The sequence below is a fragment of the Catharus ustulatus genome, chromosome 34, assembly GCF_009819885.2.
Source record: "Catharus ustulatus isolate bCatUst1 chromosome 34, bCatUst1.pri.v2, whole genome shotgun sequence".
Classification (NCBI taxonomy): Eukaryota; Metazoa; Chordata; class Aves; order Passeriformes; family Turdidae; genus Catharus; species Catharus ustulatus.
This window is the reverse complement of record NC_046254.1, coordinates 1,407,055-1,688,508: the sequence shown is the minus strand read 5'-3', so window position 1 is coordinate 1,688,508 and position 281,454 is coordinate 1,407,055. Positions and strand designations below refer to the sequence as shown.

At 53.4% G+C, this 281,454-nt stretch overlaps 11 protein-coding genes and 4 long non-coding RNA genes across 30 annotated transcripts in view; 9 read left to right on the top strand and 6 right to left on the bottom strand.

Moving 5' to 3' along the window:
* The first annotated feature begins 4,992 nt into the window (after positions 1-4,992).
* Positions 4,993-21,161, top strand: LOC117009620 (serine/threonine-protein phosphatase 5). Its single transcript, XM_033083887.1, has 13 exons — positions 4,993-5,110; positions 8,533-8,774; positions 11,251-11,398; positions 12,656-12,777; positions 12,867-12,932; positions 13,025-13,123; positions 13,216-13,321; positions 15,628-15,770; positions 16,837-16,924; positions 17,031-17,071; positions 18,616-18,794; positions 20,078-20,159; positions 21,047-21,161. The coding sequence occupies exons 1-13, from the start codon at positions 4,993-4,995 to the stop codon at positions 21,107-21,109; spliced, it is 1,497 nt and encodes a 498-aa protein (XP_032939778.1). The 3' UTR covers positions 21,110-21,161.
* Positions 21,162-28,634: 7,473 nt separating this feature from the next.
* LOC117009675 (CAP-Gly domain-containing linker protein 3-like) lies at positions 28,635-55,254 on the top strand. Its single transcript, XM_033083989.1, has 14 exons — positions 28,635-28,674; positions 29,676-29,816; positions 31,719-31,858; positions 34,505-34,598; positions 37,099-37,260; positions 38,996-39,114; positions 42,323-42,559; positions 47,130-47,265; positions 48,561-48,683; positions 50,281-50,409; positions 52,018-52,141; positions 53,142-53,206; positions 53,919-53,991; positions 55,175-55,254. Exons 2-14 carry the CDS (start codon positions 29,684-29,686, stop codon positions 55,227-55,229), a joined length of 1,590 nt encoding a protein of 529 aa, XP_032939880.1. The 5' UTR covers positions 28,635-28,674; positions 29,676-29,683; the 3' UTR covers positions 55,230-55,254.
* A 3,056-nt stretch (positions 55,255-58,310) lies between these two features.
* On the top strand, positions 58,311-80,296 carry LOC117009667 (calpain small subunit 1-like). Of its 3 annotated transcripts, XM_033083977.1 has the most exons (11): positions 58,311-58,517; positions 58,791-58,869; positions 59,505-59,538; positions 60,657-60,746; positions 67,175-67,232; positions 68,359-68,423; positions 70,940-71,008; positions 73,722-73,800; positions 76,343-76,459; positions 78,974-79,032; positions 80,229-80,296. In XM_033083977.1, exons 1-11 carry the CDS (start codon positions 58,385-58,387, stop codon positions 80,253-80,255), a joined length of 810 nt encoding a protein of 269 aa, XP_032939868.1. In that variant the 5' UTR covers positions 58,311-58,384; the 3' UTR covers positions 80,256-80,296. The 3 variants fall into 3 exon arrangements, with proteins under 3 accessions (XP_032939868.1, XP_032939867.1, XP_032939866.1); XM_033083976.1 differs by lacking the exons at positions 58,311-58,517; positions 58,791-58,869; positions 59,505-59,538; positions 60,657-60,746 and adding an exon at positions 60,925-60,944; XM_033083975.1 differs by lacking the exons at positions 58,311-58,517; positions 58,791-58,869; positions 59,505-59,538; positions 60,657-60,746 and adding an exon at positions 63,070-63,093.
* Positions 80,297-84,189: 3,893 nt separating this feature from the next.
* On the top strand, positions 84,190-100,757 carry LOC117009619 (myotonin-protein kinase-like; the record flags this gene model as incomplete). Its single annotated transcript, XM_033083886.2, has 14 exons — positions 84,190-84,337; positions 88,063-88,154; positions 88,260-88,343; positions 89,590-89,685; positions 90,915-91,063; positions 92,215-92,308; positions 93,189-93,389; positions 93,908-93,935; positions 94,017-94,237; positions 94,994-95,079; positions 95,805-95,969; positions 99,056-99,286; positions 99,965-100,062; positions 100,714-100,757. Coding segments are annotated over exons 3-14 (1,482 nt in total), but the record flags the coding sequence as incomplete, so codon positions are not given.
* Positions 100,758-107,562: 6,805 nt separating this feature from the next.
* LOC117009664 (dystrophia myotonica WD repeat-containing protein-like) lies at positions 107,563-115,798 on the bottom strand (the record flags this gene model as incomplete). Its single annotated transcript, XM_033083972.1, has 4 exons — positions 107,563-107,873; positions 109,540-110,670; positions 113,292-113,477; positions 115,586-115,798. Coding segments are annotated over 4 exons (1,578 nt in total), but the record flags the coding sequence as incomplete, so codon positions are not given.
* Positions 115,799-117,341: 1,543 nt separating this feature from the next.
* Positions 117,342-172,060, bottom strand: SYMPK (symplekin). Of its 8 annotated transcripts, XM_033083981.1 has the most exons (27): positions 166,395-166,427; positions 164,371-164,450; positions 163,044-163,109; positions 162,197-162,250; positions 161,341-161,414; positions 159,371-159,497; positions 157,157-157,406; positions 154,430-154,600; positions 151,062-151,301; positions 148,015-148,169; positions 146,116-146,266; positions 144,355-144,568; positions 142,831-142,876; positions 142,302-142,406; positions 140,204-140,439; positions 138,784-138,865; positions 137,484-137,597; positions 136,368-136,515; positions 133,975-134,135; positions 129,657-129,765; positions 129,474-129,574; positions 129,295-129,385; positions 127,534-127,635; positions 125,188-125,375; positions 119,470-119,646; positions 118,327-118,404; positions 117,342-117,567 (listed from the first exon to the last, which is right to left on the bottom strand). In XM_033083981.1, the coding sequence occupies exons 2-27, from the start codon at positions 164,443-164,445 to the stop codon at positions 117,400-117,402; spliced, it is 3,483 nt and encodes a 1,160-aa protein (XP_032939872.1). In that variant the 5' UTR covers positions 164,446-164,450; positions 166,395-166,427; the 3' UTR covers positions 117,342-117,399. The 8 variants fall into 8 exon arrangements, with proteins under 8 accessions (XP_032939872.1, XP_032939871.1, XP_032939870.1 ...); XM_033083980.1 differs by lacking the exons at positions 142,831-142,876; positions 166,395-166,427 and adding an exon at positions 172,042-172,060 and having other exon boundaries at positions 142,302-142,452; XM_033083979.1 differs by lacking the exon at positions 142,831-142,876 and having other exon boundaries at positions 142,302-142,452; positions 166,395-166,426.
* LOC117009672 lies at positions 147,448-147,994 on the top strand. The gene is made up of 2 exons (XR_004420513.1): positions 147,448-147,738; positions 147,817-147,994. It is a non-coding gene; the product is annotated as an uncharacterized LOC117009672 (long non-coding RNA).
* Positions 153,167-154,328, top strand: LOC117009671. Its single transcript, XR_004420512.1, has 3 exons — positions 153,167-153,274; positions 153,458-153,870; positions 153,953-154,328. It is a non-coding gene; the product is annotated as an uncharacterized LOC117009671 (long non-coding RNA).
* LOC117009618 (probable E3 ubiquitin-protein ligase IRF2BPL) lies at positions 169,580-171,520 on the bottom strand. The gene is made up of 2 exons (XM_033083884.1): positions 171,176-171,520; positions 169,580-171,088 (listed from the first exon to the last, which is right to left on the bottom strand). The coding sequence occupies exons 1-2, from the start codon at positions 171,362-171,364 to the stop codon at positions 169,580-169,582; spliced, it is 1,698 nt and encodes a 565-aa protein (XP_032939775.1). The 5' UTR covers positions 171,365-171,520.
* A 14,595-nt stretch (positions 172,061-186,655) lies between the features above and the next one.
* Positions 186,656-221,502, bottom strand: LOC117009617 (striatin-4-like). Its single transcript, XM_033083883.1, has 17 exons — positions 221,311-221,502; positions 219,076-219,179; positions 215,985-216,049; positions 212,117-212,177; positions 207,962-208,216; positions 206,735-206,861; positions 204,991-205,120; positions 204,469-204,543; positions 203,678-203,760; positions 201,666-201,844; positions 201,475-201,522; positions 198,552-198,712; positions 196,777-196,977; positions 195,284-195,415; positions 194,323-194,424; positions 188,970-189,056; positions 186,656-187,805 (listed from the first exon to the last, which is right to left on the bottom strand). The coding sequence occupies exons 1-17, from the start codon at positions 221,500-221,502 to the stop codon at positions 187,636-187,638; spliced, it is 2,172 nt and encodes a 723-aa protein (XP_032939774.1). The 3' UTR covers positions 186,656-187,635.
* A 1,622-nt stretch (positions 221,503-223,124) lies between these two features.
* LOC117009633 (fukutin related protein) lies at positions 223,125-225,746 on the top strand. Of its 3 annotated transcripts, none has more exons than XM_033083911.1 (2): positions 223,125-224,416; positions 225,448-225,746. In XM_033083911.1, exons 1-2 carry the CDS (start codon positions 223,146-223,148, stop codon positions 225,662-225,664), a joined length of 1,488 nt encoding a protein of 495 aa, XP_032939802.1. In that variant the 5' UTR covers positions 223,125-223,145; the 3' UTR covers positions 225,665-225,746. The 3 variants fall into 3 exon arrangements, with proteins under 3 accessions (XP_032939802.1, XP_032939801.1, XP_032939800.1); XM_033083910.1 differs by having other exon boundaries at positions 223,125-224,468; positions 225,500-225,746; XM_033083909.2 differs by lacking the exon at positions 225,448-225,746 and having other exon boundaries at positions 223,125-224,729.
* Positions 225,747-225,793: 47 nt separating this feature from the next.
* LOC117009662 lies at positions 225,794-227,107 on the bottom strand. Of its 2 annotated transcripts, XR_004420509.1 has the most exons (4): positions 227,034-227,107; positions 226,921-227,003; positions 225,858-225,937; positions 225,794-225,827 (listed from the first exon to the last, which is right to left on the bottom strand). It is a non-coding gene; the product is annotated as an uncharacterized LOC117009662 (long non-coding RNA). The 2 variants fall into 2 exon arrangements; XR_004420508.1 differs by having other exon boundaries at positions 225,808-225,937.
* Positions 227,108-231,680: 4,573 nt separating this feature from the next.
* On the bottom strand, positions 231,681-248,856 carry LOC117009653 (AP-2 complex subunit sigma). 2 transcript variants are annotated; one of them, XM_033083953.2, is made up of 5 exons: positions 248,677-248,820; positions 241,343-241,492; positions 238,686-238,799; positions 237,377-237,436; positions 231,681-231,822 (listed from the first exon to the last, which is right to left on the bottom strand). In XM_033083953.2, the coding sequence occupies exons 1-5, from the start codon at positions 248,677-248,679 to the stop codon at positions 231,721-231,723; spliced, it is 429 nt and encodes a 142-aa protein (XP_032939844.1). In that variant the 5' UTR covers positions 248,680-248,820; the 3' UTR covers positions 231,681-231,720. The 2 variants fall into 2 exon arrangements, with proteins under 2 accessions (XP_032939844.1, XP_032939846.1); XM_033083955.1 differs by lacking the exon at positions 231,681-231,822 and adding an exon at positions 233,896-233,964 and having other exon boundaries at positions 248,677-248,856.
* Positions 248,857-257,333: 8,477 nt separating this feature from the next.
* ARHGAP35 (Rho GTPase activating protein 35) lies at positions 257,334-279,854 on the top strand. The gene is made up of 6 exons (XM_033083882.1): positions 257,334-261,080; positions 263,983-264,127; positions 266,663-266,740; positions 271,450-271,581; positions 276,089-276,194; positions 279,566-279,854. Exons 1-6 carry the CDS (start codon positions 257,403-257,405, stop codon positions 279,852-279,854), a joined length of 4,428 nt encoding a protein of 1,475 aa, XP_032939773.1. The 5' UTR covers positions 257,334-257,402.
* A 202-nt stretch (positions 279,855-280,056) lies between these two features.
* LOC117009661 overlaps positions 280,057-281,454 on the top strand; it is a 3,808-nt gene continuing 2,410 nt past the window's right edge. The window contains exons 1-3 of one of the 3 annotated variants that reach the window (XR_004420506.2): positions 280,057-280,749; positions 280,832-280,841; positions 280,986-281,454. The exon at positions 280,986-281,454 is cut by the window's right edge and continues 1,170 nt beyond it. This is a non-coding gene — a long non-coding RNA (uncharacterized LOC117009661). The other 2 variants (XR_004420505.2, XR_004420507.2) reach the window with 2 other exon arrangements.

Below are 281,454 nucleotides of genomic sequence, written 5' to 3'. Positions count from 1 at the left end.
GGGGAGAGACCCCAAAAATTGGGAGGGACCCCAAAAATTGGGAGGGGGCTCAAAATGGGGAGGGGGCTCGAAATGGGGGGGAACCCAAAAATGGGGAGGGGGACTCTAAAATTGGGGGGTAGGGCCCTAAAAAAAAAGAGGGGGACCCCAAAAAATGGGGGGAGACCCCAAAAATGGGCAGGGGGCCTAAAATGGGGAGAGGGACCCCAAAAAAAGGAGGGGGAAACCCAAAAATTGAGGGGACCCCAAAAATGGGGGGGACCCTAAAATGGGGGGGGGAGACCCCAAAAATGGGGGGAGGATTTCCCAAAAAAATGGGGGGATCCAAAAATGGGAGGGGGACCCCAAAAATGGGGAGGGGGGGCTCAAAAATGGGGGGGACACCAAAAATAGGGGGGAACCCAAAAATTGGGGGGGGCTCAAAAATTGGGAGGGTGGACTTGGGGGACCCCAAAATTTGGGGGGGAGGGGGATCTGGGGGGACCCCAAAATTTGGGGGGGGGGGCTTGGAGGGACCCCAAAATTTGGGGGGGGGGCTTGGGGAAATCCCAAAATTTGGGGAGGGGGACTTGAGGGAAACCCCAAAATTTTGGTGGGAGGAACTTGGGGGGACCCCAAAATTTGGGGGGTGGGTTTGGGGACACCCCAAAATTTTTTTTTTGGGGGGGGGGGACACCCCAATAATTTCGGCCCCCCCCCCCAGCGCTGCTGCCCGATGGTTTGACCCTGCCGGGAAATTGAGGGGGGGTCTCCCCAAAATCCGGCAGCGACCCCCCCTCAATTCGGGACCCCCCAAATTTCTTTTTTTGGGGAGGGGGTTTCAACAAAAAGCCATGACCTGACCCCTCCCCCCTTCCAAAATTGATCCCTCCCCCCCCTCAGGGACCCCTCCCCAATTTATGATCCCCCCCAAAATTCTCATTTCTGGGGACCCCTCCCCATAATTTGGTGCTTTGAGGGTCCCACCCCCCCCCCCCCAATTTGGTGCTGGGGACCCCTCCCCACATTCGGTGCTGGGCTGGAAACGCCCCCCCCCCCCCAAAATCCGGGACCACCCCTCCCCAAATTCCCCCAAAATCTCCCCGAGACCCCCCCCCAAAAAAAACCCCTCAGGACCCCCGAGAGCCCCTCAGGACCCCCCCCCAAATTCCTCAGGAGACCCTCAGGAACCCCCCGAGACCCCCAAGACCTCCCCAAATTCACCCCAGGACCCCCAAATCCCTCCCCAAATTCCTCCAGGACCCCCAAGACCCCCCCAAATTCCCCCAGGACCCCCAAGACCCCCCCAAATCCTCCCCAAATTATCCCAGGACCCCCAAACCCCTCCTCAAATTCACATCAGGACCCCCCAAGACCCCCCCAAATCCCCCCAAATTCCCCCAGGACCCCCAAGACCCCCCCAAATCCTCCCCAGGACCCCCCCAAATCCTCCCCAAATTATCCCAGGACCCCCAAACCCCTCCTCAAATTCACATCAGGACCCCCCAAACCGCCCCCAAATTCCGCCCAAGACCCCCAAGAGCCCCTCAGGAACCCCCTGAGACCCCCAAGACCTCCCCAAAAATCCCCCTCAGGACCCCCAGACCCCTCCCCAAATTCCCTCCAGGACCCCCAAGGCCCCCCCAAATCCCCCCCAAATTCCTCCAGGACCCCCAAGACCCCCCCAAATCCCCCCCAAATCCCCCCCAGGACCCCCAAGACCCCCAAAAATCCCCCAAGGACCCCCGAGAGCCCATCAGGAACCCCCCGAGACCCCCCCCAAATTCCCCCCAGGACCCCCAAGACCCCCCAGGACCCTCCCAAATTTCCCCCAGGACCCCCAGGACCCCCAAAAATCCCCCAAGGACCCCCAAGAGCCCCTCAGGAACCCCCTGAGACCCCCTAGGACCCCCTCAAATCCCCCCCAAGACCCCCCAAACCGCCCCCCAAATTCTCCCCAGGACCCCCAAAACCCCCCCAGGACCCCCAAGACCCCCCCAAATTTCCCCCAGGACCCCCAAAAATCCCCCCCAGGACCCCTAAGAGCCCCTCAGGAACCACCCGAGACCCCCAAGACCTCCCCAAATTCCCTCCAGGACCCCTCAAATCCCCCTAGGACCCCCAGACCCCTCCCCAAATTCCTCCAGGACCCCCAAGACCCCCAAAAATCCCCCAAGGACCCCCAAGAGCCCATCAGGAACCCCCCCAAATCCTCCCCAAATTATCCCAGGACCCCCAAAACCGCCCCCAAATTCCGCCCAAGACCCCCAAGAGCCCCTCAGGAACCCCCTGAGACCCCCGAGACCTCCCCAAATTTCCCCCAGGACCCCCAAGACCCCCAAAAATCCCCCCAGGACCCCTAAGAGCCCCTCAGGAACCCCCTGAGACCCCCCAGGACCCCCTCAAATCCCCCCCAGGAGCCCCCCAAATTCCCCCCAGGACCCCTAAGAGCCCCTCAGGAACCCCCCGAGACCCCCAAGACCCCCCAAATTTCCCCCAAGACCCCCCAAGACCCCTCCCCAAATCCCCCCCGCCCCCCCCCGGAGCCGCTGGACCCACACGCACACCCCCCCCCCTCCCCTCCCCCACCCCGCTTTTTTTGGGGGGGGGTCTCTGTACGACCCCTCCCCCCTCCCCTCCCCCACCCTCTGCTTTGGGGGGGTCCCTGTACGACCCCCCCCTCCCCCCGCGGTGTCCCCGCGGTGTCACCTCCCCCCCCCCCGCTGTCCCCTCCCCACATAAACCCGCTCTGAAACCGCCGCGGGTCCGGCTGTCACTGGGGGGGACACTGGGGACACTCTGGGGACACTTTGGGGACACTTTGGGGACACTTTGGGGACACTCTGGGGACAGTTTGGAGACACCTGGGGACACAAATCAGGACCTGGGGACACTTTGGGGACAGTTTGGGGGCACTTTGGGGACAGGAACGGACACAAATCAGTGCCCTGGGGACACTTGGGGACACCTGGTGACGCCTGAGGGACACCTGGTGACGCCTGAGGGACACCTTGGGACACTTCGGGGACACCTGGGGACCCCTGGTGACACTTGGGGACACTTGGTGACACAAATCAGGGCCCTGGGGACACTCTGGGGACACTTTGGGGACACTTGAAGACACTGGGGACACTTGGGGACACTTTGGGGACACCAGACGGGGCCCTGGGGACACCTGGGGACACTTTGGGGACACCTGGGTACCCCTGGGGACACTTGGGGACACTTTGGGGACACAAGGCAGGGCCCTGGGAATCCCTGGTGACACCTGGTGACACTTGGGGACACTTTGGGGACACCTGGTGACACTTGAGGACAGGAGGGGACACTTTGGGGACACCTGGGGACACTTTGGGGACACAAGATGGGGCCCTGGGGACACGAATCAGGGCCCTGGGGACCCTCGGGGACACCTGGGGACACTTTGGGAACACTTTGAGTACCCCTGGGGACACTTGGGGACACTTTGGGGACCCTGTGGACACTTGGGGACACAAATCAGGGGTCTGGGGACACTTGGGGACACTTTGGGGACCCCGGGGACACTTTGGGGACACAAATCAGGGACCTGGGGGACACTTGGGGACCCTCGGGGACACCTGGGGACACTTTGGGGATAGTTTGGGGCTACCTGGGGACACAAATCAAGGCCCTGAGGACCCCTGGGGACACCTGGGGACACTTGGGGACATTTTGGGGACAGGAGGGGACCCTTGGGGACACCTGAGGACACTTTGGGTACCCCTGGGGACCCTTGGGGACACTTTGGGAACACCTGGGGACACTTCGGGGACACCTGGGGACACAAATGAGAGCCCTGGGGACAGCTGGGGACCCTCGGGGACATCTGAGGACACCTGAGGACACTTTGGGTACCCCTGGGGACACCTTGGGACACTTTGGAGACACCTGGGTACCCCTGGGGACACCTGAGGACACTTTGGTGACACCGGGGGATAGGAGGGGACACAGAGGAGAGCCTTGGTGACACCTGGGGACCCTTGGGGACACAAATCAGGGCCCTGGGGACACCTGAGGACACTTTGGGGACACTCTGGGGACCCCTGGGGACAGGAGGGGACACAAATCAGGGCCCTGGGGACACCTGAGGACACTTTGGGGACCCCTGGGGACAGGAGGGGACACAAATCAGGACCCTAGGGACACTTTGGGTACCCCTGGGGACACCTGGGGACACTTTGGGGACACCTGGTGACACCTGAGGGATACCTGGGGACACTTTGGGGACCCTTGGGGACACTTTGGGGACACCTGGGGACCCTCGGGGACACCTAAGGACACTTTGGGGCCACCTGGGGACAATTTGGGGACACCTGCGGACACCTGGGGACCCTTTGGGGACCCCTGGTGACACCTGGGGACACTTTGGGGACACTTGAGGACACTTTGGGGACACAAGGCAGGGCCCTGGGGACACTTGGGGACACTTTGGGGACAGGAACAGACACAAATCAGTGCCCTGGGGACACCTGGGGACGCTGTGGGGACACTGGGGACACTTTGGGGACACCTGAGGACACAAGACAGGGCCCTGAGGACACTTTGGGGACACCTTGGGGACACCTGGGGACACCTGGGGACCCTCGGGGACACCTGGGGACACTTTGGGGACCCTTGGGGACACTTTGGGGACACAAGACAGGGTCCTGGGGACACTTCGGTGACACCTGAGGACCCTTGAGGACAGTTTGGGGACCCTTGGTGACACTGGGGACACCTGGGGACACTTTGGGGACACTTTGGTGACACCTGGGGACCCCTGGTGACACAAATCAGGGCCTTGGGGACACCTGGGGACCCTCGGAGACACCTGGAGACACTTTGGGCACCCCTGGGGACCCTTGGGGACACTTTGGTGACACTTTGGGACCCCACAACCCCGCCGCTCCTCCGCCCCCCGTTTACGACAGCGCTCCCCCTCCCTCCGCGCTTTGCGACAGCGGCGCTTGGCGGCCGCGCCCGGCGGCGGCGGCGGCGCTTTACGGCCCGGCCATGGCGGAGGGAGAGCGGGCGGGGAACGGCGGCGGTGCCGGCCCCGGGCGGCCCCCGAGCCCCGCCGAGCTCGAACGGGCCGAGGCGCTCAAGGCCCGCGCCAACGAGTACTTCAAAGGTAACGGCGGGCAACGGCGGCGAGCGGCGAGCGGGCCGCGGCGGGCAACGGCGGCGAGCGGGGCTGCCAGATTGGGAGCCATGGCGGGGAATGGGGCTGCTAAATAGTGAGCCATAGGGGTAACGGGGCTGCCAGATTGGGAGCCATAGAGGGGAATGGGGCTGCTAAATAGGGAGCCAATGAGGGTAACGGGGCTGCCAGATAGGGATCTATAGAGGGGAATGGGGGCTGCCAGATAGTGAGCACCGGGGGGTAACGGAGCTGCCAGATTGGGAGCTATGGGGGGGAATGGGGCTGCTAAATAGTGAGCCGCTGAGGGCCATGAGGGGTGATGGGGCTGCTAGATTGTGATCCATTAGGTGTAATGGGGGATGCCAAATAGTGAGTATGAGAGGTTAACGGGGGATAACGGAGCTGCCAGATTGGGAGCTATTGAGGGTGATAGGAGCTGCCAAATTGTGAGCACAGCTGCCAGAAAGGGATCCGTTAGGAGTAATGGGAGCTGCCAAATAGTGAGCAACGTGGATTAACGGGGCTGCCAGATAGGGATCCATTAGGCGTAATGGGGGCTGCCAAATAGTGAGCATAGAAGGTTAACGAGGGATAATGGAGCTGCCAGATTGGGAGCCATGGCGGGGAATGGGGCTGCCAGATAGTGAAGACCGGGGATTAACGGGGGTGCCAGATAGTGATCCATTAGGAGTAATGGGGGGCTGCTAGATAGTGAGTTATAGGGATCTATAGGGGCTGCCAGATGGGGAACCATTGGGTGTAATGGGGGCTGCCAAATAGTGAGCATGGGAGGTTAATGGGGGATAACGGGGCTGCCAGATTGGGAGCCATGGCGGGGAATGGGGGCTGCCAGATAGGGAGCCACTGGGGGTAACGGGGCTGCCAGATTGGGATCCATTAGGGGTAATGGGGGCTGCCAAATAGTGAGCACAGCTGCCAGAAAGAGATCTATTTGCAGTAATGGGAGCTGCCAAATAGTGAGCATAGAAGGTTAACGGGGGATAACGGAGCTGCCAGATTGTGAGCCATTAGGAGTAATGGGAGCTGCTAAATAGTGAGCACCGGAGGTTAACGGGGGTGCCAGATAGTGATCTATTGACGGTAATGGGGGCTGCCAAATAGTGAGCATCGGCTATTAACGGAGCTGCCAGAAAGGGATCCATTAAGGGTAATGGGGGCTGCCAAATTGTGATCCTAAGAGGTTAACGGGGGATAACGGAGCTGCCAGATTGGGATCCATTGGGAATAATGGGGGCTGCTAAATAGTGAGCATCAGAGGTTAAGGGGGGATAACGGGGCTGCCAGATAGGGATCCATTGAGGGTAACGGGAGCTGCCAAATTGTGAGCATAGGAGGTTAACGGGGGATAACGGAGCTGCCAGAAAGGGAGCCGTGGAGGGGAATGGGGGCTGCCAAATTGTGAGCACCGAGGGTAACGGGGCTACCATTAGGAGTAATGGGGGCTGCCAAATAGTGAGCACCGGGTATTAACGGGGCTGCCAGAAAGGGATCCATTGGCCGTAATGGGGACTGCCAGATAGTGAGCCACAGAGGGTAACGGGGCTGCCAGATAGGGAGCCATGGCGGGGAATGGGGGCTGCCAAATTGTGAGCACCGGAGGTTAACCGGGGATAACGGAGCTGCCAGATAGTGATCCGTTTGGAGTAATGGGGGATGCCAAATTGTGAGCACAGGTACCAGAAAGGGATCCATTGGGTGTAACGGAGGCTGCCAAATAGTGAGCACCGGAGATTAACGGGGGATAGCGGAGCTGCCAGATAGGGATCCATTGGGGGTAGCAGGGGGCTGCCAAATAGTGAGCTGTAGGGATCTATAGGGGCTGCCAGATGGAGATCTATAGGGGGCACTGGGGGCTGCCAGATAGTGAGCTATAGGGATCTATAGGGGCTGTTATGTGGAGATCTATAGGGGGCACTGGGGGCTGCCAGATAGTGAGCTATAGTGATCTATAGGGGCTGTCATATGGGTATCTATAGGGGGCACTGGGGGCTGCCAGATAGTGATCTATAGGGCTGTTATATGGGGATCTATAGGGACTGTTATATGGGGATCTATAGGGGGCACTGGGGGCTGCCAGACTGTGAGCTATAGGGCTGTTATATGGGGATCTATAGGGCTGTTATATGGGGATCTATAGGGGGCACTGGGGGCTGCCAGATAGTGATCTATAGGGCTGTTATATGGGGATCTATAGGGGGCACTGGGGGCTGCCAGATAGTGATCTATAGGGCTGTTATATGGGGATCTATAGGGGGCACTGGGGGCTGCCAGATAGTGATCCCACAGCTCTGCCTGCTAAATACTGAGCCATTGGAACTGACCACAGGCAGACCCCGCTGCCACATCCTGATCCACCTGTCCCCCTGGCTTTGGGGTGTGGTCAGTTGGGGTGTGGTCAGTCCTGGGGTTTGGGGTCTGGTCAGTCCTGGGGTTTGGGGTGTGGTCAGTCCTGGAGTTTGGGGTCTGGTCAGTCCTGCCCTTTCGGTCTGGTCACTCCTGCAGTTTGGGGTGTGGTCAGTCCTGGAGTTTGGGGTCTGGTCACTCTTGGCCTTTGGGATCTGGTCAGTCCTGGCCTTCAGGATCTGATTACCCTCAGTCTTTGGGATCTGGTCACTCCTACCCTTTGGGTCTGGTCACTCCTATCCTTTGTGATGTGATCACCCTCAGTCTTTGGGGCCTGGTCAGTCCTGGAGTTTGGGATGTGGTCACTCCTGCCCTTTGGGGTCTGGTCACTGCTGGCCTTTAGGATCTGGTCACCCTCAGTCTTTGGGATCTGGTCACTCCTATCCTCTGGGACCTGGTCACTCCTACCCTTTGGAATCTGGTCACTCCTATCCTCTGGGACCTGGTCACTCCTACCCTTTGGAATCTGGTCACTCCTATCCTTTGGGATCTGGTCACTCCTGGGCTGTGGGATCTGGTCACTCCTATCCTCTGGGGTCTGATCACTACTGGGCTTTGGGGCCTGGTCTGTCCTGGGATACAGGGTCTGGTCACTCTTGGCCTTTGGGGTGTGGTCACTCCTGCCCTCCAGGATCTGATCACCCTCAGTCTTTGGGGTGTGGTCACTCTTGGCCTTTGACATCTGGTCACTGCTGGACTTTAGGATCTGATCACCCTCAGTCTTTGGGGTCTGATCACTCCTGGGCTCCAGGGCCTGGTCACTCCTACCCTTTGGGGTCTGGTCACTCCTGGCCTTCAGGATCTGTCACCCTCAGTCTTTGGGGTCTGGTCACTCCTATCCTTTGGGGCCTGGTCACTCCTATCCTTTGGGATCTGGTCACTGCTGGACTTTAGGATCCCACCACCCTCACCCTTTGTGCCCACCCCTCTGTCCCCACACCCCTGACCGCTGTGTCCCCACCCCCTGCCCCCTGTGTCCCCCCCAGGCAAGGACTACGAGAACGCGGTGAAGCTGTACAGCAGCGCCATCGAGCTGAACCCGTCCAACGCCATCTACTATGGGAACCGCAGCCTGGCCTACCTGCGCACCGAGTGCTACGGCTACGCCCTGGCCGACGCCACGCGCGCCGTGCAGCTCGACGGCAAGTACGTCAAGGGCTACTACAGGAGAGCGGCCAGCAACATGGCCCTGGGCAAGTTCAAGGCAGCACTGAGAGACTACGAGATGGTGAGAGGGGTTTGGGGGGTGGGAGAGGGTCAGTGTGTCCATCCTGGGGTCAGTGTGGTCATTATGGGGTCAGTGTGGTCATTATGGGGTCAGTGTGTGCATCCCGGGGTCAGTGTGGTAATTCTGGGGTCAGCAACATGGCCCTGGGCAAGTTCAAGGCGGCCCTCAGAGACTACGAGATGGTGAGCGGGGTTTGGGGGGGTCAGTGTGTCCATCATGGGGTCAGGGTGGTCATTATGGGGTCAGTGTGTCCATCCCGGGGTCAGGGTGGTCATTGTGGGGTCAGCAACATGGCCCTGGGCAAGTTCAAGGCGGCCCTCAGAGACTACGAGATGGTGAGCGGGGTTTGGGGTCAGGGTGGTCATTGTGGGGTCAGGGTGGTCATTATGGGGTCAGCAACGTGGCCCTGGGCAAGTTCAAGGCGGCCCTCAGGGACTACGAGATGGTGAGCGGGGTTTGGGGTCAGGGTGGTCATTATGGGGTCAGTGTGTCCATGCTGGGGTCAGCAACATGGCCCTGGGCAAGTTCAAGGCGGCACTCAGAGACTACGAGATGGTGAGAGGGGTTTGGGGGGGTCAATGTGTCCATCATGGGGTCAGTGTGTCCATCCCGGGGTCAGTGTGGTCATTGTGGGGTGGGAGTGGTCATCATGTGGTCAGCGTGATCATTCTGGGGTCAGTGTGTGCTCCATGGGGTCAGTGTGTCCATCATGGGGTCAGGGTGGTCATCATGGGGTCAGGGGAGGGTTGAGGGTGTCCCTGGGATCATTGTGATCATCCAGGGGTCAGTGTGTCCATCATGGGGTCAGAGTAGCCATGCTGGGGTCAGTGTGTCCATCCCGGGGTCAGTGTGTGCTCTGTGGGGTCAGTGTGGTCATTATGGGGTCAGTGTGGTCATTATGGGGTCAGTGTGTCCATTCTGGGGTCAGCAACATGGCCCTGGGCAAGTTCAAGGCGGCACTGAGAGACTACGAGATGGTGAGCGGGGTTTGGGGGGGTCAGTGTGTCCATCATGGGGTCAGGGTGGTCATTATGGGGTCAGTGTGTGCTCTGTGGGCTCAGTGTGTCCATCCTGGGGTCAGGGTGGTCATTATGGGGTCAGTGTGTGCTCTATGGGGTCAGTGTGGTCATTATGGGGTCAGTGTGTCCATCCATGGGTCAGTGTGTCCATCCCGGGGTCAGGGGACGGTTGAGGGTATCAGTGGACTCAGTGTGTCCATCCATGGGGTCAGTGTGTGCTCCATGGGGTCAGTGTGTCCATCCATGGGGTCAGTGTGTCCATGGGGTCAGTGTGTGCTCCATGGGGTCAGTGTGTCCATCCATGGGGTCAGTGTGTCCATCCATGGGGTCAGTGTGTGCTCCATGGGGTCAGTGTGTCCATGGGGTCAGTGTGTCCATCCATGGGGTCAGTGTGTCCATCCATGGGGTCAGTGTGTCCATCCATGGGGTCAGTGTGTCCATGGGGTCAGTGTGTCCATCCATGGGGTCAGTGTGTCCATGGGGTCAGTGTGTGCTCCATGGGGTCAGTGTGTCCATGGGGTCAGTGTGTCCACTCTGGGGTCAGGGAAGCCTTGGGGATATCCCTGGTGTCTGCAGTTGTCCTTTGATGTCCCCATCTCTCCTGTGGATGTGTCCCCCGCTGTCCCCACACCCCCTGACTGTGTCCCCACACCCCATGGCCGTGTCCCCCACTGTCTCCATGGCCTGTGTCCGTGTCCCCCCGCTGTCCCCCGCTGTCCCCAGCTGTCCCCACGCCCTGTGACCGTGTCTCCACCCTCCCTGACCGTGTCCCCTGCTGTCCCCTGCTGTCCCCTGCTGTCCCCACACCCCCTAACCATGTCCCCATCCCCCCTGACCGTGTCCCCCGCTGTCCCCAAACCCCCTGACTGTGTCCCCACACCCCCTGACCGTGTCCCCAGCTGTACCCTGTTGTCCCCCCACTGTCCCCAGCTGTCCCCAAACCCCCTGACCGTGTCCCCCCAGTGTCCCCAAACCCCCTGACCGTGTCCCCACCCCCCCTGACCGTGTCCCCATGCCCTGTGACCATGTCCCCACCCCCCCTGACCGTGTCTCCACTGTCCCCACACCCCATAACCGTGTCCCCACACTCCTTGACCATGTCCCCAGCTGTCCCCACACTCCTTGACCGTGTCCCCAGCTGACCCCAGCTGTCCCCACACCCCGTGACCGTGTCCCCACACCCCCTGACCATGTCCCCCACTGTCCCCACACCGCATAACCGTGTCCCCACACCCCCTGACAGTGTCCCCCACTGTCCCCCGCTGTCCCCATACCCTGTGACCGTGCCCTCGCTGTCCCCACCCCCCTGACCGTGTCCCTCACTGTCCCCTCGCTGTCCCCACACCCCCTGACCATGTCCCCATTGTCCCCACACCCCCTAACTGTGTCCCCCAGCTGTCCCCTCACCCCCTGGCCGTATCCCCACCCCCCTGACGGTGTCCCCCCGCTGTCCCCAGGTGGTGAAGGTGCGGCCCAACGACAAGGACGCCAAGCTCAAGTACCAGGAGTGTCACCGCATCGTCAAGCAGAAGGCGTTCGAGCGCGCCATCGCCAGCGACGAGCACAAGCGCTCCGTGGTCGACTCGCTGGACATCGAGAGCATGAGTGAGACCCCAGCCCACCCGGGGGGCCTGGGGAGGGGGTCAGGGGTCATTCAGGGGTCCTGGGGGAGGATCAAGGGCCAAGGGAGGGGGGTCAGGGGTCACTCGGGGGAACTGGGGGAGGATCAAGGGCCAAGGGAGGGGGTGGGGGGGTCCTGGGAGGGGCTGGGGTCTCCATAAGGATCCCTGGGAGGGGCTGGGGGGTCCCTATGAGGGTCCCTGGGGGTCCCTGGGTGGGTCTGGGGTCCCCAGAAGGGTCCCTGGGAGGTTTTTAGGGTCCCCATGAATGTCTGGGGGTCCCCACGGGGGTCTCACTGTCCCCTCTGTCCCCTCACTGTCCCCTCTGTCTCTCCCTGTCCCCTCACTGTCCCCTCACTGTGCCCTCTGTCCCCTCTGTCCCTCACTGTCCCCTGTGTCCCCCGTGTCCCTATGTCCCCTGTGTCCCCTGTGTCCCCTCCCTGTCCCCTGTGTCCCGTCTGTCCCCTGTGTCCCCTCACTGTCCCCTCTCTATGCCCCCTCTATCCCCTCTCTGTCCCCACTGTCCCCTCACTGTCCCCTGTGTCCCCTCTATCCCCTCTGTCCCCTCTGTCCCTTGCTGTCCCCTCTATCCCCTCTGTCCCCCGTGTCCCCTCACTGTCCCCTCTATCCCCTCACTGTCCCCTGTGTCCCCTGTGTCCCCTCTGTCCCCTCTGTCCCTTGCTGTCCCCTCTATCCCCTGTGTCCCCTCTGTCCCCTCACTGTCCCCTCTGTCCCCACTGTCCTGTCTGTCCCCTCTATCCCCTGTGTCCCCCGTGTCCCCTGTGTCCCCTCCCTGTCCCCGCTGTCCCCTGTGTCCCCTCTGTCCCTCACTGTCCCCTGTGTCCCCTCTATCCCCTGTGTCCCCTCTGTCCTCTCTGTCCCCTCACTGTCCCCTGTGTCCCCTGTGTCCCCCCTCTGTCCCTTGCTGTCCCCTGTGTCACCCCTCTGTCCCCTGTGTCCCCTGTATCCCCTGTGTCCCCACTGTCCCCCGTGTCCCCTCACTGTCCCCTCACTGTCCCCTGTGTCCCCTGTGTCCCCCCTATCCCCTCACTGTCCCCTCTGTCCCCACTGTCCCGTCTGTCCCCTCTGTCCCCTCTGTCCCCTGTGTCCCCTCACTGTCCCCTGTGTCCCCTCTGTCCCCCGTGTCCCCTCTGTCCCCGTGTCCCCTCTGTCCCCCCTGTGTCCCTCCTGTCCCCTCTGTCCCCACTGTCCCCCCTGTCCCCGTGTCCCCTGTGTCCCCAAGCCATCGAGGACGAGTACAGCGGCCCCAAGCTGGAGGACGGCAAGGTGACGCTGGCCTTCATGAAGGAGCTGATGCAGTGGTACAAGGACCAGAAGAAACTCCACAGAAAATGCGCCTACCAGGTACCCCCCAAACCCCCCAGGGCTGTCCCCAACTGTCCCCAACTCTGCTGTCCCCAACTGTGCTGTCCCCAAATGTCCCCGCCCCGCAGATCCTGGTGCAGGTGAAGGAGGTGCTGGCCAAGCTGCCCACCCTGGTGGAGACCACGTTGAAGGAGGTGAGTGCCCCCTTTGCTTTTTTGGGGACTCTAAGGGGGTGTCCCCGTGGTGGCACGGTGACATTGGTGCCACCCCCCTGTCCCCTGAGCAGACAGAGAAGGTGACAGTGTGCGGGGACACCCACGGCCAGTTCTACGACCTGCTCAACATCTTCGAGCTCAACGGGCTCCCCTCCGAGGCCAACCCTTATGTATCCAACCCTGGGCTGGGCTGGGCTGGGGGGGACACCGAGGGGACGCTGGGGACGCTCCTGGGGGTGGCATTGTCCTGAGCTGGTGACAGATTTTCAACGGGGACTTTGTGGACCGCGGCTCCTTCTCGGTCGAGGTCATCCTGACGCTCTTTGGCTTCAAGCTGCTCTACCCCGACCATTTCCACCTGCTCCGAGGTAATGCAGGGTCTGGAGTCCCCACAGCTGTCCCCTCTTGTCACCTCTTGTCCCCTCCTGTCCCCTCCTGTCCCCTCCTGTCACCTCTTGTCACCTCTTGTCCCACATTGTCCCCTGTGGCTCACTATCTGGCAGCCCCCGTTGTACGCTATAGCTCACTTTGTGGCAGGTCTTATAAAGGAGGAGGTTTTGTCCCCTTGGGGTTGGGGACATTCCTGTCCCTTGGAGGGGTTTGGGGACATCCCTGTCCCTTTGGGATTAGAGACGTCCCTGTCCCTTGGGGTTGGTGGCAGTCCCGTCCCCTTGGGGTTGGTGGCATTCCTGTCCCCTTGGGGTTGGTGGCATCCCTGTCCCCTTGGGGTTGGGGACATCCCTGTCCCTTGGGGTTGGAGACATCTCTGTCCCTTGGAGGGGTTTGGGGACATTCCTGTCCCTTGGAGGGGTTTGGGGACATTCCTGTCCCCTTGGGGTTGGGGACATCCCTGTCCCCTTGGGGTTGGTGGCATTCCTGTCCCTTGTGGGGCTGGGGACATCCCTGTCCCTTGGGGTTGGGGACATCCCTGTCCCTTGGGGTTTGGGGACATCCCTGTCCCTTGGGGTTGGGACATCCCTGTCACTTTGGGGTTGGTGGCATTCCTGTCCTTTGGGGTTGGTGGCATTCCTGTCCCTTGGTGTTGGGGACATCTCTGTCCCTTGGAGGGGTTTGGGGACATTCCTGTCCCTTCAGGTTGGGGACATCTCTGTCCCTTTGGGGTTGGTGGCATTCCTGTCCCTTGGGGTTGGTGGCATTCCTGTCCCTTGTGGGGGTTTGGGGACATCCCTGTCCCTTCAGGTTGGGGACATCCCTGTCCCTTGTGGGGTTTGGGGACATCCCTGTCCCTTCAGGTTGGGGACATCCCTGTCCCCTTGGGGTTTGGGACATCCCTGTCCCTTGGAGGGGTTTGGGGACATCCCTGTCCCTTCATGCTGGGGACATCCCTGTCCCTTGGGGTTGGAGACATCTCTGTCCCTTGGGGTTGGTGACATCCCTGTCCCTTGGGGTTGGGGGACATCCCTGTCCCTTCAGGTTGGGGACATCCCTGTCCCCTTGGGGTTGGGGGCATCCATTGTCCCCAGGCAGTGTCCCCAGGAGTGGCAGTGTCACCAGACCCTGGACAGTGTCCCCAGGGGTGGCAGTGTCCCCAGACCCTGAACAGTGTCCCCATTCCCTGGACACTATCCCCAGACCCCGGACAGTGTCCCCAGGGGTGGCAGTGTCCCCAGACCCAGGCACTGTCCCTAGGGGTGGCAATGTCCCCATTTCCCGGACAGTGTCCCCAGACCCCAGGCAGTGTCCCCAGGGGTGGCAGCGTCCCCATGTCCCTGGACAATGTCCCCAGGGGTGGCAGTGTCCCCATGTCCCTGGACAATATCCGCAGACAGTGTCCCCAGACCCTGGACAGTGTCCCCAACCTCTGGGCAGTGTCCCCAGACCCTGGACAGTGTCCCCAGACCCCAGACACTGTCCCCAGGAGTGGCGGTGTCCCCATGTCCCTGGACAATGTCCCCAGGGGTGGCAGTGTCCCCAGTCCCCGGACAGTATCCCCAGGGGTGGCAGTGTCCCCAGACCCCAGGCAGTGTCGTGTCCCCAGGGGTGGCAGTGTCCCCAAGGGTGGCAGCTGTCCCCAGGGGTGGCAGTGTCCCCAGCCCCAGACACTGTCCCCAGGGGTGGCAGTGTCCCCAGACCCCGGACAGTGTCCCCAGGGGTGGCAGTGTCCCCGTGTCCCCGGACAGTGTCCCCAGGGGTGGCAGTGTCCCCAGACCCCGGACAGTGTCCCCAGGGGTGGCAGTGTCCCCGTGTCCCCGGACAGTGTCCCCAGACCCCAGACACTGTCCCCAGGGGTGGCAGTGTCCCCAGACCCCGGACAGTATCCCCAGGGGTGGCAGTGTCCCCAGACCCCAGGCAATGTCCCCAGGGGTGGCAGTGTCCCCAGACCCTGGACAGTGTCCCCAGGGGTGGCAGTGTCCCCAGACCCAGGCAGTGTCCCCAGACCCCAGGCAGTATCCCCAGGGGTGGCAGCTGTCCCCAGTCCCCAGACAGTGTCCCCAGACCCCAGGCAGTGTCCCCAGGGGTGGCAGTGTCCCCAGACCCCAGACACTGTCCCCAGGGGTGGCAGTGTCCCCACACCCCAGACACTGTCCCCAGGGGTGGCAGTGTCCCCAGGGGTGGCAGCTGTCCCCAGGCCCCGACACTGTCCCCAGGAGTGGCAGTGTCCCCAGCCCCAGACACTGTCCCCAGGGGTGGCAGTGTCCCCGTGTCCCCGCAGGGAACCACGAGACGGACAACATGAACCAGATCTACGGCTTCGAGGGCGAGGTGAAGGCCAAGTACACGGCGCAGATGTTCGCGCTCTTCAGCGAGGTCTTCGAGTGGCTGCCCCTGGCCCAGTGCATCAACGGCAAAGTGCTGGTGAGGGGACACGGGGGGACACGGGGGGGACACCGGGGGGACACCGGGGGGGACACCGGGGGGGACACCGGGGGGGACACCGGGGGGGACACTGGGGGGACACCGGGGGGGACACCGGGGGGGACACTGCCACCCAGGATCACTATCTGGCAGCGCCCATTGGTCACTATAGATCCTTATTTGGCATCTGTGGCTCATTATCTGTCCCCTCCTGTCCCCTCCTGTCCCTGCCATCCCATCATGTCCCTCCTGTCCCCTCCTGTCCCTGCCATCCCATCATGTCCCTGCCATCCCCCCATGTCCCTGCCGTCCCCTCCTGTCCCCTCCTGTCCCCTCCTGTCCCTGCCATCCCCCCATGTCCCTGCCGTCCCCTCCTGTCCCCTCCTGTCCCCTCCTGTCCCTGCCATCCCCCCATGTCCCTGCCGTCCCCTCCTTGTCCCTGCTGTCCCTGCCATCCCCTCCTGTCCCTGCTGTCCCCTCCTGTCCCTGCTGTCCCCCGTGTCCCCTCTGTCCCCTGCTGTCCCTGCCGTCCCCTCCTGTCTCTGCTGTCCCCTCCTGTCCCCTCTGTCCCCTGCTGTCCCTGCCATCCCCTCCTGTCCCTGCTGTCCCCTGCTGTCCCCTCCTGTCCCTGCCATCCCTCCCATGTCCCTGCTGTCCCTCCCTGTCCCTGCCATCCCCCCATGTCCCTGCCGTCCCCTCCTGTCCCTGGTGTCCCCTCCTGTCCCTGCCATCCCCATCATGTCCCTGCCATCCCCATCATGTCCCTGCCATTCCCTCCTGTCCCTGCTGTCCCCTCCTGTCCCCCTGTCCCTGCTATCCCTGCCATCCCCACCATGTCCCTCCTGTCCCCCTGTCCCTGCCGTCCCCTCCTGTCCCTGCTGTCCCCCCATCCCTGCTGTCCCCTCCTGTCCCCCATGTCCCCTGCCGTCCCCTCCTGTCCCCGCTGTCCCCTCCTGTCCCTGCTGTCCCCATGTCCCTGCCATCCCCCCTGTCCCTCCTGTCCCTGCTGTCTCTGCCATCCCCTCCTGTCCCCTCCTGTCCCCGCTGTCCCCCCCATGTCCCCCAGATCATGCACGGGGGTCTCTTCAGCGAGGACGGCGTCACCCTCGATGACATCCGCAAGATCGAGCGGAACCGGCAGCCCCCGGACTCAGGTGGGACGGGGACGTGTCCCCAAGGTGTCCCCAAGGTGTCCCCAAGGTGTCCCCAAGGTGTCCCCAGCCAGGGGACAGAGCTGTGACCCCCCCCGTGTCCCCTCAGGGCCGATGTGTGACCTGCTCTGGTCTGACCCCCAGCCCCAGGTGAGCTGTGACCCCCCGGGATGTCCCCAAGGTCCTGGGGGTGTCACCATGGTGTCCCCAAAGTCCTGGGGATGTCACCTCCCCTGTCCCCAAGGTCCTGGGGGTGTCACCTCTCTTGTCCTCAAGTCCTTGGGGATGTCACCTCCCCTGTCCCCAAGGTCCTGGGGGTGTCCCCATGGTGTCCCCAAGGTCCTGGGGATGTCACCTCCCCTGTCCCCAGGTCCTTGGGGGTGTCACCTCCCCTGTCCCCAAGGTCCTGGTGCTGTCCCTTTCCATGTCCCCAAGGTCCTGGGGATGTCCCCATCATGTCCCCATGTCCTGGGGATGTCACTTCCCCTGTCCCCAAGTTCTGGGGGTGTCCCCATGGTGTCCCCAAGGTCCTGGGGATGTCACCTCCCCTGTCCCCATGTCCTTGGGATGTCACCTCCCCTGTCCCCAGGTCCTTGGGGTGTCACCTCCCCTGTCCCCATGTCCTGGGGATGTCACCTCCCCTGTCCCCAAGGTCCTGGGGATGTCCCCATGGTGTCCCCAAAGTCCTGGGGGTGTCACCTCCCCTGTCCCCAGGTCCTTGGGATGTCACCTCCCCTGTCCCCATGTCCTGGGGGTGTCACCTGCCCTGTCCCCAAGTCCTGGGGGTGTCACCTCCCATGTCCCCATGTCCTTGCGGTGTCCCCTCCCCTGTCCCCAAGGTCCTGGGGATGTCCCCATCGTGTCCCCAAGGTCCTTGGGGGTGTCACCTGCCCTGTCCCAGGTCCTTGGGATGTCCCCTGCCCTGTCCTCAGGTGCCAGTTTGGCCCTGATGTCCCCAACACCCCCACTGTCCCCAATGTCCCCAACACCCCCATTGTCCCCAATGTCCCCACGATGTCACCAATGTCCCCAATGTCCCCAATGATGTCCCCAATGTCCCCATGTCCCCAGAACGGCCGGTCGGTCAGCAAGCGCGGGGTCAGCTGCCAGTTCGGCCCCGATGTCACCAATGTCCCCAATGTCCCCATGATGTCCCCAATGTCACCAATGTCCCCAATCCCCCAATGTCGCCAATGTCCCCAATCCCCCCAATCCCCCCAATGTCCCCATGATGTCCCCAATGTCCCCAATGTCCCCAGTGTCCCCCATGTCCCCAATGTCCCCAATCCCCCCAATGTCCCCAATGTCCCCATGTCCCCAGAACGGCCGCTCGGTCAGCAAGCGCGGGGTCAGCTGCCAGTTTGGCCCCGATGTCACCAATGTCCCCAATGTCCCAAATCCCCCCAATGTCCCCAATGTCCCCAATCCCCCCAATGTCCCAAATGTCCCCCAATGTCCCCAATGTCCTCAATGTCCCCATGTCCCCAGAACGGCCGCTCGGTCAGCAAGCGCGGGGTCAGCTGCCAGTTCGGCCCCGATGTCACCAATGTCCCCAATGTCCCCAATCCCCCCACTGTCCCCAATCCCCCCAATGTCCCCAATGTCCCCATGTCCCCAGAACGGCCGCTCGGTCAGCAAGCGCGGGGTCAGCTGCCAGTTCGGCCCCGATGTCCCCAATGTCCCCATGTCCCCAGAACGGCCGCTCGGTCAGCAAGCGCGGGGTCAGCTGCCAGTTTGGCCCCGATGTCACCAAGCGCTTCCTGGAGCGGAACCGCCTGGAGCTGATCATCCGCAGCCACGAGGTCAAGGCCGAGGGCTACGAGGTGGCACACGATGGCCGCTGTGTCACCGTCTTCTCCGCGCCCAACTACTGGTGAGTGACACTGCTGGGGACACTGGGGACACTGGGGGGACACTGGGGACACTGGGGACACTGGGGTAGCTGTGGGGCAGTGTCCATGGTGGCACATGATGGCCGCTGTGTCACCGTCTTCTCTGCGCCCAACTACTGGTGAGGGACACTGCTGGGGACATTGGGGACATCATGGGGATATTGGGGGACACTGCTGGGGACACTGGGGGGACACTGGGGACACTGGGGTGGCCGTGGGGCAGTGTCCATGGTGGCCACGATGGCCGCTGTGTCACCGTCTTCTCCGCGCCCAACTACTGGTGAGGGACACTGGGGACACTGAGGGGACACTGCTGGGGACACTGGGGACACTGCTGGGGACACTGGGGACACTGGGGGACAGTGAGGGGACACTGGGGACACTGGGGATATTGGGGACATTGGGGACATTGGGGATATTGGGGACATCATGGGGATATTGGGGACATTGGGGGGATTGGGGGCGTTGAGGGGATTGGGGACATTGGGGACATCATGGGGACATTGGGGGGATTGGGGACATCGGGGACACTGGGGGGACACTGGGGGGACACTGGGGACATTGGGGACATTGCTGGGGACAGTGGGGACACTGGGGTGGCCGTGGGGCAGTGTCCATGGTGGCACACGATGGCCGCTGTGTCACCGTCTTCTCTGCGCCCAACTACTGGTGAGTGACATTGGGGGGGACATTGGGGACACTGAGAGGACACTGGGGGACAGTGAGGGGACACTGGGGACACTGGGGATATTGGGGACGTTGGGGACATTGGGGATATTGGGGACATCATGGGGACATTGGGGACATTGGGGGGATTGGGGGCGTTGGGGGGATTGGGGACACTGAGGGACACTGCTGGGGACACTGGGGGGCACTGCTAGGGACACTCTGGGGACACTGGGGGGGACACTGGGGACATTGGGGGGACACTGAGGGGACACTGCTGGGGACACTGGGGGGACACTGGGGACACTGGGGGGGACACTGGGGGGACACTGGGGGGGACACTGGGGGGACACTGGGGGATCACCAGCCTTGGTGGCCCACGAGGGCCATGCTGTGGTGTCCCCAAATGTCCCCAAATGTCCCATTCCCTGATGATCCCCAGCCTTGGTGCTCCATGGGCACCGTGTTCTGGTGTCCTCAAGTGTCCCCAAATGTCCCCAAATGTCCCATCCCTGGTGCTCCCCCAGCCTTGATAGCCCACAGTGGCCATGCTGTGGTGTCCCCAAGTGTCCCCAACTGTCCCCAAATGTCCCTGCAGTGACCAGATGGGCAACAAGGGCTCGTACATTCACCTGCGGGGCAGCGACCTCCGCCCCGACTTCCACCAGTTCACAGCAGTGGTGAGTCTGGGGGCTGGGACCCCCGAAATGGGGCTGGGGACCCCGAAATCCGACCCAGGGACCCCAAATGGGGCTGGGGGACCCCAAAATGGGGCTGGGGGACCCCAAAATCGGGCTGGGGACCCCAAAATTCAACCCAGGGACCCCAAAATCGGGCTGGCGATCCCAAAATCCAACCCAGGGGTTATTTAGGGGATTTTTTAGGGGTCTCATCGTTTTTGGGGGGTGGTCCCAGGGGTAATTTAGGGGATTTTAGGGGTCCCAGGGGTAATTTGAGGGTGGTCCCAGGAGTAATTTGGGGAGATATTAGGGGGGATTTTTGGGGTCTCATCCTTTTTTGGGGGTCCTAGGGGTTATTTAGGGGGGGATTTTTGGGGTCCCAGGGGTAATTTGGGGGAACTTTTGGGGTCTCATCCTTTTTTTGGGGGGGATTTTAGGGGGAATTTTTGGGGGGTGGTCCCAGGGATTGTTTGGGGGGAATTTTTGGGGTCTCACCCTTTTTTGGGGGGTGGTCCCAGGGGTTATTTGGGGGGCATTTTAGGGGGGATTTTTGGGGGGTGGTCCCAGGGATTTTTTAGGGGATTTTAGGGGTCCCAGGGTTATTTGGGGGGTGGTCCCAGGGGTAATTTGGGGGGATTTTTAGGGGGATTTTTGGGGTCTCACCCTTTTTTGGGGGGTGGTCCCAGGGATTATTTAGGGGGTGGAATCTCTTTCCTCCCTCATCTTTATTGCTGCAACCTCAGGAATTTTGGGTGGGGGGTCTCAGGGGCCGTGTCCTGGTTTCCAATTTGGGTTGGGGGGGGGGTGAGGAGACCCCCACTCTGGAAATTTGGGGTGGGGGAGACCCCCCCAAACCCCCCCTGACCCCCCCAAATTTCCGCCCCCAGCCTCACCCCAACGTCAAGCCCATGATGTACGCGAACACCCTCCTGCAGCTGGGCATGATGTGACCCCCTCCCCAAAATAAAAAATAAAAATAAAAAAAATCCCCCCAGGACCCCTCCCCACCCCCCACCCGCCCCCCACCCTCAGCACCCCCCACGGGGGTTTTAATATATTGGAAGATTGTATTTATTCCCCTCCCCAGCGCTCCCAGTGCTCCCAGTTTGGGGCTGGGACTGGGGCGGCACCTCCCGGGGTTGGGGGAGGGGGAGGGGGGGGAGGGGAGGTGTTGGAAATTTTGGGGGGGGGTCTCTCCTCCCCCTCCCCCACCCCCCCAAAAAAACGAGCAATAGGTGCGAGGAGGAGGAGGAGGAAGGGGAGGAGGAAGGGGGGGGAGGGGAGGGTCTGGTGCCGCCCCTCCCCCCCCTTCACCTCCCTCCCCCCCCCGCCCCCTCCCCCCACCCGCCGTGCGGTTTTACCATCTCTGTAATTAATTAATTAATTAATCACGTTCAATAAAAGTTAATTAAAAGCTCATTAGCAGGTCCGGTGCCGCCCGCTGGGGGGCGCTGTGGGGCCGGGGGGCGGTTGTCATGGAGACCCCAAATTCACCTCTGGAATCCCAAAATTTCCAAAAACAACCCCAAAAACAACCCAGGGAACCCGAAAATCTCCCTGGGGACCCCAAATTCATCTCTGGGGGCCCCAGACCCAACCCAGGGACCCCCAAAATCTCCCTAGGGACCCCAAATTCAGCCCAGAGACCCCCAAAATTTCCAAAAACAACCCCAAAAAGAACCCAGGGAACCCTAAAACTTCTCTGGGGACCCCAAATTCAGCCCAGGGACTCCCAAATTCACCTCTGGAACCCCAAAATTTCCAAAGAAACCCCAAAAACAACTCAGGGAACCCCAAAATCTCCCTGGAGACCCCAGATTCACCTCTGGAATCCCAAAATTTCCATGGGGACCCCAAACCCAACCCCAGGGACCCCAAATTCAGCCCAGGGACCCCCAAATTCACCTCTGGAATCCCAAAATTTCCAAAAAATAACCCCAAAAACAACCCCAGGGACCCCCAAAACCTCCCTGGGAACCCCAAATTCATCTCTGGAATCCCAAAATTTAAAAAAACAACCCCAAAAACAACTCAGGAAACCCTAAAATCTCCCTGGGGACCCCAAATTCAGCTCTGGGGACCCCAAAATTTTCCATGGGGACCCCAAATTCATCTCTGGGAACCACAAAATTTCCAAAAACAACCCCAAAAACAACTCAGGGACTCCTAAAACTTCTGTGGGGACCCCAAATTCATCTCTGGAATCCCAAAATTACCAAAAACAACCCCAAAAACAACCCAGGGAACCTTAAAACCTCCCTGAGGACCCCCAAAATCTACCTGGGACCCCCAAATTCCTCTCTGGGGACCCCAAAATTTCCATGGGGACCCCAAATTCACCTCTGGAATCCCAAAATTTCCAAAAACAACCCCAAAAACAACCCCAGGGAACCCGAAAATCGCCCTGGGGACCCCAAATTCACCCCAGGGACCCCCAAAATCTCCCTGGAGACCCCAAATTGATCTCTGGGGACCCCAAAATTTCCATGGGGACCCCAAACCCAACCCCAGGGACCCCCAAAATCTCCCTGGGGAGCTCAAATTCACCTCTGGAACCCCAAAATTTCCAAAAACAACCCCAAAAACAACCCAGGGAACCCTAAAACCACCCTGGGGACCCCAAATTCATCTCTGGGGACCACAAAATTTCCAAAAACAACCCCAAAAACAACTCAGGGAACCCTAAAATCTCCCTGGGGACCCCAAATTCACCCCAGGGACCCCCAGATTTTCCATGGGGACCCCAAACCCAACTCCAGGGACCCCTAAAACTTCTCTGGGGACCCCCAGATTCACCTCTGGAATCCCCAAATTTCCAAAAACAACCCCAAAAACAACCCCAGGGAACCCTAAAACTTCTCTGGGAACCCCAAATTCAGCCCAGGGACCCCCAAAATCTCCCTGGGGACCCCCAAACCCAACCCCAGGGACCCCCAAATTTCCCATGGGGTCCCCAAAACCAACCCCAGGGACCCCCAAAATCTCCCTGGGACCTCCCCCCACCTCAATTCAGATCCTCCAGTCCCACCCTGGACCCTCCCCCAAAACCTCCAGAAGTTTCTAGAACTCTTGGGGGGCTCTGGGATTTTTGGGGGGACTCTGGGGGGTCTTTGGGAGGCCTGGACCAGTCTGAGCCCCTCCCAGTTCGGCACTGGGACCAGTTCCAGCGGCGCAGCGAGATCCCGGCCCGTCCTGCCAATCAACGCCGCTCAGCCAATAGGAGCGCGGAGCGTCCCCGTCAGTCACGCTCTCAGCCAATAGGAGCGCGGAGCGCTTCCGTCAGTCACACTCTCAGCCAATAGGAGCGCGGAGCGTCCCCGTCACACTCTCAGCCAATAGGAGCGCGGAGCGTCCCCGTCAGTCACGCTCTCAGCCAATAGGAGCGCGGAGCGTCCCCGTCAGTCACGCTCTCAGCCAATAGGAATGCGGAGCGTCCCTGTCAGTCACGCTCTCAGCCAATAGGAACGCGGAGCGTCCCCGTCAGTCACGCTCTCAGCCAATAGGAACGCGGAGCGCCTCCGTCAGTCACGCTCTCAGCCAATAGGAACGCGGAGCGCCTCCGTCAGTCACGCTCTCAGTCAATAGGAGCGAGGAGCGCTTCTGCTGATCCCGCCCCTCGCCCGCGAGTGTCGGACGGGCCCGAAATGTCTCGGAATGGCCCAAAATCCCTTCAGAATGACCCGAAATCACTTCGGAATGACCCAAAATCCCCTCGGAATGTTCCAAAATCCCCTCGGAATGACCCAGAACCCCCTCGGAGAGACCTGAAACCCTCTTGGAAGAGTTTGAATCCCCTTGGAGAGATCCAAATCCTCCTCAGAAGGGGCTGAAGGTCCCTTGGAAGGACCCAAAATTCCTTAGGATGGACCCAAAATGCCCCGGGAAGGGTCAAAAAGTGCCTTGGATGTGTCCAAACCCCCCTGAAATGATCCAAAATCCCCCTGAAATGATCCAAAATCTCCTTGAAAGGATCCAAAATCCCCTCGGAAAGTTCCAAATCCTCTTGAAAGAATACAAAACCCATTTGAAAGAATAAAAAACCCTTTTGAAGGGATCCAAAACCCATTTGAAAGGATCCAGAATCTCCTTGAAAGGATCCCAAACCCTCCTGAAAGGATCCAAAATCCTCTTGAAAGGATCCGAAATCCACTTGGAGAGTTCCAAATCCTCTTGAAAGAATACAAAACCCATTTGAAAGAATAAAAAACCCTTTTGAAAGGATCCAAAACCCATTTGAAAGGATACGAAATCCCCTTGAAGGGATCCAAAATCCTCTTGAAAGGATCCTTAATCCCTTTGAAAGGATCCAAAATCCCCTCGTGGAGGTCTGAAATCCCCGTGAAATGATCCAAACCCTCTTGAAAGGATCCAAAATCCCTTGAAGGGATCCAAAATCCCCGTTAAATGATCTGAAATCTTCTTGAAAGGATCCAAAATCTCCTCAGGGAGGTCTGAAATCCCCATGAAATGATCCGAACCCTCTTGAAAGGATCCAAATTCCCTCGAAGGGATCCAAAATCTCCTTGAAAGGATCCAAAACCTTCTTGGAGGGATCCAAACCCTCTGGAAAAGATCCAAAATCCTCTTGAAAGGATCTCTTTGGGCAGTCCCAAATTCCCTTGAAGGGATCCAAAATCCCCTTGGAATGATCCAAAGTCCCCTTAAAAGGATCCGAAACCTTCCTGGAGGGATCCAAACCCTCTTGAAAAGATCCAAAATCCCTTTGAAAGGATCCAAAATCCCCTTGGAAGGATCTGAAATCCCCTTGGAAGGATCTGAAATCCCCTTGGAGGGGTCTGAACCCCCTTGAAAGGATCCAAAATCCCCTTGGAGAGTTCCAAACCCTCTTGAAAGAATAAAAAACCCTCTTGAAAGGATTCAAAATCTCCTTGAAAGGATCCAAAATCCTCTTGGTGGGGTCTGAACCCCCTTGAGAGAATAAAAAACCTCTTGAAAGGATCCAAAATCCCGTTGGAAGGATCCAAAATCCCCTCAGAGGGATCTGGAATCCCCTTGAAAGGACCCAAAATCCCCTTGGAGAGTTCCAAATCCCCTTGAAAGGATCCAAAACCCTCCTGAAAGGATTCAAAATCCTTTTGAAAGAATCCAAAATCCCCTCGGGGAGGTCTGAAATCCCCTTGAAATGATCCAAACCCTCTTGAAAGGATCCAAAATATCCTTGAAAGGATCCAAATTCCCTTGAAGGGATCCAAAATATCCTTGAAAGGATCCAAAACCTTCTTGGAGCGATCCAAACCCTCTTGAAAAGATCCAAAATCCCTTTGAAAGGATCCAAAATCCCCTCGGGGAGGTCTGAAATTCTCTTGAAGGGCTCCAAAATCCCCTTGAAAAGATCCAAAATCTCCTTGAAAAGATCCAAAATCTCCTTGGAATGATCTGAAACCTTCTTGGAGGGATCCAAACCCCCTTGAAAGGATCCAAAATATCCTTGAAAGGATCCAAAATCTCTTTGGACAGTCCCAAAGCCCCTATAGCCCCTATAGCCCCTATAGCCCCTATTGCCCCTATAGCTCCTATAGCCCCTATAGCCCCTATAGCCCCTATAGCCCCTATAGCCCCTATAGCCCCTATAGCCCCTATTGCCCCTATAGCTCCTATAGCCCCTATAGCCCCTATAGCTCCTATAGCCCCTATAGCTCCTATAGCTCCTATAGCTCCTATATCTCCTATAGCCCCTATAGCCCCTATAGCCCCTATAGCCCCCATAGCTCCTATAGCCCCTATAGCTCCTATAGCCCCTATAGCCCCTATAGCTCCTATAGCCCCCATAGCCCCTATAGCTCCCATAGCCCCTATAGCCCCTATAGCCCCTATAGCTCCTATAGCCCCTATAGCTCCTATAGCCCCTATAGCTCCTATAGCCCCTATAGCCCCTATAGCCCCTATAGCTCCTATAGCCCCTATAGCTCCTATAGCTCCTATAGCCCCTATAGCCCCTATAGCTCCTATAGCCCCTATAGCCCCTATAGCTCCTATAGCCCCTATAGCCCCTATAGCTCCTATAGCCCCTATAGCCCCTATAGCTCCTATAGCCCCTATAGCCCCTATAGCCCCTATTGCCCCTATAGCTCCTATAGCCCCTATAGCCCCTATAGCTCCTATAGCCCCTATAGCCCCTATAGCTCCTATAGCTCCTATAGCTCCTATATCTCCTATAGCCCCTATAGCCCCTATAGCCCCTATAGCCCCCATAGCTCCTATAGCCCCTATAGCTCCTATAGCCCCTATAGCTCCCATAGCTCCTATATCTCCTATAGCCCCTATAGCCCCTATAGCCCCTATAGCCCCTATAGCTCCTATAGCCCCTATAGCCCCTATAGCCCCTATAGCTCCTATAGCCCCTATAGCTCCTATAGCCCCTACAGCCCCTATAGCCCCTATAGCTCCTATAGCCCCTATAGCCCCTATAGCTCCTATAGCTCCTATAGCTCCTATAGCCCCTATAGCTCCTATAGCCCCTATAGCCCCTATAGCCCCTATAGCCCCTATAGCTCCTATAACCCCTATAGCTCCTATAGCCCCTACAGCCCCTATAGCCCCTATAGCTCCTATAGCCCCTATAGCCCCTATAGCTCCTATAGCCCCTATAGCCCCTATATCCCCTATAGCCCCTATAGCCCCTATAGCCCCTATAGCTCCTATAGCCCCTATAGCCCCTATAGCTCCTATAGCCCCTATAGCCCCCATAGCCCCTATAGCTCCCATAGCCCCTATAGCTCCTATAGCCCCTATAGCTCCTATAGCTCCTATAGCCCCTATAGCCCCTATAGCCCCTATAGCCCCTATAGCTCCTATAGTGCCTATAGCCCCTATAGCCCCTATAGCTCCTATAGCCCCTAGAGCTCCTATAGCCCCTATAGCCCCTATAGCCCCTAGAGCCCCTATAGCTCCTATAGCCCCTATAGCCCCCATAGCCCCTATAGCTCCCATAGCCCCTATAGCCCCTATAGCTCCTATAGCCCCTATAGCCCCTATAGCCCCTATAGCCCCTATAGCCCCTATAGCCCCTATAGCCCCTAGAGCCCCTATAGCTCCTATAGCCCCTATAGCCCCCATAGCCCCTATAGCTCCCATAGCCCCTATAGCCCCTATAGCTCCTATAGCCCCTATAGCCCCTATAGCCCCTATAGCCCCTATAGCCCCTATAGCCCCTATAGCCCCTATAGCCCCTAGAGCCCCTATAGCTCCTATAGCCCCTATAGCCCCCATAGCCCCTATAGCTCCCATAGCCCCTATAGCCCCTATAGCTCCTATAGCCCCTATAGCTCCTATAGCTCCTATAGCTCCTATAGCCCCTATAGCCCCATAGCCCCTATAGCCCCTATAGCCCCTATAGCCCCTATAGCCCCTATAGCCCCTACAGCTCCTATAGCTCCTATAGCCCCTATAGCCCCTATAGCTCCTATAGCCCCTATAGCCCCTATAGCTCCTATAGCTCCTATAGCCCCTATAGCTCCTATAGCCCCTATAGCTCCTATAGCTCCTATAGCCCCTATAGCTCCTATAGCTCCTATAGCCCCTATAGCTCCTATAGCCCCTATAGCTCCTATAGCCCCTATAGCTCCTATAGCTCCTATAGCCCCTATAGCTCCTATAGCCCCTATAGCTCCTATAGCCCCTATAGCTCCTATAGCTCCTATAGCCCCTATAGCCCCTATAGCTCCTATAGCTCCTATAGCCCCTATAGCTCCTATAGCCCCTATAGCTCCTATAGCCCCTATAGCCCCTATAGCCCCTACAGCCCCTATAGCTCCTACAGCTCCTATAGCTCCTATAGCTCCTATAGCCCCTATAGCCCCTATAGCTCCTATAGCCCCTATAGCCCCTATAGCTCCTATAGCTCCTATAGCTCCTATAGCCCCTATAGCCCCTATAGCCCCTATAGCCCCTATAGCCCCTATAGCCCCTATAGCCCCTATAGCTCCTATAGCCCCTATAGCTCCTATAACCCCCTTAGCCCCTGTACCCGCCATAGCTCCCATAGCCCCACATCCCCTATAGGCCTCCACATCCCCTATAGCCCCGCTACCCACACATCCCCCCTATAGCCCCCATACCCCCATACTCCCTATATCCGCCACATCCCCTATATCCCCTATATCCCCTGCATCTCCTATATCCTCTATATCTCCTATATCCCCTATATCCCCTATATCCCCTATATCCCCTATATCCCCTACATCTCCTATATCCTCTATATCTCCTATATCCTCTATATCCCCTATATCCCCTATATCCCCTATAGCCCCCATATCCCCTATATCCCCCATATCCCCTATATCCCCCATACCCCCCTATATCCCCCTTATACCCCCTATATCCCGTATATCCTTTATATCTCCCTATATCCCCCATACCCCCCATATCCCCCACCCCAGCCCCTCGTGGCCCCGCCCCCAGCCCAGGCCCCGCCCCCTCCCCCGCCCAGGCCCCGCCCCCTGCTTTCCGCGCACGCGCACTGCGCCGGGCCCATCCCGCGGCCGCGGACCCGCCGGTACCGGGGGGGGGGAGGGGAGGGGAGGGGGCGGAATTTGGGAATTTGGGGGGGGGTCGGTGCCGGTATCACCGCGGGGGGGGGCGGGGGGGTCGCTCCCGGTGTCCCCCCGGTCCTTCAGCCCCGCCCCGGCCTCGCCATCCCCGGCCGAGCTCCCTGCGCATCCCTCGGGCCCGGCCCGGCCCCGGCGGGGGAGGGGGCGGCATCCCGGGGACCCCTCCCCAATTCTGGGGTACATCCGCATTGCCGGGACCCCTCCCCATTTCAGGGACCCCTCCCCATTCCCAGAGACCCCCAACCAGACCCCCCCTTCATCCCCATCCCGGTCCCTCCCAGCATCTCCATCCTGTCCTGCATCCCGGAGCCCCCTCCCCATTCCTGTCCCCATCGCATCCCGGGGACCCCTCCCCAATTCTGGGGTACATCTGCATTGCCGGGGACCCCTCCCCATCGCGGGGACCCCTCCCCAGGCCCCTCTTTCATCCCGGTGCTCCCCATCCCAGTCGCTCCCAGTATCCCAGTCCCAGTATCCCGATTTCCCCGAGTATCCCGGAGCCCCCTCCCCATTCCTGTCCCCATCGCATCCCGGGGACCCCTCCCCAATCCCGGGGACCCCTCCCCATTCCCGGGACCCCTCCCCATCCCGGGGACCCCCAGCCAGGCCCCCGCTTCATCCCAGTGCTCCCCATCCCCATCCCAGTCCCTCCCAGTATCCCAGTCCCTCCCAGTATCCCAGTCCCAGTGTCCTGATTTCCCCCAGTATCCCGGAGCCCCCTCCCCATTCCTGTCCCGAATGTCGCCCCCTCCCCAATCCCTGTCCCCATCCCAGAGTCGCCCCCTCCCCAAACCCCATCCCCCATCCCAGTGTCGCCCCCTCCCCAATCCCATTTCCCCCTCCCCATTCCCCGTGCCCCCTCCCCATCCCCCTCCCCACCCCCTCACCCCCTCAGACTGAGGAGGGGTCTCCAGCGCCCCCAGACCCCTCGTGTCCCCCCCCCCAGGCCTCGCCATGACCAAGGAGCGCGGGGGGGACCCCCCTGCGGGGGGGACGCCGCCCCCAGACCCGCCCAGCCCGGTGGTGGAGCGGCGCAAGAAGCCGATGGTTCATCCTGCAGCCCCCGCCCCCCTGCCCAAGGACTACGGTGAGACCCCTCCCCAAAATAAACGGGACCCTCCCCCAGCCCCTGGTTCATGCTGCAGCCCCCGCCCCCCTGCCCAAGGACTACGGTGAGACCCCTCCCCAAAATAAACGGGACCCTCCCCCAGCCCCTGGTTCATGCTGCAGCCCCCGCCCCCCTGCCCAAGGACTACGGTGAGACCCCTCCCCAAAACAAACGGGACCCTCCCCAGCCCCTGGTTCATTCTGCAGCCCCCGCCCCCTTGCCCAAGGACTACGGTGAGACCCCTCCCCAAAATAAACGGGACCCTCCCCCTGCCCAAGGACTACGGTGAGACCCCTCCCCAAAATGGGACCCCTCCCCAAAATGAGACCCCTCCCCAAAATAAACGGGACCCCCCCCAGGATACAGAGACCCCCCCTCAGGTCACAGAGAGACCCCTCCCCAGGACACAAATCCCCACTGGGGACCCCCCAAAAATGCCCGGGGTGGGTCTGGGGGTTTCTGTGCTGGCTGATCCCGGGCTGAGCATTTCTGGGGTGTGACCCCCAGGTGACAGGGACCCTCCCCAAGTGACAATGACATCCTCAGGTGGCAGGGACCCTCCCTAGGTGACACAGATTCCATCCAGGACACAAAAATCCCTGTTTGGGACCCCCCAAAAATGCCCGGGGTGGGTCTGGGGGTTTCTGTGCTGGCTGATCCCGGGCTGAGCATTTCTGGGGTGTGACCCCCCCAGGTGACAACGACACCCCCAGGTGACAGGGACCCTCTCTAGGTGACACAGAGACGCCCTCAGGACACAGAGACCCCTCCCCAAGACACAGAACCCCTGTGGGGACCCCCCAAAAATGCCCGGGATGGGTCTGGGGGTTTCTGTGCTGGCTGATCCCGGGCTGAGCATTTTTGGGGTGTGACCCCCCAGGTGACAGGGACCCCCAGGTGACAACCACCCCCTCCAGGTCACAGAGAGCCCCCCTCAGAACACATAGGGACCCCCTCAGGACACAAAACCCCGCTGGGGACCCCCCAGAAATGCCCGGGGTGGGTCTGGGGGTTTCTGTGCTGGCTGATCCAGGGCTGGGCATTTCTGGGGTGTGAACCCCCAGGTGACAGGGACCCTCCCCAAGTGACAATGACACCCTCAGGTGGCAGGGACCCTCCTAGGTGACACAGAGAGCTCCCAAGGACACAAAATCCCTGTTTGGGACCCCCCAAAAATGCCCGGGGTGGGTCTGGGGGTTTCTGTGCTGGCTGATCCCAGACTGAGCATTTCTGGGATGTGACCCCCCAGGTGACAGGGACCCTCCCCAAGTGACAATGACACCCCCAGGTGGCAGGGACCCCCCCTAGGTGACACAGGGACCCCCTCAGGACACAAAACCCCAGTGGGGACCCCCCAAAAATGCCCAGGGTGGGTCTGGGGGTTTCTGTGCTGCCTGATCCAGGGCTGAGCATTTCTGAGGTGTGACCCCCCAGGTGACAACGACCCCTCCCAAGTGACAGGGACCTCCTCTAGGTGACAGAGACCCCCCCAGGACACAAAACCCCTGTGGGGTCCCCCCAAAAATGCCCAGGGTGGGTCTGGGGGTTTCTGTGCTGGCTGATCCAGGGCTGAGCATTTCTGGGGTGTGACCCCCCAGGTGACAACGACCCCCCCAGGTGACAATGACCCCTCCCAGGTGACAAGGACACCCTCTAGGTGACACAGACCCCCCTCAGGACACACAGAGACCCCTCCCCAGTACATAAAACCCCTGTGGGGACCCCCCAAAAATGCCCGGGGTGGGTCTGGGGGTTTCTGTGCTGCCTGATCCCGAACTGAGCATTTCTGGGGTGTCCCCCCCGTGTCCCCCCCCGTGTCCCCCCGTGTCCCCCCCGTGTCCCCCCGTGTCCCCCCGTGTCCCCCCCGTGTCCCCCCCCCAGCTTTCACCTTCTTTGACCCCAACGACGCGGCGTGCCGGGAGATCCTGCTGGACCCGCGCACCACGGTGCCGCAGCTCTTCGCCATCCTGCGCCAGTGGGTGCCGCAGGTGCAGCACAGCGTGGATGTCATCGGCAACGAGGTGGGCACCGGGTCCTGGGGGGGTCCTGGGGGGGGGTCTGGGGTGGGGGCTGGGGGGATGCTGAGAGAGTTTGAGGGGGTTCTGAAGGGGTTTGGGGGGGTCCGGAGGGGTTTTGGGGGGATTTGAGGGTCCTGGGGGGGGCTCGAAGGGGTTTGGGGGGTCCTGGGGGGGGTGCTGAGAGAGTTTGGGGGGGTTCTGAGGGGGTTTGGGGGGTCCTGGGGGGGTCCTAGGGGGTTCCTGAAGGGGCTTAGGGGTTCTTGGGGGGGCTGGAGGGGTCCTGGGGGGCTTGGGGGGGGTCCTGGGGTGTTGCTGGGAGAGTTTGGGGGGGTTCTGGGGGGGTTTGGGGGGTCCTGGAAGGGTTTGGGAGGCTCCTGGTGTGGTGCTGAGAGAGTTTGGGGGGGTTCTGAGGGGGTTAGAAGGGTCCTGGGGGGTGAGAGGGGTCCTGAGGGGGTCCTGGGGTGTTGCTGAGAGAGTTTGGGGGGGTTCTGAAGGGGTTTGAGGGGTTCCTGAGGGGGTTTGGGGGGTCCTGGGGAGGTTCTGGGGGGGGCTGACAGGATTTGGGGGGTCCTGGGGGTGGTTAGAGGGGTCCTGGGGGTGTCCTGGGGGATGCTGAGAGGGTATGGGAGGTCCTGGGGGGGTTTGGGGGGTCCTGGGGGGGTGCTGAGAGAGTTTGGGGGGGTTCTGAAGGGGTTTGAGGGTGGACTGGGCGGGTTTTGGGGGTCCGGAGGGGGTTTGGGGGGGGATTTGAGGGTCCTGGGGGTGCTCTGTGGGGGCTGGGGGAGTCCTGGGAGGGGCTGGAGGGGTCCTGGGGGGGTTAGAGGGGTTCTGGGGGGGTCCTGAGTGGTTTCTGAAGGAGTTTAGGGGGGTTCTGGGGGGAAGCTGAGAGAGTTTGGGGGGGTTCTGGGGGGGTTAGAGGGGTCCAGAAGGGGTTTGGGGGGGATTTGAGGGTCCTGGGGGGGCTTGAAGGGGTTTGGGGGGTCCTGGGGGGGGGTGCTGAGAGAGTTTGGGGGGGTTCTGAGGGGGTTTGGGGGGTCCTGGGGGGGTCCTGGGTGGTTCTTGAAGGGGCTTATGGGGTCTGGGGGGGGCTGGAGGGGTCCTGGGGGGCTTGGGGGGGGTCCTGGTGTGGTGCTGAGAGAGTTTGGGGGGGTTCTGGGGGGGTTTGGGGGGTCCTGGAAGGGTTTGGGAGGCTCCTGGTGTGGTGCTGAGAGAGTTTGGGGGGGTTCTGAGGGGGTTAGAAGGGTCCTGGGGGGTGAGAGGGGTCCTGAGGGGGTCCTGGGGTGTTGCTGAGAGAGTTTGGGGGGGTTCTGAAGGGGTTTGAGGGGGTCCTGAGGGGGTTTGGGGGGGATTTGAGGGGATTGGAGGGGTCCTGGGGGGGTTTGAGGTGGGGCTGAGGGGGTTTGGGGGGGTTCTGAAGGGGTTTGAGGAGTTTCTGAGGGGGTTAGAGGGGTCCTGGGGGGGTCCTGGGGGGGCTGACAGGGTTTGGGGGGTCCTGGGGGGGGGTCCTGGAGGGGTTCTGAAGAGGTTAGAGAGGCCCTGGGGGGATTAGAGGGGTCCTGGGGGTGTTCTGGATGGGGGCTGAGAGGGTTTGGGGGGGTCCTGGGGTGGGTTAGAGGGGTCCTGGGGGGGTTTGAGGGGTGCTGAAGGGGTTTGGGGAATCCTGGGTGTCACCAGGGTGACCCTGAGGTGACACTGGGGTGACCCCTGGTGACATTGAGGTGACACTAAGGTGTCCCTGATCACACTGAGGTCACACTGAGGTGACCCTGAGGTGACACTGAGGTGACCCTGGTGGCACTGAGGTGACCCTGGGATAACCCTGGTGACATTGAGGTGTCCCTGGTGACCCAGGGCTGACCCTGGTGACCCTGAGGTGACACTGAGGTGAGGTCACACTGAGGTGACACTGAGGTGACCCTGGGGTGATCCTGGTGACACTGAGGTGACCCTGGTGGCTCTGAGGTCACACTGAGGTGACCCTGGTGACACTGAGGTGACCCTGGTGGCACTGACGTGTCCCTGGTGACCCTGAGGTGTCCTTGGTGACACTGAGGTGACACTGGGGTGACCCTGAGGTGACACTGAGGTGTCCTTGGTGACACTGAGGCGACCCTGAGGTGACACTGAGGTGTCCCTGGTGACCCTGGTGACCCTGGGGTGACACTGAGGTGACACAGAGGTCACCCTGGGGTGACACTGGGGTGACCCTGGGATGACCCTGGTGACCCTGAGGTGACCCTGGTGACACTGAGGTGACCCTGGTGACCCTGGGGTGACCCTGGTGACCCTCATCACACTGAGGTGACACCGAGGTGACCCCGGTGACACCCTGGTGACCCTGGGGTGACCCTGGTGACACTGAGGTGTCCCTGGTGACCCTGGGGGGACCCTGGTGTCACTGAGGTGACCCTGGGGTGACACTGAGGTGTCCCTGGGGTGACCCTGGGGTGACCCTGGTGTCACTGAGGTGACCCTGGTGACACTGAGGTGTCCCTGGTCATACTGAGGTGACACCGAGGTGACACTGAGGTGACCCTGGTGACACTGAGGTGACACTGAGGTGACACTGAGGTGACCCCGGTGACACTGAGGTGACACTGAGGTGACCCTGGTGACACCGAGGTGACCCTGGTGACACTGTGGTGACAGATCCTGCGGCGCGGCTGCCACGTGGACGATCGGGACGGGCTGACGGACATGACCCTGCTGCACTACGCCTGCAAGGCCGGGGCGCACGGCGTCGGTGGGTGACAGGGACAGGGACACCCTGTCCCCAATGTCCCCAATGTCCCCAAGGTGTCCCCAAGGCCGGGGCGCACGGCGTCGGTGGGTGACAGGGACAGGGACAGGGACAGGGACAGGGCCATCCCTGTGTCCCCAGTGTCCCCAGGGTGTCCCCAAGACCGGGGCCCACGGCGTCGGTGGGTGACAGTGACACCCTGTCCCCAATGTCCCCAATGTCCCCAGGGTGCCCCCAAGGCCGGGGCGCACGGCGTCGGTGGGTGACGGGGACACCCTGTCCCCAATGTCCCCAATGTCCCCAAGGTGTCCCCAAGGCCGGGGCGCATGGCGTCGGTGGGTGACAGTGACACCCTGTCCCCAGTGTCCCCAGTGTCCCCAGGGTGTCCCCAAGGCCAGGGCGCACGGCGTCGGTGGGTGACAGGGACAGGGACAAGGACAGGGCCATCCCTGTGTCCCCAATGTCCCCAGTGTGTCCCCAAGGCCGGGGCACACGGCGTCGGTGGGTGACAGGGACAGGGACAGGGACAGGGACACCCCTGTGTCCCCAATGTCCCCAAGGCCGGGGTGCACGGTGTGGGTGGGTGACAGGGACACCCTGTCCCCAATGTCCCCAATGTCCCCAATGTCCCCCTGTCCCCAGGGTGTCCCCAGGGTGTCCCCAAGGCCGGGGCGCACGGCGTCGGTGGGTGACAGAGCCACCCCCAGTGTCCCCAATGTCCCCAATGTCCCCAGGGTGTCCCCAAGGCCGGGGCGCACGGCGTCAGTGGGTGACAGTGACACCCCCAGTGTCCCCAGTGTCCCCAATGTCCCTAAGGTGTCCCCAAGGCCGGGGCGCACGGCGTGGGTGGGTGACAGGGACAGGGACAGGGACTGAGCCACCCCAGTGTCCCCAATGTCCCCAGGGTGTCCCCAAGGCCGGGGCGCACGGCGTCGGTGGGTGACAGGGACACCCTGTCCCCAGTGTCCCCAATGTCCCCAGGGTGTCCCCAAGGCCGGGGCGCACGGCGTCGGTGGGTGACAGTGACACCCCCAGTGTCCCCAGTGTCCCCAGAGTCCTCAGGGTGTCCCCAGTGTCCCCAAGGCTGGGGCGCACGGCGTGGGTGGGTGACAGGGACAGGGACAGGGCCACCCCCAGTGTCCCCAATGTCCCCCGTGTCCCCAATGTCCTCAGGGTGTCCCCAAGGCCGGGGCGCACGGCGTCGGTGGGTGACAGGGACACCCTGTCCCCAATGTCCCCAATGTCCCCAGGGTGTCCCCAAGGCCGGGGCGCACGGTGTGGGTGGGGGACAGGGACAGGGACAGGGACAGGGACAGGGCCACCTCTGTGTCCCCAATGTCCCCAGGGTGTCCCCAATGTCCCCAAGGCCGAGGCGCACGGCGTCGGTGGGTGACAGGGACACCCTGTCCCCAGTGTCCCCAGTGTCCCCAATGTCCCCAGGGTGTCCCCAATGTCCCCAAGGCCGGGGTGCACGGCGTCGGTGGGTGACAGGGACAGGGACAGGTACGGGGACAGGGCCACCCCCGTGTCCTCAGGGTGTCCCCAATGTCCCCAAGGCCGGGGCGCACGGTGTGGGTGGGGGACAGGGACAGGGACAGGGACAGGGACAGGGACAGGGACAGGGACAGGGACAGGGCCAGGGCCACTCCCGTGTCCCCAGTGTCCCCAATGTTCTCAGGGTGTCCCCAAGGCCGGGGCACACGGCGTCGGTGGGTGACAGGGACACCCTGTCCCCAATGTCCCCAATGTCCCCAATGTCCCCAGGGTGTCCAGAGTGTCCTCAAGGTGTCCCCTGATGTCCCCAGTGTGTCCCCAGGGTGTCCCCAGTGTCCCCACTGTCCCCAATGTCCCCAGGGTGTCCCCAGAATGTCCCCAATGTCCCCAATGTCCCATTATCACCCCAGGTGACCCCGCGGCCGCTGTCCGTCTGTCCACGCGGGGTGTCCCTGTCTGTCCCATCCATCCCTGTCCCTGCCCGTGTCCCCAAATGTCCCCAATCCCCTCAATGTCCCCAGTGTCCCCAATGTCCCCAATGTCCCCAATGTCCCCACTGTCCCCAATGTCCCCAATCCCCTCAATGTCCCCAGTGTCCCCACTGTCCCCAGGTGACCCCGCGGCCGCTGTCCGTCTGTCCACCCGGCTGCTGGCGCTCGGGGGTGACGTGGGGTGTCCCCAATGTCCCTGTCCATGTCCCCAATGTCCCATTGTCACCCCAGGTGACCCCGCGGCCGCTGTCCGTCTGTCCACGCAGGGTGTCCCTGTCCCTATCAATGTCCGCATTGTCACCCCAGGTGACCCTGCCGCCGCTGTCCGTCTGTCCACCCGGCTCTTGGCCCTCGGGGGTGACGCGGGGTGTCCCTGTCCATGTCCCCAATGTCCCCAGGTGACCCCGCGGCCGCTGTCCGTCTGTCCCTGTCCCTATCAATGTCCCCACTGTCCCCAGGTGACCCCGCGGCCGCTGTCCGTCTGTCCCTGTCCCTATCAATGTCCCCAATGTCCCCAGGTGACCCTGCCGCCGCTGTCCGTCTGTCCACCCGCCTGCTGGCGCTCGGCGGTGACGCGGGGCTGCGCAGCCGCTGGACTCACATGAACGCGCTGCACTACGCCGCCTACTTCGATGTGCCCGAGCTCATCCGCACCCTGCTGCGCGCCGCCGCGCCCCGAGGTCAGGGGGGCACCCCCAAATATTCACTGACCCCCCCGGATCGGGAGTGACCCCCTCAAATCGGGATCAGCACCCCAAAATCCCCCAGGGAGGGCGGGATGTCCCCAAGCCCTGTTTGGTGTCCCCAAGCTCATCCCGACCCTGCTGCCGCACCACGAGGTCAGGGGGGGCACCCCAAAATCGGGAATGACCCCCCCGGATTGGGAATGACCCCCTCAAATCGGGATCAGCGCCCCAAAATCCCCAGGGAGGGCGGGATGTCCCCAAGCCCTGTTTGATGTCCCCAAACTCCACCCGACCCTGCTCTGGGTCTGTGGTTTTGGGGATCCCCCCCGATTTTGGGGCACCCCCGGATCGGGAATGACCCCCCCGGATTCCCACTGACCCCCCCAAATCGGGAATGACACCCCAAATCGGGACCAACACCCCAAAATCCCCAGGGAGGGCGGGATGTCCCCAAGCCCTGTTTGATGTCCCCAAATTCATCCTGACCCTGCTCTGGCTGTGTGATTTTGAGGACCCCCCCGGGGGTTTTGGGGCACCCCCAAATCTCCACGGACCCCCCCGGATCGGGAGTGACACCCCAAAATCGGGAATGGCACCCCAAAATCGGGAGTGACACCCCAAAATCCCCAGGGAGGGCGGGATGTCCCCAAGCCCTGTTTGATGTCCCCGAGCTCATCCCGACCCTGCTGCTGCGCCCCGAGGTCAGGGGGGCACCCCAAAATATTCACTGACCCTCCGGATCGGGAATGACACCCCCGGATCGGGAATGACCCCCCCAAATCGGGACCGGCACCCCAAAATCGGGATCAGCGCCCCAAAATCCCCAGGGAGGGCGGGATGTCCCCAAGCCCCGTTTGATGTCCCCAAGCTCAGCCCGACCCTGCTGCTGCGCCCCGAGGTCAGGGGGGCACCCCAAAATCGGGAATGACCCCCCAAAATCGGGACCGACACCCCAAAATCGGGAATGACCCCCCAAAATCCCCCAGGGAGGGCGGGATGTCCCCAAGCCCTGTTTGATGTCCCCGAGCTCATCCGCACCCTGTTCCGGCTCTGTGATTTTGGGGATCCCCCCGAGGTTTTGGGGCACCCCAAATCTCTACAGACACCCCCGGATCGGGAGTGACACCCCAAAATCGGGAGTGACACCCCAAAATCCCCAAGGAGGGCGGGATGTCCCCAAGCCCTGTTTGATGTCCCCAAGCTCATCCCAACCCTGCTCTGGCTCTGTGATTTTGGGGATCCCCCCCGAGGTTTTGGGACACCCCCAAATCTTCACGGACACCCCCGGATCGGGAGTGACACCCCCAAATCGGGAATGACACCCCAAAATCCCCAGGGAGGGCAGGATGTCCCCAAGCCCCCTCCGATGTCCCCAAGCCCCCTCCGATGTCCCTGCTCTGGGTCTGTCATTTTGGGGATCACCCCATCTCCGTGCCTCAGTTTCCCCCCGATTTTTGGGGTCCTTCATGTTTTTGGGACCCTCTCTGTCCCGTGCCTCAGTTTCCCCTCTGGTTTTGGGGTCCCCCGGAGTTTTTGGGGTGCCCCCCATTCCCCGTGCCTCAGTTTCCCCCTCCTATTTTTATATTTTTGAGCCTTCCCCTTTGCCGTGCCTCAGTTTCCCCCCGGATTTTTTGCAATCCCAGTAATTTTTTGGGATCCCCCCTGCTCCCTCCCCACCCCCCCTCATTTTTGGGGTCCCCCGTGCCTCAGTTTCCCCAACTCCCCGCAGTTCTTCACTCGACCTGCAGCGATTTCAGCCACGGCACCGCGCTGCACATCGCGGCCTCCAACCTGTGCCTGGGGGCGGTGCGGTGCCTGCTGGAGCACGGGGCGGACCCCGCCCTGAGGGTACGGGGGAATTGGGTCTGGGGGCTTCGGGGGGCTCGGGGATTTTGGGGGATTTGGGGGAAATCAGAGATTTGGGGGATTTTGGGGGATTTGGGGTTTGGGGCCATGCGGTTCCTGCTGGAGCACGGGGCGGACCCCGCCCTGAGGGGATTTTGGGGGGATTTGGGGGGGTCTGGGGGGATTTTTGGGTCTGGGGTCTTCGGGTGGTTCGGGGGGGCTCGGGGATTTTGGGGAGATTTGGGGGAAATCAGAGATTTTGGGGGATTTGGGTTTTGGGACCATGCGGTGCCTGCTGGAGCTTGGGGCGGACCCCGCCCTGAGGGTACGGGGGGAATTGGGTCTGGGGGCTTCGGGGGGTCTAGGGGGGTTTTGGGGTCTGGGGGGGTTTTGGGGGGATCAGGAGTTTAGGGGGGGATTTAGGGGTGATCAGGGATTTGGGGTTTGGGGTGTGTATTATCTCCTGGAACACGGAGATCCACCCGTGGCCATCCCAAAATCACCCAGAACCACCCCAAAACCACCCATACCCATCCCAGAACCATCCAGAACCACCCCAAAATCATCCAGAACCATCCAGAACCACCCCAGAACCATCCAGAACCACCCGTGGCCACTCCAGAACCATCCAGAACCACCCAGAACCACCCATGGCCATTCCAGAACCACCCCAAAATCACACATATTCACCCCAAAATCACCCAGAACCATCCAGAACCACCTGAGGTCATTCCAGAACCAGCCCAGAACCACCCCTGGCCACCCCAGACCCATCCAGAACCAACCCTGCCCATCCCAGAACCACCCCTGAACCACCCCAAAATCCCCCAAATCACCCAGAACCATCCAGAACCACCCCAGAACCATCCCAGAACCACTCCCAGCCACTCCAGAACCATTCAGAACCATCCAGAACCACCTGAGGTCATTCCAGAACCACTCCAAAATCACCCAGAACCACCCAGAACCACCTGTATCCACCCCAGAACAACCCAGAACCATCCAGAACCACCCCATAACCACCCAGAACGACCCCAAAACCCCCCATACCCACCCCAGAACCACCCCAAAATCACTCAGAACCACTCCAGAACCACTCGTGCCCATCCCAGAACCCCCCAAACCCACCCCTCACCACCCCACCACCCCAAAATCACCCAGAACCTGCCCAGAACCATCTAGAACCATCCAGAACCCCCCCAAAACCACCCAGAACCACCCCTGGCCACCCCAGCACCATCCAGAACCATCCTGAACCACCCCAGAATCACCACTGACCACCCCAGAACCACCCCAAAATCACCCAGAACCACCCCAGAACCATCCATGCCCATCCCAGAACCACCCAGAACCACTCGTGGCCACCCAGCACCACCTCTGGCCACCCCATACCCACCCAGAACCACCCAAAAATCACCCACAACCACCCCAAAACCATCCAGAACCATCCAGAATCACCCATGCCCACCTCATACTCACCCCAGAACCACCCCAAAATCACCCAGAACCACCTCGAACCACCCCTGGCCACTCCAGAACCATCCAGAACCACCCCAGAACCATCCCAAAATCACCCAGAACCATCCAGAACCACCCCAGAATCACCACTGAGCACCCATGAGCACCCCAAAATCACCCCTGGGCACCCAGAATCACCCCAGAACCACCCAAAAATCACCCATGCCTGTCCCAGAACCACCCGAAAGTCACCCAGAACCATCCAGAACCAACTGGAACCATCCAGAACCACCTCAGAACCACCACTGACCACCCATGACCACCCCGGAATCACCCAGAACCCTCTCAAAACCACCCAGAACCACCCCAAAATCACCCAGAACCATCCAGAACCACCCCAAAATCACCCATATTCACCCCAGAATCACCACTGACCACCCCAGAACCACCCCAAAATCACCCAGAACCACCCCAGAACCATCCATGCCCATCCCAGAACCACTCGTGGCCACCCAGCACCACCTCTGGCCACCCCAGAACCAACCAGAACCACCCCAAAATCACCTAGAACCACCCCATACCCACCCAGAACCACCCCAGAACCACCCAAAAATCACCCACAACCACCCCAAAACCATCCAGAACCATCCAGAATCACCCATGCCCACCTCATACTCACCCCAGAACCACCCCAAAATCACCCAGAACCATCCAGAACCACCCCAGAATCACCACTGAGCACCCATGAGCACCCCAAAATCACCCAGAACCCCCCAAAACCATCCCAAAATCACCCAGAACCACCCAGAACCATCCCAAAATCACCCAGAACCACCACTGAACACCCATGAGCACCCCAAAATCGTCCCTGGGCACCCCAAAATCACCCCAGAACCATCCAGAACCACCCCAGAAACACCCCAAAAACACCCAAAACCACCCCAAAATCACCCAGAACCACCCCAGAACCACCCCTGGCCACCCATACCCACCCCAGAACCATCCAGAACCAACTGGAACCATCCAGAACCACCCCAAAATCACACAGAACCACCCCAGAACCCCCCACACCCATCCCAAAATCACCCATACCCACCCCAGAACCACCCCAGAACCATCCAGAACCAACTGGAACCATCTAGAACCACCCCAGAATCACCCAGAACCACCCCAGAATCACCCAGAACCACCCGAAACCATCCAGAACCACCTATGCCCACCTCAGAACCACCCCAAAACCATCCAGAACCACTCCAAAATCACGCAGAACCACCCAGAACCACCTGGGACCATTCCAGAACCACCCCAAAATCACCCAGAACCACCCGAGGCCACCACAGAACCACCCCAAAATCACCCAGAACCATGCAGAACCACCCCAGAATCACCACTGAGCACCCATGAGCACCCCAAAATCACCCCTGGGCACCCAGAATCACCCCAGAACCACCTGAGGCCATTCCAGAACCATCCCGAACCACCCAGAACCACCCATGGCCATTCCAGAACCATCCAGAATCACCCCATACCCCGCCTAGAACTACCCAGAACCACCCCAAAATCACCCAAAACCACCCAGAACCACCCCGAAATCACCCATACCCACCCCATACCCACCCAGAACCACCCAAAAATCACCCAGAACCACCCCAAAACCCCCCATACCCACCCGAGAACCACCCCAAAAATCACCCCAAACCCCCCCAAAACCCCCCCGGTGACCCCCCCTTTGCTCCCCCCGTTGCCCCCCCAGAACAGCAAGGGCCAGGTGGCGGCCGAGGTGGTTCCGGACCCCACGGACATGGCCCTGGACCGGGCCGAGGCGGCCGAGGCCGCGCGGGAGCTGCGGCGGCTGCTGCTGGACGCGGTGCCGCTGAGCTGCAGCCTGCCCCGCGTCACCCTGCCCAACTACGACAACCTGCCGGGGACACTGATGCTGCTGTGCCTGGGGCTGCAGCTGGGGGACAGGGTGCGCCTGGACAGCGGAAAGGTGGGTCCTTAATGTCACCTGTGTCACCTCTGTGTGTCACCAAACCCGCCCTGTGTGTCACCAACCCTGCCCCGCGTCACCCTGCCCAACTACGACAACCTGCCGGGGACCCTGATGCTGCTGTGCCTGGGGCTGCAGCTGGGGGACAGGGTGCGCCTGGACAGCGGAAAGGTGGGTCACTAATGTCACCTGTGTCACCTGTGTCACCTGTGTGTCACCTGTGTGTCACCAAACCCACCCTGTGTGTCACCAACCCTGCCCCGCGTCACCCTGCCCAACTACGACAACCTGCCGGGGACACTGATGCTGCTGTGCCTGGGGCTGCAGCTGGGGGACAGGGTGCGCCTGGACAGCGGCAAGGTATGGCCTTAATGTCACCTGTGTCACCTGTGTGTCACCTGTGTGTCACCTGTGTCACCCCAAACCCATCCCCTGTGTCACACTGGTGCTGCTGTGCCTGGGGCTGCACCTGGGGGACAGGGTGCGCCTGGACAGCGGAAAGGTGGGTACTGTGTCACCTGTGTGTCACCTGTGTCACCAAACCCACTCTGTGTGTCCTTAATGTCACCTGTGTGTCACCTGTGTGTCACCTGTGTGACCCCAAACCCACCCTGTGTCACCCTGTGTCACCCTGGTGCTGCTGTGCCTGGGGCTGCAGCTGGGGGACAGGGTGCGCCTGGACAGCGGAAAGGTGGGTACTGTGTCACCTGTGTCACCTGTGTGTCACCAAACCCACCCTGTGTGTCACCAACCCTGCCCCGCGTCACCCTGCCCAACTACGACAACCTGCCGGGGACCCTCATGCTGCTGTGCCTGGGGCTGCAGCTGGGGGACAGGGTGCGCCTGGACAGCGGCAAGGTGGGTCCTGTGTCACCTGTGTCACCTGTGTGTCACCTGTGTGTCACCAAACCCACACTGTGTCACCCCAAACACACCCCGTGTCACCCTGGTGCTGCTGTGCCTGGGGGTGCGCCTGGAGGACAGCGGCAAGGTGGGTCCTTAATGTCACCTGTGTCACCTGTGTGTCACCAAACCCATCCCCTGTGTCACCTGTGTCACCTGTGTGTCACCTGTGTCACCTGTGTGTCACCAAACCCACCCTGTGTCACCCCCCGTGTCACCCTGCCCAACTACGACAACCTGCCGGGGACCCTCATGCTGCTGTGCCTGGGGCTGCAGCTGGGGGACAGGGTGCGCCTGGACAGCGGAAAGGTGGGTGCTGTGTCACCTGTGTCACCTGTGTGTCACCAAACCCACCCTGTGTGTCCTTAATGTCACCTGTGTGTCACCTGTGTCATCTCAAACCCACCCCATGTCACACTGATGCTGCTGTGCCTGGGGCTGCAGTCGGAGGACAGGGCAAGGTGACACCCCTGTGTCACTCCCTGTGTCACCTGTGTGATCCCAAACCCATCCCTGTGTCACCTGTGTCACCTGTGTCACCCTAAACCTGCGCTGTGTCACCTGTGTGACCCCAAACCCACCCCATGTGTCACCTGTGTCACACCAAACCCGCCCTGTGTGACCCCAACCCTGCCCCGCATCACCTGTGTGACCCCAAACCTTCTGCCTGTGTCACCTGTGTCATCTGTGTGACACCAAACTCACCCTGTGTGTCACCTGTGTCACCTGTGTGTCACCTGTGTGACCCCAAACCCATCCTGTGTGACCCCCTGTGTCACCTGTGTCATCTGTGTGTCCCCAAACCCGCCCTGTGTGTCCCCAACCCTGCCCCGCGTCACCCTGCCCAACTACGACAACCTGCCGGGGACCCTCATGCTGCTGTGCCTGGGGCTGCAGCTGGGGGACAGGGTGCGCCTGGACAGCGGAAAGGTGGGTCACTAATGTCACCTGTGTCACCTGTGTGTCACCCTGATGCTGCTGTGCCTGGGGGTGCAGCTGGACAGCAGTAAGGTGGGTCACTGTGTCACCTGTGTGTCACCTGTGTCACCTGTGTGTCACCTGTGTGTCACCAAACCCACCCTGTGTCACCCCAAACACACCCCGTGTCACCCTGGTACTGCTGTGCCTGGGGGTGCGGCTGGAGGACAGCGGCAAGATGGGTCCTTAATGTCACCTGTGTCACCTGTGTCACCTGTGTGACCCCAAACGCATCCCCTGTGTCACCTGTGTCACCTGTGTGTCACCTGTGTGTCACCTGTGTGACCCCAAACCTGCCGCATGTCACCCTGTGTCACCCTGTGTCACACTGATGCTGCTGTGCCTGGGGCTGCAGCTGGGGGACAGGGTGCGCCTGGACAGCGGAAAGGTGGGTGCTGTGTCACCTGTGTCACCTGTGTGTCACCTGTGTGTCACCTGTGTCACCTGTGTGACCCCAAACCTGCCCCCTGTGTCGCGTGTGTCACCCTGTGTCACACTGGGGCTGCTGTGCCTGGGGCTGCAGCTGGGGGACAGGGTGCGCCTGGACAGCGGAAAGGTGGGTCCTGTGTCACCTGTGTGTCGCCTGTGTGTCACCTGTGTGTCCTTAATGTCACGTGTGTGACCCCAAACCCATCCCCTGTGTCACCCTGTGTCACCTGTGTGACCCCAAACCCATCCCCTGTGTCACCCTGTGTCACCTGTGTGACTCCAAACCCGCCCTGTGTGTCACCCAGAGCCACTCTGTGTCACTGCCCGTGTCACCTGTGTGACCTCAAACCCACCCTGTGTCACCTGTGTCACCTGTGTGTCACCTGTGTCATCTGTGTGACCCCAAACACACCCCTCGTGTCCCCTGTGTCACCCACACCTACTCTGTGTCACCCCTGTGTCACCTGTGTCACCTGTGTGACCCCAAACCTTCCCCCTGTGTCACCCGTGTGTCACCTGTGTCACCCTGATGCTGCTGTGCCTGGGGATGCGGCTTGACAGCGGTAAGGTGGGACCCCAGTGTCACCTGTGTGCCACCTGTGTGTCACCTGTATGTCACCTGTGTCACCTGTGTCACCCAGAGCCGCTCTGTGTCACCCTGTGTCACCGCCTGTGTCACCTGTGTTGCCCCCATCACACCCCATGTCACCTGTGTCACCTGTGTGACCCCAAACCCACCCCGTGCCACCCCAGTCCCCTCTGTGTGACCCTAGAGGTCACCTGTGTCACTCAGTGTCACCCCATGTCCCTCTCTGTCACCCCGTGCCACCCCCAGACCCCTCAGTGTCACCCCAGAGGCCATCAGTGTCACCTGTGTCACACCAAACCCACCCTGTGTGTCACCTGTGTCACCCCCTGTGTCACCCTGGTGCTGCTGTGCTTGGGGCTGCAGCTGGGGGACAGGGCAAGGTGACACCCCTGTGTCACCTGTGTAACCTGTGTGACCCCAAACCCACCCCATGTGTCACCTGTGTCACCTGTGTGTCACCAAATCCATCCTGTGTGACCCCAACCCTGCCCCACGTCACCTGTGTGACCCCAAACCTTCTGCCTGTGTCGCGTGTGTCACCTGTGTGACCCCAAACCCATCCTGTGTGTCACCTGTGTGACCCCAAACCCATCCCCTGTGTCACCTGTGTGTCACCCGTGTGTCACCTGTGTCACCTGTGTGACCCCAAACCTTCCCCCTGTGTCACTCCCTGTGTCACCTGAGTCACCCTGGTGCTGCTGTGCCTGGGGGTGTGACTGGACAGTGGTAAGGTGGGACCCCAGTGTCACCTGTGTCACCCCAAACCCACTCAGTGTCACCTGTGTCACCCAGAGCTGCTCTGTGTCAACTGTGTCACTCAGTGTCACCCCATGTCCCTCTCTGTCACCCCGTGCCACCCCCAGACGCTCAGAGCCCGCCAGGATTTGGGGTTCAGGTGTCACCCAGGTGTCACCCAGGTGTGTCCCCTGTCCCCAGGTGTGTCCCTGTCCCCAGGTTTGGTGGCACCACGGCCTGTGAGGGGACTCAGGAGGATTTGGGAGTTTGGGATTTTTGGGGTTTGGGATTTTTGGGAATTGTGGGTTTTTGGGCTTTGGGATTTTTTTGTGGGGATGTTTTGGGGTTCAGGTGTCACCCAGGTGTGTCCCTGTCCCCAGATGTGCCCCTGTCCCCAGGTTTGGTGGCACCACGGCCTGTGAGGGGACTCAGGAGGAGGATTTGGGGTTTGGGATTTTTGGGGTTTGGGATTTTTGGGAATTGTGGGTTTTTGGGCTTTGGGATTTTTTTGTGTGGATATTTTGGGGTACAGGGGTATTTTGGGGTGATGATTTGGGGTTCAGGTGTCACCCAGGTGTCACCCCGGTGTCCCCTGTCCCCGGGTGGGCACGCTGAGGTTCTGTGGCACCACGGCCTGGGAGGGGACTCAGGAGGATTTTGGGGGTTGGGATTTTTTTTGTGTGGATATTTTGGGGTTCAGGGGTATTTTGGGGTGATGATTTGGGGTTCAGGTGTCACCCAGGTGTCACCCCGGTGTCCCTGTCCCCAGGTGGGGACCCTGAGGTTCTGTGGCACCACAGCCTGTGAGGGGACTCAGGAGGATTTTGGGGTTGGGGGTTTGGGATTTTTTTTTGTGGGTTTATTTTGGGGTTCAGGGGTATTTTGGGGTGGGGATTTTTGTCACCCCGGTGTCACCCTGCTGTCCCCTGTCCCCAGGTGGGCACGCTGAGGTTCTGTGGCACCACGGCCTTCGCCAGCGGGCAGTGGGCCGGGGTGGAGCTGGACGAGCCCGAGGGGAAGAACGACGGCAGCGTGGGGGGGGTGCGCTACTTCATCTGCCCCCCCAAACAGGGTACGGACCCCCGACCCCGAGACCCCCGGGGGGGCTGGGACCCTCTGGGACCCCCAGGGTGGGGTTGGGACCCCCCGGGGTGGGGATGGGGCCTCTGGGGTGGGGCTGGGACCCTCGGGGTGGGGCTGAGATCCCCGGGGGGGGCTGGGACCCTCTGGGTGGGGCTGGGACCCTCTGGGACCCCCGGGACCCTCTGGGTGGGGCTGGGACCCCCAGGGTGGGGATGGGACCCCCGGGGTGGGGCTGGGACCCTCTGGGACCCCTGGGACCCCCAGGGTGGGGCTGGGACCCTCCGGGACCCCCTGGGGGGGCTTCCCTGGATGTTTTGGGCTGGACTGGTCTATACTGTGTTATGCTGGTCCATACTGGTCTGTACTGGTCCGTTCTGGTCTGTATTGGTCTGTACTGGGTTATACTGGTCCATACTGGTCCATACTGGGTTATGTTGGTCCATACTGATCCATACTGGGTTGTACTGGTCCATACTGGTCCATACTGATCCATACTGGGTTATACTGGGTTATACTGGTCCGTACTGGGTTATACTGGGTTATACTGGTCTGTACTGGTCCGTGCTGGTCCATACTGGTCCATACTGGTCCGTACTGGTCCATACTGGTTTATACTGGTCCATACTGGTCCATACTGGTCCGTACTGGTCCGTACTGGTCCGTACTGGTCCGTACCGGTCCGTACTGGTCTATACTGGTCCATACTGGTCCATACTGGTCCATACTGGTTTATACTGGTCCATACTGGTTTATACTGGTCCATACTGGTCCATACTGGTCCATGCTGGTCCATGCTGGTCCGTACTGGTCCGTACTGGTCCATACTGGTCCGTACTGGTCCGTACTGGTCCGTACTGGTCCGTACTGGTCCGTACTGGTCTGTACTGGTCCGTACTGGTCCATACTGGTCCGTACTGGTCCGTACTGGTTCATACTGGGTTATACTGTGTTATACTGGTCCATACTGGTCTGTACTGGTCCGTACTGGTTCATACTGGGTTATACTGTGTTATACTGGTCCATACTGGTCCATACTGGTCTGTACTGGGTTATACTGGTCCATACTGGTCCATACTGGTCCGTGTTGGTCCATACTGGTCCGTACTGGTCCATACTGGTCCGTACTGGTCTATACTGGTCCGTACTGGTCCGTACCGGTCCATACTGGTCCATACTGGTCCGTACTGGGTTATACTGGTCCATACTGGTCCGTACTGGTCCGTACTGGTCCATACTGGTCCGTACTGGTCCGTACTGGTCCATACTGGTCCGTACTGGTCCCAGGTATCTTCGCCTCGGTGTCCAAGATCTCCAAGGCCGAGGAGCCGCCCCCGGCGCCGTCGCCCCCCCCGAGCCCCCCGGGACCCCCGGCCCGAGCCCCCCACAAACCCCGCAAGGACAAGAGAGGTGCGGCCCGGAGACCCCTCCCCAAATTAACCCAGAGACCCCTCCCCAAATTAACACAGAGACCCCTCCCCAAATTAACTCAGAGACCCCTCCCCAAATTAAATAACACAGAGACCCCTCCCCAAAATAACCCAGAGACCCCTCTCCAAATTAACACAGAGACCCCTCCCCAAATTAAATAACACAGAGACCCCTCCCCAAAAAAATTAACCCAGAGACCCCTCCCCAAAATAACTCAGAGACCCCTCCCCAAAATAAATAACACAGAGACCCCTCCCCAAATTAAATAACACAGAGACCCCTCCCCAAATTAAATAACTCAGAGACCCCTCCGCAAATTAACACAGAGACCCCTCCCCAAATTAACACAGAGACCCCTCCCCAAAAAAATTAACCCAGAGACCCCTCCCCAAAATAACTCAGAGACCCCTCCCCAAAATAAATAACACAGAGACCCCTCCCCAAATTACAGAGACCCCTGCCCAAAATAACCCAGAGACCCCTCCCCAAATTAACCCAGAGACCCCACCCCAAAATAAATAACACAGAGACCCCTCCCCAAATTAACCCAGAGACCCCTCCCAAAATTAACCCAGAGACCCCTCCCCAAAATAAATAACCCAGAGACCCCCCGAAATTAACTCAGAGACCCCAAATTAACCCAGAGACCCCACCCCAAAATAAATAACACAGAGACCCCTCCCCAAATTAACCCAGAGACCCCTCCCCAAATTAACCCAGAGACTCCTCCCCAAAATCCAGAGACCCCTCCCCAAAATCCATGGGCCCCCAAAATAACCCAGAGACCCCTCCCCAGATTAAATAACCCAGAGACCCCTCCCCAAAATAACCCAGAGACCCCTCCCCAAAATAAATAACCCAGAGACCCCTCCCCAAAATAACCCAGAGACCCCTCCCCAAAATCCAGGGACCCCAAAATCCAGAGGTGTGGCTGGGTGTGTCCCGGTGGGTGTGGTCACGCTGGCCCCGCCCCCAGGGTCCCGGAAGCGCGCGGGGGCGTGGCTGGGTGTGGCTGGGTGTGTCTGGGTGTGGTCAGGATGGGTGTGGTCAGTCCGGCCCCGCCCCCAGGGTCCCGGAAGCGGGCCGGGGCGTGGCTGGGTGTGTCTGGGTGTGTCCGGGCGTGGCTGGGTGTGTCCCGGTGGGTGTGGTCACGCTGGCCCCGCCCCCAGGGTCCCGGAAGCACGCGGGGGCGTGGCTGGGTGTGTCTGGGTGTGTCCGGGCATGGCTGGGTGTGTCCCGGTGGGTGTGGTCACACTGGCCCCGCCCCCAGGGTCCCGGAAGCGTGCTGGGGCGTGGCTGGTTGTGTCCGGGCGTGGCTGGGCGTGGCTGGGTGTGGTCAGGGTGTGTCCCGGTGGGTGTGGTCAGTGTGGCCCCGCCCCCAGGGTCCCGGAAGCGCGCGGGGGCGTGGCTGGGTGTGTCTGGGTGTGGTCAGGATGGGTGTGGTCAGTGTGGCCCCGCCCCCAGGGTCCCGGAAGCGCGCGGGGGCGTGGCTGGGTGTGGCTGGGTGTGTCTGGGTGTGTCCCGGTGGGTGTGGTCAGTGTCCCGGTGGGTGTGGTCAGTCCCGCCCCGCCCCCAGGGTCCCGGAAGCGGGCCGGGGCGTGGCTGGACCGCGAGGGCCGGCGCGTGGCCCCGGGGGACGCGGTGCTGGTGGCCGGGCAGCGCCAGGGCCGCGCTCGATTCTACGGACGCACCGACTTCGCCCCCGGTGAGACCCCCGGGACCCCCTGAGACCCCCTGGGACCGCCCTGAGACCCCCTGGGACCCTCTGAGACCCCCGGGACCCCCCTGAGACCCCCGGGTTGGGACCCCCTGAGACCTCCCTGAGACCCCCGGGACCCCTCTGGGACCCCCCTGAGACCCCCCCTGGGGTGGGACCTCTGAGACCCCCGGGTGGGACCCCCTGAGACCCCCTGGGACCCTCCCTGGGGTGGGACCACCCTGGGACCCCCCTGAGACCCCCTGAGACCCCCCGGGACCCCTTGAGACCCCCTGGGACCCCCGGGTGGGATCCCCTGAGACCCCTGGGACCCCTCTGGGACCCCCCAGGAATCCCCTGAGACCCCTGAGACCCCCGGGACCCCCCTGAGACCCCCTGAGACCCTCTGGAACCCCCGGGTGGGACCACCCTGGGACCCCCGGAGACCCCGCTGGGACCCTCTGAGACCCCCTGGGTTCCTCGGGTGGGACCCCCCCGAGACCCCCCAGGAATCCCCTGAGACCCCCTGAGACCCCCGGGACCCCCCTGAGAGCCCCTGGGACCCCCTGAGACCCCCGGGACCCCCTGGGATCCTCTGAGACCCCTGAGACCCCCAGGGTGGGACCCCCTAGGCTGGGGAACCCCCCCTGTGTCTCCCCAATGTCCTCGATGTCCCGAATGTCCCCATTGTCCCCAATCCCCTCAATGTCCCCACTACCCCCACTGTCCCCAATCCCCCCACTATCCCTGATGTCCCCACTGTCCCCAATGTCCCCAATGTCTCCAGTCCCCCCGATGTCCCCCCAATCCCCCCACTGTCTCCTTGTCCCCATTGTCCCCCTTGTTCCACTGTCCCAATGTCCCCAATGTCCCCACGATGTCCCCAATCCCCCCAATGTCCCCACGATGTCCCCATGTCCCCAGAGGGGCCACTCTGTCATCAAGCGCGGGGTCAGCTGCCAGTTTGGCCCCACTGTCCCCACTGTCCCCACTGTCCCCCTGTGTCCCCACTGCCCCCAATGTCCCCAATGTCCCCAATGTCCCCATGTCCCAATGCCCCCAATGTCCACACTCTCCCCAATATCCCTGATGTCCCTCACTGTCCCCACTGTGCCCAATGTCCCCCACTGTCCCCACTGTCCCCTTGTCCCCAATCCCCCCAATCCCCCCAACGCCCCCAATGTCCCCAATGTCCCCCCTTGTCCCCATCATCCCCACCATCCCCAATGTCCCCAATGTCCCCAATCCCCCCAGTGTCCCCACTGTCCCCCCACTGTCCCCTCACTGTCCCCACTGTCCCCAATGTCCCCACTGTCCCCAATCCTCCCAATGTCCCCCCACTGTCCTCTTGCCCCAATGTCCCCAATATCCCCAATGTCCCCAATATCCCCAATGTCCCCTCACTGTCCCCATGTCCCCTCACTGTCCCCAATGTCCCCACTGTCCCCATGTCCCCTCACTGTCCCCACTGTCCCCAATGTCCCCCCAGTGTCCCCGATGTCCCCATGTCCCCTCACTGTCCCCCTGTCCCCAATGTCCCCCCACTGTCCCCTTGTCCCCCCACTGTCCCCATGTCCCCTCACTGTCCCCATGTCCCCTCACTGTCCCTGTCCCCAGGGTACTGGTTCGGGGTGGAGCTGGACTCTGCGGGGGGCAAACACGACGGCTCCGTGTTCGGGGTTCGTTACTTCAGCTGCGCCCCCAAACACGGCGTGTTCGCACCGCCCTCCCGCGTCCAGAGGTGCGGGGACACTGGGGACATTGGGGGACATGGGGACATGGGGGGACATGGGGGACATTGGGGACATGGGGACAGTGGGGGGGATTTGGGGGACATTGGGGATTGGGGACAGTGGGGGGATTGGGGACAGTGGGGACAGTGAGGGCAGCGGGGACAGTGGGGACTCTGGGGGGACATTGGGGATATTGGGGATGCTGGGGGGATTGGGGACATTGGGGGGACACTGGGGACATTGGGGGGATTGGGGACATTGGGGACTTTGGGGACATTGGGGACACTGGGGACAGTGGGGGGACATGGGGACATTGGGGACATTGGGGACAGTGGGGACATTGGGGACATGGGGGACAGTGGGGACATCAATGGGGATTGGGGATGTTGGGGACATGGGGATACTGGGGGGACATGGGGGGACATTGGTGACACTGGGGGGACATTGAGGGGATTGGGGACAGTGGGGGGATTGGGGACATTGGGGACAGTGGGGACATTGGGGACACTGGGGACATTGGGGACATTGGGGACATTGTGGACATTGGGGACAGTGGGGGGATTGGGGACATTGGGGACAGTGGGGACATTGGGGGGACACGGAGGGACACGGGGGCACATCTGGGGACACTGGGGACATTGTGGAGATATGGCGGGGACATTTGGGGACATTGTGGGGAGATGGGGGACACGGCAGGGACATTTGGGGACGTTGGTGGGGGAGATGGGAGGACGTGGGGAGGACATTGGGGACATTGGGGACGGTGGGGGGAGATGAAGGGACATGGAGGGCAGGGGGAACATTGGGGACATTGGGGACATTGGGAGGATTGGGGACAGTGGGGACACTGGGGACATGGTGATATGGGGGGACATTGAGGGGATATGGGGGGACAGGGGTCACAGGGAGGTCACAAGGGACAGTGACGGGACACAGGGAGGTCACAGGGGACACTGAGGGGACACTGAGGTGGCACCGGTGCCACCCTGTCCCCGTGTCCCCCCCCAGGATCGGGGGTCCCAAGGAGGAGCCCGGGGACGGCAGCGCCGAAAAGAAGGCGGAGCCAGTCACAGGTGAGGGGCGGGGCAGGGCCGTGATTGACAGCTGGGTGTGGCGGTGATTGACAGCTGTGTGGGGCAGTGATTGACAGCTGGGCGGGGCAGTGATTGACAGCTGTGCGGGGCAGTGATTGACAGCTGGGTGGGGCTGTGATTGACAGCTGTGTGGGGCAGTGATTGACAGCTGGGTGGGGCAGTGATTGACAGGTGGGTGTGGCAGTGATTGACAGCTGGGTGGGGCAGTGATTGACAACTGGGTAAGGCAGTGATTGACAGCTGGGTGTGGCAGTGATTGACAGGTGGGTGGGGCAGTGATTGACAAGTGGGTGTGGCAATTAATGACAGCTGGGCGTGGCCATGATAGCTGGGTGGGGCGTGTTGGGGTGATTGACAGGTGGGTGGGGTGGTGATTGACAGCTGGGCGTGGCCATGATAGGTGGGCGGGGCAGGGTTGGCACTGCTGATTGGCTGATGAGGGTGATGTGACTTTGTCCTCCTCTGTCCCCTCCTGTCCCTGTCCCTCTGTCCCCATCCCTGTCCCCTCTGTCCCCTCTGTCCCCTCCTGTCCCTGTCCCCTCTGTCCCTGTCCCTGTCCCTGTCCCCCCTGTCCCCTGCCCCTGTCCCTGTCCCCTGTGTGTCCCCCTGTCCCTCTGTCCCTGTCCCTGTCCCTGTCCCCTCTGTCCCTGTCCCCCCATCCCTGTCCCCTCTGTCCCCTCTGTCCCCGCAGTGTCACAGCCCAAGCGCAATTTCCCGGCCGTGCGAACCCCCAAGGACATCACGTCCGAGAGCTCCTTCTCCAGGTGGGGACAGGAGGGGACAAAAAGGGGACACACAGGGGGGACACAGGGGACACAGGGGACAGAGGGGACACAGAAGGGACAGAGGGGACAGGGGTGACAGAGAGACACGGGGGACACAAGGACACGGGGACAGAGGGGACAGAGGGGACACACAGGGGACAGGGGGACAGGGGGACACAGGGACGGGGAGACACACAGGGGACACACAGGGGACAGAGGGACAGAGGGACACAGGGGACAGAGGGGACAGACAAGGGACACAGCGACATGGGGACAGAGGTGACAGGGGTGACAGAGGGGACACACAGAGGACACAGGGACAGGGGGGACAGAGCAGTCAGAGGTGACAGAGCGGTCAGAGGTGACAGAGGGGACAGAGGGGACAGAGGGGACAGAGGGACAGAGAGGGGACAGAGGGGACACTGCCACACCTCGGGCTTGCCCTGTCCCCAGGGGATGTCCCCAGGCCATGTCCCTGTCCCCAGGGGGGTGTCCCTGTCCCCATGGGCTGTCCCCAGGGAAGTGTCCCTGTCCTTGTGGCACGTCCCTGGGGGGTGTCCCTGTCCCCAGGGGATGTCCCCGTGGCCATGTCCCTGTCCCCATGGCCATGTCCCTGTCCTCACGGTGTCCCTGTCCCCATAGGGTGGTCCCCAAGGCCATGTCCCTGTTCCCACGGTGTCCCTGTCCCTGTCCCCAGGGGATGTCCCCAAGGCCATGTCCCTGTCCCCAGGCCTTGTCCCTGTCCCCATGGTGTCCCTGTCCCTGTCCCCAGGGGCTGTCCCTGTCCCTGTCCCCACGGTGTCCGTGTCCCCAGGGGGCTGTCCCTGTCCCCAAGGCCATGTCCCTGTCCCCATGGTGTCCCTGTCCCCAGGGGATGTCCCCATGGCCATACCCCTGTCCCTACGGGTGTCCCTGTCCCCAGGCCATGTCCCCAGGCCATGTCCCTGTCCCCAGGGGGCTGTCCTTGTCCCCCTGTCCCTGTCCCCACGGTGTCCCTGTCCCCAGGGGGTGTCCCTGTCCCTGTCCCCACGGTGTCCCTGTCCCTGTCCCTGTCCCCACGGTGTCCCTGTCCCTGTCCCCAGGCCATGTCCCTGTCCCCAGGGGGTTGTCCCTGGGGGGTGTCCCTGTCCCCACGGTGTCCCTGTCCCTGTCCCCAGGACATGTCCCCTGTCCCTGTCCCCAGGTTACTCTTCTGCTGCTGGTTCCCGTGGATGCTCCGGGCCGAGATGCAATCCTAACCCCCCCTCCCCCCTCCCCTCCCCCCCCCCCCCGCCGCCCCTCCCCCACCCAGTGCCTTGGTGCCCCTCCCCCCACCCGGGGAGACGTGATGTGACCCCCCTGTCCCCTCCTGTCCCCTCCTGTCCCCTCCCCCTCGTCCCGGGCTGTTCATTCTGGAACCTTCTGCACTGGGGGGGGGGTTTGGGTGCGGCCCCTCCCCCAAATTTGGGGCCAAATCTGCAAAAAACAGCGATGGGGGAGGGGCCAGACCCCCCCAGACCCCCCAGACCCAAATTTTGGGGGTGATAACAGCGATGGGGGAGGGGCCAGACACCCCCAGACCCAAAATTTGGGGGTGAAAAAGCGATGGGGGAGGGGTCAGACCCCCCCAGACCCCCCCCAGACCCAAAATTTGGGGCTGAAAAAGCGATGGGGGAGGGGCCAGACCCCCCCAGACACCCCCAGACCCAAATTTTGGGGGTGAAACCGCGATGGGGGAGGGGCCAGACCCCCCCAGACCCCCCCAGACCCAAATTTGGGGCCAAATCCGCCCAAAACAGCGATGGGGATAAATGACCACAGCCCCCCCCTCCCCCTACCCCCCCCAAAATAATTTTGGGGTGTTCACTCTGGAACTCATTAATTAATGAATTAATTAATTAACTGAGGGGGGTGGAGGCCACGCCCCCAAATCCCGGAATATTTTGGGGACCAAATCCTGATTTTTTTTTTTTTTTCACACTTCTGGAATTTTCTTGATAATTTTTTTTTTATTATTATTATTTTTTTTTTTTTTTGGGAATCGACGCCACGCCCCCCAAATTCCCAGAATATTTTGGGGATCCCAAATTCCCGCTTTTTCCCCTCCTGGCCGCCCCTCCCCCACCCTGCAGTAGCAATAACGTCCCCTCCCCCACCCCGCGCTCGTGTCAGTGGCTTTAATGTCCCCAAATGTCCCCAAATGTCCCCCCCCGCTGCCGCATGGGCCCCCCCGGAGCCGCTTCTGCCACCAATAAAATCCTTTGTACCGCCCGCGACCCCCGGATTTGGGGAGGGGACCCCAAAATTGGGGAGGGGGAGCTGAAAATTGGGGGTGGGGAGCTCAAAAATGGGGGAGGGGGAGCCCAAAAAATGGGGAGGGGAGCTCAAAATTGGGGGAGGGATCCCAAAAATGGGGGAGTCCAAAATTGGGGGAGAGGGACCCAAAAATGGGGTGGGGGATCCCAAAATTGGGGGAGGGGAGCCCAAAATTGGGGAGGAAAAACCAAAAATGGGGAAGGGGACCCCAAAAATGGGGAGGGGGAGCTGAAAAATGGGAGGAGGGATCCCAAAAATGGGGAGGGGACCCCAAATTTTGGGGAGGAGAGCCCAAAAATGGGGAGGGGGGCCTAAAAAAGTGGGGGAGCCCAAATTTGGAGTGGGGATCCCAAAAATGGGGGAGGGGAGTCCAAAATTGGGGTGGGGACCCCAAAATTGAGGAAGGGGTGGGGGAGGATCCCAAAAATGGGGAAGAGGACCCCAAAAAATGGGGGTACCCAAAATTGGGGAGGGGGTGGAGGGAAGATCCCAAAATTGGATGGGGGAGGATCCCAAAAATGGGGGGACACCGAAAATGGGGAGGGGACCCCAAAACTGGGAAAAGATCCCCAAAATTGGGAAAGAAACCCAAAAACAAGGAGGGGAGGGACCCCAAAAATGCGGGGGGAGGGGGAAACTTCAAAATTGGGGAGGGGGACCCCAAATTCCCCAGCGCCGCCATCTTGTCCCGGCGCGCGCTGATTACGTCACGTGTCGGCTCGATGACGTTATCCCTAATCTGCATAACCACGCCCCCGTGGGCCGAGCTGCCACTCACTGCGTTGGCCACGCCCACTCCATTGGAAGCTATGGGAAGGCGCTGCTGTCACTCAATTTATTGGCCACGCCCACTCCGTTGAACACTATGGGCGGATGCTGCTGTCACTCAATTTGTTGGCCACGCCCACTCAATTAAACTCTATGGGACGGCGCTGCTGTCACTCAATTTATTTGGCCACGCCCACTCCACTGGACCCTATGGGGTGCTGCTGTCACTCAATTTATTGGCCACGCCCACACCGTTGTCCCCGCCCCACAATCGCCATTATCTCATTAAACCACGCCCCTCTAGGCCCCGCCCAGTATCAGGCCACGCCCCCGGGCGGTTCCCGCCGTCCGGTCCCGGTCCCGGTCCCAGCCCCGCCCCCGCCGTGGCCCCGCCCCTTTCCCCGTTCCGGTCCCGGACTCGGTCCCGAACCGGCGCCGCTCCCGCAGGTACCGAACCCCCCCCCCCCGAACCTTCCCGAACCTTCCCGAGCCCCCCCGAGCCCCCCCGAGCCCCCCCGAACCGCTCCGTGACTCAGCGCCGGCCCCGCCCCGTTCCCGGAAATCAGAACCGGGACCGGACCGGGGGGTTCGGGGGGGTCCCGGGGGGGTCCCGGGGGGTACCGGACCCTCGGAACCGCCCCGGAGTCCCGGGTGTGCCCTAACGGTTCTGTCTGCTTCTCTTCCAGCCGCTCCCAGTGCTCCCAGTACCGCCCCGGTGCCGCTCCCAGTGCTCCCAGTATCGCCCCGGGCGGCTCCCCGGCGCTCCCAGTAACCCCAAAGCGCTCCCAGTAACCCCAAAGCGCTCCCAGTAACCCCCCCAGTAACCCCCGTAGCGCTCCCAGTACCCACCCAGAACTCCCAGTAACCCCCCCAGTGCTCCCAGTAACCCAACCCAGTACCCCCCAGTGCTCCAGTAACCCCAAAGCGCTCCCAGTAACCCCCCCAGTAACCCCCGTAGCGCTCCCAGTACCCACCCAGAACTCCCAGTAACCCCCCCAGTGCTCTCAGTAACCCCTCCCAGTTCCCCCAGTAATCCCCCTAGCGCTCCCAGTAACCCCCCAGCCCTCCCAGTAACCCTCCCAGTACCCTCCCAGCTCTCCCAGTAACCCCCCCAGCGCTCCCAGTAACTCCCCCAGCACTCCCAGTACCCCCCCAACACTCCCAGTAACCACTCCCAGCACTCCCAGTGCTCCCAGTACCCTCCCAGTACCCTCCCAGCGCTCCCAGTAACCCCCCCAGCACTCCCAGTAACCACTCCCAGCACTCCCAGTACCCTCCCAGCACTCCCAGTACCCCCCCCAGCGCTCCCAGTGCTCCCAGTGCTCCCAGCATGTTCCTGGTGAAGGGGTTACTGGGCGGAGGGGGCGGGGGCGGCTCCGGGGGGTCCCTCCCGGGGGGCATCGGCTCCGTCCTGGGGGGGCTCCTGAGCGGGGGAGGGGGCGGCGGGGGCGGCGCCGGGGGGGCCATGGGGGTCCTGGGGGGCGTCATCAGCGCCATCAGGTGAGGGGACATCGGGGACAATGGGGACAGTGGGGACACTGGGGGGATTGGGGACATTGGGGACACTGGGGACAGTGGGGGGATTGGGGACATTGGGGACACTGGGGACAGTGGGGGGATTGGGGACATTGGGGTTGGGGGTCCTGGGGGGCGTCATCAGCGCCATCAGGTGAGGGGACAGTGGGGACAGTGGGGACACTGGGGACAATGGGGGGATTGGGGGATTTGGGGACATCGGGGGGGATTGGGGACAGTGGGGACGGGGGGAACAGTGGGGACATTGGGGGTCCTGGGGGGCGTCATCAGCGCCATCAGGTGAGGGGACACCGAGGGGACATTAGGGACATTGAGGGGACATTGGGGGGACTGGGGACAGTGGGGGGATTGGGGACATTGGGGACACTGAGGGGATTTGGGGACATTGGGGGGATTGGGGACATTGGGGGGATTGGGGACCTTGGGGACATCAGGGATATTGGGGACATGGGAGGGATTGGGGACATTGGGGACAGTCAGGACAATGGGGAGACATTGGGGACATTGGGGGATTTGGGGACACTGGGGACAGTGGGGGGACATTGGGGACACTGAGGATATTGGGGGACACTGAAGGGTTTGGGGACATTGAGGGGATTGGGGACATTGGGGACAGTGGGGACATTGGGGATATTTGGGGGATTTGGGGACACTGGGGACATTGGGACATTGGGGACAGTGGGGGGATTGGTGACTTTGGGTGGATTGGGGACATTGGGGACACTGGGGACATGGGACAAGAGGGACATTGGGACATTGATGACATCGTTGGGGACATTGGGGGGACATTTGGGGACATTGGGGGATGGTGACACTTGGCGGGGGGAGGTGACACTGTAGGGTGGGAGGTGACACTTTGGGGAGGGAGAGGTGACACTTGGGGACAGCGCTGACCCCTGTGCCCCCTCCCACAGTGAAGCCGCCGCTCACTACAACCCCGAGCCCCCCGTGAGTGACCTCTGACCCCCCGTGACCCTTTTTGGGGACCCCTGACCCCCCGTGACCCTTTTTGGGGACCCCTGACCCCCCCGTGACCCTTTCTGGGGACCCCCGCCCACATTTGGGGACCCCTGCCCCCCCCGACCCTGTGTCCCCCCGGGTTTTGGGGACCCCTGCCCACATTTGGGGTCCCCTGTCTCCCCGGATTTGGGATCCCCTGACACCCCCCACCAGCCCCTCCCCCCTTTTTGGGGACCCCTCCCCATTTTTGGGGTCCCCTCTCTGGTTTTTGGGGCCCCTGACCCCCCCCCCCTCCCCAATTTTTGGGGTCCCCCACTCTGATTTTGGGGTCCCCTAGTCAGATTTTTGGGGTCCCCTCACCCCCATTTCCCCCCCCTCCGCCTCCCCCTCCCCAGTTTCTGAGGACCCCTCCCCAATTTTTGGGGTCCCCTCTCTGGTTTTTGGGGACCCCAAACCCCCCCATTTCCCCCCCCAGCCCCCCCACTCCCCAGTTTTGGGGTCCCCTCACCCCATTTCCCCCCCAACTCCCCTGTGCCCAGTTTTGGGGTCCCCCACTCAGATTTTGGGGTCCCCCCCGGTTTTTGGGGTCCCTGATCCCCCCTCCCCATTTTTTGGGGTCCCCTCTCTGGTTTTTGGAGTCCCCTCACCCCATTTCCCCCCCCCCCCAGCTACCCCTCCCCAATTTTCGGGGGTCCCCTCCCCAGTTTTGGGGTCCCCTGATCCCCCCTCCCCAATTTTTGGGGTCCCCACTCTGGTTTTTGGGGTCCCTGATCCCTCTCCCCAGTTTTGGGGTCCCCACTCTGGTTTTTGGGGTCCCTGACCCCCCCTCCCCAATTTTTGGGGTCCCCTCTCTGGTTTTTGGGGTCCCCTCACCCCATTATTTCCCCCCCCCCCCAGCCCCCCCAGTCCTGTTTAGGGGACCCCTCCCCACTTTTGGGATCCCTGATTCTCCCTCCCCATTTTTTGGGGTCCCTTACTCAGATTTTGGGGTCCCCTCTCTGGTTTCTGGGGTCCCCTCATCCCATTTCCCCCCAGCTCCCCCTCTCCGAATTTTGGGGTCCCCTCTCTGGTTTTTGGGGTCCCCTCACCCCATTTTTTCCCCCCAGCCCCCCCGCTCCCACATCTCCACGGTCGATGCCAACGAGAGTGAGGAGGTTCGGCAGTTCCGGCGCCTCTTCGCCCAGCTGGCTGGGGAGGTGGGGACTGGGGAAACTGGGAGTACTGGGAGTACTGGGAATACTGGGAGGGTACTGGGAGGGTACTGGGAGGGTACTGGGACCCCAGAAATCCCACTGGGATCCACTGGGATCTACTGGTGGGGCTGCTGGGGGATACTGGGGGGTACTGGGGATACTGGGGATACTGGGGGGCTCTTCGCCCAGCTGGCCGGGGAGGTGAGGGGTACTGGGCAAACTGGGCAAACTGGGAGGGTACTGGGAGGGTACTGGGAGTACTGGGGATACTGGGAGTACTGGGGGGCTCTTCGCCCAGCTGGCCGGGGAGGTGGGCACTGGGCAAACTGGGAGTACTGGGAGGGTACTGGGAGTACTGGGAGTACTGGGGATACTGGGGGGATACTGGCGATACTGGGGGGTACTGGGGAAACTGGGATACTGGGGGGTACTGGGGAAACTGGGGATACTGGGGATACTGGGAGGGTACTGGGAGTACTGGGGGGGTACTGGGGAAACTGGGGAAACTGGGAGTACTGGGAGGGTACTGGGGATACTGGGAGGGTACTGGGACCCCAGAAATCCCACTGGGATCCATTGAGAACCACTGGGGATACTGGGAGTACTGGGGGGCTCTTCGCCCAGCTGGCCGGGGAGGTGGGCACTGGGCAAACTGGGAGTACTGGCAGGGTACTGGGAGGGGTACTGGGACACCAGAAATCCCACTGGGATCCATTGGGAGATGCTGGGGGGTACTGGGGATACTGGGGGCTACTGGGACCCCAGAAACCCCACTGGGATCCATTGAGAGCCACTGGGGATACTGGGAGTACTGGGAATACTGGGGATACTGGGGGGCTCTTCGCCCAGCTGGCCGGGGAGGTGGGCACTGGGCAAACTGGGAGTACTGGGAGTACTGGGAGGGTACTGGGAGGGTACTGGGGAAACTGGGGATACTGGGAGGGTACTGGGAGGGTACTGGGGGGTACTGGGACGGTACTGGGACACCAGAAATCCCACTGGGATCTACTGGGGAAACTGGGGATACTGGGAGGTACTGGGGATACTGGGGAAACTGGGAGGGTACTGGTGGGTACTGGGGAAACTGGGGGGTACTGAGGATACTGGGGATACTGGGAGGGTACTGGGGGATACTGGGAGTACTGGGGGATACTGGGGAAACTGGGAGTACTGGGGGGGTACTGGGGATATTGGGAGGGTACTGGGACACCAGAAATCCCACTGGGGGCTACTGGGATCTACTGGGACCCCCAGAACTTCAAAAATCCCACTGGGATCCATTGAGATGCACTGGGGATACTGGGGGGTACTGGGGGGTACTGGGGATACTGGGAGGGTACTGGGGATACTGGGAGGGTACTGGGGATACTGGGGGGCTCTTCGCCCAGCTGGCCGGGGAGGTGGGCACTGGGCAAACTGGGGAAACTGGGAGTACTGGGAGGGTACTGGGAGGGTACTGGGAATACTGGGGGCTCTTCGCCCAGCTGGCCGGGGAGGTGGGCACTGGGCAAACTGGGAGTACTGGGAGGGTACTGGGAAGGTACTGGGACCCCAGAAATCCCACTGGGATCCATTGAGAGCCACTGGGGATACTGGGAGTACTGGGAATACTGGGAGTACTGGTGGGTACTGGGGATACTGGGAGGGTACTGGGAGGGTACTGGGGATACTGGGGAAACTGGAGATACTGGGAGGGTACTGGGGATACTGGGAGGGTACTGGGGGGTACTGGGGATACTGGGGATACTGGGAGGGTACTGGGGAAACTGGGAGGGTACTGGGACCCCAGAAACCCCACTGGGATCCATTGAGAGCCACTGGGGATACTGGGAGTACTGGGAGTACTGGGAGGCTCTTCGCCCAGCTGGCCGGGGAGGTGGGGACTGGGAGTACTGGGGATACTGGGAGGGTACTGGGAGGGTACTGGGAGGGTACGGGGAGTACTGGGAGTACTGGGAGTACTGGGGGGCTCTTTGCCCAGCTGGCCGGGGAGGTGGGCACTGGGGATACTGGGAGTACTGGGAGTACTGGGAGATACTGGGAGTACTGGGAAGGTACTGGGACCCCAGAAATCCCACTGGGATCTACTGGGGGCTACTGGGGATACTGGGGCTACTGGGAGGTACTGGGAGGGTAGTGGGAGGGTAGTGGGGATACTGGGGGGGTACTGGGGAAACTGGGAGTACTGGGAGGGTACTGGGAGTGTACTGGGAGGGTACTGGGAGTGTACTGGGAGGGTACTGGGAGGGTACTGGGAGGGTACTGGGGTACTGGGAATACTGGGAGTACTGGGAGGGTACTGGGGGGTACTGGGGGTACTGGGGGGCTCTTCGCCCAGCTGGCCGGGGAGGTGGGGACTGGGGAAACTGGGCAAACTGGGAGTACTGGGAGGGTACTGGGACACCAGAAATCCGACTGGGGGTACTGGGATCTACTGGGAGGGTACTGGGAATACTGGGAGGGTACTGGGAGGGTACTGGGACCCCAGAAATCCCACTGGGGGCTACTGGGATCTACTGGAGGGTACTGGGAAAACTGGGGGGATACTGGGGGGGTACTGGAGATACTGGGGGGCTACTCGGAGCCCAGAAATCCCACTGGGATCTACTGGGGATACTGGGGAAACTGGGGATACTGGGAGGTACTGGGAGGGTACTGGGGATACTGGGATGGGTACTGGGAGGGTACTGGGAGGATACTGGGACACCAGAAATCCCACTGGGATCTACTGGGATCCACTGGGGGGTTGCTGGGACCCCCAGAACTCCAAAAATCCCACTGGGATCTACTGGGGATACTGGGGAAACTGGGAATACTGGGGATACTGGGAATACTGGGGATACTGGGAGGGAACTGGGGATACTGGGAGATACTGGGAATACTGGGGATACTGGGAGGGTACTGGGGATACTGGGACCTAGGATTTGGGGTTTCCCAGGATTTAGGGTTCCCCAATTTTTAGGATCAGGATTTGGGCTCCCCAGGATTTGAGGTCTCCCAGTTTTTGGGATCAGGATTTTGAGGTTTCCTTAGGATCAGAATTTTGGGATTTTCCAGGATTTGAGGTCCCACAGGATTTAGGATCAGGATTTTGGGATTTCCCACGATTTAGGATCAGGATTTTGGGGTTCCCCACTATTTAGGACCATCATTTTGGGTTTCCCCCCCATTTTTGGGGTCAGGATTTGGGGTTTCCTTAGGATCAGGATTTTGGGGTTTCCCAGGATTTGGAATCAGGATTTTGGGGTTCCCCCAGTTTTTAGGATCAGGATTTTGGGATCAGGATTTTGGGATCAGGATTTAGGGTTTCCTTAGGATTAGGATTTTGGGATTTTCCAGGATTTGAGGTCCCCCAGTTTTTAGGGTCAGGATTTTGAGGTTCCCCAGGATTTGGGATCAGGATTTGAAGTTCCCCAAGGTTTAGGATCAGGATTTTGGGGTTCCCCAGTTTTTAAGATCAGGATTTTGGGGTTGTCTCAATTTTTAGGATCAGGATTTTGGGGTTCCCCAGGATTTGAACTTCCCCAATTTTTGGGATCAAGATTTTGGGATCAGGATTTAGGGTTTCCTTAGGAACAAGATTTTGGGGTCCCCCAGGATTTAGGATCAGGATTTTGGGGTTCCCCCCAAGGTTTTGGATCAGGATTTTGGGATTTCCCAGGTTTTGAGGTTTTCCACAGTTTTTAGGATCAAGGTTTTGGGATCAGGATTTGGGGTTTCCCAGGATTTAGGATCAGGATTTTGGGATCAGGATTTGGGGTTTCCTTAGGATCAAGATTTTGGGGTTCCCCAGGATTTGGTGTTCCCCGATTTTTGGAATCAGGATTTTGGGGTTCTCCACAATTTAGGATCAGGATTTTGGGGTTCCCCAGGATTTGAGGCCCCCCAATTTTTGGGATCAGGATTTGGGGTTCCCCAGGATTTAGGATCAGGATTTTGGGATCAGGATTTAGGGTTTCCTTAGGATCAGGATTTTGGGGTTCTCCAGGATTTGAACTTCCCCAATTTTTGGGATCAAGATTTTGGGATTTCCCAGGATTTTGAAGCCCCCCAGGATTTTGGGATCAGGATTTTGGGATCAGGATTTAGGGTTTCCTTAGGAACAAGATTTTGGGGTCCCCCAGGATTTAGGATCAGGATTTTGGGGTTCCCCCCAAGGTTTTGGATCAGGATTTTGGGATTTCCCACGATTTAGGATCAGGATTTTGGGGTTCCCCCAGTTTTTAAGATCAGGATTTTGGGGTTGTCTCAATTTTTAGGATCACGATTTTGGGGTTCCCCAGGATTTGAGCTTCCCCAATTTTTGGGATCAGGATTTTGGGATTTCCCAGGATTTGGGGTTCCCCAGGATTTAGGATCAGGATTTTGGGGTTCCCCCCAAGGTTTTGGATCAGGATTTTGGGATTTCCCAGGTTTTGAGGTTTCCCCCAGTTTTTAGGATCAGGATTTTGGGATCAGGTTTTTGGGGTTCCCCACGATTTAGGATCAAGATTTTGGGATTTCCCAGGATTTGAGGCCCCCCCGGATTTGGGATCAGGATTTTGAGGTTCTCTCAATTTTTAGGATCAGGATTTTGGGGATTTCCCAGGATTTCAGGTTCCCCAGTTTTTAGGATCAGGATTTTAGGATTCCCCAAAGTTTGGGTTCAGAATTTTGGGGTTCCCTCTATTTTTGGGATCAGGATTTTGGGATCAGTATTTAGGGTTTCCTTAGGATCAGGATTTTGGGGTTCCCCTGGATTTGAGGTTCCCTAATTTTTAGGATCAGCATTTTAGGATTCCCCAAAGTTTGAGATCAGGATTTTGGGGTTTCTCAATTTTTAGGATCAGGATTTGAGGTTTCCCCTAATTTTTGGGATCAGGATTTGAGGTTCCCCAATTTTTAGGATCAGGATTTTGGGGTTTCCCAGGATTTCAGGTCCCCCACGGTTTGGGATCAGGATTTTGAGGTTCCCCACTATTTAGAATCATCATTTTGGTGCTCCCTCCATTTTTGGGGTCAGGATTTTGAGATTTCCCAGGATTTGAGGTTTCCCAATTTTTAGGATCAGGATTTTGGGGTTCCCCAGGATTTGGGATCAGGATTTTGGGGTTCCCCCCATTTTTAGGGTCACAATTTGGAGTTCCCAAGGATTTAGGATCAGGATTTTGGGGTTTCCCAGGTGTTGAGGTTTTCCCAGTTTTTAGGATCAGGATTTTGGGGTTCCCCACTATTTAGGACCATCATTTTGGGTTTCCCCCCCATTTTTGGGGTCAGGATTTGGGGTTTCCTTAGGATCAGGATTTTGGGATTTTCCAGGATTTGAGGCCCCCCAATTTTTAGGATCAGGATTTTGAGGTTCCCCAGGATTTGGGATCAGGATTTTGGGGTTCCCCCAGTTTTTAAGGTCAGGATTTTGAGGTCCCTCAATTTTTAGGATCAGGATTTTGAGGTTCCCCACGATTTGGGATCAGGATTTTGGGGTTGTCTCAATTTTTAGGATCAGGATTTTGGGGTTCCCCAGGATTTGAGCTTCCCCAATTTTTGGGATCAAGATTTTGGGATTTCCCAGGATTTGGGGTTCCCCAGGATTTAGGATCAGGATTTGGGGTTCCCCAGGATTTAGGATCAAGATTTTGGGATTTCCCAGGATTTTGAAGCCCCCCAGGATTTTGGGATCAGGATTTTGGGGTTCCCCACGATTTAGGATCAGGATTTTGGGGTTCCCCCAGTTTTTAAGGTCAGGATTTTGGAGTTCTCTCAATTTTTAGGATCAGGATTTGGGGTTTCCCAGGATTTAGGATCAGGATTTTGGGATCAGGATTTGGGGTTTCCTTAGGAACAAGATTTTGGGATTTCCCAGGATTTTGGGTTCCCCAGTTTTTAGGATCAGGATTTTGGGGTTCCCCCAGTTTTTAAGATCAGGATTTTGGGGTTGTCTCAATTTTTAGGATCAGGATTTTGGGGTTCCCCAGGATTTGAGCTTCCCCAATTTTTGGGATCAAGATTTTGGGATCAGTATTTAGGGTTTCCTTAGGAACAAGATTTTGGGGTTCCCCAGGATTTAGGATCAGGATTTTGGTGTTCCCCCCAAGGTTTTGGATCAGGATTTTGGGATTTCCCAGGATTTGAGGTCCCCCACGATTTGGTATCAGGATTTTGGGGTTCCCCAATTTTTAGGATCAGGATTTGAGGTTCCCCAAGGTTTAGGATCAGGATTTTGGAGTCCCCTCAATTTTTAGGATCAGGATTTTGGGGTTTCCCAGGTGTTGAGGTTTTCCCAGTTTTTAGGATCAGGATTTTGGGATTTTCCAGGATTTTGAGGCCCCCCAGTTTTTAGGATCAGCATTTTGGGGTTCCCCATGATTTAGGATCATCATTTTTTGGCTCCCCCCATTTTTGGGGTCAGGATTTGGGGTCCCAGCCCCCCCTGACCCCCCAATCCCCCCCAGGACATGGAGGTCAGCCCCACCGAGCTCATGAACATCCTCAACAGGGTCGTGACGCGCCGTGAGTGCCCCAAAACCGACCCCAAAAACCGACCCCAAAATCGGGGGGGGACCCCAAAAATGGGGAGGGGACCCCAAAAATGGGGAGGGGTCCAGGATTTGGGGTCACTCCTAAAAATCCTAAAAATCCCCAAAAAATAAAAAAAAATCTCCCAAAAAATCCCAAAAACTCCCCCAAATCCCCCCCAAAATTCCCCAAAAAAATCCCAAAAAATCCCCCAAAAAATCCCCAAAAAATCCCCAAAAATCCCCCAAAAAATCCCCAAAAATTCCCAAAAAATCCCCCTCAAAATTCCCCAAAATTGCCTCAAAATCCCCCCAAAATTGCCTCAAAATCCCCCCCAAAAATCCCCAAAAAATCCCAAAAAATCCCAAAAAATCCCAAAAAATCCCCAAAACCCCCGAAAAAATCCCCCAAATCCCCCCAAAAAATCCCCCCCAAATTCCCCAAAATTGCCTCATACCCCCCCCAAAAAAATCCCCAAAAAATCCCCAAAACCCCCGAAAAAATCCCCCAAAAAATCCCCCCCAAAAAAAAAAAAAAATCCCAAAAAATCCCCAAATCCCCCAAAAACCCCAAAATCCCCCAAAATTGCCTCAAAATCCCCCCAAAAATCGCCAAAATTACCTCAAAATACCCCCCCAAAAAATCCCAAAAAATTCCCCCAAAAAATCCTAAAAAATCCCCAAAACCTCCGAAAAAATCCCCCAAAAATCAAAAAAAATCCCCCAAAAAATCCCAAAAAAGTCCCAAAAAATTCCCAAAAAATCCCCCAAATCCCCCCAAAATCCCCCCCAAATTCCCCAAAATTCCCCAAAATCCCCCCCAAAAATAAAAAAAAAAAAAACAAAAAAATCCCCCAAAAATCCCCAAAAAATCCTAAAAAATCCCCAAAAAATCCTAAAAAAATCCCAAAAAATCCCCCAAAAAATCCCAAAAAATCCCAAAAAAATCCCCAAAAAATCCCAAAAAATCCCCAAAAAATCACAAAAAAATCCCCAAAAAATCCCAAAAAAATCCCCAAAAAATCCCCAAAAAATCCCAAAAAAACCCCAAAAAATCCCAAATCCCCAAACCCCCCAATACTCCCCAAAAAAGATCCAAAAAAATCCCAAACCCCCCCCAGATCCCGACCTGAAGACGGACGGGTTCGGGCTGGACACCTGCAGGAGCATGGTGGCTGTGATGGATGTATCCTCGATTTTGGGGGGAATTTGGGGTTTTTGGGGGGGTTTTGGGGTTTTGGATTTTTGGGGGAGGATTTGGGGATTTTTTCGGATTTTTTTGGGATTTTTTGGGGGGATTTTTGGGATTTTTTGGGGATTTTTTTGGGATTTTTTGGGGTTTTTTTGGGATTTTTTGGGATTTTTTGAGAGGATTTGGGGGATTTTTGGGGGGATTTTTTGAGGATTTTGGGGGCAATTTTGGGGAGGTTTGGGGGTTTGGGGGAATTGGGAATTTTTTGGGATTTTTTTTTGGATTTTTTGGGGAGGTTTGGGGGGATTTTTGGGATTTTTTGGGGATTTTTTGGGGGGATTTTGAGGCAATTTTGGGGAATTTTGGGGGGTTGGGGATTTTTTTGGGGGATTTTTTGGGGGTTTGGGGGGGTTTGAGAATTTTTGGGATTTTTTTTTTAATTTTTGGGGGATTTTTGGGAGGCTTTGGGGATTTTGGGGGGATTTTTTTTGGGATTTTTGGGGGATTTTTTGGGGGGTTTTGGGGATTTTTTGGGAATTTTTTTGGGATTTTTTGGGGGATTTTTCTGCATTTTTTGGGGATGTTTTGGGATTTTTGGGGGGTTTTGGGGGGGTTTGGGGGATTTGGGATTTTTTTGGGATTTTTTGGGATTTTTGGGGGAGATTTTTGGGGAGGTTTTGGGGATTTTTTGGGGATTTTTTTGGGATTTTTTGAGGTTTTTTTGGGATTTTTTGAGAGGATTTGGGGGATTTTTGGGGGGATTTTTTGAGGATTTTGGGGGGAATTTTGGGGAGGTTTGGGGGTTTGGGGGAATTGGGAATCTTTTGGGATTTTTTTTTGATTTTTTGGGGAGGTTTGGGGGGATTTTTGGGATTTTTTGGGGATTTTTTGGGATTTTTTGGGGATTTTTTGGGGGGATTTTGAGGCAATTTTGGGGAATTTTGGGGGGTTTGGGGGGATTATTTGGGGATTTTTTGGGGGATTTTTTGGGGGTTTGGGGGGTTTGAGAATTTTTGGGATTTTTTTTTTAATTTTTGGGGGATTTTTGGGAGGTTTTGGGGATTTTTTGGGATTTTTTGGGGGGATTTTTCTGCAATTTTGGGCGATTTAGGGGGATTTTTCTGCATTTTGTGGGGATTTTTGGGGGGGTTTGGGGGATTTGGGATTTTTTGGGATTTTTTGGGGGGATTTTTGGGAGGTTTTGGGGATTTTTTTGAGATTTTTTTGGGGATTTTTCTGCAATTTTGGGGGATTTTTTGGGGGATTTTTCTGCATTTTTTGGGGATTTTTTTGGGATTTTTGGGGGGTTTTGGGGGATTTTGGGGAGATTTGGGGTTGGAGGAATTTTTGGGAATTTTTGGGGGATTTGGGATTTTGGGGGGGTTTGGGGGTTTGGGAGGGTAGGGGATTTTTTTTTTGGGGGGGGATTTTTTGGGATTTTTGGAGAGGATTTTGGGGGATGTTTCTTCAATTTTTTCGGGATTTTGGGGGATTTTTTTGGGATTTTTGGGGAGATTTTTTGGGATTTTTTGGGAGATTTTGGGGATTTGTTTTTTGATTCTTTGGGATTTTTTGAGAGGATTTTGGGTGAATTTTCTGCAATTTTGGGGATTTTTTGGAGATTTTTTGGGGATTTTTTGAGATTTTTTGGGGATTTTTTGGGGGATTTTTTGGGGGATTTTTCTGCAGTTTTTTGGGGATTTTTCGGGTGATTTTGGGGAATTTTTGGGGATTTTGGGGGGGATTTTTTTGGATTTTGGGGATTTTTTGGGGCATTTTTGGGGGATTTTGGGTGATTCTTTTGGGGATTTTTTAGGGGATTTTTGGGGGATTTTGGGGGGAATTTGGGGGAAATTTTTTTTATTTTTTAGGGGATTTTAGGGGGATTTTGAGGGAATTTTTTTGTGATTTTTTAGGGGATTTTGGGGGGATTTTTTTGTGATTTTTAAGGGGATTTTGGGGGGATTTTTGGAGATTTTTTGGGGATTTTGGGGGATTTTTTGGGCAATTTTGGGTGATCTTTTTTTATTTTTTAGGGGATTTTGGAGCAATTTTGAGGGGATTTTTGGGGGAATTTTGGGGATTTTTTGGGGACTTTTTTGTGATTTTTTAGAGGATTTTTGGGGGGAATTTGGGGGAATTTTTGGGCAATTTTGGGGGATTTTTTTTTATTTTTTAGGAGATTTTGGAGCAATTTTGGGGGGATTTTTTGGGGATTTTGGGGGGAATTTTGGGACGATTTTGGGGGAATTTTGTTGAGTTTTTTGGGATTTTTTTGGATTTTTTTTGTGGTTTTTTAGGGGATTTTGGGGGGAATTTGGGGAAAAATTTTTTTATTTTTTGGGGGATTTTGGGGAATTTTGGTGGAATTTTTTTTGATTTTTTAGGGAATTTTGTTGAATTTTTTTTATTCTTTGGGGGGATTTTGAAAATTTGTAGAACCCCAAAAATTTTTTTTGGGTTTTGTGGAACTTTGGGGGTCCCCAGAATTTCCCTGACAGCCCCCCCAGAGCGACACCACCGGGAAATTGGGGTTTGAGGAGTTCAAATATCTCTGGAACAACATCAAGAAGTGGCAGGTGGGGACAGAATTTGGGGAGGGGGATCCCAAAAATTGGGGAGGGGGGACCCAAAAATATTGGGGAGGGGACCCCAAAATTGGGGGGGAAGGAGAGCAAAAAATTGGGGTGAAATATCAAAATAAAATCCTGAAATTGGGGTAAAATCCTAAAATAAAATCTCAAAATAAAATCCCAAAATTGGAATAAAATCCTGAAATAAAAACCCCAAAATTGGGGTAAAAATCTCAAAATAAAATCCTGAAATTGGGATAAATTGGGGTAAAATCTCAAAATAAAATTCCAAAATAAAATCCCCAAATTGGGGTAAAATCCCAAAATAAAATCCCAAATGAAAACCCAAAATTGGATTAAAATTCCCAATAAAATCCTGAAATTGGGGTAAAATTACAAAATAAAATCCTAAAATTAGGATAAAATTCAAAAATTAAATCCCAGATTTGGGATAAATTGGGGTAAAATTTCAAATAAAATACCAAAAGAAAATCCCAAAATAAAATCCTGAAATTTGGATAAAATTCCAAAATAAAATCCCAAAATAAAATCCCAAATTTGGGATAAATTGAAATAAAATCCCAAATAAAATCCCAAAATAAAATCCCTAAATTGGGATAAAATCTCAAAATAAAAATCCCAAAATTGGGATAAATTGGGATAAAATCCCAAAATTGGATTAAAATCCCAAAATAAAATCCTGAAATTGGGATAAAATTCCAAAATAAAATCTTGAAATTGGGATAAATTGGGGTAAAATTCCAAAATAAAATCCCATATAAAAATCAAAAATAAAATCCTGAAATTGGGATAAATTGGGGTAAAATTCTGAAATAAAATCCCAAAATAAAATTCTGAAATTGGGATAAATTTGGATAAAATCCCAAAATAAAATCCCAAAATAAAATCCCAAAATCGGATTAAAATCCCAAAATAAAATCCCAAATTTGGGGTAAAATTTCAAAATAAAATCCTGAAATTGGATTAAAATCCCAAAAGAAAATCCCAAAATAAAATCCTGAAATTGGGGTAAAATTCCAAAATAAAATCTCAAAATAGAATCCCAAATTTGGATTAAAATCCCAAAATAAAATCCCTAAATTGGGATAAAATCCCACAATAAAAATCCCAAATTTGGGATAAATTGGGATAAAATCCCAAATAAAATCCCAAATGAAAACACAAAATTGGATTAAAATTCCAAAATAAAATCCCAAAATTGGGGTAAAATTCCAAAATGAAACCCCATAATAAAATCCCAAAATTGGGATAAATTGGGGTAAAATTCCAAATAAAATCCTAAAATAAAATCCCAAAATAAAATCCCAAAATTGGGGTAAAATTTCAAAATCCCAAAATAAAATCCCCAAATTTGGGATAAATTGGGATAAAATCCCAAAATAAAATCCCAAAATAAAATCCTGAAATTGGGATAAAATCCTAAAATAAAATTCCTAAATAAAATCCCAAAATTGGGGTAAAATCTCGAAATAAAACCCTGAAATTGGGGTAAAATCCTAAAATAAAATCTCAAAATAAAATCCCAAAATTGGGATAAAATTCAAAAATAAAACCCAAATTTGGGATAAATTGGGATAAAATTCCAAAATAAAATTCCTAAATAAAATCCCAAAATTGGGGTAAAATCTCAAAATAAAATCCAAAATAAAATCTCAGAAGATAATCCTGAAATTTGGATAAATTGAAATAAAATCCCAAAAGAAAATCCTAAAATAAAATCCCTAAATTGGATTCAAATCCCAAAATAAAATCCCAAAATCAAATTCCAAAATTGGGATAAATTGGGATAAACTCCTAAAATAAAATCCCAAAATAAAATCCAAAATTTGGGATAAATTGGGATAAAATCCACAAATAGAATCTCCAAATAAAATCCCAAAATTTGAATTAATTGAAATAAAATCTCAAAATAAAATCCCAAATTTGGATAAATTAAAATAAAATCCCAAAAGAAAATCCCAAATTTGGGATAAATTGAAATAAAATCCCAAAATTTTTTTTTGGGGTGGCAATTAATGATTTTGGGACCCCAAAAAATGAAATTAATGATTTTTAAATCTCATTTAAACCCCATAAATGGGGATGGGGGGAGGAATTTGGGGTCTGGGGGAGTCCCCAAAATTTGGGGAGGGGTCTGGGGGGATTTTGGGGTCCGGGACCCCTCCCCAAAAAAATTTTTGGGGGGGAAATGAATGATTTTAGGAGCCCAAAAATTCAAATTAATTATTTTAAAATCCCATAAATGGGGATGGGAGGAGGAATTTGGGGTCTGGGGGGGTCCCAAAATTTGGGGAGGGGGATTTGGGGTTTTTGGGGTCTGGGACCCCTCCCCAAAAAAAATTTTAGGGGGAAATTAATGATTTTAGGAGCCCAAAAATTCAAATTAATTATTTTAAAATCCCATAAATGGGGATGGGGGGAGGAATTTGGGGTCTGGGGGGGTCCCCAAAATTTGGGGAGGGATCTGGGGGGATTTTGGGGTCCGGGACCCCTCCCCAAAAAAAATTTTGGGGTGGAATTTAATGATTTTAAGAGCCCAAAAATTGAAATTAATTAATTTTAAATCCCATTTAAATGCCATAAATGGGGGTGGGGGAGGAATTTTGGGGTCTGGGGGGGTCCCCAAAATTTGGGGAGGGGGATTTGGGGTTTTTGGGGTCCGGGACCCCTCCCCAAATTGCCAATTCCCCTCCCCCAGTGCGTGTACAAACAATTCGACAGCGACCGCTCGGGAACCATCGGGCCCCAGGAGCTGCCCGGGGCCTTCCAGGCTGCAGGTCGGAAATTTGGGATTTTTTGGGGGGTTTTGGGGATTTTTGGGGTTTGGGGAATTTTTGGGATTTTTTGGGATTTTTTGGGGGAATTTTGGAGGGGATTTTGGGGATTTTATTTGGATTTTTTGGAATTTTTTTTTATTTTTTTCTGGATTTTTTGGGGATTTTTTGGGGGATTTTTTTGTTTTTTTTTTTTTTTGAGGGTTTTTTTTTGTTTGTTTGTTTTTATTTTTTGGGAATTTGGGGGGATTTTTTCTGGATTTTGGGGGGATTTTTGGGGGGGATTTTTTTCATTTTTTGGGATTTTTTGGGGATTTTTTTGGATTTTCTGGGGATTTTTTGGGAGGTTTTTGGGGGGATTTTTGGGAGATTTTGTGGGATTTATTTCTGGATTTTTTTTTATTTTTTAGGGATTTTTTGGAGGATTTTTTGGATTTTTTAGGGATTTTTGGGGGGTTTTTTGGTGGATTTTTGGTGGTTTTGGGGTGGATTTTTTGGGATTTTTTTGGATTTCACAGATTTTTTTGTCCCCTCCCCAGGGTTCCGCCTGCCCCCGCGCTCTGGGCGGTTCTGGGGATTTTGGGGCCATTTTTGGGTGGATTTAACCATTTTTGAGGGGATTTTGGTGGGGTTTTGGGGTGGATTTGGAAGAGTTTTTGGGGATTATTTTGGGATTTTTTGGGGGAATTTTTGAGGGAATTTTTGGGGCCATTTTTGGGTGGATTTAACCAATTTTTGAGGGGATTTTTGGGTGATTTTTTGGGGATTTTTGGAGGGATTTTTGGGGATTTTTGGGGGATTTTGGGAGAGTTTTTTGGGGATTCTTTTGGATATTTTTGGGGAATTTTTGAGGGGATTTTTGGGACCATTTTTGGGTGGATTTAACCAATTTTTATGGGGATTTTTGGGGTTTTTGGGGTGGATTTTGGAGTTTTTTGGGGTTTTTGGGGTGGATTTTGGGGGGATTTTTGGGGAATTTTGGGGGGATTTTCTTGCGATTTTTTTAGGATTTTTTGGGGATTTTTGGAGGGATTTTTGGGGGGCTTTTTTCATTTTTTGGGGAATTTTTTGGGATTTTTTTGATTTTTTGGGAGATTTTGGGGGGGACTTTTGGGGATTTTTGGGGATTTTTTTTCTGGATTTTTTTGGATTTTTTAGGATTTTTTGGGGGATTTTTTAGGGATTTTTTGGGGGATTTTTTAGGGATTTTTTGGGGGATTTTTTAGGGATTTTTTGGGGGATTTTTGGTGGTTTTGGGGTGGATTTTTTGGGATTTTTTTGGATTTCACGGATTTTTTGTCCCCTCCCCAGGGTTCCGCCTGCCCCCCGCGCTCTGGGCGGTTTTGGGGATTTTGGGGCCATTTTTGGGTGGATTTAACCAATTTTTGGGGTGAATTTTTCGGTTTTTGGGGGTTTTTGGGGTGGATTTTAAGGGGATTTTTGGGGAATTTTTGGGGGATTTTCTTGCGATTTTTTCGGGATTTTTTTTCATTTTTTGGGAATTTTTTGGGATTTTTTTTTTCTTTTCTGGGGATTTTTTGGGAGATTTTTGGGGGGATTTTTGGGGGATTTTTTTGGAATTTTTTGGGATTTTTGGGGGGATTTTTTTGGGATTTTTTGGGGGATTTTTTGGGTTTTTGGGGGGATTTTTTGGAATTTGACCCATTTTTTGCCCCCTCCCCAGGGTTCCGCCTGCCCCCCGCGCTCTGGGCGGTTCTGGGGATTTTGGGGCCATTTTTGGGTGGATTTAACCAATTTTTGGTGTAGATTTTTGGGGATTTTGGGGGTTTTTGGGGTGGATTTTATGGGGATTTTTGGGGACTTTTTGGGGACTATTTGGGGAATTTTTGGGGGATTTTCTTGCCACTTTTTTGGGGATTTTTTGGGGATTTTTTTGGAGATGTTTTTTCATTTTTGGGGAATTTTTGGGGATTTTTTTTATTTTTTGAGGATTTTTCGGGAGATTTTTGGGGGGATTTTTTGGGATTTTTTTCTGGATTTTTTTTTTTATTTTTTGAGGATTTTTCGGGAGATTTTTGGGGAGATTTTTTGGGGATTTTTTTCTGGATTTTTTTTGATTTTTTAGGGATTTTTTGGCGGATTTTGGGGGTTTTTGGGGTGGATTTTTTAGGGATTTTGGGAGGATTTTTTTGGATTTCACGGATTTTTTGACCCCTCCCCAGGATTCCACCTCCCCCCCGCGCTCTGGGCGGTTCTGGGGATTTTGGGGCCATTTTTGATGAATTTAACCAATTTTTGGTGTAGATTTTTGGGGATTTTGACGATTTTTGGGTGGATTTTTGGTGGTTTTGGGGTGGATTTTTTGGGTTTTTGGGGGGATTTTTTTGGATTTCATGGATTTTTTTGTCCCCTCCCCAGGGTTCCACCTCCCCCCCGCGCTCTGGGCAGTTCTGGGGATTTTGGGACCATTTTGGGGTGGATTTAACCAATTTTTGGGGTGAATTTTTTTGGTTTTTGGGGGTTTTTGGGGTGGAATTTTTTGGGATTTTTTTGGAATTTGATCCATTTTTTGTCCCCTCCCCAGGATTCCACCTCCCCCCCGCGCTCTGGGCGGTCCTGGGGCGCCGTTACGGGGACGAGAGCGGGAACCTGGACTTCGACAACTTCATCAGCTGCCTCGTGCGCCTCGATGCCATGTTCCGTACGGAGGGGAGCTCGGGGAGGGGACAAAATATGGGGGGGAATTCAAAATATGGGGGGGAATTCAAAATATGGGGGGGAATTCAAAATATGGGGGGGAATTCAAAATATGGGGGGGAAATTCAAAATATGGGGGGGGAATTCAAAATTTGGGGGGGGAAATCCCGAAATCTGGGAGGGGAAATGTCAAAATTTGGGGGGGGAAAATCTCAAAATATGGGGGGGGAAATCCCAAAATATGGGAGGGAAAATACAAAATATGGGGGGAATTCAAAATATGGGGGGGAATCCAAAATATGGGGGGGAAAATACAAAATATGGGGGGATAATCCAAAAATATGGAGGGGAAAATCTCAAATCTGGGGGGGAAAATCCCAAAATATGGAGGGGAATCCCGAAATATGGGGGGGGAAAATCCTAAAATATGGGGGAAATCCCAAAATATGGGGGGGAACCCCAAATTATAGGGGGGAATCCGAAATCGGGGGGGAATCCAAAAGCTGGGGGGGGGAAATCTCAAAATATGGAGGGGAAAATCTCAAAATCTGGGGGGGAAAATACAAAATATGGGGGGGAATTCAAAAATATGGGGGGGGAATAACAAAATCTGGGGGAAAATACAAAAATCTGGGGGGAGAAATCCCAATATCTGGGGGGATAATCCCAAAATCTGGGGGGGAAAATCCAAAATTCGTGGGGGGACCTCAAAATCTGGGGGGGAAAATCCAAAAATATGGAGGGGAATAACAAAATATGGGGGGGAAAATTCCAAAATCTGGGGGGGGGAATTCAAAATCTGGGGGCAAAAATCCTAAAATATGGGGGGGGAAATAACAAAATCTGGGGGGGAATCCAAAATATGGGAGGGAAAATTCCAAAATCTGGGGGGGAAAATCCCAAAATCTGGGGAGGGAATCCAAAATATGGGGGGAAATAACAGAATATGGGGGGGAAATCCCAAAATTATGGGGGGGAAGTCCTGAAATATGGGGGGGAAATCCAAAATATGGGGGGGAATTCAAAATCTGGGGGGAAAAATCCCAAAATTCGGGGGGAAAATACAAAATCTGGGAGGGAATCCAAAATCTGGGGGGGGAAATCCTAAAATATGGGGGGGAATTCAAAATATGGGGGGAAATTCCTGAAATTCGGGGGAGAGAATCCCTGGAAATGGGGGGGGGGAAATCCCAAAATCGGGGGGAAAATCCAAAAATGTGGGGGAGAAATCCCAAAATCTGGGGGGGAAAAATCTCAAAAATATGAGAGGGAATCCAAAATTTGAGGGGGAATCCAAAAATATGGGGGGAAAATCCAAAATCTGGAGGGGGAAAATCCTAAAATATGGAGGGAATCCTAAATCTGGGGGGAAAATCCTGAAATTCGGGGGAGAGAATCCTAAAATTGGAGGGGAAATCCCAAAATCTGGGGGGAAATCCCAAAATATGGGGGGAATTCAAAATCTGGGGGGAAATCCAAAAATATGGGGGGGTGGAATAACAAAATATGGGGGGAATTCAAAATTTGGCGGGGAAAATACAAAAATCTGGGGGGAAATCCCAAAATCTGGAGGGGAATCCAAAATCGGGGGAAAATCCCAAAATATGGGAGGAAATCCCAAATCTGGGGAGGAAACCCCAAAATTCGGGGGGGGCAAATCCCAAAATTGGGGAGGGAATCCTGGAAATGGAGGGGAAATCCCAAAAATCTGGGGGGGGGAAAATCCTAAAATTCGGGGGTGGGAATCCCAAAGTTCGGGGGGGAATCCAAAATTATGGGGGAATTCAAAATCTGGGGGGAGAAAATACCAAAATATGGGGGGAATTCAAAATATGGGGGAAAATCCCAAAATTTGGGGGGGGAAATCCCAAAATAGGGGGAGGAAAATCCCAAATCCGGGGGGGAAAATCTCAAAATATGGAGGGAAATCCCAAAATCTGGGGGTGAAATCCCAAAATATGGGGGGGAATCACAAATCTGGAGGAGAATCCAAAAATCTGGGGGAGAAATCCCAAAACTGGGGGGGGCAAATTCTGAAATTCGGGGAGAAAATCCTGAAATTCGAGGGGGAAGTCCCAAAATCAGGGGGAAATGCCAAAAATCTGGGGGGGTGGAATCCTAAAATTTGGGGGGAAATCCTAAAATCTGGGGGGAAAATCCCAAAATCGGGGGGAAAACCCCAAAATCTTGGGAGAAAACCCTAAAATTGGGAGGAGAAAATCCTGAAATTTGGGGGAAAATCCCAAAACTCGGGAGGGAAATCCCAAAACCGGTGGAAAAAATCCCAAAATCGATGTGGGACCCTAAAATTTGGGGGAGACCCCAAAATCCCGAAAATTATTTGGGTTCCTTGAGGGGGGGGGGTGGGTGCAAAACCCCGAATTTTGGGGTTTCCCCCTGATTTTTTGGGATTTCCCCCTGATTTTTGGGGTTTCCCCCCGGATTTTGGGATCCCCCGATTTTTTGGGATCCCCCCCGATTTTTTGGGGTCTCTCCTGATTTTTGGGGTCCCCCCCAGGTGCCTTCAAGTCCCTGGACCGGGACGGCTCGGGCCAGATCCGGGTCAGCCTGCAGGAGGTGGGGCTGGGGCTGGGGGGGTTTTTTGGGGGTCCCGGGGGGATTTTGGGGTCCCCGGGGGGGCGGGGCTTGGGGTGTCCCCGGAATTTTGGGGGGGGGGGGGGGGGGTAAAGGAGGGAGACCCCAAAGTTGGCCCCCAAAATCCCCCTGGGGACCCCAAATCCCCCAGGGACCCCCCCAAAATCCCCCTGGGGTGACCCCAAACCCTTCAGGGACCCCAAAATCCCCCTGGGAGCCCCAAAATCCCCCTTGGGTGACCCCAAACCCTTCAGGGACCCCCAAAATCCCCCTTGGGTGACCCCAAATCCACCCTGGACCCCCAAAATCCCCCTGGGGTGACCCCAAACCCAGCCTGGACCCCCCAAAATCCCCCTGGGACCCCCAAATTCCTCCCTAGATGACCCCAAACTCTTCAGGGATCCCCAAAATCCCCCAGGGGTGACCCCAAACCCTTCAGGACCCCCCAAAATCCCTCAGGGACCCCCAAAATCCCCCTGGGGTGACCCCAAACCTTTCAGGGACCCCCAAAATCCCCCAGGGGTGACCCCAAACCCTTCAGGGACCCCCAAAATCCCCCAGGGGTGACCCCAAATCCACCCTGGACCCCCAAAATCCCCCAGGGGTGACCCCAAACCCTTCAGGACCCCCCAAAATCCCCCTGGGATCCCCTAAATCCTCCTTAGGTGACCCCAAACCCCCCCAGGGACCCCCTGAAATCCCCCAGGAGTGATCCCAACCCCTCCCTGGACCCCCCAAAATCTCTCTGGGGTGACCCCAAACCCTCCCTGGACCCCTCAAAATCCCTCTGGGATCCCCAAAATCTTTCAGGGACCCCCCAAAATCCCCCTTAGGTGACCCCAAACCCACCCTCGACCCCCAAAATCCCCCTGGGATCCCCAAATTCCTCCCTAGATGACCCCAAACTCCCCTGGGACCCCCAAAATCACCCAAAGGTGACCCCAAACCCTTCAGGACCCCCCAAAATCCCCTTGGAGTGACCCCAAATTCCTCCTTAGATGACCCCAAATCGCCCAGGGACCCCCCAAAATCCCCCTGGGGTGTCCCCAAATTCCCTTGGGGTGACCCCAAAATCCCCCTGGGGTGACCCCAAACCCTTCAGGACCCCCCAAAATCCCCCTGGGGTGGCCCCAAACCCTTCAGGACCCCCCAAATCTGAGCTGCTCTCCCCCCACCAGTGGCTCCAGCTCACCATGTACTCGTGAGGAGACCCCCGGACCCCCCCCAGGACCCTCCAGGACCCCCCCAAAATCCTCCCCGGACACTCCAGGACCCCCCAAAACCTCCTTGGACCTTCTGAGTGCACCCCCAGCCCCCCAAAACCTGCTCCCCTCACCCCAAATAAAACCCCCCCGACCTCATTTTGGTTGTTTTTGGGGGATTTTGGGGGTGGGGGTCTGTGGGGTCTGAGGGGATTTTGGGGGTTTGGGGGAATTTTTGGGGGGGGTCTCTGAGGAATTGAGGGGGGGTCCGTGGGGTCTGGGTGAGTTTTTGGGGGGTCAGTGAGGATTTGGGGGGGTCTGTGGGGATTTGGGGGGGTCTCTGAGGTCTGGGTGAGTTTTGGGGGGTCAGTGAGGATTTGGGGGTGGGTCTGAGGTGGGGAGGATCCTCAGGACTGGGGGTCGGTAACGGGGGGGTCCCGGTCCCAGTTTGGGTTCCAGTCCCGGTTTTTGGGTTCCGGTCCTGGTGTCCCGGTCCCGGTGTTCCAGTTCCAGTCCCGGTTTTTGGGTTCCAGTCCCGGTTGTTGGGTTCCGGTCCCGGTGTCCCAGTCCCAGTCCCAGTGTCCCAATCCCAATCCCGGTCCCGGTTTGGATGTCCCGGTGTCCCAGTCTCGGTTGTTGAGTTCCGGTCCCGGTGTCCCGAACCGAGTTTCTCTCCCCCACCCCCCACCCCTCCGGTTCCTCGGTGCCGCCCTCCGCCGTTCCCCCCGGTCCCGGTTTGGCTGTCCCGGTCCCTGTCCCAGTTTTTGGGTTCCGGTCCCGGTTTGGCTGTCCCGGTCCCTGTCCCAGTTTTTGGGTTCCGGTCCCGGTTTGGCTGTCCCGGTCCCTGTCCCAGTTTTTGGGTTCCGGTCCCGGTTTGGCTGTCCCGGTCCCTGTCCCAGTTTTTGGGTTCCAGTCCCGGTTGTTGGGTTCCGGTCCCGGTGTCCCAGTCCCGGTTTTTGGGTTCCGGTCCCAGTGTCCCAATCCCAGTCCCAGTTTGGCTGTCCCAGTCCCGGTGTCCCAATCCCAGTTTGAGAGTTCCGGTCCCGGTTTGGCTGTCCCGGTGTCTCAGTCCCGGTTTTTGAATCCCAGTCCCGGTTTTTTGGTTCCGGTCCCGATTTGGGGATCTCGATCCCGATTTGGCTGCCCCTGTGTTCCAATCCCAGTTTGAGGGTTCCGGTCCCGGTGTTCCAATCCCAGTTTGAGGGTTCCGGTCCCGGTGTCCCAATCCCAGTCCCGGTGTGCCAATCACGGTTTTTGGGTTCCGGTCCCGCTTTGGCTGCCCCAGTCCCGGTGTCCCGAACCGAGTTTCTCCCCCCCCTTCCCCACCCCCCACCCCTCCGGTTCCTCGGTGCCGGTTTGGCTGTCCCGGTCCCGGTGTCCCAATCCCAGTCCCGGTCCCGGTGTCCCAGTCCCAGTCCCGGTGTCCCAGTCCCAGTCCCGGTGTCCCAGTCCTGGTTTTTGAGTTCCCGTCCCGGTTTGGCTGCCCCGGTCCCGGTGTCCCAATCCCAGATTTTGGGTTCCGGTCCCGGTTTGGCTGTGCCTGTCCCGGTGTCCCAATCCCAGATTTTGGGTTCCGGTCCCGGTTTGGCTGTCCTAGTCCCGGTGTCCCAATCCCAATCCCAGTTCCGGTGTCCCGCACCGACTTTCCCTCGCCCATTCCCCACCCCCCACCCCTCCGTTTCCTCGGTGCCGCCCCCCGTCCGTTCCCCCCGGTCCCGGTTTGGCTGTCCCGGTGTCCCAGTCCCGGTTTTTGGGTTCCGGTCCGATTTGGCTGTCCCAGTCCCGGAGTCCCAGTCCCGGTGTCCCAGTCCCGGAGTCCCAGTCCCGGTGTCCCAGTCCCGGTTTTTGGGTTCCGGTCCCGGTTTGGCTGCCCCAGTCCCGGTGTCCCAATCCCAGTCCGGTCCCTGTGCCCCAATCCCGGTTTTTGGGTTCCGGTCCCGGTGTTCCAATCCCAGTCCCAGTTTGGCTGTCCCGGTCCCGGTGTCTCAGTCCCGGTTTGGCTGATCCCAGTGTCCCGGTCTCCCAGTCCCGCTGTCCCGCACCGACTTCCCCCCTCCCCCATTCCCCTCCCCCCACCCCGCCGTTCCCCCCGGTCCCGGTTTGGCTGTCCCGGTGTCCTGGTCCCGGTGTCCCAATCCCAGTTTGAGAGTTCCGGTCCCAGTTTGGCTGTCCCGGTGTCCCAATCCCGGTTTTTGGGTTCCGGTCCCGGTGTCCCAATCCCAGTCCCGGCGTCCCAGTCCCGGTGTCCCGGTCCCAGTCCCGGTCGCGGTGTCCCAGTCCCGGTGTCCCGCACCGACTTTCCCCCCCCACCATTCCCCACCCCCCACCCCTCCGTTCCCTCCGTTCCCCCCCGCTCCCCGTTCCCCCCGGTGCCGGTTTGGCTGTCCCGGTGTCCCAGTCCCGGTCCCGGTGTCCCAGTCCCAGTTTGGCTGTCCCTGTCCCGGTGTCCCAGTCCCGGTTTTTGGGTTCCGGTCCCGGTTTGGCTGCCCCGGTCCCGGTGTCCCGAACCGACTTTCCCTCCCCCCTTCCCCACCCCCCACCCCGCCGTTCCCCCGGTCCCGGTTTGGCTCTCCCGGTGTCCCAGTCCCGGTGTCCCAGTCCCAGTTTGAGGGTTCCGGTCCCAGTTTGGCTGTCCCAGTCCCGGTGTCCCAGTCCCGGTGTCCCGCAGAGTTTCTCCCTCCCGATTCCCCACCCCCCACCCCTCCGTTCCCTCGGTGCCGCCCCCCCTCCGTTCTCCCCGGTCCCGGTTTGGCTGTCCCAGTGTCCCAATCCCAGATTTTGGGTTCCGGTGCCGGTGTCCCAGTCCCAGTTTGAGAGTTCCTGTCCCAGTTTGGCTGTCCCGGTGTCCCAATCCCGATTTTTGGGTTCCGGTCCCGGTGTCTCAGTCCCAGTTTGAGGGTTCTGGTCCCGGTTTGGCTGTCCCAGTCCCGGTGTCCCGCACCGACTTTCCCCCCCCACCATTCCCCACCCCCCACCCCTCCGTTCCCTCGGTGCCGCCCCCCCTCCGTTCCTCCCGGTCCCGGTTTGGCTGCCCCGGTCCCGGTGTCTCAGTCCCGGTTTGGCTGTCCCGGTGTCCCAATCCCGGTTTTTGGGTTCCGGTCCCGGTTTGAGCGTCCCGGTCCCGGTGTCCCAGTCCCGGTCCCGGTGTCCCAGTCCCAGTTTGAGAGTTCCGGTCCCAGTTTGGCTGTCCCGGTGTCTCAGTCCCGGTTTTTGGGTTCCGATCCCGGTGTCCCAGTCCCGGTGTCCCAGTCCCAGCTTGAGGGTTCCGGTCCCAGTTTGGCTGTCCCGGTCCCGGTGTCCCGGTCCCGGCGTCCCGCACCGACTTTCCCTCCCCCATTCCCCACCCCCCACCTCTCCGTTCCCTCCGTTCCCCCCCCTCTCCGTTCCCCTCGGTCCCGGTTTGGCTGTCCCGGTGTCCCAGTCCCGGTTTGAGGGTTCCGGTCCCGGTTTGGCTGTCCCGGTCCCGGTGTCCCAATCCCAGTCCCGGTTTTTGGGTTCTGGTCCCGGTTTGAGGATCTCGATCCCGGTTTTTGGGTTCCGGTCCCGGTGTCCTAATCCCGGTTTTTGGGTTCCGGTCCCGGTGTCCGAATCCCGGTCCCGGTGTCCGAATCCCGGTCCCGGTGTCCCAATCCCAGTCCCGGTGTCCCAGTCCCGGTGTCCCGCACCGACTTTCCCCCCCCCATTCCCCACCCCCCACCCCTCCGTTCCCTCCGTCCCCCCCCTCTCCGTTCCCCCCGGTGCCGGGGGGCGGGGGCCGGCCCGCGGGGGGGAGGTGCCCGGGTTTGCCCGGCCCCGGTGCCCGGGCGGCGGCGGCGGCGGCGGCGTTGGAGCCTCCCCGGTGCGGGCCGGGCCGGGCCGGGCGATGGCGGCGCCCCCGGGGCGGCGGGAGCGGCTGCGGGCGCTGGCGCTGGGCCGGGGGGCGCTGGGGCTCGAGACCCTCCTGGACCTGCTGCTGGGGCTGGCGGGGGGGCTGCGGCACCGCCTCAACCACCGGGACCCCCCCGGCGACACCGGCGGCGACAGCGGCGGCGACAGCGGCGGCGACAGCGACAGCGACAAACACGTCCGGGAGTTTCTGAGCTGGGGTGAGGAGGAGGGACGGGAGGGGGTTCGGGATGGGGGTTCGGAATGGGGGTTCGGGATGGGGGTTCGGGATGGGGGTACCGGGACCGGGTTCGGAAAGGGGTTTCGGGATGGGGGTTCGGGATGGGGGTTCGGGATGGGGGTTCGGAACGGGGGTACCGGGACCGCGTTCGGGATGGGGGGTTCGGGATGGGGGGTTCGGGCTGGGGCGGTACCGGGACCAGGGGGGTACCGGGACAGGGGTTCGGAACGGGGGGGTATCGGGACCGGGTTCGGGACGGGGGTTCGGAACGGGGGTACCGGGACCGGGTTCGGAAAGGGGGGTTCGGAATGGGGGGTTCGGGACGGGGGTACCGGGACAGGGGGTTCGGGTCGGGGGGGGTCCGGGACCGGGGTTCGGGTTGGGAGGTTCGGAACGGGGGTACCCGAACGGGGATACCGGGACCGAGTTCGGCTTGGGGGGGTTCGGAACGGGGATACCGGGACCGGGTTCGGCTTGGGGGGTTCGGAACGGGGGGTTCGGGCTGGGCGGGGTCCAGAACGGGGGTTCGTGCTGGGGGGTACCGGGATGGGGACACCGGAACGGGGGTTCGGGTTTCGGGGAGGGTCCGGAATGGGGGTTCGGGCTGGGGGGTACCGGGACCGGGTTCGGGTTGGGGGGTTCGGAATGGGAGTACCGGAACGGGGATACCGGGTCGGGGGTACCGGGACGGGGGGATACCGGGACCGGGGGTTCGGAACGGGGGTACCGGGACCGGGTTCGGGTTGGAGGGTTCGGAATCGGGGTTCGGGCTGGGGGGGTTCGGGCTTGGGGCGGTACCGGCACCGGGGTTCGGGCTGGGGGGTTCGGGCTTGGGGGGTATTGGAACGGGGGTTCGGAATGGGGGTACCGGGACGGGGGGTTCGGAACGGGGGGGTACCGGAACCGGGTTCGGCTTGGGGGATTCGGAACGGGGGTTCGGAATCGGGGTTCGGCTTGGGGGGGTACCGGGACCGGGACACCGGAACGGGGGTTCGGGCTGGGGGGGTACCGGGACCGGGGGTTCGTGTTGGGGGGTTCGGAACGGGAGTACCGGGACGGGAATTCGGATTTGGGGCGGTTCGGGCGGGGGTTCGAATTTGGGGCGGTTCGGTCAGGGGTTCGGACTGGAGGGGTCTGGGCGGAGGTTCGGGCTGGGGTTCGGACTGGAGGGACACCGGGATGGGGGGTTCGGGTATGGGACAGGGGGGTTCGGGTTCGGGGGGTCCGAAACCGGGGGGGTTCGGCACTGAGCGGGTCCGGGACTGGGAGGTTCCGGGATTGAGGAACCGGATTTGGGGAGGGGGCTCCGGGACTGGGAAATTCCGGGATTGGGGGGTCCGGGACCGGGGAACCTCTGGGTTCTGGGGCATCCGGGACCGCGGTTCCGGGACCGGGGGGGTTCAGGTGGGTCCAGGATTGGGGGTTCTGGGACAGCGGGTCCGGTACCGGAATTCCAGATTGAGGGATCCGGGACCGGGGGGTGTCTGGGACAGGAGGTTCCGGGACCGGGATTCCAGAACCGGGGGTTCGGGACTGGGGGGTCCGGGACCGGTAGATCAAGAATTGGGGATTCCGGTACCGGGAAGTTCGGGACTGAGGGGTCCGGGATCGGGAGGTTCGGGATTGAGGGATCCGGGACCGGGGGGTGTCAGGGCCCGGAGGGTTCGGAACCGGGTTCGGGGGTGCTCGGGACTGGGGGGCTCCAGAACCGGGGGGGTCGGGCCCGGACCGGTTTTTTTTTGAGGGGGGGAACCGGGACCGGGGGTCCGCGGGCAGAACCGGGTGGGCCGGTACCGGGGGTCCTGCTGTGGGGGGGGGGGGGGTCTCTAAACCGGCACCGAACCGAGGGATCTGTCCGGGTGTGTGTGGGGGGGGGGGCGGTACCTGCAGGACCCCCCCGAACCCCGGGGTCATTTTGGTGGGGGGGGAACCGAACCTGGGGGTCATTGAGGAGGGGGAAATGGGGGGGGGGGGGGGTCGCGATGTCGGGGCCCCTTTTTTAGGGGTGGGGGGTCTCAGAGTGGGGGGGCTCGGCCCGTCGTTCCCGGGGGGGGCCCGGGGGGGTTCCTGGGGGTCTCAGGGTGGGGGTCGCTCAGCCCGTCGGTCCCGGGGGGGGCCCGGGGGGGTTCCCGGTGGCTCCGCTCCTTTTCTGGGCACGCGGGGCCGGGTGTCCCCCCCCCCCCCCCCGCGGGCTCCGAGCGCTGCGCGGCCATAAATGGGCTGAGGGTGCGCGGCCCCCCCCCCCCGCGGCACCCGGGGTGTCACAACCCCCCCCTGGCACTGTCACACCCCTCCGGCACTGTCACCACACCCCTGGCACTGTCACACCCCCCCCCCTCACTGTCACACCCCCCCCCCCTCACTGTCACCCTCCCCCTCACTGTCACACCCCCCTCCACACTGTCACCCCCCCCCCCCCCCCCCCGGAACCTCCCTCTTGTCCCCTCCCCCCTCCCCGCTTCACTTCCCGCCCCCCCCCCCCCCAAAATAATTATTTGGGATTTTTTCTCCAAATCCCCCCCCCAAAAAAAAAATGTAATGGGATTGCCCGTCCAACCCTCCCCAAAAAATTAAAAAATTCACTGGATTTTCTCTCTGAGCCCCCTCCCCAAAATATTCAATGGGATTTTTCCTCCAAGCCCCCTCCCCAAAATATTCAATGGGATTCTCTCTTCAAATCCCCCCACAAAAAAAAAAAAATTCGCTGGGATTCCCCGTCCTACCCTCCCCAAAAAATTCACTGGATTTTCTCTCTGAGACCCCTCCCCAAAATAATTATTTGGGATTTTCCCTTCAAACCCCCCCAAAAAAAAAGAAATTTATTGGGATTGTCCATCCTACCCTGCCCAAAATATTCACTGGATTCTCTCCGAGCCCCCTCCCCAAAATATTCAGTGGGATTCTCTCTCTGAGACCCCTCCCCAAAATATTCAATGGGATTTTGCCTCCAAGCCCCCACCCTAAAATATTAATTGGATTCTGAGACCCCTCCCCAAAATATTCACTGGGTTCTCTTTCCGAGACCCCTCCCCAAATAATTATTTGGGATTTTCCCTTCAAACCCCCCCCCTCAAAAAAAATTTTTTTTGGGATTGTCCATCCTACCCTGCCCAAAATATTCACTGGATTCTCTCTGAGACCCCTCCCCAAAATAATTCCTTGGGATACTTCCTTCAAACCCCCCCCCAAAAAAATTCGCTGGGATTCCCTCTCCAACGCTGCCCAAAATATTCACTGGATTCTTTCTCTGAGACCCCTCCTCAAAATATTCAATGAGATTTTCCCTCCAAGCCCCTCCCCAAAATATTCTCTGGGATTTTCCCTCCGAGCCCCCTCCCCAAAATATTAACTGGATTTTCTTTCTGAGACCCCTCCCCAAAATATTCAATGGGATTTTATCTCCAAACCCCCACCCCAAAATATTCACTGGATTCTCTCTGAGACCCCTCCCCAAAATATTCTCTGGGATTTTCCCTCCAAGCCTCCCCCCCAAAAAAGTCCCTGGGATTTTTGTCGAGCCCCCCACCCCAAAATTCCCCCAAAACCCCTCCCGGTGACCACTGACCCCCCCCCTCCCGGTGGTCACTGACCCCTCGATGACCATTAACCCCCCCCCTCCCGGTGACCCCTGACCCCTCGGTGACCCCTGACCCCCCGGTGACCCCTGACCCCCCGGTGACCCCTGACCCCCCGCTCGCCCCCCAGCCGAGCCGGTGGCCGCGCGAGTCCAGGAGCTGCAGCTGCAGCGCGGAGACTTCGAGATCCTGAAGGTGATCGGGAGAGGCGCCTTCAGCGAGGTCAGCGACACCGGGGGACACCCGGGGGACACCGGGGGGTGGCACCGAGGGTGGCACCGGTGGGGACAGCGCGGGTGGCGCTGAGGTCACCCCGGTGTCGCGCAGGTGGCCGTGGTGAGGATGAAGGAGAGCGGGCAGATCTACGCCATGAAAATCATGAACAAGTGGGACATGCTGCGGAGGGGAGAGGTGCGGGGACATTTGGGGACAGGGGGGACACTGGGGGGACACTGGGGACAGCGGGGACAGTGGGGACACTGGGGACAGCGGGGACAGTGGGGACATTGGGGACATTGCCGGGATTGGGGACAGAGGGGGGATTGGGGACAGAGGGAGGATTGGGGACAGCGGGGACAGAGGGGGGATTGGGGACATTTGGGACAGAGGGGACATCGGGGGGATTGGGGACATTGGGGGGATTGGGGACAGAGGGGACAGTGGGGACAGAGAGGACAGAGGGGACAGAGGGGACAGCAGGGACAGCGGGGGATTTGGGGACATTGAGGAGATTGGGGACAGCGGGGAGAGAGGGGGGACATTGGGGACATTGGGGACATTGGGGGGACACTGGGGACACTGCGGGGATTGGGGACAGTGGGGACAGCGGGGACAGAGGGGACAGAGGGGACAGAGGGGACAGTAAGGGGATTGGGGACAGCGGGGACACACAGGGACATCAGGGGACGCTTGGGGACACTCGGGAGATACTTGGGGGATGTGTGAGGACACTCGGGGACACTTGAGGACACTCAAGGAACACTCAGGGGACATCTGGGGACACTTGGGGACACTCGGGGACACTCAGGGACATTCAGGGAACACTTGGGGACACTCGAGGACATTCAAGGAACACCTGGGGACACTCAGGGGACACTCGGGGACATCTGGGGACACTCGGGGGCACTCAGGGACATTCGGACGGGGATGGCACCGTCCAGGAAGTGCCACCAGGGGGGTGGCGGTGCCGCGGCCGTGTCGCCGGTGCCGCGCTGTCGCGGGGTGGCAGCCGTGTCGCTGTCGCTGTCACTGTCTCTGTCGCCGGGTGCCAGTCGTGTCGCTGTCACTGTCACTGTTGCTGTCGCTGTCGCTGGGTGCCAGCCGTGCCGTGTCACTGTCACTGTCGCTGTCACTGTCACTGTCGCTGTCACTGTCGCTGTCACTGTCGCTGTTGCTGTCGCCGGGTGCCAGCCGTGTCACTGTCGCTGTCACTGTCACTGTCGCGCGGTGCCAGCCGTGCCGTGCCGTGTCACTGTCACTGTTGTCACTGTCGCTGTCGTTGTCACTGTCACTGTCGTTGTCACTGTCACTGTCGCTGTCTCTGTCACCGTCACTGTCGCTGTCACTGTCACTGTTGTCACTGTTGTCACTGTCGCTGTCACTGTCACTGTCACCGTTGTCACTGTCACTGTCACTGTTGTCGCTGTCGCTGTCGCAGGTGTCGTGTTTCCGCGAGGAGCGGGAGGTGCTGGCGCGCGGGGACCGGCGCTGGATCACGCGGCTGCACTTCGCCTTCCAGGACCCGCAGTGCCTGGTGAGGGGACACCCGTGTCACCTCCGTGTCACCTCCGGTCACCACAGTGTCACCTCGGGTCACCGCGGGGTCACCCGGCCACCACCGTGTCACCCGGGCCACCACCTTGTCACCCGGGCCACCTCTGTGTCACCTCCGTGTCACTCAGACCACTGCAGGGTCACCTCGGGGTCACCGCGGGGGTCACCCGGGGTCACCTCAGTGTCACCTGGGGTCACCGCGGGGTCACCCGGGGTCACTTCCGTGTCACCTCTGTGCCACTTCGGGTCACCTCAGTGTCACCCGGGCCATCGTACTGTCACCCGGGTCACTGCACTGTCACCTCGGGGTCACCTCAGTGTCACACAGGCCGCTGCGGAGTCACCTTGGGGTTGCCTCAGTGTCACCTCAGTGTCACCCAAGTCACCGTGGGGACACCTCGGTGTCACCTCAGTGTCCCCCCTGTCACCTCAGTGTCCCCCTGTCACCTCGGTGTCACCTCGGTGTCACTTCAGTGTCCTCTCATCACCTCAGTGTCCCCGTGTCACCTCAGTGTCCCCATGTCACCTCAGTGTCCCCCCTGTCACCTTGGTGTCACCTCTATCACCTCGGTGTCACCTCGGTGTCCCCGTGTCACCTCAGGGGGTGACACCTCAACCATGCCATCCCCATGTCCCTGTGCCATCCCTGTGTCCCCAAGCTCTCCCTGTGTCCCTGCAGTACCTGGTGATGGAGTACTGCACTGTCCCCATGTCCCCGTGTCCCCATGTCCCCTCAATGTCCCCTCAGTACCTGGTGATGGAGTACTGCACTGTGCCCATTTCCCATGTCCCCCATGTCCCCTCAGTGTCCCCAATGTCCCCATGTCCCCTCAGTACCTGGTGATGGAGTACTACACTGTCCCCATGTCCCAATGTCCCCAATGTCCCCATGTCCCCATGTCCCCAATGTCCTCAATGTCCCCATGTCCCCTCAATGTCCCCAATGTCCCCATGTCCCCACAGTACCTGGTGATGGAGTACTGCACTGTCTCCATGTCCCCATGTCCCCTCAATGTCCCCATGTCCCCTCAGTGTCCCCAATGTCCCCAATGTGTCCCCTCAGTACCTGGTGATGGAGTACTACACTGTCCCCATGTCCCCTCAATGTCCCCAATGTCCCCATGTCCCCTCAGTACCTGGTGATGGAGTACTGCACTGTGCCCATGTCCCCATGTCCCCAATGTCCCCAATGTCCCCATGTCCCCTCAGTACCTGGTGATGGAGTACTACATCGGCGGTGACCTCCTGACCCTGCTCAGCAAATTTGGGGACCGGCTGCCGCTGGCCATGGCGCGCTTCTACCTGGCCGAGCTGGTGATGGCCATCGACTCCGTTCATCGACTGGGATACGTGCACAGGTGGGGACAGTGGGGACACTGGGGACATGGGGACACTGGGGACATTGGGGACATGGGGACATTGGGGACATGGCCATCGACTCGGTGCACCGCCTGGGATACGTGCACAGGTGTGACATTGGGGACACTGGGGACATGGGGACATTGGGGACATGGCCATCGACTCTGTGCACCGGCTGGGATATGTGCACAGGTGGGGACAGTGGGGACATGGGGACATTGGGGACATTGGGGACATTGGGGACATGGGGACATTGGGGACATGGGGACAGTGGGGACATTGGGGACATGGGGACATGGCCATCGACTCCGTTCATCGATTGGGATACGTGCACAGGTGGGGACATGGGGACATTGGGGACAGTGGGGACATTGGGGACATGGGGACATTGGGGACATTGGGGACATGGGGACATTGGGGACATGGGGACATGGGGACATTGGGGACATTGGGGACATTGGGGACATGGGGACATTGGGGACATTGGGGACATGGGGACATGGGGACATTGGGGACATTGGGGACATGGGGACATGGCCATCGACTCGGTGCACCGGCTGGGATACGTACACAGGTGGGGACAGTGGGGACATTGGGGACACTGGGGACATTGGGGACATGGCCATCGACTCCGTTCATCGATTGGGATATGTACACAGGTGGGGACATGGGGACATTGGGGACATGGGGACATGGGGACATGGGGGACATTGGGGACATTGGGGACACTGGGGACATTGGGGACATGGCCATCGACTCTGTGCACCGCCTGGGATATGTGCACAGGTGGGGACATTGGGGACATTGGGGACATTGGGGACATGGGGACATGGGGACATGGCCATCGACTCGGTGCACCGGCTGGGATACGTACACAGGTGTGACATGGGGACATTGGGGACATTGGGGACATTGGGGACATCATGGGGACATGGGGACATTGGGGACATGGGGACATGGGGACATTGGGGACATGGGGACATTGGGGACATTGGGGTCACTGGGGACATGGGGACATGGTGACACACAGGACATGAGAACCTGGTGACACTGGGGGTGACATTGAGGGACATGGAGGGACATTGAGGGGTGTCTGGGGTGGGTCTGGGGACTGTGACAGGGAGAGGTGACAAAGGCCACCCCCCCCCAGGGACATCAAACCCGACAACATCCTGCTGGACCGCTGGGGACACGTCCGGCTCGGGGACTTCGGGTCCTGCCTGCGCCTGGGGCCGGATGGCACCGTGAGTGACACCGGGGGGGACATGGGGGTGACACGGGGGGACACGGGGGGGGACACAGAGCTCAACCCTGCGAACACCTGGAGGATTCCCATGTCCCCAATGTCCCCAATGTCCCCAATGTCCCCATGTCCCCAGGTGCGCTCCTCGGTGGCCGTGGGCACCCTCGATTACCTGTCCCCTGAGATGCTCTCAGTGATGTCCCTGTCCCCAATGTCCCCATGTCCCCAATGATGTCCCCAATGTCCCCATGTCCCCAATGATGTCCCCATGTCCCCAATGTCCCCAGGTGCGCTCGGCGGTGGCCGTGGGCACCCCCGATTACCTGTCCCCTGAGATGCTCTCAGTGATGTCCCCATGTCCCCAATGTCCCCAGTGTCTCCAATATCCCCAATGTCCCCGATGTCCCCAATGTCCCCAATGATGTCCCACTGTCCCCACTGTCCCCAGGTGCGCTCGGCGGTGGCCGTGGGCACCCCCGATTACCTGTCCCAATGTCCCCAGTGATGTCCCCAGTGATGTCCCCATGTCCCCTGTCCCCAGGTGCGCTCCTCGGTGGCCGTGGGCACCCCCGATTACCTGTCCCCATTGATGTCCCCATGTCCCCAATGATGTCCCCATGTCCCCATGTCCCCAGGTGCGCTCGGCGGTGGCCGTGGGCACCCCCGATTACCTGTCCCCATTGATGTCCCCATGTCCCCAATGATGTCCCCATGTCCCCAGGTGCGCTCGGCGGTGGCCGTGGGCACCCCCGATTACCTGTCCCCATGTCCCCAATGATGTCCCCATGTCCCCAGGTGCGCTCGGCGGTGGCCGTGGGCACCCCCGATTACCTGTCCCCATTGATGTCCCCATGTCCCCAATGATGTCCCCATGTCCCCAGGTGCGCTCCTCGGTGGCCGTGGGCACCCCCGATTACCTGTCCCCCGAGATGCTCCTCGCCGTCGAGGACCCCTCTCGCTCGTACGGCCCCGAGTGTGACTGGTGGGCGCTGGGGGTCCTGGCCTACGAGATGTTCTACGGGCGGCCCCCGTTCTTCGCCGACAGCGTCCTCGAGACCTACGCCAAGATCCTGCACTTCCAGGTGGGCACTGGGATGGACTGGGAGCGACTGGGGAGGACTGGGAGGGGGAATTTGGGGAACTGGGAGGGACTGGGAGGGACTGGGAGGGGGCTGGGGAGTACTGGGAGGGGAGTGGGAGAGAGTGGGAGAGACTGGGATGGACTGGGATGGACTGGGAGTGACTGGCGGGGAGAATGGGAGGCACTGGGATGGACTGGGAGGGGACTGAGAAGCACTGGGAGGGGAAGGGGGAGACTGGGGGGGAATGGGAGGGACTGGAAGGGGGAATTTGGGGCACTGGGAGGGACTAGGAGGGACTGGGAGGGACTGGGAGGGGATGGGAGGCACTGGGAGGGGAAGGGGGAGGACTGGGGGAGACTAGGAGGGGGACTGGGAGGGGAATGGGAGGGACTGGGAGGAACTGGGGAGGGACTGGGATTCACTGGGGTACACTGGGGGTTACTCAGAGGACACTAGGATGTACTGGGATATACTGTGATCATACTGGGACATACTGGTCTATACTGGTCCCCCCCCAGGACCACCTCCACCTGCCCGAGGACGACCCCGACCCCGAGGAGGGCGAGGAAGGCGCGGGGGGCGTGGCCAGCGAAGGGGGCGTGTCCAGCGAAGGGGGCGTGTCCGGGGGCGGGGTCCCCGCGGCCGCGCGCGCTCTGGTTCGGGGCCTGCTGTGCGCGCCGGGCGCGCGCCTGGGCCGCGGGGGCGCGCGCGATTTCCGCGCCCTTCCGCTGTTCGCGGGAATGCGCTGGCGCGCGCTCCGCCGCTGCCCCGCCCCCTTCGCGCCCAGCGCCGCCGGCGCCGCCGACACCTCCAACTTCGACGTGCTGGACGATTGTCTGAGCCAGCAGGTGAGGGGTTAACCCGGGATAAACCCGGGATAGAACCGGGATAAACCCGGGATAGAACCGGGACAGGACTGAGATAAACCCGGGATAGTCATGGGATAGAGCAGGGATAGAGCAGGGACAGCCCGTGCTGGACGATTGTCTGAGCCAGCAGGTGAGGGGTTAAACCGGGATAGACCCGGGATAGAACCGGGATAGAACCGGGATAAACCGGGCATAAACCCGGGATAGTCATGGGATAGATCCGGGATAGAGCAGGGACAGCCCGTGCTGGACGATTGTCTGAGCCAGCAGGTGAGGGGTTAAACCGGGATAAACCCGGGATAGAACCGGGATAGAACCGGGCATAAACCCGGGATAAACCGGGGATAGTCATGGGATGGATCCGGGATAGTCATGGGATAGATCCAGGATAGAGCAGGGACAGCCCGTGCTGGACGATTGTCTGAGCCAGCAGGTGAGGGGTTAAACCGGGATAGACCCGGGATAAAACCGGGATAGAACCGGGATAGAACCGGGATAAACCCGGGATAGTCATGGGATGGAGCAGGGACAGCCCGTGCTGGACGATTGTCTGAGCCAGCAGGTGAGGGGTTAAACCGGGATAAACCCGGGATAAATCAGGGATAAACCCGGGATAACCCTGGGATATTTAATGTGTCCCTCAGACCCACCCTGGTGCCCTCCCCAATATTTAACGTGCCCCCCCCATATTTAATGTCCCCCTCCCCAATATTTAACGTGTCCCCCCCTCTCCAGGAGCTGCTGGGGGAGCCCGGGGACCCCCCCGAGCTGGGGCTGCACCTCCCGTTCGTGGGGTACTCGTACGCTCGGGGGGACACAGAGTGAGTGCGGGGGGGCTTGGGGGGGTCTGGGGAGGGGGCTGGGGAGGGGCTGGGGGGGTCTGGGGGTTTCTGTGGGGTGTCCCGGGGGGGGTCTGGGGGAGTGTGGGGGAGTGTGGGGGGGTCCTGGGGGGTCTTGGGGGAGTCTGCAGGGGGTCTGTGGGGAGGTCTGGGGGGACTGGAGGGGTCTGGGGGGGGGTCCAGGGGAGTCTGGGGGTATCTGGGGAGGGTCTGGGGGGACGGGGGGAGTCTGAGGCGGGGTCTGGGGGTGTCAGGAGGGGTCTGGGGGAGTCTGGGGGGGTCTGGGGGAGTCTGGGGGTGGCTGGGGGGTGTCTGGGGGGGTCTGGACGAGTCTGGGGGGTGTCCCGCGGGGATCTGGGGGAGTCTGGGGGGATCTGGGGGTTTCTGGGGGGGCTCTGGGAGGGTCTGAGGAGTGTCTGGGGAGGGTACGGGGGTGTCTGGGGGGCCCTGGAGGATTTCTGTGGGGGGCTGGGGGGTCAGGAGGGGTGTCTGGGAGGGTCTTGGGGGGGTCTAGAGTGGGTCTGGGGGGGTCTGGGGGGGAGTCCGGGGGGGTCTGGGGGGTCCGGCAGCGAAATGGGGGTGGGTGGTAACAGTGGGGGTACAGCGGGAATGGGGGGAGTGGGGGCCACAGAAGGAATGGAAAAGGGGAGGGGGTCTCCAGGTGCCCCCCCCTCACCCCTGTTCCCCCCCCTCCCCGCGGTTTTTAGGGATGAGGAGGAAGAGGAGGAAGATGAGGATGAGGATGAGGATGAGGAGTGGGACCAGGACACGGCCATGGAGCTGGAGGGGGAGTGGGGGACCCCCCCCGAGTCGGGGACCCCCCCGGGCACCGCCACCCCCTTGGCCGTGGGGACCCCCCCGCGAAGGGGGACGCCCCCTCCCCCACCCCTGAGACACCCCACACCCCCCCCGGGGACCCCCCCTCAAAAGGAACCCCCCCCACCCACGGGGACCTCGGAACTGACGGGACCCCCGCCCCAAAAAGGGCCCCCCCCCACCCACGGGACCCCCGCCCCAAAAAGGGCCCCCCGCACCCACGGGACCCCCGCCCCAAAAGGGGCCCCCCCCACCCACGGGAACAGCCCCCCAAAAATCGCCCCCCCCCCCCAAGAATCCCCTCCCCCACCCAAAGCCCCTCCCCCCCCGGCAGCGCCCCCCCAAAAAGGGGTCCCTGCACCCCAAGGGTCTCCCCCTCCCCTAAAATCGCCCCCCCCCACCCCAAGCCCCTCCCCCCGCCCCCAAGGGACCCCCCCCGGCCAAGGGGGCGCCCCCCAGGACCGCCCCTCCCCCCCCGGGCACGGAGACCCCCCGGGCACCGCCGGTACGTGAGGGGGGGTCCGGAATTTGGGGAGGGGTCGGGGGGTGCTGGGGGAGGGGGATCCCGGGATTTGGGGAGGGGGGATCCCGGAATTTGGGGAGGGGGATCCCGGAATTTGGGGAGGGGGGATCCCGGAATTTGGGGAGGGGTCGGTGGGTGCTGGGGGAGGGGGGGGGGTCCCAAAACCCGGGAATTCCAGCTATTCCGGGAATTCCGGTGCTGATGGGGGAAAAAGGGTGATCCCGCTGCGGGGTGGGGATCCCGAATTCTGGGAATTTCGGTGTCAGTGCCCGGTTCGGGAGGATCCCGGGAATTTCGGGAATTTCGGGGTTCAATTCTCGGTTCGGGAGATTCCAGAAATCCCTGGAATTCCGGGGTCAGTTCCCGGTTCGGGGGATCCCGGGAATCCCGGGAATTTCGGGGTTCAGTGCCCGGTTTGGGGGGATCCTGAATCCCGAGAATTCCGGGAATCCCGGGGTTCAGTTCCCGGTTCGGAGGATCCCGGCAATTCCGGGCATTTCTGGGTTCAGTGCTCGGTTCGGGAGGATCCCGGGAATCCCGGGAATTCCGGGGTTCAGTACCTGGTTTGGGGGGATCCTGAATCCCGAGAATTCCGGGAATTCCGGAGGTCCGTGCCCGGTTCGGGGGAATCCCGAATCCTGGGAATTCCAGGGGTCCGTGTCCGGTTCGGGAAATCCCGGGAATCCCGGGAATTTCGGGGTTCAGTGCCCGGTTCGAGGGGAGATCCCGAATCTCGGGAATTCCCAATCCCAGGGGTCAGTGACGGGTTCTGGGAGGTCTCGGGGTTCAGTGCCCGGTTCGGGAAATCCCGGGAATCCCGGAAATTTCGGGGTTCAGTGCCCGGTTCGGGGGAATCCCGAATCTCGGGAATTCCGGGGGTCCGTGCCCGGTTCGGGGGATCCCGAATTCCGGGAATTTCGGTGTCAGTGCCCGGTTCGGGAGGATCCCGGGAATCCCGGGAATTTCGGTGTCAGTTCTCGGTTCGGGGGAATCCCGGGAATTCCGGGTTTCAGTTCCCGGTTGAGGGGATCCCGGGAATTCCGGGGTTCAGTGCCCGGTTCGGGGGATCCCGGGAATTTCGGGAATTTCGGGATTCAGTTCCCGGTTCGGGGGATCCCGGGAATTCCGGGAATTTCGGGGTTCAGTGCCCCGTTCGGGGGAATTCCGTGACTCCGTGCCGGGTGCGGGGGGATCCCGAATCTTGGGGATCCGTGTCCGGTTCGGCGGATCCCGGGAGTCACTGCCCGGTCTGGGGGGATCCTGAATTCCGGGGGTCCGTGCCCGGTTTGGGGGGATCGGGGTCAGAACCCGGTTCGGGAAATCCCGGGAATTCCGGGAATTTCGGGGTTCAGTGCCCGGTTCGGGGGATCCCGAATCCCAGGAATTTCGGGGTTCAGTGCCCAGTTCGGGGGGAGATCCCGAATCCCGGGAATTCCGGGGATCGGTGCCCGGGTCGGGGGGATCCCGGGAATTTCGGGAATTTCGGGGTTCAGTTCCCGGTTCAGGAGGATCCCGGGAATTTCGGTGTTAGTTCCCGGTTCGGGGGATCCCGAATCTCGGGAATTCCGGGGATCAGTTCCCGGTTCGGGGGGATCCTGAATCCCGAGAATTCCGGGAATCCCGGGGTTGAGTGCCCGGTTCGGGGGGATCCCAGAAATCCCGGAAATTTCGGGGTTCAGTGCCCGGTTCGGGGGGAGATCCCGAATCTCGGGAATTCCAGGAATTCGGGGAATTTCGGGTGTCCGTGCCCGGTCTGGGGGGAGATCCCGAATCTCGGGAATTCCGGGAATTTCGGGGTTCAGTGCCCGGTTCGGGGTGTGTCCCGAATTCCGGGAATTCCGGGAATTTCGGGGTTCAGTGCCCGGTTCGGGGGGATCCTGGGGGTCCCGGGGGTCCCGGGGGTCCGTGGCCGGTTCGGGGGATTTCAGGGGTCACTGCCGAGTTCGGGGGGGATCCCGAATCCCGGGAATCCCGGGAATTTCGGGGTTCAGTGCCCGGTTCAAGGGGAGATCCCGAATCCCGGGAATTCCCAATCCCAGGGGTCAGTGACGGGTTCTGGGAGGTCCCGGGGTTGAGTGCTCGGTTCGGGGGATCCCGGGAATTCCGGGAATTCCGGGGTTCAGTGCTCGGTTCGGGGGGATCCCGAATCTCGGGAATTCCAGGGGTCCGTGCCCAGTTCGGGGGATCCCGGGAATTTCGGGGTTAAGTTCTGGGTTCGGGAGGATCCCGGGAATTTCGGGGATCAGTTCCCGGTTCGGGGGATCCTGGAGGTCCCGGGGGTCCGTGGCCGGTTCGGGGAATCTCAGCGGTCACTGCCCGGTTCGAGGGGATCCCGAATCCCGGGAATTCCGGGGTTAGTGCCCGGTTCGGGGAAATTCCGGGGTTCAGTGCCCGGTTCGGGGGATCCCGGGAATTTCGGGAATTTCGGGGGTCCCTGTCCGGTTCCGGGAATCCCGGGGGTCCGTGCCCGGTTCGGGATGATCCTGAATTCCGGGGGTCCGTGCACGGTTTGGGGGGATCCTGAGAATTTCGGGGGTCACTGCCCGGTCCGGGGGGATCCTGGGGGTCCCGGGGGTCCGTGCCCGGTTCGGGGTGATCCAGAATCCCGGGGATCTCCAGGCAGACGCGGTTCCCGCAGGTGGCGGCGGCGATCCCGGCGGTCCCGGCGGTCCCGGTTGCGGTCCCGGCTGTCCCGGTCGCTGTCCCGGTCCCGGAGGCGGTGCCGGTGTCGGTCCCGGTGCCGGTGTCGGTCCCGGAGCTCCGGGAGGCGCTGGCCCAGGAGCGGCGCGGGCGGGAGGCGCTGGAGCGGGAGCTCGGGAAACTGCGGGCGGCGGGACAGGGGCTGGCCCGGTACGGGAGGGGACAGGAGGGGACACCGTGGGGACAGCGGGGACACGGAGGGGACAGTGGGGACAGGGAGGGGACAGCGGGGACAGGGAGGGGACAGAGGGGACAGGGAGGGGACAGCGGGACAGGGAGGGGACAGCGGGGACAGCGGGGACAGGGAGGGACAGGAGGGGACAGCGGGGACAGGAGGGGACAGCGGGGACACGGAGGGGACAGCGGGGACAGCGGGGACAGGGAGGGGACAGCGGGGACACCGGGGGCCGGGAGGGGACAGCGGGGACAGGGAGGGGACAGGGAGGGGACAACGGGACAGGAGGGACAGCGGGGACTGGAGGGGACAGCGGGACAGGGAGGGGACAGCGGGGACACCGCGGGGACAGCAGGACCCGAGTACGACACGGGGACAGGGTGGGGGGGACAACGAGGGGACACCGGAACCGACGGGGGACAGCAGGGACAGGGTTGGGGACAGCGGGCAGCGGGCGTGGGTGGCACTGGGTACCGGGAGGTGACACCAGGGTGACAGCCACCACCGGGGAGGTGACACCGGTGTCTCCAGCCGCTGTGGGGACAATGACACCGCGGTCACAGCGCAGGAGAACGGGGACCGAGGGGGGGCTGAGGAGATCCGGAGGTGTCCCCAACTGTCCCCGCGGTGTCCCCAACTGTCCCCTCCCCCAGGCGCCTGCAGGAGGCCGAGAGCCGCAACCTGGAACTGGAAGCGAAACTGCGGCGGCTGCAGAGTGACCCCCCCGGGCCCGGCCCGCCCCCTCCCCAAGGCAAGGACCCCTCCCCAAAAAATCCTGGGGACATCCTGGGAATGTCCCCAAATCCCTGTGACCCCCCCGGGGCTGGCACAAAGCAAGGACCCCCCCCCAAAAATCCTGGGGACATCGTGAGAATGTCCCCAAATCCCTGTGACCCCCCCCGCCCCCTCCCCAAGGCAAGGACCCCTCCCCAAAAATCCTGGGGACATCGTGGGAATGTCCCCAAATCTCTGTGACCCCCCCGCCCCCTCCCCAAGGCAAGGACCCCTCCCCAAAAAATCCTGGGGACACCCCTGGGAATGTCCCCAAACCCCTGTGACCCCCCCCCCCCCAAAAAAAATCCTTGGGGTCCCCTCAGTGACACCCTGGGAATGTCCCCAACCCACCCTGGGTGTCCCCTCCAGACCCCCCCCCAAATTCACCAGGACCCCCCAAATTCCTCCCCACGGGGGCTCGCCCCCTCCCCAAATTATTTTTTGGGGGGGTGGGCAGGACCTCACCCCCCCTTTTAAACCCCAAAAATTCCATTGTGGGGGGAGGGGACACACACAGGACCCCTCCCCAAATTTGGGGCTGGGGGGGGACACCCCAAAGGGGCTCCCCGATATTTGGGGAGGGGTCCCACCCTGACCCACCCCCCCCTCCCCAAAATTTCCTTTGCAGGAGGCGCGGAGCAGCCCCCCCCCATGGCCCCCCCCGCGGAGGTGAGGGGGGATTTTGGGGGGGGGGATTTGAGGTTTTTTTGGGGTTTTTTATTTTTTTGGGGGTTTTTTTTGGGGTGATTTTGGGGGGATTTGGGGTTTTTTTGGGGGGGATTTGGGGGGGCTGACGCTCTGTGCTCTCTCCGCAGCCCCCCCCGGCTTTTCCGCTCCCCCCTGGGGCTGCCCCTGTCCCGGCACCTGCTGCTCTGGGCCCGGGTACGTGGGGCTGCGTCACTGTCACTGTCACCGTGTCACTGTGTCACCTGTGCCACCCCCTGTCACCTACTGCCATCCCCCGGCACTGCCACTGTCACCTACTGCCACCCACTGCCACCCCCTGTCCCGGCACCTGCTGCTCTGGGCCCGGGTACGTGGGGCTGCGTCACTGTCACTGTGTCACCTGTGTCACCTGTGCCATCCCCTGCCACCCCCCGGCACTGCCACTGCCACCCCCTGTCACCTACTGTCATCCCCTGTCACCTACTGCCATCCCCTGTCCCGGCACCTGCTGCTCTGGGCTCGGGTACGTGGGGCTGCGTCACTGTCACTGTCACCTGTGTCACCTCCTGTCACCTACTGCCATCCCCTGACACACCCTGTCATCCCCTGTCACTGGCACTGCCACCCCCTGCCATCCCCTGTCACTGCCACTGCCACCCCCTGTCCCGGCACCTGCTGCTCTGGGCCCGGGTACGTGGGGTTGCGTCACTGTCACTGTGTCACCGTGTCACCTGTGCCATCCCCTGCCATCCCCTGTCACCTACTGCCATCCCCTGTCACTGCCACTGCCATCCCCTGTCACCTACTGTCACCCCCTGCCATCCCCTGTCACTGCCACTGCCATCCCCTGTCACCTACTGCCACCTACTGTCACCCCCTGTCACCCCCTGTCCCGGCACCTGCTGCTCTGGGCCCGGGTACGTGGGGCTGCGTCACTGTCACTGTCACCGTGTCACCCCCTGTCACCTACTGCCATCCCCTGCCATCCCCTGGTACTGCCACTGTCACCTACTGTCACCCCCTGTCACCTACTGCCATCCCCTGCCATCCCCTGTCACTCCCTGTCACCTCCTGTCACGCCCTGTCACCTCCTGTTAGCCTCAGCCATGCCCTGCCACTGCCACCCCTGTCACTGTCACTACTGCCACCCACTGTCACCCCTGCCACTACCACCCCTGGACATGTCCCCAAGGCCACCTCTGTCACTGTCACCCCTGCCACCCCCAGCCCTACCACTGCCACCTCTGGGCATGTCCCCAAGGCCACCCCTGTCACTGTCATCCCTGTCACTGTCACCAGTGCCACCCACTGTCACCACTGCCACCCTTGGCCCTGCCACTGCCACCCCTGTCACTGCCACCCCTGTCACTGTCACCCCTGCCACTGCCACCACTGCCACCCTCATCCCTGTCACTCCCTGCCGCCACTGTCACCCCCGGGCATGTCCCCAAGGCCACCCCTGTCACTGTCATCCCTGTCACTGTCACCCCTGCCTGACCCACTGTCACCACTGCCACCCTCAGCCCTGCCACTGCCACCCCTGTCACTGTCACCCCTGCCACTGCCACCACTGCCACCCTCATCCCTGTCACTCCCTGCCACCACTGTCACCCCTGGGCATGTTCCCAAGGCCGCCCCTGCCACTGCCAACACCACTGTCACTGCCACTGCCACCCTCATCCCTGTCACCCCATGCCACTGTCACCGCCACTACCACCCCCGGGCATGTCCCCAAGGCCACCCCTCTCATTGTCACCCCCAGGCTTGGCTTGTCCCCAGAGCCACCCCTGCCACTGCCACTCTGGGCGTGTCCCCAGGGCCACCCCTGCCACTGTCACCCCTGCCATTGTCACCCCTGCCACCCCCACCCGTGCCACTGCCACCCTCAACCCTGTCACCCCTGTCACTGCCACCCCTGCCACTCTGGGCGTGTCCCCAGGGCCACCTCCCCAGCCTGGGCCACCAGTCCCGGGGAGGTGACAACCACGGCTGGGCCACCCTGGGCACTGCCACCACCGGGACAGTGCCACCACTGAGACACTGCCACCACCGGGGACAGTGCCACCACTGCCACCACTGTCACCACCCAGCAGTGCCACCCCCGGGCAGTGCCACCCCTGGGACAGTGCCACCACTGCCACCAATGCCACCCCTTGGGCAATGCCACCCCCTGTGACAGTGCCACCACTGCCACCATTGCCACTCCCCGGGACAGTGCCACCCCCATGCCCCTTGTGTCCCCAACAACAGGACAGTGCCACCCCGGTGTCCCTTGTGTCCCCACCAGCGGGAGGGGGAGGTGACAGCGGAGGTGCCACCATCGGGAGGGGACCCGGGAGGGTGGCACGGAGGGGTTGGTGACAATGTGACAACGCCCTGACCGTGTCGCTGTCCCCAGGTGCCACAGCCCGGTGCCACCAAGGACTGTCTGCTGCTCTGCGCCGCCGGCCTGCGCCCCCCGCCCGCGCCCCCCGGGACCCCCCCCTAATTCGGGGCTGTCCCCAAGGTGTCCCCAAGGTGTCCCCGAGCTGTCCCCACGGTGTCCCCAAAGTGTCCCCACGGTGTCCCCTCCCCCCTTTTGTTGCACTTGACCCCCCCTCTCGCACGGGGGGGGGGTCCCTGTACAGAGACCCCCACCCAAAAAATAAAAATCACACAAGACCCCTCCCCAAAATCCCCCCCCCAAAACCACCGATAATTTGGGGAGGGGTCTCCTCTCCCCCCATAATTTGGGGAGGGGTCTCCTCTCCCCCAGATAATTTGGGGAGGGGTCTCGTCCTCCAGATAATTTGGGGAGGGGTCTCCACCCCCCCAGATAATTTGAGGAGGGGTCTCCATCCCCTCAGATAATTTGGGGAGGGGTCTCCACCCCCCCAGATAATTTGAGGAGGGGTCTCCATCCCCTCAGATAATTTGGGGAGGGGTCTCCACCCCCATAATTTGGGGAGGGGTCTCCACCCCCAGATAATTTGGGGAGGGGTCTCCTCGACCCCAGATAATTTGGGGAGGGGTCTCCTCCACCCACAGATAATTTGGGGAGGGGTCTCTTCCCCCTCAGATAATTTGGGGAGGGGTCTCCTTTCCCCCCAGATAATTTGGGGAGGGGTTTCCCCCGTGCCCCCAAATCCGAGCCCCCTCCCCAAAACCACCACAGCCCCCAAATCCCCCTCAGATAATTTGGGGAGGGGTCTCCTTTCCCTCAGACAATTTGGGGAGGGGTCTCCATCCCCCCAGATAATTTGGGGAGGGGTCTCCTTTCCCTCAGACAATTTGGGGAGGGGTCTCCATCCCCCCAGATAATTTGGGGAGGGGTCTCCTTTCCCTCAGATAATTTGGGGAGGGGTCTCCCCCACCCTCAGATAATTTGGGGAGGGGTCTCCTCCCCCTCAGATAATTTGGGGAGGGGTCTCCATCCCCTCAGATAATTTGAGGAGGGGTCTCCATCCCCTCAGATAATTTGGGGAGGGGTCTCCTTTCCCCCCTCAGATAATTTGGGGAGGGGTCTCCTTTCCCCCCTCAGATAATTTGAGGAGGGGTCTCCATCCCCTCAGATAATTTGGGGAGGGGTCTCCACACTCAGATAATTTGGGGAGGGGTCTCCCCCCCCCTCAGATAATTTGGGGAGGGGTCTCCACCCCCCGATAATTTGGGGAGGGGTCTCCTTTCCCCCCCCGATAATTTGGGGAGGGGTCTCCACACCCAGATAATTTGGGGAGGGGTCTCCACCCCCCGATAATTTGGGGAGGGGTCTCGCGGTGCCCCCATGACCCTCCCGAGGGCCCCCCCCCCCGCCCCCCCCCCCCCCCCCGTTGTTAATTTATTTGCCGCCCCCTCCCCTATTTATGGCCCCCCCGGGGCCGCCCCCTCCCCAAATGGAGCCCGCGCGGGGCGGGGGGAGGGGGCGGGAATAAAGATGTGTTTGTGTCACCTGAGTGTCACCGGATTGTCGCATCTGTGCCACTCGGGTGTCCCCAAAATGTCCCCGTGTCCCCTGTGCCACCCGCGTGTCCCCAAATTGTCCCTCTGTGCCACCCCCGTGTCCCCAAATTGTCCCCTCGTGTTACCTCTTGTGTCCCCAAAATGTCCCCTCTGCGCCACCCCCGAGTCCCCAGAATGTCCTCGTGTCCCCTGTGCCACCCCCGTGTCCCCAAATTGTCACCTCTGTGCCATCCAGGTGTCCCCAACTGTCCCCAAAATGTCCCCGTGTCCCCGAATTGTCACATCTGTGCCATCCAGGTGTCCCCAAATTGTCCCCGTGTCCCCTGTGCCATCACCGTGTCCCCAAATGGTCCCCGTGTCCCCAAATTGTCCCCTCTGCGCCACGCCCGTGTCCCCTCGTGCCACCCCTTGTGTCCCCAAAATGTCCCCGTGTCCCCTCTGTGCCACCCACGTGTCTCCAAATTGTCCCCTCCACGCCACCCGCGTGTCTCCAAAATGTCCTCGTGTCACCTCTTGTTTCCCCAAAATGTCCTCGTGTCCCCTCTGCCATCCCCGTGTCCCCGAAATGTCCCCTCTGTGCCAGCCACGTGTCCCTAAATTGTCCCCGTGTCCCCTGAGCCACCCTCGTGTCCCTGAATTGTCGCCTCTGCGCCACGCCCGAGTCCCCAAATTGTCCTCGTGTCACCTCTTGTGTCCCCAAAATGTCCCCTCTGTGACACCCTCGTGTCCCTAAATTATCCCCTCTGTGCCGTCCAGGTGTCCCCAAAATGTCCCCGTGTCCCCAAATTGTCCCTCTGTGCCATCCCCGTGTCCCCAAAATGTCCTTGTGTCCCCTGTGCCACCCCCGTGTCCCCAAATTGTCCCCGTGTCCCCAAACTGTCCCCTCTGTGCCATCCCCCTGCCCGAATTGTCCCCTCTGTGCCACCCCTGTGTCCTCAAAATGATCCCGTGTCCCTTGTGCCACCCCTGTGCCACCCCCGTGTCCCCTCTGTGCCATCCCTTGTGTCCCCAGCTGTCCCCAAAATGTCCTCGTGTCACCTCTTGTGTCCCCAAAATGTCCCTCTGTGCCACCTCCGTGTCCCCTCGGGCCACCCCTTGTTTCCCCAACTGTCCCCGAATTGTCTCCTCTGTGCCACTCCCGTGTCCCCAAAATGTCCTCGTGTCCCCTGTGCCACCCGCGTGTCCCCAAATTGTCCCCTCTGTGCCATTCACGTGTCCTCAAAATGTCCTTGTGTCCCCAAATTGTCCCTCTGTGCCATCCCCGTGTCCCCTGTGCCACCCTCGTGTCCCCAAATTGTCCCCGTGTCCCCCAATTGTCCCTCTGTGCCACCCTCGTGTCCCCTCTGTGCCACCCTCGTGTCCCCAAATTGTCACCTCTGCGACATCCAAGTGTCCCCAAATTGTCCCTTTTGTGCCACCCTCGTGTCCCGAAATTGTCCCTCTGTGTCATCCCCGTGTCCCCTTTATGCCACTCCTTGTGTCCCCAGCTGTCCCTGAATTGTCCCCTCTGTGCCATCCAGGTGTCCCCAAAATGTCCCTGTGTCCCCTGCCACCTCTTGTGTCCCCAACTGTCCCCGTGTCACCCCTTGTGTCCCCAAACTGTCCTCTCTGCGCCATCCCCGTGTCCCCAAAATGTCCTCGTGTCACCTCTTGTGTCCTCAAAATGCCCCCGTGTTCCTCTGTGCCATCCACGTGTCCCCAGATTGTCGCCTCTGCGCCGTCCAGATGTCCCCAAAATGTCCTCGTGTCCCCTGTGCCACCCTCGTGTCCCCAAAATATCCCCTTTGTGCCACCCCTTTTGTCCCCAACTGTCCCTGAATTGTCCCCTCTACGCCACCCCCGTGTCCCCAAATTGTCCCCTCGTGTCACCTCATGTCCCCAAATTGTCGCATCTGTGCCATCCAGGTGTCCTGAAAATGTCCTCGTGTCCCCAATATGTCCCCTCTGTGCCATCCCCGTGTCCCGAAACTGTCCCCTCCGCGCCGTCCAGGTGTCCCCAAAATGTCCTCGTGTCACTCCTTGTGTCCCCAAAATGTCCTCGTGTCCCCTGTGCCACCCACGTGTCCCAAGATTGTCTCCTCTGTGCCATGCAGGTGTCCCCAAAATGTCCTCGTGCGCCACCCCCGTGTCCCCAAAATGTCCTCGTGTCCCCAAAATGTCCCTCTGTGCCACCCCTTGTGTCCCCAAATGTCCCCGTGTTCCTCTGTGCCATCCACGTGTCCCCCAATTGTCCCTCTGTGCCACCCTCGTGTCCCCTCTGTGCCATTCACGTGTCCCCAAAATGTCCTCGTGTCACCTCTTGTGTCCCCAAAATGCCCCCGTGTTCCCCCGTGCCACCCTCGTGTCCCCGAAATGTCCCCTCTGTGCCACCCGCGTGCCCCCAAAATGTCCTCGTGTCACCTCTTGTGTCCCCAACTGTCCCTGAATTGTCCCCTCTGCGCCACCCCCGAGTCCTCAAATTGTCCCCGTGTCCCCTGTGCCACCCACGTGTCCCCAAAATTGTCCCCTCTGCGCCATCCACGTGTCCCCAAGTTGTCCCCCTGTGCCACCCCCGTGTCTCCAAACCGTCCCCGAGTTGTCCCCGTGTCCCCAAGTGCCACCCACCGTGTGCCCTCGTTGTCCCCTCGCTGTCCCCTCATTGTCCCCTCGTTGTCCCCACGCTGTCCCCTCGCTGTCCCCTCATTGTCCCCTCATTGTCCCCTCGTTGTCCCCTCGTTGTCCCCTCATTGTCCCCTCGCTGTCCCCTCGTTGTCCCCTCATTGTCCCCTCATTGTCCCCTCGCTGTCCCCTCATTGTCCCCTCGTTGTCCCCTCGTTGTCCCCTCATTGTCCCCTCGTTGTCCCCTCGCTGTCCCCTCCCCGGGACACACCGGTGCCAAAAATTCTCTTTAGTATAAATAAGGGCGGGGGACACGCGGTGGCCCCGCGGGGACAATAAAGTGACAAAGGCACGGGGGGGGGGGGATGTCACCCTGGGGACAGCGGGGACACGGTGGCACCGCCCGCGGGGACAGCGGGGACAGCGCCGGGGGGGGCTCAGTAGTGCGGGGGTGGCACCGCGGGTGACACGGGAGGTGACAGAGGTGACAAAGGTGACACCCGCGGGAGGTGACACTGGAGGTGACACAGGTGACAGCTACACCACGGTGCCACTCGGGGAGCCGCCGTTCTGCGAGGACAGGCCCTGCGGGGGGGGAGGGGACAGCGGTGACACCGGGGCAGGCGACAAATGCCACCTCCCCTCCCTTGGTGACGTCATCGCGGGGATTTCCCCACGCCCGACCCCAAAATCCGCGGTTTGGTCCCTAAAATGTCACCCGGACACCCCCGAATCCCGGCCCGGACACCCCCAGACCCACGGGGACATCGGGATTTGTCACGACAGATTATCGCGACATGGTCATGGTGCTGCTGGGACCCCCAAATCCCCCCTAAACCCCCCCCAAATTCCCTCTAAATCCTCCTAAATCTCCCCAAAATCCCCTCCCGGACGCCCCCAGACTCACGGGGACACCGGGGAGAGGCGAATTTGTCACGACAGATTTTCGCGACAGGGTCATGGTGCTGCTGGGACGCCGAAATCCCCCCTAAAACCCCCCCAAAACCCCTCTAAATCCTCCTAAACGCCCCCAAAATCCCCTCCCGGACGCCCCCAGACTCACGGGGACACCGGGGAGTGACGAATTTGTCACGACAGATTATCGCGACAGGATCACGGTGCTGCTGGAACCCCCAAATCCCCCCCCAAATCCCCTCCCGGACACCCCAAATCCCCTCCAGGACGCCCCCAGACCCACGAGGACCCCGAGGACAGACGAGTCTGTCCCGACAGACTATCGCGATACAAACCTGCTCCAGATGAGCTCCTCCTAGACGCCCAAATCCCCCCAAAATCCCCCCAAATTCCCCTCCCCGACGCCCCCAGACTCACGGGGATTGTGGGGTGGCCTCTGGGGACAGATGAATCTGTCCCGACAGACTGTCGCGATACGGTCCAGGTGATGCTGGTACCCCCAAATCCCCTCTAAACCCCCCAAAACTCCCCCCAAAACTCCCCCCAAAATCCCGCCCGAGCCCCCTCCCCAGACTCACAGCGCCCCCTCCCCAGACTCACAGCGACCCCCGGCCGTGCCCAGGTGCAGATGAGCCCCTCCTGGCAGAGCTATCGCGATACAAACGTGGAACTCCTGGCACCCCAAACCCCCCCAAACCCCCCCGAGCCCCCTCCCCAGACTCACAGAGACCCCCGGCCGCGCCCAGGTGCAGACGAGCCCCTCCTGGCAGAGCTATCGCGATACAAACCTGGAACTCCTGGCACCCCAAATCCCCCCAAAATCACCTCTAAACCCCCCAAATTCCCCCCGAGCCCCCTCCCCACACTCACAGAGACCCCCGGCCGTGCCCAGGTGCAGATGAGCCCCTCCTGGCACGACTATCGCGATACAAACCTGGAACTCCTGGCACCCCAAACCCCCAAATCCCCTCTAAACCCCCCAAAATCCCCCCAAAATCCCCCCGAGCCCCCTCCCCAGACTCACAGAGACCCCTCCCCAAACTCACAGAGACCCCCGGCCGCGTCCAGGTGCAGATGAGCCCCTCCTGGCTGGGCTGTCGCGATACAAACCTGAAACTCCTGGCACCCCAAACCCAATCCCAGACCCCCCAAATCCCCTCTAAATCCCCCCGAGACCCCTCCCCAGACTCACAGAGACCCCCGGCCGCGCCCAGGTGCAGATGAGCCCCTCCTGGCAGAGCTATCGCGATACAAACCTGAACTCCTGGCACCTCGAACCCCCTCTAATCCCCTCTAAACCCCCCAAATCCCTCCCGAGCCCCCTCCCCAGACTCACAGAGACCCCCGGCCGCGCCCAGGTGCAGATGAGCCCCTCCTGGCACGCTGTCACGATACAATCCTCCAGGAACAGCAGCACCGTCAGCCTCTCCTGCGCGATTTTCTTGCACACGAGCGGCTCGAGCAGCGGCACCTCGTGCAGCCGCGGGCACAGCGACGTCCCCAACACCTTGGCCGTGTCCAGCGAGCCCCGGGAGACCCCCGGGAGAGCCCCGGGAGGTTTCTCGGAGCCGCCCCCTCCCCGGCTGATGTTGCCCAGGCTGTGGTAGCGTTTGTGCTCCTTCTCGGGGGGCCCGCGGGGGTCGCGCAGGGTCAGCGTGGCGAAACGAGCCGGGGCCGGGGGGACTCGGGGGGAGATTTGGGGACCCCCGCCCGGTTGGGGGAGGCTGTTGGAGCGGGATAAGGAGCGGGGTAACCCCCCCGGGATGGAGGGGATGGAGGGAGGGGGGTCTCGGGGGCGGGGAGGGGGCGGCCGGGGGTCCAGCACGTCCTCGGTGAGGTCCCACAGGCAGAACTGCGTGTCCTGGCCGGCCGAGCCGAAGCGGTAGGTGACACTTTGGGGGGGCTCCTGAGGGGTCTCCCCCTCCCCATCCCCATCCCCATCGTGCTGAGGAGTGAACGGATCGAACGCCACCGCGTTGACCCACGACTTGTGGCCGTGACCCCGAGCCACCACCCGGCCTTCAGCGAATGACCACACGGTGACCAGGTCATCCTCGCCCCCGGTGACCACGTAACGACCGTCGGGGCTCCAGCAGACGCAGAGGAGCCCCCCGAAGTAACTCCTCATCATCCCCTGCAGCAGCATGGAGGCGAAGTGGAACACCCTGAGCACGCCGTCCTGGCTCACGCACGCCAGCCAGCGCCCGTCGGGCGAGAAGGCGAACTCGTTCAGGGGTCCCGAGCCCACCGCCCACTTCAGCAGCGGGTTCCGAGGGGTTTTGCTCTTGCACGAGAAGACCCTGAAGCCCTCGCCCTGCGTGACCAGCGTGTACTGAGGGCTGGTGGCCCCGCACGGCTGCTCCGAGTCGTACAGGTACAGGTGGCCGCTGGCGTGGGAGGCCAGGAAGAGGCGCTCGGTGTCCGGCAGCCACCGCACCAAGGTCACCTTGGACTTGTCGATCAGGCGCTGCGGGGAGGGGGGGGAAAGGGTTAAAAGGGGGGTGGGGAGGGGTCTCAAGGTGGTCCCAAGGGGTTCCCTGTGGCCCTGGTGATCCCATGGAGCTGCTGAAGGGTTGCTGGTGGCCCTGGGGGAGTCCTGATGGTCCCATGGGGGTCTCAAGGGGTTCCTGGTGGTCCCAAGGGGTTCCTGGTGGTCCCAAGGGGCTCCTGGTGGTCCCATGGGGCTCCTGGTGATCCTGGTCAGGTCCTGGTGGTCTCATGGGGGTCTCAAGGGGGTGCTGGTGGTCCTGGTGGTCCCATGGGGCTCACAAGGGGTTTCTGGTGGTCCTGGTGGTCCCATGGGGGTCCCAAAGGGCTCCTGGTGGCCCTGGTGGTCCCATGAGTGATCCCAAAGGGTTTCTGGTGGCTCTGGTGGTCCCAAGGGGTTCCTGGTGGCCTTGGGGAAGTCCCGGCGGCCCAGGGGGAGTCCTGGTGGTCCCATGGGGGTCCCAAGGGGCTCCTGGTGGTCCCATGGATCTCCTGAGGGGTTTCTGGTGGCCCTGGTCAGGTCCTGGTGGTCCCATGGGGATCCCAAAGGGTTTCTGGTGGCTCTGGTGGTCCCATGGAGCTGCTGAGGGATTGTTGGTGGTCCCATGGGGTTCCCAAGGGGCTCCTGATGGCCCTGGGGGAGTCCTGGTGGTCCCATGAGGCTCCCAAGGGGTTTCTGGTGGCCCGGGGGTTCCCATGGGGGTCCCTAGGGGCTTCTGGTGTCCCTGGTCGGGTCCTGGTGGTCCCATGGGAATCCCAAGGGGGTGCTGGTGGTCTCAAGGGGTTTCTGGTGGCCCAAGGGGCTCCTGGTGGTCCCCATGGGGGTCCCAAGGGGTTTCTGGTGGTCCTGGTCAGGTCCTGGTGGTCCCACAGAGCTGCTGAGGGGCTCCCTGTGGCCCTGGTGGTCCCAAGGGGTTTCTGGTGGCCCTGGGGGAGTCCTGGTGGTCCCAAGGGGCTCCTGGTGGTCCCCATGAGTGATCCCAAGGGGTTCCTGGTGGTCCCAAGGGACTCCTGGTGGCCCAGAGGCTGCTGAGGGATTCCCTGTGGCCCTCTGGTGGTCCCAAGGGGCTTCTGGTGGCCCTGGTCAGGTCCTGGTGGTCCCAAGGGGGTCCTGAGGGGTTTCTGGTGGTCCTGGTGGTCCCATGGGGATCCCAAGGGGCTCCTGGTGGTCTCAAGGGGGTCCCAAGGGGTTTCTGGTGGTCTCAAGGGGTTTCTGGTGGTCCCATGAGGATCCCATGGGGGTCCCAAGGGGTTCCTGGTGGTCCCAAGGGGCTCCTGGCAGTCCTGGTGAGGTCCTGGTGGTCCCATGGGGGTCCCAAGGGGCTCTTGGTGGTCCTGGTTGTCCCATGGGGATCCCAAGGGGTTTCTGATGGCCCTGGTCAGGTCCTGGTGGTCCCATGGGGGTCCCAAGGGGCTCTTGGTGGTCTTGGTCAGGTCCTGGTGGTCCCATGGGGGTCTCAAGGGGGTCCTGGTGGTCCCAAGGGGCTTCTGGTGGCCCTGGGAGAGTCGTGGTGGTCCCATGGGGGTCCCAAAGGGCTCCTGGTGGCCCTGGGGGATTCCTGGTGGTCCCATGGGGGTCTCAAGGGGTTCCTGGTGGCCCTAAGGGGTTTCTGGTGGCCCACAGAGAGTCCTGGTGGTCCCATGGGGCTCACAAGGGGTTTCTGGTGGTCCTGGTGGTCCCATGGGGGTCCCAAAGGGCTCCTGGTGGCCCTGGGGGAGTCCTGGTGGTCCCATGGGGGTCCCCAGGGAGTCCTGGTGGCCCTGGTGATCCCAAGGTGTTTCTGGTGGCCCACAAGGAGTCCTGGTGGCCCCATGGGGATCCCAAGGGGTTCCCTGTGGCCCTGGTAGTCCCAAGGGGTTTCTGGTGGCCCCAAGGGGTTTCTGGTGGCCCACAGAGAGTCCTGGTGGTCCCACGGAGCTGCTGAGGGGTTCCCTGTGGCCCTGGTGGTCCCAAGGGGTTTCTGGTGGCCCTGGTCAGGTCCTGGTGGTCCCATGGTGGTCCCAAGGGGTTTCTGGTGGCCCTCGTGGTCCCATGAGTGATCCCAAGGGGTTCCTGGTGGTCCAGAGGCTGCTGAGGGATTCCCTGTGGCCCTGTGGGGGTCCCAAGGGGCTCCTGGTGGTCCCATGGGGATCCCAGGAGGGTTCTGGTGGTCCTGGTGGTCCCAAGGGGCTCCTGGTGGCCCTGGTCAGGTCCTGGTGGTCCCATGGGGATCCTGAGGGGTTTCTGGTGGTCCTGTGTGGGTCCCAAGAGGCTCCTGGTGGCCCCAGGGGGATGCTGGTGGTCCCAGGGGGTTCCTGGTCTTCCTGGTGGTCCCAAGGGGCTCCCGATGGCCCCAGTGGCCCTGGTGGCCCCAAGGTGGCCCCAGTGGCCCTGGTGGTCCCAAGGGGTTCCTGGTCTCCCTGGTGGTCCCAAGGTAGCCCTGGCGTCCCCAGAGGGATGCTGGCGGTCCCAAGGTAGCCCTGGTGACCCCAAGGGGTTCCTGGTCTCCCTGGTGGCCCCAAGGTGACCCTGGTGGCCCCGGTGTCCCCAGAGGGATGCTGGTGGTCCCAAGGTGGCCCTGATGGCCCAAAGTGGCCCTGGTGTCCCTGGTGTCCCCTCACCTCCTCGTTGAAGAGCCGGCCAGCGCTGTCCTTCTTGGCCAGGTCCAGGTACTGCACCTGTCCGGCCGAGAAGCCGACGAGCAGCGCCAGCGTCTCGGGGCCCGCCGTGAACTGGTTGAAGTCGTGGCAGGTGGGCTGGGTGCCCTTGTACACGCGTTTATCGATGGGGCGCTGCAGGTCCAGGGACTGGGGGGACATTGTCACTGTCATTGTCACTGTCACTGCCCTTGTACACGCGCTTGTCGATGGGGCGCTGCAGGTCCAGGGACTGGGGACATGGGGACATGGGGACATTGTGTCATTGTCACTGTCACTGTCACTGTCACTGTCATTGTCATTGTCACTGTCACTGCCCTTGTACACGCGCTTGTCGATGGGGCGCTGCAGGTCCAGGGACTGGGGACATGGGGACATTGTCATTGTCACTGTCACTGTCACTGTCACTGTCACTGCCCTTGTACACGCGCTTGTCGATGGGGCGCTGCAGGTCCAGGGACTGGGGACACAGGGACATGGGGACATTGTCACTGTCACTGTCACTGTCACTGTGTCACTGCCCTTGTACACGCGCTTGTCGATGGGGCGCTGCAGGTCCAGGGACTGGGGGGACATGGGGACATGGGGACATTGTCACTGTCACTGTCACTGTCATTGTCACTGTCACTGTCACTGTCACTGCCCTTGTACACGCGTTTATCGATGGGGCGCTGCAGGTCCAGGGACTGGGGACATGGGGACATTGCCATTGTGTCATTGTCATTGTCACTGTCATTGTCACTGTCACTGTCACTGCCCTTGTACACGCGTTTATCGATGGGCCGCTGCAGGTCCAGGGACTGGGGACATGGGGACATTGTCACTGTCACTGTCACTGTGTCAGTGTGTCACTGTCACTGTCATTGTCATTGTCACTGTCACTGTCATTGTCACTGTCATTGTCATTGTCACTGTCACTGTCACTGTCACTGCCCTTGTACACGCGTTTATCGATGGGCCGCTGCAGGTCCAGGGACTGGGGACATGGGGACATTGTCATTGTGTCACTGTCACTGTCACTGTCATTGTCACTGTGTCATTGTCACTGCCCTTGTACACGCGTTTATCGATGGGCCGCTGCAGGTCCAGGGACTGGGGACATGGGGACATTGTCATTGTGTCACTGTCACTGTCATTGTCATTGTCACTGTCATTGTCACTGTCACTGTCACTGCCCTTGTACACGCGCTTGTCGATGGGGCGCTGCAGGTCCAGGGACTGTGGGGACATTGTCACTGTCATTGTGTCATTGTCACTGTCACTGTCACTGTCACTGTCACTGGCACTGTCCAGGGATGTCACCTCTGGCACTCCCCAGGGACTCTGTGCCCACCCTGGGTCACCAATGGGGCTGTCCAGAGGGTCCTGGGGGGGTCTGGGGTCACTGTCACCAACCTTGCGGTCACTTGTCACCAATCCTGGGGTCACTGTCACTGTCCCTGGGGTCACTGTCACCAGCCCTGGGGTCACTGTCACTGTCCCTGGGGTCACTGTCACCAGCTCTGGGGTCACTCTCACCACTGTCCCCATTAGCAGAGTCCCCTGGGCGGTTTATAGTGTCACTGTCTCTGTCCCTGGGGTCACTGTCCCTGGGGTCACTGTCACTGTCCCTGGGGTCACTGTCACTGTCCCTGGGGTCACTGTCACCAATCCTGCGGTCACTGTCACCAACCCTGGGGTCACTGTCACCAATCCTGGGGTCACTGTCACTGTCCCTGGGGTCACTGTCACTGTCCCTGGGGTCACTGTCCCTAGGGTCACTGTCACCAGCCCTGGGGTCACTGTCACCAGCCTTGGGGTCACTGTCACCAATCCTGGGGTCACTGTCACTGTCCCTGGGGTCACTGTCACTGTCCCTGGGGTCACTGTCACCAATCCTGGGGTCACTGTCACCGACCCTGGGGTCACTGTCACCAACCTTGGAGTCACTGTCACTGTCCCTGGGGTTACTGTCACCAACCTTGGGGTCACTGTCACTGTCCCTGGGGTCACTGTCACCATCCTTGGGGTCACTGTCACTGTCCCTGGGGTCACTGTCACCAACCTGGGGGTCACTGTCACCACTGTCCCCGTTAGCAGAGTCCCCTGGGTGGTTTTTAGTGTCACTGTCAGTGTCCCTGGGGTCACTGTCACCAACCCTGGCACCACATTTCCCCCCCCATTCCCCCCGTTATTCCCCCGTTCCCCCATCAACCCCAACCCCCGTTCTCCCCCGTTCTCCCCGGTTCTCCCGCTCCTCCCCCGCTCCCCGCCGTTACCCTGCGGCTGCCGCGTCCCCCGCTTCCAGCCCCTCCGTAGAAATGCAGCTCCCGGCCGAGGTTGCAGCAAACTCGGCTGCGCTCGGCGGCCCCTCCGGGCGGGCTCCGGCTCCGCGCCAGCCGCACCACGGAGAGCCGGACCGGCGGCAGCGCGCCGGGGCCTGGCGGGGCGGGCCCGGCCGGGGCGGGCCCGGCGGAGGAGGCGGCGGCGGCGGCGGCGGCGGCGGCGGTGGCGGGGCCCAGCAGGCGGTACGAGCCCTCACGGGTGCGGAAGCGGCTCTTGAGCTCCGGAGCGGCCGCGGGAGCCTCGGCCGGGCCCGGGCCCGGCGCCGCCGCCGCCATCGCCGCCGGAAGCCGCGTCAGGCCCGGGCGGGAGCGGCCGCCGCCATGGCGGAGCTGAGTCACCGAGGCCACGCCCACGGGAGGGGGGACCACGCCCACATGGGGTGGGATGGGCCAATCAGTGCGTGAGGAGAGTGGGGACACGCCCACGGGGAGGGGCGGGTATGGCCATATAAGGTATGGGCACGCCCCCACTGGATGGAATAACGCCCCGAAATATGGGGACCACGCCCCTAAATGAGACCACGCCCCCAAACACGCAAACCACGCCCCCAATGAGGCCACACCCATGAATTACAGAGACCACGCCCCCAAACATGGAAACCACGCCCCCAAACATGGAAGCCACGCCCCCAAATGAGACCACACCCATGAGTGGCAGAGACCACGCCCCCAAATGAAACCACATGTGTGTGGTGGAAAACACGCCCCCAAACGCCAAGACCACGCCCCAAAATATGCAAACCACGCCCCCAAATGAGACCACACCCGTGAGTGGTGGAAACCACGCCCCAAAATGCAGAGACCACACCCCCAATTGACAGAAACCACACCCCAAAATATGGAAGCCACGCCCCCAAATGAGACCTCACCCCAAAATATGGAAGCCACGCCCCAAATGAGACCACACCCATGAGTGCAGGTAACCACACCCACAAAAGGAAACCACGCCCCCAAATGAGACCACACCCATGAGTGGAGGAAACCACACCCCAAAATATGGAAACCACGCCCCCAAATGAGACCACACCTTAATAGATGTGACCACACCCCCAAATGGAAGCCACGCCCCCAAATGAGACCACACCTTTGCATAGAAGAGACCACGCCCCAAACTGGAGACCACACCCCTGTGAAACAGAAGCCCCACCCCCAAATGGTGAAACCACGCCCCTAAAATGACACTGTGCCCCAGGTGGAAGCCACGCCCACCAATGCTTAAACCCCGCCCCAAAAGTGGTCCAAGCCACGCCCACCCAAACACTTGAGTGCAGACCACACCCCCTAATCTGCATAACGAAACCCCGCCCTTTTCACACCCCCACTCTTGAGACCCCCCCCCAAAAAAAAATTCCAGACCAGACCCCAAACTCGTCCCAGGTTTTTATTGATCCCCCCCAGGCCCGGGGGTCTCGGGGGGCTCCCCCCGCCCCCCTCAGCCCTCGGTGGGGACATCGGGGACCCCCCCCGGGGGCCCCTCGGGGCTCTGGGTGCCGGGGGGGGGCGGCTCCGACGAGGGGGGGCTGCTGGGGGGGGCCTCGCCGGGGGGGGGCAGGGTCTGGGGGGGCTCCGTGCCCGCGGGGGGGTCCTGGGGGGGATGAGAGGAAGGGGTTAAAAACAGCCCCTCCCCCACCCCAACATGGGGAACCCCAAAAAGGGTTGGGGGAGGGGAGGGGATGGGGGAGGGGCTCACCTTGGGGACGTCGAGGGCGGCGTCGGGGGGGGACGCGTCCCCTCCCCCCGAGCTCTCCTCATCCTCGGGGACGCTGATGAAGATGGAGGGGGGCTCCAGCTCCGACCCCCCCAAATCCTGGGGGGCTTCTGAGGGGGAGGAGCCCGAGCTGGGACCCCCCCCCCGGGGCTGGGGGCGCCCCCTTGGCCTTGGGCTCCTCCTCGCTCGCACGTTTGGGGGGCTTCTCCTGGGGACAGCGGGGGACAGGTGAGGGGGGGACACCGAGGTGTGCCCTGTCCCCAGGGGGGCACTCTGACACATCAGGGCTGCTGTCCCCCCCTCTCCAGGTGTCCCCTCCCCTGTCCCCAGCTGTCCTGGTGTCCCCAAGGGTCTGGGGCCACTCTGTCACCTTGTCCTCACCTGTCCAGGTGTCTCCTCCTTTGTCCCCTCCCCTGTCCCCACCTGTCCAGGTGTCCCCTCCCCTGTCCTCACCTGTCCAGGTGTCCCCAAGGGTCTGGGACCATCTGGGGCCACCCTGTCCCTCTGTCCTCACCTCTCCAGGTGTCCCCTCCCCTGTCTCCACCTGTCCTGATGTCCCCAAGGGTCTGGGGTCACCCTATCCCCCTGTCCCCACCTCCCCAGGTGTCCCCAAGGGTCTGGGGCCACCCTATCCCCCTGTCCCCACCTGTCCAGATGTCCCCACGGGTCTGGGGCCACTCTGTCACCCTGTCCTCACCTGTCCAGGTGTCCCCTCCCCTGTCCCCATCTCTCCAGGTGTCCCCTCCCCTGTCCGTCCCTCTCCAGGTGTCCCCTCCCGTGTCCCCTCCCCTGTCCTCCCCTCTCCAGCTGTCCCCTCCCGTGTCCCCTCCCCTGTCCCCACCTCTCCAGGTGTCCCCTCCCCTGTCCCCACCTCTCCAGGTGTCCCCTCCCGTGTCCCCTCCCCTGTCCCCACCTCTCCAGGTGTCCCCTCCCCTGTCCCCTCCCGTGTCCCCTCCCGTGTCCCCACCTCTCCAGGTGTCCCCTCGGGCTCGTGGCGCGTGGTGGCCTCCAGGATGGCCATGGTGGACAGCGGGATGTGCGCTTGCTGTGACAGAGGGGACACACGGCACGGGGTGTGACATCCCGGGGTGGCACCTGTCCCCAGGGTGTGTGACATCCCTGGGGTGGCACCTGTCCCCTGGGCTGTCACCCCTGTCCCTGAGTGATGTCACCTGTCCCTGAGTGATGTCACTGTCCCAGAGGGATGCCACCTGTCCCAAGAGGTGTCACCTGTCCCCAGGGATGTCACCAGTCCCAGGGCAATGTCACCTGTCCCTGGGGATGTCACTGTCCCTGGGGACGTCACTGTCCCAGAGTGATGCCATCTGTCCCAGAGGATGTCCCCTGTTCCTGGGGATGTCACTTGTTCCCAGAGCAATGTCACCTGTCCCAGGGGATGTCCCCCATCCCCAGAGCAATGTCACCTGTCCCTGGGGATGTCACCTGTCCCTGAGTGATGTCACCTGTCCCTTGGGTGTCACTGTCCAGGAGGTGTCATCTGTCCCCAGAGCGATGTCACCTGTCCCTGGGGATGTCACTGTCCCTGGGGACATCACTGTCCCAGAGGGATGCCACCTGTCCCCGAGTGATGTCACTGTCCAGGAGGTTTCACCTGTCCCCAGAGGTGTCCCCTGTCCCAGAAAGATGTCACCTGTCCCCGAGCAATGTCACCTGTCCCTGAGTGACGTCACTGTCCCTAGGGATGTCACTGTCTCCAAGCAATGTCACTCTCCCTGGGGACGTCACTGTCCCAGAGAGATGCCACCTGTCCCAGAGCGATGTCACCTGTCCCTGAGTGATGTCACCTGTCCCTGAGTGATGTCACCTGTCCCAGAGCTATGTCACCTGTCCCAAGAGGTGTCACCTGTCCCAGGGCAATGTCTCCCATCCCCAGGGCAATGTCACCTGTCCCCATGGGTGTCACCTGTCCCTGGGGATGTCACCTGTCCCACAACAATGTCCCTGTCCCCAGTGTCACCTGGTGGGGGGTGAGGGCGCGCACGTGGCTCAGCAGGGGCTCGCGCAGCTCCGGGCACTGCCCAGGGCAATGTCCCCTGTCCCTGGGGATGTCACCTGTTCCCAGAGCAATGTCCCCTGTCCCCAGTGTCACCTGGTGTGGGGTGAGGGCGCGCACGTGGCTCAGCAGGGGCTCGCGCAGCTCCGGGCACTTGTCGAAGACGGCGCCGAGCTGGGGCGGGGGCAGCTGCAGGATCACCTGGAAGGACTGCGGCTTCGTGCGCTGGCAGCACTTGATGAACCCCTCCCACACCTTGGGGTACTTCCACACCTGGGGGGACACACCTGGGGTCACACCTGGAACACCTGGGCACACACCTGAGAAACCCCTCCCACACCTTGGGGTACTTCCACACCTGGGGGGACACACCTGGGGTCAGTGAGAGCACCTGGGGACACACCTGGGGACACCTGACACACCTGGGGTCACACTTAATAAACCCTTCCCACACCTTGGGGCACTTCCACACCTGGGGGTCACACCTGGAACACCTGGGGTCACACCTGATGAACCCCTCCCACACCTTGGGGTACTTCCACACCTGGGGACACACCTGGGGGTCAGTGACAGCACCTGGGGACACACCTGGGGACACACCTGGAGATACCTGAGACACCTGGGGTCACACCTGAGAAACCCCTCCCACACCTTGGGGCACTTCCACACCTGGGGACACACCTGGGGGTCAGTGAGAGCACCTGGGGACACCTGGGGACACACCTGGGGACACACCTGGGGGTCAGTGAGAGCACCTGGGGACACACCTGGAACACCTGGGGTCACACCTGTTAAACCCCTCCCACACCTTGGGGTACTTCCACACCTGGGGGGACACACCTGGGGTCAGTGACAGCACCTGGGGACACACCTGGGGATACCTGGGGATACCTGAGACACCTGGGGATACACCTGGAACACCTGGGGACACACCTGGGGACACACCTGGGGGTCACACCTGGAACACCTGGGGATACCTGAGACACCTGGGGATACACCTGGAACACCTGGGGACACACCTGATAAACCCCTCCCACACCTTGGGGTACTTCCACACCTGGGGGGACACACCTGGGGTCAGTGACAGCACCTGGGGACACACCTGGAACACCTGGGGATACCTGAGACACCTGGGGGCACACCTGGGGTCAGTGAGAGCACCTGGGGACACACCTGGGGTCAGTCAGAGCACCCGGGGACACATCTGGGGATACCTGAGACACCTGGGGGCACACCTGGGGTCAGTGAGAGCACCTGGGGACACACCTGGGGACACACCTGAGAAACCCCTCCCACACCCTGGGGCACTTCCACACCTGGGGGACACACCTGGGGTCAGTGACAGCACCTGGGGACACACCTGATAAACCTTCCCACACCTTGGGGTACTTCCACACCTGGGGGGCACACCTGGGGTCAGGGAGAGCACCTGGGGACACACCTGGGGATACACCTGGAACACCTGGGGACACACCTGATAAACCCCTCCCACACCTTGGGGTACTTCCACACCTGGGGGGACACACCTGGGGTCAGTGAGAGCACCTGGGGATACACTTGGGGTCACTGAGATCACCTGGGGACACACCTGGAGCACCTGGGGTCACACCTGATAAACCCCTCCCACACCTTGGGGTACTTGCACACCTGGGGGGACACACCTGGGATCACCTGGGGACACACCTGGGGTCACCTATCCCCACCTGTTCAGGTGTCCCCAAAGGGTCTGGGGTCAAGTGGGGGCACCTGGCTCACCTGAGGGGCAGCACCTGATGAATGGGGGCGTTTCAGTGGGATTTGGAGGAATTTGGGTGAATTTTGGGTGAATTTCAATGGGATTTGGGCAAAATTTGGGTAATTTTGAGGTAATTTCAGTGAGATTTGGGGTGAATTTTGGGGCAATTTCAGTGGGATTTGGGTGAATTTTGGGGTGAATTTTGGGGTGAATTTTGGGGTGATTTCAGTGAGATTTTGGGGTTATTTGTGGGGTAATTTCAGTGGAATTTTGGGACCAGTTTGGGGTGATTTTTGGGGTAATTTCAGTTGGATTTTGGGTGAATTTTGGGTGAATTTCAATGGGATTTTTCTCAATTTTGAGATAATTCCAGCGGGATTTGGGTGAGTTTTGGGGTAATTTCAGCGGGATTTTTTTAAATTTTGGGGTGATTGCAGTGGGATTTCAGCATCAATTTTGGGGTGAATTTTGGGGTAATTCCAGCGGGATTTTTCTGAATTTTGGGGTAATTTCAGTAGCATTTTGGGGCCAGTTTTAGGGTGAATTTTGGGGTAATTCCAGTGGAATTTGGGAACATTTTAACAGATTGGCGTAGCCTTTAAATTCAGCACCTGCCAGTAAGCTCCAGGACCGTGGGATTCTGTTAGTAATTAGTTACTAATTAGTTACTAATTCGTTAACTAATTCCTTACTAATTCATTAACTAATTCATTACTTATTCATTACTATCTCATTAAGTAATTCATTACTGATTCGTTACTAATTCCTTACTAACTCATTACTAATTTGTTTACTAATTCGTTACTAATTCGTTACTAATTCGTTAACTAATTTGTTACTGATTCTTTACTAATTCGTTACTAATTCCTTAACTAATTCGTTACTAGTTCATTAATAATTCGCTACTAATTAGTTACTAATTTGTTAATGATTTTGTTACTAATTAGTTACTAATTTGTTAACGATTTTGTTACTAATTAGTTACTAATTTGTTAATAATTCGTCAACTAATTCATTTGCTAATTCGTTACTAATCCGTTACTAATTCGTTAACTAATTCATTACTAATTTGTTAACTAATTTGTTACTAATTAGTTACTAATTTGTTAACTAATTAGTTACTAATTTGTTAATTATTTTGTTAACTAATTAGTTACTAATTAGTTACTAATTTGTTACTAATTTGTTACTGATTCCTTACTAATTCCTTACTAATTTGTTAACTAATTCATTACTAATTTGTTACTAATTCGTTAACTAATTTGTTAACTAATTGGTTACTAATTAGATAACTAATTAATTACTAATTTGTTAACTAATTTGTTACTAATTCATTATTAATTTGTTAACTAATTTGTCAGTAATTTGTTAGCTAATTTGTTAACTAATTCCTTACTAATTTGTTACTAACTCGTTAATTCCTTACTAACTCTTTACTAATTCGTTACTAATTTGTTACTAATTCATTAATTCATTACTAATTTGCTAACTAATTCGTTACTAATTCATTACTAATTCATTAACTAATTTGTTACTAATTCCTTACTAATTCGTTACTAATTTGTTACTTGCGCCTTAAAGTCCGGTGCGCCTTATGGTCGTTAAATTACTGTATTTCAATGGGATTTTGGGGTGAAATTTGGGGTGATTTCAGAGGGATTTGGGTAAATTTTGGGGTGAATTTCAGTGGGATTTGGGTGAAATTTGGGGTGATTTCAGTGGAATTTTAAGGTAATTTCAGCAGGATTTTCTTCTGAATTTTGAGGTAATTTCAGCAGGATTTAGGGATGAATTTTGGGATAATTTAAGCGGGATTTTTTTCAAATTTTGGGGTGATTTAAGCAGGATTTTTCTGAATTTTGAGATTATTTCCGTGGGATTTTGGGGTGAATTTTGGGGCAATTTCAGTGGGATTTTGAGATTATTTCAGCGGGATTTTTGTGAATTTTGGGGTAATTTCAGTGGGATTTTGGGGCCAGTTTCAGGGTGAATTTTGGGGTAATTCCAGCAGGATTTTTTTGATTTTTGGGGTAATTTAAGCAGGATTTTTATGAATTTTGGGGTAATTCCAGTGAGATTTTGGGGTGAATTTTCGGGTAATTCCAGCGGGATTTTTTTGAATTTTGAGATTATTTCACCAGGATTTTGTGGTGAATTTTGGGGTAATTTCAGCAGGATTTTTCTGAATTTTGAGATTATTTCAGTGGGATTTTGGGGTGAATTTTGGGTAATTTCAGTGAGATTTGGGTGAATTTTGGGTGAACTTCAGTGAGATTTTGGGGTGAATTTTGGGATAATTCCAGTGGGATTTTTCTGAATTTTGGGATAATTTAAGCGGGATTTTTCTGAATTCTGGGATAATTTCAGCAGGATTTTTTAAAATTTTGGGGCAATTTCAGCAGGATTTTTTTGATTTCTGGTGTAATTGAAGTAGGATTTTTTTAAATTTTGAGATTATTTCACCAGGATTTTGGGGTGAATTTTGGGGTGATTTCTGTGGGATTTTGGGGCCAGTTTGGGGTGAATTTTGGGCTAATTTCAGTAGGATTTTTCTGAATTTTGGGGTAATTTCAGTGAGATTTTGGGGTAAATTTTGGGTTAATTTAAGCGAGATTTTTTAAATTTTGTGATAATTTCAGCGGGATTTTTGGGTGAATTTTGGGCTAATTCCAGCGGGTTTTTTTTCAATTTTGGCCCCCCCAGACCTGTTTCATGATGAGCCTGGACAGGATGTTCATGACGAAGCCCCCCAGGCGCGGGTACATGGTCAGCGCCTGGAGCACCGCGAGCAGCGCGGATTTTGGGGGGTTTTGGGGTGAATTTTGGTACAATTTCAGTGAAATTTGGGGTGAATTTTGGGGTAATTCCAGGGGGATTTTTCTGAATTCTGGGATAATTTCAGTGGGATTTTTCTGAATTTTGGGGTAATTCCACTGGGATTTTTTTTAAATTTTGGGGTAATTTCAGTGGGATTTGGGGGCCAGTTTTGGAGTGAATTTTGGAATAATTCCAGCAGGATTTTTTTGAATTTTGGGATAATTTAAGCAAAATTTTTATGAATTTTGGGATTATTTCAGTGATATTTTGGGGTAATTCCAGGGAGATTTTTCTGAATTTTAGTATTATTTCAGTGAGATTTTGGGTGAATTTTGGGGTAATTCCAGGGGGATTTTTCAGAATTTTGGGATTATTTCAGTGAGATTTTGGGTGAATTTTGGGATTATTCCAGTGGGATTTTTTTGAATTTTGGAATAATTTAAGCAGGATTTTTTTGAATTTTGAGATTATTTCAGTGGGATTTTGGGGTGAATTTTGGGGTAATTCCAGTGGGATTTTTCTGAATTTCGGGGTAATTTCAGTGGGATTTTTTTTAAATTCTGAGATTATTTCAGTCGGATTTTGGGGCAATTTTGGGGCAATTTCAGTGGGACTTTGGGATAATTCCAGGGGGATTTTCCTGAATTTTGGGGTCATTTCAGCAGGACTATTTTTAATTTTGAGGTAATTCCAGTGGGATTTTTATGAATTTTGAGATTATTTCAGCACACTCTTGGGGTGAACTTTGGGATAATTCCAGTGGGATTTTCCTGAATTTCGGGGTAATTCCAGTGGGATTTTTTTTAATTTTGGGATTATTTCAGCAGGATTTTGGGGTTAATTTTGGGGCAATTTCAGTGGGATTTTGAGGTTATTTCAGCGGGATTTTACTGAATTTTGGGGTAATTTCACTGGGATTTTTAAAAAATTTTGGGGTAATTTCAGTGGGATTTGGGGGCCAGTTTTGGAGTGAATTTTGGGGTAATTCCAGGGGGATTTGGTTGAATTTTGGGGTCATTTCAGTGAGATTTGGGTGAATTTTCGGGTAATTTTGGCGGGATTTTTCTGAATTTTGGGGTAATTCCAGCAGGATTTTTCTGAATTTTGGGATAATTTAAGCGGGATTTTTTCGAATTTTGAGATCATTTCAGCGGGATTTTTTGGGCAATTTCAGCGGGATTTTGGGCTAATTCCAGTGGGTTTTTTTTAAATTTTGGGCTAATTCCAGCGGGTTTTTTTTTTAAATTTTGGCCCCCCCAGACCTGTTTCATGATGAGCCTGGACAGGATGTTCATGACGAAGCCCCCCAGGCGCGGGTACATGGTCAGCGCCTGGATCACCGTGCGCATCAGCAGCATGGGCAGCGGGCTCTGCTCCATCAGCTGCTGCATCACCACCGCCAGCACCTCCGACGTGTACACGTTCCGCTCGGCAAAGCACAGGTTGGTGGCTGCGGGGACAGGGGGTGATGGGAGGGACTGGGAGGGACTGGGAGGGACTGGGAGGGGATTGGGAGGGGCTGGGAGGGACTGGGAGGGAGTGGGAGTGGAGTGGGATGGACTGGGAGGGACTGGGAGGCACTGGGAGGGGAGTGGGAGGTGCTGGGAGGGACTGGGAGGGGATTGGGTGGGACTGGGAAGGAGTGGAAGGAACTGGGAGGAGCTGGGAGAGATTGGGAGGGGACTGGGAGGGACTGGGGGGCATTGAAAGGGCACTGGGAGGGACTGGGAGGGGCTGGGAGGGAAATTGGGAGGGACTGGGAGGGAACTGGGAGGGACTGGGAGGAGCTGGGAGGGACTGGGATGGACTGGGAGAGACTGGGAGGGACTGGGAGGGGTTGGGTGGGGAGTGGGAAAGACTGGGAGAGACTGGGAGTGGAGTGGGAGGGAGTGGGAGGGGCTGGGAGGGAGTGGGAGGGACTGGGAGGGAGTGGGAGGGACTGGGAGGGACTGGGATGGACTGGGAGAGACTGGGAGGGACTGGGAGGCACTGGGAGGGGAGTGGGAGGGGCTGGGAGGGACTGGGAGGGGATTGGGTGGGACTGGGAAGGAGTGGAAGGAACTGGGAGGAGCTGGGAGAGATTGAGAGGGGACTGGGAGGGACTGAGAGGGAATTGGGAGGGGCTGGGAAGGACTGGGAGAGGAGTGGGAGGCAATGGGAGGGAGTGGGAGGGAGTGGGAGGGAACTGGGAGGGACTGGGAGGGGCTGGGAGGGACTGGGAGGGACTGGGAGGGATTGGGAGTGGACTGGGAGGGAGTGGGAGAGGAGTGGGAGGGGATGGGAGGGGATTGGGAGGGGATTGGGAGGGACTGGGAGGGACTGGGAGAGGAGTGGGAGGCACTGGGAGGGGAGTGGGAGGGAGTGGGAGGGACTGGGAGGGGAATGGGAGGGACTGGGAGGGACTGGGAGGGGCTGGGATGGACTGGGATGGACTGGGATGGACTGGGAGGGACTGGGAGGGGAATGGGAGGGACTGGGAGGGACTGGGAGGGGCTGGGATGGACTGGGATGGACTGGGATGGACTGGGAGGGACTGGGATGAACTGGGAGGGACTGGGATGAACTGGGAGGGGCTGCAGTCCATGCACAGGGGTCCCACTTCCCCCCCGCTTGTGCCCTGTGCGTCCCCTTGAGTGTCCCTGTCACCCCCTGGATGTCCCCTGGATGTCCCCATGGATGTCCCCATGTCCCCGTCACCCCTGGGTGTCCCCATGGTGTCCCCACGGTGTCCCCACCTTTGATGATGGATTTCATGTCACGCTTGGAGGAGTCGATGTCTGTGTCACCCCCTGTGTCCCCATGTCCCCATGGTGTCCCCTGGATGTCCCCATGGTGTCCCCTGTCCCTGTCCCCACCTTTGATGATGGATTTCATGTCACACTTGGAGCAGTCGATGCACACGCGTGTCCCGTGTCCCTCTGTGTCTGTGTCACACTCTGTGTGTCCCCATGTTCCTGTCACCCCCTGTGTCCCCACGTCCCCATGGTGTCCCCATGTCCCTGTCCCCTGTCCCTGTCCCCACCTTTGCTGATGGATTTCATGTCACACTTGGAGGAGTCGATGCACATGTGTCCTGTGTCCCTGTGTGTCATGTGTCCCTGTCACCCCCTGTGTCCCCATGTCCCTGTCACCCTCTGGGTGTCCCCTGGGTGTCCCCATGTCCCCATGGTGTCCCCATGTCCCTGTCCCCACCTTTGATGATGGATTTCATGTCACACTTGGAGGAGTCGATGCACACGTGTCCTGTGTCCCTGTGTCTGTGTCACCCCCTGGATGTCCCCATGTGTCTCCATGTCCCCATGGTGTCCCCATGGTGTCCCCATGGTGTCCCCACCTTTGCTGATGGATTTCATGTCACACTTGGAGGAGTCGATGCACACGTGTCCTGTGTCCCTGTGTCTGTGTCACACTCTGTGTGTCCCCATGTTCCTGTCACCCCCTGTGTCCCCACGTCCCCATGGTGTCCCCATGTCCCTGTCCCCTGTCCCTGTCCCCACCTTTGCTGATGGATTTCATGTCACACTTGGAGGAGTCGATGGACACGTGTCCTGTGTCCCTGTGTCTGTGTCACCCCCCGGGTGTCTCTGTCACCCCCATGGTGTCCCCACCTTTGATGATGGATTTCATGTCACACTTGGAGGAGTCGATGTTGTGCAGGGCGATCAGGAGCTCCCCGGGGTTCAGGGGGGACACGGCCGAGGCGCCGTCACCTGTGGGGACAGCGGGGACAGGAGGGGACAGGAGGGGACAGGGACAGGGACAGGGATGGGGACAGGGACAGGGACACAGGGACAGAGGACAGGGGACAGGGATGGGACAGGGACAGGGATGAGAACACGAGGGATGACAGGGACAGGGGACAAGGGACAGGGATGGGGACAGGGGGATGACAGGGACAGGGGACAAGGGACAGGGGCTGTGTCACACCCTGGGCTGGCCCTGGGCTCACCCTGTGCTCCCACAGCCCCTCCTGGGATGTCACAGTGTCCCCAACCCCTGGCATGTCCCATGTCCCACCCCAGGCTGTTCCAGGTCCCCAAACTGTCCCCAGCTGTCCCCTCACTGTGCTGTGTCCCCAGCCTGTCCCCAAGCTGTCCCATGTCCCCAAGCTGTTCCCAGGCCATCTCCAGCCTGTCCCATGTCCCCAAGCCATCCCCAGCTGTCCCCAGCCTGTCCCCAAGCTGTCCCCAGCTGTCCCCTCACCGTGCTGTGTCCCCAGTTGTCCCCAGGCTGTCCCATGTCCCCAAGCTGTTCCCAAGCTGTGTTGTGTCCCCAGCCTGTCCCCAGCCTATCCCATGTCCCCAAGCCATCCCCAGGCTGTCCCCAAACTGTCCCCAAGCTGTCCCATGTCCCCAAGCTGTCCCTGAATTGTCCCCAACTGTTCCCAAGCTGTCCCATGTCCCCAAGCTGTCCCAAACTGTCCCCTCACTGTGCTGTGTTCCCAGCTGTCCCCAGCTGTCCCATGTCCCCAGCCTGTCCCCAAGCTGTCCCCAAACTGTCCCCAGCCTGTCCCCAAGCTCTCCCATGTCCCCAGCCTGTCCCCAAACTGTCCCCAGTCTGTCCCCAAGCTGTCCCCCAGCTGTCCCCTCACCGTACTGTGTCCCCAGCCTGTCCCCAAGCTGTTCCCAAGCTGTGTTGTGTCCCCAGCCTGTCCCCAGCCTATCCCATGTCCCCAAGTCATTCCCAGGCTGTCCCCAAACTGTCCCCAGCTGTCCCCAGCTGTCCCCAAGCTGTCCCCAAGCTGTCCCATGTCCCCAAGCTGTCCCCAGCTGTCCCCTCACCGTGCTGTGTCCCCAGCTGTCCCCAGCTGTCTCATTTCCCCAAGATGTCCCCAAGCCATCCCCAGCTGTCCCCAAGCTGTCCCCCAGCCTGTCCCCAAGCCATCCCCAGTTTTCCCCAGCCTGTCCCCTCACCGTGCTGTGCCCCCAGCCTGTCCCCAGCTGTCCCCAACCTGTTCCCAAGCCATCCCCAGCTGTCCCCATGTCCCCAGCTGTCCCCAGCTGTCCCCAGCTGTCCCCTCACCGTGCTGTGTCCCCAGCAGCCGGTTGAACACCTCCTTCACCACGATGGGGTTCAGTTTGATCCCAAAGCCATCCCCAGCTGTCCCATGTCCCCAAGCCATCCCCAGCTGTCCCCAGCTGTCCCCAACCTGTTCCCAAGCCATCCCCAGCTGTCCCATGTCCCCAGGTGTCCCCAGCTGTCCCCAGGTGTCCCCAAGCTGTCCCCTCACCGTGCTGTGTCCCCAGCAGCCGGTTGAACACCTCCTTCACCACGATGGGGTTCACTTTGATCCCAAAGCCGTCCCCAGCTGTCCCATGTCCCCAAGCCGTCCCCAGCTGTCCCCAAGCTGTCCCCAGCTGTCCCCTCACCGTGCTGTGTCCCCAGCAGCCGGTTGAACACCTCCTTCACCACGATGGGGTTCAGTTTGATCAGCTTGGGCAGCGCCTGGATCACCTCTTTCTGCACCAAAACCACGGCCCCACTCAGCCCCAGGCGACACCAGGGGACACCAGGGGACACCAGGGGAGGTGACAAAGGCCACACCAACCTTCTCCAGCCCGTTGAGGACGGGGATCAGGAAGCGGACGTCCGGCAGCCGCTTGTGGTAAAGGTCCCGGACGCGCTTGACCAGCTCGGGGGAGGGCGGCACTGGGGGGGGGAGGGGACGTTGGGGACATCGGTGCCACCCCTGGGTGTCCCCCCAGTGTCCCCCGGGTGTCCCCAGCCCCACCTTTGTCCGTCAGGCTGTGCAGGCAGCGCGTCACCAGCGTCTCGGCGCCCTTGGGGCAGTTCTCCACCAGCAGCAGCAGCTCGGGGGAGTTCATGCCCATGCCTCGGATCTGAATAAAAATTCAATAAATTTAATAAAAATCTGCATTTTTATAAACCCAAAATTTCCAAATTTCATCAAAATCTGCATTTCTAAACCCAAAATCCCCAAATTTACACAGGGCAGTTCATGCCCATGCCTCGGATCTGAATAAAAATGACACAAAATCCAACAAATTTAATAAAAATCTGCATTTCTTAACCCAAAATTTCCAAATTTACACAGGGCAGTTCATGCCCATGCCTTGGATCTGAATAAAAATGACACAAATTTAACAAAAATCTGCATTTCTTAACTCAAAATTTCTAAATGTCACCAAAATCTGCATTTCCAGAAACCTAAAATTTCCAAATTTCAACAAAATCTGCATTTCTAAACTCAAAATCCCCAAATTTACACAGGGCAGTTCATGCCCATGCCTCGGATCTGAATAAAAATTCAACAAATTTAATAAAAATCTGCATTTCCAGAAATTCAAAATTTCCAAATGTCACCAAAATCTGCATTTCTAAACCCAAAATTTCCAAATTTACACAGGGCAGTTCATGCCCATGCCTCGGATCTGCAAAAAAAATAACTCAAAATTCAACAAATTTAACAAAAATCTGCATTTCTAGAAACCCAGACTCCTAAATTTCATCAAAATCTGCATTTCTAAACCCAAAATCCCCAAATTTACACAGGGCAGTTCATGCCCATGCCACGAATCTGAACAAAAAATAACACAAAATTTCCAAATGTCACCAAAATCTGCATTTCTAAACCCAAAATTTCCAAATTTACACGGGGCAGTTCATGCCCATGCCTCGGATCTGAACAAAAACCCAACAAATTTAATAAAAATCTGCGATTTTATAAACTCAAAATTTCTAAATTTCAACAAAATCTGCATTTCTAAACCCAAAATCCCCAAATTTACACAGGGCAGTTCATGCCCATGTCACAGATCTGAATAAAAATTCAACAAATTTAACAAAAATCTGCATTTCTAAACTCAAAATTTCCAAATGTCACCAAAATCTGCGATTTTATAAACCCAGAATTTCAAATTTCATCAAAATCTGCATTTCTAAACTCAAAATTTCCAAATTTACACAGGGGAGTTCATGCCCATGTCACAGATCTGAATAAAAATGACACAAATTTAATAAAAATCTGCACTTTTATAAACAAAAAATCCCCTAATTTCACCAAAATCTGCATTTTTATAAACCCAACATCTCCAAATTTCACCAAAATCTGCATTTCTAAACCCAAAATTTCCAAATTTACACAGGGCAGTTCATGCCCATGCCTCGGATCTGAAAAAAAAATAACTCAAAATGCAACAAATTTAACAAAAATCTGCATTTCTTAACCCAAAATTTCCAAATTTACACAGGGCAGTTCATGCCCATGCCTCGGATCTGAATAAAAATTCAACAAATTTAATAAAAATCTGCATTTCTAAACTCAAAATTTCTAAATTTCAACAAAATCTGCATTTCTTAACCCAAAATTTCCAAATTTACACAGGGCAGTTCATGCCCATGCCACGGATCTGAACAAAAAATAACTCAAAATTCAACAAATTTAATAAAAATCTGCATTTCTAAACTCAAAATTTCCAAATTTACACAGGGGAGTTCATGCCCATGCCTCGGATCTGAACAAAAATGACACAAATTTAATAAAAATCTGCATTTTTATCAACGAAAAATTCCCTAATTTCACCAAAATCTGCATTTCTAAACCCAAAATTTCCAAATTTACACTGAGGAGTTCGTGTCCATGCCTTGGATCTGAATAAAAATTCAACAAATTTTACCAAAATCTGCATTTCTAAACACAAAATTTCCAAATTTACACAGGGCAGTTCATGCCCATGCCATGGATCTGCAAAAAAAAAACCTCAAAATTTCCAAATGTCACCAAAATCTGCATTTCTAAACCCAAAATCCTCAAATTTACACAGGGCAGTTCATGCCCATGCCTCGGATCTGAACAAAAATTCAACAAATTTAACAAAAATCTGCTTTTCTTAACCCAAAATTCTCAAATATTCAGTGGAGTTTTCACCAAAAATTCCCAAATTCAAAGTGTCCCCAAATCCTCCAATGTCCCCAATCCCCCCAATGTCCCCAATGTCCCCAAATGTCTCCAATGTCCCAATCCCCCTCAATGCCCCCAAATGTCCCCAGTGTCCCCAATGTCCCCAATATCTCCAGTGTCCCCAATCCCCCAAATGTCCCCAATATCCCCAAATGTCCCCAGTGTCCCCATATCCTCAAATGTCCCCAACATCCTCAAATATCCCCAATGTCCCAAACATCCTCAAATGTCCCGAATATCGCCAAATGTCCCCAATGTCCCCAGTGTCCCCAATGTCCCCAATCCCCCCACTGTCCTCCAACGTCCCCAACATCCCCAAGTGTCCCCAATCCCCCCAAATGTCCCCACTGTCCCCCAACGTTCCCAATCCCCCCAATGTCCCCAAATGTCCCCAATGTCCCCAATCCCCCCCAGCATCCCCAATGTCCCCAAAGTCCCCAACATTCCCAGATGTCCCCAAATGTCCCCAATATCGCCAAATGTCCCCAATGTCCCCAGTGTCCCCAATGTCCCCTATATCCCCAAATGTCCATAGTCCCTCCAATCCCTCCAAATGTCCCCACTGTCCCCAATCCCCCCAATGTCCCCAACATTCCCAAATGCCCCCAACATCCCCAAATATCCCCAAATATCCCCAGTGTCCCCACTGTCCCCAGTGTCCCCAATGTTCCCAATGTCCCCAATATCCTCAATGTCCCAAACATCCCCAAATGTCCCCAATGTCCCCATATCCTCAAATGTCCCCAGTGTCCCAAATCCCGCCACTGTCCCCAACACCCCCCAATGTCCCAAATATCCCCAAATATCCCCAGTGTCCCCAAACCCCCTCAACGTCCCCAAATGTCCCCAATGTCTCCAGTGTCCCCAATGTCTCCAGTGTCCCCAATCCCCCAAATGTCCCCAACATCCCCAAATATCCCCAGTGTCCCAAACATCCTCAGATGTCCCCAGTGTCCCCAAATGTCCCCATGTCCCCAATCCCCCAATGTCTCCAAATGTCTTCAATGTCCCCATGTCTCCACTGTCCTCAAATGTCCCCAATGTCCCCAGTCCCCCCAATCCCCCCAAATGTCCCCAATAGCCTCAGATGTCCCCAATGTCCCCAACATCCCCAATGTCCCCAGGTGTCCCCACTGTCCCCAATCCCTCAATGTCCCCACTGTCCCCAATATCCCCAAGTGTCCCCAATGTCCCCAATCCCCCACTGTCCCCAACATTCCCAAATGTCCCCAACATCCCCAAATATTCCCAAATATCCCCAGTGTCCCCACTGTCCCCAGTGTCCCCAATGTTCCCAATGTCCCCAATATCCTCAAAGTCCCAAACATCCCCGAATGTCCCCAATGTCCCCATATCCTCAAATGTCCCCAGTGTCCCAAATCCCGCCACTGTCCCCAACACCCCCCAATGTCCCAAATATCCCCAAATATCCCCAGTGTCCCCAAATGTCCCCAATGTCCCCAGTCCCTCCAATCCCTCCAAATATCCCAAATTCCCCCAGTGTCCCCAACATCTCCAATCCCCCCAATGTCCAGAATCCCTCCAGTGTCCCCAAGGTTCCAAATCCCCCCAAATATCCCCAGTGTCCCCAATGTCCCCTATATCCCCAAATGTCCACAGTCCCTCCAATCCCTGCAAATGTCCCCACTGTCCCCAAATGTCCCCAATGTCCCCAATCCCCCCAATGTCCCCAAATGTCCCCGATGTGCCCAATCCCCCCCAGCATCCCCAATGTCCCCAAAGTCCCCAACATTCCCAAATGTCCCCAATGTCCCCATATCCTCAAATGTCCCCAATCCCCCCAAATGTCCCCAGTGTCCCCAAATGCCCCCAATGTCCCCAATCCCCTAATATCCCCAAATGTCCCCAAATGTCCCCCATGTCCCCAATCCCCCCAATATGCCCCAGTGTCCCCAATCCTCCCAGTGTCCCCAATCCCCCCAACGTCCCCACTGTCCCCACTGTCCCCACTGCCCCCAAATGTCCCCAATGTCTCCACGGTCCCCAATGTCCCCAAAGTCCCCAACATCCCCAATGTCCCCAGTGTCCCCAATCCCCCCAATATCCCCCAGTGTCCTCAATCTCCCCAGTGTCCCCAAATGTCCCCGCTGTCCCCGGTGTCCCTGACCGGCTGCTCGATGACCCTGAGCACGGTGCGCTTGATGTCGGCGATGGCCTCGGTGTAGACGGAGGCGAGTTCATGGATCAGCTTGTGGTTGTGGGGCAGCAGGGCCAGGTACAGGTACAGGCACTGCTTGATGGTCTCCTCTGTCCAGGGGGCTGCCACCTCTGGGGACACAAGTGACAATAATGGGGACAAAAATGGGACAGGCACTGCTTGATGGTCTCCTCTGTCCAGGGGGCTGCCACCTCTGGGGACAGAAATGGGGACAGAAGTGACAAAAATGGGACAGGCACTGCTTGATGGGCTCCTCTGTCCAGGGGGCTGCCACCTCTGGGGACACCAAAATGGGGACAGAAGTGACAGAAATGGGACAGGCACTGCTTGATGGTCTCCTCTGTCCAGGGGGCTGCCACCTCTGGGGACACAAATGGGGACAGAAGTGACAAAAATGGGACAGGCACTGCTTGATGGTCTCCTCTGTCCAGGGGGCTGCCACCTCTGGGGACACAAATGGGGACAGAAGTGACAAAAATGGGACAGGCACTGCTTGATGGTCTCCTCTGTCCAGGGGGCTGCCACCTCTGGGGACAGAAATGGGGACAGAAGTGACAAAAATGGGACAGGCACTGCTTGATGGTCTCCTCTGTCCAGGGGGCTGCCACCTCTGGGGACACCGAAATGGGGACAGAAGTGACAAAAATGGGACAGGCACTGCTTGATGGTCTCCTCTGTCCAGGGGGCTGCCACCTCTGGGGACACCAAAATGGGGACAGAAATGACAAAAATGGGACAGGCACTGCTTGATGGTCTCCTCTGTCCAGGGGGCTGCCACCTCTGGGGACACCAAAATGGGGACAGAAGTGACAAAAACGGGACAGGCACTGCTTGATGGTCTCCTCTGTCCAGGGGGCTGCCACCTCTGGGGACACAAATGGGGACAGAAGTGACAAAAATGGGACAGGCACTGCTTGATGGTCTCCTCTGTCCAGGGGGCTGCCACCTCTGGGTGACAAAAATGGGGACAGAAGTGACAAAAATGGGACAGGCACTGCTTGATGGTCTCCTCTGTCCAGGGGGCTGCCACCTCTGGGTGACAAAAGTGACAGAAATGGGGACAAAAATGGGACAGGCACTGCTTGATGGTCTCCTCTGTCCAGGGGGCTGCCACCTCTGGGGACACCAAAATGGGGACAGAAGTGACAAAAATGGGACAGGCACTGCTTGATGGTCTCCTCTGTCCAGGGGGCTGCCACCTCTGGGGACACCAAAATGGGGACAAAAGTGACAAAAATGGGACAGGCACTGCTTGATGGTCTCCTCTGTCCAGGGGGCTGCCACCTCTGGGGACAGAAATGGGGACAGAAGTGACAAAAATGGGACAGGCACTGCTTGATGGTCTCCTCTGTCCAGGGGGCTGCCACCTCTGGGGACACCAAAATGGGGACAGAAATGACAAAAATGGGACAGGGACAGGGACAGGGACAGGTACAGGTTCCCCTGCCCCATTTTGGTTTTCCCTGTCCCATTTGGGGCTCACCTGTCCCATTTGGGTCTCACCTGTCCCCTCTGGGGCTCACCTGTCCCATCTGGGGCTCACCTGTCCCGTTTTGGGCTCACCTGTCCCATTTGGGGCTCACCTGTCCCCTCTGTGTCTCACCTGTCCCGTTTTGAGCTCACCTGTCCCCTTTGGGACTCACCTGTCCCATTTAGGATTTCCCTGCCCCATTTGGGATTTCCCTGCCCCATTTAGGATTTCCCTGTCCCATTTGGGTCTCACCTGTCCCATTTTTGTTTTCCCTGTCCCATTTTGGTCTCACCTGTCCCCTCTGTGTCTCACCTGTCCCGTTTTGGGCTCACCTGTCCTGTCTGGGTCTCACCTGTCCTGTTTAGGATTTCCCTGTCCCATTTGGGTCTCACCTGTCCCATTTGGGGCTCACCTGTCCCGTTTGGGGCTCACCTGTCCCATTTGGGGCTCACCTGTCCCATCTGGGGCTCACCTGTCCCATTTGGGGCTCACCTGTCCCATTTTGAGCTCACCTGTCCCATTTTTGTTTTCCCTGTCCCGTTTTGAGCTCACCTGTCCCGTTTTGGTCTCACCTGTCCCATTTGGGGCTCACCTGTCCCATTTATGGCTCACCTGTCCCATTTGGGGCTCACCTGTCCCATTTGGGGCTCACCTGTCCCATTTGGGGCTCACCTGTCCCCTCTGTGTCTCACCTGTCCCGTTTTGGGCTCACCTGTCCTGTCTGGGTCTCACCTGTCCTGTTTAGGATTTCCCTGCCCCATTTGGAGCTCACCTGTCCCATTTTGTTTTCCCTGCCCCGTTTTTGTTTTCCCTGCCCCATTTTGGGCTCACCTGTCCTGTTCTGAGCTCACCTGTCCCATTTTGAGCTCACCTGTGTCCTTGTCGGCCCCGAAGAGCACCGAGGGGGGGTTGGGGTGCACCAGCAGCTGCAGGTAATTGAGCGCGAACTTCTCCACGTACTCGCGCAGCTGCTCCTTCTCGTACATGCGCTTGATGAACAGCAGCGCCTGCTGCCGCACCTGGGGACACCTGGGTTACCTGGGGACACCTGGGGACACCTGGGGGCACCTGGGAACAGCTGGGGACAGCTGGGAATGCCTGCTGCCGCACCTGGGGACACACCTGCGTCACCTGGGGGCACCTGGGGACACCTGGGGACAGCTGGGGACACCTGTCACACCTGGGCAGCGCCTGCTGCCGCACCTGGGGACACACCTGGGGGCACCTGGGGACACCTGGGGAGTGCCTGTGACACACCTGGGGACAAACCTGCGTCACCTGGGGACACCTGGGGGCACCTGGGGACACCTGGGGACACACCTGGGGGCACCTGGGGACACCTGGGGAGTGCCTGTGACACACCTGGGGACACACCTGGCACATCTGGGGACACCTGGGGGTCACCTGGGGAGTGCCTGTGACACACCTGGGGACAAACCTGCGTCACCTGGGGACACCTGGGGACACCTGGGGACACCTGGGGACACCTGGGGAGTGCCTGGGGACAGCTGGGAACACCTGGGGACACCTGGGGAGTGCCTGGGGACAGCTGGGAACACCTGGGGACACCTGGGAATGCCTGCTGCCGCACCTGGGGACACACCCGGGTCACCTGGGGACACCTGGGGACACCTGGGGACACCTGGGCAGCGCCTGCTGCCGCACCTGGGGACACACCCGCGTCACCTGGGGACACCTGGGGACACCTGGGGACACCTGGGAATGCCTGCTGCCGCACCTGGGGACACACCTGCGTCACCTGGGGGCACCTGGGGTCACCTGGGCATCACCTGGGGGCTACCTGTGACACCTGGGGGCACCTGGCACACCTGGGGACACCCAGGGACCCCCTGGGGACCCCTCAAATCCCCCCCCCAAATCCCCCCCAGCCCCCCTAGGGACCCCCCAGACACCCTCAGGACCCCCCAAACCCCCTCAGGACCCCCCTGGGGACCCCCCCGGGTACCCCCCCAGTCCCCCAGCCCACCTTGTCCTTCTCGTGGGAGCTGAGGTCCAGCAGCACGTGCAGGTACTGGAACTGCCGCGAGGGGCGCTTGGCGATCAGCTCCCGCAGCGTGGCCATGCCCAGGTACGCGCGGCTCTGGGGACACCGGGTGGCACTTGGCACCTGGGGCACCTCCTTGTGGCACCTGGTACCTGGTGTCACCTCCTTGTGGCACCTGGTGTCACCTCTGTGTGGCACCTGTGCCCTGACACCTCTGTGTGGCACCTCTGTGTGGCACCTGGCACCTGGTGTCACCTCCTTGTGGCACCTGGTGTCACCTCTGTGTGCCATCTCTGTGTGTCACCTCTGCGTGGCACCTGAGCCCTGGCACCTCCTTGTGACACCTCTGTGTGTCACCTCTGTGTGGCACCTGGCACCTGGTGTCACCTCTGTGTGGCTCCTGTGCCCTGTCATCTCCTTGTGGCACCTGGTACCTGGTGTCACCTCTGTGTGCCACCTCAGGGTGCTGACTGTGCCCTGTCACCTCTGTGTGGCACCTGGTATCTGGTGTCACCTCTGTGTGTCACCTGCACCCTGCCACCTCCTTGTGGCACCTGGTGTCACCTCTGTGTGGCACCTGGCACCTGGTGTCACCTCCTTGTGGCACCTGGTGTCACCTCTGTGTGGCACCTCGGGGTGCTGACTGTGCCCTGTCACCTCTGTGTGGCACCTGCCACCTCCTTGTGACACCTCTGTGTGGCACCTGGTGTCACCTCTGTGTGCCACCTGCTACCTGGTGTCACCTCTGTGTGGCACCTGGCACCTGGTGTCACCTCCTTGTGGCACCTGGTGTCACCTCTGTGTGGCACCTGCACCCTGACACCTCCTTGTGGCACCTGGTGGCACCTCTGTGTGTCACCTGGTATCTGGTGTCACCTTGGGGTGGCACCAGCACCCTGTCACCTCTGTGTGTCACCTCTGGGTAGCACCTGAGCCCTGTCACCTCTGTGTGGCACCTGGTGTCACCTCGGGGTGGCACCTGCACCCTGACACCTCAGGTGTCCTCTCAGTGTCTCCCTGGTGTCCCCCCAGTGTCCCCTTAATGTCCTCCTGTGTCCCCTCAGTGTCCCCTCAATGTCTCTCAATGTCCCCTAGTGTCCCCTTGGTGTCCCCTGCTGTCCCTTCCATGCCCCCCAGTGTCACCTCAGCGTCTCTCAATGTCCCCTCGATGTCTCTCATTGTCCCCCGCTGTCCCCTGATGTCCCCTCCCTGTCCCCTCCCTGTCCCCTCCATGTCCCCTCCATGTCCCCAGGTGTCCCCTGATGTCCCCTGGTGTCCCCACCTCGTCCTCGCAGTATTTCCGGATCACCTCCAGGGCGCTCTCGGTGATCAGCGGCGCCTCCAGCACCACCTTGGTGAAGATCCTGGGGACAGGGACAGTGTCACCGGGCTGGGGACACCGGGGACGCCAGCACAGCCTTGGTGACACCAACACAGCCCCGGTGACACCAACCAGTGACACCAACACGGTCTTGGTGACACCAGCACGGCCTTGGTGGCACCAACCCAACCCCAGTGACACCAACCCATCCCTGGTGTCCCCATCCCAGTGACATCAACTCATCCGAGTGACACCAAACCAGTGACGCCATCCCAGTGACACCAACCCAATCTCAGTGACACCAATCCAGTCCTGGTGACATCAATCCAACCCCAGTGTCACCAACCCATCCCCAGTGTCCCCATCCCAGTGTCACCAACCCACCCCCGGTGTCCCCATCCCCAGTGTCCCCATCCCAGTGACACCAACCCATCCCCAGTGTCCCCATCCCAGTGACACCAACCCATCCCCAGTGTCCCCATCCCAGTGACACCAACCCATCCCCAGTGTCCCCATCCCAGTGACAACAACCCAACCCAGTGACACCAACCCAAGGCACACGACACCAACCCAACCCTCATGTCCCCAACCCAGTGTCACCAACCCAACCCGGTGTCCCCGATGTCCCCATCCCAGTGACACCAACCCATCCCCAGTGTCCCCAACCCAGTGACACCAACCCAATCCCAGTGACACCAACCCATCCCTAGTGTCCCCAACCCAGTGACACCAACCCATCCCTGGTGACACCAACACAACCCTGATGTCCCCATCCCAGTGTCCCCAACCCACCCCAGTGTCCCCCATCCCAGTGACACCAACCCATCCCTGGTGTCCCCAGTCCAGTGACATCAACCCACCCCTGGTGTCCCCGGTGTCCCCATCCCAGTGTCCCCAACCCATCCCTGATGTCCCCATCTCAGTGTCACCAACCCATCCCCGCTGTCTCCAATCCAGTGACACCAACCCAATCCCAGTGACACCAACCCATCCCTAGTGTCCCCAACCCAGTGACACCAACCCATCCCTGGTGACACCAACACAACCCTGATGTCCCCATCCCAGTGTCACCAACACAACCCCAGTGTCCCCAACCCACCCCGGTATCCCTGATGTCCCCATCCCAGTGTCCCCAACCCACCCCGGCGTCCCCAACCCCAGTGTCCCCAACCCACCCCAGTGTCCCCCATCCCAGTGACACCAACACATCCCCAGTGTCCCCATCTCAGTGTCCCCGACCCACCCCGGTGTCCCCCGTGTCCCCATCCCAGTGACACCAACCCATCCCTGATGTCCCAATCCCAGTGTCCCCAACCCACCCCGGTGTCCCCATCCCAGTGTCCTCATCCCAGTGTCCCCAAGCCACCCCCATGTCCCCTACCCGTCCTTCTGGTCGGGTTTCTCCTGCAGCCCGGCCAGCAGCCCGATCAGGCACTCGTCGTAGCGCTCCAGGCCGCCGGCGCCGCCGCGCGCCAGGTGCGCGTTGTACTCCTGGAACAGCCACGCGAACGCCAGGTCCAGGCGCCCGCGCACGTCGTCCAGGATGAAGGACAGCACCTCGCCCTTGAGGGGCACCTCGAACTGCGTCACCAGCGAGGCCAGGATCTTCACTCGGGCCTGGAAGGTCACTCAGAGGTTACTCAGGGGTCACTCAATGGTTAATCAAGAGATACTCAAGGGATACTCAGGGATTAGTCAATGGTCACTCAATGGTCACTGTCACTGCGTCACCAGCGAGGCCAGGATCTTCACTCGGGCCTGGAAGGTCACTCAGGGTCACTCAGAGGTTACTCGGGGGTCATTAAATGGATATTCAATGGTTACTTGAGAGATACTCAAGGGATACTCAGGGATTAGTCAAGGGTCACTGTTACTGCGTCACCACCAAGGTCAGGATCTTCACTCGGGCCTGAGGGGACAGCCAGGGTCATCCAGGGGTTACTCAGGGGTCACTCAGTGGTCATTCAATGGATATTCAATGGTTACTCAAGGGATACTCAGGGGTTAGTCAAGGGTCACTCAAGGGTCACTGTCACTGTGTTACCAGCGAGGCCAGGATCTTCACTCGGGCCTGAGGGGGCAGCCAGGGTCACCCAGGGTCACTCAGGCGTCATTCAATGGTCATTCAATGGATATTCAATGGTTACTCAAGAGATACTCAGGGATTAGTCAAAGGTCACTATTACGCATCACCAGCGAGGCCAGGATCTTCACTCGGGCCTGAGGGGTCAGCTGGGGTCACTCAGGGGTCATTCAATGGTCATTTAATGGATATTCAATGGTTACTCAAGAGATACTCAAGGGTTAGTCAAGGGTCACTGTTAATGTGTCACCAGCAAGGTCAGGATCTTCACTCGGGCCTGAGAGGACAGCCAGGGTCACTCAAGGGTCACTCAGGGGTCATTCAATGGTTACTCAAGAGATACTCAAGGGATACCCAGGGATTAGTCAAGGGTCACTGTCACTGCATCACCAGCGAGGCCAGGATCTTCACTCGGGCCTGAGGGGTCACTCAGGGTCACTCAGGGGTTACTCAGGGGTCATTCAATGGATATTCAATGGTTACTCAAGGGATACTCAGGGGTTAGTCAAGGGTCACTCAAGGGTCACTGTCACTGTGTCACCAGCGAGGCCAGGATCTTCACTCGGGCCTGAGGGGTCACTCAGAGGTTACTCAGGGGTCATTCAATGGTTACTCAAGAGATACTCAAGGGATACTCAGGGATTAGTCAGTGGTCACTCAATGGTCACTGTTACTGCATCACCAGCGAGGCCAGGATCTTCACTCGGGCCTGAGGGGTCAGTCAGGGTCACCCAAGGGTCACTCAGTGGTCATTCAGTGGTCATTCAATGGATATTCAATGGTTACTCAAGAGATACTCAGGGAGTAGTCAATGCTGTCCAGGCCCACAGGTGTCCCCAGGAATGCCCAGGTGTCCCCAGGTGTATCCCAGATGTCCCCCAGGTGTCTCCAGGTGTCCCCAGGTGTCCCCCAGGTGTCCCCAGGTGTATCCCAAGTGTCCCCAGGTGCGCCCAGGTGTCCCCGGGTGTATCCCAGGTGTATCCCAGGTGTCCCCAAGTGTATCTCAGCTGTCCCCAGGTGTCCCCAGGTGTCCCCAGGTGTATCCCAAGTGTCCCCAGGTGTACCCCAGGTGTCCCCAGGTATATCCCAGGTGTCCCCAAGTGTCCCCAGATAACCCCAGGTGTTCCCCAGGTATATCCCAGGTGTCCCCAGGTGTCCCCCAGGTGTTCCCAGGTGTATCCCAGGTGTGCCCAGGTGTCCCCAGGAGTTCCCAGGTGTCCCCAGGTGTATCCCAAGTGTCCCCACGGGTATCTCAGCTGTCCCCAGGTGTATCCCAGGTGTCCCCACGTGTATCCCAGGTGTCCCCAGGTGTCCCCCAGGTGTTCCCAGGTGTCCCCAGATAACCCCAGGTGTTCCCCAGGTGTATCCCAGGTGTCCCAGGTGTCCCCAGGCGTACCTGGGCAGCCCCGCTGGCCGCCACGGCCCTCTCGGAGCGCAGGATTCGCCGCACGGCGCCGAGCTTGAGCTTCTCCACCTGCACCTCACTGAGCGGCTTCAGCACCTCGCTGAGCCGGAACACCTTCTTACGGCCACCTGCGCCGGCCAGCCTGGAATGGGATTGGGATTAATGGGATTAATGGGATTGGGATTGGGGTCAGAGCCGGAACACCTTCTTACGGCCCCCAGCACCGGCCAGCCTGGAATGGGATTAATGGGATTGGGATTAATGGGATTGGGATTGGGGTCAGCACCTCGCTGAGCCGGAACACCTTCTTACGGCCCCCGGCACCGGTCAGCCTGGAATGGGATTAATGGGATTGGGATTAATGGGATTGGGATTGGGGTCAGCACCTCGCTGAGCCGGAACACCTTCTTACGGCCACCTGCACCAGCTAACCTGGAACCAGAAATGGGATTGGGATTGGGATTAATGGGATTGGGATTAATGGGATTGGGATTAATGGGATTGGGATTGGGGTCAGCACCTCGCTGAGCCGGAACACCTTCTTACGGCCCCCGGCACCTGCCAGGCTGGAATGGGATTGGGATTGGGATTAATGGGATTGGGATTGGGGTCAGCACCTCGCTGAGCCGGAACACCTTCTTACGGCCCCCGGTACCTGCCAGCCTGGAATGGGATTGGGATTAATGGGATTGGGATTGGGGTCAGCACCTTGCTGAGCCGGAACACCTTCTTATGGCCACCGGCACCGGCCAGCCTGGAATGGGATTAATGGGATTAATGGGATTAATGGGATTGGGATTGGGGTCAGAGCCGGAACACCTTCTTACGGCCCCCGGCACCGGCTAACCTGGAATGGGATTGGGATTAATGGGATTGGGATTGGGGTCAGAGCCAGAACACCTTCTTACAGCCCCCGGTACCCACCAGGCTGAAAGGGGATTTGGATTAATGGGATTGGGATTAATGGGATTAATGGCATTGGGATTGGGGTCAGAGCTGGAACTCCTTCTTACGGCCCCCCACACCTGACCATGGATGAGTGACCCCAATCCCACCCCAAACCCCATTTGGCCACTGATGGTGGATGAGTGGCCGGCATGATGGGCTCGGGCCGGCTGGCCACTGACCATGGATGACCCCAAACCCCTTTGGCCACTGACCATGGATGACCCCAAACCCCCTTTGGCCACTGACCATGGATGACCCCAAACCCCCTTTGGCCACTGACCATGGATGACCCCAAACCCCCTTTGGCCACTGACCGTGGCTGCGTGGGCGGCATGATGGGCTCGGGCCAGCTGGCCACTGACCATGGATGAGTGACCCCAATCCTACCCCAAACCCCTTTGGCCACTGACCGTGGCTGAGTGACCCATCCCGCCCCAAACCCCAGGTGGCCATTTGGCCACTGACCGTGGCTGCGTGGCCGGCATGATGGGCTCAGGCCAGCTGGTCACTGACCATGGATGACCCCAAACCCCAGCTGGCCACTGACCATGGATGAGTGACCCATCCCACCCCAAACCCCCTTTGGCCATGTGGCCACTGACCGTGGCTGCGTGGCCGGCATGATGGGCTCGGGCCAGCTGGCCACTGACCATGGATGACCCCAAACCCCACTGGCCACTGACCATGGATGACCCCAAACCCCAGCTGGCCACTGACCATGGATGACCCCAAACCCCACTGGCCACTGACCATGGATGACCCCAAACCCCAGCTGGCCACTGACCATGGATGAGTGACCCATCCCACCCCAAACCCCAGCTGGCCATGTGGCCACTGACCGTGGCTGCGTGGCCGGCATGATGGGCTCAGGTTGGCCGGACACTGACCATGGCTGAGTGACCCATCCCACCCCAAACCCCCTTTGGCCACTGACCATGGATGACCCCAAACCCCCTTTGGCCACTGACCGTGGCTGCGTGGCCGGCATGATGGGCTCAGGTTGGTCGGACACTGACCATGGCTGAGTGACCCATCCCACCCCAAACCCCCTTTGGCCACTGACCATGGATGACCCCAACCCCCTTTGGCCACTGACCGTGGCTGCGTGGCCGGCATGATGGGCTCGGGCCGGCGCTTGGCCTGGGGGGTCTCGTCCAGCAGCCCGGCGGCCGAGCCGTGGGCGCCCAGCACGGCGATGGCCTGGCCCTGGCCCAGGGCCGACAGGCGCCGCTTGATGACCACCACGCCGTCCGGTTTGGCCACCTTCTCCTCCTTGGGCTCCTCCCGCAGCAGCTTGGTCTGCTCCACACCTGGGAGTGGGAACAATGGGGACACTGGGAATGGGGACAATGGGAATGGGGAATGGGAATGGGGAAATGGGAATGGGGAAAATGGGAATGGGGAAAATGGGAATGGGGAAAATGGGAATGGGGACAATGGGAATGGGGAAAATGGGAATGGGAATGGGGAAAATGGGAATGGGGTGGGAATGGGGTGGGGATGGGAAATGGGGACAATGGGAATGGGGTGGGGAAATGGGAATGGGGAATGGGGTGGGGACAATGGGAATGGGAAACACTGGGAATGGAGTGGGAACGGGAATGGGGAAAATGGGAATGGGGTGGGAATGGGAAATGGGAATGGGGTGGAGACACTGGGAATGGGGTGGGAATGGGAATGGGGTGGGGAAAATGGGAATGGGGTGGGAATGAGGGACACTGGGAATGGGGTGGGAATGGGGTGGGAATGGGAAATGAGGGATGGGGGACACTGGGAATGAGGGGTGGGGAAAATGGGAATGGAGTGGGAAAGGGAATGGGGAAAATGGGAATGGGGAATGAGGGACACTGGGAATGGGGAAAATGGGAATGGGAATGGGGAAAATGGGAATGGGGAAATGGGAATGGGGTGGGAATGGGGAAAATGGGAATGGGGAAAATGGGAATGGGGAATGGGGTGGGGACAATGGGAATGGGAAACACTGGGAATGGAGTGGGAACGGGAATGGGGAAAATGGGAATGGGGAATGAGGGATGGGGAAAATGGGAATGGGGAACACTGGGAATGGGATGGGGACACTGGGAATGGGGTGGGGAAAATGGGAATGGGGAATGGGAAATGGGGACACTGGGAATGGGGTGGGGAAATGGGAATGGGGAATGGGGTGGGGACAATGGGAATGGGAAACACTGGGAATGGAGTGGGAACGGGAATGGGGAAAATGGGAATGGGGTGGGAATGGGAATGGGGTGGGGAAAATGGGAATGGGGTGGGAATGAGGGACACTGGGAATGGGGTGGGAATGGGGTGGGAATGGGAAATGGGAATGGGGAAATGGGAATGGGGTGGGAATGGGAATGGGGATGGGGAAATGGGAATGGGGTGGGAATGGGAATGGGGATGGGGATGGGGAATGGGAATGGGGTGGGAATGGGGAAAATGGGAATGGGGTGGGAATAGGAATGGGGAATGGGGGACACTGGGAATGGGGTGGAGAAAATGGGAATGGGAATGGGGAATGGGGTGGGGAAAATGGGAATGGGGAATGGGAGACACTGGGAATGGGGTGGGAATGAGGTGGGAAATTGTGTGGGAATGGGACAGGAATGGGGTGGGAGTGAGGGAATAGGGTGAGGATGAGGGAATGGGGTGGGAACACTGGGAATAGGGTGGGAATGCTGGGAATGGGGTGTCCCAGGGGTGTCTGGGGGTGTCCCAGGGGTGTCTGGGGGTGTCCCAGAGGGGTCTGGGGGTCTCTGGGGGTGTCCCAGAGAGGTCTGGGGGTGTCCCAGAGGGGTCTGGGTGTGTCCCAGGGGTGTCCCAGGGGTCTCTGGGGTGTCCCCTGCTGTCCCCTGACCTGGCCCCAGCCCCGCCGCCGTCATCTGCGTGGCCATGAGCCGCGCCAGGTGCTTGATCTGCGCCTCGGTGCCGGCCGACTCCACCGGCGTGTAGGTGGCCTGGAAGGAGGCGGGCATGGCCTCGGGCAGGTACACCATGCTGATCAGCACCTGGGGGGGGAAAACAGACATCAGGGATCATAAAAACATCCCAGGGATCCCAAAAATACATCAGAGAACCCAAAACTGCCTCAGGTACACCATGCTGATCAGCACCTGGGGGGGTAAAAATACATCAGGGATCCTAAAAACACATCAGGGATCGTAAAAACACATCAGGGATCCTAAAAATACATCAGAGAACCTAAAACTGCCTCAGGGATCCCAAAACTGCCCCAGGTACACCGTGCTGATCAGCACCTGGGGGGGTAAAAATACATCAGGGATCATAACAACACATCAGGGATCCCAAAAACACATCAGAGAACCCAAAACACCCAGGTACACCGTGCTGATCAGCACCTGGGGGGAAAAATACACATCAGGGATCCTAAAAACATCCCAGGGATCCCAAAAACACATCAGAGAACCCAAAACTGCCCCAGGGATCCCAAAACTGCCCCAGGTACACCGTGCTGATCAGCACCTGGGGGGAAAAAATACATCAGGGACCCAAAAAATAAATCAGGGATCCTAAAAACACATCAGGGATCCTAAAAATACATCAGAGAACCCAAAAACAGCTCAGAGATCCCAAAACTGCCTCAGGTACACCATGCTGATCAGCACCTGGGGGGGAAAAATAAATCAGGGATCCCAAAAATATATCAGGGATCCTAAAAATACATCAGGGACCCCAAAAATACCTCAGGGATCGTAAAAATACATCAGAGAATCTAAAACTGCCTCAGGGAACCTAAAACTGCCTCAGGTACACCGTGCTGATCAGCACCTGGGGGGGAAAAATAAATCAGGGATCCCAAAAATATATCAGGGACCCCAAAAATACATCAGGGATCCTAAAAACACATCAGAGAACCCAAAAACACAGCAGAGATCCTAAAAATACATCAGAGAACCTAAAACTGCCTCAGGTACACCATGCTGATCAGCACCTGGGGGGGGTAAAAACAGACATCAGGGACCATGAAACTACATCAGGGATCGTAAAAATACATCAGAGAACCCAAAAACATGTCAGAGAACCCAAAACCACATCAGAGAACCTAAAACTACCTCAGGGACACCAAAACTGCCTCAGGGACCCCAAAAACACATCAGGGATCCCAAAAACACATCAGGGATCCCAAAACTGCCTCAGGGATTCCAAAAATATCTCAGGGACACAGAAAACACCTCAACACGCCCCAGAGCCCACCCCAAAGTGTCCCCAAGTGTCCCCCGACCAGGTTGGGGACATTCTCAGGGGTCAGCACTGACTCCAGGCAGTGTCACCCCCCCAGACACTGTCCCCAATGTCCCCTGACCAGGTTGGCCACATTCTCAGGGGTCAGCAGTGGCTGCAGGACAATGTCACCCCCCCACAATGTCCCCAATGTCCCCAGTGTCCCCTGACCAGGTTGGGGACATTCTCAGGGGTCAGCAGTGGTTGCAGGACAATGTCACACCCCCAGGTGTCCCCAGTGTCCCCAATGTCCCCTGACCAGGTTGGCCACGTTCTCAGGGGTCAGCAGTGACTGCAGGACAATGTCACCCCCCAGGTGTCCCCAATGTCCCCTGACCAGGTTGGCCACGTTCTCAGGGGTCAGCAGTGGCTGCAGGACAATGTCACACCCCCAGTGTCCCCAATGTCCCCAATGTCCCCAGTGTCCCCTGACCAGGTTGGCCACGTTCTCAGGGGTCAGCAGTGGCTGCAGGACAATGCCACCCCCGCAAAGTGTCCCCAAGTGTCCCCTGACCAGGTTGGCCACGTTCTCAGGGGTCAGCAGTGGCTGCAGGAACTCCGCGGTGATGTCGGTGTCCGAGGGTCCCGCGGCCGCTCCGGCCACTTTGGCCACGGCCACGGCCGGCGCCTCCAGGTCCTTGTCCTCGTCATCCTCGCCCAGGGGTGGCTCTGTGGGGACAGCGAGGGTCCCTGAGTGTCACCAACAGGGGGGGCATCCAGGAGGAATGGAGGGACATTTAATGTCACCTCCTCCAGTGTCACCAGGAGGGGACCAGGAGGGACTGGAGAGGGGGTTTAATGTCACCAAGTGTCCCCAAAAAGGGACTGAGATGACACTGGAGGGGTTTAAGGTCACCAAGTGTCCCCAAAAAGGACTGGGATGACACTGGGTGACACTGGGGGGGTTTAATGTCACCAAGTGTCCCCAAAAAGGGACTGGGATGACACTGGGTGACACTGGGAGGGTTTAATGTCACCAAGTGTCCCCAAAAAGGAATGGGATGACACTGGGATGATCCTGGGTGACACTGGGGGGGTTTAATGTCACCAAGCGTCCCCAAAAAGGGCTGGGTGACACTGGGTGACACTGGGTGACACTGGGGGGGTTTAATGTCACCAAGTGTCCCCAAAAAGGGACTGGGTGACACTGAGGGGGTTTAATGCCACCAAGTGTCCCCAGAAAGGGACTGGGATGACACTGGGTGACACTGGGATGACACTGGGGGGGTTTAATGTCACCAAGTGTCCCCATAAGGCCACCGGGACCACCTGATGGCCACCAGCACCATGGGGGAGGTGACACTGATGCCACCCTGGGGGAGGTGACATTGATGCCACAGCTCGAGGGTGGCACTGGGCTCGTTGTGGGGCCAATCCTAGAACCCCCAATGGCCACCCCCAGCCTGATGGCCACCATGGCCACCACCACCCCAGCACAGCTAGCCAAACTCACCGATTTTCATCTTCTTGAGAGGCACGTTGGGGTCATCACGGGGCCAATTCCAGAACTCCAATGGCCACCACCCACCCTGAACCTTGATGGCCACCATGGCCACACCCTGATGGCCACCATGGCTACCACCTCCCCAGCACAACTAGCCAAACTCACCAATTTTCATCTTCTTGAGAGCCATGTTGGGGTCATCATGGGGCCACTTTCAGAACCCCCAATGGCCACCACCCAACTCAAACCCTGATGGCCACCATGGCTACCATCACCCCATGACAAGCAGCCAAACTCACCGATTTTCATCTTCTTGAGAGCAACGTCGGGGTCATCACGGGGCCAATTCCAGAACCCCAATGGCAACAACTGCCACCCTGATGGCTACCACCACCCCAGCACAACTAGCCAAACTCACTAATTTTCATCTTCTTGAGGGCGGTTTCAGGTTCGTGTTGGGGCCATTTCCAGACCCCCCAATGGCCACCACTCACCCTGAAGGCCACCACTCTGACCCTGATGGTCACCATGGCCACCACCACCCCGGCACAACTAGCCAAACTCACCGATTTTCATCTTCTTGAGGGCAGCATCGGGCTCGTTCTGGGGCCATTTCCAGAACCCCCAATGGCCACCACCCACCCTGATGGCCACCATGGCTACCACCACCCTGATGGCCACCACCACCCTGTGACAGCTAGCCAAACTCACTGATTTTCATCTTCTTGAGGGCAGCATCAGGCTCGTCCTGGGGCCACTTCCAGAACTCCTCTGAACCTTGATGGCCACCACCCACCCTGATGGCCACCACTCAAACCCTGATGGCCACCATGGCCACCACCACCCCGGCACAACTAGCCAAACTCACCGATTTTCATCTTCTTGAGAGCCACGTTGGGCTTGTCCTGGGGCCATTTCCAGAACCCCAATGGCCAGCAACCACCCCAACAGCTACACCCACCCTACTGGTCATCACCCATACCCTGATGGTCACCATGGCCACCCCCTACCCTGGCACAACTAGCCAAACTCACTGATTTTCATTTTCTTGAGGGCGGTGTTGGGCTCGTTCTGGAGCCACTTCCAGAATCCCAATGGCCACCACCCAACTCAAACCCTGCTGGCCACCATGGCTACCACCACCCTGTGACAATTAGCCAAGCTCACCGATTTCCATCTTCTTGAGAGCCACGTTGGGGTCATCACGGGGCCAATTCCAGAACCCCCAATGGCCACCACCCACCCTTAACCTTGATGGTCACCATGGCCACCACCACCCCAGCACAACTAGCCAAACTCACCGATTTTCATCTTCTTGAGCACGGTGTCGGGCTCGTCCTGGGGCCACTTCCAGAGTTCCCAATGGTCACCACCCACCCTGATGGCCACCATGGCCACCCCCATCCCATGACAACTAGCCAAACTCACCGATTTTCATCTTCTTGAGAGCCATGTCGGGGTCATCACGGGGCCACTTCCAGACCCCCAATGGCCACCACCCACCCTGATGGCCACCACCACCCCATGACAACTAGCCAAACTCACCAATTTTCATCTTCTTGAGCGCGGTGTCTGGTTCGTCCTGGGGTCACTTTGAGAACCCTTCTGAACCCTGATGGCCACCACCCACCCTGATGGCCACCACTCAAACCCTGATGGCCACCATGGCCACCACCTACCCTGGCACAACTAGCCAAACTCACCGATTTTCATCTTCTTGAGGGCAGTATCAGGCTCATCCTGGGGCCGTTTCCAGAACCCTCAATGGTCACCACCCACCTTGATGGCCACCACCCACCCTGATGGCCACCATGGCCACCACCACCCTGGCACAACTAGCCAAACTCACCGATTTTCATCTTCTTGAGAGCCACGTTGGGCTCGTCCTGGGGCCACTTCCAGAACCCCAATGGCCACCACCCAGAATCCTGATGGCTACCACCTCCCCAGCACAGTTAGCCAAACTCACTGATTTTCATCTTCTTGAGGGCGGCGTCGGGCTTGTCCTGGGGCCATTTCCAGAACCCCCAATGGCCACCACCCACCCTGATGGCCACCATTCTGACACTGATGGCCACCATGGCCACCCCCACCCCGGCACAACTAGCCAAACTCACCGATTTTCATCTTCTTGAGCGCGGCGTCGGGCTCGTCGCGGGGCCGCTTGCGGGCGTCGCGGGGGCTGGGCATGCTGCGCGCGATCTCGGCCTGCGGCGTGCCCAGGTCCACCAGCAGCGTGGTGATCTGCGGCTGGAAGTCGCCCGAGCTCGGGTGCCGCAGCACGCTCAGCAGGTGCAGCTTCAGGTTCTTCCGCACGCTGCTCACCTGAGACTTGGCCAGCGTGGGCGGCAGGTTGGCTACCGGGAGAGGGGGCAGGTTAGGGACAGCTGGGGACAGGTCAGGGACAGCTGGGACCTGGCCAGCGTGGGCGGTAGGTTGGCTACCGGGAGAGGGGACAGTCAGGGACAGCTGGGGACAGCTGGGACTTGGCCAGCGTGGGCGGCAGGTTGGCTACCGGGAGAGGGGACAGGTCAGGGGACAGTTGGGACTTGGCCAGCGTGGGGGGCAGGTTGGCTACCGGGAGAGGGGACAGTCAGGGACACCTGGGATGTGGCCAGTGTCAGGGGCACGTTGGCTACCGGGAGAGGGGACAGTCAGGGACAGCTGGGGACAGTCAGGGACAGTTGGGGACAGCTGGGGACAGGTCAGGGACAGCTGGGGACACCTGGGACTTGGCCAGCGTGGGCGGCAGGTTGGCTACCAAGAGAGGGGACAGTCAGGGACAGCTGGGGACAGCTGGGGACAGCTGGGGACAGGTCAGGGACACCTGGGGACTGCTGGGACTTGGCCAGCGTGGGCGGCAGGTTGGCTACCGGGAGAGGGGACAGTCAGGGACACCTGGGACATGGTCAGCGTGGGCGGCAGGTTGGCTACCGGGAGAGGGGACAGGTCAGGGACACCTGGGGACACCTGGGGACACCTGGGGACACCTGGGGACAGCTGGGACTTGGTTAGCATGGGTGGCAGGTTGGCTACCGGGAGAGGGGACAGTCAGGGACACCTGGGGACAGCTGGGACTTGGTCAGCGTGGGCGGTAGGTTGGCTACCGGGAGAGGGGACAGGTTAGGGACACCTGGGGACAGCTGGGGACAGGTCAGGGATACCTGGGGACAGCTGGGATGTGGCCAGTGTCAGGGGCAGGTTGGCTACTGGGAGAGGGGACAGGTTAGGGACAGCTGGGGACAGCTGGGGACACCTGGGACTTGGCCAGCGTGGGCAGCAGGTTGGCTACCGGGAGAGGGGACAGGTTAGGGACACCTGGGGACAGCTGGGGACAGGTGAGGAACAGCTGGGATGTGGCCAGCGTGGGCGGCAGGTTGGCTACCGGGAGAGGGGACACGTCAGGGGACAGCTGGGGACAGTTGGGGACAGCTGGGGACAGGTCAGGGACACCTGGGGACAGCTGGGACTTGGCTAGCGTGGGCGGCAGGTTGGCTACCGGGAGAGGGGACAGGTTAGGGACAGCTGGGGTGTGGCCAGTGCCAGGGGCAGGTTGGCTACCGGGAGAGGGGACAGGTCAGGGGACAGTTGGGACTTGGTCAGCATGGGTGGCAGGTTGGCTACCAAGAGAGGGGACAGTCAGGGACACCTGGGGACAGGTCAGGGACAGTTGGGGACAGTCAGGGACAGCTGGGGACAGGTCATGGACAGCTGGGGACAGCTGGGGACAGCTGGGATGTGGTCAGTGTGGGGGGCAGGTTGGCTACCAGGAGAGGGGACAGTCAGGGACACCTGGGGACAGCTGGGACATGGTTAGCGTGGGGGGCAGGTTGGCTACTGGGAGAGGGGACAGGTCAGGGACACCTGGGGACAGCTGGGGACAGTTGGGATGTGGGACATGGCCTGTGGATGTGGCCAGTGCCAGGGGCAGGTTGGCTACTGGAAGAGGGGACACTTTAGAGACAGGTTAGGGACACCAAGGCACACCAGGTGACACAGGTGACATTACCATGCAGGGTCTCATACGCCTGGATGACCTCGGCCATGAACATGGGGTGACAGGGGACAGGAGGTGACACTTTGGGGACATACCATGGAGTGTCTCGTAGGCCTGGATGACCTCGGCCATGAACATGGGGTGACAGGGGACACCAGGTGACACAGGTGACATTACCATGGAGGGTCTCGTAGGCCTGGATGACCTCGGCCATGAACATGGGGTGACAGGGGACACTGGTGACACCTTGGGGACATTACCATGGAGGGTCTCGTAGGCCTGGATGACCTCGGCCATGAACATGGGGTGACAGGGGACAGGAGGTGACACCAGGTGACACAGGTGACATTACCATGGAGGGTCTCGTAGGCCTGGATGACCTCGGCCATGAACATGGGGTGACAGAGGACACTGGTGACACTTTGGGGACATTACCATGGAGTGTCTCATAGGCCTGGATGACCTCGGCCATGAACACGGGGTGACAGGGGACACTGGTGACACCAGGTGACACAGGTGACATTACCATGCAGTGTCTCGTAGGCCTGGATGACCTCGGCCATGAACATGGGGTGACAGGGGACACTGGTGACACTTTGGGGACATACCATGGAGTGTCTCGTAGGCCTGGATGACCTCGGCCATGAGCATGGGGTGACAGGGGACAGGAGGTGACACTGGTGACACTTTGGGGACATTACCATGGAGGGTCTCGTAGGCCTGGATGACCTCAGCCATGAACATGGGGTGACAGGGGACACTGGTGACACTTTGGGGACATACCATGGAGTGTCTCGTAGGCCTGGATGACCTCGGCCATGAGCATGGGGTGACAGGGGACAGGAGGTGACACTGGTGACACTTTGGGGACATTACCATGGAGGGTCTCGTAGGCCTGGATGACCTCGGCCATGAACATGGGGTGACAGGTGACACTGGTGACACTTTGGGGACATACCATGGAGTGTCTCGTAGGCCTGGATGACCTCGGCCATGAACATGGGGTGACAGGGGACAGGAGGTGACACCAGGTGACACAGGTGACATTACCATGCAGGGTCTCATAGGCCTGGATGACCTCGGCCATGAACATGGGGTGACAGGGGACAGGAAGGGACACACCAGGTGACACCATGTGACATTACCATGCAGTGTCTCGTAGGCCTGGATGACCTCGGCCATGAACATGGGGTGACAGGGGACACTGGTGACACTTTGGGGACATTACCATGCAGTGTCTCGTAGGCCTGGATGACCTCGGCCATGAACATGGGGTGACAGGGGACAGGAGGTGACACTTTGGGGACATACCATGGAGGGTCTCGTAGGCCTGGATGACCTCGGCCATGAACATGGGGTGACAGGGGACACTGGTGACACTTTGGGGACATACCATGGAGGGTCTCGTAGGCCTGGATGACCTCGGCCATGAACATGGGGTGACAGGGGACAGGAAGGGACACACCAGGTGACACCATGTGACATTACCATGCAGTGTCTCGTAGGCCTGGATGACCTCGGCCATGAACATGGGCCGCTGGCGGGCGATGGTGGCCAGCGAGCCCAGCGCGGCCGTCAGGTTGATGCTGGAGATGGCCGGGTGCACCATGAACTTGAGCAGCTGCTCCAGCGCCGCCTTGCCCTCCTCCCACAGCGCACCTGGGGACAGGGGACAGAGAGGTCACCAAAATGGGGGGGACAGGGGGGACACCCAGGGGACAGCCACGGGGGACAGCAGGGACAGCAGGGACACCCAGGGGACAGGGGGTGACCCCAATCCTGAAATCCTCTCCCCACTCACTGCACTTGATGACTGGGTGGTTCCAATCCCATTCCTGCCCCAATCCCAATCCCACCCCAAATCCCAATCCTAAACCCAACCCCACTCACTGTACTTGATGAGGGGATGGTCCCAATCCCAATCCCAATCCCAATCCCAATCCCAATACCTACTCACTGTACTTGATGACCAAATGGTTCCAATTCCAATCCCAATCCCAATCCAAATCCCCATCCCCACTCACTGTACCTGATGACAGGGTGATCCCAATCCCACCCAATCCCAATCCCAATCCCACCCCAATCCCATCCCAATCCCACCCCAATCCCAATCCCCACTCACTGTATTTGATGAGGGGATGGTCCCAATCCCACCCCAATCCCATCCCCCACTCACTGTATTTGATGACAGGATGATCCCGCGGGATCCGTTCCAGGCTGACATAGTTCTCAATCCCAATCCCACTCCAACCCCAATCCCAATCCCAATTCCCACTCACTGTACTTGATGATGGGGTGGTTTCAATCCCAGTCCCAACCCCAATCCCACCCCAATCCCAACCCAATCCCAATCCCAATCCCATTCACTGTACTTGATGACGAGGTGATCCCAATGCAATTCCTGTCACAATCCCACCCCAATCCCATCCCAAACCCCACTCACTGTACTTGATGACTGAGTGGTTCCAATCCCAATCCCAATCCCAACCCCACTCACTGTATTTGATGACAGGATGATTCCCGGGGATCCTCTCCAGGCTGACGTCGTTCCCAATCCCATCCCAATCCCAATCCCATCCCAATCCCAATCCCATCCCAATCCCAATCCCAATCCCAATCCCACCCCAAACCCCACTCACTGTATTTGATGACAGGGTGATCCCTGGGGATCCTCTCCAGGCTGATGTCGTTCTCAGTCCCAATCCCATCCCACCCCACCCCAATCCCAATCCCAATCCCAATCCCCACTCACTGTAGTTGATGACAGGGTGGTTCCAATCCCATTCCTGCCCCAAACCCAATCCCAATCCCAATCCCACCCCAATCCCAATCCCACCGCAATCCCAATCCCAATCCCAATCCCAACCCAATCCCCACTCACTGTATTTGATGACTGAGTGGTTCCAATCCCACTCCAATCCCACCCCAATCCCAAACCCCACTCACTGTACTTGATGACAGAGTGGTTCCAATCCCAATCCCAATCCCAACCCCAATCCGAAACCCAACCCCAAACCCCACTCACTGTACTTGATGACGGGGTGATCCCAATCCCAAACCCAATCCCATCCCAATCCCAATCCCAATCCCACCCCAACCCCAACCTCAATCCCAATCCCAATCCCAATCCCAATCCCAACCCTACTCACTGTAATTCATGACAGGGTGATCCCTGAGGATCCTCTCCAGGCTCACATCATTTTCAATCCCAATCCCACCCCAATCCCAATCCCAATCCTCACTCACTGTACTTGATGACCGGATGATCCCTGGGGATCCTCTCCAGGCTGATCTCGTTCTCAATCCCAATCCCAATCCCAATCCCAATCCCAATCCCAACCCCACCCCAATCCCAATCCCAATCCCAATCCCAATCCCAATCCCAATCCCCACTCACTGTATTTGATGACGGGATGATCCCTGGGGATCCTCTCCAGGCTGACGTCGTTCTCAATCCCAATCCCAATACCAACCCCAATCCCAATCTCAATCCCAATCCCAATCCCAATCCCAACCCCACTCACTGTATTTGATGACGGGATGATTCCTGGGGATCCTCTCCAGGCTGATGTCGTTCTCAATCCCAATCCCAATCCCAATCCCAATCCCAATCCCAATCCCCACTCACTGTATTTGATGACAGGGTGATTCCTGGGGATCCTCTCCAGGCTGATGTCATTCTCAATCCCAATCCCATCCCAATCCCAATCCCAATCCCCACTCACTGTATTTGATGACAGGATGATCCCTGGGGATCCTCTCCAGGCTGATGTCGTTCTCAATCCCAATCCCAATCCCACCCCAATCCCAACCCCAACCCCACTCACTGTATTTGATGACAGGATGATCCCTGGGGATCCTCTCCAGGCTCACGTCGTTCCCAATCCCAATCCCAAAAACAATCCCACCCCAACCCCACTCACTGTACTTGATGAAGAGGTGATCCCAATGAAATTCCTGCCCCAACCCCAACCCCAACCCCAATCCCAATCCCAATCCCAACCCCACTCACTGTATTTGATGACAGGGTGATCCCTGGGGATCCTCTCCAGGCTGACATCGTTCTCAATCCCAACCCAATCCCAATCCCATCCCAATCCCAACCCCACTCACTGTATTTGATGACAGGGTGATCCCTGGGGATCCTCTCCAGGCTCACATCGTTCTCAATCCCAACCCAATCCCAAACCCACCCCAACCCCAAACCCCACTCACTGTATTTGATGACAGGGTGATCCCTGGGGATCCTCTCCAGGCTCACGTCGTTCTCGTGCCGTTTGGGCACGTCCGAGTCGGCCGTGCGCGGCGACAGCGTCACGATCAGCCCCTCCACGAACTTGATGGCGTGCGTGCGGATGCCGTCGTTGTCCGAGTCCAGCAGCAGGATGATGTCGCTGGCCATGGAGGACATCATCTCCCAGCAGGCCTCCTGCAGCTCGCTGATCACCTTGGACTTCACCATCCACTGGGGAAAAGAGCCGGGAATCGGGGAAAAAAGGGTTAATGGGAGTGGGGAATTATGGGAATGGTGCGGGAAGTGAGAGGGGATGAGGCGGGGTTTGTGGGGAATTACGGTAATTAGGACTGAGCAGTAATGTCATTTTATTTTAAAAATTATCTGTAATTGGTATTGAACATTTGTATTTATTTATATTTACATTTACATTTAAAACTATCTTCAATTATGGTAATTAATATTCAATATTAAAGGCATTTATATTAAATATTATCTGTAATTGTGGTAATTAATATTCAATATTGAAGCCATTTATATAAAAAATTATCTGGTAATAGGTATTGAACATTGATATCATTTATATTAAAAATTATCTGTAATTATGGTATTTAATGTTCAACATTGAAGCCATTTATATTAAAAATTACCTGTAATTACGGTAATTAATATTCAATATTGAAGCCATTTATATTAAATATTATCTGTAATTGTGGTAATTAATATTCAATATTGAAGCCATTTATATAAAAAATTATCTGGTAATAGGTATTGAACATTGATATCATTTATATTAAAAATTATCTGTAATTATGGTATTTAATGTTCAACATTGAAGCCACTTATATTAAAAATTACCTGTAATTACGGTAATTAATATTCAATATAATAATTATATAATTATAATATATAATATAATAATTCAATATTGAAGCCATTTATATTAAAAATTATCTGTAATTACGGTAATTAATATTCGATATTGAAGCCATTTATATAAAAATTTATCTGGTAATAGGTATTGAACACTCATGCCATTTATACTAAAAATTATCTGTAATTATGGTAAATAATATCCAATATTAGAACCATTTATATTAAAAATTTTCTGTAATTATGGTAATTGGTATTGAATATTAATGTAATTTACATTGAAAATTATCTGGTAATTAGTATTCAATATTAAAGCCATTCATATTAAAAATTATCTGGTAATTGGTATTGAACATTAATGCCATTTTATATTAAAAATTATCTGTAATTACAGTAATTGGTATTAAACATAAAAAACCTTTTATATTAAAACTTATCTGGAATTATAGTAATTAATATTCAACATTAAAGCCACTCTATATTAATAATTATCTGTAATTATGGTAATTGGTATTGAATATTGAAGCCATTTTACATTAAAAATAATCTGGTAATTGGTATTGAACATTGAAGACATTTTATATTAAAAATTATCTGCAATTATGGTAATTGGTACTGAACATTAATGCCATTTACATTTAAAATTATCTATAATTGGTATAGAACATTAAAGCCATTTTATATTAAAAATTATCTGTAATTACAGTAATTGGTATTGAATCTTAATGCCACTTTATATTAAAAACTATCTCTAAATATGTTAATTGGTATTGAATATTAATGCCATTTTGTATTAAAAATTATCTGGTAATTGGTATTAAACATTGAAGATATTTTATACTAAAATTATCTGAAATTATGGTAATTAGCATTGAATATTAATGCCACTTTATATTAAAAATTATCTCATAATTGGTATTGAACATTAAAGCCATTCTATATTAAAATTATCTGTAATTATGGTAATTGGTATTGAATATTAATGTCATTTATATTAAAAATTATCTGTAATTGGTATTGAACATTAATGCCATTTATATTAACAATTATCTGGTAATTGGTATTGAACACTGAAGCCATTTTATATTAACAATTATCTGTAATTATAGTAATTGGTGTTGAATATTGAAGCCATTTATATTAAAAATTATCTGTAATTACGATAATTGGTATTGAACATTAATGCCATTTATATTAACCAGATTTAACAAAAAATACGGAAAAAAAATTTGAATTTCCCCTCTAGTTTGGAGTAGAAACTCGCTGTTTTTTGCATTGTGACCCCCCCAGGTGTGTCCAGGTGTGCCCAGGTGTGCCCTCACCTGCAGGGCCACCTTGTAGAGCTGGGTCATGGTCAGGATGGCTTTCTTGACCACGTTGACGTTCTCGTCCTTGAGCAGCATGTTCAGGTTGGCCACCAGCTTCAGCAGCAGCTCGATGTCCCTTTTGCTGGGGACACCGGGGGGTCACCAGAATGGCCCCAAAACGGGCCCAAAATTCCTCAGAAACAGCCTCAAAATTCCCATTAAAACAGCCCCAGAACAGGCCCAGAATGGCCCCAAAAATCCTCAAAAACAGCCTCAAAATTCCCACAAAACAGACCCATAACAGCACCACAATTCCTCAAAAAACAGCCCCAGAATGCCCCCAGAACAGCCCCAAAATTCCCATTAAAATGGCCCCAAAATGGGACCAGAATAGGCCCAAAATTCCCATTAAAATGGTCCCAAAAATCCTCAGAAACACCCTCAAAATTCCCATTAAAATGGCCCCAAAATTCCCACAAAACAGCCCCAAAATGGGCCCAGAACAGCCCCAAAACAGGCCCAGAACGGGCCCAGAATAGGCCCAAAATGGGACCAGAACAGGCCCAGAACAGCCCCAAAATGGGACCAGAACAGGCCCAGAACAGGCTCAGAATAGGCCCAAAATGGGACCAGAACAGGCCCAGAATAGGTCCAAAATGGGACCAGAACAGGCCCAGAACGGCCCCAAAACGGGACCAGAACAGGCCCAGAATGGCCCCAAAACGGGACCAGAACAGGCCCAGAATGGCCCCAAAATGGGACCAGAACAGGTCCAGAACAGGCCCAGAATAGGTCCAAAAGGGACCAGAACAGGCCCAGAACGGCCCCAAAACGGGACCAGAACAGGCCCAGAATGGCCCCAAAACGGGACCAGAACAGGCCCAGAACGGCCCCAAAACGGGACCAGAACAGGCCCAGAATGGCCCCAAAACGGGACCAGAACAGGCCCAGAATGGCCCCAAAATGGGACCAGAACAGGTCCAGAACAGGCCCAGAACAGGCCCAGAACGGGACCAGAACAGGCCCAGAACGGGACCAGAACAGGTCCAAAACGGGACCAGAACAGGCCCAAAATGGGCCCAGAATAGGCCCAGAACGGGACCAGAACAGGCCCAGAATGGCCCCAAAACGGGACCAGAACAGGCCCAGAATGGCCCCAAAACGGGACCAGAACAGGCCCAGAATGGCCCCAAAACGGGACCAGAACAGGCCCAGAACGGCCCCAAAACGGGACCAGAACAGGCCCAGAATGGCCCCAAAACGGGACCAGAACAGGCCCAGAATGGCCCCAAAACAGGCCCAGAACAGGCCCAGAATGGGACCAGAACAGGTCCAGAACGGGCCCAGAACGGGACCAGAACAGGCCCAAAATGGGACCAGAACAGGCCCAGACTGGGCCCAGAACGGCCCCAAAATGGCCCAGAACGGGACCAAAACAGGCCCAAAACAGGCCCAGAACGGGCGTAAAATGGGACCAGAACGGGCCCAGAATGGGACCAGAACGGGCCCAGAACGGGCCCAGAATGGCCCCAGAATGGGACCAGAATGGCCCCAAAACAGGCCCAGAGCAGGCCCAGAACAGCACCAGAACAACCCCAGAACGGGACCAGAACGGGCCCAAAATTCCTCAAAAACAGCCTCGAAATTCCCACCAAAATTACTTCAAAATTCCCACAAAATGGCCCCAAAATTCCCACAAAATGGTTTCCAAATTCCCACCAAAATTACTTCAAAATTCCCACAAAATGGTCCCAGAATCAGCCTCAAAATTCCCACCAAAAGACCCCAAAATTCTCGCCAGAAAGAACCCAAATCCCATCCCAAATTTCCCCTTTTCGCCCCAAATTCCCCCCAAATCTGAACCCAAATTTCCCTTTTTGCCCCAAATTTCCCTTTTTTGCCCCAAATCAAACACAAATTTCCCATTTTTTGCCCCAAATCTTCCTTTTTTGCCCCAAATTTCCCATTTTTTGCCCCAATCTCACCAGGCCTCCTCGATGAACCCGACCACGAATTTCCGCACCTCGATGGATTTGTCAGCCTGGAACGCGATGATTTCCTGGGACAAAAAAGCATCTGGAATGGTTCAAAATTCCCAAAATTCCCCCAAAATTCTCCAAAATCCCCAAAATTCCCCAAAATTCCATCAAAATTCCATCAAAATTCCACAAAAATTCCCCAAAAATTCCTCAAAATCCCCAAAATCCCCAAAATTGTCGGCCTGGAATGCAATGATTTCCTGGGAAAAAATGGGTCTGGAATGTCCCAAAATCCAAAAAATTCTCCAAAAATCCCCAAAATTCTCCAAAATCCCCAAAATTCCATCAAAATTCCATAAAAATTCCACAAAAATTCCACAAAAATTCTCCAAAATTCCCCCAAATCCCAAAATTGTCGGTCTGGAATGTGATGATTTGAAATGCGATCTGAAATGTCCCAAAATTCCCCCAAACTCATCCCAAAATCCCTAAAATTCCCCAGAATTACCCCAAATCCCAAATTCCCAATTCCCAAACCCCTAATCCCAAATCTCAAATCCCCAAATCCCAAACCCTCAAATCCCAAATTCCCCAAATTCCCAAATCCCCAAACCCCAAATTCCAAATCTCCAAATTCCCAAATCCCAAATCCACAAATCCCAAACCCCAAATCCCAAACCCCAAATTCCCAAATTCCAAATCCCCAAAACCTCAAAATTCGAAATCCCAAACCCCCAAATTCCCAAATTCCCCAAATCCCCAAACCCCCAATCCCAAACCCAAATCCCCAAACCCCAAACCCCAAATCCCAAAAACCCCAAACCCCAAATTCCCAAAATCCCAAATCCCAAATCCCTCTCACATCCAGGAAGTTGTCCAGCAGTGTGGGGTCCTTGTTGATGATCAGCTCCTGCACCTGGGGACATCCAAAATTCCAAATTAAAAAAAAAAAAATTCCCAAATTTCCACCCCAAAATCCCAATTTCCCACCCCAAATCCCAATTTCCCACCCTAAATCCAAAATTTCACCAAAAAAAAAATCTCATTTTCCACCCCAAATCCAAAATTTCCCCCCAAATAATCCCATTTTTCCACCCAAAAATCCCGATTTTCCCACCCCAAATCCCAATTTCCCCAAAAAAATTCCCAATTTTCCACCCTAAATCCAAAATTTCCACCCTAAATCTCTCTTCCCCCCTAAAAAATCCCAATTTTTCACCCCAAATCCCCATTCCTTCCCCCAAAATCCCATTTGCCATCCCCCAAAATCCTGTATTTTCCCCAAAATCCCATTTTTTCCCCCCCAAAATCCCATTTCCTCCCCCAAAAAAATCCCATTTTCTTGCCCAAAAATCCCATTTTTCCCCCCCAAAAAACCCATTTTTTCCCCCCCAAAATCCCCATTTTTCCCCCAAAATCCCATTTTCCCCCCCTAAAATCCCCATTTTTTCCCCCAAAATCCCCATTTATTCCCCAAAAAAATCCCATTTTTCCCCCCAAATCCCTATTTTTTCCCCCAAAATCCCATTTTCTTTCACCAAAAATCCCATTTTCCCCCAAAAAAATCCCATTTTTCCCCCTAAAATCCCATTTCCCCCCCAAAAAATCCCATTTTTTTCCCCAAAAATCACTTTTTTCCCCCAAAATCCCATTTTTTTTCCCCCAAAATCCCATTTTTCCCCCATTTTTCCCCATTTCCCATTTCTCACCTGTTTCAGGATTGTGATTTTCCCCTCGTTCCCGATCAGCGCCGCCTGGTTCAGCAGTTCCACCACCTGCAATTCCACTTTTTTTACCATTTTCCCACTTTTTGCCCATTTTTTTAGTTTTTTCCCCCATTTCTCACCCATTCCCAGGTGCTCCTCCCATCCCTCCCATTCCCATTTTCCATTTTTTCCCATTTTCCCCCATTCTTTTCTCTTTCTTTTTTCCTGTTTTTTGCCCATTTTTGCCATTTTTTGCCCCATTTCTGTTGGTTTCTCACCCGTTCCCAGGTGCTCTTCCCATCCCTCCCATTCCCATTTTTCCATATTTCCCATTTTTCCAAATTTTTTGCCCATTTTTTTCCCATTTTTTGCCCATTTTTTCTCATTTTTTCAGTTTTTTTTCCTGTTTTTTCTCATTTTCTCAGTTTTTTCCCATTTTTTCCCATTTTCCCCGTTTTTTCTCCCATTTCTCACCCATCCCCAGTGCTCCTCCCATCACTGCCATTCCCATTTTTGGGTTTTTTTCCCATTTTTGCCCATTATTTCAGTTTTTTCCCATTTTTGTTGTTTCTCTCACCCTCTCTGACGTGCTCCTGCCATCACTGCCATTCCCATATTTCCCATTTTTGTTATTTTTGTTATTTTTACCCATTTTTTGCTGTTTTTGCCCCATTATTTCAGTTTCTCTCACCCTCTCTGAGGTGCTCCTCCCATCACTGCCGTTCCCATTTTTGCAGTAATTTGTTATTTTACCCATTATTTCAGTTTTTTGCCCCATTTCTCACCCTCTCTGAGGTGCTCCTGCCGTCACTGCCGTTCCCATATTTCCCATTTTTGTTATTTTTCCCCGTTATTTCAGTTTTTTCCCCATTATTTCAGTTTTTCTCACCCTCTCCGAGGTGCTCCTGCCGTCACTGCCGTTCCCATTTTTGCAGTTATTTATTATTTGTTATTTTTGCCCGTTTTTCCCCGTTATTTCAGTTTCTCTCACCCTCTCCGAGGTGCTCCTGCCGTCACTGCCGTTCCCATATTTCCCATATTTACAGTAATTTGTTATTTTTGCCCATTTTTTCAGTTTTTCCCCATTATTTCAGTTTTTTTCCCCATTTCTCACCCTTTCTGAGGTGCTCCTGCCGTCACTGCCGTTCCCAGTTTTGCTGTAATTTCCCATTTTTGTTATTTTTTCCCGTTTTCCCCGTTTTTTGTTGTTTCTCTCACCCTCTCCGAGGTGCTCCTGCCGTCACTGCCGTTCCCATTTTTGCAGTAATTTCCCAGTTTTGCTGTAATTTGTTATTTTACCCATTTTTCCCCGTTTTTGCCCATTTCTCACCCTCTCCGAGGTGCTCCTGCCGTCACTGCCGGGCTCCTCCTCGCTGGGGCTCGGCCCCTCCTGACCCCCGGCCATGGCCCCTACAGAGACACAGAGACCCTATAGAGACATATAGAAACCATATAGAGACCACACAGAGATCATATAGGGATCATATAGGGACCATACAGAGACCCGGCCATGGCCCCTAGAGAGACACAGACCCTATAGGGACCATATAGGGACCATATAGAGACCATATAGAGATCATATAGAGACACACAGACCCTATAGAGACATATAGAGACCCCATAGAGACACAGAGACCCTATAGGGACCATATAGGGACCCTATAGAGACCATACAGAGACCCTATAGAGACACAGAGACCCTATAGAGATCATATAGGGACCATATAGAGACCCTACAGAGACCCGGCCATGGCTCTGAAGACACACAGACCCTATAGAGATCATATAGAAACCATACAAAGATCATATAGGGACCATATAGAGACCCCATAGAGACATAGAGCCTATAGAGATCATATAGAAACCATATACAGACCATATAGAGATCCTATAGAGATCATATAGGGACCATATAGAGACCCTATAGAGACCCCATAGAGACATAGAGCCTATAGAGATCATATAGAGACCATATAGGGACGCTATAGAAATACTACAGAGACCCTATAGAGACATAGAGCCTATAGAGATCATATAGAAACCATATAGAGACCATACAGAGATCCTACAGAGACCCTATAGAGACACAGAGACTGTGGGGACATATAGAGATCATATAGAGATCATACAGAGACCCAGCCATGGCCCCTGGAGACACAGAGACTATAGAGACCCTATAGAGACCATATAGGGACCATATAGGGACCATATAGAGATCATACAGAGACCCCATAGAGACACAGAGACCATGGGGATCATATAGGGATCATATAGAGACCATATAAAGACCCTACAGGGACCATATAGAGATCATATAGGGACCCTACAGGGACCCTACAGAGACCCCACAGAGACACAGAGCCTATAGAGACCCTATAAAGATCATATAGCGACCCTACAGAAGTCCTAGAGACCCTATAGAGACCCCACAGAGACTCCATAGAGACCCAGAGCCTATAGGGACCCTATGGAGATCATATAGGGACCCTATAGAGACCCCATAGAGACCCTACAGAGACCCCAGAGCCTATGGGGACCCTACAGAGATCATACAGAGACCCTATAGAAATCCTAGAGACCCTATAGAGACTCCATAGAGACTCCATAGGGACCCAGAGCCTATAGGGACCTATAGAGATCATATAAAGACCCTACAGAGACCCTATAGAGACCATATAGGGACCCTATAGAAATACTGCAGAGATCCCATAGAGACCCCATAGAGACCCTATAGAGATCATACCGAGACCCTACAGAGACCCTATAGAGATCATATAGAGATCCTACAGAAATACTGCAGAAATTCTATAGAGACCCCAGAACCCACAGAAACCCCACAAAGATCTCAGACCCCATAGAGACCCTATAGAGACCCCAGACCCTATAGAGATCCCATACAGACCCTATAGAGACCCCAGACCCTATAGAGATCCCATACAGACCCTATAGAGATCCCATACAGACCCTATAGAGATTCCATACAGACCCTATAGAGACCTCAGGCCCCATAGAGACCCCCCCAGACCCTATAAACCACCCCACCCCCTATAGAGGCCCTCCTTGCCGTCTGCCTCGAGTCCTATAGATCCCAAACCCCCTCCCCATCCCCTACAGACCCCACAGATCCCCTATAGATCCCACACATCCCCTATAGATCCCCTATAGATCCCCTATGGCCTCCCCCAGCCCGCGGTTCCTCAGCACCCCCAGGCCCCCACAGAGCCCCCCCAGGGCTCCCGCAGGCCCCGAGCCCCCTCCCCACCCCCTATAGATCCCCTATAGACCCCACAGAGCCCTATAGATCCCACAGATCCCCTATAGATCCCCTATAGATCCCCACCCCCCCTCTCTCACCGCCTCCCGCGCTCGCCGCACCCCCCCACTCCCGCGCTCCGCCAGTGACGTCATCAACGCGCGACGCGTGAGGGGGCGTGGCCGCAAGGCGCTGGCTCCGCCCCTTGAGTGACGTCACGCGGGAAGAGCGCGCGCGGGACAACGTGGGGAGGGGGAATCCCCAAAATATCGGGACCACCCCCCAAAAAACCTTCCCATCATCCCTGAGACCCCCAAAATATCGGGACCACCCCCCAAAATATCGGGACCACCCCCCAAAAAACCTTCCCACAATCCCCTGAGACCCCCAAAATATCGGGACCACCCCCCAAAATATCGGGACCACCCCCCAAAAAACCTTCCCACAATCCCCTGAGACCCCCAAAATATCGGGACCACCCCCCAAAAAAACCTTCCAGAGACCCCCAAAATATCGGGACCACCCCCCAAAATATCGGGACCACCCCCCAAAAAAACCTTCCAGAGACCCCCAAAATATCGGGACCACCCCCCAAAAAAACTTCCCATCATCCCTGAGACCCCCAAAATATCGGGACCACCCCCCAAAATATCGGGACCACCCCCCAAAATATGGGGACCACCCCCCAAAAAACCTTCCCACAATCCCTGAGACCCCCAAAATATCGGGACCACCCCCCAAAAAAACCTTCCCAGAACCCCCGAGACCCCCAAAATATCGGGACCACCCCCCAAAAAAACTTCCCATGATTGAGACCCCCAAAATATCGGGACCACCCCCCAAAAAATCTTGCAATAGAACTGAGACTCCCAAAATATCGGGACCACCCCCCAAAAAAACTTCCCATGATCCTGAGACCCCCAAGATATCGGGACCACCCCTCAAAAAACCTTGCAATAGAACTGAGACCCCCAAAATATCGGGACCACCCCCCAAAAACCCTTCCCATAATCCCTGAGACCTCCCCCAAATATCAGAACCCCCCCCAAATCTCCCCCAAAACCCCCAGACCCCCCAAAATCCCGACCCTCCCCCCCCCGTGACCCCTCCCCAAAGTGAGACCCCTCCCCAAAAATCACAATTTCACCGACCCCACCCAAAATAAAACCCCTTCCTTTTATTGACCACAATGTTTTGGGGACCCCCACCCCAAAATGCCCTCCCTGCCCCTCCCCCAGGCACTTATCCCCCCCCACGGGGGAGGGGCAGCTCGGACAGGACCCCCGAGTGTCCCTCAGGGGTCACTGTGCTGCTTGACCCTCACATCACTGACCAGTGGCCACTCCTGAGTGTCCCTCAGGGGTCACTGTGCCCCTTGACCCTTGTATCACTGACCAGTGGCCACTCCTGAGTGTCCCTCAGGGGTCACTGTGCCCCGTGACCCTTGTATCACTGACCAGTGGCCACTCCTGAGTGTCCCTCAGTGGTCACTGTGCCCCCTGACCCTCACATCACTGACCAGTGGCCACTCCTGAGTGTCCCTCAGTGGTCACTGTGCTTCTGACCCTCACATCAGTGACCAGTGGCCACCCTGAGTGTCCCTCAGTGGTCACTGTGCCCCTTGACCCTCACATCACTGACCAGTGGCCACCCTGAGTGTCCCTCAGTGGTCACTGTGCCCCTTGACCCTCACATCACTGACCAGTGGCCACCCTGAGTGTCCCTCAGTGGTCACTGTGCCCCTTGACCCTCACATCACTGACCAGTGGCCACCCTGAGTGTCCCTCAGTGGTCACTGTGCCCCTTGACCCTCACATCACTGACCAGTGGCCACCCTGAGTGTCCCTCAGGGGTCACTGTGCTGCTTGACCCTCACATCAGTGACCAGTGGCCACCCTGAGTGTCCCTCAGTGGTCACTGTGCCCCTTGACCCTCACATCTTTGGCCACTGCTCAGACAGGATCCCGAGTGTCCCTCAGGGGTCACTCTCCAGAGTTTGACCCTCACATCTTTGGCCACTGGGCTGGACAGGACTCTGAAGTGTCCCTCAGGGGTCACTCTGTTTGTGACCCTCACATCTCCAGCCATGGCCACCCCCAAGTGTCCCTCAGGGGTCACTCTGCTCTTGACCCTCACATCACTGACCAGTGGCCATCCCCAAATGTCCCTCAGGGGTCCCTCTCCAGCTTGACCCCTCACATCTTTGGCCACTGGGCTGGACAGGACCCTGAGCACCCCTCAGTGGTCACTCTGCTCTTGTCCCCGATGTCTCTGGCCAGTGGCCACCCCCGAATGTCCCTCAGGGGTCACTCTCCAGCCTGCCCCTGATGTCTCTGACCAGTGACCACCCCCGAATGTCCCTCAGGGGTCCCTCTCTCTCTTGTCCCCAATGTCTCTGGCCAGTGGCCACCCCCGAATGTCCCTCAGAGGTTCCTCTCCAGCTTGACCCCTCACATCTTTGGCCACAGGGTTGGACAGGACCCCCAAGTGTCCCTCAGTGGTCACTCAGCTGCTTGACCCTTGTATCACTGACCAGTGGCCACTCCTGAGTGTCCCTCAGGGGTCACTCTCCAGCTTGACCCTCACATCTCTGACCACTGGGCTGGACAAGACTCCCAAGTGTCCCTCAGTGGTCACTCTCCAGCGCTTGACCCTCACATCTTTGGCCACTGGGCTGGACAGAACCCCCAAATGTCCCTCAGGGGTCCCTCTCCCTCTTGACCCCTCACATCTTTGGCCACTGGGTTGGACAGAACCTCCAAGTGTCCCTGTCCCTCAGGGGTCACTTTCCAGTTTGACCCTCATGTCTCTGGACAGTAACCAGCCCCAAATGTCCCTCAGGGGTCACTCTCCAGCTTGACCCTCATGTCTCTAGACAGTGGCCACCCCTGAGTGTCTCTCAGGGGTCACTCTGCTGCTTGTGACCCTCACATCACTGACCAGTGGCCACTCCTGAGTGTCCCTCAGGGGTCACTGTACTGCTTGACCCTCACATCTTTGGCCACAGGGCTGGACAGGACCCCCAAATGTCCCTCAGGGCCACTCTCCAGCTTGACCCCCGATGTCTCTGGCCAGTGGCCACCCCGAGCGCCCCTCAGTGGTCACTCTCCCTCTTGCCCCCGATGTCTCTGGCCAGTGACCATCCCGAATGTCCCTCAGGGGTCACTGTGCTGCTTGACCCCTCACATCTTTGGCCACAGGGCTGGACACGACCCCGCGCGCCCCTCAGGGGTCACTCTCCAGCCTGCCCCCGATGTCTCTGGCCAGTGGCCATCCTGAGTGTCCCTCAGGGGTCCCTCTCCCTCTTGACCCGGACGTCCCCGGCCAGGATGGCGGCGATCTCGCCCTGCATGAAGGCCCAGGGCAGGCCGGAGGCGGCCAGCGGGCAGCGCCCCCCGCTCGGGCAGTGCACGGCCCCGCCGGGCCCGCGGGCTCGGATGGCGCGGCGGGCGCACGGGAAGCAGAAGCGGTGCCGGGGCACGGCCGGGCACTGCACGAAGTGCGTGTCCTCCAGCAGCCTCCGGCAGCGCCCGCAGCTCAGCGCCTCGCCCGCCACCACCCGCGACTCGGGGCACGCTTTGCGGCGTCGCCGCGCCGGAGGTGGCGACAACGGCGACAACGAGGAGAGGTGGCAGCGCTGCTGCTGCGGCAGCGCCTCGGGGGAGGGCGGGCGGCGGAAAAGCCGCACGGATTCGGTGAAGAGTTCCGCCAGCAGCCTCCACTCGCCGCTGCCCTGGCGCTTCTCGTACTCCAGGTATTTGTAGCCCGAGGAGATGGATCTGCCCGGAGCCCTGGGGCAGTCCTGGAACATCCTGCGGGCCAAGCCCAGCGCTCCGTACACGCTGCCGGAGCCGCACGGGTACTCGGCGAACAACCGCAGCTCGAAGTCGCCGCCGCTGCCGCCGGGGCCGGCTCGGGGGGCGGCGTCGAAGGCGAGGACCCTCCCCACGAGCGCGTGGTCCCTGCGGAGGCGCACGGCGAACGGGGCGCAGCCCGCCAGCACCGACAGGCGCTCCCGCACCGCCCGCGGCTTGCCCGGCCACGCCTCGGCCAGCGCCGCGCTCAGCGCCGCGGGGACAGACGGTGACATCGCCGGGGACACGGCCCGGTGGCGCTGCAGGGCCGCGGGGACGGCTGGGGACACGGCCCGGGTGGTGGCGTGGTGGCGGCGATCAGTCCCCTCCGAGGTGATGCGGATGCACAAGGCGTCACTCAGCTCTGTGGGGGCACTTGGGGACACATCCAGCGGCAGGGTGACATCGCGGTGGTGGCGGCGCGGGCGGCGCTCGGTGACATCCGAGGTGACGCGGCCGCACAAAGCGTCGCTCAGCTCCGTGGGGACACTTGGGGACACGGCCCGGGTGGCGTGGTGGCGGCTCAGCTCCATGGGGACACCTGGGGACACAGCCCGTGACGGTGGCAGTGCCGCGGTGACATTGCGGTGGTGGCGGCGCTTGGAGGGGACGCGGCCACACAAGCTCAGCTCCGTGGGGACACTTGGGGACAGCGCCAGCCTGGTGGCCTCGTGGTGGCCCCACAGGTGACGCTCAGTGTCCAAAGCCTCTCTCAGTTCCTTGGGGACACTGGGTGACACATGGTGGCCCCGCAGGTGATGCTCAGTGTACAGAGCTTCCCCCAGCTCCTTGGGGACACTCGGTGACAAGGCCAGCCTGGTGGCCTCATGGTGGCCCTGCAGGTCATGCTGAGTGTACAGAGCTTCCCTTAGCTCCTTGGGGACATTCGGTGACACTTGGTGGCCCCAGAGGCGACGCTCAGTGTACAGAGCTTCCCCCAGTTCCTTGGGGACACTCGGTGACAGCGCCAGCCTGGTGGCCTCGTGGTGGCCCTGCAGGTCATGCTGAGTGTACAGAGCTTCCCCCAGCTCCTTGGGGACACTCGGTGACACGTGGTGGCCCCGGAGGTGGCGAGCAGCCGCCAGCAGCAGCTCCACGCGGCCGGCGCCCTCGAAGTTGGCGCAGCCGCGGCACACGGCCTGGCTGAAGTCGCCCACCACGGCCCAGGGCGGCTTGGGCAGCTCGCACAGGTGGCACCACTGCCGCCGCCACGCCATGGCACCGCGGGTGGCACCGGGGGACACGGGGGGGGGACAGTGGGGGACAGGGATGGGGATTGGGGACACCCGGCTGGGACACTCGGGGATCGCTCGCTGGGGCTGGGATCGATCAGAGATCCGTCCTTAAAATAGGGACACCTCCTTAAAATAGGGACCCCTGTCAAAATAGGGACCCCCCTCAGCTCAGGGACCCCCCCTCAAAATAGGGACCCCCCCCTCAAAATAGGGACCCCCTCAGCTCAGGGACCCCCCCTCAAAATAGGGAGCCCCCCCTCAAAATATGGACCCCCCTCAGCTCAGGGACCCCTCAGGGACCCCTCCTTAAAATAGGGACCCCCCCTCAAAATAGGGACCCCCGTCAAAATAGGGACCCCCCTCAGCTCAGGGACCCATCAGGGACCCCTCAGGGATCCTCCTCAACTCAGAGACCCCCTCAGGGACCCCCCCTCTAAGCACTGGGACCCCTCAGAGACCCCTCATGGACCCCTCTCAACTCAGGGACACCTCAGGGCCCTCACGGACCCCCCCTCACCACAGACCCCCCCCTCTCAACGACCCCCCCCTCCCCACAGCCCCCCCCTCAGCGACCCCTCCTCCCCACAGCCCCCTCCTCAAAGACAACGCCCCTCCCCACAGCCTCCCCTCTTTCCCGCTCTCCCGTCCCCGGTACGAACCGGCCGCCTCTGAGGGGCCGCGGCAGCGGCGGGACGGGAGGGGCGGGAATGACACCGCGCATGCGCGGGGCTGAGAGCGCGCACGGCGTGGGGGGCGTGGTCACGCACGGCGTGGGGGGCGTGGTCACGCACGGCGTGAGGGGCGTGGTCACGCACGGCGTGGTCACAAGCATGCATAGTGTGGGCGTGGTTATGTAGATTGAGTGGGCGGGGCTTGTATAACCCCGCCCCCACAGGCTCCTCCGGTCCCGCGACCCTCTCGGGAGGGGGGGGGGGGGGGCGGTGCCCCCTCCCCAAATTAAAGATCCCATTCCCAATCCCTCCAAACACGGGGGCTTCTTTGCCCACCCCCTCCCCGGTGTCCTTGTCCCCTCCCGCTGTCCCCGTCCCCTCACGGAGTCCCCATCCCACCCACCCCCACCAGCAGGTTGGTGTCCCCCGCTCCTGATGTCCCATCTTGGGGTCCGTGTCGCCTTTCCCGCGACTGTCCCCGCTCCTCGTGTCCCTCCCGGTGTCCCCTCCCTTCCCCGGTGTCCCCGTCCTCTCCCCAGGCTGCATTGTCCCCTCCCGATGTCCCCTCCCGAGGTCCCCTCTGTTGTACCCCCCCCCCCCGAACATGGTACGGCCCAAGCCACGCCCCATTTGGAGCCTCGTCCAATCAGCGCAGCCTCTGCCGCTTGGCCACGCCCCCCCGCGCGAGCCTAGGGCAGCGAGGTGCGAAGCGGGGGGGGGGAAAAAACCCCGGGACCCCCCCCCAAAATTGAGACCCCCCCCCCAAAAAAATTGGGACCCCTCCCCAAAATGGGGACCCATCCCCAAAACTGAGCCCCCACCCCAAAAATTGGGACCCCCCACCCCAAAATTTGCACCCCCAAAAAGGCCCCAAGGCCTGGGATCACCCCAATTCCAGAGCCTGGGAATGGCCCCAAAATTGAGACCCCTGCCCCAAAATGGGGACCCCCACCCCAAAATGGGGACCCCACCCCAAAATTGGGACCCTTCCCCAAAATTGAGACTCCCCCCAAAAAAACTCCTCCAGGGGCTGGGGCCACCCCTGGATCATCTTGGGCCTGGGACCACCCCAATTCCAGGGCCTGGGAATGGCCCCAAAATTGGGACCCCCACCCTAAATGTGAGACCCCCACCCCAAAATGGGGACCCCACCCCCCAAAAATGGGACCCCACCTCAAAACTGGGACCCCAATCCCGAAATTTGGACCCCCAAGGTCTGGGACCACCCCAATTCCAGGGCCTGGGAATGGCCCCAAAAGTGGGACCCCCACCCTAAATGTGAGACCCCCATCCCAAAACTGGGACCCCCAACCCCAAATGTGGGACCCCCACCCCAAAATTGGGACCCCCAAATTCCCCCCAGGATCCTCCTGGGGTTGGGATTGCGGGGTCTTGGATTTGATTCCAGGTTCGGGACCCCTCCCCAAAAACTCAGGAACCCCAAAAAGGGGTCGGGACCCCCCCCCGACCCAGGATGGAGCCCCCGACCTGCGGAGAGTGGCACCGGTGAGAGGGGACACACCCGGGACACACCCGGGACAGCTGGGACATTGGGGACACACCCGGGACACACCTGGGACACACCCGGGACACACCTGGGACACACCTGGGACATTGGGGACACACCCGGGACACACCCGGGACACACCCGGGACAGCTGGGACACACCCGGGACACACCCGGGACACACCTGGGACAGCTGGGACACACCCGGGACACACCTGGGACACACCCGGGACACACCCGGGACACACCTGGGACACACCCGGGACACACCCGGGACAGCTGGGACACACCTGGGACACACCCGGGACACACCCGGGACACACCCGGGACAGCTGGGACATTGGGGACACAGCTGGGACAGCTGGGACACACCTGGGACACACCCGGGACACACCCGGGACACACCCGGGACAGCTGAGACATTGGGGACACACCCGGGACACACCCGGGACACACCCGGGACACACCTGGGACACACCTGGGACACACCCGGGACACACCCGGGACACACCCGGGACACACCCGGGACACACCTGGGACACACCTGGGACAGCTGGGACATTGGGGACACACCCGGGACACACCCGGGACAGCTGGGACACACCTGGGACATTGGGGACACACCTGGGACATTGGGGACACACCCGGGACACACCCGGGACACACCTGTGTCCCCCCCCCAGTGTCCCCAATGTCATCCCAGTGTCCTCCCGTTGTCCCCAATCCTCCACTGTCCTCAATGTCCCCAGTGTCCTCAATGTCCCCTCAATGTCCCCAATGTCCCCAAACCCCCCAGATGTCTCCACTGTCCCCAATGTCCCCGCTGTCCCCAATCCCCCCACTGTCCTCCCAATGTCCCCAAATGTCCCCAATCCCATTTTTCCTCCAATTTTTCCTTCATTTTTTCCCAGTGTCCCCACTGTCCTCAATATCTCCAAACCCCCCAGTGTCCCCAGTGTCCCCCCACTGTCCCCGATGTCCCCCCAGTGTCCCCAGTGTCCCCTCAGTGTCCCCTCTGTCCCCGCAGGTCCCCCCGGGACTGGCGCTCGCTCCTGCCCGAGCTGGCCCGGATGGTGCCGTGGCCCCGCGGAGGGGGCGGGGGGCGCTCCGAGGTACGGGGGGACACTGGGGACATCGTGGGGGGACATTGGGGACATTTGGGGATTGGGGACATTGGGGACATTGGAGGGGGGACATAAGGACTGGGGACACTGAGGTGGGGAGGGGGGAAGTGACACCGGGCTCGGAGGTGACATCGGGAGGTGACAGCGAGGGGAGGGGAGGGGAGGTGACCCCCGTGTCCCCCCCAATGTCCCCAGTGTCCCCAATGTCCCCCCGATGTCCCCAATCCCCCCAATGCCCCCAATGTCCCCACACCCCCCACTGTCCCCAATCCCCCAATGTCCCCACTGTTCCCCCATGTCCCCAAACCCTTCAAATGTCCCCAATGTCCCCTCAATGTCCCTGCTGTCCCCAAATCCCCCAATGTCCCCAATGTCCCCCAATGTCCCCAATGTCCTCCCAAGCCCGCAAATGTCCCCAATGTCCTCACTGTCCCCAATTCCCCCAAAGCCCCCCTCTGTCCCCGATGTCCCCAAATGTCCCCCCAATGTCCCCAGTGTCCCCTCTGCCCCAAATGTCCCCTCAATGTCCCCCGATGTCCCCAAATGTCCCCAATGTCCCCCGATGTCCCCTGTGTCCCCAGGCGCAGGTGCTGCAGAACGTTCTGGGTTATCTGGAGTTCCTGCAGGAGCGCGTGCGGGCGGCGCGGGCGGCGGCGGGTGACGGGAGACCCCTCCCCAAAATAGAGAGAGACCCCTCCCCGAATTAGAGACCCCTCCCCAAATTACCGACCCCTCCCCAAAATAGAGAGAGACCCCTCCCCAAAATAGAGACCCCTCCCCAAATTACCGACCCCACCCCAAAATAGAGACCCCTCCCCAAATTTGGGACCCCTCCCCCATTTAGGGACCCCTCCCCAAAATAGAGACCCCTCCCCAAATTTAGGGACCCCACCCCACTTTAGGGACCCCTCCCCAAATTAGGGACCCCTCCTCAGATTAGGGTCCCCCCCCATTTACGGACCCCTCCCCACTTTAGAGACCCCTCCTCAATTTAAGAACCCCTCCCCAAATTTGGGACCCCTCCCCAATTCTGGACCCCTCCCCAATTCTGGACCCCTCCCCAATTTTGAGACCCCTCCCCAAATTATCCCGACCCCCAAACTCCCCCAAATTTCCTTTAACTCCCCCAAAATCCCCTTTAGACCCCCTGAGACCCCTCCCCAAATTATCCCGACCCCCAAAAACCCCAAAATTTCATTTTTAACCCCCCCAAAAACCCCAAAATTTCATTTTTAACCCCCCCAAAATCCCCAAAATTTCATTTTTAACCTCCCAAAATCCCCTCTGACCCCCCCAGGCCTCCCCCCCTGCGGGGACACCGCGGAGTCGCCCTCGCTCAGGTGGGGACATCTGGGGACATTTTGGGGACATTTGGGGACATTTGGGGATTTGGGGGCAAATTCGGGTTTTTTGGGTTAAATTTTGCGGTTTTTAAGGGGAAATTTGGGATTTTTAGGGGAGGATTTTGGAAGGGTTTGAAGAGAAATCCAGAATTTTTTTATTTGCAAAATTTCGAGGTTTTTTAATTTTATTTTTAATTATTGAAAGGGAAATTTGGGGGCTTTTGGTGAGGGGGTTGGGGAGAAATTCCAGAATTTTTTCTTTTTGCAAAATTTCGAGGTTTTTTTTTTTTTTTTTAAGGGAAATTTGGGGGTTTTTGGTGGGGATTTGGGGAGAAATTTCAGAATTTTTTGGTTTTTTCAAGATTTGATTTGTTTTTTTTGTTTGTTTTGGGGGTTTTTTTGGGTTTTTTTGGGTTTTTTTGGGTTTTTTAAATTTTTGTTTTTATTTTTTGTGGTTTTTTGTTTTTATTTTTATTTTTATTTTTGGTTTTATTTTTTGGTTTTTATTTTTGTTTTTTTTTTTATTTTTGTTTTTTAGTTTTTGGTTTTTTGTTTTTGTATTTTTATTTTTGTTTTTATTTTTTGTGGGTTTATTTGTTTTTATTTTTGTTTTTTATTTTTGTTTTCATTTTTTGTTTTTTTATTTTTTTGGTTTCATTTTTGGTTTTTTCTTTTTGTTTTTTAGTTTTTGCGTTTTTATTTTTTATTTTTTATTTTTTATTTTCTATTTTTTATATTTATTTTTATTTTTTATTTTAAATTTATTTTTTATTTTTATTTTTTATTTCTTTATTTTTTATTTCTTATTTTTATTTTTATTTTTTTATTTTTTATTTTTTACTTTCTATTTTTTATTTTTTATTTTTTTATTTTTATTTTTATTTTTATTTTTTATTTTTTACTTTCTATTTTTTATTTTTTATTTTTTATTTTTTATTTTTTATTTTTATTTTTTTATTTTTGACTTTCTATTTTTTATTTTTTATTTTTTTATTTTTATTTTTATTTTTTTAATTTTCTTTTTTCTTTTTCTTTTTCTTTTTTATTTTTATTTTTATTTTTTATTTTTTTATTTTTTATTTTTCTATTTTTTATTTTTTGCTTTTTGTTCGTTTTTTTTTACGCATTCGAGCAGATTTTTTTAATTTTTCCAAGCTATTTTGGTGTATTTCGAGCACAATTTTATCCCTTTCCCCCCCCAGGGATGAAGATGACGAAGATGAAGAAGAGGAGGGGGAACAGGGGGACACCAGTCCCTGGCTGTGCCAAACTGGGCCGGACTGGGAGGCGCTGGGAGCTCCCGGGGGGTCCCTGAGCCCCCCCCGGCCCCGGGGGGTTCTGGGGCTCAGCCCCTCCCTGCTGGGACCCCCCGGGACCCCCGGGACCCCCGAGAGCGTCCTCACAGGTGGGGAGGGACAATGGCTTGGGGTTTGGGTTTATTTTAATTTTTAAAATAGTTTAAATAATTTTTTATAATTTTTTTATAATTTTTCTTATATTTTTTATAATTTTTTATAATTTTTAAATATTTCTTATAATTTTTAATAATTTTTAATATTTTTATAACTTTTTAATAATTTTTTATAATTTTAAAATATTTTTCTATAATTTTTAAATAATTTTTTATATTTTTTATATTTATTTCTAATTTTTTATAATATTTTAATATTTTTATAATTTTAAATAATTTTTTATAATTTTTCTTATAATTTTTAGATAATTTTTTATAATTTTTAAATATTTTAAAATAATTTTTATAATTTTAAATAATTTTAAATAATTTTTTATATATTTTTATAATTTTTTATCATTTTTTATTTAAAAAATCTAATTAAATTTAATTTAACTTTATTTAAAAAAATATTTTTAAAAATGTTTTTTAATATTTTTAATACTTTTTTATTTTTTACTTCTAATTTTATTTTATTTTATTTTAATTTTCTTTAATTTCATTTAACTTCATTTTTATTTATTTTATTTTATTTTATTTTTATTCATTTATATTTATATTTATGTTTATTTTATTTTGTTTTGTTTTATTTTTATGTATTTATATTTATTTTATTTTATTTTTATTTTTATTTTATTTTATTTTATTTTATTTTATTTTATTTTATTTATATTGATTTGATTTGATTTTGTTTTATTTTATTTGGGGATTTTTTTGGGGGGGAGTTGGGAGATTTTGGGGGAATTTTGGGATTTTTTGGGGGGAGATTTTGGCTTTTTGGGGGGAATTTTGGGATTTTTTTGGGGCGATTTTGGGATTTTTTTGGGGGAATTTTGGTTTTTTTGGGGAGATTTTGGGATTTTTTTAGGGGGAATTTTGGGTTTTTTTAGGAGGAATTTTGGGATTTTTTGGGGGAGATTTTGGGATTTTTGGGGGGGGAATTTTGGGATTTTTTTGGGGGGGAATTTTGGGATTTTTTGGGGCGATTTTGGGATTTTTTGGGGGAATTTTTTTGTTTTTTGGGGAGATTTTTTTGGGTTTTTTTTGAGGGGGGTCTGGCGATGTCACCTCCCCCCCCTCAGTGTCACTTTGTGTCCCCTCCCCCCCCAGAGCTGTTCCCGGACGCGCAGCTCAGCCCCCAGGTGGGTGCGGCCCCTCCCCCTCGGTGTCACCTCAGTGTCACCTCAGTGTCACCTCCCCCCCTCAGTGTCACCCCAGTGCCATCCTCAGTGTCATCCCCAGTGTCACCTCAATGTCACCTCCTTCCCCTCAGTGTCACCTCCCAGTGTCACCCTCGGTGTCACCTCCCCCTCCTCAGTGTCACCTCCCCTTCAGTGCCACCCCAGTGTCACCTCCGTCCCTTAAATGTCACCCCAGTGCCACCCCAGTGTCACCTGTCAGTGTCACCTGTCAGTGTCACTCTCAATGCCACCCGTGTCACGTCCTTCCCCTCAGTGTCACCCCAGTGTCACCGCAATGTCACCGCAGTGTCACCCTCAGTGTCACCTTCAATGCCATCCCAGTGTCACCCCCAGTGTCACCTCCCTCCTCTGAATGCCACCCTCAATGTCACCCCAATGTCACCCTCAATGCCACCCGTGTCACCTCCATCCCCTCAGTGTCACCCCAGCGTCACCCCAATGTCACCGCAGTGTCACCTCCCTCCTCTCAATGCCATCCTTAGTGTCACCCTCAGTGTCACCCCAGTGCCACCTCCCTTCTCTCAGTGTCACCCCAATGTCACCCTCAGTGTCATCCCCAGTGCCACCCCAATGTCAATCCCCAGTGTCACCTCAATGTCACCTCCTTCCCCTCAGTGTCACCCTCAGTACCACCCCAATGCCACCCCAGTGCCACCCTCAGTGTCACCCTTAATGTCACCGCAGTGTCACCTCAGTGTCATTCCCAGTGTCACTGCCAGCATCACCCTGATGTCACCCCAGTGTCACCCGAGTGTCACCCCCAGTGCCACTGCAGTGTCACCCTCAGTGTCACCCCAGTGTCACCTCCGTCCTTGCAATGCCATCCTCATTGTCATCCCCAGTGCCACCCTCAGTGTCACCTGTTATTGTCACCCCGCAATGTCACCCCCAGTGTCCCCTCCGTGTCCCCACAGGACCCGCCGGGCTCCGGTGTCCCCGAGAGGAGCCGGGGAGGGACCCGCGGCCGGGGACAGGGACAAGGACGGGGACAGGGACAGGGACAGGGACAGGGACAGGGGCGGCCCCGGAAGCGCAAATGCGTGAACGGATTCATCATGTTCTGCAGAGTGAACCGGAGAGAGTACATGAGGTGACACTGGGGACATGGGGACACTGGGGACATTGGGGACAGTGGGGGGACACTGGGGACACTGGGGACACTGGGGGGGATTGGGGACATTGGGGGGGATTGGGGGGATTGGGGACACTGGGGACATTGGGGACATTGGGGACATTGGGGACAGTGGGGACATCGGGGACAGTGGGGGGGATTTGGGACATTGGGGACACTGGGGGGGATTGGGGACAGTGGGGGACACTGGATGGACACTGAGGAGACACTGGGGGGACACTGGGGTCACTGGGGACATTGGGGGGACACTGAGGGACATTGGGGACATTGGGGACACTGGGGACACTGGGGAGGATTGGGGACATGGGGGGGATTGGGGACAGTGGGGACATTGGGGACACTGGGGACACTGGAGGGAATTGGGGACATTGGGGACTTGGGGGCCACCTCTGGGAGGAGGTTGGTGACACCATGGGGTGGCACTGAGGCGCCACTTTGGTGCCACTTTGGTGCCACTTTGATGACACTTTGGTGACACCTTGGTGACACCTTGGTGCCACTTTGGTGCCACTTTGGTGACACTGAGGTGACACCTTGATGACACTTTGGTGCCACCGAGGTGCTACTTTGGTGACACTTTAGTGCCACCTTGGTGACACTTTGGTGCCACTGAGGTGACACCTTGGTGACACTTTGGTGACACTCTGGTGCCACTAAGATGACACTTTGGTGACACCTTGGTGACACTTTGGTGCCACTGAGGTGACACTTTGGCGACACTGAGGTGACACCTTGGTGACATTTGGTGACATTTGGTGACATTTGGTGGCAGTGCCATCCCCGGCCTCACCTCCACCGCGGCCACGCGGGACCTGGCCCAGCTCTGGCGCAGCCTCGACCCCGACGAGCGCCGCCCGTACTGGTTTGTACTGGTTTGTACTGGTTTGTACTGGGTTGGACTGGTTTGTACTGGTTTGTACTGGTTTGTACTGGTTTGGATTGGTTTGTACTGGTTTGTACTGGGTTGGACTGGGTTGGACTGGTTTGTGCTGGTTTGTACTGGTTTGGACTGGTTTGGACTGGTTTGCGCTGGTTAGTGCTGGTTTGGACTGGGTTGTACTGGGTTGGACTGGGTTGTGCTGGTTTGGACTGGGTTAGACTGGTTTGTGCTGGTTAGTGCTGGTTTGGACTGGTTTGGACTGGGTTGGACTGGTTTGGACTGGTTTGGACTGGGTTGGACTGGTTTGGACTGGTTTGTACTGGTTTGTACTGGGTTGGACTGGTTTGTACTGTTTTGGGCTGGTTTGGACTGGTTTGTGCTGGTTTGGACTGGTTTGGACTGGTTAGTGCTGGGTTGGACTGGTTTGGACTGGTTTGTACTGGTTTGTACTGGGTTGGACTGGGTTGGACTGGTTTGTACTGGGTTGGACTGGTTTGGGCTGGGTTGGACTGGTTTGTGCTGGTTTGTACTGGTCCATACCGGTCCATACCGGTTTGTACTGGTCCATACCGGTTCATACTGGTTTATACTGGTTTGTACTGGTCTATACCGGTCCATACTGGTTTATACTGGTCCGTACCGCTCCATACTGGTTTATACCGGTCCATACTGGTTTATACCGGTCCGTACTGCTCCATACTGGTTTATACTGGTCCATACTGGTTTATACTGGTCTGTTCCACTCCATACTGGTTTATACTGGTCCATACCGGTCTATACTGGTTTATACTGGTCCATACTGGTTTATACTGGTCTGTTCCACTCCATACTGGTTTGTCCTGGTCCATACTGGTCCGTACCAGTCCATACTGGTTTATACTGGTCCATATTGGTTTATACTGGTCTGTTCCGCTCCATACCGGTTTGTACTGGTCCATACCGGTTCATACTGGTTTATACCGGTCCATACTGGTCTGTACTGGTTTATACCGGTCCATACCGGTTTATACCGGTCCGTACCACTCCATACTGGTTCATACTGGTCCGTACTGGTCCCGCAGCCGCCGCGCGCGGCGCTTCAGCCTCCAGCACGACCGGATGGTGCGGCCGGATCGCGACAGCGACGGCGACAGCGACGGCGACAGCGCGGCCACGCCCCTGCGGCTGCTGCTGGCGGCGCACGCGCGGCCCGGGGCCTCCGAGTGACACCGGGGACACTTGGGGACACTTGGGGACAGCTTGGGGACACTTGGGGACAATGCTGGGCGCTGGCCCCGTCCCAGTTCTTGTCCCTGTCCCGTCGTGTCGCGACAGCGCGGCCACGCCCCTGCGGTTGGGGACAGTTGGGGACAGTTTGGGACAGTTGGGGGTGGCCTGATGTCCCCTCCAGGGTGTTGTCCCCACGCCAGTTTGTGTCACCACCGTGTCCCTGTCCCAGTTTGTGTCCCCAGTTCCAGTTCGTGTCCCCATACTGGTTCCTGTCCCCAGAGTGTCCCTGTCCCAGTTGCTGTCCCAGTTTGTGTCCCCAATTCCAGTTTGTGTCCCCACTGCATTTCCTGTCCCCATCATGTCCCCATCCCAGTACGTGTCCCAGTTCCTGTCCCTGTCCCAGTTCGTGTCCCTGTCCCAGCTGTCACTGTCGTGTCGCGACAGCGTGGCCACGCCCCTGCGGTTGGGGACAGTTTGGGGACAGTTGGGGGTGGCCTGATGTCCCCTCCACGGTGTTGTCCCCGTGCCAGTTTGTGTCCCCAGCGTGTCCCTGTCCCAGTTTGTGTCCCCAGTTCCAGTCCTTGTCCCCATCATGTCCCCGTTCGTGTCCCCATCCAGTTCTTGTCCCTGTCCCAGTTCCTGTCCCTGTCCCAGTTTGTGTCCCCATCCCAGTTCGTGTCCCCATTGCATTTCTTGTCCCCATCGTGTCCCTGTCCCAGTTCCCATTCCCATCCCAGTTCCTGTCCCCATCCCAGTTTGTGTCCCCATTTTGTCCCTGTCCCAGTTCCCATCCCCATCGTGTCCCCTGTCCCAGTTCCTATTCCCATCCCAATTCCCATCCCAGTTCCTGTCCCAGTTCCTGTCCCCATTGCATTTCTTGTCCCCATCGTGTCCCAGTTCGTGTCCCCATTCCAGTTCCTGTCCCCATCTCAATTCCTGTCCCCGTTTGTGTCCCCATCCCAGTTTGTGTCCCCATCTCAATTCCTGTCCTAGTTCCTGTCCCCATCCCAGTTTGTGTCCCCATCCCAGTTCCTGTCCCCATCCCAGTTCGTGTCCCCATCCCAGTTTGTGTCCCCGTTCCTGTCCCCATCCCAGTTTCTGTCCCCATTGCATTTCTTGTCCCCATCATGTCCCTGTCCCAGTTCCTGTCCCCATCGCGTCACCGTGTCCCTGTCCCAGTTTGTGTCCCCATCCCAGTTCCTGTCCCAGTTTGTGTCCCCATCCCAGTTTGTGTCCCCATCCCAATTCCTGTCCCAGTCCCTGTCCCCATCCCAGTCCCTGTCCCCATCCTTGTCCTTGTCCCCATCCCCGTTCCTGTCCCAGTTCCCGTCCCCATCCCAATTCCTGTCCCAGTTCCCGTCCCAGTTCGTGTCCCCGTCCCAGTTCGTGTCCCTGTCCCAGTTCCTGTCCCCACTGCATTTCTTGTCCCCATCGTGTCCCAGTTCCAGTTCCTGTCCCAATCCTGGTTCTTGTCCCCCCACCCCTCGTGTCCCCTGTGACCCCCTCAATGTCCCCCAAGCCTCCAGTGCCACCTCCCCGCGCCCCCCAATGTCCCCAAGTGCCCCCTGAGCCCCCCAGTGTCCCCTGAGCTCCTCAATGTCCCCTGTGCCACCCCTCCAATGTCCCCAAGTGTCCCCTGAGCCTCCCAGTGTCACCCCCCAATGTCCCCTGAACCATTCAATGTCCCCAGTGTCACCCCCAATGTCCCCAAGTGTCCCCAGTGCCCCCCAGTGTCACCCCCCAATGTCCCCTGAGCCCCTCAATGTCCCCAGTGCCACCCTCCCAATGTCCCCCAGTGTCCCCTGAGCCCCTCAATGTCCCCTGTGCCCCCGAGTGCCATTCCCCAATGTCCCCAAGTGTCCCCAGTGCCACCCCCAATGTCCCCAAGTGTCCCCTGAGCCCCCCAGTGTCACCCCCCCAATGTCCCCAAGTGTCCCCAAGCTGCAGGGGAGGGTCCCACAGGTGACAGAAGGTGACAATGGGGGGGAGATTTGGGGACAATTCTGGGAATTTGGGGACACTGGGGGGGATTTGGGGACACTGAGAAGGAATTTGGGGACAATGGGAGGGACTTGGGGACAATTCTGAAGATTTGGGGACAATGGGGGGGTAATTTGGGGACAATTTTGAGAATTTAGGGACAATTCAGGGGAGATTTGGGGACACTGGGGGGGGATTTGGGGACAATTCTGAGAATTTGGGGACACTGAGGGGGTGACACTGGAAATGTCCCGTTTTTGTCCCGTTTTTGTCCCTTTTCCCCCCATTTTTTGTCCCCTCCCCCACTTTGGGGACATCACAAACTTTTCCCAAACCTTTTATTGCCGCCCCTCCCCCACCCCAAACCCCAAAATCCCCAAAATCCCAAAAAATAAAAAAAAAATCCCTAAAAAATCCCCCAAAAAATCACAAATAAATCCCAAAAAATAAAAAAAAATCCCCTCCAAAAATCCCAAATAAATTCCAAATAAATCCCAAAAAAATAAAAAAATTTCCCGAATAAATCCCCAAAAAAATCCCCAAAAAATTTAAAAAAATTCCCAAAAAATCCCAAATAAAACCCAAATAAATCCCAAAAAAATCCCCCAAAAAATCTCAAATAAATCCCTCAAAAAATAAAAAAAATCCCCAAATAAATCCCAAATAAATCCCCAAAAAATTTAAAAAAATCCCCCAAAAAATCCCAAAAAATCCCCAAAAAATCCCAAATAAATTGCCAAAAAAACCCAAATAAATATCCATTATTCCATGAAAAAGGGGAAATGTTGGGGTGGAATTTTTGGGGTGAATTCCCGGGAATTTGGGGCTCCCCGATTATCACACGGTGATAAGGCAGCGCTGACACCCCCGGGGGGATTTGGGGCAAAATTTTGGGGAAATTTTTGGGGGGTTTTGGGGCTGTACAAATTTACAAAAGGGGAAAAAAAAAATCCCAAAATTTGGGGGAAAAATCCCAAAATTTGGGGAAAAAAATCCCAAAATTTGGGGAGGAAATCGCAAAAATTTGGGGGAAAATCTCAAAAATCGAGGGGGGAAATTACAAAATTTGAGGGGAAAAAAATCCCAAAAGTTTGGGTGGAAAATCCCAAAATTTGAGGGAGGAAATCCCAAAATTTGGAGGGGAAAAAAATCCCAAAAATTTGGGGGAAATCCTAAAAACTGGGGGGAAAAAAATCCCAAAAATTGTGTGGAAAATTGCAAAATTTGGGGGAAAAATCCCAAAATTTGGGGGAAAAAATCACAAAATTTTGGGAAAAAAAATCCCAAATTTTGGGTGGAAAATTCCAGAAATTGACGGGGGAAATCCCAAAATTTAGGGTGAAAAATCCTAAAAATTTGGGGGTAAAAATCCCAAAATTTTAGCAGAAAATCCCAGAAAATGAGGGGACAAACCCAAAAAATTTGGGGGGAAAAAATCCCAAAATTGGGGTGGAAAAAAGATCCTAAAATTTGGGGAAAATCCCTAAAATTTGGGATTTATCAGGAGTGAAAATCCTAAAATTTTGGATTTATATGGGGAAAAAAATTCTAAAAATTTGGGGGAAAATCCCAAAATTGGGAGGGAAAACCCTAAAATTTGGGATTTTAAGAGGGAAAAAAATCCCCCAAATTTGGGATTTACCTGGTGGACAAAAACATTTTAAAAATCCTAAAAATTGAGGGGAAAAAATCTTAAAAATTAGGGAAACAATCCCTAAAATTTGGGGGAAAATCCTAAAATTTTGGATTTATACAGGGAAAAAATTTCTAAAATTTGGGGGAAAATCCCTAAAATTTGGGATTTTAAGAGGGAAAAAAATCCCCAAAATTTGGGATTTACCTGGTGGAGAAAAATCTTTAAAAATCCTAAAAATTGGGGAAAAAAGTCCCTAAAATTTGGGGAAAAAAATCCCTAAAATTTGGGATTTACCTGGAGAGGAAAAAAATCCCAAAATTTGTCCCAAATTTGAGGAGGGGGGGGAGGGGACAGAGCCCTTCAGGCCAGGTGACAACGGGAGGTGCCACCAGGTGTGGCCTCACCTGTCCTGGTGTCACCTCAGGTGTCACCTCACCTGTCCAGGTGTCACTTCAGGTGTCACCTCACCTGTCCAGGTGTCACTTCACCTGTCCAGGTGCCACCTCAGGTGTCACCTCACCTGTCCAGGTGTCACCTCACCTGTCCAGGTGCCACCTCAGGTGTGTCACCTGCTCTGGGTGAGGTCACTGAGGCCACCAGGTGTCCCAGAGAAGTGACCAATGTCACCCCAGTGCCACCTCCTGTCCCATTCCCGTGCTGTGCCCAGGTGTGTCCAGATGTGTCCAGGTGTGTCACACCTGTCCTGGGCATGGGGAGGTGACAGAAGCCACCAGGTGCCACCAACACGCAGAAATAACTGATGTCACCTTGGTGCCACCTCCTGTGCTGTTCCTGTTCTGTGGTGAGGTCTCCAGGTGTGCCCAGGTGCCACCTCAGGTGTGTCACACCTGTCCATGGCCATGGGGAGGTGACAGAGGCCACCAGGTGCCACCCACATGCAGGAATAGCCGATGTCACTTCAGTGTCACTTCCTGTCCTGTTCCTGGTCCTGTGGTGAGGTCCTCGGGTGTGCCCAGGTGCCACCTCAGGTGTGTCACACCTGTCCAAGGCACAGTGAGGTGACAAATCCCACCAGGTGCCACCAACACCCAGAAATCAATGACGTCACCTTGGTGCCACCTCCTGTGCTGTTCCTGTCCTGTGGTGAGATCTCCAGGTGTGCCCAGGTGTCCCCAGGTGTGTCACACCTGTCCACGGGCATGGGGAGGTGACCGAGGCCACCAGGTGCCACCAACACCCAGAAATAATTGATGTCACTTCAGTGTCACTTCCTGTCCTGTCCCTGGTCTGTGATGAGGTCTCCAGGTGTGCCCAGGTGTGCCCAGGTGTCACCTCAGGTGTGTCACACCTGTCCATGGGCAGGGGGAGGTGACAGAGGCCACCAGGTGCCACCAACACGCAGAAATGAATGACATCACCGTGGTGCCACCTCCTGTCCTGTGATGAGATCTCCAGGTGTCTCCAAGTGTCCCCAGATGTGCCCAGGTGCCACCTCAGGTGTGTCCTCACCTGTCCTGGGAGTGGGGAGGTGACAGAGGCCACCAGGTGCCACCAACACAGAAATAATTGATGTCACTTCAGTGTCACTTCCTGTCCTGTTTCTGTTCTGTGATGAGGTCTCCAGGTGTGCCCAGGTGTCACCTCAGGTGTGTCACACCTGTCCTAGGCACAGTGAGGTGACAGAACCCCTCAGGTGCCACCAACACCCAGAAATCAATGACGTCACCGTGGTGCCACCTCCTGTCCCATTCCAGGTCTCTGATGAGGTCTCCAGGTGTGCCCAGGTGTGCCCAGGTGTGCCCAGGTGTCACCTCAGGTGTGTCCTCACCTGTCCATGGGCATGGGGAGGTGACAGAGGCCACCAGGTGCCACCAACACCCAGAAATAACTGATGTCACCTTGGTGCCACCTCCTGTGCTGTTCCTGTCCTGTGGTGAGATCTCCAGGTGTGTCCAGGTGTGCCCAGGTGTCACCTCAGGTGTGTCACACCTGTCCACGGGCATAGGGAGGTGACAGAGGCCACCAGGTGCCACCAACACACAGAAATCAATGACGTCACCGTGGTGCCACTTCCTGTCCTGTGGTGAGATCTCCAGGTGTCCCCAGGTGTCCCCAGATGTGCCCAGGTGTCCCCAGGTGTGCCCAGGTGTGCCCAGGTGTCACACGAACACCTTGGCCAGGGCGTCGGCGCCGGCGCTGGCGCTGAGGGCGCGCCGGGGGTGGAAGGCCACGGCCAGCACGGCCTCCTCGTGTTTGCGGCGGTGAGCGGGGAGCTCCTGCACACAGGTGCGCTGGCACAGGTGCCACAGGCGCAGGGAACAGTCGTGACCTGGGGACAGAGGGGACACAGGTGACACAGGTGAGTGGGGAGCTCCTGCACACAGGTGCGCTGGCACAGGTGCCACAGGCGCAGCGAGCAGTCGTGACCTGGGGACAGAGGGGACACAGGTGAGGTGACACAGGGGACACAGGTGAGGGCACACAGGTGACACAGGTGACACAGGTGACACAGGTGACACAGGTGAGCGGGGAGCTCCTGCACACAGGTGCGCTGGCACAGGTGCCACAGGCGCAGGGAGCAGTCGTGACCTGGGGACAGAGAGGGGACACAGGTGACACAGGTGAGGGGACACAGGTGACACAGGTGAGGGCACACAGGTGAGGGGACACAGGTGACACAGGTGACACAGATGACACAGGGCACACAGGTGACACAGGTGAGGTGACACAGGTGACACAGGTGAGGGGACACAGGGGACACAGGTGACACAGGAGACACAGGTGACACGGGTGAGGCGACACAGGTGACATAGGGGACACAGGTGAGGGGACACAGGTGACATAGGAGACACAGGTGAGGGGACACAGGTGACACAGGTGACACAGGTGACACAGGTGGCACAGGTGACACAGGGGACACAGGTGACACAGGTGAGGTCACACAGGTGACACAAGTGAGGTGACACAGGTGAGGACAGCTGGGGAAACACCTGGAGACATGGGACCAGGTGACAATGACAATGGTAGTGATCACTCGGGTCACTCAGGGGTCACTCAGGGTCACTCAGTGTCACACAGGGGTCACTCAGGGGTCACACAGGGGTCACTCAGTGTCACTCAGGGGTCACTCAGGGGTCACACAGGGGTCACTCAGTGTCACTCAGGGGTCACTCAGTGTCACTCAGGGGTCACTCATTGGTCACTCAGGGTCACTCATTGGTCACTCAGGGGTCACTCCGTGTCACTCAGGGGTCACCCAGGTGTCACTCAGGGGTCACTCAGAGGTCACTCATTGGTCACTCAGGGGTCACTCAGGGGTCACTCAGTGTCACACAGAGGTCACTCAGGGGTCACTCAGGGTCACTCAGGGGTCACTCAGTGTCACTCAGGGGTCACTCATTGGTCACTCAGAGGTCACTCAGGGGTCACTCAGTGTCACTCAGGGGTCACTCAGTGTCAGGGGTCACTCATTGGTCACTCAGGGGTCACTCACTGCCGGACAGCAGGAAGGCGCCACTGGGGTCCAGGGCCAGGCAGGTGACGGCGTCCAGGTGAGCGACCATGGAGTGCACGACCTTACCTGGGGACAGCCAGGGGGCGGGGTCAGAATGGGCGTGGCCTGAGGGGTATGGTCAGTGAGGGTGTGGTCAGTGAGGGGTGTGGTCAGTGAGAGTGTGGTCAGTTAGGTGTGGCTTGAAGGATGTGGACAGTGAGGGGTGTGGCCTAGGAGGGTGTGGTCAGTGAGGGGTATGGCCTGAAGGGTGTGGCCAGTGAGGGGTGTGATCAGTGAGGGGTGTGACCAGAGAAAGGCGTGACCTCAGGGCGTGGCGCTAATAATCCTAACCAATCTAATCAATCACAGTAATTTCCCGACTATAAGCCGCACCCTTTTGATAAAATCTTCCCCCCAAACCAGAAGTGCGCCTTATAGTCCGGCGCGCCTTATCTGATGGACAAAGTTCGGAAATTTGCCAACCCAGAAGTGTGAGCTGCGAGCTGAGCTGGGACCCGCGGGAGCTGCGGCCGTGCGAGGGGAGTCGGGAACCACGGGAGCCGCGGTTGCCGGGCGGGAGAAGCGGGGGGGAAGTGGCGCGGCCGCGGGGAAGCACCAAGAAGCGGCGAGAAAGCGCTGCAGGAAAGTGCCGCGAGAAAGCGCCGAAAGTGGTGAGAAAGCACCACAGGAAAGCGCCGAAAACACTGCTGTCGGCCCCGTAAGCAGCGCCGGCCACGTCCGCTGCTGCAGCCCTGTGAATAGCGTTGCCAGCCCCATAAACAGCATCACTGGCCCCATAAACAGTGCCACCAGCCCTGTAAACAGCGCTGGCCGCGGCTGCTGCTGCGGCCCCATAAACAGCGCCGGCCACATCCGTCACTGTGGCCCCGTAAACAGTGGCACCGGCCCCGTAAACAGCGCTGCCAGCCCCATAAACAGTGCCACCAGCCCCGTAAACAGCGCTGGTCGCGGCCACCGCTATGGCCCTGTAAACAGCACTGGCCACATCCGCTGCTGTGGCCCTGTAAACTGCGTCGCCGACCCCGAAAGCACCGCTGGCCCCCACCGCTGCAGCCCCGTAAACAGCGCCGGCCACATCCACCGCTACAGCCCCGTAAACAGCGCCATCGGCCCCGTAAATGGTGCTGGCCATGGCCACCGTTGCAGCCCCGTAAACAGCTCCACTGTGGCCCCATAAACAGCACCGGCTACATCCGTCACTGCGGCCCCGTAAATAGCGGCACTGGCCCCGTAAACAGCTCTGCCGGCCCTGTAAACAGCGCTGGCCACATCCGCTGCTGCGGCCCCATAATCGGCACCGCCGGCCCCGTAATCAGCGCTGCTGGCTGCGGCCACCGCTATGGCCCCGTAAACAGCGGCACTGTGGCCCCATAAACAGTGTCGGCCACATCTGTCACTGCAGCCCCTTAAACTGCGTCACCAGCCACATAAACAGCTCTGCTGGCCCCATAAGCAGCATTGCCAGCCCCGTAAACAGCGCTGGCCATGTCCACTGTTGCAGCCCCGTAAACAGCACCGCTGGTCCCATAAACAGCGCCGGCCACGGCCACCGCTACGATCCCATAAACAGCACTGGCCACATCCGCTGCTGCAGCCCTGTAAGCAGCACTGCCGACCCCGAAAGCGCCACCAGCCCCGTAAACAGCGCTGGCTGCAGCCACCGCTACGGCCCCGTAAACGGCGCTGCTGCAGCCCTGTAGACAGCGCCGGCCACATCCGTCACTGCGGCCCCGTAAACAGCGGCACCAGCCCCATAAACAGCGCTGCCGGCCCTGTAAACAGCGCTGGCTGCAGCCACCACTACGGCCCCGTAAACAGCGCCGCCAGCCCCGTAAACAGCTCTGCTGGCCCCATAAGCAGCATTGCCAGCCCCATAAACAGCGCCGGCCATGTCCACTGTTGCAGCCCCATAAAGAGCATCGCTGGTCCCATAAACAGCACCGGCCATGGCCACCGCTACGATCCCATAAACAGCACTGGCCACATCCGCCGCTGCAGCCCTGTAAGCAGCACTGCCGGCCCTGTAATCAGTGCCACCAGCCCCGTAAACAGCGCTGGCTGCAGCCACCGCTACGGCCCCATAAACGGCGCTGCTGCAGCCCTGTAGACAGCGCCGGCCACATCCGTCACTGCGGCCGCGTAAACAGCGGCACTGGCCCCGTAAACAGCTCTGCCGGCCCTGTAAACAGCGCTGGCTGCAGCCACCGCTACGGCCCCGTAAACAGCGCCACCAGCCCTGCAAACAGTGCTGGCCATGGTCACCGTTGCAGCCCCGTAAACAGCTCCACTGTGGCCCCATAAACAGCGCCATCCACATCCATCACTGGGGCCCCATAAACAGTGTCGGCCACATCTGTCACTGTAGCCCCTTAAACAGCGTCGCCAGCTCCGTAAACAGCTCTGCTGGCCCCGTAAGCAGCATTGCCAGCCCCGTAAACAGCGCCGGCCATGTCCACTGTTGCAGCCCCATAAACAGCACCGCTGGTCCCATAAACAGCACCGGCCACGGCCACCGTTACGATCCCATAAACAGCACTGGCCACATCCGCCGCTGCAGCCCTGTAAGCAGCACTGCCGACCCCGAAAGCGCCACCAGCCCCGTAAACAGCGCTGGCTGCAGCCACCGCTACGGCCCCGTAAACGGCGCTGCTGCAGCCCTGTAGACAGCGCCGGCCACATCCGTCACTGCGGCCCCGTAAACAGCGGCACCAGCCCCATAAACAGCGCTGCCGGCCCTGTAAACAGCGCTGGCTGCAGCCACCGCTACGGCCCCGTAAACAGCGCCACCAGCCCCGTAAACAGCTCTGCTGGCCCCATAAGCAGCATTGCCAGCCCCGTAAACAGCGCCGGCCATGTCCACTGTTGCAGCCCCGTAAACAGCACCGCTGGTCCCATAAACAGCGCCGGCCACGGCCACCGCTACGATCCCATAAACAGCACTGGCCACATCCGCTGCTGCAGCCCTGTAAGCAGCACTGCCGACCCCGAAAGCGCCACCAGCCCCATAAACAGCACTGGTTGCAGCCACCGCTACGGCCCCGTAAACGGCGCTGCTGCGGCCCTGTAGACAGCGCCGGCCACATCCATCACTGCGGCCCCGTAAACAGCGGCACCAGCCCTGCAAACAGTGCTGGCCATGGTCACCACTGCAGCCCCATAAACAGCGCCACTGTGGCCCCATAAACAGCGCCGGCCACATCTGTCACTGCAGCCCCTTAAACTGCGTCACCAGCCACATAAACAGCTCTGCTGGCCCCATAAGCAGCATTGCCAGCCCCATAAACAGCGCCGGCCACGGCAACCACTACGGCCCCGTAAACAGCACCGCTGGTCCCATAAACAGCGCCGGCCACGGCTACCGCTACGATCCCATAAACAGCACTGGCCACATCCGTCACTGCGACCCCGTAAACAGCGGCATCGGCCCCGTAAACAGCGCTGCTGGCCCTGTAAACAGCGCTGGCTGCAGCCACCGCTACGGCCCCGTAAACAGCGCCACCAGCCCTGCAAACAGTGCTGGCCACGGCCACCGTTGCAGCCCCGTAAACAGCGCCACTGTGGCCCCATAAACAGCGCCGGCCACATCCGTCACTGCGGCCCCATAAACAGCGGCACCAGCCCCGTAAACAGCAACGGGTGCAGCCACCGCTACGGCCCCGTAAACAGCGCTGCCGGCCCTGTAAACAGCGCTGGCTGCAGCCCCTGCTATGGCCCCGTAAACAGCGCCGCTGCGGCCCTGTAGACAGTGCTGGCCACATCCGCTGCTGCGGCCCCATAATCGGCACTGCCGGCCCCATAATCAGCACTGCTGGCTGCGGCCACTGCTACAGCCCCGTAAACAGCGCCACCAGCCCTGCAAACAGTGCTGGCCATGGCCACCGCTGCAGCCCCATAAACAGCGCCACTGTGGCCCCATAAACAGTGTCAGCCACATCCATCACTGCGGCCCTGTAAACAGCGGCACCGGCTCCGTAAACAGCTCTGCTGGCCCCGTAAGCAGCATTGCCAGCCCCGTAAACAGCGCCGGCCATGTCCACTGTTGCAGCCCCGTAAACAGCACCGCTGGTCCCATAAACAGCGCCGGCCACGGCCACCGCTACGATCCCATAAACAGCCCTGGCAACATCCACCGCTCCGGCCCTGTAAACAGCACCACCGACCCCGAAAGCGCTGCTGGTCCCCACCGCGGCCATGGCCCTGAACCGCAGCCTCCTCGAGCCGTGCCGCGCCAGCCGGCGCCGGGGGTGGGCGGGAGCGCCGGGTCCTACACACGGGTTGGGCGCTTGGGGCTGCGTTTAAAGGCTGCGCCAATCTGTGAGAAATGTTTGCAAATGTTGCACCTGCCTGTAAACTGCACGCTCGAGGGATTCCGTTACTAATTCGTTACTAATTCGTTACTAATTTGTTACTAATTTGTTACTTTGTTGGCGCGGCGCGGATCTTGGCATCAAAAAAAAGGGTGCGCCTTATAGTGCGGTGCGCCTTATGGTCGTGAAATTACTGTTCTTAATTAACACGTCATCACTGTAACAAAGCTATAATAACCCGAAATTAACCCCTAATTACCCCTAATTAACCCCTAATTACCCCTAATTAACCTCCAATTACCTGTAATTAACCCCTAATTAACCCCAAATTAACTCATAATCACCCCTAATTAAACTCATTACCCCCAATCAACTCCTAATTCCTGCCTAACTGAGCTAATTACCCCTGAATAACCCCTAATTACCCCTAATTAATCCCTAATTAAGTTCATTACCCCAAATCAGCTCCTAATCCCTCCCTGAGTTAATTACCCCTAATTAACCCCTAAATAAACTCATTACCCCAATCAACTCCTAATTCCTCCCTAACTGAGCTAATTACCCCTAATTAACCCCTAATTAACCCCAATTTAAGCTAATTACCCCTAATTACCCCCAAATTCCCCCTAATTACCTCTAATTAACCCTAATCATCCCTAATTAAACCCTAATTACCCCCAATTAACCCCTAATCACCCCTAATTAACCCTTAATTAAGCTCATTACCCCAAATCAACTCCTAATTCCTCCCTGAGCTAATTATCCCAAATTAACCCCAAATTAAGCTAATTGCCCCTAATTAACCCCTAATTTACCCCTAATTAAGCTAATTACCCGTATTAACCCCTAATTAAACTCATTACCTCGGATCAACTCCTAATTCCTCCCTAACTGAGCTAATCACGCCAAATTAACCCCAAATTAACCCCAAATTAACCCCAAATTACCCCTAATCATCCCTAATTAACCCCTAATAACCCCTAATTACCCCCTAATTAGGCTCATTAGCCCCGATTCGCCCTCACCTGTGCGGTTGTCCAGGTAGCGAATGCCGCGGTCATCGCTGGCCGTGATGGTCAGCGGCTGCGAGGGGTGGGCGACCACCTGGTTCACCTGGCCGGAGCCACCTGGGGGGACAGCGGGGTCAGGGACACCTGGGGACAGCTGGGGACAGCTGGGGACACACCTGGGGACAGTGACCACCTGGTTCACCTGGCCGGAGCCACCTGGGGGGACAGCGGGGTCAGGGACACACCTGGGGACAGTTCTGGGGACACCTGGGGACAGCTGGGGTGAGCGACCACCTGGTTCACCTGGTCGGAGCCACCTGGGGGGACACTGAGGGTCAGGGACACACCTGGGGACAGCTGGGGACAGCTGGGGGGACAGCTGGGGACACCTGGGGACAGTGACCACCTGGTTCACCTGGCCAGAGCCACCTGAGGGGACAGCGGGGTCAGGGACACCTGGGGACATCAGGGGACACCTGGGGACAGCTCAGGACACCGTGGAACAGTTGTGGGGACACCTGGGGACAGCTGGGGACACTTGGGGACACCTAGGGACTCCTGGCAGGGTCAGGTGACCCTTGAGGACATTCGGGAGGGTTCAGGTGACCCCAGGTGACCTCAGGGGACAATGAGGAGGTCAGGGGACATTTGGGGACATTGGGGGATTCAGGTGACCCTTGGGGACATTGGGAGGGTTCAGGTGACCTCAGGTGACCCTTGAGGACATTGGGAGGGGCCAGGTGACCCCAGGTGACCCTTGGGGACATTGGGGGGGTTCAGGTGACCCCAGGTGACCCTTGGGGACATTGGGGGGGGGGCTCAGGTGACCCTTGGGGACATTGGGGGGTTCAGGTGACCCCAGGTGACCCTTGGGGACATTGGGGGGGTTCGGGTGACCTTTGGGGACATTGGGGGAGTTCAGGTGACCCCAGGTGACACTGGGGGACATCGGGGACATGCAGGGGGGGTCACTCACCGCCGTTTGGGGACACCAGGGTGGCCTTGGTGACCTCGAGGTCGTAGAGGACGGTGGCACCGGAGCGGAACCCGGCCACCAGCTGGGCCGGCTGCGTGGGGACAAACGTCACCGAGGTGGGGACACCGTGATCTGTGAGGGGACAGGTGAGGGGACAGCTGTGTCACACCTGGGTGGGGACAAACGTCACCGAGGTGGGGACACCGTGATCTGTGAGGGGACAGGTGAGGGGACAGCTGTGTCACACCTGGGTGGGGACACCGTGATCTGTGAGGGGACAGGTGAGGGACAGGTGTGACACCTGGGGGACAGGTGTGTCACACCTGGGTGGGGACACCGTGATCTGTGAGGGGACAGGTGAGGGGACAGCTGTGTCACACCTGGGTGGGGACACTGTGATCTGTGAGGGGACAGGTGAGGGGACAGGTGTGTCACACCCAGGGGACAGCTGTGTCACACCTGGGTGGGGACAAACGTCACCGAGGTGGGGACACCGTGATCTGTGAGGGGACAGGAGAGGGGACAGGTGTGACACACCTGGGTGGGGACACCGTGATCTGTGAGGGGACAGGTGAGGGACAGGTGTGTCACACCTGGGTGGGGACACCGTGATCTGTGAGGGGACAGGTGAGGGGACAGCTGTGTCACACCTGGGTGGGGACACCGTGATCTGTCAGGGGACAGGTGAGGGGACAGCTGTGTCACACCTGGGTGGGGACACCGTGATCTGTCAGGGGACAGGTGTGACTCCAAGGGGACCCCAGGGTGTCAAGGTGTGTCCCCAATGTCCCCAGATGTGTCCCAGGTGTCCCCAGGTGTGTCCCCAGTGTCCCCAGGTGTGTCCTCAATGTCCCCAGTGTCCCCAGGTGTGTCCCCAGTGTCCCCAGGTGTGTCCCAATTGTCCCCAGTGTCCCCAATGTCCCCAGGTGTGTCCTCAATGTCCCCAGTGTCCCCAGGTGTGTCCCCAATGTCCCCAGTGTCTCCAGGTGTGTCCAGGTGTGTTCCCAGCATGCTCAAGTGTGTCCCCAGTTCATTCAGGTGTGTCCCCACTGTCCCCAAATGTCCCCAGGTGTGTCCCCAATGTCCCAAATGTCCCCAGGTGTCCCCAGTGTCCCCAGTTGTGTCCTCAATGTCCCCAGTACTCCCAGGTGTGACCCCAGTGTCCCCAGGTGTGTCCCAAATGTCCCCAGGTGTGACTCCAAGGGGACCCCAGGGTGTCAGGGTGTGTCCCCAGGTGTGTCCCCAGATGTCCCCAATGTCCCCAGGTGTGTGGTGTGTCCCCAATGTCCCAGGTGTGTCCCCAGCTGTGTCCCCAATGTCCCCATCTGTGTCCCCAGGTGTGTCCCCAATGTCCCCAGCTGTGTCCTTAATGCCCCCAAATGTCCCCAATGTCCCCATGTCCCCAGGTGTGTCCCCAGGTGTGTCCCCATGTCCCCAGGTGTGTCCCCAGCTGTGTCCCCAATGTCCCCAATGTCCCCAGTGTCCCCTCTCACCTTTGTGCCCGTCCAGCACGCTGAGACAGGTGCCCGTCCCGGTGCCACCCCCGGTGCCACCGCCGCTGTCCCCGCGGGGGTCCCAGAGGCGCACGGTGCCGTCGGCCGAGCAGGAGGCCAGGTGGCGGCCGGTGACATCGAAGGACAGAGCCCAGACGGCGTCAGAGTGACCATCGAGGAACCCCCGCAGCACCCCGGGGTCTGGGGACACCAACGGGGACAGTGAGGGGACATTGAGGGGACTTGGGGACATTGAGGGGTTTGGGGACATTGAGAGGATTTGGGGACAGTGGGGACATTGGGGGGGCTGGGGACATTGAGGGGATTTGGGGACATTTGGGGACAGTGGAGACATTGAGGGGACAGTGGGGACATTGGGGGGATTTGGGGACATTTGGGGACACTGAGGGGACAGTGGGGACATTAGGGACAGAGCGGACATTGGGGACACTGGGGGGATTTGGGGACATTGAGGGGACATTTCAGGGGGTTGGGGACATTGAGAGGATTTGGGGACAGTGGGGACATTGGGGACATTGAGGACATTTGGGGACATGGGGACATTAATGGGGATTAGGGACACTGGGGACATTAGGGACATCAGGGACATTTGGGGACACTTGGGGGATTTGGGGACATTGGGGACATTGAGGGATTTGGGGACATTGGGGACATTAATGGGATTAGGGACAGTGGGGACATTTGGGGACATTGAGGACATCAGGGACATTTGGGGACACTTGGGGGATTTGGGGACATTGGGGATGTTGGAGATATTGGGGACATTGGGGGTGGCATTGTCCCCATGTCCCCAAGTGCCACCACGGCTCTGGTGCCCACCCTTGTGTCCCTCTGTCCCCAGTGCCACCACGTCCCACTGTCCCCAGCTCCCACAATGTCCCCAGAGTGTCCCCAAGTGCCACCATTCCTGATGTCCCCAAGTGCCACCACCCCTGACGTCCCCAAATGCCACCTTGATGTCCCCAAGTGCCACCTCAATGTCCCCCAGTGCCACTGAGGTGTCCCCAAATGCCACCCCCGATGCCCCCAAGTGCCCCCACGGTGTCACCAAGTGCCATCCCAATGTCCCCAAGTACCCCCGTGGTGTCCCCAAATGCCATCTCTTGATATCCCCAAGTGGCACCATGGTGTCCCCAAGTGCCACCACACCCAATGTCCCCAAGTGTCACCTCTGTGATGTCCCCAAGTGTCACCTCTGTGATGTCCCCAAGTGCCACCCCCATATCCCCCAGTGCCACTGAGGTGTCCCCAAGTGCCACCACACCCTCAGTGTCCCCAAGTGCCACCTCCCAATGTCCCCAAATGCCACCATATCCAATATCCCCAAGCACCACCACACCCATGATGTCCCCAACTGCCACCCTGATGTCCCCAAGTGCCATCCCAATGTCCCCAAGTGCCCCCCCGATGTCCCCAAGTGCCACTCCAATGTCCCCAAGTACCCCCGTGGTGTCCCCAAATGCCATCTCTTGGTGTCCCCAGCTGCCACCCCGATGTCCCCAAGTGCCATTCTGACGTCCCTAAATACCACCCCTGATGTCCCCAAGTCCCACCTCAGTGTCCCCAAGCGCCCCCACGGTGTCCCCAAGTGCCACCACACCCAATGTCCCCAAGTACCCCCGTGGTGTCCCCAAATGCCATCGCTTGATGTCCCCCAGTGCCCCCCTGGTGTCCCCAAGTGCCACCGCGGTGTCCCCAGGTCCACCCCCATGTCCCCAGGTGCCACCCCTGTGATGTCCCCAGGTGCCACCCACCGTAGCCATCGTAGGGGTCGCTGTCCAGGGCCGGGAGGCGCCAGCAGCGAATGCGAGCGTCCACGCCGGCGCTGCAGCACAGCCCGGAGCCACCGCTGTCACCTGTGTCACCTGTGTCACCTGTGTCACCTGCTGACACCGCCACCGCCAGCACCGGGCCCCTGAGGGGACAAAGGGACAAACGTCACACAGAGTCAGTGTCACCTGTGTCACCCCAGTGTCACCGCCACCGCCAGCACCGGGCCCCTGCCATGGGGACAAAGGGACAGAAATGTCACACAGAGTCAGGGTCACCTGAGACAGCTCAGTGTCACCTGTGCCACTTGAGTCACCTCATTTGAGTCATCTGTGTCACCTGAGTCAGCTCAGTGTCACCTCAGTATCACCTGTGTGACCTCAGTGCCACCTGAGTCACCTGAGTCAGTTCAGTGTCACCTCAGTCACCATAGCGTCACCTGTGTCACCTGGGTCACCTGAGTCAGCTCAGTGTCCCCTGTGTCACCTGAGTGTCACCTGAGTCACCTCACTTGAGTCACCTGTGTCACCTCAATGTCATCTGTATCACCTCAGTGTCACTTCAGTGTCACCTGAGTCACCTCACTTGAGTCACCTGTGTCACCTCAATGTCATCTGTATCACCTCAGTGTCACTTCAGTGTCACCTGAGTCACCTCACTTGAGTCACCTCAGTGTCACCTCAGTGTCACCTGTGTGACCTCAGTGTCACCTCAGTGTCACCTGTGTCACCTCAGTGTCACCTGAGTCACCTCACTTGAGTCACCTCAATGTGACCTCAGTGCCACCTGTGTCAGCTCAGTGTCACCTCAGTGTCACCTGTGTGACCTGAGTGCCACCTGTATCCCCTCAGTGTCATCTGTATCACCTCAGTGTCACCTCAGTCACCCCAGTGTCACCTGTGTCACACGAGTCACCTCAGTGTCACCTGGGTCACCTCACCTTTGTCACCTCAGTGTCATCTGTATCCCCTCAGTGTCACCTGTGTCACATGAGTCATCTGATCTTTGTCACCTCAGTGTTACCTGTATCACGTGAGTGTCATCTGTATCACCTCAGTGTCACCTCAGTGTCACCTCAGTCAGTTCAGTGTCACCAGGGTCACCTGTGTCACATGAGTGACCTCAGTGCCATCTATGTCACCCCAATGTCACCAGTATCACCTGAGTCACCTCAGTGTCACCTGTGTCACCTGTGTCACCTGAGACACCTCAGTGTCACCTCAGTCACCCCAGTGTCACCTGTGTCACCTGTGTCACTTGCGGCCACCGCCACTGCCAGCACCGGGCCTCTGCGATGGGGACAAAGTGACAAAAAAACAGAATAAAACCAGACTAAAGCCACACCCACTGAGATGACATCGAAGGTGACAAAGAAATGACAATGACGTGACAATGACAAGACACCAAAGTGACACTGAGGTGACAAAGAGGTGCCACCAAAGTGGCACTGGGGTAACAAAGAGGTGACAATAAGGTGACAAAGTGACAAAAAAAAGGAACAAAACCAGAATAAAGTCACAATCAGTGAGGTGACATCGAAGGTGACAAAGAGATGACAACAACGTGACAAGGACAAGACACCAAGGTGACACTGAGATGACAAAGAGGTGACAGCGAGGTGGCACTGAGGTGACAGAGAGGTGACAATAAGGTGACAAAGTGACAAAAAACCAGAATAAAACCAGAATAAAGCCAGAACCAGTGAGATGACATCAAAGGTGACAAAGAAATGACAAAGAGGTGACAATGACAAGACAGCAAGGTGACACCGAGGAGACACTAAAGTGACATCAAGGTGACACTGAGGTGCCATCAAGGTGACAGAGAGGTGACAAAGTGACAAAAAACCAGAACAAAACCAGAACAAAGCCACAACCACCGAGATGACATCGAAGGTGACAAAGAGACAACATTGACGTGACAACAACATGACAACAAGGTGACACTGAGGTGACAAAGAGATGTCACCAAAGTGCCACCAAGGTGCCACCAAAGTGACACTGGGGTAACAGAGAGGTGACAATGAGGTGACAAAGTGACAAAGAAATGGACTAAAGCCACAACCACCAAGCTGACATCGAAGGTGACAAAGACATGATAGTGATGTGACAATGACAAGACCCCAAGGTGACACAGAGGTGACAAAGAGATGCCACCAAAGTGCCACCAAGGTGACATCAAGGTGACACTGGGGTAAGAGAGAGGGGACAATGAGGTGACAAAGTGACAAAAAACCAGAATAAAACCAGAATAAAGCCACAATCGGTGAGGTGACATCGAAGGTGACAAAGAGATGACAAAGAGGTGACATTGAAGGTGATGGAGAGGTGACAATGAGGTGACAAGGAGGGAATAAAGAGGTGACAAAGTGACAAAATAACAGAATAAAACCACAAGCACTGAGGTGACATTGAAGGTGACAAAGAGATGACAGTGATGTGACAATGACAAGACACCAAGGTGACACTGAGGTGACAATGAGATGACAAAGATGAAAAAGAGGTGACACTGAGGTGACAGAGAGGTGACAAAGTGACAAAAAACTGGACTAAAGCCACACCCACTGAGGTGACATTGAAGGTGACGAAGACATAACAGTGATGTGACAATGACATGACAGCAAGGTGACACTGAGGAGACAATGAGATGACAAAGAGGTGACAAACATGACACCAAGGTGACATCAAAGGTGACAGAGAGGTGACAATGAGGTGACAATGAGGTGACAATGAGGTGACAAAGAAGGGATAAAGAGGTGACAAAGTGACAAAAAACCAGAATAAAACCACAATCATTGAAGTGACATTGAAACGACATTGATGTGACAATGACAAGACACCAAGGTGACACAGAGGTGACAAAGAGATGCCACCAAAGTGTCACCACGGTGCCACCACGGTGCCACACCTGTGCCCGCGGAAGGCGTAGACCGGCTCCACGTCCAGCGCCGCGCTCCTGAGGGGACAACGGTGACAAACCCGGTGACAATGGTGACAAACCCGGTGACAACGGTGACAAAACCCGCTGCCACCGCCGCCACCGCCCCCGCGTCACCCGGTGTCACCCGGTGTCCCCCGGTGTCCCCCGGTGTCACCCACTTCTTGGGGACGAGCGGCTTGTGCAGGTTCCAGAGCTTGAGGGTGGCGTCCTCGGAGGCCGTGACCAGCGCGGGGTGACAAGGGACAAAGGCCAGCGCCCGCACGGCGTCGTAGTGACTGCGCAGCGTCAGGCGCGGGCTCCAGCTGCGCTTCGGGGACAGAGCCCGGCCATCGGGGACCTGGGGACAGCAGGGTGGCATTTGGGGACATGGGGACATGGATGATGGGCTCCAGCTGCGCTTCGGGGACAGAGCCCGGCCATCGGGGACCTGGGGACAGCAGGGTGGCACTTGGGGACACTCAGGGGACACTCTGGGGACACTCTGGGGACATTGAGGTCGGGCTCCAGCTGTGCTTCGGGGAGCGGGGGCCATCGGGGACCTGGGGACATGGGAAGGGGTGGCACTTGGGGACATGGGGACACTGAGGTCGGGCTCCAGCTGCGCTTCGGGGAGCGGGGACCCTCGGGGACCTGGGGACACGGGGAGTGGTGGCACTTGGGGACATGGGGACATTGAGGTCGGGCTCCAGCTGCGCTTCGGGGACAGAGCCCGGCCGTCGGGGACCTGGGGACACGGGGAGTGGTGGCACTTGGGGACACTCTGGGGACAGGAATAGGGACACTCTGGGGACACCCTGGGGACATGCGGGTGGCACTTGGGGACACGGCGTGGCAGTTGGGAACACCCTGGGGACACTTTGGGGACACTGTGGGGACAGGAATGGGGACACTCTGGGCAGTGGTGGCACTTGGGGACAAGGGGACATAGGGGAACCAAGGTCATGGTGGCACTTGGGGACACTCTAAGGACACTCTGGGGACACAGGCAGTGGTGGCACTTGGGGACACTGAGGTCGGGCTCCAGCTGCGCTTCGGGGACAGACCCCGGCCCTCGGGGACCTGGGGACAGCAGGGTGGCACTTGCGGACACGGGGTGGCACTTGGGGACACCCTGGGGACACTCTGGGGACACCCTGGGGACACCTTGGGGACACAGTGAGTGGTGACACTTAGGGACATTGTGAGGGCACTTGGGGACACTGAGGTCAGGCTCCAGCTGTGCTTCAGGGAGCGCGGGCCATCGGGGACCTGGGGACAGCGGGGTGGCACTTGGGGACATGGGATGGCACTTGGGGACACAGGAGAATCAGGGAGTGATGGCACTGGTGGCACTTGGGGACACACGGAGTGGTGGCACTTGGGGACATGGGGACATTGATGATGGGCTCCAGCTGCGCTTCGGGGAGCAGGGACCCTCGGGGACCTGGGGACACAGGCAGTGGTGGCACTTGGGGACACTGAGGTCGGGCTCCAGCTGCGCTTCGGGGAGCGGGGACCCTCGGGGACCTGGGGACGCGGGGTGGCATTTGGGGACAGGATGAGGACACCCTGGGGACATGGGGGTGGCACTTGGGGACACTCTGGGGACATTGATGATGGGTTCCAGCTGCGCTTCGGGGAGCGCGGGGCCATCGGGGACCTGGGGACATGGGGGTGGCACTTGAGGACACTCTGGGGACACCCTGGGGACATGGGGGTGGCACTTGGGGACACGGGGACATTGATGATGGGCTCCAGCTGCGCTTCGGGGACAGAGCCCGGCCATCGGGGACCTGGGGACAGCAGGGTGGCATTTGGGGACATGGGGTGGCACTTGGGGACACTCTGGGATATGGGGGAATCAGGGAGTGGTGGCACTTTGGGGACATGGGGACATCGAGGTTGGGCTCCAGCTGCGCTTCGGGGACAGAGCCTGGCCCTCGGGGACCTGGGGACAGTAGGGTGGCACTTGGGGACACTCTGGGGACACCCTGGGGACATTCTAGGGACACTGGGATATGGGGCAACCAAAGGAGTGGTGGCACTTTGGGACACGGGGGTGGCACTTGGGGACACTCTGGGCAGTGGTGGCACTTGGGGAGAAGGGGACATAGGGGAACCAAGCTCAGGGTGGCACTTGGGGACACTCTGGGGACACCCTGGGGACACCCTGGGGACAGGTGGCACTCACGTCACCGCCGTCGTTGTCGTTTGTCACCGTCAGCTCCGCCAGGTCCCCGAGCCCGTCCAGGGCCAGCGCGTCAGAGGGGACACCTGGGGACACAGGGGACAGAGGGGACAGTGGGGACAGAGAGGACAGTGGGGACATTGGGGACAGAGGGGACAGTGGGGACATTGGGGACAGAGGGGACAGTGGGATGTTGGGGACAGTGACACCAGGGTGGCACTGGGGACACTGAGACCCCGCAGGTGACACAGATGACAAACAGGTGGCACAGTGACACAGGTGACATTAATGACACACAAGTGACACACAGGTGACACTGAGGTGACGCACAGATGACACAGGTGGCACAGGTGACATGGTGACACTGAGGTGACACAGGTGAGGTGACACACAGGTGACACAGGTGACATTAATGACACACAGGTGACACAGGTGACACTGAGGTGCCATTAATGACACACAGGTGACATTGACGTGACACTGAAGTGACACAGTGACACAAGTGACATAGATGAAGTGACACAGATGACACTGAAGGGACACAGGTGACACACAGGTGACACTGAGATGACATTAATGACACACAGGTGACACACAGATGACACTGAGGTGACACAGGTGACACAAGTGACATTAATGACACTGAGATGACACACATGTGACAAACATGGCACTCAGGTGACACAGGTGACATTAATGACACACAGGTAACACAGGTGACATTGAGGTGACACAGGTGACATTGAGGTGACACTGAGGTGACACAGTGCCACAGGTGCCAGCGCTGTCCTTACCCTCAGGTGGCCGCAGTGGCCCCGGTGGCCGCGGTGGCCCCAGGTCCCCGTCCCGCAGGTGGCACCGGTGGCTCTCTGTGACAAAGGGGAGAGGGGTCAGGGCGTGTCCCCAAATGTCCCCAAGCTGTCCCCAGGTGTCCCCAAGCTCACCTGAGATGTCCCCAGGTGTCCCCAAGCTGTCCCCAGGTGTCCCCAAGCTCACCTGAGATGTCCCCAAGTGTCCCCAAGTTGTCCCCAGGTGTCCCCAGGCTCACCTGAGATGTCCCCAGGTGTCCCCAAGCTGTCCCCAGCTCACCTGAGATGTCCCCAGCTGTCCCCAAGCTGTCCCCAGGTGTCCCCAAGCTCACCTGAGACGTCCCCAGGTGTCCCCAAGCTGTCCCCAGCTGTCCCCAGGTGTCCCCAAGCTGTCCCCAGCTCACCTGAGATGTCCCCAGGTGTCCCCAAGCTGTCCCCAGGTGTCCCCAGCTCACCTGAGATGTCCCCAGGTGTCCCCAAGCTGTCCCCAGGTGTCCCCAAGCTCACCTGAGATGTCCCCAGGTGTCCCCAAGCTGTCCCCAGGTGTCCCCAGGAAGTCGAACTCCCCCAGGGCGTCCTCGGAATCTTCGTCGTCCTCGTCGTCGTCCTCGTCCTCCTCGGGGACCTTGGGGACACCCTGGGGACACAGGGGTCAAAGGCCAGAGGGACACAGAGGTCAAAGGTCAGGGGAACACAGGGGTCAAAGGTCAGGGGCACACAAAGGAGAAAATCTCCTAAAAATTTCAATGTCACCCAAAAATTCTCTAAAAATTCCCAAAATTCTCTACAAAACCCTTAAAAACCCCCTAAAAATCTTCCCAAAATCCCTCCAAAACCTCCAAAGATTTCCTAAAAATCCCCAAAAATCCCCTAAAAATCCCCTAAAAATCACCCAAAAAGTCCCCAAAAAATCTCCTGAAAAATCCCAAAAAATCCCCTAAAATTCTCGTAAAAATCCCTAAAAAATTTCCTAAAAATCCCTTAAAAATCCTCCAAAATCCCCTGAAAATCCCCCAAAAAATCCCCCAAAAATCCCCTGAAAAACCAAAAACAATCCCCTAAAATTCTTGTAAAAATCCCTGAAAAATTCCCTAAAAATCCCTTAAAAATCCTCTAAAATCCTCTAAAAATTCTCAAAAAATCCCCTAAAAATCCCCCCAAAATCTCCAAAAAAATCCCCCAAAATCCCTTAAAAATCCCCTAAAAAGCTGCAAAAAATTCTCCAAAAATCTCCCAAAAATCCTCTAAAAGTCCCTTAAAAATCCCCTAAAACGCCCCCAAAATCCCCTAAAAATCCCCTAAAAATCCCTTAAAAATCCCCTAAAAATCCCCAAAAAGTCCACAAAAGATCCCTTAAAAATCTCCCAAAACTTTCCTGAAAATCACCCAAAAATCCCCCAAAAATTCTCTAAAAATCTCCTAAAAATCCCCTAAAAATCCCTTAAAAGTCTCGTAAAAATCCCCCCAAAATCCCCAAAAGATCACATAAAAATTCCCCTAAAAATCCCATTAATATAAAAAAATCACCAAACTTGACCAAAAATCCTTTAAAAATGCCCTAAAAATTCCCCCAAAATCCCTCAAAAATCCCCCAAAAAATTCCCAAAAAATCCCCCCCCCCAAAAAAAAAATCACCAAAAAAATCCCCAAAAAAATCCCCAAAAACTCCCCAAAAAATCCCAAAAACTCCCCAAAAAATCCCCTAAAAATCCCCAAAAAACAAAAAAATCCCCCAAAAATCCCTTAAAAATCCCAAAAAATCCCTAAAAAAATTAAAAAAAAATCCCAAAAAATCCCCCCAAAATCCCTTAAAAATCACCAAAAAATCCCAAAAAAATCCCTAAAAAAGTCTAAAAATATCCCAAAAAATCCCCAAAAAACCCCCAAAAAACCCCAAAGAATCCCAAAAAATCCCCCCAAAAAACCCCTAAAAATCACCAAAAAAATCCCAAAAAATCCCCAAAAAATCCTTTAAAAATCCCTTAAAAGTCCCACAAAAATCCCTTAATAATCCCCTAAAAATCCCCAAAAAATAAAAAAATCCCCTTAAAAATCACCAAAAAATCCCTAAAAAATCCCCAAAAAATCACCAAAAAATCCAAAATAAATCCCCAAAAAACCCCCAAAAAATTCCAAAAAATTCCTAAAAAATCCCCAAAAAATCCCAAAAACTCCCAAAAAAATCCCCAAAAAATCCCCAAAAATTCCCCTAAATCTCCCCCAACCCCCCCAAATTTTTGTCCTTTGGGACCTTTCCCCTCCTGCGGTTGTGGGCGTGGCCCGGGGTGGGGGAGGGGCCCTCGGGCTCCTCCTCCTCGTCGCTGTCATCCTCGGGGGGGGAGGGGCTGAGCCCCGGCCCCGCCTCCTTCCCGGCGTTCCTGGCGGGAAAAAAATTGGGAATGAAGTAAAAAAAATCCAAAATAATAATAAATAAATTAAAGCTATAAAGGAGAGTGAAAAAAAATGATTAAAGATTCAAAATCTGGGGGGAAATGTCAAAAATCGCAGCAAAAATCAAAATATTCCTCGTGAAATTCAGCCCCAAAATTCCCCCCAAAATCTCTGGAATTCTCCTAAAATTTCTCAGAATTTCCTCCAAAATCTCAAAAATTCCCCCTAAAAATTCCCTCTAAATTCCACAAAATTTCCCCCCAAAAATCCCCCAAAATTTTCCACAAAATCCTCCCTAAAATTCCCCAAATCTTCCCAAAAATCCCCCCAAAATTACCAAAATCCCCCCCAAATTCCCAGAATTCCCAAAAAATCCCCCCAAAACTCCCCAAAATTCCTAAAAAATCCCAAAGTAATTCCCCAAATCCCCCCAAAATCCCCAAAAATCCCAAAATTTCCCCTAAAAATTCCCTCAAAATCCCCCCAAAAAATCCCCCCAAAATCCCCCAAAAAATCCCAAAAAATTCCCAAAAAATCCCAAAATTCCCAAGGTAATTTTCCCCAAAACCCCCAAATTCCCTGAAATTTCCCCAAAATTTCCCAAAATTTCCTCAACCTTCCCAAATTTTCCCCAAATTTCCCAAATTTTCCCCAAAACTCCCCCAAAAAACCAAAAAAAATCCCCCAAAAATCCCCAAAAAATTCCCCAAAATTCCCAAAAAATCCCAAAATTCCCAAGGAAATTTCCCCCAAAATCCCCCAATTCCCTGAAATTTCCCCCAAAGTTTCCCAAATTTTCCCCAAAATTCCCCAAAACTTCCTAAAATTTCCCCAAAAATCCCCGAAATTCCCTCAAAATCCCCCCAAAATTCCCAAAATTTTGCCCAAAAATCCCCCCAAAACCCCCAAAAAGTCCCCAAAAATTCCCAAAAAATCCCCAAAAATCCCCCAAAAAACCCAAAAAAATCCCCCAAAATCCCCCCCAAATCCCCAAATTTCCCCGAAAAATCCCCAAAAAACCTCCAAAATCCCCAAATTTTCCCCAAAATCCCCAATTTTTCCCCCAAAATTCCCAATTTTCCCCCACCTCTGGATCTGCTCCTCGATCCTGCGCAGCAGCAGCGACTCCGCGGGCGGGGGAGGGGAGGGGGGGCTGGGGGGAGCTCCAGGAATTCCAGAAATTCCCAAAATTCCTGAGGAATTTTCCGGAATTGCCAAAGGATTTTCTGGAATTGCCAAAGAATTTTCTGGAATTCCAGGGGGGTTCCTGCCCAGCAGTGAGCGGAGGCGCCGGGATCTCATGTCCAGGATGGTGTCGGTGTAACCAACCTCCTCCAGGTACCTGAGTTTGGGGGGAAATCACAGGAAAATGGGATTTTAGGGAGTGGTAAATTCAAAAAAATATTACAAATTAAAATTGCCAAAAATTTTTCAAAATCCCCCCAAAAATCCTGCAAAAATTCCACCAAAAATTGCCCAAAAATGGCTCAAAAAACCCCAAAATGCGACAAAAAATTCCACAAAAATTGTCCCTAAAAACCCCAAAATTCTCCCAAAAAATAATTTCAAAAATCCATAAAAACCCCCAAAAAATCTTGAAAATATTCCCAAAAAATTTCCCAAATTCTCCCCAAAAATCCCCAAAATTCCAGACCCCAAACACCCCCTCAACCTCCTCCAGGTACCTGAATTTGGGGGGAAATCACAGAAAAATGGGATTTTAGGAGTTAAAATACCCTAAAAAATATCAAAAATTTAAATTGCCAAAAATTTCCCACAAAAATCCCCAAAATTCCCAATAAAATGTTAGAAAAATGGCCCAAAAATGGCTCAAAACCAGCTTAAAAAACTCAAAAATGTCACAAAAATTTCTCTCAAAAATCAGAAAAAACCTCTGCCAAAATTGTCCCAAAAAACCCAAATTAATTTCAAAAAATCCTGCAAAAAATTTCTCAAAAATGACCCAAAAAATCCAAAATACTGGAAAAATTTACCCCAAAAATGCATTAAAATGCCACAAAATTCTGCCCCCAGAAAACTCCAAATTCTCCTCAAAAAATCCTGAAAAAAACCTCTGGAAAATTCCCCAAAATTCCCATCAAAATCGTGCAAAAATTCCCAAAATATCCTGCAAAAATGGCCCCAAAATGGCTCAAAAAACCCCAAAAATTTCCCACTCAAAACGTAAAAAAATGCAAAATATTCCCCCAAAAAAATTTCACAAAGATTGTCCCTAAAAACCCCAAAATCCTCTCAAAAAAATAATTTTAAAAATCCACAAAAATCTCCAAAAATGGCCCAAAAATGACTCAAAAAACCCAAAAAATTCCCACTCAAAAAGCAAAAAAATTGCAAAATATTCCCCAAAAAAATTTCACAAAGATTGTCCCTAAAAACCCCAAAATCCTCTCAAAAAATAATTTTAAAAACCCACAAAAATCTCCAAAAAATGTCCCAAATAAAACCCAAAATGTGGCAAAAATTCGGCCCCAAAATGCAAAAAAAAGTCCCAAAAAGCTCTACAAAAATTGCTCCCAAAAAGACCCAAAATCCTAAAAAAATCCTGCAAAAATTCCACAAAAACAGCACAAAAAAATCCCAAAATGCCACAAAAATCCATCTCAAAAATGTCCCAAAAATCTCTGCAAAAATTGTCCCAAAAATCCAAAAATTTCTCCCAAAAAAACCCAAAATCCCAGACCCCAAACAGCCCCCAACCTCCTCCAGGTACCTGAATTTGGGGGAAAATCACAGGAAAATGGGATTTTAGGGAGTGGGAAATTAAAAAAAATATTACAAATTAAAGTTGTCAAAAAATCCCCAAAATCCCCCCAAAAATCCTGCAAAAATTCCACCAAAAATGGCTCAAAAAACCCCAAAATGCGACAAAAAATTCCACAAAAATTGTCCCTAAAAACCCCAAAATTCTCCCAAAAAATAATTTTAAAAATCCATAAAAACCCCCCAAAAAATCCTGAAAATATTCCCAAAAAATTTCCCAAATTCTCCCCAAAAATCCCCAAAATTCCAGACCCCAAACACCCCCTCAACCTCCTCCAGGTACCTGAATTTGGGGGGAAATCACAGAAAAATGGGATTTTAGGAGTTAAAATACCCTAAAAAATATCAAAAATTTAAATTGCCAAAAATTTCCCACAAAAATCCCCAAAATTCCCAATAAAATCTTGGAAAAATAGCCCAAGAATGGCTCAAAAAACTCAAAAATGTCACAGAAACGCCTCAAAATATGTCCCAAAAACTCCACAAAAATTGTCCCAAAAAACCCCAAATTCCCCCCAAAAAATCCTCCAAAAATTCAAAAAAATCCCCCCAAAAATGTCCCAAATAAAACCCAAAATGTGGTAAAAATTTCCCTCCAAAATGCAAAAAAATGCCCCAAAAAACTCCACAAAAATTGTCCCTAAAAGTCCCAAAATGCTCCTAAAAATAATAAAAAAATTTTAAAAAATCCCTCAAAAATGGCTCCAAAAAGCCCCAAAAATTTCCCTCAAAAATCCAAAAAAAGTCCCAAAAAACTCCACAAAGATTGCACCAAAAACCCCCAAATTCCTCCCAAAAAATCCTGCAAAAATTCCACAAAAATGGCCCAAAAATCACCAAAATATTGCAAAAATTTACTCCAAAAATGCATTAAAACGCCACAAAATTCCGCCTCAAAAAACTCCACAAACGTTGCCCCAAAAAAATCCAAATTCTCCCCAAAGAATCCTGAAAAAAACCTCTGGAAAATTCCCCAAAATTCCCATCAAAATCGTGCAAAAATTCCCAAAATATCCTGCAAAAATGGCCCCAAAATGGCTCAAAAGCCTCAAAAAATTTCCCACTCAAAATGTAAAAAAATGCAAAATATTCCCCCAAAAAAATTCCACAAAGATTGTCCCTAAAAACCCCAATACTCTCAAAAAAATCCTGTAAAAATTTAAAAAATTCCCCATAAAATGGCCCAAATAAAACCCAAAATGTGGTAAAAATTTCCCTCCAAAATGCACAAAAAAGTCCCAAAAAGCTCTACAAAAATTGCTCCCAAAAAGACCCAAAATACTAAAAAAATCCTGCAAAAATTCCACAAAAACAGCACAAAAAAATCCCAAAATGCCACAAAAATTCTTCTCAAAAATGTCCCGAAAATCTCTGCAAAAATTGTCCCAAAAATCCAAAAATTTCTCCCAAAAAAACCCAAAATCCCAGACCCCAAACAGCCCCCCAATCTCCTCCAGGTATCTGAATTTGGGGGAAATCACAGGAAAATGGGATTTTAGGGGGTGGGAAATTTGGAAAAATGTTACAAATTAAAATTGTCAAAAATTCCTCAAAATTCCCCCAAAAATCCTCCAAAAATTCCACCAAAAATGGCTCAAAAAACCCCAAAATGTGACAAAAATTCCTCCCAAAACGCCCCCAAAATAAAAAACCCCAAAATCAAAAAAAGTCCTAAAAAAGCCCCAAAAAATCCTTCCAAAAAACAAAAACAATCCCCAAAAAACCCCAAAAACCAAAAAAAGCCAATAAAATTTCCAAAAAGTCCCCCAAAAAATTCCCCCAAAAACCAAAAAAAATGCCCCAAAAATCCCAAAAAATCCTCAAAAAAACCCAAAAAAATCCCCCCCAAAAATCCCCAACCCCCTCAAAAATTCCCCGAAAAATCCACATAAAACCCCCCAAAATACCCCAAAAAACCTAAAAATACCCCAAAAAAACCCCAAAATAAAAAAAAACCCAAAAATCTCCCTAAAAAATCCCAAAAAAATCTCCCTAAAAAAATCCCCCCAAAAAAAGAAAAACCCAAAAATTCCCCCAAAAAATCCCCAAAAAATCCCCCAAAAAACCCAAAAAATTTACCAAAAATCCCCAAAAATTCCAAAAAATCCTTAAAAAAACCCAAAAAAATCCCCAAAAAAATCCCCAAAAAAATCCCCCCCAAAAAATCCCCAACCCCCTCAAAAAATCCCCAAAAATCCCCAAAAAATCCCCCAAAAATCCAAAAAAATGCCCAAAAAAACCCCAAAAAATCCCCCCAAAAATCCCAAAAAATCCTCAAAAAACCCCAAAAAACCTAAAAATCCCCCAAAAAAACCCCCAAAAAATCCCAAAAACATCCCCAAAAACCCCAAAAAAATCCCCAAAAATCCCCAAAAAATAAAATAAATCCCAAAAAAATCCCCAAAAATTCCCAAAAATCCCCCAAAATCCCCAAATCCCCAAATCCCAAATCCCCACTCACTGTCTCAGGAGCTGCCTCCCCTCCTTCCAAACCCCCTCGAGCTCCACGGGGCCGTTGGACACTGGGGGGAAAAAAGAGATTCAGGAACCTCAAAATTCAATTTAAAACAGCCAAAATGAAACAAAAATCAACACAAAATTCAATTAAAAACACACAAAAAATAAAACAAAAATCAACATAAAATTAAATTTCAAAAAGACCAAAAATCAACCCAAAATTCAATTTAAAACAGCCCAAAATAAAACAGAAATCAACCAAAAATTGAATTAAAAACAGCCAAAAAATAAAACAAAAATCAACATGAAATTAAATTTTAAAAAGACCAAAAATCAACCCAAAATTCAATTTAAAACAACTCAAAATAAAACAGAAATCAACCAAAAATTAAATTAAAAACACCCAAAAATAAAACAAAAATCAACCCAAAATTAAATTAAAAACACCCAAAACATAAAACAAAAATTCAATTTAAAACAGCCCAAAATAAAACAGAAATCAACCAAAAATTGAATTAAAAACACCCAAAAAATAAAACAAAAATCAAACCAAAATTAAATTTAAAACCCCCAAAAATCAACTGAAACCAGCCCAAAATTAAATTAAAAACACACCAAAAATCAACCAAAAATTCAATTAAAAACAGCCCAAAATAAAACAAAAATCAAACCAAAATTCGATTAAAAACAGCCAAAAAATAAAACAAAAATCAACATAAAATTAAATTTTAAAAAGACCAAAAATCAACCCAAAATTCAATTTAAAACAGCCCAAAATAAAACAGAAATCAACACAAAATTCAATTTAAAACAACCCAAAAAATAAAACAAAAATCAACATATAATTAAATTTAAAAAAGACCAAAAATCAACCCAAAATTCAATTAAAAAATCCCAAAAAATAAAACAAAAATCAAATCAAAATTAAATTCAAAACTTCCAAAAATCAACTGAAACCAGCCCAAAATTAAATTAAAAACACCCCAAAAATCAACCCAAAATTCAATTTAAAACAGCCCAAAATAAAACAGAAATCAACCATAAATTGAATTTAAAACACCCCAAAAATAAAACAAAAATCAACATAAAATTCAATTAAAAACAGCCCAAAAATAAAACAAAAATCAACCCAAAATTAAATTTAAAACCCCCAAAAATCAACTGAAACCAGGCCAAAATTAAATCAAAAACACCCCAGAAATAAAACAAAAATAAAACCAAAATTAAATTAAAAACACCCCCAAAATAAAACAAAAATCAACACAAAATTAAATTAAAAACTCTCCAAAAATTAACTGAAATCACCCCAAAAGTCAATTAAAAACAGCCCAAAAATCAACTAAAATCAACCCAAAATTAAACTGAAAACAGCCCAAAAATAAATCAAAAACAGCCCAAAGATAAATCCTGAAATAAACCAAAGTCACCCCAAAAATAAATTTAAAACATCCCAAAAATAAATATTAAAAATCCCAAAAATAAAAAAATGCCAAAAAAATCCCTAAAACCCTAAATCCTAAAAAGGAAAACCCCAAAAAGCCCCAAAACCACCAAAAAATCCCAAAATCCCCCCAAAAATCACTCAAAAAAAATCCCCAAATCACCCCAAATTCTCCCCAAAATAATCCAAAAAAATTCCCAAAAATCCCAAAATTCTCCCAAAAAAAATCCCCAAAAAATCCAAAAATCCCCAAATTCTCCACAAAAAATTAAACCACCCCAAAAAACCCCAAATTCTCCCCCAAAAAATCCAAAAAAATCCCCAAAAAATCCCCAAAAAACCCAAAATCCCCAAAAAATCCCAAAAGACCCCAAAAAACCCCAAAAAACCCCGAAATCCCCCCCAAATTGCCTCAAAAATCCCAAATTCTCCCCAAAATCTCCCCAAAAAATACCAAAACCCCCAAAAATTCCCGCAAAACCCCAAAGACCCCAAAAAAATCCCAAAATCCCCCAAAAATCACTGAAAAAAAAATCCCAAAATCACTCCAAAAACCCCAAATTATCCCCAAAAAATAAAAAAAAATCCGTAAAAAATCCCCCAAAAAATCCCCAAAACCCCAAATTCTCCCTCAAAAAATCCCCCAAAAAATCCCCAAAATCCCAAAATTCTCTCCCAAAAAAATCCCAAAAAAATCCCTCCAAAATCGATTCAAAAAAATCCCAAAACCACCCCAAAAATCGCCTGAAAAAAACCCAAATTCTCCCCCCCAAAAATTCCCCAAAATCCCAAAATTCTCCCCCAAAAAATCCCAAAAAAATAAAAAAATAAAAAAAAACCCCAAAAAAATCCCCAAATCCCCAAAAAATCCTAAAAAACCCAAAACTTCCCCCCAAAAAACCACCTGGAAAACCCCAAAAACCACCCCAAAAAACCCCAAAAGCACCCCAAAAATCGCTCCAAAAAATCCCAAAATTACCCAAAAAAACGCAAAAAATCCCCAAAAAAATAAAAAAACCCCAAAAAACCCAAAGACCCCAAAATCCCCCTGAAAATTGCCCCAAAAAAACCCCAAAAATTGCTCCAAAAAATCCCAAAATCACCCAAATCACCCCAAAAAAACCCCAAAAATCCCCCAAAAACCACAAAAAAAACCAAAAAAATTCAAAAAAATCCCCCAAAATCCCCTCAAAAAACCCCAAAATCAGCCAAAAAAAGCCCAAATTCTCCTCAAAAAAACCCCAAAAAATAAAAAAAAACCCCCTAAAACCCCAAAACCCCAAATCCTAAAAAGGAAAACCCCAAAACCACCCCAAAGGTCCCAAAAATCCCCCCAAAAAAATCCCCAAATCACCCTAAAAATCGCTCCAAAAAATTCCAAAATCACCCCCCAAAACCCCAAATTGTCCCCAAAAAAATCCCAAAAAAATCCCCAAAAATCCTCCAAAAATCCTAAAAGACCCCAAAAACCCCAAAGTCCCCCCAAAAATTACCTCAAAAAACCCCAAATTCTCCCCAAAAAACCCCAAAAATCCCCAAAAACCCCTCAAAAATCGCTTCAAAAAAACCCCAAAACCACCCCAAAAATCTCCTCCCAAACCCCAAATTCTCCCCAAAAAATCCCAAAAAACCCCAAAACCCCAAATGCTAAAAAGGAAAACCCTAAAACAACTTCAAAGACCCCAAAAAAATCCTAAATTCTCCCCAAAAAATAAAAAAAATCCCAAAAAAATCCCCAAAAAATCCCCAAAAAATCCCCAAAAACCCCAAATTCTCCCCCAAAAAATCCCAAAAAATCCCAAAAAACCCAACCCCTCCCAAAATCCCAAATCCTCTCCAAAAAATCCCAAAAACCCCAAAATCCCCTGGAAATTACCTCAAAAAATACCAAAAACCCCCAAAATCGCCTCAAAAAATCCCAAAATCACCCCAAAAAACCCCAAATTGTCCCCAAAAAAATCCCTAAAAAATCCCAAAAAAATCCCCAAAATCCCAAAAGACCCCAAAAACCCCAAAATCCCCCCAAAAATTGCCTCAAAAAACCCCAAATTCTCCTCAAAAAACCCCAAAAATCCCCAAAAACCCCTCAAAAATCGCTTCAAAAAACCCCAAACCACCCCAAAAATCTCCTCACAAACCCCAAATTCTCCCCAAAAAAATCCCAAAAAACCCCAAATCCTAAAAAGAAAAACCCTAAAACAATTCCAAACACCCCAAAAAACCCCAAAAATACCCAAATTCTCCCCAAAAAATCCCACAAAAATAAAAAAAAAATCCCCAAAAAATCCCAAAAAACCCAAAAAAAACCCCAAAAAAACCCCAAATTCTCCCAAAAAAAAATCCCAAAAAATCCCAAAAAAATCCCCCAAACCCCAAAAAATCCCAAAACCCCAAAAAACCCCAAAAATCCCCCAAACTTTTGGGCTCTCACCGGGCTCCTCCGGCCGTTTCTCCCCCGGCGCCTCCGTCCCGAATTTCAGTTTGTGGTACTTGGACCTGGAGTCAAAATTTGGGGCATTTGGGGTTTTTGGGGGGGATTTGGGATTTTGGGGGGATTTGGGATTTTTTGGGATTTTTAGGGATATTTTGGGGATTTTTTGGGATTTTTTTTGGATTTTTTGAGATTTTTTTGGGATTGATTTGGGATTTTTTGGGGATTTTTTTGGAATTTTTTTGGGATTTCTTGGGGATCTTTGAGGATTTTTTGGGGGATTTTCTGGGATTTTTTGGGAGTTTTTGGTGATTATTTTTGGGGGATTTTTTGGGTTTTTTGGGGATTTTTGGGGAATTTTTGGGGATTTTTGGGGATTTTTTTTTGAATTTTTTGGGGATTTTTTTGGGGATTTTTAACGATTTTTTGGGGATTTTCTGGGATTTTTTGGGATTTTTTGGGGATTTTTTTGGTGATTTATTGGGATTTTTTGGGGAATTTTTGGGGATTTTCTGGGAGTTTTTTTGGATTTTTTGGGGATTTTTTGGGATTTTTTGGGATTTTTTTGGGGTTTTTTTGGATTTTTTTGGGATTTTTGGCGATTTTTTTGGGGATTTTTGGGGGTTTTTTGGGATTCTTGGGGGATTTTGGGGATTTTTGGGGGATTTTTTTGGGTGGATTGTGGGGTTTTTAGGGGAGATTTTTGGGATTTTTTGGGGGATTTTTGGGATTTTTTTTGATTTTTTGGGATTTTTCTGGGATTTTTAAAAGGATTTTTGGGGATTTTTGGGAGGTTTTCTGGGGAATTTTTGGGATTTTTTGGGGATTTTTTTGGATTATTGGGATTCTTTTTGTGAATTTTTTGGGAATATTTGGGGATTTTTTCGGGATTTTTAGGATTTTTTGGGTTTTTTTGGGGTTTTTTGGGATTTTTTGGGGGATTTTTGGGGATTTTTTGGGATTTTTTTGGCTATTTTTTTGGGATTTTTTGGAGATTTTTGGGGATTATTTTGGGATTTTTTGGGATTCTTTTGGGGATTTTTGGGGGGATTTTGGGGATTTTTTGGGGGGATTTTTTTGGGATTTTTAGGGATTTTTTTTGGCAATTTTTTGGGATTTTTTGGGGATTTTTTGGGATTTTTTTTTTATTTTTTTTGAGATTTTTTGGGGATTTTTTGGAGATTTTTGGGGATTATTTTGGGATTTTTTGGGATTTTTTTGGGAGGCTTTTGGGGATTTTTTGGGGCACTTTTTGGGAGTTTTTTTAGCATTTTTGGGATTTTTTGGGGATTTTTTGCAGAGTTTTTTGGGGAGTTTTTAGGATTTTTTGGGGGATTTTTGGGGGGATTTTTTGGGTTGATTGTGGGGTTTTTAGGGGAGATTTTTAGGATTTTTCTGGTGATTTTTGGGGTCGGTTTTTTTTGGGTTTTGGGTTTTTTGGGATTTTTTGGGGGATTTGGGGGGATTTTTTGGGGATTTTTCGGGATTTTTTTGGCTATTTTTTTGGGATTTTTTTGGGATTTTTTGGGGGATTTTTGGGATTTTTTGGGGAACTTTGGGGATTTTTGGGGAGTTTTTGGGGGTTTTTTGGGATTTTTTTGGGGGTGGATTTTTGGCATTTTTTTGGGATTTTTTTTTGCATTTTTGGTGATTTTTTGGGGTTTTTTTGGGGATTTTTAGAGATTTTCTAGGGATTTTTTTGGAGGTTTTTTGGGATTTTTTTGGAGGTGGATTTTTGGGATTTTTTGGGATTTTTTTTGGCGTTTTTGGGATTTTTTTTGGGATTTTTCGGGATTTTTTTGGGTTGATTTTGGGGTTTTTAGGGGAGATTTTGGGATTTTTCTGGTTATTTTGGGTGGGGTTTTTTTAGGGATCTGGGATTTGGGGTTTTTGGGGATTTTTGGGGGGATTTGGAATTTTTGGGGGATTTTTTGGGGTGTTTTTTGGATTTTTTTTGATTTTTTGCGATTTTTTGGGGGATTTTTTTGGGGATTTTTTGGGGGTTTTTTGGGGGTTTTTTTGGGGTTTTTGGTAGATTTTTTTTGGAATTTTTGGGGGATTTTTTTGGGATTTTTGAGGATTTTTTGGGGGATTTTCTGGGATTTTTTGGGAATTTTTGGCGATTATTTTTGGGATTTTTGGGGAATTTTTGGGGGTTTTTTGGGGTTTTTTGGGGGTTTTTTGGAATTTCATTGGAATATTTTTGGAATTTTAGGCATTTTTTGGGGTTTTTTAGGATTTTTTGGGGATTTTTAAAAATTTTTTAGGGATTTTTTTGGGATTTTTGAGGATTTTTTGGGGGATTTTTTTGGGATTTTTTTGGAATTTTTGGGGATTTTTTTGGGATTTTTTGGAGATTTTTGGGGATTTTTTTGGGGTTTTTTTGGGATTTTTTTGGGATTTTTTTGGATTATTGGGATTTTTTTGGGAATTTTTGGGGAATATTTGGGGATTTATGGGGGATTTTTGGGGTTTTTGGGGTTTTTTAGGGTTTTTGGGATTTTTGGGGATTTTTTTTGGATTTTTTGGGGAACTTTGGGGGATTTTTTGGGATTTTTGGGGTTTTTTTTGGGATTTTTGGGGAATTTTTTTGGGTTGATTTTGGGGTTTTTAGGAGAGACTTTTGGGATTTTTCTGGTGATTTTGGGTGGCTTTTTTTAGGGTTTTGGGTTTTTGGGGTTTTTTGGGATTTTTTGGGGGATTTTTCGGGGATTTTTGAGGGATTTTTTGGGAATTTTGGGGATTTTTTGAGGGATTTTTGGGGTTTTTTTGGGGGTCTTGAGGGTGATTTTTGGGGGTGATTTTTGGGGTGGGGTTTTTCGGGATTTGTGGGTTTTGGGGATTTTTTTGGATTTTTTTGATTTTTGGGATTTTTGAGGGATTTTAATGGGATTTTTTTAGGTTTTTCAGGTGATTTTTGGGGTGATCTCAGGTTTTTTGGGGGGAGATTTTGGCGTTTTTTGGGGGTGGTTTTGGGGTTTTTCTGGGGATTTTTGGGGTGGGGGTTGTTTTGGGGATTTTTGGGGTTTTGGGGGGGATTTTGGGACTTTTTACAGAAATTTCAGGAATTTTTTAGGATTTTTTTCCCCACCTCTCCTGCTTGAGGGCGAACTCCAACATCCGGATCCTCCTCACCAGGTCCAGCTTCAGATTCTCCTGTCCCTTCCTCTCGCCCTGCAGGAACGCCACCTGCGCCTTGGGGACATTGGGGACATCAGGGGACATCAGGGGACACTCAGGGGACACCCAGGGGACATCAGGGGACACTCAGGGACGGTTGGGGACACTCAGGGACACTCGGGAACCTTGGGGACACTCGGGGACACTTGGGGACACTTGGGGACCTTGAGGTTCTCCTGTCCCTTCCTCTCGCCCTGCAGGAACGCCACCTGTGCCTTGGGGACATTGGGGACATCAGGGGACACTTGGGGACACTCAGGGGACATCAGGGGACACTCAGGGGGTGACAGGGACCCTTGGGGACACTCAGAGACCCTTGGGACACTCAGAGTCCTTCAGGTTCTCCTGTCCCTTCCTCTCACCCTGCAGGAATGCCACCTGCGCCTTGGGGACATCAGGGGACATCAGGGACACTCAGGGGACACTCAGGAACACTCAGGGGGTGACAGGGACCCTTGGGGACACTCAGGGACCCTTGGGGACACTCAGGGACCCTTGGGGACACTTGGGGACCCTTGGGGACTCTTGGGGACACTCAGGGACCTTGAGGTTCCCCTGTCCCTTCCTCTCGCCCTGCAGGAACGCCACCTGTGCCTTGGGGACACCAGGGGACATCAGGGGACATCAGGGGACATTAGGTGACATCCAGGGGGTGACAGGGACACCCAGGGACCCTTGGGGACACTTGGGGACCCTTGGGGACACTCAGGGACCTTGAGGTTCTCCTGTCCCTTCCTCTCGCCCTGCAGGAACGCCACCTGCGCCTTGGGGACATTGGGGACATCAGGGGACATCCAGGGGGTGACAGGGACACCCAGGGCCACTCAAGGACCCTTGGGGACACTCGGGGACACTCAGGGGACACTCAGGTCCAGCTTCAGGTTCTCCTGTCCCTTCCTCTCGCCCTGCAGGAATGCCACCTGTGCCTTGGGGACACCAGGGGACATCAGGGGACACTCAGGGGGTGACAGGGACCCTTGGGGACACTCAGAGACCCTTGGGGACACTCAGGGACCCTTGGGGACACTCAGGGGTGACAGGGACACTTGGGGACACTCAGGGACCCTTGGGGACACTCAGGGGTGACAGGGACACTTGGGGACACTCAGGGAGTGTCCCCAGCTCTGAGGGTGACAGGGAGGTGCCACCGGGAGGGTCCCCAATCCCATCCCAGTATCCCCAGTGCCCCTCCCAGTACCCCCAGTATCCCCAATATCCCCTCCCAGTACCCCCAGTATCCCCAGTTCCCAATCCCAGTATCTCCAGTATCCCCACACCCATCCCAGTATCCCCAGTACTCTCAGTACCCCTCCCAGTATCCCCAGTATCCCAAATATCCCCTCCCAGTATCCCCAGTATCCCATCCCAGTATCCCCAGTATCCCCAGTACCCATCCCAGTATCCCCAGTAGCCCCTCCCAGTATCCCCAGTACCCCATCCCAGTACCCCCAGTGTCCCAATCCCAGTATCCCCAGTACCCCATCCCAGTACCCCCAGTGTCCCAATCCCAGTATCCCCAGTATCCCCAGTGCCCATCCCAGTATCCCCAGTACCCCCTTCCAGTATCCCCAGTACCCCTCCCAGTATCCCCAGTATCCCCAGTATCCCCTCCCAGTATCCCCAGTGCCCATCCCAGTACCCATCCCAGTACCCCCAGTATCCCCAGTACCCCATCCCAGTATCCCCAGTATCCCCACACCCATCCCAGTATCCCCAGTATCCCCAGTACCTCATCCCAGTATCCCCAGTGCCCATCCCAGTATCCCCACACCCATCCCAGTATCCCCAGTACCCATCCCAGTATCCCCAGTGCCCATCCCAGTATCCCCTCCCAGTATCCCCAGTATCCCCTCCCAGTATCCCCAGTACCCATCCCAGTACCCCCAGTACCCCCAGTACCCCATCCCAGTATCCCCAGTATCCCCAGTATCCCATTCCAGTATCCCCGCCCCCGCTCCCGCCGTGTCCCGGTGCCCTCCCCCGCCCCCTCCCCGGTGTCCCCACCCCTCTCCCGCCGCCCCGGCCGCCATTTCCTCCCAAGATGGCGCCAGCAGCGGCCACCCCACCCCCGGTGTCCCCCGGTGTCCCCTCGGTGTCCCCTCAGCGCCCCCTCCCCTCATGAGGGAGCCCAGGCCGCCATTAGCACCTGCAGCTCGGCCCTCTCCGCTTCCCACCGCCCTTTCTCCGCCTCGAACCGCGCCCACTCGTGCTGGATGAAGTGCAGGATGCCCGGCAGGCTCAGCCCGGTTCGTGCCGGGGGCTCGGCGGCGGCGGCGCCGGGAGCGGGGGGAGAGGGCGGAGGTTGGGCCCGGGCCGGCGGAGCCCGCTCGGCCGCCATGGCGGCTGCCACAAAGGGAGCCACGCGCGGCGGCGCTTCCTGCCACAAACGGAGCCGGAAGTGGAGCGGGAAAGGGGCGGGGCCTAGGGCGGAAGTGGTGGGGCGGAAGCGGAAATGCTGCTGGTAACCGGAAGTTGTGGGGCAAGAGGAGGCGCTGTTGCCGTGGAAACGGGAGGGGGGGATAGAGGGGATTTTGGGGTTTTTTTGGATGGATTAGAGGGGGTTTTTTTGGGTTTTTTGGGGGACTTAGAGGGGATTTTGGAGGGTTTTGGGGTTTTTTATATGGATTAGAGGGGATTTTGGAGGGTTTTGGTTTTTCTGGGGGCTTTTTGGCGGATTAGAGAGGATATTTGGGTGGTTTTGGGGATTTTTGGGAGGATTAGAGGTGATTTTTGGGCGGTTTTGGAGGGATTAGTGGGGATTTTGGAGGGATTTGGTTTTTTGGGGGGGATTAGAGGGGATTTGGGAGGTTTGGGGTTTTTGGGGGGGATTAGAGGGGATTTTTGTGAGGTTTTGTGGTTTTTTGGGGGATTAGAGGGGATTTTTGGGAGGTTTTGTGGGTTTTTTTGGGGGATTAGAGGGGATTTTTGGGAGGTTTTGGGTATTTTGGGGGCATTAGAGGGGATTTTGGAAGATTTAGGGTTTTTGGGATTTTTTAGAGGATTTTGGGGTGTTTTTAGTGGATTTTTGGGGTTTATAGGCCTGCGAGGCGTGCTTTAATTATTAGCACCACATTAATTAGCGCCTCATTAATATTCCCGCCTCCACAGCGCCACCGCGTGGCCACGCCGAGGCATCGCCGCCACCAGCACCGATCTTCCGAACTCATTAAGGAATCGCGTTAATTAATCCATTAATGAGCCAGTAACCCCAGTGCCCATCCCAGTATCTCCAGTGCCACTCTCAGTGCTCATCCCAGTATCCCCAGGGTCCCCACACCCATCCCAGTATCCAGTGCCGCTTCCAGTACCCATCCCAGTATCCCCAGTGCCCATCCCAGTGCCCATCCCACTAACCTCAGTATCCCCAGTGCCCATCCCAGTAACCCCAGTATCCCCAGTGCCCATCCCAGTATCCCCAGTGCCACTCCTAGTACCCATCCCAGTATCCCCACACCATCCCAGTATCCCCAGTGCCCCTCCCAGTGCCCATCCCAGTATCCCCACACCCATCCCAGTATCCCCAGTACCCATCCCAGTATCCCCAGTGTCCCCACACCCATCCCAGTAACCCCAGTGCCCATCCCAGTACCCATCCCAGTATCCCCAGCATCCATCCCAGTAACCCCAGTGCCCCTCCCAGTATCCCCAGTGACCCTCCCAGCGCCCATCCCAGTATCCCCAGTGTCCCCACACCCATCCCAATATCCCCAGTGCCCCTCCCAGCACCCATCCCAGTACCCCAGTAGCCATCCCAGTATCCCCAGTGCCCCTCCCAGAGCCCATCCCAGTACCCCCACGCCATCCCAGTATCCCCAGTGCCACTCCCAGTGCCCATCCCAGTATCCCCAGTGCCCATCCCAGTATCCCCAGTGCCCATCCCAGTATCCCCAGTGCCCCTCCCAGTGCCCATCCCAGTATCCCCAGTATCCCCAGTATCCCCAGTACCCCCCACCCCCCCAGCCCCCCCCCACCCCCCGCGCCATGCGCCTCACCCCCTGCCAGGCCGCCCTGGCCGCCGCCATCGCCCTGAACCTGCTCCTGCTCTGCTCCCGCCTGCTCCCCGCCGCGTCCCCTCCGTGCCACCCCCGCGCCGTCCCCGCCTCCCTCCCCGGCGTCACCGTCATCCTCCGCGACTTCGACGGCCCCGACCACGACGTGGCCGCCACCGCCCGCTCCTTCTCCTCCCTCCCCGGCGTCCCCGTGCTGGTGGCGGCCGAGGTGTCCCCGTACCCCCCGGTGCCGCTCCCCGCCGGCGTCACCGTGCTGTCCCTGCGGCCTCAACCCCACCGTCCCCCGCCGCGGCCGGAGCTGGCCGTGCGCACTCGCCACGTGGCCTTGGTGCCCGACGGCGCCCGCGCCGCGCCGGGGCTGCTGCGGCGCATGAGGGACGCGCTGGAGGCCATCGCTGATGGCGACGACACCAAAATGGTGGCGGCGGCCGTGGGGCGACAGCGACCGCGGTGTTTGAGCTTGGAGGTGGACGTCAAAGCGTGGACGGTGCGTTATGGCTACCAGAGTGGACAGAGTGACCGCGGTGAGAGGTGTGGCGCGCTGGACGGCGCCCCGGCCGTGCTGCTCCTCCGCACCCGCGATCTCTTCTCGCTGCCGTTCCCCCTGAGCTCCCCCGCGCTCACCGCGCTGTCCCTGCAAGCCGCCGTGCGCGGCTGGCGCATCCTGCTGCTCCCGGACTCCTTCCCTTCACCCCCGCGCCCTCCTCCGTCCCCCAAAGCTCGGAACGCCGCGGCCGCGCGCCGCCGGGCGCTGCTGGAGCGATTCGGCGTCAAGCTGGAGGTGCTGCCCGACGGAGCGCGGCGCTGGCACGGCTGCGCCAAGGACACGCCGCGTTGTTTCGGCACCATCCGCGCCCAGACCCCCGAGTACCTGCTGGAGGGGCGCTGGACGCCGCCGTGCTGCCTGCGGGCGCTGCGGGCCACGGCGTGCCACGTGCTGGCCCAGCTGGAGGCGGCCGGCGTGCGCCACTGGCTGGAGGGCGGGTCCCTGCTGGGCGCCGTGCGCCTCGGGGACATCATCCCCTGGGACTACGACGTGGACGTGGGGCTGTACCGCGACGACGTCCCCAAGTGCCGCTGGCTGGCGGCCGTGCAGGCCTCGGGCCGGCCCGTGGAGGATCCCGAGGGGTTTTTGTGGGAGAAAGCGGCGGAAGGGGAATTTTTCAGGGTTCATTACAGCAGAACCAACCGGCTGCACGTGGATCTGTGGCCGTTCTACGTGGGGACGGGAGGGATGATGACCAAGGAGACGTGGCTGGGCCACCGGCAGGACGTGGAGTTCCCCGAGAGCTTGGTGGCGCCGCTGGGCTCCGTGGCCTTCGCGGGGCTGCGGGCCAAAGCTCCCAACGACCCCCGGGCCTTCCTGGAGTTCAAGTTCGGGCCCGGGGTCATCGAGAGGCCGGAGTATCCCAACCCCGCGGTCAGGAGCCTGGCCCAGGACAATAAAACATCCTGGTGACACCTCTGTCACCTTTGTGTCCCAACCCCGCGGTCAGGAGCCTGGCTCAGGACAATAAAACATCCTGGTGACACCTCTGTCACCTTTGTGTCCCAACCCCGCGGTCAGGAGCCTGGCCCAGGACAATAAAACATCTTGGTGACATCTGTGTCACCTTTGTGTCCCAACCCCGCGGTCAGGAGCCTGGCTCAGGACAATAAAACCTCTTGGTGACACCTGTGTCACCTTTGTGTCCCAACCCCGGGGTCAGGAGCCTGGCACAGGACAATAAAACATCTTGGTGACACCTCTGTCACCTGTGTCACCTCTGTGTCCCAACCCTGGGGTCAGGAGCCTGGCTCAGGACAATAAAACCTCTTGGTGACACCTCTGTCACCTGTGTCACCTCTTGGGATCCTTGTGTCACCTCTTGGGGTCCCTGTGCCATCTTTGGTGTCCCTGTGCCACCTTTGGGGTCCCTGTGTCATCCTTGTGGTCCTTGGGCCATCCTCAGGGTCCCTGTGCCACCCTGGATGTTCCTGTGCCATCTTTGGGGTCTCTGTGTCACCCCTGGGCTCCCAGTGCCATCTTTGGTGTCCCAGTGCCCTCTGGATGTCCGAGTGTCCCTCCCTGTCCCCAGTGCCACCCCTGATGTCCCAGTGCCATCCTCAGGGTCCCTGTGCCACCCCTGGATGTTCCTGCACCATCTTTGGGCTCCCTGTGTTACCCCTGATACCCCAGTGCCATCCCTGGGGTCCCTGTGTCCCCTGGATGTCCCCAGTGTCCCTCCCTGTCCCCAGTGCCACCCCAGGGTGTCCCAGTGCCACCCCATGACCAAGGAGACGTGGCTGGGCCACCGGCAGGACGTGGAGTTCCCCGAGAGCTTGGTGGCGCCGCTGGGCTCCGTGGCCTTCGCGGGGCTGCGGGCCAAAGCTCCCAACGACCCCCGGGCCTTCCTGGAGTTCAAGTTCGGGCCCGGGGTCATCGAGAGGCCGGAGTATCCCAACCCCGCGGTCAGGAGCCTGGCTCAGGACAATAAGACATCCTGGTGACATCTGTGTCACCTGTGTCACCTTTGTGCCCCAACCCCGGGGTCAGGAGCTTGGCTCAGGACAATAAAACATCCTGGTGACATCTGTGTCACCTTTGTGTGCCAACCCCGGGGTCAGGAGCCTGGCTCAGGACAATAAAACATCCTGGTGACACCTCTGTCACCTGTGTCACCTCCTGTGTCACGTGTGTCACCTTTGTGTCCCAACCCCGCGGTCAGGAGCCTGGCTCAGGACAATAAAACATCCTGGTGACATCTGTGTCACCTGTGTCACCTTTGTGTCCCAACCCCGGGGTCAGGAGCCTGGCACAGGACAATAAAACATCTTGGTGACACCTCTGTCATTTGTGTCACCTCTAGGGGGTTCCTGTGCCACCTTAGGGTCTTTGTGCCATCTTCAGGGTCCTTGTGCCACCCCTGGATATCCCTGTACCACCCTGGATGTTCCTGTGCCATCCCTGGGGTCCCTGTGCCCTCTGGGTGTCCCCAGTGTCCCTCCCTGTCCCCTGTGCCACCCCAGGATGTCCCAGTGCCGTCCCTGGGGTCCCTGTGCCACCCCTGGGGTCCCTGTGCCATCTTTGCTGTCCCTGTGCCACGCTTGGGGTCCCTGTGCCATCCTCAGAGTCCCAGTGCCACCCTGGATGTCCCTGTGTCACCCCTGGGCTCCCAGTGCCATCTTTGGTGTCCCTGTGCCCTCTGGATGTCCGAGTGTCCCTCCCTGTCCCCAGTGCCACCCCTGGATGTCCCAGTGCCATCCTCAGGGTCCCTGTGCCACCCCTGGATGTTCCTGCGCCATCTTTGGGCTCCCTGTGTCACCCCTGATACCCCAGTGCCATCCCTGGGGTCCCTGTGTCCCCTGGATGTCCCCAGTGTCCCTCCCTGTCCCCAGTGCCACCCCTGGATGTCCCCAGTGTCCCTCCCTGTCCCCAGTGCCCCCCAGGGTGTCCCAGTGCCACCCCCTGGCCCAGCAGCCGTGGCTGGGCCACCGGCAGGACGTGGAGTTCCCCGAGAGCTTGGTGGTGGCCCTGGGCTCCTGTCACCTCTGTCACCTCCTGTGTCACCTCCTGTGTCACCTCCTGTGTCACCTGTGTGCCCCAACCCCGGGGTCAGGAGTTTGGCACAGGACAATAAAACATCTTGGTGACATCTCTGTCACCTGTGTCACCTTTGTGTCCCAACCCCGGGGTCAGGAGTTTGGCTCAGGACAATAAAACATCTTGGTGACACCTCTGTCACCTGTGTCACCTCCTGTGTCACCTCCTGTGTCACCTGTGTGTCCCAACCCCGGGGTCAGGAGTTTGGCTCAGGACAATAAAACATCTTGGTGACACCTCTGTCACCTATGTCACCTCTTGGGATCCTTGTGTCACCTTTGTGTCCCAACCCCGGGGTCACGAGTTTGGCTCAGGACAATAAAACATCCTGGTGACACCTCTGTCACCTCCTGTGTCACCTGTGTGCCCCAACCCCGGGGTCAGGAGCCTGGCCCAAGACAATAAAACATCCTGGTGACACCTCTGTCACCTGTGTCACCCTTGGGGTCCCTGTGTCACCCTGGAGGTCCCTGTGTCACCCTGGATGTCCCCTGTGTCACCTTGGGGTGTCCCCAGTGCCACCTTGGGGTGTCCCCAGTGCCACCTTTGGATGTCCCTGTGTCACCTTTGGGGTCCCTGTGTCACCCTGGATGTCCCCAGTGCCACCTTTGGATGTCCCTGTGTCACCTTTGGGGTCCCTGTGTCACCCTGGATGTCCCCAGTGCCACCTTTGGGGTCCCTGTGTCACCTTTGGGGTCCCTGTGTCACCTTTGGGGTGTCCCCAGTGCCACCTTGGGGTGTCCCCAGTGCCACCTTTGGATGTCCCTGTGTCACCTTTGGGGTCCCTGTGTCACCCTGGATGTCCCTGTGCCACCCTTGGGGTGTCCCCAGTGCCACCCTTGGGGTCCCTGTGTCACCTTTGGGGTCCCTCTGTCACCTTTGGGTGTCCCTGTGTCACCCTGGATGTCCCTGTGCCACCCTGGATGTCCCCAGTGCCACCTCTGTGGTCCCTGTGTCACCTTTGGGTTCCCTGTGTCACCTTTGGGTGTCCCCAGTGCCACCCTGGATGTCCTTGTGTCACCTTTGGGGTCCCTGTGCCACCTTGGGGTGTCCCCAGTGCCATTCCTGAGCTCCCTGTGTCACCTTCAGGTGTCCCTGTGTCACCTCTGGGGTCCCTGTGTCACTTTGGGGTGTCCCCAGTGCCACCTCTAAGATTTTTTCACCCATTTTTTCCCAATTTTTCAATTATTTCCCCCCAATTTCCATTCATTTTTCCCATTTTTGGTCACTTTTAACTCATTTTTCCCATTTTTTCCCCATTTTTTTCTCATTTTTATTCAATTTTTTCCCCATTTTTCCTCAATTTTAACTCATTATTTCTCATTTTATCCCATTTATTCTCACTTTTATTTCATTTTTTCCCATTTTTGGTCATTTTTAACTCATTTTTTCCCATTTTTTCTCTTTTTTTTCCCCATTTTTTTCTCACTTTTGTTCCATTTTTTCCCATTTTTGGTCACTTTAAATTCATTTTTTCCCATTTTTTTCTCACTTTTATTCCCATTTTTCGTCACTTTAAACTCATTTTTCCCCATTTTTTCTCATTTTTCCCCATTTTTTCTCATTTTTATCCCATTTTTTCTCACTTTTATTCCATTTTTTCTCATTTTTGGTCACTTTAAATTCATTTTATTCCATTTTTCCTCACTTTTATTCCATATTTTCTCCCTTTATTCCATTTTCTCCCATTTTTGGTCACTTTAAACTAATTTTTCCCCATTTTTATTCCATTTTTATTCCATTTTTTCTCACTTTATTCCATTTTTCCCATTTTTGCTCATTTAAACTCATTTTTCCCCATTTTTTTCTCACTTTTATTCCCATTTTTGCTCACTTTAAATTCATTTTTATCCCATTTTTTCTCACTTTTATTCCATTTTTTTCACTTTTGTTCCATTTTTTCCCATTTTTGCTCATTTTAAACTCATTTTACTCCCATTTTTCCCACTTTTATTCAAATTTTTCTCCCTCTATTCCATTTTTCCCATTTTTGGTCACTTTAAACTCATTTCACTTCCATTTTTCTCATTTTTATTCCATTTTTTCCCATTTTTGCTCACTTTAAACTCATTTTCCCCCATTTTTTTCTCCTTTTTATTCCATTTTTTCTCATTTTTATTGCATTTTTATTCCATTTTTCTCCCTTTATTCCATTTTTCCCCATTATTTGCTCATTTAAACTCATTTTTCCCCATTTTTTTCTCATTTTTATTCCCATTTTTGGTCACTTTAAACTCATTTTCCTCCATTTTTTTCTCACTTTTATTCAATTTTTTCTCCCTTTATTCCATTTTTTCTCATTTTTATTCCATTTTAATTCCATTTTTTCTCCCTTTATTCCATTTTTCCCATTTTTGGTCACTTTAAATTCATTTTTTTCCCATTTATTCTGACTTTTATTCCATTTTCCCCATTTTTGCTCAATTTAAACTCATTTTTCCCCATTTTTTTCCCATTTTTATTCCATTTTTTCTCACTTTTATTCAATTTTTTCTCCCTTTATTCCATTTTTTCCCATTTTGGTCACTTTTACTCATTTTATTCCATTCTTCTCATTTTTATTCCATTTTCCCCATTTTTGCTCCCTTTTAATTGATTTTTATTCCATTTTTTCTCACTTTTATTCCATTTTTCCCATTTTTGGTCACTTTAAATTCATTTTTATCCCATTTATTCTCATTTTCATTCCAATTTCTCCCATTTTTGCTCAATTTAAACTCATTTTTCCCCATTTTTTTCTCATTTTTATTCCATTTTTATTCCATTTTTATTCCATTTTTTCTCACTTTATTCCATTTTCTCCCATTTTTGGTCACTTTTAACTCATTTTTCCCCATTTTTTTCTCATTTTTATTCCATTTTTTTCACTTCTATTCCATTTTTTCTCATTTTTATTCAATATTTTCCCATTTTTCCTCAATTTTAACTCATTTTTTCTCACTTTTATCCCATTTATTCTCCCTTTTATTCCATTTCACCCATTTTTGGTCACTTTTAACTCATTTTTTTCCCATTTTTTCTCACTTTTATTCAAATTTTTCTCACTTTTATTCCATTTTTTCCCATTTTTGGTCACTTTAAATTCATTTTCTTTCCATTTTTTCTCACTTTAATCCATTTTCACCCATTTTGGTCACTTTAAATTCATTTTTATCCCATTTATTCTGACTTTTATTCCATTTTTTCTCACTTTTATTCCATATTTTCTCATTTTTCATTCCATTTTCCCCATTTTTGCTCACTTTTAACTCATTTTTATCCCATTTTTTCTCACTTTTATTCAATTTTTTCTCCCTTTATTCCATTTTTCCCATTTTTGTCACTTTTAACTAATTTTTCCCATTTTTTTCTCATTTTTATTCCATTTTTTCTCATTTTTATTCCATTTTTATTCCATTTTTCTCACTTTTATTCCATTTTTTCTCATTTTTATTCCATTTTTATTCAATTTTTTCTCCCTTTATTCCATTTCCCCCCTTTTTACTCACTTTTAACTCATTTTTATTCCATTTTTTCTCACTTTTATTCCATTTTTTTCTCACTTTTATTCCCATTTTGGTCACTTTTAACTCATTTTTTCCCATTTTCTTCTCACTTTTATTCCATTTTTTCTCACTTTATTCCATTTTTTCTCACTTTATTCCATTTTCCCCCATTTTTTCTCATTTTTATTCCCAATTTTCTCATTTTAACTCATTTTTCCCCATTTTTTTCTCACTTTTATTCCATTTTTGGTCACTTTAAACTCATTTTTATTCCATTTTTTCTCACTTTATTCCATTTTTCCCATTTTGGTCACTTTAAACTCATTTTTCCCCATTTTTTCTCACTTTTATTCCCATTTTTTCTCATTTTAACTCATTTTTCCCCATTTTTTTCTCACTTTTATTCCATTTTTGGTCACTTTAAACTCATTTTTCCCATTTTTTTCTCACTTTTATTCCATTTTTTCTCATTTTTATTCCATTTTTATTCCATATTTTCTCACTTTATTCCATTTTCCCCATTTTTGGTCACTTTAAATTCATTTTTATCCCATTTATTCTGACTTTTATTCCATTTTTTCTCACTTTTATTCCATTTTCCCCATTTTTGGTCACTTTTAACTCATTTTTCCCCATTTTTTTTCTCATTTTTATCCCATTTTTTCTCATTTTTATTCCATTTTTTCTCACTTTATTCCATTTTTCCCATTTTGGTCACTTTAAATTCATTTTTTTCCCATTTATTCTGACTTTTATTCCATTTTTTCTCACTTTTATTCCATTTTTTCCCATTTTTGGTCACTTTAAATTCATTTTCTTTCCATTTTTTCTCACTTTAATCCATTTTCACCCATTTTGGTCACTTTAAATTCATTTTTATCCCATTTATTCTGACTTTTATTCCATTTTTTCTCACTTTTATTCCATTTTCCCCATTTTTGGTCACTTTTAACTCATTTTTCCCCATTTTTTTCTCATTTTTATTCCATTTTTTCTCATTTTTATTCCATTTTTTCTCACTTTATTCCATTTTTCCCATTTTGGTCACTTTAAATTCATTTTTTTCCCATTTATTCTGACTTTTATTCCATTTTTTCTCACTTTATTCCATTTTTATCCCATTTTTGGTCACTTTTAACTCATTTTACTCCCATTTTTCTCACTTTTATTCCATTTTTTCTCACTTTATTCCATTTTTTCTCATTTTAACTCATTTTTCCCCATTTTTTCTCATTTTATTCCCACTTTTGGTCACTTTTTGCCCTCCCCAAGAACAAAAATTCCCATTTTTCTGCACAGCACAATAACACTGATGGGGGGGAGGGGCCCCTTTTTTGGGGTGACTTTGGGGGATTTTGGGGCTGGGTTTTGGGGTGGATTTGGGGATTTTTGGGGTGGATTTGGGGATTTTTGGGGTGGATTTGGGGATTTTTGGGGTGAATTTGGGGATTTTTGGGGTGGATTTGGGGATTTTTGGGTCACTCCAGGGACTGCAGCATCAGCAGCTGCTTCAGCACCTTGGTCTGGCTCGTCTCCCGGATCTCCCCCGCCAGGAACATCTCGTCCACCACCGTGTAAACCTGGGAAAAATAAAAATAAATATAAATTTAACCTAAAAAAATCCAAAGTCAGCCCAAAAATCAGCCTGTGCAGCTCAAAAAACCCGAAATCAGAACAAAAAAAATCAAAATTTTAACAAAAAAATTCAAATTTTAACCCAAATCCCAGCCAGGAACATCTCGTCCACCACCGTGTAAACCTGGGAAAAATAAAAATAAATATAAATTTAACCTAAAAAAATCCAAAATCAGCCTGAGTGTACCTGGAAAAATAAAAAAAATCCGAAATCAGAACAAAAAAATTCAAATTTTAACCCAAATCCCAGCCAGGAACAGCTCATCTACCACTGTGTAAACCTGGGAAAAATAAAAATAAATATAAATTTTAATTTAAAAAATCCAAAATTTAACTAAATCAATCTTTGTGGACCTGGAAAAACAAAAAAAAATTCAAAATTTTAATTAAAAAATTCAAATTTTAACCCAAAATCTCAACCAGGAACAGCTCGTCCATCACTGTGTAAACCTGGGAAAAATAAAAAAAATATAAATTTTAATTTAAAAAATCCAAAATCAGTCCAAAAATCAGTCTGTGCAGCTGGAAAAATCTGAAATCAGAACAAAAAAATTCAAATTTTAACCCAAATCCCAGCCAGGAACAGCTCATCCACCACTGTGTAAACCTGGGAAAAATAAAAATAAATATAAATTTAACCCAAAAAAATCCAAAATCAGCCCAAAATCAGCATGTGCAGCTCAAAAAATCTGAAATCAGAACAAAAAAATATAAATTTAACCCAAAAAAATCCAAAATCAGCCTGAGTGCACCTGGAAAAACAAAAAAAAAATCAAAATTTTAATAAAAAAATTCAAATTTTAACCCAAAATCTCAAGCAGGAACATCTCATCCATCACTGTGTAAACCTGAGAAAAATAAAAATAAATATAAATTTTAATTTAAAAAATCCAAAATCAGCCTGTGTGCAACTGGAAAAATAAAAAAAAAAATCGAAATTCTAACAAAAAAATTCAAATTTTAACCCAAACCCAGCCAGGAACATCTCATCCATCACCGTGTAAACCTGGGAAAAATACAAAAAAATATAAATTTAACCCAAAAATATCCAAAATTTAATTAAATCAGCCCAAAATCAGCCTGTGCAGCTCAAAAAATCTGAAATCAGAACTAAAAAATTCAAATTTTAACCCAAAAAAATCCAAAATCAGCCTGAGTGCAACTGGAAAAATAAAAAAAAAATCGAAATTTTAACAAAAAAATTCAAATTTTAACCCAAACCCAGCCAGGAACATCTCATCCATCACCATGTAAACCTGGGAAAAATACAAAAAAATATAAATTTTAATTTAAAAAATCCAAAATTTAACTAAATCAGCCTGTGTGTAACTGGGAAAACAAAAAAAAACCAAAATCAGAACAAAAAAATTCAAATTTTAACCCAAAAAAATCCAAAATCAGCCTGAGTGCACCTGGAAAAATAAAAAAAAAATTCAAATTTTTAATTAAAAAATTCAAATTTTAACCCAAATCCCAGCCAGGAACATCTCATCCACCACCGTGTAAACCTGGGAAAAATAAAAATAAATATAAATTTTAATTTAAAAAAATCCAAAGTCAGTCCAAATTCAGCCTGTGCAGCTGGAAAAACCTGAAATCAGAACTAAAAAATTCAAATTTTAACCCAAAAAAATCCAAAATCAGCCTGAGTGCAACTGGAAAAACAAAAAAAAATCAAAATTTTAACAAAAAAATTCAAATTTTAACCCAAAATCCAGCCAGGAACAGCTCATCCATCACGGTGTAAACCTGGGAAAAATACAAAAAAATATAAATTTTAATTTAAAAAATCCAAAATTTAATTAAATCAACCCAAATTCAGCCTGTGTGCAACTGGAAAAACAAAAAAAAAAATCGAAATTTTAACAAAAAAATTCAAATTTTAACCCAAAATCCCAGCCAGGAACATCTCATCCACCACCGTGTAAACCTGGGAAAAATAAAAATAAATATAAATTTAACCCAAAAAAATCCAAAGTCAGGCCAAATTCAGCATGTGCAGCTCAAAAAATCCGAAATCAGAACTAAAAAATTCAAATTTTAACCCAAATCCCAGCCAGGAACAGCTCATCCACCACCGTGTAAACCTGGGAAAAATAAAAATAAATATAAATTTTAATTTAAAAAATCCAAAATCAGTCCAAAATCAGCATGTGCAGCTGGAAAAATCTGAAATCAGAACAAAAAAATTCAAATTTTAACCCAAAAAAATCCAAAATCAGCCTGAGTGCAACTGGAAAAAAATAAAAAAAAATCGAAATTTTAATTAAAAAATTCAAATTTTTACCCAAAAAATCCAAAATCAGCCTGAGTGCACCTGGAAAAACAAAAAAAAATTCAAAATTTTCATTAAAAAATTCAAATTTTAACCCAAAACCCAGCCAGGAACATCTCGTCCATCACTGTGTAAACCTGAAAAAAAAATTTAAAAATTACAAATTTTAATTTAAAAAACCCAAAATGAACCAAAATCACCACGGGGTAAACCTGAAAAACAAAAAAAAATCCAAATTTTAACAAAAAAATTCAAATTTTAACCCAAAATCTCAAGCAGGAACAGCTCGTCCATCACTGTGTAAACCTGGAAAAAATTTTAAAAATATAAATTTAACCAAAAAAATCCAAAATCAGCCTGAGTGCAACTGGAAAAACAAAAAAAAATTCCAAATTTTAAGAAAAAAATTCAAATTTGAACCAAAATCCCCTTAAAAAAATTCCATAAAAACCCAAAAATCCCAAACCCCCCAAAATTTAACCCAAAAACCCCAAAATGTGAACCAAGATCCCTCAAAAATGAACCAAAAATCCCCAAAAATGAACAAAAAAACCCAAAAAAATCCCAAAACTGAACCAAAATCCCCTTTAAAAAATTCCATAAAAACCCAAAAATCCCAAAATCCCCAAAATTTAAACCAAGATCTCCCAAAAATAAACAAAAAACCCCAAAAACTCCTAAAAATAAACAAAAAAAATCCCAAAAACCACCAAAAAAATCCCATAAAATTCCCTAAATTGAACCAAACCCCCTAAAAAACCCCAAAAAAATCCTAAAAAAATCCCAATAATCCCAAATCCCCCAAAATTTGAACCAAGACCCCTCAAAACTGAACAAAAAATCCCAAAAAATGAACAAAAAACCCCCCAAAAATAAATCTAAAAAATCCCAAAAACCACCAAAAAAACCCCAAAAATCCCAAAATTGAACCAAAATCGCCCTAAAAAAATCCCAAAAAATCCCAAAATCCCAAATCCCCCAAAATTTAACCCAAAATTTGAACCAAGACCTCTCAAAACTGAACCAAAAATGCCAAAAAATGCACAAAAAACCCCTCAAAAAACCCTAAAAAACCCCAAAACCACAAAAAAATTCCCAAAATTGAACCAAAACCCCCTTAAAAAAAATCCCAAAAAATCCCCAAATACCAAAACACCCAAAATTTGAATCCAGACCTCCCAAAAATAAACAAAAAACCCAAAAACTCCTAAAAATAAACAAAAAACTCCAGAAAATAATAAAAAAAATCCCAAAAACCCCCAAAAAATCCCATAAAAAACCCAAAAAAATCCCAAAAATCCCAAAAAATCCCATAAAAAACCCACAAAAATCCCAAAAAACCCCAAAAAATCCCAAAAACCCCAAAAACCCCAAAATTTAACCCAAAATCCCCAAAATTTGAACCAAGACCTCCCAAAAATAAATAAAAAAACCCCCAAAAAATGCCCAAAAAAACCCTAAAAATAACCAAAAAAACCCCTAAAAATCCCAAAAACCCCCAAAAAATCCCATTAAAAACCCCAAAAAATCCCAAAAAATTCAAAAAATCCCAAAAATCCCAAAAGCCCCAAAATTTACCCCAAAACCCCAAAATTTGAACCAAGAACTCTCAAAACTGAACCAAAAATCCCAAAAAATGCACAAAAAAACCCTAAAAAGAACCAAAAAAACCCCCAAAAAATCCCCAAAACCCCCAAAAAATCCCATAAAAAACCCCAAAAAATCCCAAAAATCCCAAAACCCCCAAAATTTACCCCAAACCCCAAAATTTGAACCAAGAACTCCCAAAACTGAACAAAAAATGCCAAAAATTGCACAAAAAAACACTAAAAATAAACAAAAAAACCCCAAAAAAATCCCCAAAACCCCCAAAAAATCCCATAAAAAACCCCAAAAAATGCCAAAAACCCCCAAACCCCCAAAATTTCCCCCAAAACCTCCCAAAATTTGAACCAAGACCTCCCAAAACTGAACAAAAAATGCCAAAAAATGCCCAAAAAAACCCTAAAAATAAACTTTAAAAACCCCCAAAAAATCTCAAAAAACCCCAAAAATCCCATAAAAAACCCCAAAAAACCCCAAAAAATCCCAAAAACCCCAAAAACCCCAAAATTTACCCCAAAACCCCAAAATTTGAACCAAGACCTCCCAAAAATGAACCAAAAATCCCAAAAAATGCACAAAAAACCCATAAAAATAACCAAAAAAACCCCAAAAAAATCCCAAAAACCCCCAAAAAATCCCATAAAAAACCCCAAAAAATCCCAAAAATCCCAAAAATTCCCCAAAATTTACCCCAAACCCCAAAATTTGAACCAAGACCCCCCAAAACTGAACCAAAAATGCCAAAAAATGCCCAAAAAACCCCTAAAAATAACCAAAAAACCCCCAAAAATATCCCAAAAATAAATTTAAAAAATCTCAAAATTGAACCAAAACCCCCCAAAAAAATCCCATAAAAACCCCAAAATCCCAAACCCCCAAAATTTAACCCAAATCCCCCAAAATTTGTACCCAGACCTCCCAAAAATAAACAAAAAAACCCCAAAAAATGCACAAAAAAACCTTAAAATAACCAAAAAAACCCCCAAAAAATCCCAAAAACTCCCAAAAAATCCCATAAAAAACCCCAAAAATCCCAAAACCCCCAAACTTTAACCCAAAACCCCCAAAATTTGTACCCAGACCTCCCAAAAATAAACAAAAAAACCCCCAAAAATGCACAAAAAAACCCTAAAAATAAACTTTAAAAACCCAAAAAAAATCCCCAAAAAATCCCAAAAATCCCATAAAAAACCCCCAAACCCCCAAATTTTCCCCCAAATTTTCCCCCAAAATTTGAACCAAGACCTCTCAAAACTGAACCAAAAAAGCCAAAAAATGTCCAAAAAAACCCTAAAAATAACCAAAAAAACCCCCAAAAAATCCCAAAAACCCCCAAAAAATCCCATAAAAAACCCCAAAAAATCCCAAAAAACCCCAAAATTCCCAAAATTTAACCCAAAATTTGAACCAAGACCTCCCAAAACTGAACAAAAAATCCCAAAAAATGCACAAAAAACCCCTAAAAATAACCAAAAAAAACCCCCAAAAAAATCCCAAAAACCCCCCAAAAAATCCCATAAAAAACCCCAAAAAATCCCAAAAATCCCAAAAATTCCCCAAAATCCCAAAACCCCCAAATTTTCCCCCAGATTTTCCCCCAAAATAGGACCCAGCCCCACCTTGTAGAAGTTGAAGACGAGGTCGAGCTCGCAGACGTTGTGGAAATATTCATTGAGCACCTGCAATCAATTAACGACACTCATTAATTAATTAATGAGGTAATTAATGAGGTAATTAATGAGGTGATTAATGAGGTAATTAATGAAATAAATAACAAATTAATGAGATCAGTAAGGAGTTAATTAATGAGGTGATTAATGAGGTAATTAATGAATTAATTAATGAATTAATTAATGAGGGAATTAATGAGATCATTAATGAGGTAATTAATGAATTAATGAGCTAATCAATGAGGTATGTAATGATGTAATTATCTCTTGAATGAGGTCATTAATGATTTAATTAATGAGTTAAAAACGTAATTAATGAGCTAATTAATAAGGTAATTAACCAGGTCATTAATGAGGTAATTAAGGAGTTAATTAGGTAATTAAGGATTTAATAAATGAGTTAATTAAGGTAATTAATTATTTAATTAAGGAGTTATTTAATGAGGTCATTAAGGAGGTCATTAAGGAGGTAATAATGAGTTAATGGAAGTAATTAATGAGCTAATTAAGGATACAATTAATGAGGTAATTAATGAGGTAATTAATTAGGTAATTAAGGAGTTAATTAATGAGGTCATCAATGAGGTCATTAAGGAGGTAATAATGAGCTAAAAAAGTAATTAATGAGTTAATTAAGGATACAATTAATGAGGTAATTAATGAGGTAATTAAGGAGGTAATTAAGGAGTTAATTAGATAATTAAGGATTTAATAAATGAGTTAATTGAGGTAATTAACTATTTAATTAAGGAGTCAATTAATGAGATCATTAATGACGTCATTAAGGAGATAATAATGGTGAACTAATGAAGAAATTAATGAGTTAAGGATACAATTAATGAGGTAATTAATGAGATAATGAATTAATCAGTTAATTAATGAGGTAATGAGTTAGTGAGCTAATTAATTAGTTAATTAAGAGTTAATCAATGACCTAATTAATTAGCTAGTTAATGAGGTAATTAATAAGTTAATAAAGGAGTTCATTAAGGAGGTCATTGACGAGGCAATAAACAAGATATTAAGAAGCTAATTAAGGAGCTAATTAATGAGCTAATTAATGAACTAATTAATGAACTAATTAATGAGTTAGTTAACGATATTAATAAGATAATTAATGAGTTAATAAAGGAGTTCATAACGACATCATTGATGAGGCAATAAACGAGATATTAAGAAGCTAAGGAGCTAATTAATGAGCTAATTAATGAGCTAATCAATGAACTAATTAATGAATTAATTAACAATGATCCCCCACCTCGACGAAGTTGTGGATGGCCTCCAGGTAGGCCAGGTTGTTGTCGGTGACGTCGACGCAGATGCAGAAATAGAGCCCGGCATAGCGGCGGTAAATGATCTTGAAATTGCGGAACTGGGGGGAAATGGGATAAACTGGGATATACTGGGACATACTGGGATGGACTGGGAGGGACTGGGATATACTGGGAGGGACTGGGAGGGACTGGGATGGACTGGGATATACTGGGAGGGACTGGGATGGACTGGGATGGACTGGGATGGACTGGGATGGACTGGGATGGACTGGGAGGGGCTGGGAGGCACTGGGATGGACTGGGATGGACTGGGAGGGACTGGGATGGACTGGGATGGACTGGGAGGGACTGGGCTAAGTTGTGATTTTGGGATAAATCCGGCCAATTTTGGGGTAAAAATGGCAAATTTTGGGTTATAAAATGGAGATTTTGGGGTAAAAAATGGTGATTTTGGGGGGGATAAAGGCAATTTTGGTGTAAAAATGGCAAGTTTTGGTGTAAAAACGGCGATTTTTGGGTTTAAAAATGTTGATTTTAGGTTTAAAATGGCCAATTTTGGGTTAAAAATGGCAAATTTTGGGCAAAAATGGGAATTTTGGGGGAGAAAAAATGGCAATTTTGGAGCTAAATATTTGGATTTTGGGGTGAAAATCTGGAATTTGGGGTTTTTTACCTTGACAAGGTTGGTGTGCTTGGGGTGCCTGATGGGTTCAGGGTAAAAATGGCAAATTTTGGGGTAAAAAATGGCAATTTTAGGTAAAAAGTGGTGATTTTGGGTTAAAAATGCTGATTTTAGGTTAAAAATGACCAATTTTGGTGTAAAAAATGGCAATTTTCGGCTAAAAAATGGCAATTATGGGGTTAAAAATGGTGATTTTGGGGTAAAAAATGGCAATTTTGGGCTAAAATTGGCAAATTTTAGGTAAAAATGGTGATTTTGGGCTAAAAATGGAGATTTTAGGTTAAAAAATGGCAAATGTTGGTGTAAAAAATGGCAATTTTGGGTTTAAAAAAGGCAATTTTGGGGCAAAAAATGCCGATTTTGGGGTAAAAATGGCAAATTTTGGGCAAAAAGTGGGAATTTTGTGTTTAAAAATGGTGATTTTGGGGTAAAAACGGAACTTTTAGGTTAAAATGGCAATTTTGGGTTTAAAAATGACAAGTTTTGGGGTAAGAAATGGCAATTTTGGAGTAAAAATGGTAATTTTTAAGGTAAATATTTGGATTTTGGGATGAAAATTTTGAATTTTGGGTTTTTCACCTCGACAAAGTTGGTGTGCTTGGGGTGCCTGATGGGTTTGGAGCAAAAATGGCAAATTTTGGGGTAAAAAAGAGCAATGTTGGGTTAAAAATTGGCAATTTTAGGTAAAAAGTGATGATTTTTGGGTTAAAAATGACCAATTTTGGTGTAAAAAATGGCAATTTTGGGGTAAAAAATGGCAATTATGGGGTTAAAATGGCAAATTTTAGGTAAAAATGGTGATTTTGGGCTAAAAATGGAGACTTTAGGTTAAAAAATGGCAAATGTTGGTGTAAAAAATGGCAATTTTGGGTTTAAAAAAGGCAATTTTGGGGTAAAAACTGCCGATTTTGGGTTAAAAAAAGGTAAATTTTGGGTTAAATATTTGAATTTTGATGTGAAAATCTGGAATTTTGGGTTTTTCACCTCGACACAGTTGGTGTGCGCAGGGTGCCGGATGGGTTCAGGGTAAAAATGGCAAATTTTGGGGTAAAAAAATGGCAATTTTAGGTAAAAAAATTACGATTTTGCGTTAAAAATGGAGATTTTAGGTTAAAAAAACGACCAAATTTGGTGTAAAAAATGGCAACTTTGGGGTAAAAATGTTAATTTTGGGATTAAAAATGGTAATTTTTGGGTAAAAAATGGTGATTTTGGGGTAAAAATTGACAAATTTTGGATTAAAAATGGGAATTTTGGGCATAAACTGCCGATTTTGGGGTAAAAAAAAGCCAAATTTTGGGTTAAATATTTGGATTTTGGGGTGAAAATTGTTGATTTTGGGTTTTCACCTGGACAAAGTTGGTGTGCTCGGGGTGCCTGATGGGTTCAGGGTAAAAATGGCAAATTTTGGGGTAAAAAATGGCAATTTTAGGTAAAAAGTCGTGATTTTGGGTTAAAAATGCTGATTTTAGGTTAAAAACTGACCAATTTTGGGGTAAAAAATGGCAATTTTCGTGTAAAAATGGCCAATTTGGGGCAAAAAGTGGGAATTTTGTGTTTAAAAATGGTGATTTTGGGGTAAAAATGGAAAATTTTGGGCAAAAATGGCAACCTTGGGTTTAAAAATGGTGATTTTTGGGATAAAAATAGTAATTTTTGGGTAAAAAATGGAGATTTTGGGGTAAAAAATGGCAATTTGAGGGTAAAAATGGCAAATTTTGGGGTAAAAATGGTGATTTGGGGTTAAAAATGGTGATTTTTTGGGACAAAACCTGGCAATTTGGGAGTAAAAATGGCAATTTTGGGGTAAAAAAATGACAATTTTGGGGTGAAAAAGGCAATTTTGGGTTAAATCCTGACAAATTTTGGCGTAAAAATGGCACATTTTGGGGTAAAAAAATCAATTTTGGGTTAAACATTTGGATTTTGGGGTAAAAATTGTTGATTTTGGGTTTTCACCTCGACAAAGTTGGTGTGCTTGGCGTCCCTGACGGTGACCACGGCGTGAACCTCCTCGATCAGTTTCTGCTTCTCGTCATCGTCGAACTGCATGTACCACTTGGCCAGGCGCGTCTTCCCCGCCCGGTTCTGGATCAGGATGAAGCGGATCTGAAACGGGAATCCAGGAAAAAAAGAGATTTTGGGAGTGTCAAAAATGAGGAGAAATCAGGAAAATTAATTCTCAAAAATTCACATTTTTGTCAGAATCGAAATTCCAATTTTTTTCATGGAAATTCTGATTTTTTCGTCATTAAAATTCCGATTTTTTGTCATTAAAATTTTAATTTTTTCCCTGATTTAGGGGAGTGCTCCCAGCCCGGTTCTGGATCAGGATGAAGCGGATCTGAAACAGGAATCCAGAAAAAAATGGGATGGGGGGAGTGGAGAAATTGGGAAAATTCATTCTCAAAAATTGGTGTTTTTGTCAGAATTGAAATCCCAATTTTTTCATGGAAATTCTGATTTTTTCGTCATGAAAATTCCCATTTTTTGTCATTAAAATTTCAATATTTTCATTTAAATTCTGACTTTTTCGTCATTAAAATTCCATTTTTTTCGTTCAAATTCCAATTTTTTTGTCATTAAAATTCTGATTTTTCATCATTAAAATTTCAATTTTTTCATCATTAAATTTTCATTTTTTTTTCCTGATTTAGGGAAGTGTTCCCAGCCTGGTTCTGGATCAGGATGAAGCGGATCTGAAACAGGAATCCCAAAAAAAAAGAGATTTTGGGAGTGTCAAAAATGAGGAGAAATCGGGAAAATTAATTCTCAAAAATTCATGTTTTTGTTAGAAACAAAATTCCAATTTTTTCATGGAAATTCTGATTTTTTCGTCATTAAAATCCCAATTTTTTCATTGAAATTCTGATTTTTTTGTCATTAAAATTCTATTTTTTCATCATTAAAATTTCAATTTTTTCCTGATTTATGGGAGTGTTCCCAGCCTGGTTCTGGATCAGGATGAAGCGGATCTGAAACAGGAATCCAGGAAAAAATGAGATTTTTGAGTGGCAGAAATCGGGAAAATTCATTCTCAAAAATTCACATTTTTGTCGGAATTGAAATTCCAATTTTTTAATGGAAATTCTGATTTTTTCGTCATTAAAATTCCAATTTTTTGTCATTAAAATTTCAATTTTTTCATTTAAATTCTGATTTTTTTGTCATTAAATTCTGATTTTTTTTGTCATTAAAATCCCAATTTTTTCATTGAAATTCTGATTTTTTTGTCATTAGAATTCCATTTTTTCATCATTAAAATTTAAATTTTTTGTCATTAAAGTTCCAATTTTTTTTGTTCAAATTCCAATTTTTTTTGTCATTAAAATTCAAGTTTTTCATCATTAAAATTTCCATTTTTCCCTGATTTAGGGGAGTGTTCCCAGTCCGGTTCTGGATCAGGATGAAGCGGATCTGAAACAGGAATCCCAAAAAAATGGGATGGGGGGAGTTGAGAAAATCAGGAGAAATCGGGAAAATTAATTCTAAAAAATTGGTGTTTTTGTCAGAATCAAAATTGCCATTTTTTCATGGAAATTTTGATTTTTTCGTCATGAAAATTCCGATTTTTTTCATGGAAATTCCAATTTTTTTACATTGAAATTCCAATTTTTTTGTCATTATAATTTCAAATTTTTCATTTAAATTCCTATTTTTTTGTCATTAAAACTCTAATTTTTTCATTTAAATTCTGATTTTTTGTCATTAAATTCTGATTTTTTTGTCATTAAAATTTCTTTTTTTTCATCATTAAAATTTCAATTTTTTTCCTGATTTAGGGGAGTGTTCCCAGCCCGGTTCTGGATCAGGATGAAGCGGATCTGCAACAGGAATCCAGAAAAAAAAAGAGATTTTGGGAGTGTCAAAAATGAGGAGAAATTGGGAAAATTAATTCTCAAATATTCATGTTTTTGTTAGAAACAAAATTCCAATTTTTTCATGGAAATTCTGATTTTTCGTCATTAAAATTTCATTTTTTTCATCATTAAAATTTCAATTTTTTCATCATTAAAATTTCAATTTTTTCCTGATTTAGGGAAGTGTTCCCCGCCCGGTTCTGGATCAGGATGAAGCGGATCTGGAATGGGAATCCAGGAAAAAATGAGATTTTTGAGTGGTAGAAATTGGGAAAATTCATTTTCAAAAATTCACATTTTTGTCAGAATCAAAATTCCAATTTTTTCATGGAAATTTCGATTTTTTCGTCATTAAAATTCCAATTTTTTGTCATTAAAATTTCAATTTTTTCAATTAAATTCCTATTTTTTTTGTCATTGAAATTCCATTTTTTTCATGGAAATTCTGATTTTTTCGTCATTAAAATTCTGATTTTTCATCATTAAAATTTCATTTTTTTTCCCTGATTTAGGGGAGTGTTCCCAGCCCGGTTCTGGATCAGGATGAAGCAAATCTGCAACGGGAATCCAGAAAAAAAAGAGATTTTTGAGTGGCAGAAATCGGGAAAATTCATTTCCAAAAATTGGTGTTTTTGTCAGAATCGAAATTCCAATTTTTTCATGGAAATTCTGATTTTTTCGTCATTAAAATTCCAATTTTTCGTCATTAAAATTTCAATATTTTCATTTAAATTCTGATTTTTTTTGTCTTTAAAATCCCAATTTTTTCATAGAAATTCTGATCTTTTTGTCATTAAAATTCTATTTTTTCGTCATTAAAATTCCAATTTTTTGTCATTAAAATTTCATTTTTATTGTTCAAATTCCAAGCTTTTTTGTCATTAAAATTCTGATTTTTCATCATTAAAATTTCATTTTTTTCCTGATTTAGGGGAGTGTTCCCTGCCCGGTTCTGGATCAGGATGAAGCAAATCTGCAACGGGAATCCAGGAAAAAATGGGATTTTGGAAGTGGCAGAAATTGGGAAAATTCATTCTCAAAACTTGGCATTTTTGTCAGAATCAAAATTCAAATTTTTTCATGGAAATTCTGATTCTTTTGTCATTAAAATTCCAATTTTTTTGTCATTAAAATTCCAATTTTTTTGTCATTAAAATCCCAATTTTTTCATTTAAATTCTCATTTTTTTGTCATTAAAATTCTGATTTTTCATCATTAAAATTTCATTTTTTCCCCTGATTTAGGGGAGTGTTCCCAGCCCGGTTCTGGATCAGGATGAAGAGAATCTGATTCAGAATTCCAGAAAAAAAAAGAGATTTTGGGAGTGTCAAAGATCAGGAAAATCGGGAAAATTTCATCCCCAAAATTTGAATTTAATTTTTTTTTTTTTTTTTTTTTAATGAATGGGAAAAGGGGAATTTTGACTCGTCCAAAATGGGATTTTAAGGGAGAATCCCCCCTTAAAAATGGGAAAAATCCCCCAAAACAGACCCTAAAATGGGGGAAAAAACCCAAATCCATTCAAAACAGACCCTAAAATGGGGAAAAAACTCAAAATTCATTCAAAATAGCTCCTAAAATAAGGAAAAATGCAAAAATCCCCCTAAAATAAGTCCTAAAATGGGAAAAACAATCCCCAAATCCCCCAAACCAAACCCTAAAATGGGGGGAAATCCCCGAAATCAGATCCTAAAATAGAGAAAATCTCCAAAATTGCCCCAAAAAAGAGTTTAAAATGGTGGAAATCCCCCAAACTAAGACCCTAAATTGGGGAAAAAACCCCAAAACGCTCCAAAATCTCCTCATAAAAACCCCCAAAAAGTCAAGCCCCCCTCAGAACTCCTCAAAAAAAGAGACTAAATAGTGGAAAACCCTAAAATGCCCGAAAATCGCCTCATAAAATCCAAAAACCTCCTCAGAAAACCCCCAAATTCCCTCATAACACCCAAAAATCCCCTCATAAAAACCCAAAATTCCCTCATAAAACCCAAAAATCTCCTCATAAAAACCCCAAATCCCCTCATAAAAACCCCAAATCTCCTCACAAAACCCCAAAACCCCCTCATAGAAACCCAAAATCTCCTCATAAAACCCCAAAATTTCCTCATAAAACCCAAAATCTCTTCATAAAAACCCGAAATTCTCTCATAACACCCCAAAATCCGTTCATAAAATCCCAAAATCTCCTCATAAAATCCAAAAATTCCCTCATAAAACGCCAAAATCTCCTCATAAAATTCCAAAATTCCCTCATAAACCCCCCAAATTCCCTCATAAAACCCCCAAATCCTCTCACAAAACCCCAAAATTTCCTCATAAAACACAAAATCTCTTCATAAAAACCCAAAATTCCCTCCTAAAACCCCAAGATCTCCTCACAAAACCCAAAGATTCCCCCATAAAACTCCCAAATCTCCTCATAAAACCCAAAACTCTCCACATAAAACCCCAAAATCCCCTCATAAAACCCAAAATCCCCTCACTAAACCCCAAAATTTCTCATAAACCCCAAAATCCCCTCATAAAACCCCAAAATCTCCTCATAAAACCCCAAAATAGTGAAACTTCCCCCTCAGAATCCCTCAAAAAAGACCTTAAATAGCGGAAAATCCCCAAAATCTCCTCATAAGACCCCAAAATTCCCTCATAAAACCCCAAAATTCTCTCATAAAACCCCAAAATGTTCTCATAAAACCCCAAAATCTCCCCATAAAACCCCAAAATCTCCTCATAAAACCCCAAAACCCCCTCATAACACCCCCAAATCTCCTCATAAAAACCAAAAATTCCCTCACAAAACCCCAAAATTTTCTCATAAAATCCAAAATCTCCTCACAAAACCCTAAAATCCCCTCACAAAACCCCAAAATTTCCTCATAAGACCCCAAAATCCCCTCATAAAACCCCCAAAGTCTCCTCATAAAACCCCAAAATTCCCTTACAAACCCCCAAATCTCCTCATAAAACCCCAAGATCTCCTCATAAAACCCCAAAATCTCCTCATAAAACCCCAAAATAGTGAAACTTCCCCCTCAGAATCCCTCAAAAAAGACCTTAAATAGCGGAAAATCCCCAAAATCTCCTCATAGGACCCCAAAATTCCCTCATAAAACCCCAAAATTCTCTCATAAAACCCCAAAATTCTCTCATAAAACCCAAAAATCCTCTCACAAACCCCCAAAATCCTCTCACAAAACCCCCAAATCTCCTCATGAAAACCCAAAATTCTCTCATAACACCCCCAAACCCCCTCATAAAACCCCAAAATCCCCTCATAAAACCCCAAATTTCCTCATAAAACCCCAAAATTCTCTCATAAAACCCTAAAATTCCCTCACAAAAACCCCAAAATCCCCTCATAAAACCCCAAAATAATGAAACCTCCCCTCTCAGAACCCTCCAAAAAAGGTCCTAAATAGTGGAAAACCCCCAAATCCCCTCATAAAACCCCAAAATCTCCTCATAAAAACCCAAAAATAGTGAAACCTCCCCTCTCAGAACCCTCCAAAAAAGGTCCTAAATAGTGGAAAACCCCCAAATCCCCTCATAAAACCCCAAAATCTCCTCATAAAACCCCAAAATAGTGAAACTTCCCCCTCAGAACCCCTCAAAAAAGACCTTAAATAGCGGAAAATCCCCAAAATCTCCTCATAAGACCCCAAAATCCCCTCATAAAACTCCAAAATTCCCTCATAACACCCCAAAATCCTCTCACAAAACCCCCAAATCTCCTCATGAAAACCCAAAATTCTCTCGTAACACCCCCAAATCCACTCATAAAACCCCCAAATCCCCTCATAAAACCCAAAATCCCCTCACTAAACCCCAAAATTTCTCATAAACCCCAAAATCCCCTCATAAAACCCCAAAATCTCCTCATAAAACCCCAAAATAGTGAAACTTCCCCCTCAGAATCCCTCAAAAAAGACCTTAAATAGCGGAAAATCCCCAAAATCTCCTCATAAGACCCCAAAATTCCCTCATAAAACCCCAAAATTCTCTCATAAAACCCCAAAATGTTCTCATAAAACCCCAAAATCTCCCCATAAAACCCCAAAATCTCCTCATAAAACCCCAAAACCCCCTCATAACACCCCCAAATCTCCTCATAAAAACCAAAAATTCCCTCACAAAACCCCAAAATTTTCTCATAAAATCCAAAATCTCCTCACAAAACCCTAAAATCCCCTCACAAAACCCCAAAATTTCCTCATAAGACCCCAAAATCCCCTCATAAAACCCCCAAAGTCTCCTCATAAAACCCCAAAATTCCCTTACAAACCCCCAAATCTCCTCATAAAACCCCAAGATCTCCTCATAAAACCCCAAAATCTCCTCATAAAACCCCAAAATAGTGAAACTTCCCCCTCAGAATCCCTCAAAAAAGACCTTAAATAGCGGAAAATCCCCAAAATCTCCTCATAGGACCCCAAAATTCCCTCATAAAACCCCAAAATTCTCTCATAAAACCCCAAAATTCTCTCATAAAACCCAAAAATCCTCTCACAAACCCCCAAAATCCTCTCACAAAACCCCCAAATCTCCTCATGAAAACCCAAAATTCTCTCATAACACCCCCAAACCCCCTCATAAAACCCCAAAATCCCCTCATAAAACCCCAAATTTCCTCATAAAACCCCAAAATTCTCTCATAAAACCCTAAAATTCCCTCACAAAAACCCCAAAATCCCCTCATAAAACCCCAAAATAATGAAACCTCCCCTCTCAGAACCCTCCAAAAAAGGTCCTAAATAGTGGAAAACCCCCAAATCCCCTCATAAAACCCCAAAATCTCCTCATAAAAACCCAAAAATAGTGAAACCTCCCCTCTCAGAACCCTCCAAAAAAGGTCCTAAATAGTGGAAAACCCCCAAATCCCCTCATAAAACCCCAAAATCTCCTCATAAAACCCCAAAATAGTGAAACTTCCCCCTCAGAACCCCTCAAAAAAAGACCTTAAATAGCGGAAAATCCCCAAAATCTCCTCATAAGACCCCAAAATCCCCTCATAAAACTCCAAAATTCCCTCATAACACCCCAAAATCCTCTCACAAAACCCCCAAATCTCCTCATGAAAACCCAAAATTCTCTCGTAACACCCCCAAATCCACTCATAAAACCCCCAAATCCCCTCATAAAACCCCCAAATCCCCTCATAAAACCCCAAAATAGTGGAACTTCTCCCGTCAGAACCCCCCTAAAAAGGTCCTAAATAGTGAAAAACCTAAAAATCCTCTCATAAAACCCCCAAGTCTCCTCATAAAACCCCCAAATCTCCTCATAAAACCCCCAAAATAGCGAAACTTCCCCCTCTCCCCTCACGGCGCTCCAGGCCCGAGGCCCCCCCGGGTCCTTCCCCCTCATCCCGAGCCTCGCCATTCCCGCTGTCCCCCGTGTCTCTCCCGCTTCTCCGCTTCCCTCAAGGGGACTCACCATGGCGGTACCGGCCCGAGGCCCCCCCGGTTCCGATCCCGGTTCCGATCCCGGTTCCCGGTTCCGTTCCCGGTTCCGTTCCCGGTTCCGCCCCCCCCTCACGGCCAGGCCCTGCCGCTTCCCGTTTCCGCTAGGGGGCGCCCCCCGCGCCGCTCGCACTGCGCCTGCGCGGCACCTCCCGTTCCCGCCCTTTCCACCCTCCCCTCGCCTTTCCCGCCCCTCCCTCAAATTCCCGCCCCGGTCCCCAAAAGTCTCATCGCCCCCTCCCCAAAATTCTCATCGCCCCCCTCCCCAAAATTCTCATCTCCCCACTCCCCAAATTCCCGGGGATGAAGGAGGGGGGGGGAAATCAAAGGGAGATTTGTGGGCCCCGCCCCTCGCGCTCAAGCCACGCCCACACCGCTCTTAGCCACGCCTCTTTATTCGCTCCCCATCGCCTTTTGCGCCCCCGCCCCTCGAGGCCACGCCCTAAACCACGCCCACCCCATCTCTTTTACCCCTTCCCACTCCTTCCCCACAACCCCAAAATTCCCGGTTTTTCCCTCGTAATTCCCGTTTTTCCCCGCAAAATTCCCGGTTTCCCCCCCAAAATTCCCCTTTTTCCCCCTAAAAATCCCATTCTCCCCCTCCCCAAATTCCCGGCGCTCTCCTCCAAGCCCCGCCCCCTTAGCCCCGCCCCTCGGTCTTAGCCCCGCCCCTCCCGCCGCTCCCCTCACGGTGCCGCCCCGCCCCTCCCGCCGCGCACGCGCTCCCGCCATTCCCCCCCCCCCCCCCCTCCGTGATCGGGAAGGCGGAGGCGGAGGGAGGAGGAGGAGGAGGAGGAGGAGGAGGAGGCGGCTGAGGGCTGAGGGGGGGGGGGTTAGAGGAGGAGGAAGGCGCCGCCGCCATTACAGGCCGAGCCCGCCCCGGCGGCCCCCGCCGCCCTCGCCCCGCCCGCCGCCGCCGCCCCGAGCGCGGACATGGCGCTGCCGCCTCCTCCCGCCGCCCCCGGCCCGGCCCGATGCCGCCGTCGCCGCCGCTTCTCCGGTAAGAAAAAAAAAAAAAAAAAAAAAAAAATCTTTTCCCCCCCTCCCTCACGTTCAGCTCCACCATCGCCGCCTTTTTCTTTGGAATCCCCCCCCCCCAGAAGAACAATGGGCCGCCCCACCCCCGCCCCGCCGCGCGCCCGCCGGGCCGGCCCATGGCCCCCGCGGGGGGGGGACGGGGGGGGAGCCGGCCCGTGAGGGGGGCCCGGGAGAGACCACCCCCCATGGGGGCAGGGGGGGACCAGACCCCCCCATCCATCCCCCCCCATCCGTCCGTTCTCAGTGGTATCGCCGCCCATTCATGGGGGGCTGCGAGGGGAGGGGGGAGGGGGGGGGACCCCGAATTTGGGGAGGGGTACGGGGGGGGAGACCCCAAATTTGGGGAGGGGGTAAGGAGGGGAGGGCCCCCAAAATTGGGAGGGGATGCTGGGAAGTGAGACCCCCAGTTTGGGGGGGGGAATGGGAGGGGAGACCCCAAATGGGGGGGGAGACCCCAAATTTGGGGAGGGGGATTGGAGGGGATCCCCAATTTGAGGAGGGGGATTTGAGAGGAGACCCCAAATTTGGGGAGGGGGATTTGAGGGGGATCTTCAATTTGGGGAGGGGGATTTGAGGCATTAAGCCAAATTTGGGAAGTGGGACTGCAAGGGGAGACTCCAAATTTGGGGGAGACTGGGAGGGGAGAGCCCCAGATTTGGGGAGGGGGATTTGAGGGGAGACCCCAATTTGGGGAGGGGGATTTGAGGGGAGACCCCAAATTTGGGGAGGGGGATTTCAGGGGAGACCCCCAATTTGGGGAGGGGGATTTGAGTGGATTGATCCCAAATTTGGGGAGGGGGATTTGAGGGGAGTGTCCTGAATTTGGGGAGGGGGATTTGAGGAGTTGATCCCCAAATTTGGGGAGGGGGATTTCAGGGAATCCCAATTTGGGGAGGGGGATTTGAGGCATTAATGCCAAATTTGGGGAGGGGGATTTGAGGGGGGAGACCCTGAATTTGGGGAGGGGGATTTGAGGCATGACCCCGAATTTGGGGAGGGGGATTTGAGGGGAGTGTCCTGAATTTGGGGAGGGGGATTTCAGGGTTTGATCCCAATTTGGGAAGGGGGATCCCATGAAATCCCCCTCCCCAAATTTGGGATTCCCTCAAATCCCCCTCCCCAAATTTGGGGATCAATTCCTCAAATCCCCCTCCCCAAATTTGGGGATCAATCCCTCAAATCCCCCTCCCCAAATTTGGGATTCCCTCAAATCCCCCTCCCCAAATTCCCTTTTTTGGGGGAGGGGATTCCCAAATTCCCCCCAATTTCCTCCCGCATTTCTTTGGGATTTTCCCATTTTTTTCCCCCAGTTTTTTTTGGGGAGGGAAAAATTTGGGATTTTCCAGCAGCTCAGAGACCCCCAAAGACCCCCCCAAATTCCCCCCATTTTTTCCCAGAGTTCTTGGCATCCTCAGGCACCAAAAAAACCCAAAAAAACCCAAAAAAACTCCTTTTTATTCCCAAAAAAAAAATTCCCGGCGGGAGACGGAGCCTGGCACAAAGATCTTTTCTCCTGGGTTTTTTTTTTGGGGTTTCCATGGAAAATAGGGGGGTTCCCATTCCCTGAGAAATTGGGATTTTTGGGGATTTTTTTAGGATTTTTTTTAGGATTTTTTAGGATTTTTGTGGGACTTTTTGAGGATTTTTTTAGGATTTTTTTGGATTTTTTTAAGGATTTTTTTGTGATTTTTTTTGGATTTTAGGAGATTTTTTTAGGATTTTTTGAGGATTTTTTTAGGCTTTTTGGAAGATTTTTTAGGATTCTTTTTGGATTTTTTTTTAGGATTTTAGGAGATTTTTGGGGGATTTTTTAAAGGATTTTTTAGGATTTTTTGGGGGATTTTTTTATGAATTTTTGGGGATTTTTTTAGGATTTTTTTTTATTTTTGGGAATTTTTTCAGGATTTTTTAAGGATTTTTTGGGGATTTTTTAAGGAATTTTTGGGAACTTTTTCAGGATTTTTTCGGGATTTGGGGGGAATTTTTTAGGATTTTTTCAGGGGATGTTTTGAGCTTCTTTTGCAATTTTTTTTTTAATTTTTTTAGGATTTTTGTGGGATGTTTTGGGGATTTTTTCAGGATTTTTAGGAATTTTTTTTAGGATTTTTTTGGTTTTTTAAGGAATTTTTTTTTTAGATTTTTGTGATTTTTGAGTGATTTTTTGGGAGATTTTTGGGATTTTTTAGGACAGAATTTTCACTTTTCCCACCTGGAATCGCCGCTCCCATCCCAAATTTTGGGATTTCTCCTCCCACCTTCCCAAACTGGGAATGAGGGACACAAAAATTGGGAAAAACTCCAGATTTTAACAGAAAAACTTGGATTTAAATTGTTTTTCCTGGTTTTTTATCTCTTTTTCCCAATTTTTTATCCCAAAAGTCCCAAAATTTGAGGCTCCCATGGATCTGAGCTGCCCCAAAATTCCCAAGTTTGGGATTTTTTTTTCCTGGATTTTGAGGAGTTTTCCCCTTTTTGGGAAGAAGGAAAATTCCAAATAATTCTCTGGGATCCCAGGGTTGGAATTCCAGGAAAAATGATTTCCCATTGGGGAAAAATTGGGAAAAATTTTGAAAAATTGGAAAAAATTGGGAAAAAATTGGAAAAAAAATTGAGGAAATAAAGTCCCAAATGATCCTGGAGAGTTCCCATCCCCAAATCCCAAATTTTTCTGGGTTTTATCCCAAAATTCCTGAATTTTTTTTCAGTCCTGAGTGTTGGGATGAGGATTCCTGATCCTCAGCTGGGATTTTTTTCAGGGAAAAGGATCCAGGATGGTTTTTTGGGATGGGAAAGCATCCCAGAAATCCCAAAAGTTGGGAAAAATTCCAGAAAAATTCCAAAAATTGGGAAAAATCCCAGAAAAATTTAAAAAATAGGGAAAAAAATCCCAGAAATTCCCAAAAGTTGGGAATGGCAGCTCCAAGAAATCCCAAAATTTGGGAAAAGCATCCCAGGAAATCCCAAAATTTTGGAATGGTCGATTTGGGATATCAGAAAACTTGGGAAATACATCCCAGAAAATCCCCAAAATTGGGAGTGGTGGATTTGGTTCACCCCAAAATTTGGGAAAATCCTTCTAGAAAATCCCAAAAATTGGGAAAAATCCCAGAAAAATCCCCAAACTCAGGAATGGTAACTCCAGGAAATCCCAAAATTTGGGAATGGCGGCTCCAGAAGATCCCAAAAATTGGGAAAAGCATCCCAGAAAAATCCCAAAACTCAGGAATGGCAACTCCAGGAAATCCCAAAACTTGGTAAAAGCGTCCCAGGAAATCCCAAAAATTGGGAATGGCGACTTTGGGATATCCCAAAACTCGGGATCAACATTCCCAGAAATCCTCAAACCTCAGGAATCAGCAACTCTGTGATTCCCAAAATCCCCCAGATCTCCAAATTCCCCAAATCCCCAGAATTCCCAAAATCCCACAGATTTCCCAAAATCCCTCAGATCCCAAATTTTCCCCCCAAATCCCCCAGATTCCCAAAATCCCCAAATTCCTGGAATCCCCCAAATTTCCCAAATCCCCGAATTCCTAAAATCCCTGAATTCCTGGAATCCCCCAGATCCCAAATTTTCCCCAAATCCCTCGGATCCCCCAAAATCCCCTGGATCCCCAAATTACCAAAATCCCTCACATTTCCCAAAATCCCTCAGATCTCCAAATTCCTCAAATCCCTCAGATCTCCAAATTCCCAAAATCCCTCAGATCCCAGAATTCCCAAAATCCCTTGGATCCCAGAATTCCCAAAATCCTTTGGATCTCCGATTTTCCCAAAATCCCTCAGATCCCCCCTAATTCCCTGGATTCCCAAAATCCTCCAGATCCCAATTTTCCCAGAATCCCCCAGATCCCCCAAAATCCTCCAGATCCCCAAATTCCCTGTGGGATCCTTTGGATCCCAGAATTCCCCAAATCCTCCAGATCCCCCAAAATCCCTCGGATCCCAGAATTCCCAAAATCTCCCAGATCCCCCAAAATCCCCCAGATCCCAAATTTCCCCAAATCCCCACAGATTTCCCAAAATCTCTCAGATCTTCAAGTTCCCCAAAACCCCCCAGATCCCCAAATTCCCTGCAGGATCCCTGGGATCCCAGAATTCCCAAGATCCCCCAGATCCCCCAAAATCCCTCAGATCCTCGATTCCCCCAAAATCCCCTCAATTCCCAAAATCCCCCAGATTTCCCAAATTCCCCAAAATCCCTCAGATCCCCGATTTCCCCCAAAATCCCCTCAATTCCCAAAATCCTCCAGATCCCCAAAATCCCCCAGATGCCCAATTTTCCCAAAATCCCTCAGATCCTGGAATTTCCCCCAAAATCCCACAGATCCCCCAGATCCCAAAATTCTCAAAATTCCCCCGATTCCCAAAATCCCCCGGATCCCAGAATTCCCCAAATTCCCAAATTCCCAAAATCCCTGAATTCCTGGAATCCCCCAGATCCCCAAATTCCCAAAATCCCTCAGATCCCCCAGATCCCAAAATTCCAAAAATCCCCCAGATCCCCAAAATTCCCCAAATTCCCAAAATCCCCCAGATCCCAGAATTCCCCAAATTCCCCAAATCCCCGAATTCCCCGCGGGATCCCGGAAGAGAATTCCATAAAAACCTCGGCAGGGCTTTGACACCGAGTTCATTCCCCTCCGGCAAATCCCAGCCTTGAACCGCGCCCGCGATTTCAGGATTGGGGAAAAAAAATAAAAACCAAAACCAGAAAAATCAAGAAAAAATCAAATTTTTGGTGGGAAATTTTTAGGGATTTTTCCGCCTTTTTGGGATTTTTTTTTTTGGTGGATTTTTGTGAGGAAAGGAGGAAAATTCCTTCAATCCCCACCCCTGAATTCCATGGGAATTAACGGAGCAGATCCCTCCTTCCTGGACTTTGGAGTCAATCAGTAACTCCTGACTCAGGGAATTCCAGGGAAAAGCGAAACCGGGCGGGAACGGCCCCGGATCGGGAATTTTCCGAGCTTTAAAAATCGGAATTTTCACCTCCGGACGGGATTTGGGTGAGGATTCATCCCTGGGAATTTTGGGAATTGTTGTTGGTGTGGATTTTAGGGGATTTTTGGAGGGGTTTGTGGAAGCAGAATGGAATTTCCTGCTGGAATTAGTGAGGAAAATTTCAGGCTGAAAATTGGATTTTTGGGAGGGAAAAATGTCCCAAATTCTGGGAAATTCCTCCAAAACCCAGCGGGATTTTGAGGCAGAAAATTGGATTTTTGGGAGGCAAAATTTGCAAAATTTTGGGAAAATTCCTCAAAACTCAGCAGGATATTGAGGCAGAAAATTGGATTTTTGGGAGGCAAAAATGTGCAAAATTTTGGGAAAATCCAGGAATTTTCAGAGCTTTTTTAGGTTTTTATCCCAAAATAAAAATAAAATAAAGTAAAATAAATTAAAAAGTCTAATAAAAATGTTGGGGTTTTATCCCTTTTTTTTTTTTTTTGATGGAATTCCTCATGGATCTGGAAATCTCTTCATTTTTATGGATCTTGATTGAAAATCATTCCTGGCAGGTGGATCCTGAGTGGAATTTTTGCTTGGATCCACCTGAAAAATAATGAGATTTTAGAAAAATGTGGATTTTATGGCAAAACCCATCGGATTCTGTGGGATTTTATGGCAAAATCCATCGGATTCTGTGGAATTTTATGGCAAAATCTGTCAGATTCCATGCAATTTTATGGCAAAATCCGTTGGATTCCATGGAATTTTGTGCTGAGCCGGGGTTGGGCTTGGGCGTCGGGAAAAGGTGGAAAATGGGAATGTCCACCATGGTGGGTGGAGAACCTGTGTCCATCATGGTGAGTGTCCAGTTGGGTGTCCATCATGGTGACCCTTGGTTGGGTTGGGTGTCAATGCCATGTCCACCATGATGAATGTCCAGTTGGGTGAAGTTGTGTCCATCGTGGAGGACAAGTTGTGTCCACCATGGTGACCCTTGGTTGGGTGGACAAGTTGTGTCCATCATGGAGGGTCTTTGGTTGGGTTGGGTGTCAACGTCATGTCCACCATGATGAGTGTCCAGATGGGTGGAGAAGCCATTTCCACCATCTTGACCTTCAGTTGGGTTGGGTGTCAAGGTCGTGTCCACCATGATGAGTGTCCAGTTGCGCGAGGGACTTATGTCCACCATGGTGACCCTTGGCTGGATGGACAAGTGTCCATCATGGAGGGTCTTTGATTGGGCTGTGTCTACCATGGTGACCCTTGGTTGGGTTGGGTGGAGGAGTCGTGTCCACCATGATGAGTGTCCAGTTGGATGAGGGTCTTGTGTCCGTCACGATGACCCGTAGTTGGGTGGACAAGCGTCCATCATGGTGGGTCTTTGGTTGGGTGGACAAGTCATGTCCACCAAGGTGAGTGTCCAGTTGGGTGGAGAAGCCATTTCCACCATCTTGACCCTTGGTTGGGTTGGGTGAAGTTGCGTCCACCGTGATGAGTGTCCAGTTGGGTGAGGGACTTGTGTCCACCACCATGATGAGTGTCCAGTTGGGTGGAGAAGCCGTTTCCACCATGGTGATCCTCGGCTGGATGGACGAGTTGTGTCCATCATGGTGACCCTTGGCTGGGTGGACAAGTGTCCATCATGGAGGGTCTTTGGTTGGGTTGGTGGAGGAGTTGTGTCCACCACAACGAGTGTCCAGTTGGGTGAGGTTGTGTTCCACCCCAGTGAGTGTCCAGTTGGGTGGAGAAGCCGTTTCCACCATGATGACCCTCAGTGGGGTGGGAGACTTGTGTCCACCAAGATGAGTGTCCAGTTGGGTGGACAAGCTGTGTCCATCATGGAGGACAAGTTGTGTCCATCATGGTGATCCTTGGCTGAATGGACAAGTGTCCATCATGGTGGATCTTTGGTTGGGTTGGGTGTCGAAGTCGTGTCCACCACTATGAGTGACCAGTTGGGTGGAGAAGCCATTTCCACCATCTTGACCTTTGGTTTGGTTGGGTGTAAAGGTCGTGTCCGCCATGAGTGTCCAGTTGGGTGGACAAGTCGTGTCCATCATGGTGACCCTTGGCTGAATGGACAAGTGTCCATCATGGTGGGTCTTTGCTTGGGTTGGGTGGAGGAGTTGTGTCCATCATGATGAGTGTCCAGTTGGGTGAAGAAGCCATTTCCATCATGGTGACCCTTGGTTGGGTGGAGGAGTCATGTCCACCATGATGAGTGTCCAGTTGGGTGTCCATCATGGTGACCCTTTGTTGGGTTGGGTGTCAAAGTCATGTCCACCAAGTTGAGTGTCCAGCTGGGTGGGGAACTTGTGTCCATCATGGTGACCCTTGGATGGGTGTACAAGTTGCGTCCACCAAGATGAGTGTCCAGTTGGGTGGAGAAGCCATTTCCACCATCTTGACCTTTGGTTTGGTTGGGTGTCAAGGTCGTGTCCGTCATGATGAGCGTCCAGTTGGGTGGACAAGTCGTGTCCATCATGGAGGACGAGCGAATCCTCCGCCCTGACCCCACCTTGTCCTCTCCTCTCTCCGCAGGGCGACTCGTTGGCCACCCCACGCCGGCGCCCACCACGGCCTGAAGCGGTGCCGGCACGCGCGGCATGGCAGCGCCGAGCGGCCCCGCCCCGGCGCCGCGCCTGCCCTGAGCTCCCCCCCGCCCCTCACCCGCCCGCGCCGCGCCCGACCCCGGGCCACCATGAGCCCGCAATGATGATGGCCCGCAAGCAAGATGGCCGCACGCCCACCTACAACGTCAGCGTGGTGGGACTGTCCGGCACCGAGAAGGAGAAGGGCCAGTGCGGCATCGGCAAATCCTGCCTGTGCAACCGCTTCGTGCGGCCCAGCGCCGACGACTTCCACTTGGACCACACGTCCGTGCTCAGCACCAGTGACTTTGGGGGCAGGGTGGTCAACAATGACCATTTCCTCTACTGGGGCGAGGTGGCGCGGCCGCTGGAGGAGTGCGTGGAGTGCCGCATCCACGTGGTGGAGCAGACGGAGTTCATCGACGACCAAACCTTCCAACCTCACCGCAGCACGGCGCTGCAGCCCTACATCAAGAGGGCGGCGGCCACCAAGCTGGCGTCGGCGGAGAAGCTCATGTATTTCTGCACCGACCAGCTGGGCCTGGAGCAGGACTTTGAGCAGAAGCAGATGCCCGACGGCAAGCTGCCGGTGGACGGCTTCCTGCTCTGCGTGGACGTGAGCCGCGGCATGAACCGCAACTTCGACGAGCAGCTCAAGTTCGTGTCCAACCTCTACAACCAGCTGGCCAAGACCAAGAAGCCGGTGGTGGTGGTGCTGACCAAGTGCGACGAGGGCGTGGAGCGCTACATCCGCGACGCCCACGCCTTCGCCTTGGGCAAGAAGAACCTGCAGGTGGTGGAGACCTCGGCGCGCTCCAACGTCAACGTGGAGCTGGCCTTCAGCACCCTGGTGCAGCTGGTGGACAAGAGCCGCGGCAAAGCCAAGATCATCCCTTACTTCGAGGCGCTCAAGCAGCAGAGCCAGCAGATCGCCGCCGCCAAGGACAAGTACGAGTGGCTCGTCAGCCGCATCGTCAAGAGCCACCACGAGGTCTGGGCCAACGTCAGCCGCAAGATGCAGCCGGCGCCCGAGTACCAGGATTACGTCTACTTGGAGGGCACCTTGAAGGCCAAGAAGCTCTTCCTGCAGCACGTGCAGCGCCTCAAGCAGGAGCACATCGAGCGCCGCCGCAAGGCCTACCTGGCCAAGCTGCCGCAGGCGCTGGACGCCCTCGTGCCGGACCTGGACGAGATCGACCACTTGAGCCGCGCCAAGGCCGAGAAGCTGCTGGAGGCCAAGCCCGACTTCCTCAAGTGGTTCGTGGTGCTGGAGGAGACGCCGTGGGACGCCACGAGCCACGTGGACAACGTGGACAACGAGCGCATCCCCTTCGACCTGCTGGAGACGCCGGCGGCCGAGCAGCTCTACGAGGCTCACCTGGAGAAGCTGCGCGACGAGCGCAAGCGCGCCGAGATGCGCCGGGCGTTCCGCGAGAACCTGGAGAGCTCGCCCTTCGTCACGCCCGGCAAACCCTGGGAGGAGGCGCGGAGCTTCATCATGAACGAGGATTTCTACCTGTGGCTGGAGGAGTCGGTCTACATGGACATCTACGGCAAGCACCAGAAGCAGCTGATCGACAGAGCCAAGGAGGACTTCCAGGAGCTGCTGCTGGAGTACTCGGAGCTCTTCTACGAGCTGGAGCTGGACGCCAAGCCCAGCAAGGAGAAGATGGGCGTCATCCAGGAGGTGCTGGGCGAGGAGCAGCGCTTCAAGGCCCTGCAGAAGCTTCAGGCCGAGCGCGACGCGCTCATCCTCAAGCACATCCACTTCGTCTACCACCCCACCAAGGAGACGTGTCCCAGCTGCGCCGGCTGCGTGGACGCCCGCGTGGAGCAGCTGCTGGGCTCGCGCTTCATCCGGCAGCACCGCAACCCTCTGGCCGACCCCAACGTGGACCGCATCAACCTGGTCATCCTGGGCAAGGACGGGCTGGCGCGCGAGCTGGCCAACGAGATCCGCGCGCTCTGCACCAGCGACGACAAGTACGTCATCGAGGGCAAGATGTACGAGCTGGCCTTGAGGCCCATCGAGGGCAACGTCCGGCTGCCGGTCAACGCCTTCCAGACGCCGACCTTCCAGCCGCACGGCTGCCTGTGCCTCTACAACTCCAAGGAGTCGCTGTCCTACGTGGTGGAGAGCATCGAGAAGAGCCGCGAGTCCACCGTGGGCCGGCGCGACAACCACCTGGCGCAGCTGCCGCTGACGCTGATCCTGGTGAACAAGCGCGGCGGCGGCGACGCCGGCGGCGAGACGCTGCAGAGCCTGATCCAGCAGGGCCAGCAGATCGCCAGCAAGCTGCAGTGCGTCTTCCTCGACCCCGCCTCGGCCGGCATCGGCTACGGCCGCAACATCAACGAGAAGCAGATCGGCCAAGTGCTCAAGGGGCTGCTGGACGCCAAACGCAACCTCAACCTGGTGGTGGGCTCCACCTCCGCCCTCAAGGACGCGGCCGACGCCGAGCTGCGCGTGGTGATGTGCCTGATGTGCGGCGACCCGGTGAGCGCCGACGAGGTGCTGCTGCCCATCCTGCAGGCGCAGCCGTGCCGGCCGGCGCCGGGCGGCGGCGCCGCGGTGCTGCTGGACATGGCGGTGGGCTCGCAGCGGCGGCGCGTGGAGCTGTCGCTGCTGTCGTACCACGCGTCCTTCGGGCTGCGCAAGAGCCGCCTGGTGCACGGCTACATCCTCTTCTACGCCGCCAAGCGCAGGGCGTCGCTGGCCACGCTGCGCGCCTTCCTGGCCGACGTGCAGGACATCGTGCCCGTGCAGCTGGTGGCGCTGGCCGACGGCTCGGCCGACCTGCTGGACAACGACGTGAGCCGCGAGCAGGTGGCCGAGGGCGAGGAGATCGCCCAGGAGATCGAGGGGCGCTTCGCCGCCCTGGCGTGCGGGCAGCCCCAGCCCAAGCTGGACGCCTTCCAGCCCTTCTTCAAGGACGCGCTGGACAAGAAGAACATCGTGGAGGCCACGCACATGTACGACAACGCCGCCGAGGCCTGCAGCACCGGCGAGGACGTCTTCAACTCGCCGCGCGCCGGCTCGCCGCTCTGCAACTCCAACCTACCCGACTCCGAGGACGACCCCGAGCCGCTGCCCGGCTACAGCCCCTTCCGCGAGGAGCCGGCCGTGCCCGCCCTGCCCAAGGACCACTCCAAGCTGTCCATGGAGCTGGAGGGCAACGACGGCTTGTCCTTCATCTTCGAGAGCAAGCTCAACAACAAGGTGCCGCCGCCGGTCAAGCCGAAGCCGCCGGTCCATTTCGACATCAAGGGCGACCTGGCCTACCTGGAGCAAGGCCACCGCGAGGGCCAGCGCCGCTCGGTGTCCTCCTCCACGTGGCTGCCGCCGGATTGCTTCGACCCCTCGGACTACGCCGAGCCCATGGACGCCGTGGTGAAGCCGCGGAGCGAGGAGGAGAACATTTACTCGGTGCCTCACGACAGCACCCAGGGCAAGATCATCACCGTGCGCAACATCAACAAGGCCACGTCCAACGGCAGCGGCAACGGCTCGGACAGCGAGATGGACACCAGCTCCCTGGAGCGCGGCCGCCGCCCGCCGGCCGTCACCAAGCCGCTGCTGTACCGCGCGCGCTGCGCCCGCCTCGGGCGCTTCGCCGGCTACCGGCCCGGCCTGAGCGTGGGCAGCGACGACGAGCTGGGCAGCGGCAGGAAGAAGGACGAGGAGCCGGGCGGGCAGGGCGGCTACAAGGGCGACAACGCGGTGATGGCGTACGAGGCGGCCGACGGCGAGGACCCGCGCAGGAGGAACATCCTGAGGAGCCTCAGGAGGACCACCAAGGTGGGGTGGGGTGGGGTGGGCACTCGGGGGGGTGGGAGTGCTCATCCCAGCGGTCATCCCAGCAGTCAGTGGCCATCCCAGTGGTCAGTGACCATCCCAGTGGTCAGTGGCCATCCCAGTGGCCATCCCAGTGGTCATCCCAGTGGTCAGTGGCCATCCCAGTGGTCAGTGTGTGGCCAAAGCCTGGTCAGTGGAGGATCTCAGGGCAAGGAACATCCTGAGGAGCCTCAGGAGGACCACCAAGGTGGGGTGGGGTGGGGTGGGCACTCAGGGGGGGTGGGAGTGGTCATCCCAGTGGTCAGTGCTCATCCCAGTGGTCAGTGGTCATCTCAGTGGTCAGTGGAGGATCCCAGTGGTCATCCCAGTGGTCAGTGGTCATCCCAGTATCCATCCCAGTGGTCAGTGGCCATCCCAGTGGTCAGTGGACACCCACTGGACAGTGGACACCCAGTGGTGAGTGGAGATCCCAGTGGTCAGTGGTTATCCCACTGGTCAGTGGCCATCCCAGTGGTCAGTGGTCATCTCAGTGGTCAGTGGCCATCCTAGTGGTCAGTGGAGATCCCAGTGGTCAGTGGTCATCCCAATGGTCAGTGGTCATCCCAGTGGTCAGTGGCCATCCCAGTGGTCAGTGGCCATCCCAGTGGCCATCCCAGTGGTCAGTGGTCATCCCAGTGGTCAGTGGAGGATCCCAGTGGTCAGTGGTCATCCCAGTGGTCAGTGGAGGATCCCAGTGATCAGTGGTCATCCCAGTGGTCATCCCAGTGGTCAGTGGAGGATCCCAGGCCAAGGAACATCCTCAGGAGGATTTTTTCAGGATTTTCCTGGGAATTTTCCGGGTTTTTTCTGGGATTTTCCAGGAATTTTTCTGGGATCTTTCCAGGATTTTCCTGGGAATTTTCTGGATTTGTTCTGGGATTTTCCAAGAATTTTTCTGGAATTTTTGAGGATTTTCCAGAAATTTTTCTGGGATTTTTCCATGAATTTCCTGGGAATTTTCCAGGATGTTTCCAGGAATTTTCTGGGATATTTCTGGGAATTTTTTTGGATTCTCCTGGGAATTTTCTGTGATTTTTTCCAGGATTTCCCCAGGAAATTTCCTAGATTTTCCCAGAAATTTTCCATTCTTTTTACTGGCATTTTCTGTGATTTTTCCAGAATTTTCCTGGATTTTCCCAGGATTTCCCGTGGAATATTCTGAGGATTTTCTGGGAATTTTCTGGAATTTTCTCAGAATTTTCCCTGAATTTCCTGTGATTTTCCTGTGATTTTCCCATGATTTTTTTCCCAGGATTTTCCCATGAATTTTCTGGGATTTTTCCAGAATATCCCACGAATTTTTCCATGAATTTTCCATGAATTTTCTGGAATTTTCCTGGAATTTCCTGTGAATTTTCTATGAATTCTCTGAGAATTTCCCATGAATTTCCTGTGAATTTTCCAAGGATTTCCTCATGAATTTTCTGGGAGTTTTCTGGAATTTCCTTTGATTTTCATGTGATTTTCCTGTGACTTTTCCATTATTTTTTCCCCAGTAATTTTCCAGGTTTTTTCTGGGAATTTCCCATGAATTTCCTGTGATTTCCCCCTGATTTTCCCATGAATTTTCCGTGAATTTTCCATGAATTTTCTGAGAATTTTCCAGGTTTTTTTCTGTCAATTTCCTGTGAATTTCCCATTAATTTCCCATGAATTTCCTGTGAATTTTCCTGGATTTTCCCATGACTTTCCCATGATTTTCCCATAATTTTCCCATGAATTTCCCATGATTTCTCCATGGTTTTCCCTTGAATTTCCCATGAATTTTTCCAGGATTTTCCCTTGAATTTCCCATGATCTTCCTGTGAATTCCCTATTAATTTCCTGTGATTTTCCCATGATATACCCATGATTTTTCTCATGAATTTCCCATGAATTTCCCATGGTTTTCCCATAATTTTCCCATGATTTCCCCATGACCTTTCTCATGATTTTCCCATGACATCCCCATAATTTTCCCATTAATTTCTCATAAATTCCCATTAATTTCCCCATAATTTATCCACAATTTCCCCCACAATTTCCCCCATAATTCCCCCATAATTCCCCCATAATTCCCCCATAATTTCCCCATTAATTTCCCATAATTTCCCTGTAATTTTCCCCACAATTCCCCCATTAATTTCCCACAATTCCCCCATAATTCCCCCACAATTTTCCCACAATTTTCCCACAATTTCCCCACAATTTCCCCATAATTTTCCCACAATTCCCCCATAATTCCCCCATAATTCCCCCACAATTCCCCATAATTCCCCCATAAATTCCCCCACAATTTCCCCACAATTCCCCCATAAATTCCCCACAATTTCCCCACAATCTCCCCACAATTCCCCCACAATTTTCCCATAATTCCCCCACAATTTCCCATTGATTCCTCACAATTCCCCCACAATTCCCCCACAATTCCCCCACAATTCCCCCATAATTTCCCCACAATTTCCCCATTAATTTCCCATAATTCCCCCACAATTTCCCCATTAATTTCCCATAATTCCCCCACAATTTCCCCATTAATTTCCCATAATTTTCCCACAATTTCCCCATTAATTTCCCATAATTTTCCCACAATTTCCTCACAATTCCCCCACAATTCCCCATAATTCCCCCACAATTTCCCCATTAATTTCCCATAATTTTCCCACAATTTCCCCATGAATTCCCCACAATTCCCCATAATTTTCCCATTAATTTCCCATGATTTTCCCATTAATTTCCCATTATTTTTCTGTGATTTTCCCGTAATTTCCCTGTGATTTTCCCCACAATCCCCCCACAATTCCCCCATAATTTCCCCACAATTCCCCACAATTCCCCCACATTCTCCCCATAATCCCCCCCTGACCTGTCCCCTGTCTCCCCCCAGAAGCCGAAGGCGAAGGCGCGGCCGTCGCTGTCCAAGGCTCCGTGGGAGAGCAGCTACTTCGGGGTTCCCCTGAGCAGCGTGGTGAGCCCAGAGCGCCCCATCCCCGTCTTCATCGAGCGCTGCATCCAGTACATCGAGGCCACTGGTATGGCTGGGAGATTTTATACATTTTGGGGAGTTTTGGGAATTTTTTGGGATTTTTCGGGAATTTTTTTGTGAATTTTTTGAAATTTTTCGGGATTTTTTTTGAGTTTCTGGGGGGATTTTTTTGGGGATTTTTTTGGATTTTTTTGGGAATTTTTTTTGGGAATTCTTGGAGACTTTTTAGGATTTTTTGGGGGATTTTTTTGGGATTTTATGGGAATTTTTTAGGATTTTTTGTGAATTTTTCAGAATATTTTGGAAATGTTTGGGGATTTTTTAGGATTTTTTGGGAATTTTTCAGAATATTTTGGGAATGTTTTGGGATTTTGGGGGGAATTTTTTGGGCATTTTTTGGAATTTTTGGGGGATTTTTTTGTATTTTTTTGAGAATTTTTTTGTGAATTTTTGGAAATTTTTCAGAATTTTTTTGGAATTTTTGGGGGGATTTTTTTGGGAATTTTTTTAGGATTTTTTAGGATTTTTTAGGATTTTTTGGGAATTTTTTTTTATTTTTGTGGGTATTTTTTGACATTTTTGGGGGGATTTATTTTGGATTTTTTTTTTAATTTTTAGAAATATTTGTGGATTTTTTTTGGGAATCATTTGGAACTTTTTGGCGATTTTTTTGATTTTTTTTTTTAATTTTAAAGTGAATTTTTAGGGTTTTTAGAAATATTTAGGGTTCATCGAGCGCTGGATCCAGTACATCGAGGCCACTGCTCAGTCTGGGAAATCTGGGGAGTTTTTGGGAATTTTTTGGGATTTTTTTGGGAATTTTTTAGGGATTTTTTTGGGTCTTTCTGGGAATTTTTTGGGGAATTTTTGGAAATTTTTTGGGGATTTTTTTGGAATTTTTGGGAGGATTTTTTGGGGATTTTTTGTGATTTTTTGTGGGATTTTTTGGTTTTTTTGGAATTTTTTAGGGTTTTTTTTTATTTTATGGGAATTTTATGGGAATTTTTCAAAATTTTTGGGGGATTTTTTTTAATTTTTCAGGATTTTTGTGGGATTTTATGGGAATTTTTTGGGAATTTTTGGGGGGATTTTTTTTAATTTTTAAGAAATTTTTTGGGATTTTTTTGGAATTTTTGGGGGGATTTTTGGGGATTTTTTGGGGATTTTTTTTTAATTTTTCAGGTTATTTTTTCTTATTTTTGGGGATTTTTCAGGGATTTTTTGGGAATTTTTTGGGAATTTTTTTTTATTTTTGAGGATTTTTTGGGGATTTTTCTAGGAATTTCTTAGGATTTTCTTCGGAATTTTTGGGATTGTTTTGGGAATTTTTTTGGGATTTTTGGGGAATTTTTTAGAATTTTTGAGGGGATTTTTTGGGGGATTTTTTTTTAATTTTTCAGGTTTTTTTTCTTATTTTTGGGGATTTTTCAGGGATTTTTTTGGAATTTTTTTGGATTTTTTTGGATTTTTTTGGGAATTTTGGGGAATTTTTATTTTTTTGGGGATTTTTTAGGAATTTCTTGGGATTTTCTTGGGATTTTTTGGGATTGTTTTGGGAATTTTGGGGGGATTTTTTGGGAATTTTTTAGAATTTTTGAGGGGATTTTATGGGAATTTTTTGGGATTTTTTGGTGGAGTTTTTAGGGAGTTTTTGGGAATTTTGGGGGATTTTTTTTTAATTTTTTGGGGATTTTCGGGGATTTTTTGGGAATTTTTGGGGATTTTGGGGGAATTTTTTAGAATTTTTTGGGGAATTTTTTGGGGATTTTGGGGGATTTTTTGGGAATTTTTCAGAAGTTTTTTTTGATTTTATGGGAATATTTGGGGATTTTTTGGGGATTTTTGGAAGGATTTTATGTGAGGTTTTGGGGATCTTGGAGATTGGGAATTTTTTTTTATTTTTTTGGGATTTTTTGGGGCTTTTTTTGGAAATCACTTGGGAATTTTTGGGGAATTTTTTTAGGAGATTATTGGGAATTTTTTAGAAATTATTTGGGACTATTTTGGGGAATTTTTTAGGGTTTTTTTTGGAATTTTTTAGAAACAATTTGGGAATTTTGGAGGAATATTTTAGGAATTTTTTTGAAAATATTTGGGAAATTTTTGGAACTTTTTAGAAATTATTTTGTGACTTTTTAGGAATTATTTGGAAATATTTTGAGGAATTTTTTAGGATTTTTAAAAAATTTTTAATAAATTTTTTAGAAAATTTTTGACAGTTATTTAGGAAATTTTTTTGAATTATTTGGGAATTTTTTGGGAATTTTTTTGGGAATCGTCTGGCAATATTTTAGGGAAATTTTTAGGATTTTTTGGGAATTTTTTTTTTAGAAATTATTTGGACCATTTTTAGGATGTTTTGGGAATTTTTAGGAATTTTTTTGGGATTTTTTAGGGATTTTTAGGGTGGTTTTTGGGTTCATTGATCATCGATTCCATGACCATAAAAAATCCCCCAAATCCCCCTGGAGCCTGGCAGGAGCTCTGAAACCATCCAGGAATGGGGGGAATTTGGTGGAAATTTTGTGGAAATTTTGGGAAATGTGAGGAAATTTTCCCATTTTTGTTGTTTTTTTTTCAGGGCTGAGCACGGAGGGGATTTATCGAGTGAGCGGCAACAAATCCGAGATGGAGAGTCTGCAGCGCCAGTTTGATCAGGGTACCAAATGTCTAAAATTCAGCCAAAATCAACATAAAATCAGCACAAAACCACCTCAAAATCTGCTCAAAATCTGCCCAGAATTATCTCAGAATCTACTCAAAATCAGCCCAAAATCAGCCCAGAATTATCCCAAAATTATCCTGAAATCAGCCCCAAATTCAGCTCAAGATCAGCCCAAATTCACCCAAAATCAGCACAAAATCTGCTCAAAGTCTGCTTAAAATCTCCCTGAATCAGCCCAGAATTACCCCAAAATGAGCTCAAAATCAGCCCAAACTCTGCCCAGAATTATCCCAAAATTATCCTGAAATCAGCTCCAAATTCACCCGAAATCAGCTCAAAATCAGCCCAGAATCAGCCCAAATTCAACCCAAAAATCAACCCAGAATCAGCCCAAATTCACCCCAAAGTCAGCCCAGAATTACCCCAAAATCAACCCAGTATTATCCCAAAATCAACCCAGAATCAGTCCAAAATCAACACAACACCAGCCCAAAATCTGCTCAAAATCTACCCAAATTCACCCTAAAATTACCCCAAATTCAGCCCAGAATCAGCACAAAAATCAACCCAAACTCACCCAAAATCAGCCCAGAGTTATCCCAAAGTCTGCCCAGAATCAGCCCAAAATCAGAATAAATTCAGTCCAGAATCAGCTCAGAATTATCTCAAAATGATCCCAAAATCAGCCCAAAATTACCCCAGAATCAGCCCAAACTCAGCCCAAAATCAGCTCAAAATCAGCCCAGAATTATCCCAGGATTATCTCAAAATCAGCACAAAATCTGCACAAAAACAGCCCAGAACTACCCCAAAATTATCCCAAATTCACCCTAAAATTATCCCAAAATTTGCTCAAAATCTACTCAAAATCTGCCCAAGATCAGCCCAAAATTATCCCAAAATCAACCCAAGATAGCCCAGAATTATCCCAAAATCAGCCCAAAATCAGCCCAAAATGTGCCCAGAATCTGCTCAAAATTATCCCAAAATGTGCCCAGAATCAGCTCAAAATCAGCCCAGAATCTGCTCAAAATTATTTCAGAATCTACCCAAAATCTGCTCAAAATCAGACCAAAATCAGCCCAGTATTATCCCAAATTCACCAAAAATCATCCCAAAATCAACCCAAAATCAACCCAAATTCACCCCAGAATCTGCCCAGAATAAGTCCAAAATTATCCCAGAATCAGCCCAGAATCAGCTCAAAATCAGCCAAAAATTATCCCAAATTCACCCTAAAATTACCCCAAATTCAGCCCAGAATCAGCCAAGAATTATCCCAAAATCAACTCAAAATCAGCCCAAACTCAGTCCAGAATCAGCCCAGAATTATCCCAGGATTATCTCAAAATCAGCACAAAATCAGCACAAAATCTGCACAAAATCAGCCCCAAATTACCCCAAAATTATCCCAAATTCACCCTAAAATTATCCCAAAATTTGCTCAAAATCTACTCAAAATCTACCCAGAATCAGCCCAGAATGAGCTCAAAATCAGCCCAAGATCAGCCCAAAATTATCTCAGAATCTGATCAAAATCTGCCCAAATTCAGCCCAGAATCAGCCCAAAATTATCCCAAAATCAGCCCCAAATTCACCCAAAATCAGCTCAAAATCTGCTCAAAATCAGCCCAAAATCTGCTCAAATTCACCCCAGAATCAGCTCAGAATTACCCCAAAATCAACCCAGTATTATCCCAAAATCAGCCCAGAATGAGTCCAAAATCAACACAAAATCAGCCCAAAATCTGCTCAAAATCTGCCCAAATTCACCCTAAAATTACCCCAAATTCAGCCCTGAATCAGCACAAAAATCAGCCCAAACTCACCCAAAATCAGCCCAGAGTTATCCCAAAGTCTGCCCAGAATCAGCCCAAAATCAGAATAAATTCAGTCCAGAATCAGCTCAGAATTATCTCAAAATGATCCCAAAATCAGCCCAAAATTACCCCAGAATCAGCCCAAACTCAGCCCAAAATCAGCTCAAAATCAGCCCAGAATCAGCCAAGAATTATCCCAGGATTATCTCAAAATCAGCCCAAACTCAGCCCAGAATCAGCCCAGAATTATCCCAGGATTATCTCAAAATCAGCACAAAATCTGCACAAAATCAGCCCAGAACTACCCCAAAATTATCCCAAAGTCACCCTAAAATTATCCCAAAATTTGCTCAAAATCTGCTCAAAATCTGCCCAGAATCAGCCCAGAATTACCCCGAAATCAACCAAAATCAACTCAAATTCAGCTCAAAATCAGCCCAGAATCTGATCAAAATCAGCCCAAATTCAGCCCAGAATCTGCCCAGAATCAACTCAAAATCAGCCCAAATTCAGCCCAGAATCAACTCAAAATCAGCTCAAATTCAGCTCAAAATCAGCCCAGAATCTGCTCAAAATTATTTCAAAATCTGCCCAAAATCTGCTCAAAATCAGACCAAAATCTGCCCAGAATTATCCCAGAATCTGATCAAAATCAGCCCAAATTCAGCCCAGAATCTTCCCAAAATCAGCCCAGAATTATCCCCAAATCAGGCCAAATCAGCTCAAAATCAGCCCAGAATCTGCTCTAAATTATTTCAAAATCTGCTCAAAATCAGCCCAGAATTATCCCAAATTCACCAAAAATCATCCCAAAATCAACCCAAAATCAACCCAAATTCACCCCAGAATAAGCCCAAAATTATCCTAAAATCTGCCCAAAATCTGCCCAGAATCAGCTCAAAATCAGCCAAAAATTATCCCAAATTCACCCTAAAATTACACAAAATCTGCTCAAAAACAACCCAAATTCACCCCAAAATCAGCCCAAAATTGTCCCAAACTCACCCAAAATCAGCACAAACTCAGCCCAAAATTATCCCAAAATCAGCCCAAAATCTGCCCAGAATTATCCCCAAATTCACCCCAAACTCAGCCCAGAATCAGCCCAAAATCAACACAAATTCACCCCAGAATTATCCCAAAATCCACCAAATTCACCCTAAAATTATCCCAGAATCAGCCCAGGATCAGCCCAAAATCAACCCAAAAATTATCCCAAATTCACCCCAAAAGTTATCCCCAAATCCACCAAAATCAGCCCAAAATCAGCCCAGAATCACCCCAAAATTATCTCAAATTCACCCCAAATTCAGCCCAAAATTATCCCAAAATTACCCCAAATTCACCCTAAAAATATCCTAAATAAACCCCAAAAATATCCCAAAATCACCTCAAATTCACCAAAAATTTATCCCAAATTCAGCCCCAAATTTACCCCAAATTACCCCAAATTTACCCCAAAATTACCCAAAATTACCCCAAATACCCAAAATTTCAGGATTGAAATTCTCATTTTTTCACCCAAATTTTTTTTACAATTTCCCCAATTCCTGAGGATTTTTCCCCAAAATTCCCTGAATTTTTCTCTGGAATTTTGGGGCTAAAATTCAAGATTTTGGGGCCAAAAATCAACATTTTACACCCAAATTTCACGATTTTGAGGCTGAAATTCCACACAAAATTCTCATTTTTTCACCCAAATTTTTTTTTATAATTTCCCCAATTCCTGAGGATTTTTCCCCAAAATTCTTTAGTATTTTAACCTTTTAAGTCAAGATTTTGGGGCTAAAATTCAAGATTTTGGTGCCAAAAATCCGCATTTTAAACCAAAAATTCCAGATTTCACGGTTCCCATTCCTCCCAAAATTCTCATTTTTTCACCCAAATTTTTCTTTACAATTTCCCCAATTCTTGAGGATTTTCCCCAAAATTCCCTGGATTTTTCCCTGCCATTTGAGCCTGTTAAGTCAAGATTTTGGGGCTAAAATTCTGGATTTTGGCTCCAAAAATCCACGTTCTAGAGCCGAAATTCGCGATTTTGAGGCTGAAATTCCTCTTAAAATTCTCATTTTTTCACCCAAATTTTTCTTTGCAATTTTCCCAATTCCTGAGGATTTTTCCCCAAAATTCTTTGGCATTTTAACCTTTTCAGTCAAGAATTTGGGGCTGAAATTCAAGCTTTTGATGCCGAAAATCCGCATTTTAGGCCCAAAATTCAGGATTTTGGGGCTGAAATTCCCAAAAAAATTCCCATTTTTTTACCCAGATTTTTCTTTACAATTTTCCCAATTCTTGAGGATTTTTCCCCAAAATTCCCTGGAATTTATCAAGCATTTTGGGGCTAAAAGTCAAGATTTTGGGGCCGAAAATCCAGATTTTAGACCCAAATTTCACGATTTGGAGGCTGAAATTCGACACAAAATTCCCATTTTTTCAACCAAAATTTTCTTTGCAGTTTCAGCAATTCCTGAGGGTCTTTCCCCAAAATTTCCTGAATTTTTCCCTGGAATTTTGGGGCTAAAATTCAAGATTTTGGGGCCAAAATCTGCATTTTAGACCCAAATTTCACAATTTTGATGCTGAAATTTCACACAAAATTCCCATTTTTCACCCCAATTTTTTTTTATAATTTCCCCAATTCCTGAGGATTTTTACCCCAAATTCCCTGGATTTTTCCCTGCCATTTGAGCCTTTTAAGTCAAGATTTTGGGGCTAAAATTCAAGATTTTGGGGCCGAAAATCCCCATTTTACACCCAAAATTCCCGATTTCAGCGCTACCATTCCCTACAAAATTCTCATTTTTTCACCTGCATTTTTTTTTACAATTTCCCCAATTCCTGAGGGTTTTCCCCCAAAATTTCCATGATTTTTTTCTCCCCCAGACCACGGGCTGGACCTGGCAGAGAAGGATTTCACCGTCAACACCGTGGCCGGAGCCATGAAAAGTTTTTTCTCGGAGCTGCCAGAGCCGCTCGTGCCCTACTCGATGCAGCTGGAGCTGGTGGAGGCTCACAGTGAGTCACAGAAACCCCCAATTAATTAAATTAATTAATTAATGGTTAATTAAGTAATACTTAATTGGTTAATGGTGAATTTCTCATTAATTTCCCTAATTTTTTGGGGATTTTTTAGCAATTTCTTGTTAATTCTTGCTGAATTTCGAATTAATTTCCAAAAATTTTCCTGGGTTTCTCAGGAATTTCTCATTAATTACCCATGGAATATTAATTGGTTAGTTAATTAGCTAATTAATGGTTAATTTTCCATTAGTTCCCCAAATTTTTTTGGGATTCCTAAGGAATTCCTCGTTAATTCCTCATTAATTTCTCTAGAATTTCTCATTCATTCCTCATTAATTTCCCATTAATTCCCCCAAATTTTCCTGAATTTCTCAAGAATTCCTCATTAATTCCCTAGGAAATATTAATTGGTTCATTAATTAATGGTTAATTTAAAATTAATTTCTGAAATTTTTTTCCTGGTTTACTCATTAATTTATCAATAATTTCCCGTTAATTTCCCATTAATTTTCCATTAATTTCCCATTAATTCCTCAAATTCTTCATGGATTCTTTGGGAATTTCTCAGGAATATTAATTGGTTCATTAATTAACTAATTAGTGGTTAATTTTCCATTAATTCCCCATTTTTTTCCTGGATTTCTCAGGAATTCCTCTTTAATTCCTCAGTAATTTCCCATTAATTTCCCATTAAGTCCCAAAATCTTTCCTGGATTCTTTGGGAATTCCTCAGGAATTTCTCAGGAATATTAATTGGTTTATTAATTAGTGGCTAATTTAAAATTAATTCCCCAAATTTTTCTTGGATTTCTCATTAATTCCTCATTAATTCCTCATTAATTTTTCTGGAATTCACTGTTAATTCCTCATTAATTTCCCATTAATTCCCCAAAATTTTCCTGAATTTCTCAGGAATTCCTTATTAATTCCCTATGAAATATTAATTGGTTCATTAATTAGTGGTTAATTTAAAATTAATTCCCCAAATTTTTCCTGGATTCCTCATTAATTCTTCATTAATTTCCCATTAATTTCCCATTAATTCCAAAAATTGTTTCTGAATTTCTCAGGAATTCCTCATTAATTACCCATGGAATATTAATTGGTTCATTGATTAGTGATTAATTTCTCATTAATTCCCCTAATTTTTGGGGGATTTTTTAGGATTTCCTCGTTAATTCTTGCTGAATTTCCAATTAATTCCCCAAAATTTTTTATGAATTTTAATGTTCCCCATGAAATATTAATTGGTTCATTAATTAGTGGTTAATTTAAAATTAATTCCTAAAATTTTTTCCAGGGATCCTCATTAATTTGTCATTAATTTCCCATTAATTTCCAGAATTTTTCCTGGATGTCTCAGGAATTCCTCATCAATTTCCTGTGAAATATTAATTGGTTCATTAATTAACTAATTAATGGTTAATTTTCTATTAATTCCCAAAAATTCTTCCTGGATTTCTCAGGAATTCCTCATTAATTTTTCTGGAATTTATTGTTAATTCCTCATTAATTTCCCATTAATTCCCAAAATCCTTCCTGGATTCTATGAGAATCTCTCAGGAGTTTCTCAGGAATATTAATTGGTTCATTAATTAGCTAATTAATGGTTAATTTTCCATTAGTTCCCCAAATTTTTTTGGGATTCCTAAGGAATTCCTCATTAATTTCTCATTAATTTCTCTGGAATTTTTTGTTAATTCCTCATGAATTTTGAATTAATTCACAAAAATTTTCCTGAATTTTAATATTCTGTAAGGAATGTTAATTGGTTCATTAGTTGGTGGTTAATTTAAAATTAATTAATGACATTTTTTTCCTGGTTTACTCATTAATTCGTCATTAATTTCCCATTAATTTCCCATTAATTTCCCGTTAATTCCCATTAATTCCAAAAATTGTTCCTGAATTTCTTAGGAATTCCTCATTAATTACCTATGAAATATTAATTGGTTCATTAATTAACTAATTAATGGTTAATTTCCCATTAATTCCCCAAATTTTTCTTGGGTTTCTCATGAATTCCTCATTAATTTTTCTGGAATTTATTGTTAATTCCTCATGAACTTCCCATTAATTCCCAAAATCCTTCCTGGATTCTATGGGAATCTCTCAGGAGTTTCTCAGGAATATTAATTGGTTTATTAATTAACTAATTAATGGTTAATTTCCCATTAATTCCCCAAATTTTTCCTGGATTCCTCAGGAATTCCTCATTAATTCCTCATTAATTTTTCTGGAATTCACCTTTGATTTCTCATTAATTTCCCATTAATTCCCAAAATTCTTCCTGAATTTCTCAGGAATTTCTCATTAATTCCTCATAGAATATTAATTGGTTTATTAATTAGGCATTAATTTCTCGTTAATTTCTGAAATCTTTCCTGGATTACTCATTAATTTCATATTAATTTCCCATTAATTTCCCATTGATTTCCCATTAATTCCAGAATTCTTCCTGAATTTCTCAGAAATTCCTCATTAATTGCCTATGAAATATTAATTGGTTCATTAATTAGTGGTTACTTTAAAATTAATTCCCTAAATTTTTCCTGGATTCCTCATTAATTTCCCATTAATTTCCCATGAATTTCCCATTAATTTCCCATTAATTTCCCATTAATTCCCAAAAATTTTCCTGAATTTCTCAGGAATTCCTCATTAATTCCCTGTGGAATATTAATTGGTTCATTAATTAATGGTTAATTTAAAATTAATTCCTGAAATTTTTTTCCAGGATTCCTCATTAATTCGTCATTAATTTCCCATTAATTTCCCATTAATTCCCAAAAATTTTTCTGGATTTCTCAGGAATTCCTCATTAATTACCCATGGAATATTAGTTCATTCATTCATTAATTAATGGTTAATTTCTCATTAATTCCCCAAATTTTTTTGGGATTTTTTAGGAATTCCTCTTTAATTCCTCGTGAATTTCAGATTCATTTACAAAAATTTTGCTGGATTTTAATATTTTCTAAGGAATATTAATTGGTTCATGAATTAGTGTTTTAATTAATTAATTAATTTCCCATTAATTCCTGAAGTTTTTTTCTTGGATTCCTTATTAATTCCTCATTAATTTCCTGTTAATTTCCCATTAATTCCCAAAATTCCCATTTCTGACCCAAAAATTTCCATTTTTTCTCCCCAAATTTTCAGTTTTTCCCCAAAATTCCAATTTTTCACCCCAAATTTTCCATTTCTCACCCCAAAATTTTCATTTTTCCACCACAAAATCCCCGATTTTCACCTGAAAAATTCCCATTTCCGACCCAAAATTTTAAATTTTTCACCCCAAAATTCCCCCAAAAATTCCCATTTCTGACCCAAAAATTTCCATTTTTCTCCCCAAATTCTCATTTTTTCCCCAAATTCCAATTTTTCACCCCAAATTTTCCATTTCTCACCCCAAAATTTTGATTTTTCCACCACAAAATCCCCGATTTTCGCTCCCAAAATTTTCATATCCGACCCCCAAAAATCCCCAAAATTTTCATTTTTCACCCCAAAAATTCCCATTTCTGACCCCAAAATTTCCATTTTCATCCCCAAATTTCCCAAATTCCCCATTTTTCACCCCAAATTTCCGTTTTTCAGAGATCAACGACCGGGAGCAGAAGCTGACCCCAAAAATCCACAAAATTTTCATTTTTCACCCCAAAAATCCCAAATTTCTCATTTTTCTCATCAAATTTCCAAAAATTTTCTTTTTTTTCCTAAAATTCCGATTTTTTCACCCCAAATTTTCCATTTCTCACCCCCAAATATTCATTTTTCCACCACAAAATCCACATTTTTCACCCCCAAAATTTTCATTTCCGACCCCAAAAATCCCCAAAATTTCCATTTTTCACCCCAAAAATTCTCATTTCTGACCCCAAAAATTTCCATTTTTCTCCCCAAATTTTCATTTTTTTCCCAAAATTTTCATTTTTCACCCCAAATTTTTCATTTCTCACCCCAAAATTTTCATTTTTCCACCACAAAATCCCCGATTTTCACCTGAAAAAATTCCCATTTCCGACCCAAAGTTTTTAATTTTTCTCCTCAAAAATCCCCCCAAAATTCCCATTTCTGACCCCAAAATTTCCATTTTTTATCCCAAATTTCCCAAATTCCCCATTTTTCACCCCAAATTTGCATTTCCAGAGATCAACGACCAGGAGCAGAAGCTGCCCCCAAAAATTCCCAAAGTTTCCATTTTTAACCCCAAAAATCCCAAATTTCTCATTTTTCTCATCAAATTTCCAAAAATTTTCTTTTTTTCCCAAAATTCCGATTTTCCACCCCAAATTTTCCATTTCTCACCCCAAAATTTTCATTTTTCCACCACAAAATCTCCATTTTCCCCCCCTAAATTCTCATTTTTCATCCAAAAATTCCCATTTTTTCCCCTAAAATCCCCAATTTTCACCCCAAATTTTCCATTTCTCACCCCAAAATTTTCATTTTTTTTCCCCAAAATCCTGATTTTTCACCCCAAATTCCCGTTTTGCAGAGATCAACGACCGGGAGCAGAAGCTTTTGGCGCTCCGGGACGTGCTGAGGAAATTCCCGCGCGAGAATTACGAGGTTTTCAAATACGTCATCGCCCACCTCAACAGGTACCTCCAAATCTGGGATTTTGGGAAATTTTGGGGCAATTTGGGGTAATTTTGGGAGTTGGGGAATTTTGGGATTTTTTTCAGATTTTTTTTCAGGTTTTTTTTCAGATTTTTTGGATTTTTTTGGATTTTTTTTCGCAATTTTTTGACGATTTTTTGGTATTTTTCTTGAATTTTTCTTCCCAATTTAAGAGATTCAAAGAAAAAGTTTGGGGCATTTTTGGGGAATTTTGGGCAATTTGGGGACTTGGGGAATTTTGGGAATATTTTGGGATTTTTTCAGATTTTTTTAGGATTTTTTTTAGGATTTTTTTAGCAATTTTTTGACGATTTTTTGGCACTTTTCTTGAATTTTTATTGCAATTTCTAGAGATTAAAAAATTTTTGAGCAATTTTGGGCAATTTTGGAATTTGGGGAATTTTGGGAATTTTTTCAGAATTTTTTTCAGATTTTTTTAGGATTTTTTTTTTATTTTTTCCGCAATTTTTTGATGATTTTTAGGTATTTTTCTTGAATTTTTCTTTCTATTTTTATAGACTCAAAGAAAAAATTTGGGGCATTTTTGGGGAATTTTAGGCAAATAAGGGAATTTGGGAATTTTGGGATTTTTTTCAGATTTTTTTTACTTTTTGGGGATTTTTTTGCAATTTTTTGACGATTTTTTTGGCATTTTTCTTGATTTTTTCTTTCAAATTTTAAAGTTTAGAAGAAAAATTTTGGGCATTTTTGGGGAATTTTGGGCAAAATAGAAAATTTAGGGCAAAATAGGAAATTTAGGAATTTTGAGAATTTTTGGGGATTTTTAAAAATTTTTTTTGGATTTTTTTCCGTTTTTTTTTTTTTTTTTTACGATTTTTGGCGTTTTTTCTTGAATTTTTCTTGAATTTTTCTTCCCAATTTTAAAGATTCAAAGAAAAATTTTGGGCAATTTTGGGGCAATTTTTGGCAAATTAGGGAATTTGGGAATTTTGGGGTTTTTTTCAGATTTTCTGGGGATTTTTTTGGTGATTTTTTTGAATTTTTTTTATTTTTAAAAAATTTTTATTGTTGTTTTCTTTACATTTTTAGACAAAGAAAAAGTTTGGGGCACTATTGGGGAATTTTGGGCAAGTTGGGGAGTTGGGGAATTTGGGGAATTTTTTCAGATTTTTTGGGGATTTTTTTTTGATTTTTTTTGCAATTTTTTGACAATTTTTGATTTTTTTTTCAAGTTTTTCATTAATTTTTCATGAATTTTTCTTGAATTTTTCTTTCAAGTTTTAGCAACTAAAAGAAAAATTTTGGGGCACTTTTTGGCAATTTTGGGCAATTTTGAGAGTTTGGGAATTTTAGAAATTTTTGGGGGATTTTTTGAGATTTTTAAAAATTTTTTTGGCAATTTTTTTGATTATTATTTTGGATTTTTTTTGATTTTTAAAGATTTTTTCTGAATTTTTCTTTCCATTTTTAGAGATTTAAAGAAAAAAATTGGGGCAATTTTAGGCAGCTTTGGACAATTTGGGGATTTGGGGAATTTTGGGGATTTTTTGAGGTTTTTTTTCAGATTTTTTTAGGGATTTTTTGGAGTTTTTTAAGGATTTTTTTTTTAATGGGAATTTTTTTGAATTTTGGGTTTTTTTGGGGGATGTTTTGTGGTTTTTTGGATTTAGTGACCACTGAGTGACCCCTGAGTGACCACTGAGTGACTTCTGAGTGACCCCTGAGTGACCAATGAGTGACCCCTGAGTGACCCCTGAGTGACCCCTGAGTGACCTCTGAGTGACCCTGAGTGACCCTGAGTGACCCCTGAGTGACCCTTGAGTGACCCTGAGTGACCCTGAGTGACACTGAGTGACCCTTGAGTGACCCCTGAGTGACCCTGAGTGACACTGAGTGACCCTTGAGTGACCCCTGAGTGACCAATGAGTGACCACTGAACCAAGAACCTGTTCTGGGTCATTTTTGGGTCACTTTTAGGTCATTTCTGGGTCACTTTTGGGTCATTTTTGGATCATTTCTTCACTGATTTTTATGGGAATTTTTGCAATTTTGGGTTTTTTTGGTTAATTTTGATTTACTGACCCCTGAGTGACCCCTGAGTGACCCTGATTGACCCATGAGTGACCCTGAGTGACCACTGAGTGACCCCTGAGTGACCACTGTGCTGAGAACTTGTCCTGGGTCACTTTTGGGTCATTTCTTGACCGATTTTTATGGGAATTTTTGCAATTTTGGGGTTTTTGGGGGTGTTTTTGATTTTTTTTGATTGAGTGACCCCTGAGTGACACTGAGTGACCCTGAGTGACCCCTGAGTGACACTGAGTGACCCTGAGTGACCAATGAGTGACCACTGAACCAAGAACCTGTCTTGGGTCATTTTTGGGTCATTTTTTGACTGATTTTTTTGCAATTTTGGGGTTTTTTGGGGATATTTTGTGGTTTTTTGGATTGAGTGACCCTTGAGTGACCCCTGAGTGACCACTGAGTGACCACTGTGCCAAGAACCTGTCCTGGGTCACTTTTGGGTCATTTTGGGTCATTTCTGGGTTGTTTCTGGGTCATTTCTTGACCAATTTTAGTGGGAATTTTTGTAATTTTGGGTTTTTTTGGGTTTATTTCGATTTACTGACCATTGGTTGACCCTGAATGACCCCTGGACCAAGAACCTGTCCTGGGTCATTTTTGGGTCATTTTTGGGTCACTTTTAAGTCATTTTTGGGTCATTTCTTGACCGATTTTTATGGGAATTTTTGCAATTTTGCTTAATTTTTTTTAATTTCATGGGATTTTTTTATTTGCTGACCACTGAGTGACCACTGAGTGACCACTGAATGACCACTGTGATATTGTCCACCCCCAGGGTGAGCCAACAGCACCGCGTCAACCTGATGGTCAGCGAGAACCTGTCCTGGGGATTTGGGGTCATTCTTTAGCCAATTTTAATGGGAATTTTTACAATTTTGTGGTTTTTTTGGGGATGTTTTGTGGTTTTTTTGGATTGAGTGACCACTGAGTGACCCCTGAGTGACCCCTGAGTGACCACTGAACCAACAACCTGTCCTGGGTCACTTTTGGGTCATTTTTGGGTCATTTCTTGACCGATTTTTATGGGAATTTTTGCAATTTTGTTTTTTTTTGGGGGATGTTTTGTGGTTTTTTTTGGATTGAGTGACCACTGAGTGACCTCTGAGTGACCCTGAGTGACCAATGAGTGACCACTGTGCCAAGAACCTGTCTTGGGTCATTTTGGGTCACTTTTAGGTCATTTTTGGGTCGTTTCTTGAGCGACTTTCGTCAGAATTTTTGCAGTTTTGGATTTTTTTGGATTTATTTTGATTTGCTGACCACTGAGTGACCACTGAATGACCACTGTGGTATTGTCCACCCCCAGGGTGAGCCAACAGCACCGCGTCAACCTGATGACCAGCGAGAACCTGTCCATCTGCTTCTGGCCCACGCTGATGCGGCCGGACTTCAGCACCATGGACGCGCTGACGGCCACCAGGACCTACCAGACAATCATCGAACTCTTCATCCACCAGTGCCCCTTCTTCTTCCCCCCGCGGCCGCCGCCGGACGCCCCCGGCTCGCCCGGTCCCGCCCCGGCCGCCGGACCCTTGGCGTCCCTGCCGGAGCCCTCGCGGACGCCGTCGCCGCCGCCGGAGCCGCCGGAGCCTTGAACTCTTCGTGGTTTTATTTTTTTTGTTTTGGATTTTTGGTTTTTTTTGGTTTTGTTCTGTCGGTTGGAGCGGTTCCGGCCGGACGTCGCCGAGGAGGGGGAGGGGTTTGGACTCGTGGTTGTGGTCAAGGATGGACGTGAGGGGGTGGGGGAGGGGAGGGAGGGGGGGGGAGGTGGGGCTGAGGGGAGTGAGGGTGGCCTGAGGGTCGGGCATGGTGGCCCAAGGGTCATTCAAGGTGGCCCAAGGGTCATTGAAGGTGTCCAGAGTGGCCCAAGGGTCATTCAGTGTGGTCCAAGGGTCATTCAAGGTGGCCCAAAGGTCATTCAAGGTGGGCCAAGGGTCATTCAAGGTGTCCAGGGTGGCCCAAGGGTCAGTCATGGTGGTTCAAGGGTCATTCAAGGTGTCCAAGATGGTCCAAGGGTTGTCCATGGTGGCCCAAGGTGGCCCAAGGGTCATTCCAGGTGTCCAGAGTGGCCCAAGGGTCAGTCAAGGTGGTCCAAGGTGGCCTGAGGGTCATTCAGTGTGGCCCAAAGTTGTCTGAGGGTCATTCAAGGTGGTCCAAGGGTCAGTCAGGGTGGCCCAAGGGTCATTCCAGGTGTCCACGGTGGCCCAAGGGTCATTAGGGTGGGCCAAGGATCATTCATGGTGGCCCAAGGGTCATTCAGGGTGGGCCAAGGGTCAGTCAAGGTGGTCCAAGGGTCATCTGATGTGGTCCAGGGTGGCCCAGGGGTCATTCAAGGTGGCCCAAGGTGGCCTGAGGGTCATTCAGTGTGGCCCAAAGTTGTCTGAGGGTCATTCATGGTGGGCCAAGGGTCGGTCATGGTGGTCCAAAATGGCCTGAGGGTCATTCAAGGTGGTCCAAGGGTCAGTCAAGGTGGTCCAAGGGTTGGTCATGGTGACCCAAGGGTTATTCAAGGCGTCCAGGGTGGTCCAAGGGTCGTCCATGGTGGCCCAAGATGGTCCAAGGGTCAGTCAAGGTGGCCCAAGGTGGCCTGAGGGTCAGTCAAGGTGGCCCAAAGGTCATTCAAGGTGTCTAGGGTGGGCCAAGGGTCATTCAAGGTGGGCCAAGGGTCATTCAAGGTGTCCAAGGTGGCCCAAGGATCATTCAAGATGGCCCAAGGGTCATTCAAGGTGGGCCAAAGGTCATTCAAGGTGTCCAAGGTGGTCCAAGGGTTGTCCGTGGTGTCCAGGGTGGCCCAAGGGTCATTCATGGTGGCTCAAGGTGGTCCAGAGGTCATTCAAGGTGGCCCAAAGGTCATTCAAGGTGTCCAGAGTGACCCAAAAGTCATTCAGTGTGGTCCGAGGTGGCCCAAGGGTCAGTCATGGTGGCCCAAGGGTCATTCAAGGTGGACCAAGGGTGATTCAAGGTGTCCAGGGTGGTCCAAAATGGCCTGAGAGTCATTCAATGTGGTCCAAGTGTCATTGAAGGTGTCCAGAGTGGCCCAAGGGTCAGTCATGGTGGATCAAGGGTCATTCAGGTAGCCCAAAGCGGTCCAAGGGCCATTCAAGGTGGTCCAAGGGTCATTCAAGGAGACTCAAGGGTCATTCAAGGTGTCCATGGTGGTCCAAGGGTCATTCAGTGTGGCCCAAAGTGGTCTGA

Coding starts and splice junctions, on each gene's coding strand:
- LOC117009633 (XM_033083911.1), top strand. CDS start 223,146: ATGCGCCTCACCCCCTGCCAGGCCGCCCTGGCCGCCGCCATCGCCCTG. Junction 224,417..225,447: donor GGGACGGGAGGGATGATGAC/CAAGGAGACGTG, acceptor CCACCCCATGAC/CAAGGAGACGTGGCTGGGCC.
- LOC117009617 (XM_033083883.1), bottom strand. CDS start 221,502: ATGGCGGCCGAGCGGGCTCCGCCGGCCCGGGCCCAACCTCCGCCCTCT. Junction 203,761..204,468: donor GCCACTGCGGCCACCTGAGG/GTAAGGACAGCG, acceptor CTGTGTCCCCAG/GTGTCCCCTCTGACGCGCTG. Junction 194,425..195,283: donor CCTGGTGTCCCCAAACGGCG/GTGAGTGACCCC, acceptor CTGTCCCCCCAG/GTGGCTCCGGCCAGGTGAAC.
- LOC117009667 (XM_033083977.1), top strand. CDS start 58,385: ATGTTCCTGGTGAAGGGGTTACTGGGCGGAGGGGGCGGGGGCGGCTCC. Junction 71,009..73,721: donor ACAACATCAAGAAGTGGCAG/GTGGGGACAGAA, acceptor CCCCTCCCCCAG/TGCGTGTACAAACAATTCGA. Junction 76,460..78,973: donor GCGCCTCGATGCCATGTTCC/GTACGGAGGGGA, acceptor GGTCCCCCCCAG/GTGCCTTCAAGTCCCTGGAC.
- LOC117009618 (XM_033083884.1), bottom strand. CDS start 171,364: ATGGCGTGGCGGCGGCAGTGGTGCCACCTGTGCGAGCTGCCCAAGCCG. Junction 171,089..171,175: donor CACCGAGTGTCCCCAAGGAG/CTGGGGGAAGCT, acceptor GTCCCCAAGGAA/CTGGGGGAAGCTCTGTACAC.
- LOC117009675 (XM_033083989.1), top strand. CDS start 29,684: ATGACCAAGGAGCGCGGGGGGGACCCCCCTGCGGGGGGGACGCCGCCC. Junction 47,266..48,560: donor CATCTGCCCCCCCAAACAGG/GTACGGACCCCC, acceptor TACTGGTCCCAG/GTATCTTCGCCTCGGTGTCC. Junction 53,207..53,918: donor GAAGGCGGAGCCAGTCACAG/GTGAGGGGCGGG, acceptor CTGTCCCCGCAG/TGTCACAGCCCAAGCGCAAT.
- SYMPK (XM_033083980.1), bottom strand. CDS start 164,445: ATGGCCGGGGGTCAGGAGGGGCCGAGCCCCAGCGAGGAGGAGCCCGGC. Junction 138,866..140,203: donor AAACCCGACCAGAAGGACGG/GTAGGGGACATG, acceptor CCCTGTCCCCAG/GATCTTCACCAAGGTGGTGC. Junction 117,568..118,326: donor CCGAGGGGACACCTGGAGAG/GTGGGGACACGG, acceptor CGCTGTCCCCAG/GAGAAGCCCCCCAAACGTGC.
- LOC117009620 (XM_033083887.1), top strand. CDS start 4,993: ATGGCGGAGGGAGAGCGGGCGGGGAACGGCGGCGGTGCCGGCCCCGGG. Junction 13,322..15,627: donor CCATTTCCACCTGCTCCGAG/GTAATGCAGGGT, acceptor GTGTCCCCGCAG/GGAACCACGAGACGGACAAC. Junction 18,795..20,077: donor TTCTCCGCGCCCAACTACTG/GTGAGTGACACT, acceptor ATGTCCCTGCAG/TGACCAGATGGGCAACAAGG.
- ARHGAP35 (XM_033083882.1), top strand. CDS start 257,403: ATGATGATGGCCCGCAAGCAAGATGGCCGCACGCCCACCTACAACGTC. Junction 264,128..266,662: donor CCAGTACATCGAGGCCACTG/GTATGGCTGGGA, acceptor TTTTTTTTTCAG/GGCTGAGCACGGAGGGGATT. Junction 266,741..271,449: donor GCAGCGCCAGTTTGATCAGG/GTACCAAATGTC, acceptor TTTCTCCCCCAG/ACCACGGGCTGGACCTGGCA.
- LOC117009653 (XM_033083953.2), bottom strand. Junction 238,800..241,342: donor AGCACACCAACTTTGTCGAG/GTGAAAACCCAA, acceptor ATTTCCCCCCAG/TTCCGCAATTTCAAGATCAT. Junction 231,823..237,376: donor TCGTCTTCAACTTCTACAAG/GTGGGGCTGGGT, acceptor TATTTTTCCCAG/GTTTACACGGTGGTGGACGA.